Source organism: Schistocerca nitens, chromosome 9 (genome assembly GCF_023898315.1).
Source record: "Schistocerca nitens isolate TAMUIC-IGC-003100 chromosome 9, iqSchNite1.1, whole genome shotgun sequence".
Classification (NCBI taxonomy): domain Eukaryota; kingdom Metazoa; phylum Arthropoda; class Insecta; order Orthoptera; family Acrididae; genus Schistocerca; species Schistocerca nitens.
The window spans coordinates 494,168,894-494,457,251 of record NC_064622.1 but is presented as its reverse complement, the minus strand read 5'-3'; the positions used below and the strand labels follow the sequence as shown (position 1 = coordinate 494,457,251).

Genomic DNA, 288,358 nt, shown 5'->3' with positions numbered 1-288,358 from the left:
TTCTTGAGGGAGAAGCTTTGTCTTGGGCAAACCAACATTTTGATGAGTGGAAAACGTTTGCTGATTTTAAGAAAAGTTTCTTAAATAAGTTTTGGTCTGAGACTGAACAGGGTAGAATAAAAAGTGAATTTTTAAATGGGCCTAGCTTCAGGGGCAGAAACCACTCAATGAAAGACTTTTGCAGGGATCAACTTAGGAAATTGGTGCATCTAGATAAACCCTTCGACGAAATGACGCAAATTGATGCCCTTAAAAGGAGGTTACCTGAAAGAATACAGTGGGAATTAGTGCATGGACCTGACGACTGTTTAGACCAGTTTCTAAAATATATAGACAAATTAGACAGGGCAATGGAGAGAAATGTGCAACAGTTTAGTAACGGAAACCATTACAGTGGGAGGTGGAATTCTGATTACCGTGGGGAGAACCCTAGAAGGGACGATAGAGATTTTCGGAATGAACACCAATATGATAGAACAAGAGAGTACAATGCTAATTGGAGAGGGAGTAACTGGGAAAGCAATGGTGTAACTAGGAACAACAGATGGGAAGGTAACAACAGAATGAATACAAATTGGAGGAGTGACAATAGAAGTAGACATCCGGAAAACTCCGGACCGCCTCAATGAGGGTCCACAGCTTTGGGGCGAACAGATTTAAACATAATAGGACCACTATTTTTCACACAAAACCCAATACTGTAAATAACTGTACCATTAACAAACAGGTTAAAAACCAGGAATACCAAGTGAATTATATAAATTTTGATAAAAAATTTTGGGATGCTATGTGGCACAGTAGACCACCACAAATTAAAAATAGGAAAGATCAAAGTTCTGACTCAATTCTGGATGAGGAGATGTTAAATGAATTTTACAGCTGGGCAAAAAGGGGAGAGCAAGCTAATAATGAAGAGGGTAATAAATGTTTTAGTTCAGAATTGGGGGGGTTGTTCACACAAGAAGGTAATAGTGAATCAGCTGATGATAAACCTAAGCAACAGGAAAAAGAATCAACCATAGAAAGTGAAAAACAGAGAGAAATAGATGAAACTGGCAGTAAAGTGTACCATAGTAGTGATGTTAGTATTTTTGATGTGAAAAGTATGGTAAGCAAACCAGTGAGTGAGTACAATGTTTTTATTGAAATAAATAATGAAGTGTTGGAACTTGATGATAGTTGTGGTGGCGAAGCACAGGAATATGATAAGAATAATGAAGTGACAGCTGAAAATCAATTGCTACATGTCTGTCCTGATGAGTTCATGGTTAATCAAAGTGGTGATAACAAAAGTGAAAATATTGTGAAAGAATTAGATTTGCGTGATATTGTTGAAAGTAAAGGAAGCCAATTCTTAGAAATCCTGTGGAACCAGTATAATGAGAGTTGTAGTAGCAAAGTGTTTTGGTATCGTCTAAGTATTATTAGTAGAGTTTTATGCCCATGCTGGTGGGAGAGTAAAAGAAAGAGTCTGAGTGAAAGGTACATAAACAGTAGGGAGATATTTTGTGTGCAGCCAAAGTGTAAACTTGACACTAATAACTTAGAATCTGAAAATCAGGTAAACCTGATGAAGACTGAAAGGGAGGAAGTAGATGGAAATTATAAAGAAATTGAAAAAGATTTATTATATGAAGTCCCCGAGGGGAAGGCAGATGAAAAGGAATTAGGCTGTCCATACATTAAAATAAGAGTAAATCAGTGGGAAGGGCACTGTCTTATTGATACAGGAAGCCCAATATGTGCAATATCAGAAAAATTTAGAGATAAAATTAGAGATGGTAAGAACTTTGTAGAAATGCCGGTTGTAGGGGTAAAAATCAGAGGTGCCACTGGTAGGCAAAGTAAGGTAGTTAAGAGTCAAGTATTGTTAACGTTTGAAATTGAAAATGTGGAATTTGAGCAGGGTTGCCTTGTGGTCCCAAGGTTAGAAGAAAATATCATTTTTGGCATGGATTGGGTCTTGAAAGTAGGTGTAAGCTTCTCTTGGGAAGATAAGACTGTTATAATTACTGAACCTGAGAAAAATAGCATTCTGAAAACAGAAATGTACATCCTTAACTGTAGTAATTCTTGCAACCATATCAAAGCTGTTGTAAGCAAGGTAGATAATCAAGCCATAAGTGGTAACATATCCTTTGATCTTATAAATGAACAAAATTTCGAAGAATTAGTGGAAGTAAAATTGAAGGAAGCTGTAAATCTAAGTGAAAGTCAGAAAAATCAGTTAAGAGAAGTGTTATGGGAATTTCAGGATACATTCAGTGAGAGGCCAGGGAAGGTAAAAGACTATCAGTGCAGACTTCAACTCAGAGATCATCATCCTTTCTTCCTAAAACCATATGGCATTCCATTCTCCAGGAAAAAAGATGTAGAAAGGGAAATCCAAAAAATGGAAACTTGGGGGATTATAGAAAGAAGTAGAAGTGCTTACAACAACCCATTAGTAGTTGTGTCTAAGAGAAATGGTGGGGTTAGACTTGTACTTGACTCTAGACACCTTAATAAGTTTTTGATTAGAGAAAATGACCATCCTGACAATATGGATGAACTCCTGCACAAGTTTGATAATGTAAAATTTATGAGTAGCCTAGACTTGACATCAGGTTTTCACCAAATACCACTTGAACTTGATTCTAGGAAGTATACTGCCTTTTTGTATGGTGGCAAAAGTTACCAATATTGTGTTGTCCCTTTTGGTTTGAATGTATCTGTGGCTGAATTTATCAGAGCACTGGATTTTGTATTAGGTGATGAATTGTCTTCAAAATTAATAGTATATGTAGATGACATTCTTGTAACTGGAAAAACCTGGGAAGATCATCTAAATCTTCTGAGACAAGTCTGTTCAAAATTGAGGGAAGGGAGAATGACCGTAAAATTGGAAAAATGTTGTTTTGGAGTTAATGAACTGAAATTTTTGGGGCATAATATTTCAGAAAAGGGAATCTTACCTGATAAGGATAAACTTGGGGCCATTGTAAACTTCCCTACTCCCAAGAACAAAAAACAACTCAAGTCCTTTTTTTGGTCTCACTGGATTCTATAGAAAATTTCTTAGTACCCAAGCTTTAAATGCAAACTGCTTATGTAACTTACTAAAAAAGAATACTGTTTGGGATTGGACACAAGAATGTCAGGATGCATTCGTGGAAATAAAACAACAACTGTCCCAAAGTCAAATGTTGTATAGACCTGTTATGTCGTTACCATTCTGTATAATGACAGATAGTAGTGAGACAGGTTTAGGGGCACACTTGTTTCAAAACATAGAAGTAGAAGGAAAATTAGAACACCATTCTATTGCTTTTGCTAGCCGGGTTTTACAAAAGTATGAAAAATCATATACAGTCACAGAGAAGGAACTACTTGCCATCCACTGGGCATTCAATAAGTTTAAAAGTTATCTTTTAGGGCACAAGGTAATTGTTTTCTCTGACCATAAAGCTCTATCGTACATTCAGGAGTGCAGACTCTATCATGACCGTATAACAAGGTGGGTTTTATTCCTTCAACAGTTTGACTATGAGATCAAATTTATTCAGGGTAAACATAATGTCATTGCAGATGCCCTTTCCAGACTACCAGTAGGTGCAGATGTTGAAAATACTTATGGAAAAGAGGAGAAAGAGTTTAAACTTATGTACTTAAAGGGTGTAAAAGATGAAGCTGAAATAGTGAAAATCTGTAATGATATTCGTAGAAACCAAAACCATGATGAAAATTGGAAGTTGGTTAAAAGTTATATAGGGAAAAAAGGAGGAGAAAAGGTAGATCAGTATTATAAAGTACAAAAAGGGATTTTGTTTAGGAGACCTAGACCTGACTTAGACAATTGGAAACTATGTTGGCCTGAGCAATGTATTGACACGTTAATCAGTTACATACATGAAAGCTTCGGACACTGCGGGGCAACAAAATGTATACAGAAGATACAGGAAAATGTATACTTTTATAATATCAGTAGGAGAGTGAAGAAAAAACTTGAAACCTGTGATCGTTGTCAGAGAGTAAAAGTGAGCAACCAAACATCTAAAGGATTGATGCAAAACATTTTACCAAATAAAAACCTTGAATTGACAGCTATTGATCTATATGGACCACTACCAAGGTCAAGGGGAGGGTATAGTTACATCTTCGTTATAGTTGACGTTTTCTCTAAATTTATAAAATTGTATACATTAAAGAGAGCAACCAGTAAACAAATTATCATCAAGCTGACAAATCATTATTTCACAAATGTTGGTATACCCCAGGCCATCATGTCTGATAATGGGTCACAGTTTACATCAAAATTATGGAAAAATTTTATTGAAGATACAGGAATAAAACATATTTTGATTTCGGTTTGTCACCCATCAAGTAACCCAGCAGAAAGGTACATGAGGGAAATTGGAAGGCTCTGCAGAACATACTGTAGTAAAAATCATGTTAATTGGATTGAAAATGTTACTGACTTTGAGGATATAATGAACAGCCTACAGCATTCATCCACTGGTTTTTCGCCTTACGAAGTAATGTTTAATAGACGACCTGCAAATTTGATTTCTGAGAATGTTGATTTCCCACCTTGTCAAACTATGACACCCCAGGAAAGAGAGACAGCTGTTAGGAACACTATGAAAAGACAAGGAGAGGTAAGAAAACGGAGACATGATGCAAGAAGTAAAGGAGTACAGTTCAGGACAGGAGATCTGGTTTTAGTAAAAACACAGGAAAAATCTAAATTGATGAGTTCTGAAATAAAGAAATTTTTTGACATCTATATAGGCCCCTTTGAAATCAAGGAAAACCCACACCCTAATGCCTATAGGCTAATCTACCCAAAATCCAAGAAGTTATTTGGACTGTGCAATGTTACAGAGTTAAAACTCTACAAACATGACCCATAAAATAGTCGTTAATAAGTAAAGAAAGAACTAGTAGACTGGCCCAACTACATCACTTTATTGTTTTATCATTCAAGGAAAACTTCATGTCAAAGTGTGGGGCTATGTCAGCTAAAAGTATGAAGTAGATTTTGTGTTAATGTGAATTATGTCTGTACTAATTTCTCTTTGTTCTCTAGTATACCCATTCATTAAATTTGGTACGAGATCAGTGTGTCGGACTACGAACCATTCTACAGTGTCATAGTAATGTCTCTTAACAGAAACCAAAGTTAATGATGTGGACATTTTTAAAGTAATAGGATATGAATAGTGATTGTGTGTAAGAAGACAAAACCTTGTCATTTCTAAGCTATGTCAGATGGAACATTATTTAATGGATAAAGCAAACTGGAGGTGCTTGTCAGATTATGAGGGTGTACTTTGAAAGACCAGGTATGTTATAGTGTGTTAAAAATGTAGTGGGTAGTTATGAAATTTAATCATGCAAATTAAGAATGTATTGAGGTTTAGAGCATTATGGAAACAGATGTTGGTGTATTACTTTTGAAACACTTGTGATGGATTGAAGGTTATGTGATACTAATTTTGAAGTTTATATTGTGGGAGAATATTTTGTAATAGTTTCGATAATTTAGTGTTAAAGTCAGTGAAGAGCTGTTAGGAATTTATCCCATACCCTGTTACACAATTTGGAATAATTTCTATTCATGGCAATATGCTATTTGAGCACAGGAGAGTAAATAAAAATGAAACTACTTAATAATGATGTAAAGTTAAGGTATAAATACTAACAATCTTACACAATTTAAGTGTAGAGTTTGTCATAATTTGACCTATAAAGCTGAAATAGATGTACAATGTGAGGATACTGCAATTATAGTCGCAATCATATGGAACGTCTCAGCTATCTCATTATAAAGGAAACATTAAATCATAAATATGTAAACCAATCTGACTCTGGAAATACAGTGCTGATCACACATAATTGAATTTGCACTGGATTCACCATGTGACTCCATTCATCACGTATACTTGAATTTTCCCTAAAAGACAACCATTTAACATTGTGTAGAAGTATTACAATATTTTGAACTATGTCTATTTTATGTATGTGGTTAAAAGAACCTGTTTATTTTAGAATAATGATTTCTTTAGATTTAATGGTTGTTTTGGGCACAAGCCATGCCATAAGGTATTTTATTGAAGCACTTATATTAAAAGATTGTGAGAGATGTCTGCATTCCACAGTTCACTTAATATATTCTAAAGAAACCACTGACAATCAGAAGAATTAGGTTAACTAAGATGCATTAAGTCAGTATTGAAGTAAACTTGAGTTTATGCATATACTATATAATTATGTACCCATCTTAACACGGCTCTGCAGCTACCATGATCAATTAAATATAAGGTGCCATATTTTATTGTTAGTTATTAGCTCATTACACTTATTGCTCAATACAGCCAATGTAACTTTCAAATTGTATATCATGGAAAGTGTATATATATAACTAAGATCACTTGGGAAACCAATTTTATTACTAACTTTCGGAACTGGAAATTTTATTATGATGTGTGTATTAGATATATTTTATTCCATAGTGACACACAATCCCATGCATGCCATGCACGGACTTGTGTGGGGGGGGTATTATAACAGAACATAAGATCGTGTATGTCAGTAATTTCTTTACGTGTAACGTTTTATGTAAATATAGCCTTTGACTGCGAGTTTAACAACTAAGAGACAGTTATCTTTGGTCATGCGGAAAGGAGGTGGATCTTTGGCAGAGGTGGTTGAGTGGCTTTAGAGAGGAAGCGTGGGCTGGAGGAGGTGATGATACAGATGTGGTGTAAAACAATGTCGTATTTGATATTTTTGTAGAAGTGTTAAATGTGAATAAATGAATTAAATACTGATGTGCAAAACTAATGTAACGTTTGCTCTCTAAAAATCAAAATACCACGTCGCCCTACAAACCAGTTAGTCTCATCCAAACACAAAGAAAAGCGCGGGAACATCGCAGTGGAATCACCTCTAGACTTCACGAAGACAACAACGCAGCCATCGATATGAGTTAAGTACCAAACTGTTCGTACTTGTTAACGACCTCGGACTATAAATTTGAATCTCCTGTAGTGCCTGAAGTCACCATGTGGACAAAGGAGTAGGACAACTTATATACAGTGGAAATCATAGGAAGAGGTCTGTTAAAATGTTAAATTTAAAACTTTGGCTTTTGTGTTACTATATGATGTCATTTCACTGTCTAAGTGAAATGCTGTTGATTGCTTATCTGCTATTTCGAGCAGAAATGCTCTCCTAGCCTCTTTAACTAATGTATTAACTTCTGTAATCATACTTGCTATAATGACATCACGATCACTAATCCCTGTTTCTGTACTAATGTCGATAAGGTCTGGCCTACTCGCAGCTACAAGGTCTACGATATTTCCATTGCATGTGGGGAGCTGAACTAGTTGCTCAAGACAGTTTTCAGAAAACATGCTCACTTCTACTTCACACTCTCTGTTTTATAAATCTTGGAGAAGATAGTATGGACCATACCAAGAATAAAATGTGTGGTAAATATGGGTTCTAAAATGTACACCTTATTAGCTATGAGCACTTGTTCATCTTTGATACAATGAAATAAATTGCTTCTACTACAGTCTCTCTGCTTTCCATATTTTAATTCTGTTCTTGAGTTGCTAATGACTACAATTAACCTCAAAAAGTTTTAGGAAACTCATAATTTTTACCACAAGTTTTTGTTTTGCCTTAATAGAAATCTGATTTTGTGTATTTGCTCAGATTAAAAGACAGTCATCAGGTTTCATTTAAAGTTATTTGTTCACTATCTCGTAATACATTGCACCAGTCAAAATGCAGCCCAACTGTGAATGCTGTTCTCGAACACAGGATGAGTTGATTGAAATTTGTAAGCCATTGGAAATTTCCCTGACTACTGTCAACCAATTGGCAGCTGCAGAGAACCAGTGTGTTGGAAGAGCTCCCAAGAGTTGTGTACCTGTGATACCAGTACAAGAGGTACCCCACGTACTATACTTTCGTGCAGATCCTGTTTCTTCTGCAGGAAGTACAGGGTCTGTCATTACTCACCCACTTGACTGTAGTGGCATGTCAGTGGTAGATCTAGGCATCCTGTATGTAGTGGATGGGGACAAGGGAGGACTCACAGTGTTGTGCCAACCCCCTAATCGGCAAGTTTGAGGTGCTGTCTTTCACTGAAGCAGCCAGTGGACCTCACTTCACCTGTTTTGGGGAAACCTGCTTTGTCAAGTGTCGAGACGAGGCAACCACAAAAGGGTAGCATCTATTAATTGTTGGCAGTTCAAACATACAGGGAATGACAGTACCCCTTAGGGAAACAGCAGCAAGGGACAGGAAAGGACACCACATGCACTCAGTATGTATGCCTGGGGGCCTGATTTAATGTTTTGAAGAGGCTATTCCAGCAGCCACTGAGGGAACATTGTGCAAGCGACTACAGATTGTGATGCATGTTGGAACAAATGATGCCTGTTGTCTGGGCTCTGAGTTCACAGACTATGTGATAAAAAGTATCCAGACACATGGCTGAAAATGACTTACAAATTCGTGGTGCCCTCCAACAGCAATGTTGTAATTCAGTATGGGGTTGGCCCACCCTTAGCCATGTTGACAGCTTACACTCTCACAGGCATATGTTCAATCAGGTGCTGGAAGGTTTCTCGGGGAATGGCAGCCCATTCTTCACGGAGTGCTGCACTGAGGAGAGGTATCGACATCGGTCAGTGAGGCCTGGCACAAAGTAAGCATTCTAAAACATCCCAAAGATGTTCTATAGGATTCAGGTCAGGACTCTGTGTAGGCCAGTCCATCACAGGGATGTTATCGTTGTGTAACAACTCTGCCACAAGTCACGCATTATGAACATGTGCTCGATCGTGTCAAAAGATGCAATCACTGTCTTCAACAGTGGGAAGCAAAAAGGTGCTTAAAACATCAATGTAGGTCTGTGCTGTGATGGCACCACACAAAACATCAAGGGGGGCAAGTCCCCTCCATGAAAAACATGACCACACCATAACAACACCGCCTCTGAATTTTACTGTTCTAGTGACTCGAGAATTTTGGGATAAATTATAGAGACACTCATATTTCCACCATCTCGAACACACTTTCTTTTAAAGATGAGTGTGTGGAAGTGGAACTGTATCTACTGTTCCACGATTGTGTGGGTGCAGGAATGGCGTGTATCAGATGGTTGATTGGCACGTGCAGGTAGTCGCACCCGCCACCTCAGAAGTTACATGCCCAGCGCAAGGAGCAAACAAAACATACACCGTGACAGTGCTACATCAATCATTATTGAGAACAGTTGAATGTTGTTAAAGAAAAGAAACGACACTTACTTATTCACTTACTTTTGTGAGGTCCAGATGGTGGACTTGCTAGAGCTTTCTAGATTGTATTTGTTATAAAGTATGTAAGAGTATCTGTCGGACCAGTAATTGTTGGGCTTACAAAAAAATGAATCATTTATATGGTGTCTTGTTTGTGGAAGTGAAAATATAGTGAGATTGGTTTAAATGTATCGAGTGTATGGAGTTATTTTAAGAGTATTAATAATTCCTCGAAAACAGCGTCTTATCTTTGGAGAATAAGTTGGGCAGACAATCGCAGCTGGCTATCCTGAAAAGAACATTGGCAAAACAACTCCATGCAAGCTCAATAATAAAGTGGGAGTGGGAGTCTGGCACACCAGCACCACACTGCTCCCTCTAGTCACCAGAAACCGCCAGAATGTGGTGACCAAAGTGATCAGGACTCAAAAAGGAGGAATTTTTTTGGAGTAAATTGAGACAAGAAGAAGTTGTCACAGGTGCAGATTCTACACGTCACTGATGCAGCCTAGAACTCTATGCTGGGTGAGCTTATGACAATAACTATTTGAATGTAAATTAGTGTGGTCATTATTCACAGAGGTGATTTTTTTATTGATAACAAGGTAAAAAAGAATAAAAATATGGAGCAGGAACAACAACTTACAGAAACTTCCGAACTGGGAATGGTTGTAAGAATTAGTAGAGAGATCCCATATTAGACTAAATTAGCAAATTTAATAACTGCTCCGATTTCTTCATTAAGTGAAAAATTAGGTGCACATTCAGCTTCTTTAAGACAAGAACTAAATGCTCAAAATGCTTCGTTAAGAGAAAAAAATAGAGAGACAAAGTGTAACTGCAACTGCTCAGATTGACTCCTTGAGAAATGAAATAAGTACAACTTTAAGTGAAAAATTAGAAGCACAGGGTGAAGCTTTAATTCCTAAATTTGAGGTGTTAAATGATAAAGTGGAAAATTTGTGAGTAGATTTAAAGAATTAATTAAGTAATTCTTGAACTGTACAAATAAATCAAATGTTTATGGACTTCAACCAAAAGCAGTATGATCAATTTCAGCAGCTGACCCAGAAATTAGAATTTGATATTGAAGACAAGTGTAACCATATAGAGTCTGAATTTAATGAAAAATTAGGATCATTTAAAAATATATGTAATGTTACGTTCAATGCAGTGAAACAAAGACTACACACCTCAAAAGATAGCAGCAAAAGATAAGATTGTCCAATCACAAATTGCTGGAGTCAACACTCAAGTAGGTGATGTGGAGAGAAATTTTAAGGGAAAGCTAGCAACCTCAGACACCATAAATATAAGTGGTCTGGAGGAACAGGTAGAGGAGTTGAATGACTCTCGACTTTTGCATTTATTATGAAAGGGAATACCATAGAGTTGGGACCAAGAGGCACATGATGCATTCAAAAATGTAAAGCAGATACTATCAGAATCACCGATATTGCATCATCTGGTGATGGGGGAACCATTTAAGATTTCAACCGATGCATCAGATTATGGTATCACCGCGAACTTTTCCAAGGCAAATGGGGTACAGAAAGTATAGACCATGGGCCAATAGCTTTTGCTAGCAGGAGTCTCAACAAACATGAATTGAATTATATGGCAACAGAAAAGGAATTATTGGCCATAGTATGGGATATACAAAAATTCCAAACACTGATATGGGGGTCTCAATTATATGTCTATACAGATCACCAAGAACTGTCATATCTAATGAATAGCCAACTACTACATAGCAGATTGATGCAGTGGATGTTGCATCTTCAAGAATATGACATTATGATCCAGTATGTAAATGGTTCGGAGAATATTGTACCCGACACTTTGTCTCAGCTGCCACTAGGCATGAAAGAACTGAAGCATATGGAAGGACCTGGTGTAATTTTTGTGATTAATTTTCTAGCATTATAATATCCATGTAACAAGGTGCAAGAGATGGCTCAGAAAATAACAGAGAACATCCAACATGGTCCTTATTTTACGGATATCTTTGCTATGTGTGTTAGGAAGTCGCTACTGCCTAATCAAGAGGGAAGGTGGAAGATTGTAGGACATAATCTGTTCTGGAGAGACAGTAAGACAACGCAACATTGGCGTTTATGAATATCGAATTCAGTAGAAGACGAGTTAGTGTGGTACATTCACACGAGGTATGGACATTTCGGTATAAAGAAATGTATTACACATATGAATAAGTTCTATTACTTTAAAAAGTTGGGACATAAAATAGCATCAGTCATTAAAACTTGTGAGATTTGTCAGAAGGTAAAGGAGGATAACACTCACGCTAAATATAAAATGTGTCCAATTATTCCTAAAGCGTTACATGATCTAACAGCAGAAGATTTCTTTGGACCAATTCCAAATGGAAAGGGAGGAGTAGCTTACATTTTTGTCTTCATAGAATGTTGGTCAAAGTATGTGAAGTTTTACCCTATTAAGAAAGCAAAGACACTGACAGTGATACATTGTCTACAACAATACTTTCTCGAAGTAGGCAAACCAAAACGATTTCTTTCTGACAATGGACCTCAATTTGCTAGTAGCAACTTTAGACAGTTTTTAGCAAGGGAAGGGATTCATCAAATATTAATATCCAGTTATAACCCATCTTCTAACCTGTGTGAAAGAGTTATGAAGGAAATTGAGAAACTATGCCACACTTACTGTCATGAAAACCATATGTCATGGGCGACAAAAATTAAAGATTTTGAGCTTATTTTAAATGAATTACCACATTTATCTACTGGACTAACACCTTTGGAAGTAGAAGGTAAACCCTTTGTAGATGGACTACTTATGAAATGTTTTACTTGGCCAGAACAACTTGCTACTAATTACCAACTGAATCAAATAATAGTTGCTAAGAACTTAGTTAAGAGGGCACAACAAGTAAGCAAACATAACGAGAAAGCTATAGAACCTCAGTATAAGGTCGATGCCCTAGTCCTAGTAAAACAGCATCTTCAGAGCTCTGCCCTGAAGAAAGAAATGCAAAAATTTTTTCAAGAGTATTTGGGGCCTTACTGAGTGCAGTCGGTAATCCACCCAAAAACCTTATTTTTAGTGGATCCTACAACAGGAGAAGAAAAAGGGAAATATAATGTTAAGGATAAAAAATTGTATTTTCCCCAGGAATGTTAACATTCTGTGTTAACAGGTGGAGTGGCAACCATCAGATCCCGAGTTGGGTTCGGCGTTACTTCCATATTCGTTTTCCCACACCAAATTCTCTTCAAGTCTTATACTCTCCTGTACTCTGTTCTCATCCTCTTATACTGTCATATAGTTTAGTACTTCAGCATACTCGTCTTGATGTGGCGGACAAGCAAGAGTTGCAGCAAATCACTGATATTAAGGTCATACTGCTTCTTGTGGAGATAGCAGTAAGTGATCTTGTCATTATACGCAGTCTTACTTTTTTTACGGGTGCTAGGATCCCCAGTTATTTAATCACATTGATGGATTTGTTGTTATATAGAGTCAAGACTGAAGCATTTGGTAATGCCTTGTAATATGCAAGTCAAATGCATGTTCTGCTCTAGTCTTGATGTAAGAGTGAATTGACAGCATGCTCCGCTCTAGTCCCGATGCTCCATGCTAGTCATCAAGAATCTCGAATCCAATCATAGTTAGGTTTTATTTTTGTCAAAAGTAGTCTCTGAACATAATCTCTTCACCAGTTTTCCATATGAACCTGTGTGCAGAGGTATTCATGGATGGCAACGGAAAAGAAATTATACCTGCTGGAACATTTTATGACATCCTTCTCGGTTATTCCAGGAGCGCCATTGCTGGTCTTCATGACTTGTCCTGTGGTCTCTATTGTAGCGTCAACAGCAACTGATGGAGTCTCCATGGATTGTTAGGTCATATTTTTGCCTAACCAGCCAGTCTCTCAAGCCATCCGCATAAAGTTAGGTCATATTTTTGCCTACCCAATCAACGTAGAGTTAAGCCTGATTTGGCCCTAAACTATTGGAGGATAGAATGTAATATGAATATTTATATATCTGTGATAATATGATACTTACTACTGAATATTTTATAACTTTTGTGAGAAATGATGTGAATGATACAGAACGATGTAATATGAATAATTATATATTTGTAAACACAAAGAAGATGTGACTTACCAAATGAAAGTGCTGGCAGGTCGACAGACACACAAACAAACACAAACATACACACAAAATTCAAGCTTTCGCAACAAACTGTTGCCTCATCAGGAAAGAGGGAAGGAGAGGGAAAGACGAAAGGATGTGGGTTTTAAGGGAGAGGGTAAGGAGTCATTCCAATCCCGGGAGCGGAAAGACTTACCTTAGGGGGAAAAAAGGACGGGTATACACTCGCACACACACACATATCCATCCACACATATACAGACACAAGCAGACATGCTTTCTGGTACTTCCTACAAAGTGAATCAAGAACCCTCTCTAGCTTAAGCAAAAATGCTCTGAAGTCAGAGTTAGGGGACCTATAAACAAACAGCAATTAGAAGTTTAGTTTCACTAAATTCAACTAATGCTGCAAAACTTTCAGATATCTGTTCAGTGCAGTGTCGTGATACGTCTATGGACTCAAATGAAATACTGTTTTTTACGTACAGAGCCACTCCCCCACCCCGCAAGGAACTCCTTGAGAAACAGCCAGCTAATCTGTAGCCTGGTAAAGGAAGCCTCTGAATTATCAAATTAATTAAGTGGTGCTCTGATATACCAATAATTTCAGAGTTAACATCTATTAGCAGTTCACTAACTTTATCTCTAATACCTCTTATATTTTGATGAAATATGCTAATTCCTTCTCTACTTGGAAACATTACATCCTCTGGAGGTGAGCCCTTAGTTAGAGGCACTTCCTTTAAGCAGGCATACCTATCAGCTGACTTCAGTCTAAAAAAGGTGCAGCTCTAACACCAACTACTACAGGAATTTTTCCATGAGTGATACCACTACCATCACCACCACCACCACCCACTACACTGTCACCTATAAGCTTAGCCAGCCTCCCCTTCCCATACGTATTGAGGTGCAGGCCATGCCTAGTGAAACCCCATCTACTGATAGACCCAACTGGCACCACTGAGATGTGATCCATGCCCTCCGCCATCAGTGCCCTCCCCAGCCCCACATTAACGTGCCTAACAGCCGCATTAAGGTGAGGCCGATCATGACGCTGAAACAGTTGCACGAAATGCACATTAGTGCCACCAGTTTGAGTAGCTATCTTAACCAAGTCACCACTGACATCATATTCCCCATCCCTATCGAGACTGTTCCCTGTTCTTACATAACTCCCCTATCCTTTCAGTCACCTGGGCCAACCCTGCACTAGGCTTCACAATGCTGGTGACCTGGTACTCACTCCCCAACACTTCCTGCAACTGCTGGCCCACACCTCTACCATGGGAACTACCTAGCAGCAGAACCTTCTTTCTGCTAGACTTTGCAACTAACCTAGGCCTCCTAATTGCTGAGGACTGCTGCTATGGCTACACGAGGCTCCTCTCCACTCAACTCTGACAGTTGGTCGTATCTATTGCATGTATGCAAAGTAAAACTGTCTGAATACCTCCTCTTCCTAGCTACCTTCTTGCCAACTGCCAGTTCCAATTCCCCACCACCCTTCACCCTCCTCAACCTATCTAGTTCCTCCTTTGCACATTGTAACTGCACCTGAAGGGCACAGATTTTACGCTCCTGCTCCTCTATTAACTTGTTTCTAATACAGATTCTACATTCCCAGGAGAGGATCTCCCTAAAATGACCACTGGCTTCCCCACTGCATTCCCCCCAATGAAAATACTTTGAACAAATCCCATACCGTAATCCACTACTCACAAACCTACGACAGAGCCCACACTTTTCACTCATGGCAAAATTTTACAGTTACTGAAAAAAAACTATATGTCTACGTTACCAAAGTTCAGTTACACGAGTAGAACTATTTAAGAACTAACAATAATGGTCTCGAAATTCTCTGCCTACTAAGAAAGCAGCTACTTGTATTAATACTACTACAACACAGCCGATACCAATACCAGCAAAACTTCACAAAATTATTAGCTAAAACCAAAAACTTAAAATGACCACTGTAACACTAAGTGAAGTTAAAACACTAAATGAAAATTTTACTGAAATATTTCACTAGAAAGGATAATAAACGTCATTTGAAAACTAAAGCACGAAATTTACTAAACGACTTCAACACACTGAAAACTCTATAAGACACAGCGAGCGAACGATTACAAAAGTTTATTAAGTCGTTATTTCGACACAAACGGCACGCAACACTGCTGAAATCTATTAAATTTAATAACTGTATTACAGAGCACAAATAAGTTTGTCAGTACTTAGCTTATAACCACTACAGCTGCAGTGCACACCGCAAAATGTAAACACATTCTGATGCAGTTTGAAATTCCTGTGTGATGGTCTGGATAGATGTCTGCCTATTATGCATTATGACCCTCTTCAACTGTCAGTGGCAACAGACGAGATCGGCCTGTACACTTTTGTACTATACTTGACCCTTCACATTTCCACTTCAGTATCACATAAGAAATAGTGGACCTAGGGATGTTTAGGAGTCTGTAAATCTCATGTACCGGTGAATGACACAAGTGACACCCAATCGCCTGACCACGTTCGAAGTCCGCGAGTTCCATGGACCACCCCATTCTACTCTCTCACAATTTCTAATGACTACTGAGGTCGCTGATATGGAGTATTTGGCAGTAGGTGGCAGCACAATGCGCCTAATATGAAAAATGTATGTTTTTGGGGGTGTTTGAATACTTTTGATCACATAGTGTACTTAGGTCATTTTAGCAACTGGCAGAGGAATTTGAGAGGAGCAACCTTGTGCATGGAGTTTGAATGAAACTAATCATTTGCAGCATTGTCCCCAGAACTGATCATGGCCCTTTGGTTCTGAGTTGAGTGGAAGGACTGAATCAGAGATTTTGAAGATTCTGTGACAAGCTAGGCTGTGACTTCCTACTTGTGCCATAGGGTTGAGAACTGCAGGATCCTCCTAAATGAGTCAGGTGTGCACTATACATCAGACGCTGACTGTGGGTGGAGTGCACACAAGGATCTCCATTCATTACATGTAATGATAGTGGAGGTATCAGCATAAAATCAAATTAAATACCTCCCACAGGTCCACAGGTGAGAGTATGGAAATACTAATGGCTAATTACTGAAGCATTTGCAACAAAATGCCAGACATTGAAACGCTGCTGAAAGCTCTCATAATATGAGGAACAGAAAGCCGGTGGAAGCCTGAAATTGATAAGCAGTGAGATTACTGGGGAAAATTTAAGTGCTGGTATAAATACAAAGAATAGGCAAATGGGAAATGGAGGTGGTGTATTTGTTGCAGTAGACAAGAAACTCAGATCCACAAAGATTGAAATTGAAGCTGCATGTGAGAGTGTTTGGACAAGACTCAGTATCAGGGGTGGGCTAAAGGGGTAACTGGATCCTTCTATCATCTACCAGACTCATTTCCTGATGAGAAAATCTCATTTCACTTGTGTGTAAGTCCCCCAATCATACTGTAATCATTGGCAGAGACATTAATCATTGAACAATCGACTGGGAAAATTACGGTTTTCTTAGGAGTGGACATGATAAGACATCCTGTGAAATATTACTAATTACCCTGTCTGAAAAATACCTCCAACAGATATTTGGAACACCACTCATGATGGATATATTTTGAATTTAATGGCAACAAATAGACCTGACTTGAGAATGTCCACACTGAAACCAGTATCAGTGACCATGATGTGAATGTGGTGACAATGATTACCAAAGTACAAAGGGCAGCTAAATCAAGCAGAAAGACATATATGTTCAGCAAAGTAAATAAAAGGTCAGTAGTTTCATATCTCAGTGAGGAACTTAAAATTTTCAGCACAGGCAGCTTGCCACTGCACCGAGTGAACGATATTTCTAAAGTGACGTTTGACAACCAAGTGCTCATTCTTTTGACAGATACCGAGGTCCCGCCATCGGACGGTCCCTTACACATCAACATTGCACACAACCTCACACTCCAACACGAGTGTGGCTCAGCATCTCTACGTGCTTTCATTTCCACAGGGGGGCGGGCGGAGGGGGGGGGGGGGGCTGTGTGGCGCCGATAGTTCTAGTTCGTATCAACCACGAAACTTAATATCTGTGAACTCTAAGTGCTCTGTCGAGCCTCCATCTTAACATTACTTTAGTCAGTTCTTTGTTATACCTCATTCTGTACAGATGCAGTGTCAAGTGTAAATATATATGAGCTACGACATTTATGGGAATTAAGTTTTCTATATCCTGATTACCAATCCTGTTCCCATTCTATGAAATACGAGGGGCGTTTGAAAAGTCCGTGCAAAAATAAAAACTACTTATGTGTTTGGGGTAAACCTTTTTTATTTTTTGGCATAGTCTCCTTTTAGACTTATACACTTCATCCAATGTTGTCCTTATTTGTTGATCCATTCTGAATAATAGGAATTGTCCAAGGCTGCAAAATAGCTATTAGTTGCTGCAATCGCCTCCTTGTTTGAATAAAATCTTCGTCCTGCCAGCCATTTCTTCAAATTGGGGAACAAATAGTAGTCCGAGGGAGCCAAGTCTGGAGAATAGGGGAGATGTGAAATGAGTTGGAATTCTATTTACATTAATTTTGTGACCACAACTGTTGAGGTGTGGGCTGGCGCATTGTCGTGATCGAAAAAAAACTTTTTTTCAGTCCAATCTCCGGCGTTTTTCTTGCAGCTCGGTTTTCAAACAGTCCAATAATGATGAATAATATGCACCTGTAATAGTTTTACCTTTTCCAGATAGCCGATGAGGATTACCCTTGCCAATTCCAAAATACAGTCGCCATAACCTTTCCGGCCAAAGGAATGGTCTTTGCCTTTTTTGGTGCAGATTCTCCCTTGCTAACCCATTGTTTAGACTGTTTGGTCTCAGGAATATATTAATGTATCCATGTTTCATCCACAGTGACAAAATGATGCTTAAAGTCCTGCGAATTCTTCCTGAACACCATCCTTGGAAAACTTCACATGATTCCGTTTTTGGTCCAACGTGAGCAATCGTGGCACTCATCTTTCGGATAGCTTTCTCATATCCAAATGTTTATGCAAAATATTATGTACCCATTCATTCGAGATGCTCACAGCACTAGCAATCTCATGCACCTTAACTCTTCTGTCACCCATCACCATTTCATGGATTTTATCAATGATTTCTGGAGTCGTAACCTCCACAGGGTGTACAGAACGTTCAGCATCACTTGTGCCCATATGGCCACTCCGAAAATTTTGAAACCACTTGTAAACTGTTCTAATCGAAGGTGAAGAGTCACCATAATGTTTATCAAGCTCCTCTTTAGTCTCCTGAGGCGTTTTGCCTTTCATAAAGTTATGTTTAATCACCAGACGAAATTCTTTTTCATCCATTTTTGGACAATGACTCGACTTCCTTGATTCACACGAATGCCAAACACAAAGAAATAGAGCACTATGGCTGAAACTTGGTGTGGGTTCTTTCCAAAGATGCTACTAACTAAACATGACATCGATATGTGCTGGTGGTGCCATCTCTCAGACTTTGCACAGACTTTTCAAATGCCCCTCGTACATTACTTCTACTACAAGATCCCTGCTTTCAATATTTTGGGAGGAAGGTATTATTTGCCAAAACAAGAACAAAATGTTTAGTAGACATGAGTTCTAAAATGAATACCTTGACAGCAATGAGCACTTGTTCATCCTCTATACTGTGAAATATACCCCTTCTTGTACATGCTCTCTACTTTCCATATTTTGAGAAGCTATACAGTGTGATTATAATTAAAGTTAACACTAGAATGGCAGAGTTTTTGATGTTCCTAAACCAGTGGAAAGGGGTCATTTTGACGCCACATAAAATATTTTCATATTCAATTTAAACAAGTATTTTGTTTTAGTGTTTATTAATCCATACTTTTTTCTAGTAATAACAGTAATTATTTACCACAATAATTAATAATTACTTATTTATTTCAACAACAAAATATCTTACAAATTTATTTTTGCTAATGCTAACAAGTTTCGTAAACAGTAGATTTTTATTTTTAATTATTTGTGCAACTTTCCCAACACATTTAGTATATTTGGTCCATATTACTGTCGCATGTGTTCTACACACAGCTTTGTATTATTTTTCACTGAAGTCTCTGCAATCTGAAAGATGCACTTTGCACAAGTGATTTCTGTTTTGCGGGCACATTTTCCATACCTGGCTTAGAGGCACTTTACACAGTTTTTGCTGGTCTTGTTGCCTTTTCAGAGGACAGTCTGGCACTTCCTCTGATTTCTGGGTGATTTTGGTCACGTATCCTCTTCCTTTGCCTGCTGTTCTTAGTCTTTCATTCACCAGCTGCAGCATGAACTTCTTTCTTTCCATTCTCTTGCTTGTTTCTATGTTGTAGATGACCCATGCATTTACTGATGCCATGTCCGAGTTGTTGCTGAAGAAATGCAGTGGCCAACTCCTACATGCAACCTCTGTAGTACAGGTCGTATGCTCAACCATGTCCACCCTGTACTTTGTTGCATTGCAGAATGTTACTGTTACAGGTTACTTATTTCCTTCCTTTCTTATTGCTACTTCATCATGCAGTGTACTCAGAAGATTGACATTTTTATTCTTCTTTCTTTGGTATACAGTCATGGTGCAGTCTGTTTTGCCACTATGTTGCAGGATGGTGGTGGAGTGTATTTCAGCATTGGACTTCTTCACTTCATTGGGGATTTCATGACGGATCTTGTTCATTGTAACAAATAATGAAGTTTTCTTTTCTTTGAATTTCTTATCAAGTTATCAACTCATCTGTCATTTCTTCCTTGATTTACAAATAGCTCCATGAGACATGGAATGACGTACACTACAAGTGGTTACTTCTCTCGACGTTTGTTCTCTTTGCTGATGTTACATCGAAAGTCAATCTGAAATCAGTAAAATAATATACTCACTGAAACGTAAAAGCTCTTACGAAATTGATGGCATTTCCAGCAAGATACTTAAAGCTTGTTCCCCACAGATAAGTAGGATTCTCAGCCACGTATGTAATAGCTCTTTGGAGCAGGGTGTTTTCCCCGATAGACTGAAATATGCCATTGTAAAACCATTGCATAAAAAGGGGGATACGTCGGATGTGAACAACTAAAACCCAATCTCTCTTCTGACAGCTCTATCAAAAATTTTTGAGAAAGTAATGTATTCAAGAGTAGCATCCCATATTTGTAAAAATAAAGTACTAACAAAATGTCAGTTCAGTTTTCAGAAAGGCTTTTCAACAGAAAATGCTACATACGCTTTCACTGGCAAAATATTAAATGCTCTGAATAACCGGACATCACCCATTGGTATTTTTTGTGATCTCTCAAAGGCCTTTGATTGTGTAAATCATGGAATTCTTTTAGATAAGCTAAATCATTATGAAACTTCCTGGCAGATTAAAACTGTGTGCCCGACCGAGACTCGAACTCGGGACCTTTGCCTTTCGCGGGCAAGTGCTCTACCAACTGAGCTACCGAAGAACGACTCACGCCCGGTACTCACAGCTTTACTTCTGCCAGTACCTCGTCTCCTACCTTCCAAACTTTACAGAAGCTCTCCTGCGAACCTTGCAGAACTAGCACTCCTGAAAGAAAGGATACTGCGGAGACATGGCTTAGCCACAGCCTGGGGGATGTTTCCAGAATGAGATTTTCACTCTGCAGCGGAGTGTGCGCTGATATGAAACTTCCTGGCAGATTAAAACTGTGTGCCCGACCGAGACTCGAACTCGGGACCTTTGCCTTTTGTGGGCAAGTGCTCTACCAACTGACCTACCGAAGCACGACTCACGCCCGGTACTCACAGCTTTACTTCTGCCAGTACCTCGTCTCCTACCATCCAAACATTACAGAAGCTCTCCTGCGAACCTTGCAGAACTAGCACTCCTGAAAGAAAGGATACTGCGGAGACATGGCTTAGCCACAGCCTGGGGGATGTTTCCAGACTGAGATTTTCACTCTGCAGCAGTGTGTGCGCTGATATGAAACTTCCTGGCAGATTAAAACTGTGTGCCCGACCGAGACTCGAACTCGGGACCTTTGCCTTTCACGGGCAAGTGCTCTACCAACTGAGCTACCGAAGAACGACTCATGCCCGGTACTCACAGCTTTACTTCTGCCAGTACCTCGTCTCCTACCTTCCAAACTTTACAGAAGCTCTCCTGCGAACCTTGCAGAACTAGCACTCCTGAAAGAAAGGATACTGCGGAGACATGGCTTGGCCACAGCCTGGGGGATGTTTCCAGAATGAGATTTTCACTCTGCAGCAGTGTGTGCGCTGATATGAAACATCCTGGCAGATTAAAACTGTGTGCCCGACCGAGACTCGAACACGGGACCTTTGCCTTTCGCGGGCAAGTGCTCTACCAACTGAGCTACCGAAGAACGACTCACGCCTGGTACTCACAGCTTTACTTCTGCCAGTACCTCGTCTCCTACCATCCAAACATTACAGAAGCTCTCCTGCGAACCTTGCAGAACTAGCACTCCTGAAAGAAAGGATACTGCGGAGACATGGCTTAGCCACAGCCTGGGGGATGTTTCCAGACTGAGATTTTCACTCTGCAGCAGTGTGTGCGCTGATATGAAACTTCCTGGCAGATTAAAACTGTGTGCCCGACCGAGACTCGAACTCGGGACCTTTGCCTTTCACGGGCAAGTGCTCTACCAACTGAGCTACCGAAGAACGACTCATGCCCGGTACTCACAGCTTTACTTCTGCCAGTACCTCGTCTCCTACCTTCCAAACTTTACAGAAGCTCTCCTGCGAACCTTGCAGAACTAGCACTCCTGAAAGAAAGGATACTGTGGAGACATGGCTTAGCCACAGCCTGGGGGATGTTTCCAGAATGAGATTTTCACTCTGCAGCGGAGTGTGCGCTGATATGAAACTTCCTGGCAGATTAAAACTGTCTGCCCGACCGAGACTCGAACACGGGACCTTTGCCTTTCGCGGGCAAGTGCTCTAACAACTGAGCTACCGAAGAACGACTCACGCCTGGTACTCACAGCTTTACTTCTGCCAGTACCTCGTCTCCTACCTTCCGAACTTTACAGAAGCTCTCCTGCGAACCTTCAGAACTAGCACTCCTGAAAGAAAGGATACTGCGGAGACATGGCTTAGCCACAGCCTGGGGGATGTTTCCAGAATGAGATTTTCACTCTGCAGCGGAGTGTGCGCTGATATGAAACTTCCTGGCAGATTAAAACTGTCTGCCCAACCGAGACTCGAACTTGGGACCTTTGCCTTTCGCGGGCAAGTGCTCTACCAACTGACCTACCGAAGCACGACTCACGCCCGGTACTCAGAGCTTTACTTCTGCCAGTACCTCGTCTCCTACCTTCCAAACTTTACAGAAGCTCTCCTGCGAACCTTGCAGAACTAGCACTCCTGAAAGAAAGGATACTGCGGGGACATGGCTTAGCCAAAGCCTGGGGGATGTTTCCAGAATGAGATTTTCACTCTGCAGCGGAGTGTGCACTGATATGAAACTTCCTGGCAGATTAAAACTGTGTGCCCGACCGAGACTCGAACTCGGGACCTTTGCCTTTCACGGGCAAGTGCTCTTCCAACTGAGCTACCGAAGAACGACTCATGCCCGGTAATCACAGCTTTACTTCTGCCAGTACCTCGTCTCCTACCTTCCAAACTTTACAGAAGCTCTCCTGCGAACCTTGCAGAACTAGCACTCCTGAAAGAAAGGATACTGCGGAGACATGGCTTAGCCACAGCCTGGGGGATGTTTCCAGAATGAGATTTTCACTCTGCAGGGGAGTGTGTGCTGATATGAAACTTCCTGGCAGATTAAAACTGTCTGGCCGACCGAGACTCGAACTCGGGACCTTTGCCTTTCACGGGCAAGTGCTCTACCAACTGAGCTACCGAAGAACGACTCATGCCCGGTAATCACAGCTTTACTTCTGCCAGTACCTCGTCTCCTACCTTCCAAACTTTACAGAAGCTCTCCTGCGAACCTTGCAGAACTAGCACTCCTGAAAGAGAGGATACTGCGGAGACATGACTTAGCTACAGCCTGGGGGATGTTTCCAGACTGAGATTTTCACTCTGCAGCGGAGTGTGCACTGATATGAAGGTAGGAGACGAGGTACTGGCAGAAGTAAAGCTGTGAGTACCGGGCATGAGTCGTGCTTCGGTAGCTCAGTTGGTAGAGCACTTGCCCACGAAAGGCAAAGGTCCCGAGTTCGAGTCTCGGTCGGGCACACAGTTTTAATCTGCCAGGAAGTTTCATATCAGCGCACACTCCCCTGCAGAGTGAAAATCTCATTCTTGAAACATCCCCCAGGCTGTGGCTAAGCCGTGTCTCCGCAGTATCCTTTCTTTCAGGAGTGCTAGTTCTGCAAGGTTCGCAGGAGAGCTTCTGTAAAGTTTGGATGGTAGGAGACGAGGTACTGGCAGAAGTAAATTTGTGAGTACCGGGCGTGAGTCATGCTTCGGTAGCTCAGTTGGTAGAGCACTTGCCCGCGAAAGGCAAAGGTCCCGAGTTCGAGTCTCGGTCGGGCACACAGTTTAATCTGCCAGGAAGTTTCATATCAGCAATATCAGCACACACTCCGCTGCAGAGTAAAAATCTCATTCTGTAAATCATTATGGTTTGAGGAGGGCAGTGCACAAATGGTTTAATTCATACTTAACTGGAAGAATGCAGAAAGTTGAAATAAGTGGTTCATGTAATGTTAAAACAACAGCTGATTCCTGAAACTGGGGGGCTATCAAGTACGAGGTCCCACAGGGTTCGGTCTTAAGTCCTTTACTGTTCTTGATATACATTAATGACTTACCATTCCACATTGATGAATATGCAAAGTTAGTTCTTTTTGCTGATGATACAAATATAGTAATAACATCCAAAAACCAAGAACTAAGTGATGTAATTGTAAATGATGTTTTTCACAAAATTATTCAGTGGTTCTCAGCAAACGGACTCTCTTTAAATTTTGATAAAATACAGTATATACAGTTCCGTACAGTAAATGGCACAACTCCAGTAATAAATATAGACTTTGAACAGAAGTCTGTAGCTAAGGTAGAATTTTCAAAATTTTTAGGTGTGTCCATTGATGAGAGGTTAAACTGGAAGCAACAAATTGATGGTCTGCTGAAAAGTCTGAGTTCAGCTACGTATGCTGTTAGGGTTATTGCAAATTTTGGTGATAAAAATCTCAGTAAATTAGTTTCATTCACTGCTTTCGTATGGCATCATATTCTGTGGTAATTCATCGTTGAGTAGAAAAGTATTCATTGCTCAAAAATGTGTAATCAGAATAATTGCTGGAGCCCACCCACGGTCATCCTGCAGACATCTATTTAAGGATCTAGGGATCCTCACAGTAACCTCACAGTATATATATATTCACTTATGAAATTTGTTGTTAATAATCCAGCCCAGTTCAAAAGTAATAGCAGTGTGCATAGCTATAACACCAGGAGAAATGATGATCTTCACTATGCAGGGTTAAATCTGACTTTGGCACAGAAAGGGGTAAATTATGCTGCCACAAAAGTCTTTGGTCACCTACAAAACAGTATCAAAAGCCTGACAGATAGCCAACTAACATTTAAAAATAAGTTAAAAGAATTTCTAGATGACAACTCCTACTCATTGGCTGAATTTTTAGATATAAATTAAGGGGAAAAAAATAAAACTTAAACATTAGTGTCATGCAATATTTTGTGTAATGTAATATCTCGTACAGACGTCTTTTATTAACCGACACGTTCCACATCATTACGAAGTGTCGTATTCATGATCTATGGAACAAATATTAATCTAATCTAATCTCTAATCATGAACTGATTGAACCTGCATCTTATTTTGTTTGGTAATAGTTGCTCTTAAATGGTTATATTTCCTCCAGAATGATAGGAATGCATATTGTTTTCGATGAACTTTTTTCAAATTTCAAATACAAGAGTGAAATTGTTGCTTGCCAGGTGTTCAGCTTGAGTTGATTTTTCATCAAAATGGAGAAATCTGAGAATCTCCTGAAATCTGTCTCTTGGCATAATGTCCTTGATAAAAGTAGACCCCCAAGAGTGTGACCAGAGATCATTCACAGGCGTACAAATGACATCCCAAGCACACATAATGCCTATCAATTTCTCCAGTCCCTCAAGTGACACAGTCCAGTCATTGTCTTTTAGTACTTTTCAAGCATTTGATGCTGTGTATTTCTTCAAGAGACGCAGCAATGCTTCATCAAAAATAAGAAGGGGCGACTCATGACAGGGTCGTCTACTCATTGCTTCAGAACATTCATAGCCAACCTTCTTCCAGAAAATGAAAAATTGGCAGTCTCCCACATGTTTCCATCACTAGAAACCACCTTTGTAGACGCTTCCAACTGTGCTTGTTGTGATGAAAGAGGTGAGGATTGATGTAGATCAGCAGATGAATCCTCTTTCACTATTGCTCCTCAATCGCAAAGTCTTCATCTTCACTAGTCTCAAGTATATAATCATCAGGCAAGTGCAAGTCAATTTCTCATTCAGCTTCAGTATTCTCTAAGGGATGTAACACTTCTTCATCAGAAAGTCCATGCTGATGATACATGTTTGAAAATTTGTTTCACAGACAAAGACTATTATCTGAATGACAAGATATAAAGTGTGGTAGATTGAAATTTACACTTCGCAAGTTGCAACAATGAGCAGCAACTGCCCTGCATGACAGATAACTGTTGCCACTTCACTGCTGGATAATTTACATATATTCAGAAGACAAATGACAGTGGGCCACTCTAGGTGTATTGAATGAAATGTTGAAAAAAATGTAAATATTTTGTGAATTCTAATACATCATCATAAAGAGGAGAAAAAATTACAAAAAGTCATTTGAGTTCATTAATGAAGTAAATAAATTGGATATGACTATGAATGAAAAAAGTAAGCCAGGGGTGATTTTCACCACTTCCACTGTTCCAGTGTTAAACTTTCAAAATGCTGTAGAAATAACACCACTGGTCAGAATGATGTCAAATTGCAACAGAATATTAACGGAGAAGGGAGAAAACATATGGAAGAAGAAAAAAATAGTCTGAAAATTGACCAATAGATGGTGCTGTATGTGTTAGAATACATAAATGAAAACACCTGTCTTGCACACAACCCATTGAAGTTGGTATAAACACGCCGGATACATGGCTTTTCCTCCTTTCATGTCTGTGATGTTCACCATGACTGTGTCAATGCAGGATCACATTCTGTTTATGAAGCTGTATTACAAGAATAATAACTGTGCACACTTTGATCTGCAGAAGTTCTGGACTCTGCAGGGTTTGAAAAATGACATTGGTCCAATGACTGCCATGGGTCTGGAGAAAATTATTCAGAAATTCAAAAAGACAGGTGCTTTTGCTGTGCAACATTAGACATACCTGTGAGCACAGTGCGTGAAATCCTATGAAACATCCTTCTCTGCTATCCATTCAAAATTACCCATGTGCATGAGTTGCTTTCTATTTACCTGCCAGCGAGAGAGACTTTTGCTTCAGAATTTCTTGCTCACATGGAAATGAACAATGACTGGCCATGGAAGATTTTGTGGACAGACAAAGCCAACTTCCATCAGAAAGGATATCTCAATACACAGAATTATCAAATATGAGCAATGGAATATCCACATGCAAATCAACCAATACCACTTCATCCTGAAAAGGTCACTGTGTGATGCGGGTTTACAGCACCATTTATCATAAGGACATATTTTTTCGCTTCTGGTCCTGTTACCTGTACCATGACTGGTAAGCACTATGAGTGTCTTTTGTTCAACCATGCCATTCCAGCTCTCCAACAGTGTGAATGTGTGGATGGGATCATTTTTATGCAAGATGGCACACCTCTGCACATTGCAAATCTACTTAAGCAGCTGCCATTTCAGAAATGCTAGAACTATCAGCCACCAATTCCCTACAGCCTGGCCATGCTGATCACCTGATCTTAATCTGTGTGACTTCTGGCTATGGGGCTATCTGAAAGATTTTGTGCTCAGTGTTCCGATTGCAAACTTAGCTGCATCAAAGGCATGCATTGCACAACACATTCTGAACATCACCGCAGAACATGTTTTGCACCAATCACACAGAATTTAATAATCTGATTTATTTTTGACTGATGCTTTTTATGCAGTTCTTTGGCTCAGAACAATTGAAAACCAATGTGGTTGATGCTTTTTATGTGGTATTTGGCCTCAGTACAATTAAAAACTGATGTAAGTGATGCTTTGTATGCAGTTTTTGGCCCCATAACAATTAAAACCCGATGTGATAAATGCTTTTTATGCAGTTTATGGCGTTAGGACAATTAAAAACCAATGTGAGTGATGCTTTTTTTGTAGTTTTTGGCCTCAGGACAATTAAAAACCAAAGCCAATTTTTCCCATCCAAAGTGATATGACCTTGCCGCGGTGGACGGGCTTACATAACAAACAGTACCACACCTGTACACCCATGCACACTGAGTAATACAGTTTGTTTAATGTCAAACATACACCTTGGGCATTCTTGTATGATTCATTTGTCATTTGTAGTTGACCATTATTAAATTATGATGCATACATTGCTATTTATTGCTACATTCTGTAACTATTTATTTTTCTGCTGCCATACATTTTTCCCTTCTTCGATAACATTCCATTGGAATTTGATTCATTCCGACCAGTGGTGTTATTTCTACAGCGGTTTGAAAGTTTAACTTTAATTATAATCACCCTGTACTATGGATGAGAACAAGAAAAAGAGTCTATAACACATGGACTCTAAAATGAATAAGTTAGGAGCTGTCAGCACTTGTACATCTTCAATGCTAGGGAATATACCAGCTCTAGTACGATCTCTCCACTTCCAACATTTTTGGAGAAATTAATGGGGGCAATATAAGAAATAAAGTGCTTTAAACATGTGGTCTAAATTGCATACCTTAACAGCAATGAGCACTTGTTCATATTCCATACTATGAAACACATTACTTCTGCTACAAGCTTTATGAATTGCATCTTTTGGGAGGAGGTAGTATGGAAATTAACAAGAAAAAATGTGCAATAAACATGGTCTCTAAAATGCATACTCCATGTGCATTGAGTTCTTGTTCATCTTCAATACTACGAAATGAATTATTTCTACTACAAGCTCCCTGATTTCCACATCTCGGTACATAGTAGTATGAGCCATACCGTGAATAAAATATGTAGTAAAAATGGACTCTAAAGTGTCTACCTTAAGAGCTACGAGCACTATTTTATCTTTGATACTATGTGATCTATCACTTCTGCTGCACGCCTTAGTCTTTCCATATTCTTGGAGGAGGTGGTATGGACTAAATAGGAAAAAAAATTTAGCAGACATAAAGTAAAACAAGTCACTTTTACTATAGAGTCTCTGCTTTCTATATTTTGGGAGGAAATAGTGTGGACCAGAACAGTGGCAGATAAGAAAAACCTTGAGGAGGGGACACTAAAGATGTCTTGAGCTACCTTTACTTTTACTGTAATAAAAAATAATCAAGTCACATGCAAAGTTGTATTTAAACTGATTATACACATATACAGGACAATGCCATCTTATGATTGTGGTTCTCTTCCTATGATTGTGGTTCTCTTCCTTAAAGGTTGAATTCCATGCACCTATTCTTCCTAGCAGATTGGTTAATTACATTGTCAATAGGACAATCAATGTCAGGGTGAGTGTTCAACAGCGCTATACCATTAAGTTGATCCTCCTGCATTGTCGACCACAGTCATGTCTTTGTATGCTGCTATGTTGAAAACTTACTGTTTCTACTGTAGCAGTAGATGCAGATAGACAAATAAATATTTTGTACAGTGTGTGCAACATAGGATAGTCAGATCCAAGAGAAACAGATCAATGCTTGCGTAACAGAATCAAGATCATTGAGGGCATTTATGTTCATTTGCTTGTACTGAAGAATCTCTCCCATTAGTCTCTTTTAAATCACAATGAGTGATTCTTCTTCAAAGAACGGTAGTGTAGTTAAGCAATGATTCAATTTGTGTGCCACATCATTACCGTCATGTCTCAGTAGTTGTGAGGGCAAAAGTATGTTGAATTTCAAATGATAAATATTTTCTTCAGCAAAACATTCTTTCATATCAGTCGTAATATGGTCCAGTGATGGAATAAAAACAGATCTTTTCCAGTATGTCATAGCATCATCATTAAGATCACAGCTTTCCCTATGTCTTTGCCTGTAAGATGAGGAACACTCATCTCGACGTCTAACTCTTCCATAACAGCCTTCACTTCTTCAACAATACGAACAAAGTGGCTATCAGCATTAGCTCTCACACCATCATACACCTTAACTGTCAAATCTAATTCCATTGCGACTTACAAGCTAGGGTCTTCTAAGATTTTGCTGACTGGATATGTCAACAAAGTGATAATAAACTCACAATTACAGAGAGCTCAAAGGAAAATATGCACTTTGGTAGCAGTTGTTCTATCCCTCCAACATTGTTTTCATTAAGAAGTTTGCAAACTGTTTGGAGACCAGCTGCGAATTGAATGACAGCATCATGTCACTCAACCCCTCTTGTTTGACAATATGACACCCCATGTGCCCCCCACATGTATATGCAACTGGAGCAGAACAAGAAAAAAGTGTGTGATAAACATGGGCTTTCAAGTGAATATCTTAAGATGTATGAGCAGTTCTTCACCTTCGATACTGGGGAATTCAACACATCTGCTGCAATCTTTCTGCTTTCCATATTTTGGTAAGAGGTAATAATGATCTAAGAAAGAAGAACATGTCTACTGAACATGGGCCTTAAAATGGATAACTCAAGAGCTGTGACCACTTGTTCATCTTTGATACTACGAGGAATTTCACTTTGACTGCAAGCCCTCTGCATTCGATACTTTGATATCAGACAGTATGAACCAAAACAAGAAAAAAATATCTAGTACACATGGACTCTAAGATGCATATCTTAAGAGCTATGAGGATTTGTTTTTCATTGATAGTATGAAGTATCAAACTTCTGCAACAAGTTCTCTACTTTCCATGTTTTGAGAAGAGGTAGAATGGACCAAACCAAGAAATAAGTGTCTAGTAAACATTCACTCTAAAGCACATGCCACAACAGCTATGAACATTTGTTCATATGAGCTCTAAAATGCATGGAAATGAGTACTTGTTCATATTAGATACTATGAAATACATCCCTTCTGCTTCAGCTGATTGCTTTCTACATTTCAGGAGCAGGTAGCATGGACAAAAAGAAGAAAAAAATGTGTGGTAGGCTTTGGCTGTAAAATATATACCTTCAGAGGTCTGACCACTTGTTACTGTTCAATACTGTGCAATGCATCACTTTAACATCTAGCTCTTTACTTGGCATATTTTTGGAGGATGTACCATGGACTAAAAAAATGAAAAAAATGTCCAGGAAACGGGTTTTAAAATGCGTGCCTTAAGAACTATGAGCAATTGCTCATCTTCGATATACTGATATACATTCATTCAACTACAAGCTCTCTGCTTTTCATACTTTGGGAGAAGGTAGTATGAATGAGAAGCAAGAAAAACGATTGATAGATATTGGATTTAAATGCATACCTTAGGAAATATGAGCACTTCTTCATCTTCAGTACTTTGAAATACATCACTTCTCCTACAAGCTCTCTGTTCTCCATAGTATGGGTGAAGCCAGTATGGACTGAAACAAGAAAAAAGTGTTCTATAAACATGGGCTCTAAAATATATACCTTAAGAGCTATAAAAACTTGTTTATCTTAGATACTATGAAATAACTCAGTTCTAATACTGTATAGGCCCACTGCTTTCCACATATAGGGAGTTGGTAGTATGGGCAAAATGAAGAAAAACATGTCTAGTAATGATGGGATCTACAATGCATACTTAAAGAGTTATGAGCACTTGTTTGTCTTCAGTACTATGAAATACATCACTTCTACTACAAGTTCTCTGCTATCGATATCTTAGGAGGCAGTAGTAATGACAAAATTAAGAAATAAGTGTCTAGCAAACGTGTGCTGGTAAAAATACCTCAAGAGCTGTGAGAACTTGTTCATCTTCAGCACTAAAAAATACAGCATTTCTCTGCATTCAGTGTTTTGGGAGGATGTAGTATGGACAACAGCAACAACAAGAAACTGTTTAGCAAACAATGACATCACTTTGAAATTATGCAGTGCTTCACTTCAACTTCAAGCGCTTTACTTGGCATATATAGGGTGTTACAAAAAGGTACGGCCAAACTTTCAGGAAACATTCCCCACACACAAATAAAGAAAAGATGTTATGTGGACATGTGTCTGGAAACACTTAATTTCCATGTTAGAGCTCATTTTAGTTTCGTCAGTATGTACTCCAACGTGATCAAATTGTAAATTTTCACAATCAACATGTGTGGGCTGACGAGAATCCACACACAGTTGTGCAATCACATCATCAACACAGATTTTCTGTGAACATTTGGGCAGGCATTGTTGGTGATGTCTTGATTGGGCCCCATGTTCTTCCACCTACGCTCAATGGAGCACGTTATCATGATTTCATACGGGATACTCTACCTGTGCTGCTAGAACATGTGCCTTTACAAGTACGACACAACATGTGGTTCATGCACAATGGAGCTCCTGCACATTTCAGTAGAAGTGTTCGTACGCTTCTCAACAACAGATTCGGTGACCAATGGATTGGTAGAGGCGGACCAATTCCATGGCCTCCATACTCTCCTGACCTCAACCCTCTTGACTTTCATTTATGGGGGTATTTGAAAGCTCTTGTCTACGCAACCCTGGTACCAAATGTAGAGACTCTTCGTGCTCGTATTGTGGACGGCGGTGATACAATACGCCATTCTCCAGGGCTGCATCAGCGCATCAGGGATTCGATGCGACGGAGGGTGGATGCATGTATCCTCGCTAACGGAGGACATTTTGAATATTTCCTGTAGCCAAGTGTTTGGAGTCACACTGGTACGTTCTGTTGCTGTGTGTTTCCATTCCATGATGAATGTGATTTGAAGAGAAGTAATAAAATGAACTCTATCATGGAAAGTAAGCATTTCCGGACACTTGTCCACATAACATATTTTCTTTCTTTATGTGTGAGGAATGTTTCCTGATAGTTTGTCCGTACCTTTTTGTAACACCCTGTATTTGCATAATGTACCATTGACCAAAACACAAGAAAAATGTCCAGCAAACATGAGCTTTAAAATACATACCTTAAGAAGTATGAGCAACTGCTGATCTTTGATGCTTTGAAATGTATTTGCTCAACTACAAGCTCTCTGCTTTCCGTACTTTGGACGTTGTTTGAAAATTTCTCGAAATCACCCCAAGAGGTCAGCACTAGCACAACAAGTTGTTCACGTGATATTAGTTGGAGTGTTGCCTGTAGACATGTGCCATGTCAGTGCTCTTGGAAGAGAGTAGATATACTAGTGAAGTTGTACCATCACAGCTCCCAGGATATTAACGGTGCATCAAACAATGCTACCAAGCATCAGCATGAATGTAGTTGTCATCTTGTTATTGTTATGTTATACAGCAGTGCAGTTGTGGTTGACAGTAATGCAGCTGTGGTTGACAGTAATGCAGTTATGGTTCACATCAGTGCAGCTATGGTTGAATCAGTAAAGTTCTACGAACATCTTAGAGTGGAATGGGAAAATCTCAGTTACAATTCTGTCTTACTAGTGAAGTTGTACCATCACAGCTCCCAGGATATTAACGGTGCATCAAACAATGCTACCAAGCATCAGCATGAATGTAGTTGTCATCTTGTTATTGTTATGTTATACAGCAGTGCAGTTGTGGTTGACAGTAATGCAGCTGTGGTTGACAGTAATGCAGCTATGGTTGAATCAGTAAAGTTCTACGAACATCTTAGAGTGGAATGGGAAAATCTCAGTTACAATTCTGTCTTTGTGGACAGAGAAAAGTACAAGTCACTTATCAGCAAGGCTAAATCAATAAAATCTGGATGAAAGAAGGACAGCAACAACTACAAGTTTTTGAAGAGATATGGAATGCTGGAAACAAATGGAGTAATTAAATTAATACAACCTGTAACTGTAGAAGGTAAGATTAAATACTTTATTTATGACAAAGAACTGTATGATATTCTGCATGATGCTCATGCACTCAATGGTCACGGTGGATGCAAAAGAATAATGAAATGCTTGAAGTCAAAGTTCTGTAATATAACATACAGAGATGTCCAGATTTATCTTACTTTGTGTGAGCCTTGTTTACAAAAGCAAAGAGGTCAGAAAAAAGTAGTAGTAGTGAAGCCAATGCTGTTGAAGGAGCTAAATTCCAGATGTCAAGTTGATCTCATTGACTTTGAATCGCATTCAGACGGAGATTACAAATTCGTAATGGTTTATCGAGACCACCTCACTAAATTAATTGTTCTCAGGCCATTGAAGTCCAAAATAGCTGAAGAGGTACGTGATAACATTATTGACAGTTTTATGTTGTTAGGCACTCCCTCAGTATTGCAGTCTGGCAATGGTAGAGAGTTCATTAACAAAATAATCAGGAGCTTAACTGAACTATGGCCCAATTTTAAGATTGTCCACAGTAAACCTAAACACAGTCAGAGCCAAGGCAGTGTAGAGCAAGCAAATCAAGATATAGAAAATATGCTAACTACATAGATGCAGGAGCACAACACTGTGAAGGGGAGCCGTGCAGCTAATGAAGAACAGCACTGTACATTTTGGAATTAAAAGATCTCCGTAAAATCAATGTTTGGCTGCCCTCCTAAACACGGTCTGTCTCAACAAGTTTACCTCCTGAAGCATTGACAAACATTCACTCTGAGGATGATCTTGAAAACATAATTAATTAAGTGAGTGTTAACAGTAAGACAGGGACTGAAACATTGCAGGATAATGATCACAGTAAATCTCCATTCCAAGGGGATAACATACTAACAGGAACAGAGGTTGAGAACAGAGAGAAAGAAAGTATTCCTGACAATAATGACAACTGTCTGACTGATTTAAATGAGTCAACTTGTTCTATTAAAAACCACAGAATTGAAGTGTACAAGTGTGATATGCTCGCTAAATCCACTGGGCAGAACAGGTAATTAGGATTGTGGAAAGGGCCAAATAAGGTTGGGGTCAATTTCAGCTTCTAATTGTAATTTATTGTAATTGAGTAACACTTTTACAACCAAAGCGGCACATAGCTGGATCTTTACCGAATGCAACTCTTTCACAGCTGAAGGCATCCCATCAAGAAATCTTAACAAATCAACAAGATAAAAATCCCATTAAGATAGCAATAAAATAATTAAAAAAAGTATCACAGCAAAGTAGATAGAACTAACATATGCAAGGTGCAATACCAAAGGCTGATGGCCACAATTAAGTTTCAAAGTTTTAAAATATATTACCATAATCTTTTAAAGGCAGAAGGCTGCAATGTTTAAGCTTGAAACATAAATTTAAGACTTAATTCTGCAAAATTTTTAAGAAAAAAGAAAAATAACCATAAGCCTTAAATTTTAAGTACCAGAAAACATAATTAAACACCAGTGGCACTCAGAAGCCTCCAGGGAGGTTGGTCTGCCCTCATTCACTTAGGTGAGACAGGTGGTGAGCCCAACTACATTTCATCCGTTGGAACCCAACCAGAGGACAGCCACGGAGTGACCGACACAACGACTTGCTTCCCATCAATCAGTACATGAGAACCCAAACAGAAAAGGGTTACAAACGTGATAATCCACAATGGAGTACATATTAGCTCTCAAAATTGCACACCATATTGGACAGCGACAACAAGTCGGGAAAGGACGCTGCCTGAAATTACATTAGTGGCCAGGGCAGGTAACTGGAACACTAACGGCCACAACGCAGAAAATTCTGCTGGCACACTTGAATTTGAAATACAGTAATATAGTTAACTTCAGCCAAAAGGAACACTGCCTGAATTTACATCAGTGGCCAGGGCAGGAACCAAAACACTAACAGCCACAAGGCAGAAAATTCCACTGGCGCACTTGAATTGTAGTCAACCAATATAGTTAATTCCACCGCATGGCAGCTAAATTTCAGTAATACAAAGACTCAGTGTTGCTCACAGGAAAACCTACCAAACAGCGAACCACCGAAACTAACCACACAACATGAATGGATGTGGCTTGGGTACTTAAACTGCTACTCAACTCTGATGTCCTGGGTTGGTGAACCACGAAGCTCGTAGCGATCGGACAGCTCCACAGACGGTCCAACACTACGCAGGGACCGCCACCGGACCGAGCCAACTGCACTGCACGGAGATATCCTTCTTGTCTGCACCAACCAACCGACTGCCGCTGGTCCGTCCATGATTGCTGCTCCATTGTGACTGCACTGCTGGTGGGTCTCCCACTCAATTCCAGACACACGACGGTGGAAATAATGGCTCTGACCCGACCGTGCAGAGGAAACACGCCAACTGGCTAAGCGACATCACTGCACCAGGAAAGGACCAGCCCCAGTTCCACAAGATGGTAATTAAAGGGCCCCAGAAGCGCTCAGACAACCAGTTACACATCGCCCGATAAGATGACCAACCTCTCAGAGCCAGTATGCCAACAACATTTAAAATAACTTGTCAAAGTAAATCGTGCCAACTACACACACAACCTGCATGACGAGCTAAACAATACCCAACAATAACTAAGCATGCACGAAAACAAATTTGGAGTCGATGCACGCACACACAGGCGACTAATGAACGACCGGTGAGCCAAAACACATCGACCGGTAGGACAACTGACCGACGATCCACCGAGACCGTGGCCTGGCTCAAGCGATGTGTGGCAGCAATGGTCGGGTGAGCCATGTCAATACAGACCTCATTGCTGCTCCACCCAACTGCACCAGTGCCGCATTACAAGTCCCCTGTGCTCCAGACACATTCCAACTGACTGGCAGCCCGAACTCACGACCAAAATTCACTATCCGAAGTCCCTACGACAGACGGCGACTGGGAAGTAACAGCAGTCGTGCGAAGATACTACGAGAGGGGATATATTGATAAGTGCTGCTAACGCTGCTCACGGTCGGGCAAAGCAGCAACTCAGTGACAGTAGTGATTTAAATTAACGTAGTGAGATGGAAGTACATTAAAAACAAGGTGTAAAATATACGATGGCGGGAACACGAGCTACGCGTGGCTCAAAGTGCTTAGACAAACAAGCATAAAGAATGCAGCAGTGTTCAGATTGCTGCTTTCCGACAGTGGAAAAGGACTGTACTGTGAGAGTGCCAGTTCTCAACTTTGATAGAGGAAGAGGAGATGCTAGGTCAATCTCGGGTGTCATCCCCTAGACAACAGTCGATGGCTTCTACTTAACCAGGACGAGAGATGATATACTGAGCCAACTACATGCACAGCAATAAATTGTTTGTTTTTAAATAATTATGGAAGGGATGATATGATATACCACTGCAGCTACAACTACAACACTTTGTTTCAGATCCCAGTTCAGTATTTGCCCTCTAAGAATAATCTCAGAGGAGGAAGTTCCAGCAGAAAAAAAACTGTTGCCCTGAGGACAGTTGTGATGTCTCAGTCAATGGGAAGTGGCCAGGGATTCTTCAAATGCAATTGCCAGCAAAAATGTAAGATGCTGAGATGCTTTTGCAAAAACAAAAATGTTTTGTGTAACTCAGAGTGCCATGGTGCATGTCCTTGCTGCAATAAACGAATTTTGCATAATATGACAATTTTTTCAAACTACAGGTGATAAATGCAACTTTGATTGTATTGTTATTACAGCCACGGTTCACATTCCTTGCCTCTTGGCAGTGAAGGTAAACATTCACTTGTGATAGTGCACTTTCCCTAGTCAGTATGTATTGTTTTGACAGAGCTGAAATCACTAATCCACTTTCACTAAGTGGGCCAGTGAAGGCCCACTATCACCAGTGATGGTATACTTTCCCTGAAACTTCCACTTCCACTATAACTTGTATACTTCTGTAAGTCCTGATGAGGGTGTAATCCCTTTATCTTGTTCGACTCATGGTAGGCTAATACCTCTCATCATGAGGTATCCTCAACATAAAATGACCCTGAATACAGTAGTTTCCACTGCTGCCATTACGTTGGTGGTTTTTTTTTTTTTTTTTTTTTTTTTTTTTTTTTAAAGGGATGGCTACAGATGAGTCCTCAAAAGTATTCTCCTCCCCCCCCCCCCCCCCGCCATACTCAACCCCACAGTTGGTAATTCTTGGTAATGGATTAACTTTCTGTCGTAGTGTGCTTTCCTTGGGTGAGTGTTTTGTGTTAATGTAATCAATGTTTGTCGTATTTCCTCTTCCCAGGCTTTCATCCTCAGTATCCAGGGAAATGGATCTATCCACTAGTTCCTTTCCAGTTCCTTAAGCATTGACTCAACCAGTGTGCAGTGAGTAGAGGTGTCTGGTAAGTTCTTTACTATTTGTTTGAAAGGCCATAGGTACTCAACACAACGTGTTTGTTGATTGCTAGTATAGGTACAGATGAAATGATTAAATTTTCTAAAAACTCTTATCACATGGTTTGCTTCCAGATGAAATTTTGAAATTAGGAAAGCTTTCCAATCTCCACGACTAAAGTTGGAAGCATTGTCTGATAATAATGCAGCAGGCTTACCAATCCTTGGGATGTAGTCATATATTATCATTTTAATTATGGGAACTGCACTGGTATTTTTGTTGTGTACAGCATGAAATACTTAGAAAAGACATCATGAAACATGATCAAGTGATTCACTCCACCCTGAAATTAAGGCAGGGGGCTCAAGACACAATTTGTAGTGGTTTAGTTGGCAGTATTGAACATAGTTTTGTTCAACAGCATTTGTTTGACAGTTCAGTCTTCTTACATGTTATGCACATTCTTAAAAGTTGTTCCAATGTTGCAAAAGTTTATTCGTGGGTTTTTCTAGCAGTAACTGTTTAACCCTTTTCCACCTATGGTCAGCATCCTGGAGAGTCTCCATGCTTTTACACTTGTCTGTGTAATATTGCCTATAATTTTTTGCTTTTACACTTGTCTGTGTAATATTGGCTATAATTTTTGTCCATTATAAGTAAAACTCTGCAGTGTGAAATTTGTTCAACTAATTCTGCAATTTCTGGAAGTCCTAGAGGAAGGCAGGATTAGACATCTGCAACCACATTACTTTTTCCACTAATATGAATTATTTCTAAGTCATATTCTGGCAAAAATAAAAACCATCATACTAGGTGACCATGTAAAAGTTTCCAGCTTAAAAGAAAACTCAAGGCTTGATGATCGCAAAAAAGTTTGACATGATTACCATGAATATTGTAATGGAATCTTTTAAAGGCCAAAATAATGGCTAAGTCTCTGTCCCAGTAGAAGAATATGCTCTCCCACAGTCAGAAAGAATATAGCTAGTGTTATATTGCTCTCAGCCCCATTGATTCAGAATAGACAGGCTACCAAACCACTGCAGGAAGCACCTTTCACAACACAAAAGTCATTTGACATGCCAGTATGGTGCAATAGTTTGGAATTCACCAAAGTTCAAAAGAATCAAAAGTTACAACAAACTGTCAACCAAAATCACTGTGTAGTTTTTCTCAATAAATTCAGAAGTGTCTCACTATTCAGTAATTTATTTGATACAAAATGCGTAAAAAATTAAGTTCAGCCTAGAAATGCTTTATTTCTTTGTTCTAGGCACAGAATGTTTTTATTGCACTTATTTTACCATCTGGTACTATTCCCAGAGGTTACATTACATGTTCAAGAAATTTTATTTTATCCTTAATGGTTCCAAATTTCGATTTCTTAATATTTGCAGTAACTACTGTAACTAAAACATTCTGTAACACTGTTTCTATGAAATTAATGTGTTCCTCCCTGGGGGATATGAAATGAATGAATTTTAAAAAGATCAGGTTCCAGCACTGTCAACAGGGCAGTAATACAGACACCTGAGCTGACATTTAAACCAAAGGGCAGAACTCAGAACCGGCAACCTCTAACAGCAGATATAAATGCAGTATTTCTATAAGATTTCTCTGTTAAGAGGACCTGCCAATAGGAGGTCTCAGATCAATGCTCATCAAAAATTTTACACCACGAAATTTTTCTGTTTATTCATCCACGATCTCAGACCTAGTACGGACAGGAACAATATTTTGATCAATTGCTCTAGCACCAAGCACGAGATAGTCTCCACCATCAGGTTCAGTCACAGTTAATATCAGACTGCAGTATGGTGATAATGATGGATTACTGATCTTTCATAACAACATTTTAAGTACTTCTTTAATAACAGCCTCCTGCTTGGATGCCTCAGAACATGTCCTACCAACCGATCCCTTCTTCTTGTCAAATTGTGCCACAAACTCATCTTCTCCCCAATCCTATTCAATACTTCCTCATTAGTTACGCGATCTACCCATCTAATCTTCAGCATTCTTCTATAGCACCACATTTCAAAGGCTTCTATTCTCTTCTTGTCCAAACTATTTATCATCCGTGTTTCACTTCCATACATGGCTACACTCCATACAAATACTTTCAGAAACAACTTCCTGACATTTAAATCTATACTCGATGTTAACAAATTTCTCTTCTTCAGAAATGCTTTCCTTGCCATTGCCAGTCTACATTCTATATCCTCTTTACTTCGACCATCATCAGTTACTTTGCTCCCCAAATAGCAAAACTCATTTACTACTTTAAGTGTCTCATTTCCTAATCTAATTCCCTCAGCATCGCCCAACTTAATTCGACTACATTAAATTATTCTCGTTTTGCTTTTGTTGATGTTCATCTTATATCCTCCCTTCAAGACACTGTCCATTCCGTTCAACTGCTCTTCCAAGTCCTTTGCTGTCTCTGACAGAATTACAATGTCGTCGGCGAACCTTAAAGTTTTTACTTCTTCTGCACGGATTTTAATACCTACACCGAATTTTTCTTTTGTTTCCTTTACTGCTTTCTCAATATACAGACTGAATAACATCGGGGAGAGGCTACAACCCTGTCTCACTCCCTTCCAACCACTGCTTCCCTTTCATGGCTCTCGACTCTTGTAACTGCCATCTGGTTTCTGCAGAAATTGTAAATAGCCTTTCGCTCCCTGTATTTTACCCCTGCCACCTTCAGAATTTGAAAGAGATTATTCCAGTCAACATTGTCAAAAGCTTTCTCTAAGTCTACAAATGCTAGAAACATAGGTTTGCCTTTTCTTAATGTAGCTTCTAAGGTAAGTCGTAGGGTCAGTATTGCCTCAAGTGTTCCCATATTTCTACGGAATCCAAACTGATCTTCCCCAAGATGGCTTCTATCAGTTTTTCCATTCGTCTGTACAGAATTCGCATTAGAATTTTGCAGCTGTGACTTATTAAACAGACAGTTCGGTAATTTTCACATCTGTCACACCTGCTTTCTTTGGGATTGGAATTATTATATTCTTCTTGAAGTCTGCGGGTATTTCGCCTGTCTCATACATTTTGCTCACCAGATGGTAGAGTTTTGTCAGGATTGGCTCTCCCAAGGCTGTCAGTAGTTCCAATGGAATGTTGTCTACTCCCGGGGCCTTGTTTCGACTTAGGTCTTTCAGTGCTCTGTCAAACTCTTCACGCAGTATCATATCTCCCATTTCATCTTCATCTACATCCTCTTCCATTTCCATAATATTGTCCTCAAGTACATCGCCCTTGTATAGACCCTCTATATACTCCTTCCACCTTCCTGCTTTCCCTTCTTTGCTTAGAACTGGGTTTCCATCTGAGCTCTTGATATTCATACAAGTCATTCTCTTATCTCCAAAGGTCTCTTTAATTTTCCTGTAGGCAGTATCTATCTTACCCTTAGTGAGGTAAGCCTCTACATCCTTACATTTGTCCTCTAGCCATGCCTGCTTAGCCATTTTGCACTTCCTGTCGATCTCATTTTTGAGACGTTTGTATTCCTTTTTGCCTGCTTCATTTACTGCATTTTTATATTTTCTCCTTTCATCAATTAAATTCAGTATTTCTTCTGTCACCCAAGGATTTCTACTAGCCCTCATATTTTTACCTACTTGATCCTCTGCTGCCTTCACCACTTCATCCCTCAAAGCTATCCATTCTTCTCCTACTGTATTTCTTTCCCCCATTCTTGTCAATTGTTCCTTTATGCTCTTCCTGAAACTCTCTACCACCTCTGGTTCCTTCAGTTTATCCAGGTCCCATCTCCTCAAATTCCCACCTTTTTGCAGTTTCTTCAGTTTAAATCTACAGTTCATAACCAATAGATTGTGGTCAGAGTCCGCATCTGCCCCTGGAAATGTCTTACAATTTAAAACCTGGTTCCTAAATCTCTGTCTTACCACTAAATAATCTATTTGATATCTTCTAGTATCTCCAGGGTTCTTCCATGTATACAACCTTCTTTCATGATTCTTGACCCACGTGTTAGCTATGATTAAGTTATGCTCCGCGCAAAATTCTACCAGGCAGCTTCCTCTTTCATTTCTTAGCCCCAATCCATATTCACCTACTATGTTCCCTTCTCTTCTTTTTCCTACTCTCGAATTCCAATCACCCATGACTATTAAATTTTCATCTCCCTTCACTACGTGAATAATTTCTTTTACCTCATCATACATTTCATCAATTTCTTTGTCATCTGCAGAGCTAGTTGGCATATAAACTTGTACTACTGTAGTAGGCATGGGCTTTGTGTCTATCTTGGCCACAATAATGTGTTCACTATGTTGTTTGTAGTAGCTTACCCGAACTCCTATTTTTTTATTCATTGTTAAACCTAGTCCTGCATTACCCCGATTTGATTTTGTATTTATGATCCTGTATTCGCCTGACCAAAAATCTTGTTCCTCCTGCCACCGAACTTCACTAATTCCCACTATATCTAACTGTAACCTATCCATTTCCCTTTTTAAATTTTCTAACCTACCTGCCCGATTAAGGGATCTGACATTCCACGCTCCGATCCGTAGAACGCCAGTTTTCTTTCTCCTGATAACGACGTCCTCCTGAGTAGTCCCCGCCCGGAGATCCGAATGGGGGACTATTTTACCTCCGGAATATTTTACCCATGAGGACGCCATCATCATTTATCCGTACAGTAAAGCTGCATGCCCTCGGGAAAAATTACGGCCGTAGTTTCCTCTTGCTTTCAGCTGTTCGCAGTACCAGCACAGCAAGGCCGTTTTGGTTAATGTTACAAGGCCAGAGCAGTCAATCATCCACATCTACAATTAGGAACATGCAATTAATGGCTGCACTTCCCAGGACACAGGAAGCTGCATTTTCACCTTGACAATACATCACTTGGTAACAACCATGCCAAGAATCTTACAGTTCTGAACTGGCAAGATAGGCGCTTTTGTAATCTCATTAACCCTCTACTGCCCACCGTGACTCTGAAGTCACGCCAAATTTTATCGTTATATTTCGCATTAGGATCGTTATTTCTTTCTTGACCAGTGTGACTTGAGTGTTACAATATGGCTGCTTTATACACAAACAATGTAACTGCCCACTGTGACCTCAGAGTCACAGAACTATTTTTAAAAAATAATTTTTTTCAAAAACAAAAATTCACCTGATATGTGTTAAATACATTATTCTCTAACATTCTGTGCATATAAATATTTTTTTCTACAGGAAATAATAATTTGGGCAATAGAGGGTTAATTCTATTCTGTAAATTTATAGACATCACACTGGCAGCAGCTCCATTATCTAGTACATCTATCTAGTTGGTACATTTCCCACTGCAATGTTAACAGCAGCCTGAAGTAGGTTTCCATATTGCTCATTATACTTGTTACGGTTGGTACACAACTCATCTCTAATATCCAGGTTACCATTGTATTGTATTGCCGCTCTCACCCCATCCCGTGATTTGACATTCGAAGCTGTAATGAGGTTGGTTTTAATTTGTTGAATTTGAGAATGCCAGTTCATCTTGGCAGTGAGGTTTTCTACTTGATTATTGTCCTAGTGAGTACTATTTATAAGAGCTATTCGAAAAGTAAGGTAACTTTCCAAATTGCCCGGGCAACATACATTCGATTTTAACAAAGATGCTGTAACTTACCAAACGAGAAAGCGCTAGTAGATAGACACAATAAAAAACACACAAGCACACACACAAATTTCAAGCTTTCGCAACCAACGGTTGCTTCATCAGAAAAGAGGGAAGGAGAGGGAAAGACGAAAGGATGTGCATTTTAAGGGAGAGGGTAAGGAGTCATTCCAATCCCGGGAGCGGAAAGACTTACCTTAGGGGGAAAAAAAGGACAGGTATACACTCGCGCACACACACATATCCATCCGCACATATACAGACACAAGCCGACATATGTAAAGGCAAAGAATTTGGGCAGAGATGTCAGTCGAGCACACAAACACACAAACGACTGACATCTCTGCCCAAATTCTTTGCCTTTACATATGTCTGCTTGTGTCTGTATATGTGCGGATGGATATGTGTCTGTGCGCGAGTGTATACCTGTCCTTTTTTCCCCCTAAAGTAAGTCTTTCCGCTCCCGGGATTGGAATGACTCCTTACCCTCTCCCTTAAAACTCACATCCCTTCATCTTTCCCTCTCCTTCCCTCTTTCCTGATGAAGCAACAGTTGGTTGCGAAAGCTTGAATTTTGTGTGTGTGTTTGTGTTTGTGTGTCTATCAACATGCCAACGCTTTCGTTTGGTAAGTTACATCATCTTTGTTTTTAGATATATTTTTCCCACGTGACTCCTTACACTCTCCCTTAAAACCCACATCCTTTCATCTTTCCCTCTCCTTTCCTCTTTCCCGATGAAGCAACAGTTTGTTGCGAAAGCTTGAATTTCGTGTGTTTGTTTGTGTGTCTGTTGACCTGCCAGCACTTTCGTTCGGTAAGTCACATTATATATATATAGTGTATACCTGTCCTTCTTCCCCCCAAGGTAAGTCTTTCCGCTCCCGGGATTAGAATGACTCCTTACCCTCTCCCTTAAAACCCACATCCTTTCGTCTTTCCCTCTCCTTCCCTCTTTCCTGATGAGGCAACAGTTTGTTGTTGTGAAAGCTTGAATTTTGTGTGTTTTGTGTGTCTATCGACCTGCCAGCGCTTCGTTTGGTAAGTCACATCATCTTTGTTTTTAGATATATTTTTCCCACGTGGAATGTTTCCCTCTATATATATATATATATATATATATATATATATATATATATATATATATATATATATATATATATATATATATATATATTGTTAATAGAGGGAAACATTCCACGTATATATTTTTTTTTGTACACATGTCCTGAACATATGTTCACAGTTTCAAGTGTACAGTGTACTTCGTTCGTTTTTGACAGGTGAAAGGTCAGACATGTTTTAGTGTGCTCGAGGGCTCTAACACTTGAAATGTTGACAGTGACATACAGTGAGTCTGCTCTATGTAAAAAAAAAAAAAAAAAAGTTTACAAGTGGTACAAGCTCTTCGAAGATGGCCGAGAAGATGCCAGTGACGAACCTTCCTCTGGACGCTCCAGCACATCAACAACAGATAATAACATCGAAGCTGTGAAGAAAACTGTATTGTAAAACCATTGAATTACTGTAACAGAAACTGCTGAGGATGCTGGACTTTTTTTTTTTTTTTTTTTTTTTTTTTTTTTTTTTTTGATGTTTTGGGGATGAGACATGTGTCAGCGAAGTTTGTTCCAAAACTTCTCAATTTTGATCAGAAGAACACATGAGCATTGCTCAGGAGCTCTTGAATGATGTAAATGATGATTCTGATTTGCTCAAAAGGGTCATAACTGGTGATGAAATGTGGGTTTATGGTTATGATGTTGAAACCAATGCCCAGTTGTCCCACCGGAAGCATCCCAGAGAGTCAAGACCAAAAAAAAGCACGCCAAGTTCGATAAGTTTTTTTAATTACCATGGTGCAAGTGCATTATGAATTTTTGCCTCAAGGTCGTACGGTCAGAAAGGAGTTTTTACCTTGACATTATGAGCCATTTGCGAGAAGCAATACACAAAAAGCATCAGGAATTGTGGAAAAACAATTCATGGCTTTTGCATCAAGACAATGCACCTGCTCATTCATCATTGCTTGTAAGAGATTTTTTGACCAAAAATAACACGGCAATCATTCCTCAGCCACCATATTCACCTGGTTTGGCGCCCAGTGACTTTTTCCTCTTCCAAAAACTGAAAACACCTGCAAAAACACAAAGATTTTCAATGATTGCGAAAATAAAAACTGCATCACTGGAAGTACTCAAGGCTGCATCAAAAAGTGCTTATGAGAAGTGCTTCGAGGATCGGCAGAAGTGCTGGCACAAGTGTATTGTATCTGAGGGGGATTACTTTGAAGGGACAACATGAATATTGATGAATAAATAAATATTTTTTCATAAAAATATACAGTCACCTTACTTTTGAACATTCCGGGTGGGAAGGAGCGCCTGGTTCCTGGCACGAATCCGCCCGGCAAATTTGTGTCGAGGTCTGGTGAACCAGCCAGTCTGTGGATGGTTTTTAGGCGGTTTTCCATCTGCCTCAGCGAATGCGGGCTGGTTCCCCTTATTCTGCCTCAGTTACACTATGTCGGCAATTGCTGTGTAAAAAAGTTCTCCACATACGCATACACCACCATTACTCTAGCACACAAACATAGGGGTTTCACTCGTCTGGTGTGAGACGTTCACTGGGGGGTCCACAGAGGGCCGAACCGAACAATAACCCTGGGTTCGGTGTGGGGTGGCAGCGGTGTGAAATGGACTGTGGTAGTCGTCATGGGGTTGTGGATCACTGTGGCTGTGGCGGGGATGGAGCCTCTCCGTCATTTCTAGGTCCTCGGTTAACATACAATACAATACAATACTTTTGAAAACATCTTGTATGTCTAATTGACCATGATTTCCTAAATTAAGATTCCACTGATTGTGATGATTATTATGCCACTGATTTTCCCCATTAACAAAGTATCCCATATTGTACCTACAGTCATGACTTCTTGTTTTATTGTGGTTCGATGGACTTTATCTTGCACACAGTTGTTCATTATAGGTCCTCCTGGTGCAACACAGCTGCCGCAGCAATCGTTCGTTCTATCGTGTTTGTTGAAATGGTTATTCGCCAGGGTGAAGGTGCTGGTACCGTTGACAATATTTTTTTAGAAATCTCATGTATCAAGTCCATACAGACACAACATGCTCCAAGTTTGATTCAGGAACATACACTAATTTTTCTCTGCTACCAAGTGGTACTTTAGCTTTCAGAATCTGTAGCATATCTAAGTGTGAGGTCAGTTCATCCCAGTATCTTGTTTAGTTCAGGTATTTTCTGAAGTATTTACATAAACTATTTTGTCAGCTATGGAATGGTTCTGGATTGAAAACTTCTTTCCTGAGCCTTTCCTGTACATAGGTGGGCTAATATTTGGATAAGTAAACTTTTTCAAATTGTTGATATGACGCAACACTGTAGTTTCTGTTGCTCATAGTGCTGCTTCACCCTCATATAAATCTTGTAGTAAATTGTATCTTTTGCAAATCAGTCAATGTCTTAGCTAAAATGACTTGGTGTGTGCTCCTTTAGCAAAGTAAGATGATTTGGAACTGGCTATTCTTTAGCAGACTTTCCTCTTTAAGAACAGATGACAAAGTTGGAGTTGGCCCCATTCCATATGACGCATGGTTAGGCAATGGGCTTCTATGATTTACATAGTCTATCTGTATCCTATCAAACTGACTTGGAATGTTACAAGCATCACCTGCCATAGTAACAAGGAGTGGTGCATCATGTATGATTTCTTCAACAGCAGACAACTGCCTTGTCATACTGTTAATTTGTATGGTAACATTGTTATGTCAACTCGGTGAGGTTGCCACTCAGAGTAGTTTCGATTTCACACAATTCAGATTTAATTATTTTCCGTGAAGCATATTATTCAGATGATACTTTAATATTAAACTGTTGTGTTGTAAATTTTAACTCAAAATCCACCTTTTCGTTGATCTGCATACCTTCCTCAAATATTCATTTCGTAATATCCAGAGAAAAACAGCATCTCTGTATATCAAACTGTTCTTTCAATTTTACTTCTTGTTCGACTAAACTATCTACACTCTTGGTTAGCTGCTGAACAGTTTCATTTAAGAGGTATAGTTTCAATCATCTTAAATCCACTTCACCTGTTTTTTAAGCACGGGGAATGCCCTTGAAAGCAACTTTCAATTCTAACATTTAAGATTTTTGGAAATCCTGAGTCGACTGAGATGTGTCCTGTTTTGATGACATGTAGCTGAAATTTGTATTCCTTACTGCTACTCCTCGAATGGGCCTGGTTTGTGGAATTAACTCCTCACCTTCAGCTTGCAATTCTATCTCACCACCTGATGGCTCTACATTATCAATTGCCAGATCAGAAAGTCTGCTGTCATCAGCATGACATTTAATATCACTGTTTTCTGTAATATAGTTGCTTCTCATCATATAGTCACAGATAGGTACAACAAAAAGACTGGCCTTGACAGCCAGAGACTGTGATCATGTGTGTGCAAGTTGTGTTCGCACAAATGAGTGTGCGTATGTTGTCCATTCTGATGAAAGCCTGTTTTGCCGTAAGCTTTGTCTGACAATCTTTTTGTTGTATCTATCTGTGACCCAGCATCTCCACCATAATGTGGGTAGCAACCATCTTTTTCATAAAATTGTCACTATCCCAACCTGGATTTTGAATTGTTTGTTTCCGTAATATATAATGAAGCACCAAAGAAACCGGTATAGGCATGGATATTCAAATACAAAGATATGTAAACAGGCAGAATATGGTGCTGCGATCGGCAATGCCTATATAAGACAACATGTGTCTGGCTCAGTTGTTAGATCGCTTACTGCTGCTACAATGGCAGGTTATCAAAATTTAAGTGAGTCTGAATGTGGTGTTATAGTCGGCACACAAGCGATAGGACACGGCATCTGTGAGGTAACAGTGAAGTGGGATTTTCCTGTGGGACCTTTCACAAGTGTACTGTGAATATCAAAAATCTGGTAAAAAATCAAATTTCCAACATCACTGCAGCCGATAAAGAATTCCGCAAGAACAGGACCAATGACAACTGAAGAGAAGCATTCAACAATGACAGAAGTGCAAACGTTCTGCAAATTGCTGCAGATTTCAATGCTGGGTCATCAACAAGTGTCAGCATGCGAACCGTTCAACGAATAATCATTGATATGGGCTTTTGGAGCCAAAACTCCGTTTGTGTACCCTTGATTGCTGCACAACACAAAGCTTTACGCCTCGCCTGGGCCCGTCAACACCGACACTGGACTGTTGAAGACAGGAAACATGTTGCCTGGTCAGACGAGTCTTGTTTCAAATTGAAAAGTGGATGGACATGTACGGGTGTGGAGACAACCTCATGAATCCATGGACCCTGCATGTCAGCAGGGGACTGTTCAAGCTAGTGGAGGCTCTGTAATGGTGTGGGGTGTGTGCAGCTGGAGTTATAAGGGATGCCTAATATGTCTAGATACAACTCTGACAGGTGATACGTACATAAGCATCCTGTCTGATCACCTCCATCCATTCATGCCCATAGTGCATTCCGATGGACTTTGGCAATTCCAGCAGGAGAATGCGATACCCCACATGTCCAGATTTGCTATAGAGTGGCGATGTCAGAACCGTGGAATACTAAGAAAAACAGATTATATGTGAAGCCCAATCGACGGAAGGGAAGACAGCTAAAAAGAGCGACTTAGAGAAAAGTCCATAAAATACACCATAGAGAAATGGAGGTCCTAACTAAACACTGAATGTCTTTCGCTGTGTTGCTATAACAGATAAAAAGTAAAACAAGGTCGACAGCCCACACAGCCTTGGCAGCAGTGTCAGTGGCCTCGTTTCCCATCAGACCAACATGACCAGCAACCCACATAAACATCACACTGGCTCCATCAAGAGTGAGCAAGAGATAGCTCTCCTGGATGCATTGCACTAAGGGATCATATGTGTACAGCACGCTGAGGCCCTGAAGGGCACTGAGAGAGTCAGAGCAGATGGTGTAATTGAAAAACCTGTGTTGCTGGATGTACTGCGTGGCCCAACACAGGGCAAAGAGCTCGGCTGTAAATACTGAGCAGTAATCTGGAGGCAGATACTGAAAAACGGCAGTGCCAATGACAAAGGCACATCCAACACCACTCTAAACACACACCTAAATGTGAACATTGTTCGGCCCTGGGGCGAAGGATCGGGATGAAGTGAGAGCATGATCTAGCTCCCTCATAGTAAAGGTGGCATTATAGCACTCATGGTTTTGAAAAGAGAAGGATATTGCACGGGCCTACTCCACCCATTTCCAATGGAGGAAGGCAGGGTGGTAGTGGATGGAGCTCGAAATCTCTGCAAAATAGTGACCCAAAGTGTTGGAGATAGCAGTAGGGTCCACTATGACATCATCTGCTATTGTCAGGCCAAAAATTAGGGAATGGCACTTGGTCCCCGACAGCTGTCGGAGAGTGGCCCACACGACAGAAGGAGTAGTGGAATTGTTAAAAGAACTAGTAATGGGAATCCAGCTAGCTTTTCTGCTATCCCAAAAAACGTGACACAACTGGTTGTAACAAATGCAGTTTGCTGTCATGGGATGATGGTTAAAAATGCGGAGTGCACGTCTTCACCAAGGTTCCAGGACCTGGCACGGTAAACAGGAGGTGTGAGGATTGGAACGTTCTGCAGTTGTAAGAATAACGTTTGTAAGATATTCTACCCGGTCATCACAACTGGAGAAATGTTTGCCGAAGGTCACCAGGGAGGAGCAAAGCCTTCAGTTAGCCTTTGAAAGCTCCCATTTGGGTGGCCATGTAGAGTGGAGGTAGGAGTCAGCAATCTGATGGCCACTCCAGTACGTGTCGGAGACAGCAGATCACTCAAGATGATTGGCAAGCTGGACAGTGCAGAAGGAAAGGTCTAAATGGTGTGAGTGGAGTCTGTGATTGAGAAGGTCAGCCAAGAGGGCACCTCTCTGACCAGTTCTGGGCAAGTCCCACAGTGTATGGTGCACATTAAAGCCACTGAGCGGCAGAATGGGCTGAGAGAGTTGACTAATAAACTGGAGGAAGTCTGTCCTGGTGACAACGAATGATGGAGGGATGTTAATGGTACAAAGGGAAAAGGTCAAGTGAGGATGGAAAGTATGGACTGCAACAGCTTGGAGCCAGGTAGTCAGGGAGATGGGTCAACTATGAACATCATCCCAGATGAGTAGCATGACTCCCCTGTGAGATGAAATGCTGTCCTCAGGGGAAGATCGAAGTGGACCAGGAAGAAATGAGATATCTCAAAGCAGTCATGAGGACGCAATTTTGTTTCCTGGAGGCTGAGTACAAGCAGACGCTGTGATTCTAACAGCAGTCATATGTCCTCTTTGTTGGATTGAAGGCCATGAAGGTTCCATCATTGGAGGAGAGTCATGATGAGGAAAGGGGAGGAGGGAAAGAATGAAGGGGTGTCACCTTGGCAGTTTCCAAGTGCCAGCCTTCGAAGACTCACTGCTACAGGGCACAGAGGGTGGAGAATCCTGCTCTATGAGATGTACAGAGGTGTTGGCATTCTCCTGGTGTCAATCTGCAGAGTCCAGGGGAGGGGGACGGGGAGGGGAGGGGGGGGGGGAAGTTGGTGGTGCACACTGGTGACACGGAGGTTGGCCGGGCAAGAGTATCAAGTGGCGACACCATAGAAGAGGATCTCTGAGTTGACCAAGAAGAAGACCACTTGCCTTTGTTTGACTTCTTGGAGCCTTTCTGATTGGCAGAGAAAGACTCAGATGTTTGTTGGCTGGTGGGACATTGGAAGTCTTCACAGGAATGAGATGGGGACGCTACCATGACGCTGAGCGATTTAACAACTGCGGTGCTAAATCTGAGCTCACATGTCTGCATGGACACGTTCTTCACGGAGCGAGATGTAGCAAGAACAGTACTGTAGGTGCCAGATGGTAGAACACAGGGTTTCTGACTACCCAACAACTTGCAAGCGACCGGGTAAGGCACTTTTTCCTTTACCCGGATCTCCTGCACAGCCCGCTCATCTAGATACATGTGACAATCTCGGGAGGAGGCAGCATGGTTGCCATTGCAGCTGATACAGCGGGGAGGTGGAGGCAGACAACTGTTCTCATGAGCATCCCTACCACAGGTTACACATTTGGCTGGGTGTCAACAGGACTCTCAAGTGTGGCTGTAACAGTGGCACTGATAGCATCGCATCGGGTTTGGAATGTACGGTTGTACTGTGATAACTTCATATCCTGCTTTTTACCTTTGGTCAGATGAGAAAAATAGCATGTGTGGGCACTAAGGACACACCTACTTTTTTCATCACCCGATGGACTGTAATGACATCCTGATCAGAGGGGTACATTTGGATTTCTGCCTCAGTAGATCATCAAGCAGCCTAGGGTAAATAACACAGTGGGAAGAATTCAGCCTGCGCTGGGCCTCAACACAAACAGGATAGCTATGGAGGATCGAAGCTGCGAGTAATTGTGTTCTCTGAAAGCAAAGTGCCATTTAGGAAATGAGAGCAGGATTTCACAGGGCTCGCAAATGCATCAACACCTTTCTGAATGATAAACACATTTACCACAGCAAAGGACTGACCATCTTCAGTACGTGAAACCACAAGAGACCGTGGTGCAGCCAAGAGGTTGTTTGATCATTAACCTCATTCCATTTATGTTTGGTAGACACTGACAATGAAAAAGATGATTGTCTCATTGCAAGAAAATCCCCCAGGATCGCCAGCATCTCCAATGGCACGTTCCTTCCAACTTCCGACTGCCCCCCCCACCCCCCCTCCTCCTCCCTCAGAAGGGGGCTCATCCGCCTTAGGTGATTGTTCACACCTCAGGTCACATCTCCAAACTCCTGGCAGAGGGCCAATTGGCAATTTGGGAAGGTAGTAGCTCAGGCAGTCAGCCCTCCTTGGGCCCGGCCTTTAAAAGAGGGTTCATGTGAAACCTACCTGTCAACTCGGGGCTGGGAATTAGACATTACCCACTCACCTGTCACACGTCAGGTGCATGGGCTGGCCTTCAAGAGCTCACAGGGAGGAAGAAGAAAAAGAGGAACCTCAAACACCGAAGTGGAGGAAGGATAGGAGAAGGGGAATGGAAACAAGAAAGAAGGAATGTAAGACAGTGGAGAGACTGTTCTGATATTGGCGACTGCATATGCAGAACACATTTCCAACACCATCCCAGATATGTTGCCCAAGGGAGGGGAAAAAGAATAGCAAGAAGATAGGCATGCAGCACGGAAGGGAAAAGATGCTGCAAAGGCTGAGACCCTGTGGTAGCCGAGCACGAACCTGAGAAACAGTGGCACAAGCATCCTGGGGACAACAGTGCCTGTGGCTATACAGATACCATGACGGTGAACTGGATCGAAGAGCAGCAGAGTGGAAGGGGCAGTTGATCCATAAATTTAACAAATATAGACCAGATGAGACAGAACTAATGACCAATAAAGGCGGAGAAGGGTCGAATGATGTGTGCCTCAAGAGTTATGGACAAGGAAGCAAACAGCATTGAGTTTGCGAAAACAGTCGCTCTTCAGATAATATGTATAGGGCAACGAAATAAGTGTATTATCAAAAAAAGACCAAAGAACAGGACCTGGGGGACCACAGTCAGGTGTTGAGCATCAAGGTAGAGCTCCAGATCAGGAGGGACTGTAGTGTGGTGACAGAAATTCATCATCCTCGACTTATAGAGAGAGAATTGAAAACCACCTGAGAAGTCCATGTAGAAGCACACCGGATGGCACTCTGGAGCTGTCACTCCGCAGAGGCCACAAAGTGGGAAATAGCCCAAATACAGAAATCATCCACATACAGAGTAGGGGTGACCAACAGTCCAGTAGTCCATTAACAGCAATGAGTAAAAGAAGGACACTTACAATGGAGCCTTGTGGAATGCCATTCTCCTGGATCTGTGGAGAGCTGAAAATGATGGCAACCCAAACTCTGAATGATTGGTGGGACAGGAACAGGTGAATACAAATTGGGAGGGGTGCTCGTAGCCCCCACTAGTGTGGTCTAAATAGGAAGTGATGGCACCAAGCTGTGTCGTAGGCCTTATAAAGACTGAATAAAACTGCGGCACAATGGAGGCACTGACAAAAGGCTGCCGAACTGCGATTTCCAACTGAAGCAGATGACTGACTGGAGACTGTCCTCCTGAAAGCCATGCTGATGTGGAGATACTAGATCCCAAGATTTGAGGACCCAACTGAGTCGACAGACCACCATCCATTCAAGTATCTTGTAGGGGATATTGGTCAGGTTGACTGGCCGGTGACTATCATGGGACATTGTATCCTTGCCGGGCTAAAGGACAGGAACCACAATACTGTCTCTCCATTGAGAGGGGAAAATGCCTTGTTGCCAAATATGGTTAAACACCTGGAGAAGATATTGCTGTTATGGAGGATTGAGGTGTTGAAGCAATTGGTTATGGATGGGATCAGGGCAAGGGGCTGAATCATGGGAATATAAGAGGTTCAGAAGTTCCCATTCAATAAAAGGTTCATTGAAGAGTCTACCTGACAAGGAGTCAAACTTAAGTGGGAAGTTTCAGTCCACTGTTTCTGGAGGAGGAGGAGGAGGAGGAGGAGGAGGAGGGCAGCTCGATAGGACGCTGATGCTGATGCCATCACAAATAGGGTCACGGGGTGTTCCACAAGAATTGATGGATCTGTACAAAGGGCACCTGGCAGGGCAAGGCAGAATGGGAAAGATGCCACTGACAACCTTGGTGGGTGCGCAGTACGGCCCACACCCATGACGAAGGAGCAGAAGAACGTAGGGAGAAGACAAAGCGTTCCAAACATACCCGATTGCTCTGTTTCAATAAGTAACTGGTTTTGGCACAAAGACACTAAAGGTAATAAGACTGGCACAGGACGTGTGCCACTTTAGATGTTGCAAAGCACAACGATGATTACGGGTGATGGTGCCAATGGCTGTGCTCCATCATGTAACTGGCAGCCAGCAAATGGGGCCCATTGAGTGGCGAATGGCAATGCTGGCAGTGCAGATTATCTTATAAGACAGATCACGAATGATTATGTCAATACAACGGGACGAAGGAGGTGTAAACATGACTTGGGAGTTATATAGGGGCCAATCAGCACAATAGAAAGCCCAGTGGGGCAATCTGGCCATCAAAAGAATGAGAGTGTCAACAGGAATTGGTCACTATCACAGAGGTCACCGTGTAGCAACCATTGTAAGAAAGGAAGAAGGGGAGGCAAAGTACGCGAAAAATCAGTTCCAAAGAAGGTGCCACATGTGGCATAAAAACCAGTAAGTGAACCATCGTTAAGAAGGCACAGGTCATGGCATGCAAGAAATTGGTCAATGAAGAGTCCCAGACTACACAAAATACCACAGCCCCAAAAAGGGTGATGGGCATTAAAATCACCAAGGTGAAGGAAAGGTGGGGGTAGTTGCTGAAGGAGGGCAGTTAGGGCAGAAGGTGTAGGTGACGCATCACGAGAAAGATAAAGATTGCAAACTGTGATCGCAAAGTTCAAGTGGACCCAGATGGCAGCTTCTTCCGATGTAATATAAAGGGGGATCCCTGAACTAACAACAACCATACAGATCAACACACAAATGCCACTGGAAGCCTTCAAAGGGCCAACCTGGTTCTGACAAAATATGGAACCCACAAAAGATCAGTGAGTGAGCATCAGTGAAATGAGATTCCTGGAGAACTACACAAGCTGCCCAGTAAAAGGAAGTAAGAAGGTGTCAGTAGGCTCCATTACAATTCCATTGGATAAGCATGGAAAGGGGATACAAATGGGAGGCGAATGGACTGGAGCCCAACCAACAAGAATGGGGTGACATTCATAAATAAGAGGTCAGACTCAGGTTGTGAGGGGGAGTTGACACCTCTGTGGGCAGGGAGGTGCCTTGTCCTGGGACTTACATTTGTTCTTCTTCTTCTTCTTCTCCTTCATAGATCAGGGAGGGCAGGGCATGGAGAGAGAGAGCAGGTTCTTGCAAGATCTGGAACTGAAAGACAGTGGCCTTGGGGCACACGTACTGTGTCTCCTGTGGCTGATTTTTGGGAGCAGGCATCTGGCCTGGGAGATGATGGGGCTCCCAGGAGGGAGCAACATCACCCGTGGACACTGAAGAAGGGGGACAGTTCTCCAGGCGGAGAGAGGGATTGGCAGAGGAAAGGGTGAAGGGTGAAGGAAATACAGGGGAAGGGGGGAGGAGAAGGGGCAGGACTGTGGTAAGGAGGGGGGGGGGGGGAAGACATAACAGAGGAAAAGTTAGAGGTCATCAAAACAGGCTGTGGTAAGGAGGATGGGGAAAGGACATAACAGAGGAAAAGTTAGAGATCATCAAAACAGACTGAAGTCCGTCATATTTCAGATGAATCTCAGTGTAGGACAAATGATCAAGGTACTTACCTGTGTATTCTGTTCCTTCTTATAGACCGGACAGTCTGGGTAGTGCGGAGAGGGATGATTGTGTCAAATACACACACAGGCTGCGGAACACAGGGGCTCCTCTCATTGAGTGGGTGTCCACATTCACTGCATAGAGGGCCCACAGTACAGTGCAAAGACATGCCCAAAACGCGAGCACTAAAAACACCTCTGGAGTAGCCAGACCTACGGCTTCACATCACAGAAATAACACATAACCTTGACCTTCTCTGGGAGAGTATCTTTCATAAATGCCAGAATATAGGCACTGGTATCAGTACAGTTATCCCGTGATTTTCCATGACCACTGCTGCCAGCAATCATGTACAGTGGCTACATTCATGCCAAGTTTTTCTGCTATACCGTGGAAGGAATGTCCAGCTTCTCATAGCACTATTGCATAAATATGACCAAACTCTGCAATGAGCTATTGACAATGGCATCTTCATCGTCTTAAAGCCATTCCTGATTAGAATCAACTCACTACATCCAACCTCAAAGGTAACAAAAGCTCACAACCGTTACAGCATGTATTCAAAGCAAGCCTGATTTGGATCCTCATAGTGGGGCTACTAGTGCGACTCTTACACAACTGCCGCAAAATCTGAACAGACGTCATCTTTCAGATGTAGAAACATGTCTACCAACTTTTGTTTATCTCACAGAACTCCTTCTTGGTGTTTGGGCTTGTTTTCCCGTCTCTCTCTCTCTCTCTCTCTCTCTCTCTCTCTCTCTCTCTCTCTCTGTGTGTGTGTGTGTGTGTGTGTGTGTGTGTGTGCGCACAAAATAATACTCTTCCACAAGAATGCTTTCAGAACTTATCTACATTATACATGAGAGCAACTATTCATGGACACATGAGTAACATTAGAACTTACATTAGCTGTTGGAGTCAAGTATTTCTTGCAATTTTGAGGCTATCAAAACAAGGTTAATAACAAGCAACAATACACAGAGTAGGGAATATTTTATTAGATTAATGTTTTCGCATATTTTTTCTCTACTGAAACAACACATCTTTTCTTAAATGTAATTATATGAATATAATAGAGGGAAACATTCACGTAGGAAAAATTTATCTATAAACAAAGATGATGTGTCTTACCAAATGAAAGTGCTGGCAGGTTGACAGACACACAAACAAACACAAACATACACACAAAATTCTAACTTTCGCAACCAACAGTTGCTTCGTCAGGAAAGAGGGAAGGAGAAGGAAAGATGAAAGGATGTGGGTTTTAAGGGAGAGGGTAAGGAGTCATTCCAATCCCGGGAGCGGAAAGACTTACCTTGGGGGGGGGGGGGGGGGGGGGTAAAGGACAGGTATACACTCACACACACAGACACAAGCAGACATTTGTAAAGACCTCCCCCAAGGTAAGTCTTTCCGCTCTCGGGATTGGAATGACTCCTTACCCTCTCCCTTAAAACCCACATCCTTTCATCTTTCCTTCTCCTTCCCTCTTTCCTGACGAAGCAACCGTTGGTTGCGAAAGCTAGAATTTTGTGTGTATGTTTGTTTGTGTTTGTTTGTGTGTCTGTCGACCTTAAATGTAATTAAGTACTTTTATTTTAATGACATTTGAGATCCTTTGAAAATAGGAGTAAAGCGATTTGACGCTTATAATGGCTTGCAGTAAAACTGTGTGTAAAATGATGGGGCTGCTATGTATAAAAATCAAGGCTGCACAGTCCGAGTTCCAGATCACATATCACATATTTGTGTGGAGGAACTGTTATTTTATACAATATGTGCCAATATTGTTAACATGGAGACGACTGAACAAGGAGCTTTACTTCATTAGGTGGCTGATGCTGCACTTGTGGTCTGCATAAAATATTGCACCTCACAAGTGCAACCAGAGAAAATGGTGAGGCACTGTTTCAACTCAGTCATTTGCAAACTATACAGTTATATGAAACGTATGTATGTGAAGTGGCAGTTGACCGCAAAATGTAACTTCGAAGATAGAGGATTTCAGTGCAAGGTTTGAAACCACTATATGAAGTAAAACACTGATGTCAACAATGACTTGACAGAAAAGGCTTGAGGAACAAAATTAACAAACATGATGAGAAACCATATAATCATAATGGGAACTGAGAGTCATACAAAATTATTATTAAGTAAAGGTCTTCTGAAATCAAAACTCAGTCAAATTAAGATGGAAATAAAGTACAACTAAAGACAAAATAATGTACATATGTATGTATAATGACAACATCCATACAAAGAAATTTGTTTACGGATGAATAAGTATTTAAAGTGAGGAGGAGCATATACACAACTGTGTTAAATAGCAAGTTTTCTATATTTATTTAATTGAATTGTATTTACAATTGAGTCTAGAATATGAGATATTTTTATTTTTTTTAGTTTATAATAATTTATATACATTTGCATGTGATCAAATACAGGAAATAGCTGCTCTTCAGCATCTTAAACACAACATTATATTATTCATAAATCATTAAAAATCTCAAACGTGTCATTAAATCACTAAACAAAGTACATAAATCTAAAGACATTCAGTAAACATTCTGACACAATAAAACTATCAAGTAATTTAATAAAATCAGACAGCCAACATCTATTGCTGCCACCTGTCCCTTTTTTTTTTTTTTTTGTAAAGAGATTCATTTCCGCAAATGCACAAACTGAAATATTTGTGCACATAACTAAACACAATGTCTATACACGAGGAAAAGGAAGTTGTTGGCACAATTTTTTAATGATCATGACATGTAACAACCACTGTTACTATAACTAAAATTGGTAGTTACAGAACGAAGTTGTAATCAACCCAAAAATTAATTCTGAAAATTAGTCTAATAAGAAAAAAACATGCTAATCCTTGATTCTTCAATAAATTTCAGTGCTGCTTGAAAGAGACTTCTAATTACATTCCCATCTTCACTGAATATGCACTAATTTTGTACCTAGTGTTAAAAAATGTATATAATTTATCAGAAAATAGTTTCCCATGTAACCAAATAAAGGCATTAATTTTAAACTTCAGTTATAAGACTATGTTCTCAAAACCTTAACAAGACAAATGTGCAATACTGATCAAATGTATAGGCAAGAAAACATTTCAAGCTAAAAATGTAAATCTCTGTACACAATAGGGCCACAACAATTACATGCAAATGAAAATAAAATTTCTTGTAGCATTATTGGATATGATCATGACGTCAACTTGCTCATGAAAAGAACATCTGATTTCTTACAATGTGACTGACAGTAATTATCGGCTCCACATTTCGCTTGGAACTGTATGAATATTTTCCTATTTTATTTTCTGATACAGTTCTGCCTATATTGTTAGTTTGAAAATACATGTCCAAGAAAAATCTTGAGAAGTGATACCTTTATCTTCCAGTAAAGCATTTAAACAAACCTCAAATACAAAAATTTTGTTATTATCAAGAATTATATGAAAGTATACATTAATAAATTGCTAAAACAGGCTTCACAGGCAATTCATGTATACATAAATACAAAACAAACATTTACAACAACTGCAACATAATAAAAGAGAAATTCAGCCTGAGATAAAACAGTTGCACTATTATGCAATATGTATTATTCCAAAGATAATAATCTAGGAAAATTCTCACAAAAAATCCTTGCATATGTAAATGAAGCAAATACTGAAAATGATACATGTAACTTGAGTAAATCAACGTATGAGGAGGAACATAGGGATGAGAAAAAAGAAAGGGGCATATATTTAATATAAAATACGCAGAAAAATGAACAAAAAACAACCAGAAAAACATGTTAAACAAAATTAACACTTTGCAAAGAAAAGTGACACAATGAGTAAGGAAATGTAGATGCATATACAGATCTAACTTTTACAAAGTACACAAACAAGTGGTGGTTATTTAAGCATTGACGCAAAAGATAATTGACACTGTGAAAAACATAACTGGAATGTAAAATGACCATAAATAACCTTACTACACATGCCATGCCTTTGCTCGCTACAAGTCTGAAATAATGCATTTTAGTTGATTCTAACAAATGTAAGATTACTGGAACCTAATTTCCTTTAATACTATCGTCCAGCAGATTGTAAAGGGAAAATTAACAGAATGAGCACATTTATAAGGCTGAGTTGACAGATAAAAAGATAAGATCTTTAAAAACAGAGTAAATTTTGTTACACCACTGTTCTTTTGTGCCTACGTCACATTTCCTTATTTGTTCCTTTAGCTAAGTATTTCTATCTCTGAAATACTAATATCTGCTATATATTCTGTGAGCTATTGCTGGTCAAAGCATTATCTCCTGAATGCAAGTAGATTTGCACATTGCCACAAAGACATAAACTAAAATATTGGGAAAGAATGAGAACATATGCAAAAAAAGTAATATAATGCACCTGATACATTAAAAAAGGTGAAAAGAATATTTTTATCTCCATCTTCTTGCTGAAGTGAGCCTTCTGGGCATATAAAAATACACAATGTGTCAGAAAGAGTGAAGTCCTTTAGAGTGCATGACACACTCTAGACAGTTAGAAAAGATAAATGAAATGCCAAATGGGATCATTGTACAACTGTTCAAAAGAAGATAAATAAAAGAACTGCAACTATAGTTAATGTTACTGAGGACTGCTCAGTGACAATAATGGTATTACCAAGAGGAATACAAACATACAAAAGGGGGTTGAGGAAAAGCAGCAGCTTGGCATAATTCTATGTGTTTGTCTCCACTATAAAGTAATTCACTGAAGTCGAAGAGCACATTGGGTCGTGCAGCTCACATTTTAGGGATAGAATGAGATAAGAAAGCCATATTGGAGCAAATTTGCGACACTCAAGATAACTAAAAAGTTAACAGTGTGTCATTTGTGAATATACATAATTCATTAGTATACTGTGCAAAGTGTGTTTCTTTTACACAGCAGTACAAAAAAAGACCTAGAAGAGACTAGCACGATATTTGGAACAGTTATAATTTATGTGCCAAACTACAAAATGTAAATTTTGTGCAAAAGACATGAAAAACATCTAACAACAATTACATCATACAGGACACAAAAAGTAAACTGAATTATGTACAATACTGTGTATACCTTTATATTTTGTCATTGGTGCCATTACTACCATGAATTACTTATGCTCTGACAAGTGGTACAGTAATCAATTATTTTATGAATAATAATGCAATAATGGTTTTCTTAACACACACTACCTCTACTATGAGTATTGTGTTTTTCTGGTCCATAAATATATATAAATATGAAGTGAAACCAATATGGTGAACTTGCAGGCTACCTGAAGAGTGTCCCCACAAGCCACTGTTTCTGCACATATTTCTTTCATTTTTAGTGTCACATATTACAGCATTATATTGTACAGTCCTTATCTGTGAGACATTCTGTTCATAAATCATTCAAAAATGCCTCAGACGAAGATTGTATAAAGTACGAGAGAGAGAGAGAGAGAGAGAGAGAGAGAGAGAGAGAGAGAGAGAGAGAGAGTACACAGAAATATGCTACAAATTACTGATTAACCACAAGTGAAACAATCTGGTTTCAGTGGAATTACAAGCAAAAGGTCAACTGAGTTGCCTTGTAGAATCACTGGAAAAGCAAGAGAGAACATGTTCAAATTCCTTAGTAGAATAACTTCTGCACAATAACCAATTGGTGAGAACATGAAGAATAGAGCACAGGACAAACTTATAAAGCAAATTAAGAATAATTCAAAAACTTCGGACAGTTAGTGTTTGCATGTACAATTTTGTTGGACATAAAAATGTTATTGCAGACAACTACTTTAACATTTAGTATTACAACAAGCTATTTTATGATTGTTGTTTGAAATCTTAGCTGAGAACATATGCTTGGATATTAAAATTGTTGAGAGTGAAAATTATCTTCAACTACCCTTTCTAGTTGTGCGATGGAATGATTACATCGACCTTGTACGGTAACTTGTAAAATGGAATAGTTTTGATGCAGAATAAGTCAGATACCCAAGGACCACCACTCTGTGCATAACTTTCTTTTCACAACCCGAATTGTCGCCAACAAAAACGTCCTTCAAGCCACAACTAGTGCAGTCATGAACCTTTTTATTCACTTGGCTTACAACTATAGCATTTCCCCTACTTCCCTCCAATCTTTCTTTAAACGGAAAAGTTTAAAACTCTTGAGACTTCAGGGGTTTTTATTAGTCTTTCCCTGTTCAACATTTGATTCTCTATGTTTTTCAAATTCTATGTTAAATAGAATAGATGATTTTTTTTTCTTACCTTTCACCTTGATTTCTAACTTTTTTACTTGCCTTCTCCACCACTCATATCTGTTTTTCTTTGTAGAGTGTTACATTATATTTCCCAATTTCCAATTCGCTTCCCAAAAAATTTTATTTCCAATGTTGCATTCCCAACCCTGAAGACATTACTATTTCAAAACCTTTAGTGTCAGTAGTACACTCAGTTTCCTCATTGCCTTTCACAAATCAAATACTCTGCTACATCACATCCTAGTACTGGAAGGTTCTCATGTGTGGACTTGAAATTTTACAAAAGTTTCTGATATTTTCTGTGTGGAACAAAATTACATTAGAAATCAGAATGAACCCTATAGCCTCAATTTATTAAGTTCTGTATCTTGTAACTGGGACACAGATGTGGTGAAACAAACAATGCTTGAAGATGGTTGTAGTCATTTATATCATACATATATACGTATATTCATCAGTGATCAATTGTCCCTCTTATGTATCAAAGTGAATCTATCACTTTCTAGATGACAGGGTGGGCTATAAGCTGACTAGTTATCCTTTTGTGAGGAACATCAATTACAGGAGACATTTTCACAGAATAATACAAGATAAACATTAACCATATATATATAGTTATCTGGAGTACTACACACACAAAATATTAATATACATATGTTGGCATGTGATGGAACTGGCAAGGCTGGGAATAGGGAGTGATCATTTTTACATAGTCTCTCATCTTTTGCAATTGCTGTTTGATAGGATTTTGTTTCCCATATTGTTCAGTTAAAGAGATCATAGAATGACACTGATTTTATCTTAAGTACACACAAATTAAGACTGACAGACAAGAGAAATATTACAGACACAAAGAATCTCCAGCCAAAGACAATATTAAAAATGTCCATAGTGGACAGCATACTGGATTTTAACATTTTCTTCTATGTAAATACTGATACATAATTTAGAGCAAGCAAATAGACAAGAGCTCAGCAATATTTGCAGGAATGACTCTACTAAAAAATTCTTTCCACGATTAGTCAGACACCAATATATAAATAAAAATCTACGATTTAGTATTCATTACACACTTCAGCTTTCGCTTTCAATACTGTACAGTGCACACAACCCTTATACAATTCCAGGAATCCTAAAACTATTTTCTACCAGCGAGTGCTGTACAGAAGGGCAGTATCCCATCCAAAGCAGCGCAAAACTGTCAGAAACCTGCAAAACAAAAAGTTTTGTAAATATTCATCTTGTAATAACCCAGTTCAGATTTGTTCAGTATCGTAAAACAAACCAGATTTAGCATTTAATAAAACACTTGAAAAAGAAAAATTCAGTGCAGCCTAAAACTACAGGTGGTGGACAAAAATATCGAAATATGCAAAAACACAACAAATTACCATTCCTAATAGGTGTAGGGAAACCGTTGGCATTCAAAACAGTTTCCACTCATCTTAAAATGGATACACACAGGTCCCATATAGTTCTCAATGGAATCTTATACCATTCATACTGCAAAATAGTGGCAAGTTCAGGATAGCGATCACACATCCTTCTTACCAAAGCACACCAACAAAGGCACAATAGCATTGAGATGCAGTGACTGTGATGGCCAGGAAGACGTGCCAATTCATATTTGTGGTCACAAAACCAGTCCTGCATGATGCGAGTTGTGTGAACAGGAGTCTGTCACATTGGAAAATTGCCACACCACTGGGGAACAAACACTGTAGCACAAAATGGATCTGATCAACCAAAGTTATCACATAATCCGCAGCAGTAATGCAATCTTGTAATGCAGCCATGGGGCCCATGGAATGCCATATATAGGGTGTTACAAAAAGGTACGGCCAAACTTTCAGGAAACATTCCTCACACACAAATAAAGAAAATATGTTATGTGGACATGTGTCCGGAAACGCTTAATTTCCATGTTAGAGCTCATTTTAGTTTTGTCAGTATGTACTGTACTTCCTCGATTTTCACAATCAATATGTGTGGGCTGATGAGAATCCGCACGCAATTGTGCAATCATGTCATCAACACAGATTTTTTGTGAACGTTTGGGCAGGCATTGTCGGTGATGTCTCGATTGGGCCCCATGTTCTTCCACCTACGCTCAATGGAGCACGTTATCACGATTTCATACGGGATACTCTACCTGTGCTGCTAGAACATGTGCCTTTACAAGTACTACACAACATGTGGTTCATGCACATTGGAGCTCCTGCACATTTCAGTCGAAGTGTTCGTACGCTTCTGAACAACAGATTCGGTGACCAACGGATTGGTAGAGGCGGACCAATTCCATGGCCTCCACGCTCTCCCGACCTCAACCCTCTTGACTTTCATTGATGGGCGCATTTGAGAGCTCTTGTCTACGCAACCCCGGTACCAAATGTAGAGACTCTTCGTGCTCGTATTGTGGACGGCTGTGATACAATATGCCATTCTCCAGGGCTGCATTAGCGCATCAGGGTTGGTTGGTTGGTTTTGGGGAAGGAGACCAGACAGCGTGGTCATCGGTCTCATCGTATTAGGGAAGGATTGGGAAGGAAGTCGGCCGTGCCCTTTCAGAGGAACCATCCCGGCATTTGCCTGGAGTGATTTAGGGAAATCACGGAAAACCTAAATCAGGATGGCCGGACGCGGGATTGGACCGTCATCCTCCCGAGCGCATCAGGGATTCCATGTGACGGAGGGTGGACACACGTATCCTCACTAACGGAGGACATTTTGAACATTTCCTGTAACAAAGTGTTTGAAGTCACGCTGGTACGATCTGTTGCTGTGTGTTTCCATTCCATGATTAATGTGATTTGAAGAGAAGTAATAAAATGAGCTCTAACATGGAAAGTAAGCGTTTCTGGACACATGTCCACATAACATATTTTCTTCCTTTGTGTGTGAGGCATGTTTCCTGAAAGTTTGGCTGTACCTTTTTGTAACACTCTGTATAACTGCCCTAATCATTACCGAATCCCACCATGTTTCGCTCTGGTGATGTAAACTGGGCCAGAAGTTGGAAACAGTGTCAAACAAGACTCATCTGACCTAATAATTTTCTTCCATTGCTCCATAGTCCAGATTTTATGGTTTCAGTATCACATTTTCCAGTTACAGATATCTGCATCTCTGATGAGTGGTTTTCGAATTCCAGCTCACCCTGCAATTCCCTGCTTCTGGAGGTCCCTTTGTGTTGATTTGGGCTGACCATTCGTGAGTGCAACATTCAGTTCTGCTGTGAATTTTGCAGCTGTCATTCTCTTTTTTTTGGTCACAATCCTCTTCTATGACTGTCTGTCAACCACTCAACACACACTGTCATCCATGTTGTGACTTAGCAGATATGGCCACTATACACGTACCACTAGTGACTTCACTTAGCTCTAACATAATGCACTCACAACTACACAGCACTCTGTTGTAATCACGACTGATACTTGCAACATACTGAGAACACTGCACAGGTGCCATTCATGGTAAAATACAACAGTGCAAACTGCAGGATTGGTTAATATCTGCATTTATGTTCGAGCACATATTTCTCGTGTTTTCACATATTTGTCCAACGAGTTATGACCAGGTTCCAAAACATCAATAAGATTAAAGTATAACGCCACTTTTATGTTCCCAGAATTAACATTTTTCCGCTGTTTACGACATTTTTTATCGGTCCCGTCAAATTTCCTATGCCCACAATGTTAATTTCCATCTGCTTTTGCATCAACATATTTATAATTTTCCCGTGATTTACACATTACGAAAAAATGTTTGTGGAGAAAAAATGATGCTGGCATGGTGTTGGCCATCCAGTAGTGTTTACAAAAATTATGTGGTTAAGTTTCTTGACACCAGGGCACTCTATGCAGCATATTTGAACTGGCAAATGTGTAGGAGATGGAACAATTTGTGCCGTTATCTCCTGCCTCTGCCAAGCTCTCCTTGGCGTGGTGGCTGATCGGAGTAATTAGGTTTGTTCGAATGAAGATATCGTGACCAATCGCAACTATTTCTGAACCGTCTCTACTGCGCAAATGCAGTTTTGTGATTGTTGTGATCATCGTGAAACCTTTGTCGAACCATATTTAGCGTGTTTTGACACCGTCATTCACTTTGCATTGCTCAAATGTTTTTAGTTTAAACACAGCACCGGTTACATATTTTATTCATGCTGAGCAAAATGTGTTTCGAGAAATTATTCTCGTTGTCAAGTGCAGTATTTACATATGTACTTTTTGTGATGACACACAAACAAACAATGTGAGAGATAGTTTGTGTATGTGTGTGGTTTCCTACATAATTAATGAGGCACAGTACCTGATAACCTCAAAAAGATGACGACAGTGCAAGAGATGTAGAATAACATGTATTCAAACACCAGACGAAATACTTATTTAAGATGTGAAACAAATACTAACAAAGAGATAGAGGGGCTGGCCAGTACTTACCTCAGCTCAGTACAGCCGATAGATACACATAAAACAGAACTGAAATTTTAAGATCCTAGCTTTCGGAACAAATGTTCCTTCATCGGGGAGGAGAGAGGGAAAAGAAAGGGAAGAAGGGAAAGGAGATTCAGTTACTCACAACCCAGGTTATGAAGCAACAGGGAAAGGAAAATAGGGAGGGTAGCAAGGATGGAGGCATGGTTGTCAGAGGGAAGCCAAAGATATTCTACTCTAAGTACTGTGCCAGCTTCAAACCAAAGAGGATGCATACAGAAGTAAAGAGATATATAGTATAAAGATAAACACAACTATGTAGGATGAAAAGATGCGTGAATAGCTAAAGAGGAAAGGGAAAGAGGAGAAGACTGAAGAGTGAATGGGAGTGAGGTTGTTTAACGTAAGTTCAGTCCAGGGGGATGGCGGGATGAAAGGATGTGTTGGAGTGCAAGTTCCCATCTCCGCAGTTCAGAGGGACTGGTGTTGGGTGGGAGAAGCCAAATGGCACGTACGGTGTAGCAGGTTCCTAGGTCCCTAGAATTATGCTGGAGGGCATGCTCCGCTACTGGGTATTGGGCATCTCCTAGGCGGACAGTTCGTCTGTGTCCGTTCATGCGCTCAGCCAGTTTAGTTGTTGTCATGCCGATGTAAAAGGCTGTGCAGTGCAGGCATGTCAGTTGATAAATGACATGTGTAGTTTCACACGTAGCCCTGCCTTGAATTGTGTATGTTTTGCCAGTAGCGGGGCTGGAGTAGGTGGTTGTGGGGGGATGCATGGGGCAGGTTTTGCAGCGGGGTCGGTTACAGGGGTAGGAACCGCTGGGTAGAGAAGGTAGTCTGGGAGTATTGTAGGGTTTAACAAGGATGTTACGGAGGTTAGGGGGGCGACGAAAGGCAACTCTGGGTGGTGTGGGGAGAATTTTGTCAAGGGATGATCTCATTTCAGGGGTTGACTTGAGAAAGTCATATCCCTGGCGGAGTAATTTGTTGATGTTTTCGAGGCCAGGATAATATTGGGTGACAAGGGGGATGCTTCTGTGTGGTCTGGGGGTAGGAACGTTGTTGTTGGACGGGGAGGAGTGTATTGCTCGGGAAATCTGTTTGTGGACAAGGTCTGCAGGATAGTTGCGGGAGAGGAAAGCACTGGTCAGGTTATTGGTGTAATTGTTGAGGGATTCGTCACTGGAGCAGATACGTTTGCCACGAATACCTAGGCTGTAGGGAAGGGAGCGTTTGATGTGGAAAGGATGGCAGCTATCAAAGTGAAGGTACTGTTGTTTGTTTGTGGGTTTGATATGGACAGAGGTGTGGATGTGAGCTTCAACAAGATGAAGGTCAACATCCAGGAAGGTGGCTTGGGTTTTGGAGAAGGACCAGGTGAAATTCAGATTCGAAAAGGAGTTGAGGTTATGGAGGAAATTAAGGAGTGTTTCTTCACCATGAGTCCAGACCACAAAGATGTCATCTATAAACCTATACCAGGCCAGGGGAAGCAGCTGTTGGGTCTTCAGGAAAGCCTCCTCCATGCGGCCCATGAAGAGGTTGGCATAGGACGGAGCCATCCTGGTTCCCATGGCCGTTCCCCTGATTTGTTTGTAGGTCTGGCCCTCAAAAGTGAAGTAATTATGGGTGAGGATGAAGTTGGTAAGTGTGATAAGGAACGATGTTTTTGGAAGATCTTTGGGTGGGCGTTGGGAGAGGTAGTGCTCAAGGGCAGAGAGACCATGGGTATGTGGGATGTTTGTGTAAAGGGATGTAGCATCTATGGTGACAAGAAAGGTTTCAGGTGGGAGAGGAGTGGGAATGGATTTGAGGCGTTCTAGGAAGTGGTTTGTGTCTTTGATGTAGGATGGGAGTCTGCGGGTGATAGGTTGTAGGTGCTGGTCTACCAGAGCTGAGATACGTTCGGTTGGGGCTTTGAAACCTGCTACAATGGGACGGCCAGGATGGTTCTCTTTGTGGATTTTGGGTAATAGGTAGAAGGTAGGGGTACGTGGCTCAGGTGGAGTGAGTAAGTCTATGGAAGCCGTTGTGAGGCCTTGTGAGGGACCTTGGATTTTTAGGATTTTTTGCAGCTCAGTCTGGACGGAGGGAATGGGGTCCTGGGTAACAGTTTTGTAGGTTGAGGTGTCAGAGAGTTGACGCAGTCCTTCTGCCACATACTCCACACGGTCAAGTACGACAGTTGTGGAGCCTTTATCCGCCGGGAGGATGACAATAGAGCGGTCTATTTTCAGCTCCTTAATGGCACGGGATTCAGCTGGGGTGATGTTGGGGGTTGTCGGTATGTTCTTCAAGAAGGACTGGGAGGCAACACTGGATGTGAGGAATTCCTGAAATGTCTGCAAGGGATGGTTTTGGGGGAGGGGAGGAGGATCCCTTTGAGAAGGCAGTCGGAACTGTTCTAGACTGGGTTCAACACTGGGTCTAGTATTTGGGGGCTGTGTTTGGGTAGTGAAGTGATATTTCCAGTTGAGGTTCCGGGTGAATGAGAGGAGATCTTTAACCAGGGCAGTGTGGTTGAATTTAGGTGTGGGGCTAAAGGTTAAGCCTTTTGATAGAACAGATGTCTCTGGAGGAGAGAGGGATCTGGATGAGAGGTTTAGGACTGAATTGGGACTGGTGATATGTGGCATTTGACTGTGGTTATAGTTGAGATTTGGTCTGTGTGGGGTATGTGCTGGGATGGGGAGATTGAGTAGGGTGGCTAGGCTAGGTTTGTTGGCTATGAGGGGGGTTTGTTGAAGGTTCTGTTGTGGTTGGTGTTTGTGAGGGATAGGGAGAGGGACCCCACTTCTTAGGTGTTGCACTAGCACTGTGGATAGTTTTTTCAGGTGGTGTGTGGCATGGAACTCAAGTTTGCAGCTGGCTTCTAGGATGATGTTCCTGAGTGTGTTCTCCAAGCAAGGGTTTGAGAGGTGGAGGACTTTGAAGAGAGATAGGAGCTGTTGGGAGTGGTGGTTACATGAAGTAGTGTAGAGATTCAGGACAAGTTGGGTAAGGGCTAAGGATTGAAGGTTCTGGAAGTCCAGGAGAGACTGGTGGAAGGAGGAATTGCACCCGGAGATGGGAACTTTTAAGGTAAGCCCTTTAGGGGTAATTCCAAAGGTTAAGCAGGACCGGAGGAAAAGTATGTGGGATTGCAGTTTGGCTACAGTGAATGCATGTTTCCGGAATGAATGTAAATAATGTGGTATAGGATTAGGGTACATAGTGGGTAACTGGTGGATAGGGAAATTAAATAACTAAAGTTGAAATAGTAATCATAAGAAGGAATAAAACACGGAGGGAAGCACGAGAAGGAAAGAAATTGTGTTGGTAATGTTCAATACCAAAGGAAGACCACTAAATAAGAAAAATACGGAAAAAGTTGACCAGACCAAGCAAGTATGTCCAGATCAGGGGAAAAGAACACACATTGCTCAAAAACAGAGATAGCGAGTGGCGAAAAAAGATCGCGCGTGCCGCAAAAGCGATCGCGGGTGCCGCAAAAGCGATCGCGCGTGCCACAAAAGCGATCGCGCGTGCCACAAAAGCGATCGCGCGTGCCGCAAAAAAGATCGCGCGTGCCGCAAAAAAGATCGCGCGTGCCGCAAAAAAGATCGCGGGTGGCGCAGAAATGTCCCAAAAAAATTTTCTTGTGGCAGAGAAAGATAGCCAATGGCACAAAAATATCGCCAGCAACAAGAAATCGACAGAAATGGATGATACTGGTAGGTGTGGAAGAGATTGTTGGCAGTGATTGTTGGCTGGGAAACAGCGAATAACGAACGTTACAACTATGGAATGTTGAATAAATAAATAAATCAATAAATAAAAAAGAGAAGAGGACTATAAACGGAACAAGATAATAGGAGGAAGATGAAACTAGCACAGTTGGTGACGAAAATATTTATTTATGTATATATAAAACACTGAAGAAGAGAAAGTGTTAAGATGACAGACGTAAGTGATAGCTAACAAAGGGACAAAACAATGAAGGATGTGGACCATGTAGGTAATCTAAATTATTAATGGAAAATCTCATATAAGATGTGAAACAAATACTAACAAAGAGATAGAGGGGCTGGCCAGTACTTACCTCAGCTCAGTACAGCCGATAGATACACATAAAACAGAACTGAAATTTTAAGATCCTAGCTTTCGGAACAAATGTTCCTTCATCGGGGAGGAGAGAGGGAAAAGAAAGGGAAGAAGGGAAAGGAGATTCAGTTACTCACAACCCAGGTTATGAAGCAACAGGGAAAGGAAAATAGGGAGGGTAGCAAGGATGGAGGCATGGTTGTCAGAGGGAAGCCAAAGATATTCTACTCTAAGTACTGTGCCAGCTTCAAACCAAAGAGGATGCATACAGAAGTAAAGAGATATATAGTATAAAGATAAACACAACTATGTAGGATGAAAAGATGCGTGAATAGCTAAAGAGGAAAGGGAAAGAGGAGAAGACTGAAGAGTGAATGGGAGTGAGGTTGTTTTAACGTAAGTTCAGTCCAGGGGGATGGCGGGATGAAAGGATGTGTTGGAGTGCAAGTTCCCATCTCCGCAGTTCAGAGGGACTGGTGTTGGGTGGGAGAAGCCAAATGGCACGTACGGTGTAGCAGGTTCCTAGGTCCCTAGAATTATGCTGGAGGGCATGCTCCGCTACTGGGTATTGGGCATCTCCTAGGCGGACAGTTCGTCTGTGTCCGTTCATGCGCTCAGCCAGTTTAGTTGTTGTCATGCCGATGTAAAAGGCTGTGCAGTGCAGGCATGTCAGTTGATAAATGACATGTGTAGTTTCACACGTAGCCCTGCCTTGAATTGTGTATGTTTTGCCAGTAGCGGGGCTGGAGTAGGTGGTTGTGGGGGGATGCATGGGGCAGGTTTTGCAGCGGGGTCGGTTACAGGGGTAGGAACCGCTGGGTAGAGAAGGTAGTCTGGGAGTATTGTAGAGTTTAACAAGGATGTTACGGAGGTTAGGGGGGCGACGAAAGGCAACTCTGGGTGGTGTGGGGAGAATTTTGTCAAGGGATGATCTCATTTCAGGGGTTGACTTGAGAAAGTCATATCCCTGGCGGAGTAATTTGTTGATGTTTTCGAGGCCAGGATAATATTGGGTGACAAGGGGGATGCTTCTGTGTGGTCTGGGGGTAGGAACGTTGTTGTTGGACGGGGAGGAGTGTATTGCTCGGGAAATCTGTTTGTGGACAAGGTCTGCAGGATAGTTGCGGGAGAGGAAAGCACTGGTCAGGTTATTGGTGTAATTGTTGAGGGATTCGTCACTGGAGCAGATACGTTTGCCACGAATACCTAGGCTGTAGGGAAGGGAGCGTTTGATGTGGAAAGGATGGCAGCTATCAAAGTGAAGGTACTGTTGTTTGTTTGTGGGTTTGATATGGACAGAGGTGTGGATGTGAGCTTCAACAAGATGAAGGTCAACATCCAGGAAGGTGGCTTGGGTTTTGGAGAAGGACCAGGTGAAATTCAGATTCGAAAAGGAGTTGAGGTTATGGAGGAAATTAAGGAGTGTTTCTTCACCATGAGTCCAGACCACAAAGATGTCATCTATAAACCTATACCAGGCCAGGGGAAGCAGCTGTTGGGTCTTCAGGAAAGCCTCCTCCATGCGGCCCATGAAGAGGTTGGCATAGGACGGAGCCATCCTGGTTCCCATGGCCGTTCCCCTGATTTGTTTGTAGGTCTGGCCCTCAAAAGTGAAGTAATTATGGGTGAGGATGAAGTTGGTAAGTGTGATAAGGAACGATGTTTTTGGAAGATCTTTGGGTGGGCGTTGGGAGAGGTAGTGCTCAAGGGCAGAGAGACCATGGGTATGTGGGATGTTTGTGTAAAGGGATGTAGCATCTATGGTGACAAGAAAGGTTTCAGGTGGGAGAGGAGTGGGAATGGATTTGAGGCGTTCTAGGAAGTGGTTTGTGTCTTTGATGTAGGATACTTATTTACATATTTGTAATCGACAACAAGAAAAAATTCTCTAAACGTGTCGTGCTAAGCATGAAAAAATACATAACTAGTGCAGTATTTCATTATTTGAAAAATGAAGGACAGCTGCAGGCTTTCAAAAACATCAATTATGACATATGAAATTGCGTCAAACGTTCCTACTTCCCAGACAGTTATCAGTTCGAGTTACATCAGTGGTTTTTATTAGATAATAAACAAGTCCCTTATAAGTCTTTTAATGCCTCTTATGTACATATACCACACATGAAGTGCAAAAATGAAAGGGGGTATCCTATACATAACTTTTACAGCTTAAATCGTTATTTCACACATTTTACATTTTTCCGCATTTTACACACACACACACACACACACACACACACACACACACACACACACACACACCCTTTTTTTACTCGTGTGGATCTGTCTCTCTCTCTCTCTCTCTCTCACACACACACACACACACACACACACACACACACACACACACCTCTCCCTTCCTCCAGACTTATGTTACTATAATGAAGGAAAGAACTCTTGAAATTTGTGGTACAATATACCCAGGGGTGAACACTCACAAAAGATAGATAGTAATACCCATGAAAAACACACTCACATAGCGTTTCCAACCTTTGCTTCATTTTAATCCTCAATTTAAAGAAAACAACTGTACTGTTTTATCTGGACACATTAAATATTGAGTTTTAGGATTGGATAGGATTGTCAGGGTTAAAGAGACTACTAGATCATCCCTCCATCCTATATTCATCAAGTTGAGAAGAGTCCTCAGAGAAGAAGCCATAGAAGACATATCCTGAGGAATCTGACTGTAAATGAGAATCAACAAAACCTAGAGATAGAAGCAAGTAGAAGTGAGGAAGGGGGAAGAGGGTGAAGGTGGGTGAATTGCTCCACTCAGAAAGCAGCTAGAGGTCCCCAACACTTGTCATGCAATGGGAGACAAAATATTTGCATCTGACCAGTGTTTTCTCACCTTCCACTACAAGAAAACTAGCAACACAGACAAATTGAAACAATCTCAGGAAAGAGAATGACAACAGCAAACCAATGACTGATGTAAAAGAATTAGAAGAACTAAAAAGGTGTGAAGGGTTGGAGCCAGGCCGGGCTGGACCACCAAGCAAATGCAGCAATGGGCCCTCACAGGTAAAACGCAACACCAGATCAGCAATTTGGTGTCTCCACTTGCACCTGAAGCAGTGTGTCAGCAAGACTGAGGTTTCGTTGTAGGGTGGCCAAATTAGGGCAGTCCAGCAGGATGTGGCCATCGTTCAGCCAAGTGTGACCAATGTAAAGTCAAAAGGGAACGGTAGATTCTGTGAGAGCAGCACACAGGAAAGACTGCCACATACTTGTGCTCCCCTTTACTGCTCCCTGTTTGTTCAGAGAAGTCAGGGCACACCAATCCATATTCCAAGCCTCCAACATTTGACAGCTTAGAGCCCACCAAAGGTCCAGTTCCGGTACCCGTATTGTCAAAGTCAGCATCATGGTAATCAACTTTGCAACTGGGCCAGTATATTCATTCCCTGGGGCCCAATGCGAACTGGGATTCAGACAAAGATGAATGACTGGCCAGCTTGGAGGAGGTCAGAAAGGAGATTCTGGATAGTGACAATCAATGGGTGTTGAGGATAACATTGGTTGATAAGCTGAGGATTACTCAGAATTAGGAATGACTCAATAGTGCGAGAATGAACGTGAGTGAGTGCTCCAGCAATGCCCAGATAATTCTGCAGTGAACACACTGAATCCATCAGTCAAGAGGCATTGTTCACTGTGTCTTGCATGTGTAAACACAAAACTGGTTCGTCCTTGACTGTAGAGCTGTCAATGTATACCACTTCTGAACCCAGAATTGCATCGAGAATGGCCAAGAACAGCCATTGCAAAATTATGGGGCCAAAAGAGTCTTTCAGTCCAAAGGATAGGTCAAAATAGATCCGAGGACGGGCTACACACTTAGTGGGCACACACAATTGCTCCCTGACAAGTGGTGACCGTGTGGCAAGTTGGACTTCGGAGTAAATGCACTGTGTGCGAACTGTGACAGTGACAACAGTCCTGGGATTCTGTTGTGGGAGTAGGATCTCCCTACCAGGAAAAATGACATGGAATTTAGATGCTCAGGAGAGCAGTGAATGTGTATGACATAGCTGAGCAGCAGTTGTTGGCACCTGATCTGTAGGGGAGAGACCCCACATTCCACGAGTAAGCTGTTTACAGGTCTGATCCAAAATGCACTCGTGGCAAGTTGAACACCACAATGGTGTATTGGGTCCAGCATCCCCAATCCTGAAGGTGATGCTGTGTCATATACCAGACTCCTACAATACACAGAGGATATGATCATAGCATTGTCAAGTGGTGAAAGTGTACAGTAGCCTGCACCCCAGTTGGTGTTACTGAGGCAGTGAAGAGTATTAAGGTGAGACCATCATCACGTTTGTTGAAGATTGGGAAGACATATCAACTAGGCTTTCCAGTCCCAAAAAGCGGTAAGACTCCACCACATTCAACAATTGGTCATCGAGGTAGAGTTCTGGTTGGGGATGTGCAATAAGACAGTGACAAAAGTGGATGACACACGTCTTCACAGCTGAAAACTGGAAGACAAGGGTCGGGGCTCCAGACAGAACCTTTCATATGGCACCATGCAGCCGGAGTTCAGGAACACCCGCACTGTAGGAGCAATAGTAAATGCAAAAATTGTCAGCATACCAGGAGGGTGACACTGTAGACCACACAGCTGTAGCTAGACCATTGATAATCATAAGAAAACAGGTGACATTCAATACAGATCCCTGCGGGACCCTATTCTCTTCTCTTATTGGGGAGGGGGATACTGCAGTAAGTAACAAATTGAATCCAGAAAATATGGTGTGACTAGAACTTCTGAGGAAAAACTGGGAATGGGCCCCAATGACCCGCTAGTCAAAGAAGACAGCAATAAGGTGTGCTGATGACAGGCAAAACCTAACCATATGGGAGACTCCAGGCAGACCAAACTGTCAGCCATAGAAAGGCCTTGGTGAAAACCTACATGGGACAAAAAACACCTAGACTCAAGATAGCAACACAAGCACCAGCTCACCATATGTTCGAGCAACTTGCAGAGAACATTAGGATGCAAGAACAGAGTCATTTTCAGGCAATGAGGTTCTCCATCAAAGGATGTCATTTACAGTATTTGAAAGCCCATCCATCAAGGTACTGTCTTTCGATGGGGAGGATACCAAGCAACAGGGTATCGCTAAGTCTCCTAGTGAGAGAATGGCTGCGGGTTTTTTTTTTTTTTTTTTTTTTTTTTTTTTTTTTTTTTTTTTTTTTTTTTTAGGGCGCACAACTTCAACGGTCATTAGCGCCCATGGCTGCGGTTGTGCTCTGGATAGCTGCAGCAATACCTCCAAGTGGCAGTATGCTAAGGGCGATGGCAGAAGCAAAGGCATTCCAGTCAGCAGTGTTGAGAGCCCATCCAGGTGGACACCCAGGTGAGTGAGGCTCAGGGAGGGAGATGACAATCAGAAAATGATCACTGTCATACCGGTCATCATGGACTCTCCAACGGCTGAGCGGTATAAGACCAGAGGTGTCAACGGAAAGAGCAATGGCTGAATAAGATCCATATGTCACACTGAAGTGTGTGGGAGCACCTGTATTCAACAGACAAAGAGAAAGCTCTGTGAGCAAAATTTCAATAGCTTTATTGCGGCCAGGGGTTGCGGTTCCACACTACAAAGGGTTGTGGGTATTGAAGTCGCCCAAAATGATAAAGGGTGAGAGGAACTGAGAAATCAATGCAGACAACACAGCCTGAGAGACTCCACTATGAGGATGCAGGTACACACTATAGACAGTGGAATCCAGAGACATAATCACACAAAATGCCACAGCCTCCATAGGTGCATCAAGTGGCAAAAGTTTGCTATTGACAGAGTCCAGAATGTACGTGCAAATTCTGCCCGACACTCTGTCAGTCAATTCAATTCTTAAAATAGCCCCAAAGTTGCAGAAAATATGACATCACAATGCTGGGAACCAAGTTTCCTAGAGGGCAATGCAGAAAGCTGGGGAAACCCGTAAGAGATGATGTACCTCAGCCAGTTACGAGTAAAAATCACTACAATTCCACTGGAGGATCACACTATCGATATCCTGTGTGGGCGTGAAGGGACCAAGGAGGCAGGTCATGCCCTGGGGTCACCTGCTGCCACCGGTTGTGGGGATACGGCATCAACACATATTATATAAAGACAATGAACCGCCACAGCCCTAACACCAAACAAATTTATTTCAATCAACTTGTTTTGATGCAACATTAACGTCATCTTTAGGCCCACTATAAACCTAAAGAATACTTGCATTTCTCAGCCCATGTATCATAGAATCCACATAATACTAGCCATAATGGATTGCATAAATCGTGCAATGTGTTTTCACCGGTGTGTGTATTACATGGCATCTGGTGTATCAGGTCAGCAGAATCTTGGGCGGTGAGTCTCCTCAGGGGCCCCTTGCTGGTGAGAGATGCCAGAGCAGTGCGTTGCTTCTCCAGCTGGGGATCGAAGTCCCCAGTGAATGGGGGAATCAACACTCCCAAGCAGGGTGTGGGAGAAACGGTAGGTGTAGGTGTAGGACCCCCCCACTACCATGGGAGCAGATGTAGTCAGGCAGTCTGGAGGGCCCAACGTAGAAGGCACAAGGGGGAGGATATCATCACTACAGAGGACGATATTATCATAGCCACGGCAAACATCATCATAGTGTGAAAAGGTGCATACAGTAATATTCCTTCTTGTGCCCTCTCCTGATATGCGAGTTGGTCAAGAGCCTTGTATTTCCTATTCTCTTTGGAAGATGGTGCACAAAGTTTTATGGTTACTTACAATTTCTGTAAGGTCACCAATCTAACAATATGTATCTTAGAACCAGTAAAATTCTATGCAAAGCAGCAAGGGCAGATAGAGGGTGAGAACTGAGTTGTTTGTCACACCTGTATGTTAAGCCTAATTTACACAAAGATACTACACGGTAAAACTGAGTTTTGAAACTGTGCTGCTATCTGCTGTGCACATGCGACACACACAGGCGAAGGTCGCTGGTGTGTTGCTTGTGCTTATGTGTTATGTGACATTTCAATAAATGTAGTATGCAGTTTGGAACTGAGAAAATTCTTGATTTCTCGGCAGTTACAAATTAGGCAGCGATGGTAGTGGGACAAGAGTGATAATCACTACAAGAACCAAGAGTGACACTGGGTGCAATTGAGAGAATTCTTCACAAAAGTAACATTGAAAAGGTTTGATGATGCTGAAGTTACTGACCAAAACACATTCTATAAGAAAAAAGGAAGGATGTATACACAGACGAGGAGAGATGGGAGGCGGGGGGGTAGGGGGTAGGATTTTTCCTGGATTTCCCAGTTAAAAATCTACTTTTTCTCAGGTTAAAATACACTATACCCTGGTGAAAGTACATTTTTTTCCATGTGAAATGACACTATACTTTCCCTCAGAGCTGTAAATCTTACCAACCCTCTGAATGGTGAAGATACTATACAACAGAACAGAACTTCCCAGCAATTTTGCGAATGAAATGCAGCAAAAACAACGCATTTTGAAAAGATCTTTGATGTGGGGCAGCATTTACACTGCATATTTTAGTAACACAAAAGTATAAACCATAATTCTGTCAAATACAGCACAGTAGCCTCTGAACCACTGAAATCAAGATTTCAATGTACTTTTGTCAGCCAATCATAGCTCATGTCACATGATCTCGGCACCCAATGACAGCAGATATTCAGGTAATAGGACACGTGATATAGTCAGCGAATAGGAACATCACTGTTAAGTAATGCAAATACAGAAATAGGAAAATTTAGTGGTTTAAATTAATAAACATACAGTATAGTTACAAGAAAAGCTAAGCTTTCACATGTAAAAATGGTCATCAAAAATTTTTTGGTCCCCCCCTCCCCCCCCCCTGAGAGTGTGGTCAGGCATGATCCTAAGAGCATAGCTTAAACTGCAACAGCTGAACATTTACATTATAAATTTCACTGCTGTGCATCGAACACTTCATCTGTTACCTAGTTGTTTTCCATAGAAAAGCCAATCACATGTGAAACTGCTCAAAACATCACTTCACACTTAGTGCATAATTTGTACTCTATGAAATAACTAAAATAAAAATGAAAAACTACCCTTGAAGCTTAGTCTCTTTTAGCATGTTTGACCCTTTAAAATGTATCAAATGCAAATGTGCCAGTTAAATTTTAAATAATGGCATAAATGTCTTGTCATGGGCATGAAATTTTTCTAAATGGCTGGTGCTCAGAGTTAAGATTTGAAAGTGAGTCTAACAATCTGTGATTTTAAGAAATTCATTGCTCATTCTCATATGTAATCTAATTCATTTTGCGTAAAAGGAAATTGATTTTGAAACCAATGCTTCTTACACGACTTTATATTTCCCCATGACCTGTTAAAACAGACATTACATCATGTTCGTCGAAATGTAGGTTCCGTATCAACAGCAGGTTGTTGTTACGAAGTACAAGTATTTGACACATTTTTCTGTCAGCAGATGCTTGTGCACGCACTGTGTTTGGTTGGTGTACATGATGCATTTTCTTAGCATCTAAAGTTTTGGTGGCATTCTCTCATTTATGTTTTGAACTGCAGTATTATACAGGCTAAAGTAAAATTCTTTGTTAGAGTATCAGTTTTTACCACTCAAAATTACAAAAATGTTATGGAAAACTAAAACAATGAAAACTTCCAGGAATTCTAAAAAATCCCTGGTTTTTCCAGGATTTTTCCTGCCTGAAAAGTTCTTGGGTTTTTCCTGGATTTCCTGGGCTGTATACACCCTGTAATAAGACAGATAAGATTAATGAAGACCTCTTTCTACATCGGGAAACTTGAGCAGATACTCTTAGCTTAATACGAAGGCATCCTGAAGAAAATGACTTCATTAAAAGTACAGCTGCACAAATGCAGAAGCTACCCAAATAATACAACGTGGAATTAATGGCGAAAATAGAAAATTTACTATGTATGAAGCAAAAAGCTTGATATCCAAAAGCTGTAGATAAGAAACTTCCCAAATAGGTTGCATCACAAACATCTGTAACAATTCTGACAATAATACTTGCCGCATTAGTGTATCTTCTTTCCTTACAGCATCCTGAATTCTATAAGTTCCAAGAATTGTTCAGACGTCATTTTAGGTGGTTGAAGTAGCTTCTGGAGTAATCTACCAAAATTTCACCACTGAGCAACTGAGACAGCAAAACAATTTTAGAAACAAGTGTACTTACCTCCAAAAGACTGGCACTCTCCTCACTTGGCAAAGAACACCCTGCGCCAAGGGAAACATGTAATTACAAGCGACGGCGTTTCCTAGAACTGCTGCTGCCACCACCCCACCCTTTGCGGCTACGAGATGCTTCGAGAGCTGCCCAATGTTCATAATAGCGTTCTGCTTCAAGCCATTCCTGATACTTGTACCACCTGTGAAAAGAACACAGTGCTTACAGTTTTGTTAAAAAGGGGGTTAAGGCTGTGTGTCACACAGCTATGGTGTTATACTTCTGCAGCAACAACAACAAAAACACAATTCAGATTATCTGTAGTTCCATATCGAGACTGATATATTAGGAAGTAACTAATTCCTTCATTTTTCTTCAACAAAAAAAAGTAATCAACTATTAATGATTAGGTACACTTTCTTCCTGTTTTTGTCACCAGCTCTCCGACCGGTTCGTGCAATCCACCACCTATTCCTTTCTTGTGTCAACCCCTTCATGTCAGACTGACACTTGCACATTACATTCTCAATTATTTTGTTTGTTAAGTTTATCACAAATCTCTGTCTTCCTCTACAGTTTTTACCCTTTAAAGCTCCCTCAATTAGCATGCATGATGTCTTCAACATGTCCTGTCATCCTGTACGGTATTCTTGCATGTGTTTTCCATATGCTTCTTTCCTCATCCATTCTGTGGAGAATCGCCTCATTCCTTAGACAATCAGTTCATTTCATTTTCAGCATTGCATCTTAAACGCTTTGAATCTCATCATTTCTGCTCTTCCTACAGTCCATATATGCTTTGCTCCAAATATGCATTACCAGAAATTTCTTCCTGGAATTGAGGCTGATGTCTGATATTAACAGACAGGAACACTTTCTTTGCCTGTGTTAGATGACATTTTATGTTTTCCTTGCTTCACCCGTCATGTGTTACTCTGCAGAATTACTTAACTTGGTGGTCCCCAATTTTGATGTTAAGTTTATCACTAGTCTCATTCATGTTATTCCTAACTAGCTTAGTCTTTCTTCAATTCAGACCGAGTGAGGTGGTGCAGTGGCTAGCGCACTGGACTCGCATTCGGGAGGACGACGGTTCAATCCCGCGTCCGGCCATCCTGATTTAAGCTTTCCGCGATTTCCCTCGATCACTCCTGGCAAATGCCGGGATGGTTCCTTTGAAAGGTCACGGCCGACTTCCTTCCCCAACCTCCCCTAATCCGACGAGACCTATGACCTCGCTGTCTGGTCTCCTCCCCCCCAAACAACCCCATTCTTCAGTTTACTCTCATGCCATATTCTGTACTCACTGGACACTCCATTCCCTTTAACAAGTCCTGTAAATATTCTTCACTTGCACAGAGAGTAACAATGTCACCTGCAAATCTTATCAGTGATATCCTTTCACAATAAATTTTAATCCTGCTCGAGCACCTTTCTTTTGTTTCTGTCATTGTTCCTTCGAAATTTAAATTGAACGGCAGGAACAAAAGACTACGTTCTGTTCTTACATCCTTTTTAATCTGAGCACTTTGTTCTTGATCTTCCGTTCTCAACATTCCCTCTTTGTTCTCATGCATTTAGTACATACCTGCCTTCCCCTGAAATTTACTCCTATTTTCTTATAGTTTCCAACACCTTTCACCATTTTACATTGTCGAGTGCTTTTTCCATATTCAGAAATCCTATGAAGCTCTATCATTTTTTCTTAAATCTTGCTTCCATTATCAGTCGCAATGTCAGAACCACCTCTCCAGTGCCTTTACCTTTCCAAATGCCAAAATGACGTCATCTGACAGAGCCTCAATTTCCTTATCTATTCTTCCATATGTTATTTTTGTCAGCAACTTGGATGAGTACATCGTTAAACTGATTGTGCAATATTTCTCACACTTAACTGACCTTGCTCCCTTTGGGATTGCGTAGATGATGTTTTTTCCAATACCTGATAGTTGTCTTCAGACTCAGATTTTAAATGCCAACCCGATTTGTTGCTTGGTGGCTACTTCCCTGTTTGAATCAGAAATTATTAAGGAATTTTATCTACTTTTTCTGCTTTATCTGATCACAAGTCTTTCAAAGCTGTATTAAACTCTGGCTCTAACACTGAATCACTTATTGTTTCCATATTGACTCCCATTTCTTCCTCAATCACATCATCAGACACCCCCCCCCTCTCTCTCTCCCCCTCACCCTCTGTGTGTGTGTGTGTGTGTGTGTGGGGAGGGGGGGTTGGGGGGGGGGGGGGCACACACACAATGAGTCAGTCTTTCCCCATTAATTACTTTTTTCAATTTCTTCACATTTGGCCTATAGCTATTTTTCCTTGACTTTCCTGCACTTCATATTTACTTAGTTCCCAAATAATACATTTCTGTATTTCCATGAACATTTTTGTACTTCTTTCTTTACATAATCAATTCTAATATTTCTACTGTTACCCAACATATCTTTGCAGTTACTTTCTTGCACTTACTTTTCTATGCCCAACTTCTCTGAGTGTCCTTCTTAGAGATGTTCATTCCACTTCAAGTGAACTGCCTACTATGATTTTCATTATCACAGTATCTATAGATTCAGACAACTTCAAATACATGTTGTCATTCCTCAGTAACCCACTTCTTTGCACATTGATTCTTCTGGATGATTTTCTTAAGCTTGAGTCTACTCTTCATGATTACTGTACTGTGATTGAAATCTATATTTGCTCATGGGTGTGCCTTACAATCCAATATCTGATTTTAGAATGTTTGTATGACCACAACCTAATCCAAGTGGAATCTTTCTCTACCTTCTGGCCTCTTTGCAGTATACCTCCTCCTCCTCCCGTAATTTTGAACAGAGTTTTGTTGTTACTAACTGAAATTTATTGCAGAACTCGATCACATTCTGCTCTCACATTCATACTACTAAGTCCATATTCTCTTGTAACCCTTTCTTCTATTCGTTTCCCTAATACTTTGTTCCAATTACCCATAGTTATTATTAGGGAATGGACTTTTATTTGCATAATAATTTTTTTGCTTTAAGATAAAAACTATAACTAACACAGAAATTCCCAAAACAGCTCACTTCAATCGAATGCAAAATTCTATCTCACATTAAAAAAAGATAGTTCATTAAGAGAAAAAAAGAAAAAAGTAAATAATTTTTCTAAACACACATTCTTTGTCAGCTTTAAATTTTTTTAAAAAATCTTGTACATTGTCATATTATGACAACATATTCCGTAGTGAGTGACTTCCACTACACATGCTGCCTGCAATCTGAAAGGGGAGTCCTTTATTTATGTCAAAGGCTGATGCAATCTAAACAACAGTGTTCAATCATTAACCTCATTTTGTTTAAAACAGAGCTTTTATACAGTACATTGTCTTATGTGAAGTGATTGGTGATGTAATGCCAATTAGTAGCACCTTTACAAGTGATGGATGAATTCTATTCTGTCAAAAATGTGGTAAATCAGTAAATGCATCTCAGCAATCTCATGTCTTGCAACATTTAGAGGCAGAATGGGTGCTTCACAAGTTCTTTTAGGTGAAGCTGTTACCTATTCACATATCATATTTTAAAAAAGTTCCAAATATTATGCAGATTTATGTAACACTTTTCTTTCATTTGATATTCCTTTATGTACGTTGTGAAGTTCAGAACTCAGAAATTTTCTTACGAAATACACAAATTTGAAATACCAGAAGAATCAACATTAAGGAGATCGTATGGGCCTGCCTGTTACAAAGAAATGCAAAGAAAAATCAGGGCAGAATGTGGACAAAAAGAAAAAAAGGTAAGCTTTGGTGGATCACCAGACACTAGCAGTAGAAAAGGGAAATATTGTGGTAGGTGCGTTAGGAAATGATGAAATAGTTTCCGAATGATAGTTTCTATTAGCATGTAAAGAAATATCAGAATTGAATCTTGAATCTCTGCAGTCCCATAAGTAACAAATGATTCTGGCAGAGAAACGTGTATCAGTGGCGACCTGTTCCTTTTCGCCACAAGGGCTATAATCGATTTTGTTGTGGTGTAGTGGTCCATCTACAACCACCAGCATGCTTTGGCATAGAATTTCCACCTTCAATGGTCTTCTTTAGTCGCAAGATGACACTTTTGGACACACCCATTACTGTGGCTTTGAACCATCACAACCACTAAAATGATGATGTCGTACCACGTGGGATGTTGCAGTAATTGGTTCCATACCAACCTTCTCTCAAACACAATATTGCATTAAGTGTTGAATGCGTACAGAGTTTTTGTGCACAAGGTTTTCTACACTTAACATGTCCTGCCCTCTACATTTTCTTTTTACTGTCATTGGCCAGATGTTCTGTAGCAATTATTAGTTGTTCCATAGCAATTGGCAGCTGTTCCTTAGTAAAAGTTAGTTGTTCTTTAACAATTGTCAACCTGTGTACTTTCTTAATTTCTTCATCATCTCCTTCTTCTTGTAAAGTTAGCACGGACACCTCAACTATTGTTCTTGGTGTTGGTTTGCTGTTGATTTGGGCTATGTCGCCTGAATTTCTGAACTGTTGACTATTATTGAACTGTTGACAGTAACTCACTCTCAACCCTACCTTCCTGTTCATAACAAATCCTACACCCATCATATAACTTTCTTCTGCTGTTGATGATATGCTATATTTGTCTGGGCAGAAATCCTTATATTCTTTCCATTTCACTTCACTGATCCCCACCATATCTAGACTGAGCCTTCACTTTTCCCATTTCTTAGCTGCCTTTCTATGTTCAAACTTCTGACATTCCACACCCTGACTCTTACAGTTCATTATATAAAGCATTTGACCTTAGATTAAAAAAGACCTCATATCAATCTAAACTCTAAAATCTGCACTGTATAAACTTTAATCCCAGATTATGTCACCACGAAGTAGCACCAACTTTGTCTAGTGAAAATTAACTAATTACAGTCAGGTTCAAATGTAAGTACCTATTTAACTTGTAGTGACATTACATAATAACATTTCTGTTTTGTGGAAATACAAACTGAAGTATTAAAGAAGTTATTAACACACGAATATGTGACTACACCATTCCCATTTTTTCTGAAACTCTAAATATAATATTTTTTAATCTGTAAGGTTAGGTTAAGGAACTTATTAGCTATGTACTTAATGAGAGCGGATAATAATTTCTCTTATAATTCTTGGAGACTTCTCGTAATTTATGTGATTAGTTTAAAGGTTTTGTACAGATACTTAAAAGAGAATAGTCCAATTCGACATGTTAAACATACTGAAATGTTGCTTTCTGAATAATTAATAGAATATACACCAAATGTTTAATTAATCCTCAAAGACATTAAGAGTAAATTTTCTCTGTGTCAATAAATCTGTAAAGTAGGGAGAAAAGGTCATGATTTAATATAGGGAATGTATTTTGGTGCTGTTCCAATAAAGAATGCTCTACAGAAATGTTTATATATCGAAACTGTTGGTTGGTTGATTTGGGGAAGGGACCAAACAGCGAAGTCATCGGTCCCATCAGATGAGGAAAGGAAAGGGAAGGAAGTTGACTGTGCCCTTTCAAAGGAACCAGCCTGGCATTTGCCTGAAAGATCTCAATTTATTATGTTGTATTTTAGGACATTGTTTGGTGGCCACAATTGAACGCTACTAGTGTTCAATTGGCATTTACCTTATCAAACTTTTATTTCAACATCCCTGAGATCTCTATTACCAATCTTTTCTATCAGTATCCAGGAAACGGAATTATGCAAACGAATCTGATGCTGGATGGCGGAATGCAAACCAATTGATAAGCAAGTATAGATTTTCTAAGTACCATTTACTATTTCAGAGGCTTTGCCACCAGCAGTTGTGATTAAAAAGTTTTATAATACTACTATTTTTATTTATTTATTTATTTATTTTTCCAAATATCAGTAATATTACACTACCCTGAAATTTTTCTCACAGAAAGAATACACCGAAAAACAAGCACTGTCAAAATTTTACCTGCTAGCACTGTCAAAATTTTACCTGCTTAGGTGGAGAGCAAGGAACTTTTTAAAATACATAAAGTTACTCATTTCTGCCACACAAAAAACTTCTTACAACACCACTGTGTACAGTTCTTCCTGTCTAGCACACAAGTCAGCGAATACACAGATGCACCGACATAAGGGAATATAGCACCGCATAGCACAAAGTGCACATACACAAATTTTAAGCACTTAAATAATACCAAAAATTTCTCAAATTATTAATTTTTTGAATAGCTTACAGTTCATATTGACAGCTAAGCTTTTCCAGATGTAATTGGTACACAAGTGACAATCGGAACTTTAATGTGTTGACATGAAATATTTTACATTAATTCTGGTAGCACAGTTCTTTGATAATTTCTGAATAGTGTATATTACACTAACAGTGAAACAATCCCTATTGTGTTCCCTGCAATCATCACAAAAATGTGAAGCATCTATTGTATGATAAAAACAAATATTTTCTTTACAACAGGAACACCTTATGAAAGAATAATTAATGATTTCAGGCACTTCACTTTAATTATTAGTTTTATTTAGAGTGAAGCGGGGTGGAGGAAGAAATGGTTACTGCCATTCTGCATACAGTGATGCATAACAAGCATACTTGATAAATTCGTAAAATGTGGTGATGTAAACTGACAATGCATGAATAACAGATGTTTAACAATCTCTTCTTCGGTTATCAACCCACAGGTTGGTTGGCAGCAGCACGCCATTCCGTTCTTTTGTCAACTTTCTTCTTCATATCTGCATAGGTCTGGCACCCGATGTCATTTATTACTTGTTGAATGTAGCTTAATCTAGGTCGTCCTCGGCGAGTTCTTCCTTCAATGATTCCTTCTAATATTCTCTTAATGAAATTGTTATGCCGTAAAATGTGACCTATGAAGGTTATTCTTCTTTTCTGTATATTTCGCCAAAGAGATCTGTTTTCTTTCACTCTTCTGAGGACATCTTCGTTTGTAGCCTTGTCTCGCCAGCTGATTTTTTCCATTCTCCGGTAGCACCACATTTCGAATGCCTCTAATCTTCTCTTTTCTTCTTTTCCACTAGTCCAAGTTTCACATCCATAAAGGGCTGTACTCCACACATAGGTTTTCATGACTCTCTTTCTTACGTCTAAACTAACATTTCTACTCGTCAGTAAGTTTCTTTTTCCATTGAATGCTATTTTGGCAAGTTGTATTCTGTTTTTAATGTCACTTTTGCTCCTTCCATCTGCTGTTATTTTGCTACCTAAGTAGTTAAATTCTGTAACCTGCCCTAGTTTCTCTCCCTTTATTGTTATTCGTATGGGTTCATTGTAGTTCAGGGCGCCACTCACCATCACTTTAGTCTTTTTCTTATTTATTTTCATTCCATACTGTTCTTTTAAGGTGTTTTCCATTTCATTGAGTGCGGCTTCTAAATCTTCTTTCCTTTCTGTAATTATGGCGATATCATCTGCATATCGCAACATATCTATTTTCATTCCGTTAAGTTTTATTCCTACTTCAATATTCTCTCTTATTTTATCTATTGCTTCTTGGATATATGCGTTGAAAATTACTGGAGATAGTGGGCATCCCTGTCTCACTCCTTTCCTTATTCTTGCTGTTTCTTCTTTGTTTTCCTTCTTAACTAAGGCTGTTTCATTTTGGTATATTTTAAAGATTATCCTTCTATCATTATATTTCAGACCAGCCTTCTTCAGAATTCTAAACATTTCTGGCCATACAACATTGTCAAATGCCTTTTCGAGGTCTACGAAGGCTATAAATACTTGTTTGTTTTTGGAAATTTGTTTCTCAATTATTAGTCTTAAAGATAAGATTGCTTCCCTCGTCCCTACACCGCTTCTAAAACCGAATTGGTCTTCACTTAGAGTGCTATTCAATTGGTTTTCAACTCTTTTCAAAATTATTCTTATTAGAATTTTTGATGCGTGTGAAAGAAGACTGAGTGTTCGATGGTTTTCACAGTCCATAGTAGATGCTTTCTTAGGTATGGGGAATATGATGCATTTCTGATAGTCTTCAGGAACTTCACCTGTTTTGTATATTTTCTGTATGAGTTGCAGTAATGTAGCTTTCATTTTGTCTCCTGATTTCTTAATTAGTTCAGAAGGTATATCATCAACACCTGCCGCTTTCTTATCTGGTAGTTCTTTTAGTGCTTTTTCAAATTCATCTTTCAGAATTGTGTCCCCTAGTTCTTCTTTCTCTACTTCTTCGCTTAATTCTATCATATTATCTGTTAGAGGGTCTCCTTGATATAGCTCTTCAATGTATTCTTGCCATCTCTTCAGCGTGTCATATCCAAATAGTACCTTGCCCTCTTTGTTCTTTATAGTTCCTGAAGATTTTACTTTCCGTTTAGCAAAGTTTTGTTTTATTGTTCTGTAGGCCAAGTCAGTTTTTCCTTTAACCATGTTTTCCTCCACCTCTTTACAAATGCTGTTGAGGTAATTTTCTTTTGCTTTCCTAGATTCTCTGTTTATTTGGTTTCTAAGCTTTCTATATTTGTTTTCGCTTTGCTCGTCAGAGGCATTTTTGTATAGTCTTCTTTCTTCCATTAGACAAATTATTTCAGGTGTTATCCACTCTTTCCTGTTTACAGGTTTGGCTTTCCCAATAAATTCTTCTGCTGCTTTATGTATGCCTTCTTTGATTTGTTTCCACTCCTCGTTAGTACTCCCGGGAATAATGTTTGATGCCATCTCATCAGTTTTCCGTGCATAAGGGATCACTAGTTCTTCAGACTTTAGGTTATCTCTGTTCCATACTTTGTTCGTTTTTCTCTCTAATCGCTTGAGTTTGAGTAAGCATTTCATCATTACAAGGTTGTGATCACTATTAATATCCGCAGACGGGTAGCTTCTGCAATCCTTGATTTGGTTTTTAAAACGCGATTTTACTAATATATAGTCGATTTGGTGTCTTCTAGTATCTCCTGGGGCTTTCCACGTGTACCTTCTTCTTTTATGGTGGTTGAAAAGGGAGTTCGCTATGACCAACTTGTTTTTGGCACAAAATTCAATTAGCCGGCTTCCTCTTTCGTTCCTATCTCCTAGACCATATTTCCCTACAATTCCGTCAACTTTCTCTTCTCCAACACTAGCATTCCAATCTCCCATTATAATTAAGTTCTCTTCACCTTTAACATAATTTATAACTTTGTTGATGTCTTCATACACTGTTTCTATTACATCGTCTTCTTCTGCCGATGTCGGCATATAGACTTGTACTATTACCGTGTTCTTTGGTTTGGTTCCAATTTTGACTAGTATTATCCTAGAGTTAAATTGCACATATCCTGTGACTAGATTCCCGAGTTTTCCTTTTAGAATTATTCCAACTCCACAACTTAACAATACTATCAGAAATTACATTTCTGACAATTTTTAAAAAAAATACTTTATACTGTGAAAACATTCCTTTGTCGAGAGGCTGAATCACATTATTAGTTCAGAGTGTAATCTGAATTATATTAAGTTTTTTCACCTTCATCCTAAAGACGGGGGTATCGCTATGTCAAGGCCAAGAGTGCAACACAATTTCTACAAATCATAGTAAGATATTTTGGCTGTAATATGGAAAATTATTCTCTCCCATTTTTCCAGATTTTACTACGTCGATTACAAAATGTTTGCAATTCAAAAGTCTTTCTTATTTTTACATTTTTGGTCCTAATTTGCCCTGAAGTTCTTAAAGACAGATGTAAAACATGGGAAACATTAACCCACTGATTAATATCACTGGCATAGTTGTATAAGAAAATGTCATAGCACTCACTGACTGCACATGCAACCCCCCACCCCCCCCCCCACCCCCCAAATTCAAAATGATAAAGTGTGGTTTGCATGTAGATCTTGCAGCATTTTAAGGGATAACAAGAAGCTGTGTCTTCACATTCACTACAATTTCTCCATAGCATTATCTATCAATGACATCTTCTCTGTGTGTTTTGTTGAGGTAAAGTTCATAATTTTGCAGCTTCAGTTTCAGCGTAATTTCCTGAATCTACGTAACCAGAAGTAGCTATTCCCCAGTAACAGATCAATGATGATCATGAGCAATTCTAAGCCTTTTAAACAGTTTTTTCCTTTTCTTCATTTTTATCACACTTTTGTGAGTTTCATTTTGGTGCATATTTTGTAGTTTATTTATACAATTTAAGTTCAAATTTTATGAAGCAAAACTGACCTTGCACATGCTTAACTTTAAGTGCTTTCTCTCTCTCCTCCTTTTAACCAAAAAATTTCAGTCTTTTTTTTTTTCCCCACTCCACTGAAAGCTGTTACTGCATATATTTTCTTTGGGCAAGGAAGCTATTGTATTTTTATTATGGACTCTAGTTAGCACAACAATCATTGTTCAAATCACAATTGATGGAATCATCAGAGTTATTTTCCATTTTTTTAATGTTTACAAAGTTTCTAACGAAATGTCAACATAATTTGAAAGAATTTTCAAGAAATTAGATAATAAATAACTCGTACATAGGTCTTCAGGAGAAGTAAGTGATTTTGATTGCATACCACGTTCTTCATAACTCACATTTGCAAGGTTTAAAACATTACGAGATTCCACATTACTATGAAACTCTGGAACCTGCACAGATACAGATGCTATTAGCATGTATATATGAAGAAAACACACAGAAAATTGCACGTTGTTAGCACAGGGCACACATGCAGACAAGGAAAAAAAAATTCCAGAATTTCACAGTTAAAAACACACTTTTTCCGGGGCAAAAATACACTTTCTCTGTGCTAAGTCACAGCATACATTCCCTCAGAAATGTAAAACTTGTCAACCCTTTAAATGGTAAATGTTTTATACACTTGTGAGGAACTTCCAAGCACTTCAGGAAACAAAACCCAGCAAATAAAAAACACATTTTGGAAAGATATTTGATGTGCAGCAACATTTACACTGCATGTTTTTGTATTATGAAATTGTACATATGAATTTTACCAAACCCAGCACGATAGTTTGCGAAGCACTGAAATTGAGATTGCAATTGCTTTTGTCAGCCAGTTGTCACTCACATCACGTTATTTCGCCAGCAAATGACAGCACATATTCAGAGCATAGGACATGTGATGCTGTCAGGCTATAGCAACATCACTGTCACGTAGCACAAACATACAAACAGGAGAAGTTCATTAATCCACATATAGTATGTGTTGTTGTTGTTGTTGTTGTTGTTGTGGTCTTCAGCCCTGAGACTGGTTTGATACAGCTCTCCATGCTACTCTATCCTGTGCAAGCTGCTTCATCTCTCAGTACCTACGGCAACCTACATCCTTCTGAATTTGCTTAGTGTATTCATCTCTTGGTTTCCCTCTACGATTTTTACCCCTCCACGCTGCCCTCCAATACTAAATTGGTGATCCCTTGATGCCTCAGAACATGTCCAACCATCCGATCCCTTCTTCTAGTCAAGTTGTGCCACAAACTCCTCTTCTCCCCAATCCTATTCAATACGTCCTCATTAGTTATGTGATCTACCCATCTAATCTTCAGCATTCTTCTGTAGCACCACATTTCGAAAGCTTCTATTCCCTTCTTGTCCAAACTATTTATCGTCCACGTTTCACTTCCATATATGACTACACTCCATACAAATACTTTCAGAAACGACATATACATATAGTATAGCTACAAGAAAAGCTACGCTTTCACATATAATATTGGCTTTTTTTTCACTTGTGTTATCCTTTAAGATATATTAAACACAAATGTGGCAGTAAAATTTTTAATGACAACGTAGATGTCTGATTCTCTGGTCCTGTAATTTTTCTAAGTCGGTGGTCCTCAAAGTGTTAAGTTTTCAATGAGAGTCAAACGCTCTGTAATTTAAGAAATTCATCTCACATTCTCATCTTTCATAAACGGAAGTTTACTTTGAAAGTAATACTTCTCAAACCATTATTCACAATATTTTCCAGCAACCTCTTAGAAATAAGTTCATTTGAGAAGTTGCCAGAGAGCACCAGGAGGCAGCCGTTACCGTGCATGCACAGATACTATGATGCTCGGGGTTTGATCTGCTCATCCACCTTTTGTTGTGCTTCTGTTTGGAATTTTGTCATAGTGGGGCGTCACATGATCATGTGCTGTAGTGTGGCATATTGTTGAGTGGGAACATACGGAGTTATTGTACTTAGGGCAGTTTATCATCATATCCTATCCAGATAAGGAATGCAAAATTAGAAAGCAATTCTTGGCACAATATTCACTTCAAGAATAGGGTCTAAAACTCAAAGTACCCTAATATTTTGGTATTTGGTGACTTCAACATAAGGTGTTTTTTTTTCAATAATGTTACGTAGCATTTCCAATCAAGCTTACACCAAGACAGCACCACAGAAAGCTGGTTAGAAGGAGAAACCAGTTGTTTCTATACATCAGACCGCATAAAAATTAACAAGGTTACTTGTAAAGCCAAGAAACTGTGACTGTGTAATTGGCAATTTATATTCTATTCCAGGAAAGGCTTGTGGGGAGTTACAATGATAAAACATGAAACATGTCTTGTAATCGGAAGGCAAATATGTAAAATTCTGCTAAAGCTTTTCAGTGAGGTTTTTGGGAAGCCAACTTTCTCGGACTACCATTAGTGTATTACTTTAAGTTTGGTTATTTATTAGATTAAAACTGAAGAAACTGCAAAAAGGTGGGAATTTGAGGAGATGGGACCTCGATAAACTGAAGGAACCAGAGGTTGTAGAGAGTTTCAGGGAGAGCATAAGGGAACAATTGACTAGAATGGGGGAAAGAAATACAGTAGAAGAAGAATGGATAGCTTTGAGGGATGAAGTGGTGAAGGCAGCAGAGGATCAAGTAGGTAAAAAGACGAGGTCTAGTAGAAATCCTTGGGTGACAGAAGAAATACTGAATTTAATTGATGAAAGGAGAAAATATAAAAATGCAGTAAATGAAGCAGGCAAAAAGGAATACAAACGTATCAAAACTGAGATCAACAGGAAGTGCAAAATGGCTAAGCAGGCATGGCTAGAGGACAAATCACTAGGGGTAAGATAGATACTGCCTACAGGAAAATTAGAGACACCTTTGGAGAAAAGAGAATGACTTGTATGAATATCAAGGGCTCAGATGGAAATCCAGTTCTAAGCAAAGAAGGGAAAGCAGAAAGTTGGAAGGAGTATATAGAGGGACTATACAAGGGCGATATTCTTGAGGACAATATTATGGAAATGGATGTAGATGAAGATGAAATGGGAGATCTAATACTGCGTGAAGAGTATGACAGAGCACTGAAAGACCTGAGTCGAAACAAGGCCCCGAGAGTAGACAACATTCCATTAGAACTACTGACAGCCTTGGGAGAACCAGTCCTGACAAAACTCTACCATCTGGTGAGCAAAATGTATGAGACAGGCGAAATACCCTCAGACTTCAAGAAGAATACAATAATTCCAATCCCAAAGAACGCTGGTGTTGACAGATGTGAAAATTACCGAACTGTCAGTTTAATAAGTCACGGCTGCAAAATACTAACACGAATTCTGTACAGACGAATGGAAAAACTGGTAGAAGCCGACCTCGGGGAAGATCAGTTTGGATTCCGTAGAAATATGGGAACACGTGAGGCAATACTGACCCTACGACTTATCAAAGAAGCTAGATTAAGAAAAGGCAAACCTACGTTTCTAGTATTTGTAGACTTGGAGAATGCTTTTGACAATGTTGACTGGAATAATCTCTTTCAAATTCTGTAGGTGGCAGGGGTAAAACACAGAGAGCGAAAGGCTATTTACAATTTGTACAGAAACCAGATGGCAGTTATAAGAGTCGAGGGGTATGAAAGGAAACAGTGGTTGGGAAGGGAGTAAGACAGGGTTGTAGCCTCTCCCCGATGTTATTCAATCTGTAAACAAAAGAAAAATTCGGAGTAGGTATTAAAATCCATGGAGAAGAAATAAAAACTTTAAGGTTCGCCGATGACATTGTAATTCTGTCAGAGACAGCAAAGGACTTGGAAGAGCAGTTGAATGGAATGGACAGTATCTTGAAGGGAAGATATAAAATGAACATCAACAAAAGTAAAACAAGAATAATGGAATGTAGTCGAATTAAGTCTGGCGATACTGAGGGAATTAGATTAGCAAATGAGACACTTAAAGTAGTATATGTGTTTTGCTATTTGGGGAGCAAAATAATTGATGACGGTCGAAGTAGAGAGGATATAAAATGTAGACTGGCAATGGCAAGGAAAGCGTTTCTGAAGAAGAGAAATTTGTTAACATCGAGTATAGATTTAAAAGTCAGGAAGTCGTTTCTGAAAGTATTTGTATGGAGTGTAGACATGTATGGAAGTGAAACATGGACGATAAATAGTTTGGACAAGAAGAGAATAGAAGCCTTTGAAATGTGGTGCTACAGAAGAATGCTGAAGATTAGATGGGTAGATCATGTAACTAATGAGGAAGTACTGAATAGGATTGGGGAGAAGAGGAGTTTGTGGCACAACTTGACAAGAAGAAGGGATCAGTTGGTAGGACATGTTCTGAGGCATCAAGGGATCACCAATTTAGTATTGGAGGGCAGCGTGGAGGGTAAAAATCGTACAGGGAGACCAAGAGATGAATACTCCAAACAGATTCAGAAGGATGTAGGCTGCAGTACGTATTGGGAGATGATGAAGCTTGCACAGGATAGAGTAGCATGGAGAGCTGCATCAAACCAGTCTCAGGACTGAAGACCACAACAACAACATTTATTATGGCACAATGCTATACTTGAAATTCAGCAAACAGTTGAAACTAGCTAATATTGTGGAATGAAACACTTTGTTTCAAATAAACTGGCGACCTTTAAACCAACAAAAATAACTTTATGGTTCTGCAAAGCAATTAGCACTTGCTTACGAATAATGTGGAAATAAAAAAAAGTCAGAAAACTGATGCTAACAACACATTTTAGTCTTCCGTAACTATGAGAATGTCTTTTAAGTCATTTGATAGCTCCCAGTCATAGAACTCTGTTTTGTTTTCATTTGATGTGAAAGCTGCAAATGAAAACAGAACAGCAAAATCACAAAACGTAAAAGAGGGTCACATGGAGACTACTCTCCACTACAACTCTTAACTGCTCTGTGCGAGTGCAAATCTGGCAGCTTGGGCTCATCGGAAAAAATTTTCCGGGTAGCACTTCGCTGCTTGCAGCAACTGCTTATAGATCTAACAGCAACACTTTCAGTAGTGGGAAACAGGAGAAGCTGCTACTCGTATGCGAATTCAGCTCTGTGCTGGGCATGCTCCTCTTTCAGCAGCAGGTGACCATCTCCTGGTATCCTACTGCGACAGTCTGTCCACTTGCCCATCGCTCTGGACAGACGTGTGTGTCTGTACTGTTGCAGTCACTACCTCACTTATGCTACGCGTGGTGCCTGTCTGTCAGATAGTGTGTGTGCTGTCATAAGGCCCTCGACTGGGCACACCACACTCACACATACACTTTTGGACTTAGCTTGGAGGGCTGTCATATTACACAGATGACACTCTGTAGGCACTGAAACAATTACCTATTTGATTGTCACTACACTTAAGACTATAAAAGCTATATTAGCTCACTTAGCGCATAGAATTCAAAATCTGTCTGCTATTACTATGAAAAATCAAAATGGAGTGTAGAGATGCGGCTGTTTCTCAAATGCAGCATTATACATTTCTGCCCAAAATTAAATGTTTTACTTTAGGAAAAAGATACTCACTTTCAGAACATGGTACGTAATGCGCAAGTAGACTTAACGATCAGATGCATGCACATTTGGAAATCTCATTGCATGTTCAGTTTTGGTAAATCGTCCGCCCGCTCCCTTCCCCCCTGCACAAACACAGTATGCATGTCTACATCTTGAGAACTACACTTTATTGTATCATCTGTTGTAACAATAGTACTTAAACTTCAATGTTTCAGAATACCATTTGTGGAAATATCCTCTTAAAAAAAAACACCAGTTTTTACCTAGTGGATTATCACACTGTAAGGAATCTTTCACAGAAGATGAATGAGATTATAAGATTGAGAATTTATGATTGGAGTTTTTTAGAGGCAGCTATTTTGACTGAGCTGCCAAACCACAAAATAAGCAATAAAGATTGGGATTCAGATATCACTACTGATCAAAATAACAATGAAAATAATTCTGTATTTAAAATTACAACCATGGAGTAATGAAAATAAAGTGAAAAAAAATCTACTAAAATAGATATGTTCTCTCTGTCTCACAAGAACTGTGAAATAATATTGGTCAGACAACCAAACTGAAACTCATAAGTTGTTGTAGAAAAATTGCCTAACAGTTGACTTTGTTATGAATACTTCACCAATTTATTGATATAATTTTGACAGTCAAAGCGTCTGTACTCTGAACACTGTCTAATTTCACTATCTGTGTGTCGAATGAAGAGCGTTCACCAGAGTACCATGAATGACACGTAACTATTTTGTTCAGCCTACAATTTAAAAAAGTGTGATTACAGACTAAGAAAATTTTTTTAATGCTTGTTACATCTGAAACAGTGTGTATTGGGCATATTAGTGAACAAATATAGCTAGAATTTTTCTGCATACCTATTTTCCCTCTCCTGAAATAACAATATTTGGCACTTCGTTAATAAAATTACCCACAGATGTTACTTTCCTGCTACAGCTAATACAAAACGAGTCTCAAGTGCATCTTCTGTAGTTTGGTAAACACCAGTATCTCCGGCATTCATTTGTTTCGGTCAATAACTCTAGTAAACATCTAACACAAATGCAATCTATACAATATGACAAGCAACAAAGAGACCTGCAGTCAAAAGAAATGATCCATAAGTTCAAATTGTCATCTCTCGTGTCCACGATCAATTCGTTTTACAGGGATAGTGAGACTTACACATAATGCCACACTAGCAGCAACTTATTCACAATTTTCCTGCAGATACAAAGATGATAACTGAAATCTAGAAACTGTTGTCAGATATAAATTACAAACCATTCCTCCCATTTTATGTAATCGTCGAGAGACAAGTCCCGCAGGTACCCGCGCTCTTTGTAGTACTTGTAGCGCACTCGCACATCATCCCACGCGAGGTCTGCCAGTGACGAGGGTGCTGGCATGAAGTATTCCTCTGACGGGCTCAGGGGAGCCCCACTGGCAGTGCGGTACCTCTCACCCTCTATCACCACCTGTTGGGTCAAGCAGTGTCAAGTCAGAGTTTGTTCAGAGCTAGGCAGCTAGTGTACAATCAAAAAGGAATTTTAAAATATCATCAATTTAAGAATTTTGAAATATCATCAGTTTTTCACTCATGTGTAACAAGTTTTGTTCCAGACAATTCCTCAATATTTTGTTTAAATAAAAAGAGCAAATAGACTTTTTTTAAGACACAGAAAGAGACATACTACCCATAGTTCCTTTAACTGGAAACTGAAATCGATAATTATTCATTTCAAAAACAGAACAGTAGCAGTCTAACGACAGCACAACATGAAATGTAGGTTTGCTAATTCTCCTACAGCCATAGAGATTCACTAGAATATCGTGTCCCGGTAGGGCTTAAGATTTTTTTTTTTTTTCCAGTTTTCTATAAGATTTAAACTGATTCTGAACTGACAAAACTACATTGGGGGGGGGGGGGGGGGGGGGATGATCCTCAAACAGTGCATGTCTTCAATAACTATTGCAAGTATATGTGAGATCATAATATATACAAAACACATACACAAATTGTGAACAAAATTACTGAGCCCTAAACATTATTAAGTACAACACAAAATAATAAACACTAGATCACAGAATCAATGGGATCATCATCTTGCAACAGAAACGGAAGCGATGTAGGAAGCAGGATTACTCAATAATGGAGTAGACTATCAGATCAGATGAAAAGACAGCATGATACGATGCGACAATGAGAAGTGGTAGAGGAAAATCATCAAGGACAGATTAAAACATATGATTGAAGGGATAGCAAATTGATAAGTAAAGGAGTGAGAATAACCTGCTAAAAATGGGGTAACATAGGTGGTTTGACGACTGCCTATTTCTGACACTCATATTATTTTCGCCAACTTTAAACTCTTTCTTCCAATGGCCAGCTCCATTATTCAGTACGTAACAAATCCATATAACTGTATTTGCACGGATGAAACATTTCAGTCAGCAGCAAAGTGTATGCCATCGGCAAGCCTTGACAGAAACTACAGGTAAGACCACTTTAACTGAGAACTTCCTATCCAAATGTCCCTCTCTGAGCCCCCAACAAGCACACAAGATTAATGAGACGAGTTAAAAGCAGTTGATGCAGAATAGTAAGTGCTATCCTTTTATCAGTCTCAACAGTAACAATCATTTGTTGAAAGCTTAAAAAAGAAGACAACAAGCAAAAACCATTTCATAATAAACACCATGTTTTTGCAAAAGCAAACATTCCGCTCAAAAAACTCCTCGATCAACATTTTTTTAACAGTCAATTTCAAAGCACTACAGCTTTATGCAAATTTTGTTAAAATCCTCTGCTCCCTCGAAAACAAAATTTTCCACCTTGAGATCTTGTCCCGCGGCGTCCTTAGTGATGCGCATATTTCGAACACCGTCCAGATCTCTTCGGTCGACAGACCATTGCGCCATTTTGCCAAATCGTTCGGAGAGGGTGAGACGAGGTGCTTCCGCACCACCAGAGCTGCCCGACGAAGCGGCAGAACTGTCATCCGAGTGGCACGACGGTGCAGGTGATGATGCACCACCACCAGGAAGTGGGCGGCGTCTGGGTCCTAATGGACTCAAGCTTCTCCCTCGTTCCTCAGTCTTGGTGCCTGAGCGACGTCGCTTACTTCGATCTTTTGTGCTGCTCTTTCGTTTCTTGGAACTGCCACTCTGTACATGATAAAATCAAATATTAACAATTTATTTATAAATTACTGTAGTGAACTCTTTATAATACTGAAGTATATGACAGCAGAAAACCATTTAAGTTACAAAAGCTGCAAAAGGCACACCGGTAATGCTGAAACATTCGAAGATGACAGTACAGATTTTTCATTCCAAACAGTGGGGTGTGTAGCGAGTAGGGAGGACTTCTTACATTTTAGCCTCGGAATTCTGAGGGATAGGAACAGACAGCGGAAACAATTTCAGGGATGACATGAGAAAAACTAGAGGAGCAATGTGGGTGCATATAGCTGAAGACCGCATACCACACAGACAAGTTGAGAGTTTCATCCAGCAATGGATTCTGAATGGCTGTTGATACAAGTGACAATGGCATACTAAGTAATAATCAACCATGACAGCACTGTGTATGCACATATTTATTGGTATTTCACACAGTTTTCATATCTGGAAGAAGAAAAAATACTTTGAAGAATATGGATGACAAGGGCTCGAAAGATACTGCTACAAAAGCATGAGACACTATCACTCCTGTAAAATTTAATTAATAAATTTCACTGAAATTGTCGATTTAGGTATCAACATACTTTTGTTATTGACAGTATGTTCTCTTTTTGCCCAGCGAAATATGAAGGTATTTCAATAATTAAAAAGAAAGAAAGAAAGAAAGAGAGAGAGAGAGAGAATTACAAAATATGTATGCATAGGAACTGGACATACATCATTATATGAGGTATGTCTGGGAATTGTGTCAGGTCACAAATTTTGGCTCCTTGTAACTTCACCCAGTCTTTGAAAGAATGGAACTCAAAAAGATAATAAATCATATAGAATAAGAAGGACAAAGATTCCTTTGTTTTTGTGTTTATTATCTGTATGGTATCTGAAACTATGAGGATAGTAGCTTTAATGACATTATTTCTCATAGTTTTAATCTGCAAATGAGTACCACTACACAGTTTCAAAGGACTGAGATTGTGCAGTAGTATTATGGGAATGCCTCAAACTGTTTGGTGGAAAGCCAACTGGATTCTGGGAATTATAAATTCTTGCAGATGCTGAACTGCATTTCCACTACTGACCACAAAAAAAATCAACTGGTTTGTATTACTTTTTCCAAAATAATACTGTTTATTGCAGAAGCATTACAAAGTTGGTAGTCGTCTAATCATATGCCAATAACGCCATAAATAAAATTTTCAGATAAACTTTACTATGTTGCATCCGTACACTGCTCTTGTTTGCACTTCGGAGAAGATAGTGGCAATCCCTGTACTTCTATGGTCGGTGGCAGCCAAATGGAGACAGGCGTTTGCCGAGCAAATTATGAGCTGATAACCAGGAAATGCATACTAGCTGTTGTCATTTCTTCACATACTGGTTTGGCCAGACATTTATGATTTTAAAAAAGAATCCTTATGTGTGTTTCTTTGCTAATGTGTATGATTTTAATTAATTTGTATTGAAATAGATGATATATCCAAACTACAGTAAATTTGTAAAGGTGGCAGGCTAATACTATTTAATTTGTATAAAATTTTACTTATGGTGACCGCTGCACACGAATTGCTTGCATTGATTAGACGGCCCTTCTTTTGTATGTATATACACAAAAATCATTTTCTATAGTGAAATGTTATTAATGATTTATCCTGAAATGCGGAATGTTGTGTTGGTGAGAGACTGCTATGAATTATTTGCATTTAGTAAGCTGTCCTTCATTATTTTCGTAGTTTTTCTGCATCTTTGCATTTCTATAATTGATGTAAATAGCAGTTTGGTGCTAATTACATAGAAGCAGCTGTTACAGAGTCTCTCTAAATTACAGAAATGTTTAACGATTATGAAAAGAATAGCTTATTACTCTGTGTGGAGGTGACATGCTGACTTTCAGACAGTCAGAATGAAAAAACTGTCACACACTGAGCTTTTGGCCAAAAACTACTTCAAAAAAGGAAACATACATTCACTCAAGGAGTCACACCTCACACATGTGACCGCAATCTTCATCACTCAGGCCATAGTCTTGCCTGAGCAGCCAGAGACAGTGGTCATGTGTGCATGAGGAGCCTGCTTGAGGGAATGTGTAAGTATTTTACTTTCTTTTCTGAAGAAGGCTTTGGCCAAAAGCTTGGTATTTAACAGCCTTTTCATTGTGCCTGTCTGAAACTCAATGTGTCATCTTTACAGTGAGTAGCAATCTAATATTTTCATAACTGTTGACATTCCAACTTGAAATTCCCATTGTTTGATTTTACAGAGGTTTTTGTTTTCTGATGACCTGATTTCAAGTAAATTCTATAAACCACACAATTTTGGTATTTCTGACGGACTCTCATGAATGATTCAGATTGTGTTGATGGGCATTTGTTTATTTTCTGATACTGCTCAGTTTTGGTGTTTCTGTTATGATCTGCAGTGTAGCCCAAGATCTAGGTTAGGTTGGAGAGTAACAGTCTGGTTGTGAGTTGTCAAAACCAACAAATGCAATAATGAGATGTAGGTTGAGGAGACAGAATGACTTCCAGTTCAGCCCAAAGTCTATGTACGTATGGTGTGTCTCAACATATTACAATAGGTGGTACTTTAAGTTCATTATTAAGTTTATTTCATGGTGCATTTATCCTTCTGATCAGAGCAGATCAGAAATGGGTCGGGCTGTCTCTTGGGTGTTATCTCCTGTCAACCACAGAAAAATTTTACTGGAAGCATATATATTTGTACGGATATTAACTTCTAATTTTCTGAGCTGATTTTGTCAGTCTTTAATCACCTCAGATGGCAATCATTGGTGTTAATGCTGCATTTTGTGTTGTCCTAAGAAGTGAATGAGAAATACCCGAACAGATGATTTTAGCCTGAAAAAGCACTCTTTTTTGCCTGGATAATTTGATTTTACTCCATTGTGTTCCGTGTCATGGCCGCCAAACAATTTCATTACAGGGGCCTTGTCCTTGTAGAACATGGAGGAGATGACGTCCAAGCATTTATCGCCAGCTGTACAAAATTCCTGAAGTGTGATGGAGATATTAGTTATTTCTAGTACGAAATGTACAGATGGGGTGTAGTGGAGCTGAAAAATGCGTGGTTATTGATTTGAGGGAAGCAAGTATGTCATGCAAAAAATTTTCAGTTAACTTTTCTATGGGTGAAAATGTGTAGGACATTTTTTTTACTACTGATGAACTGCAAATACTTGAGAAGACAGCTGCAGATCAGAGAATCTTCTGCTGAGAAATGTGTGCAGAAATGTGTTTCACAGAGAGTGAGAAACTTGGTGTGACTGAGCTATTGCCAAAATCAACAAGGCTATGTTTGGAAGGAGAAAAATTTGGCAGAGGAAATAAAAAAATAAGAAGGTGGGTATTTGGAGAAATGGAAAGATGAACCCACAAGTGGTTCTTCAAAGGCACATAAAAAAAGTGTCATTAAAGGATACATCCTTCTGGAAACCACAGCAATATCTGATTGTTTTAGGCCATACAAAGGTGTGCATCTCCCTGTTAATCACAAAATGACATTTAAGGATCCTGAAATGGGTGCACGCACTCATAGCATTGAAGGCACTTGGTCAGCAAGATTGGTTCATGAAAGTAGATGGTGCAAAAAGCATTTCGATAGCTGCTTGTTTGAATGTGTGTGACACAGAAGACACAGTCAAAAGGCACTTTATGAAGACTGTGGCAACATCTTCTGAATAAAAGTCAGGTGTGATCATCATTTTTATATGTTCTGGCATTCCTTAGATGCTTATTATTATTTTCTTGGAGAAGTGGTCAAACTATATAACTAAATAAAAGGTTGTAAGTTTTTATGTCATAAGCATTTCACTTCCTTTTATTTAGGAAGCATCATTGGTGCCTGTAAAACAGACATTTCATAAATTCAAAGAACTGAAACAAGTGTAGCATAAAAATTAACCCTTTTTTTAGTCGCATAGACAGACCACATGTGCAAGCATATAATAACAATAACACTTGTGTTAATTCATTTATTGTGTGTTTGTGTGTATTCGTGTTATTCTGCAAACTAAACCAGCATTGTTATTGGCTATACACATCAGCTTTTGAGCCATCTCAGCTTCTCATCATCATTCGCAGTAGGCATTACCAACATACACGTCGATGTACCCACACCGACGGCCCTTTGTAAACTTTTAACCAGATTTCCACAGTGTATCGGTTCTCTCTTAAAACAGACTATGAGGAAGGAAACAAACCACAATGCATTTTCTTCCTTGCAGTCTATTTTAACAGAAGACCTGTACATTGTTGCTTAAAAAATATGTAACATACATCTCTCCGAATGTTCTTTAGAGTCTTCTGTAAAAATCTGAAGTATATCAGTCAAGAACTCCGTGCTTTTTGCTAACAATGTTTCTTCTTTACATATTGGTACAGATATAGAGGGTGCAACTGAATTCCCTTTACACACTTTGAGGATGATTTCCTTACACAAAAACCAGAAAAAATGTACAGTAAATGAAGGCTCTAAATTCCACATTTTAAGAGTTATGAGTACTTGCTAATCTTAGCTACTGTAAAAGACATCTCGTCTACTGAACAAGTGCTCATACCTATTAATGTATGCACTTTATAGAGTCCACATTTGTTTGACATCATTTTCTTGTTTTGGTGTAAGGAACTTGTCCTCAAAGTCTGCAAAGAGAATTTAGTTGCACACGGTATACATACACTAAAGGCAACACACCATTAATTGGCAACCTTGTGAAGAGAGTTCGATTAATATTTGCGTGTTTATAATATCTAATCTCTTAATTATGATTGCGTTTCCACTTGAATAAAGTGCTTTTAAAGAACAGCATTCCGTGATCTGATTTTTACTTTAAGAAAATGTACAATCAGAAGTATGCTCTCTGATGAACAAACAATAAGTCAGTAGTTTAATGAACCATGTGTGTTTTTACGTGGTGGGTGTAAAAGTTTAAATGTGGCTGCAGAACCATAAACAATGAGCACCATCCATGGCGTCCAGTAGCAGTATCAACCTCGGAGTCACAAGTTCATATATTCATTTATCTGAGAAGACCAATGACAAAGTTCAATAAATTGCTGCAAAATTTCAAGTAAGTGTTGGTACAACTCATTCAAAAGAAACTAAACTACCATAAGACTTGTCCAAAGTGGCTTCCCAGAGCTTAATGCCGATCACAAGCAATACAAATATTTCCCATTTGCACCGAGTTCAAAATCATTCCAATGGCTAAGGTGATGCATTTTAGGATGAAATTTTAACCTCTGTTGAAAATTATTTTGAGCCACAGGCTCATCAACAAAACATGCAGTGGAAACAACTCAAGTAGTTGGTAAGAAATTCTAAACGCAACCACCTGCTGGTATGGTCATGTTAAACATCTTTTGGAGTGGCCATGGTCTGAATTTCTGCGATTTTTTGGAGGAACACCCTAAATTACTTGGGCATGACTGGAAACAAAGTCATTCCCACATAGAAGATGAAACGTCCGGGATGGCAGAGGAAAGGCACGCTACTTCTTCAAGACAACACTTGACCTCACACGGCGCAACTCATGTTGGAAACTATTGGTAAAATGGGTTGGGAGCTCTTATCCCATCCTCTTCATATCTTTATCTGTCTGGTCTGATGAAAGAAGTTTTGTACGACATCAAGTGTCTTCCGTAACACAATGCACAAATGATTTGTGAGAAAAAAATTGTGACTGGCAAAAGCAAATCTTCTTGTGTCAAAAATGAAACTAATGTTTTTAGCCACAGTTGGTGATGACTGTTTTACAATGGAAACAATAGAGAGAATTTGTTGTGTTCACATGATTAGAATTTCAAGGCACATCTATAATGACAGATATCATACAGCACAGTGGAATCCAGTTGGCAATATTGACACAAATTTTTGCATCTGATGGTGTAAAAATATTGTTTAGTGCTATTTTCACACAGGCTTCCTTTTTCTGTTCAGAACTTCGTGCTGACAAAAGTATTCCCAAACATGCATACTTCATACTCAATCTCACGCACATGAATGATCCACAGAGTGGTTGGTTGGTTTAAAAGAGAGGGGAAGGGACCAAACCACGAGGTCATCAGTCCCTTGTTCCAAAGGAAACAATGCCACAAGGATGAGAATAAGACAATGAGATGTACAACACAAAACAGAATGAAAGGAAAAACCACAACAACGACGGAAGGGCAACAAACACTTAAATGGACAAAAGGGGACAAGAAAACCACAAAGACACAAGATACAGGTAGAAGAGGTTGAAACAAGAAAGCAGGTTACCATGGCTTGCTAACCATGAGGATAAAAAGGAAAAGCCAGCCACACCACAGCACCTTAAAACCTTCATCCTGAAAACACTAGGGTGGAGGAAACACAGGGACACAGGACATGTGCTAAAACTTTGAGAAAATGACAAAACTCACCCTCACGAATAAAATGTAAAACTAAAGCTGCTGTTGAGGCGTTATCACCCAACACCGAAGGTAGGGTGATGGGAAAGTTATAAGTCCACCGGAGAGCAGCTGAAAGTGGGCAATCCAGCAAGAGGTGGACGACCGTCATTTGTGAGCCACAGCAACACCGAGGAGGGTCCTCGTGATGGAGGAGGTAACCATGCATCACCCACGTATGGCCAATGGAGCTGACAAAGAACAACAGAGTCCCTGCAAGAGGCTCTCATGGAGGTCTTCCAAATATTCATAGTTTCCTTAATGGCACTCAGCTTGTTGTGCGTACTGAAGTTATGCCATTCTGTCTCCCAAAGCCGCAAAATCCTGCAGCGTAATACTGAACGCAGGTCAGTTTCAGAGAAGCCGAACTCCATAAGCGGTTTCCGCGTAGCTTGTTTGGCCAGCCTGTCAGCAACTTCATTGCCTGCGATTCCGATGTGATCTGGGGTCCAGACAAACACCACTGAACAACTGGACTGCTCTAGGGCACAGATGGACTCTTGGATGGTTACTACCAAAGGATGACGAGGGTAGCACAGGTCGATAGTTTGTAGGCTACTCAAGGAGTCAGTACACAGGAGAAATGACTCGCCTGGGCATGAGCACATGTGCTCAAGAGCACGGGATATGGCCACCAGCTCTGCAATGAAAACACTGCAGCCATCTGGCAAGGAGTGCTGTTCTATATGTTGAACATAGGCAAAGCCAATGTGACCATCAGCCATCGAGCCATCGGTGTAAAACACTTCATAGCCCCGGTACATGTCGAGAATCGAGAGGAAGTGACAGCGGAGAGTCGCAGGGTTAACTGAGTCCTTAGAGCCATGTGAAAGGTCCAGGCGAAGCCCACGGCCTAGGTGTACATCATTGAGGTGTTCGTGAATAAACCTTAAGTACAGGTGGAAAGGCAATTGTAAGCCCTGACCTGGACCGCCAATGAGGGAGATGAATCGCCATGGGCGGGAAAAGGAAATGGTAATTCGGATGTGCAGGAGAACTACGAATGTGTGCAACATAACTGGAGAGCAATTGCGCATGCTTAAACTGAGTTGGTGGGCTTCCTCCCTCCACCAGGACACTGGTCACTGGACTCCTCGTAAAAGCTCCTGTCGTTAGACGAATGCCACAGTGGTGCACTGGGCCGAGTAAATGCAACACTGATGGTGCCGCTGAATCATAAACCAGACTCCCATAGTCAAGGCAGGATTCAACAAGGGCTCTGTAGAGCTGCAGCAGTGTACAGCGATCTGCACCCCAGTTGGTGTTGCTCAGGCAGCGGAAACCACTGAGGTGCTGCCAACACTTATGTTTAAGCTGACGAAGATGAGGAAGCCAAGTCAAACGAGCATCGAAAACCAGACCTAAGAATTGATGTGTCTCCACTACAGTGAGTGGATCATCATTAAGGTAAAGTTCTGGTTCCGGATGAACGGTACAACGCCAACAGAAATGCGTGACACACGTCTTCATGGCAGAAAACTGGTAGCCATAGTCTAGAGCTCGTGACTGCACCTTGTGGATGGCTTCCTGTAGGCGACGCTCAGAAACACCAGTACTGGAGCAGCATTACGATATGCAGAAGTCATCTGCATACAGAGAAGGTGAAAAGGAGGGCCCAACAGCTGCTGCTAGGCCGTTAATGGCCACTAAAAATAATAGAGGGACACTCAATACAGAGACCTGCGGGACTCAGTTCTCCTGGATATGTATGGAACTAAGGGAGGCACCAACTTGGGACATGGAAAGTATGGAGCAACAGGAAGTTTTGGATAAAAATCGGGAGTGGGCACTGGAGACCCCCCTCACACAATGTGGAAAGGATATGATGTCGCCAAGTCACGTCATACACTTTTCGTAAATCAAACAAGATGGCAACCAGGTGTTGGCGTTTGGAAAAAGCTGTTCGGATGGCAGACTCGAGGTACACAAGACTATCAGTGGTAGAGCAAACCTGGTGGAAGCTGCACTGACATGGAGCCAGTAGGCCACTTGACTCCAGGACCCAACCCAACTGCCAACACACCATACATTCCAGCAGCTTAGAAAGAACATTGGTGAGGCTGATGGGCCGATATCTATCCACATCAAGTGGGTCTTTATCACGTTTAAGCACTGGAATGATGGTGCTCTCCCGCCAATGCGATGGAAAGACACCATTGCGCCAAATCCGGTTGAAGATGACAAGGAGATGTCACTTGTAGTCCGACGAGAGATGTTTAATCATCTGACTTTGGATCCGATCTGGCCCAGGAGCAGTGTCGGGGCAATGTGCAAGGGCACTGAGGAGCTCCCACTCTGTAAATGGTGCATTATAGGGTTCACTGTGGCGTGTAGCGAAGGAGAGGAATTTCCTTTCCATCCACCGTCTGAGGGTGCGGAAAGGCTGGGGGGTAGTTCTCCGATGCAGAGGCTCGAGCATAGTGCTCAGCAATCACATTTGCATCAGTAGATAACATGCCTTTGATGTTGGGGTCTGGTACCCAAAAAGATGTCTGATCTTCGTCCAGACTTGGGAAGGTGGCGTATGGCACCAAATGGTCAAGACATATCTCTCCCAACACTCCTGCTTCCGTCTTTTGATAAGCTGGCAAATGTGGGCAAGGAGCTGCTTAAAGGCTATGAGGTATTCCAGGGAAGGGTGCCGCTTATGCCGCTGTAGAGCTCACAGACATTCCTTAATTGCCTCAGTGACTTCCAGCATCCACCAAGGGACCGCCTTTCGCCAGGAGCGCCCTAAACAGCGAGGCATCGCATTTTCTGCCGCAGTAATGTTTGTTGTAGTCACCTGCTCAACCATCACATCGATGTTACCGTGTGGGGGGGGGTCCATTGGGGGCGTCCATGGGCCTGACACTGGGGCAGGGACAGGAAGATGGGGAAGTGATCACTACCACACGGTGCTCTCCAGTGGATAGAGGGTAGAAAGCCAGGACTGCAAACCTAGAGATCAATGCCCGAATATGTGCCACGTGTCATGTGTCACCAGTGGTGAATTCAGGGGGTGGCCCGGGAGGGAAAGTCCCCCCTCCCCGGAAATTGCAAACTCCCCCCCCAAGAAATTCATATCTATAGTTGTGGTGAAACATGGTCTGTTAACTTGTACCGTTGTGACAAAATTTAAACTACACCAGCTCCTGTTGCTAATGAAGTTTGGAGTCAACTATGGAGAAGTTGTGATGACATGCAGTTTTTACAAGCAACATGAATGTGTAACACAAGAGGTGGTGGCTGGGTCCCTACAGTTTGGTTTCGTTACTTATCGGTTCAGTTTGGAACACTTAGTGTCTATTGTTCTGTTATTATTGTTATTTCTTTACTTTCTCAGACGTTAAGTCTGGTTAAAAATGGAAAGTGACACGGACCTTGATCAAGCGTCACTTCCTTTTAACTGTACGGTATATGTTATATGGCATTTAGGAACTTTCGGGTAATTGAACATGTATCAATAATTACAGATTTCTGTAGTTGTATATATAAGTTTGGATGTAGCTGTATTGCATTGATGTACTGGTGGATATTGTGTGGTATGACTCCTGTAGTTGATAGTATAATGTCAACTTTATCCTGATGCCACATGTCCTTGACTTCCTCAGCCAGTTGGATGTATTTTTCAGTTTTTTCTCCTGTTTTCTTTTGTATATTTGTTGTATTGGGTATGGATATTTCGATTAGTTGTGTTAATTTCTTCTTTTTATTGGTGAGTATGATGTCAGGTTTGTTATGTGGTGGTGTTTTATCTGTTATAATGGTTCTGTTCCAGTATAATTTGAATTCATCATTCCCCAGTACACTTTGTGGTGCATACTTGTATGTGGGAACGTCTTGTTTTATAAGTTTATGTTGTAAGGCAAGCTGCTGATGTATTATTTTTGCTACATTGTCATGTCTTCTGGGGTATTCTGTATTTGCTAGTATTGTACATCCGCTTGTGATGTGATCTACTGTTTCTATTTGTTGTTTGCAAAGTCTGCATTTATCTGTTGTGGTATTGGGATCTTTAATAATACGCTTACTGTAATATCTGGTGTTTATTGTTTGATCCTGTATTGCAATCATGAATCCTTCCGTCTCACTGTATATATTGCCTTTTCTTAGCCATGTGTTGGATGCGTCTTGATCGATGTGTGGCTGTGTTAAATGATACGGGTGCTTGCCATGCAGTGTTTTGTTTTATTTTCTTCGTGTCTGTTGAAGTTATGTGATCTAAAGGGTTGTAGATGTGGTTGTTGTTGTGGTTGTTGTTGTTGTTGTTGTTGTGGTCTTCAGTCCTGAGACTGGTTTGATGCAGCTCTCCATGCTACTCTATCCTGTGCAAGCTTTTTCATCTCCCAGCACCTACTGCAACCTACATCCTTCTGAATCTGCTTAGTGTATTCATCTCTTGCTCTCCCTCTACGATTTTTACCCTCCACGCTGCCCTCCAATAATAAATTGGTGATCCCTTGATGCCTCAGAACATGTCCTACCAACCGATCCCTTCTTCTGGTCAAGTTGTGCCACAAACTTCTCTTCTCCCCAATCCCATTCAATACTTCCTCATTAGTTATGTGATCTAACCATCTAATCTTCAGCATTCTTCTGTAGCACCACATTTCGAAAGCTTCTATTCTCTTCTTGTCCAAACTATTGATCGTCCATGTTTCACTTCCATACATGGCTACACTCCATACAAATACTTTCAAAATGACTTCCTGACACTTAAATCTATACTCGATGTTAACAAATTTCTCTTCTTCAGAAACGCTTTCCTTGCCATTGCCAGTCTACATTTTATATCCTCTCTACTTCGACCATCATCAGTTATTTTGCTCCCCAAATAGCAAAACTCCTTTACTACTTTAAGTGTCTCATTTCCTTATCTAATTCCCTCAGCATCACCGGACTTCATTAGACTACATTCCATTATCCTTGTTTTGCTTTTGTTGATGTTCATCTTATATCCTCCTTTCAAGACACTGTCAATTCCATTCAACTGCTCTTCCAAGTCCTTTGCTGTCTCTGACAGAATTACAATGTCATCGGCGAACCTCAAAGTTTTTATTTCTTCTCCATGAATTTTAATACCTACTCCGAATTTTTCTTTTGTTCCCTTTACTGCTTGCTCAATATACAGATTGAACAACATCGGGGAGAGGCTACAACACTGTCTTACTCCCTTCCTAACCACTGCTTCCCTTTCATGTCCCTCGACTCTTATAACTGCCATCTGGTTTCTGTACAAATTGTAAATAGCCTTTCGCTCCCTGTATTTTACCCCTGACACCTTTAGAATTTGAAAGAGAGTATTCCAGTCAACATTGTCAAAAGCTTTCTCTAAGTCTACAAATGCTAGAAACGTAGGTTTGCCTTTCCTTAATCTTCCTTCTAAGATAAGTCGTAAGGTCAGTATTGCCTCACGTGTTCCAGTGTTTCTACGGAATCCAAACTGATCTTCCCCGAGGTTGGTTTCTACTAGTTTTTCCATTCGTCTGTAAAGAATTCATGTTAGTATTTTGCAACTGTGACTTATTAAACTGATAGTTCGGTAATTTTCACATCTGTCAACACCTGCTTTCTTTGGGATTAGAATTATTATATTCTTCTTGAAGTCTGAGGGTATTTCGCATGTTTCATACATCTTGCTCACCAGATGGTAGAGTTTTGTCAGGACTGACTCTCCCAAGGCCGTCAGTAGTTCCAATGGAATGTTGTCTACTCCGGGGGCCTTGTTTCGACTCAGGTCATTCAGTGCTCTGTCAAACTCTTCACGCAGTATCATATCTCCCATTTCATCTTCATCTACATCCTCTTCCATTTCCATAATATTGTCCTCAAGTACATTGCCCTTGTATAGACCCTCTATATACTCCTTCCACCTTTCTGCTTTCCCTTCTTTGCTTAGAACTGGGTTTCCATCTGAGCTCTTGATATTCATACAAGTCATTCTCTTATCTCCAAAGGTCTCTTTAATTTTCCTGTAGGCAGTATCTATCTTACCCCTAGTGAGATAGGCCTCTACATCCTTACATTTGTCCTCTAGCCATGCCTGCTTAGCCATTTTGCACTTCCTGTCGATCTCATTTTTGAGACGTTTGTATTCCTTTTTGCCTGCTTCATTTACTGCATTTTTATATTTTCTCCTTTCATCAATTAAATTCAATATTTCTTCTGTTACCCAAGGATTTCTACTAGCCCTCGTCTTTTTACCTACTTGATCCTCTGCTGCCTTCGCTACTTCATCCCTCAAAGCTACCCATTCTTCTTCTACTGTAGTTCTTTCCCCCATTCCTGTCAATTGTTCCCTTATGCTCTCCCTGTAACTCTGTAAAACCTCTGGTTCATTCAGTTTATCCAGGTCCCATCTCCTTCAATTCCCACCTTTTTGCAGTTTCTTCAGTTTTAATCTACAGGTCATAACCAATAGATTGTGGTCAGAGTCCACATCTGCCCCTGGAAATGTCTTACAATTTAAAATCTGGTTCCTAAATCTCTGTCTTACCATTATATAATCTATCTGATACCTTTTAGTATCTCCAGGGTTCTTCCATGTATACAACCTTCTTTTATGATTCTTGAACCAAGTGTTATCTATGATTATGTTGTGCTCTGTGCAAAATTCTACCAGGTGGCTTCCTCTTTCATTTCTTAGCCCCAATCCATATTCACCTACTATGTTTCCTTCTCTCCCTTTTCCTACACTCGAATTCCAGTCACCCATGACTATTAAATTTTCGTCTCCCTTCACTATCTGAATAATTTCTTTTATTTCATCATACATTTCTTCAATTTCTTCGTCATCTGCAGAGCTAGTTGGCATATAAATTTGCAATACTGTAGTAGGTGTGGGCTTCGTATCTATCTTGGCCACAATAATGCGTTCACTATGCTGTTTGTAGTAGCTTACCCGCATTCCTATTTTCCTATTCATTATTAAACCTACTCCTGCATTACCCCTATTTGATTTTGTGTTTATAACCCTGTAGTCACCTGACCACAAGTCTTGTTCCTCCTGCCACCGAACTTCACTAATTCCCACTATATCTAACTTCAACCTATCCATTTCCCTTTTTAAATTTTCTAACCTACCTGCCCGATTAAGGGTTCTGACATTCCACGCTCCGATCCGTAGAACGCCAGTTTTCTTTCTCCTGATAACGACATCCTCTTGAGTAGTCCCCGCCCAGAGATCCGAATGGGGGACTATTTTACCTCCGGAATATTTTACCCAAGAGGACGCCATCATCATTTAATCATACAGCGAAGCTGCATGCCCTCGGGAAAAATTACGGCTGTAGTTTCCCCATGCTTTCAGCCGTTCGCAGTACCAGCACAGCAAGGCCGTTTTGGTTATTGTTACAAGGCCACATCAGTCAATCATCCAGACTGTTGCCCTTGCAACTACTGAAACGGCTGCTGCCCCTCTTCAGGAACCACATGTTTGTCTGGCCTCTCAACAGATACCCCTCCGTTGTGGTTGCACCTATGGTACAGCTATCTGTATCGCTGAGGCACGCAAGCCTCCCCACCAACGGCAAGGTCCATGGTTCATGGGGGGGTAGAAGTGGTTATGAAATTGCAATGGTGTAGCCGATGTATTTATATGAGTGATTGCTTTGTGTATTTTGCTAGTTTCTGCTCGTTCTATAAAGAATTTTCTTAAATTGTCTACCTGTCCATAATGTAGGTTTTTTATGTCGATAAATCCCCTTCCTCCTTCCTTTCTGCTTAATGTGAATCTTTCTGTTGCTGAATGTATGTGATGTATTCTATATTTGTGGCATTGTGATCGTGTAAGTGTATTGAGCGTTTCTAGGTCTGTGTTACTCCATTTCACTACTCCAAATGAGTAGGTCAATATTGGTATGGCGTAAGTATTTATAGCTTTTGTCTTGTTTCTTGCTGTCAATTCTGTTTTCAGTATTTTTGTTAGTCTTTGTCTATATTTTTCTTTTAGTTCTTCCTTAATATTTGTATTATCTATTCCTATTTTTTGTCTGTATCCTAGATATTTATAGGCATCTGTTTTTTCCATCACTTCTATGCAGTCGCTGTGGTTATCCAGTATGTAATCTTCTTGTTTAGTGTGTTTTCCCTTGGCTATGCTATTTTTCTTACATTTGTCTGTTCCAAAAGCCATATTTATATCATTGCTGAATACTTCTGTTATCTTTAGTAATTGGTTGAGTTGTTGACTTGTTGCTGCCAGTAGTTTTAGATCATCCATGTATAGCAAATGTGTGATTTTGTGTTGGTATGTTCCAGTAATATTGTATCCATAATTTGTATTATTTAGCATGTTGGATAGTGGGTTCAGGGCAAAGCAGAACCAGAAAGGACTTAATGATTCTCCTTGGTATGTTCCACGCTTAATCTGTATTGGCTGTGATGTGATATTATTTGAATTTGTTTGGATATTAAGTGTGGTTTTCCAATTTTTCATTACTATGTTTAGGAACTGTATCAATTTAGGATCTACTTTGTATATTTCCAATATCTGTAGTAACCATGAGTGGGGTACACTATCAAAAGCTTTTTGGTAATCAATGTATGCGTAGTGTAGCGACCTTTGTTTAGTTTTAGCTTGATATGTCACCTCTGCATCTATTATCAGTTGCTCTTTACATCCTCGTGCTCCTTTGCAGCAGCCTTTTTGTTCTTCATTTATAATTTTGTTCTGTGTTGTATGTGTCATTAATTTCTGTGTAATGACTGAAGTTAATATTTTGTAGATTGTTGGTAGGCATGTTATGGGGCGATATTTAGCTGGGTTTGCTGTGTCTGCTTGATCTTTAGGTTTCAGATAAGTTATTCCATGTGTAAGTGTATCAGGGAATATGTATGGGTCTGCAATGTAACTGTTAAATAATTTAGTTAGATGTGAATGTGTTGAGGTGAACTTCTTTATCCAGAAATTTGCTATTTTATCTTTTCCAGGGGCTTTCCAATTGTGAGTAGAATTAATTGCTTGGGTGACTTCATGTTGCAAAATTATCACTTCAGGCATTTGTGGTATCATCTTGTATGTGTCTGTTTCTGCTTGTATCCACCGTGCATGCCTGTTATGTTGTACTGGGTTTGACCATATGTTGCTCCAGAAGTGTTCCATGTCTGTTATGTTTGGTGGATTGTCTATTTTAATGTGTGTGTTATCTATTGTCTGGTAAAATTTCTTTTGGTTTGTGTTGAATGTTTGGTTTTGTTTCCTTCTATTTTCACTTTTTTTGTATCTTCTAAGTCATTTGGCCAATGCTTGTAATTTCTGCTTCTTTTCATCTAATTGCTCTATTGCTTCTTGTTGTGAGATTTTACCTAACCTTTTTTGTTTTTTGTCTGATATTTCATTTCTTATAAATTGTGTTAGCTGTCCGATGTCCTTTCTCAGTTTTTCTATTCTGATCTGTAGCCTGTGTTGCCATGCTGGTTTTGTGGGTTTCTTCTGTGTGTTGGTTGGTTCTGATCTCTGCCTAGTGTGTATATTTAGTGTAGTGAGTGCTCCTATATAAACCAGTAGTTGTAACTCTTCCATAGTTGTGTTTTCATTTATTTTGTTGTGTATGATTGTGTTGATAGTTTTTATTGTTGTTTCGACTTGTGGGTTATTTGGCGGTCTTTGCAAGAATGGTCTAATGTCTGTATTTGTGTCTTTGTATTCTATATATGTCAACTGAAATTTTTCTTCTATATCTAACATGTGTGTCACTTCGTGTTCTATTTGTGCTTGTTCTGGTGGCTGTATTAAGATTTCGTTTTCCTCTGATTGTTTAATTGATGTATGTTGTTCTTTGTTTGTTTGCTCTGGGATGTTTGAGTCCATTACTGTATTTTCTTCTTCTTCTAATTGCACATTATTTTGTTCCAGTATTTGTTGTACTTGTTGTTTGATGTTTTCTAATTCTGACTGGGGTATCCTGTTATTTTTGATTATTACACGGATCTGATCAGCTAGTCGTTGTTCTGTTAAAAATTTTAATTCTGGGTATCTGGTAATAAATGTTGTGTATACTTGTGATCTGTATCCAGTTGTGTTGGTTCCTAGGTTTGTTGCTTGGTAATAACAGAACATGAGGTGTCGATTAACTTCATCTGACCATCTCATCCTCTGTCTTTGTTTTCCTTCTAGGGTGGTTGCAGGAAGCATATCCTGCAAAACACCTCTATTTGGATTTAAATCATTTTCCAGTTGGCTAGCAGTGTCATTACCATTGTGGGCGGGCATAGGGTTCAAGCGTCGTCCCCGACCATGACGGCGCTTGTCCAAGGCTTCTTTAGTTCTGTCCTGAACCAACTAATCACACTAAAAGGGGGGGGGGGGGGTTAGCCCTATTAGTGGTTTGTTCTTTTCGTCGCCATTTACGACTGGCAGAACATACCGGAGGCCTATTCTTTTCCCGGGCCTCCACAGGGTTTATTGTTATTGTTATTATTATTATTATTATTATTATTATTATTTCTTTACTTTCTCAGACGTTAAGTCTGGTTGAGAATGGAAAGTGACGCGGACCTTGATCAAGCGTCACTTCCTATTAACTGTACGGTATGTGTTATATTGCATTTAGGAACTTTTGGGTAATTGAACATGTATCAATAATTACGGATTTCTGTAGTTGTATATATGTGTTTGGATGTAGCTGTATTGCATTGATGTACTGGTGGATATTGTGTGGTATGACTCCTGTAGTTGATACTATAATTGGTATGATGTCAACTTTATCCTGATGCCACATGTCTTTGACTTCCTCAGCCAGTTGGATGTATTTTTCAATTTTTTCTCCTGTTTTCTTTTGTATATTTGTTGTATTGGGTATGGATATTTCGATTAGTTGTGTTAATTTCTTCTTTTTATTGGTGAGTATGATGTCAGGTTTGTTATGTGGCGTTGTTTCATCTGTTATAATGGTTCTGTTCCAGTATAATTTGTATTCATCATTCTCCAGTACATTTTGTGGTGCATACTTGTATGTAGGAACTTGTTGTTTTAAAAGTTTATGTTGTAAGGCAAGCTGTTGATGTATTATTTTTGCGACATTGTCATGTCTTCTGGGGTATTCTGTATTTGCTAGTATTGTACATCCGCTTGTGATGTGATCTACTGTTTCTATTTGTTGTTTACAAAGTCTGCATTTATCTGTTGTGGTATTGGGATCTTTAATAATATGCTTGCTGTAATACCTGGTGTTTATTGTTTGATCCTGTATTGCAATCATGAATCCTTCTGTCTCACTGTATATATTGCCTTTTCTTAGCCATGTGTTGGATGCGTCTTGATCGATGTGTGGCTGTGTTAGATGATACGGGTGCTTGCCATGAAGTGTTTTCTTTTTCCAATTTACTTTCTTCATATCTGTTGATGTTATGTGGTCTAAAGGGTTGTAGAGGTGGTTATGAAATTGTAGTGGTGTAGCCGATGTATTTATATGAGTGATTGCTTTGTGTATTTTGCTAGTTTCTGCGCGTTCTAGAAAGAATTTTCTTAAATTGTCTACCTGTCCATAATGTAGGTTTTTTATATCGATAAATCCCCTTCCTCCTTCCTTTCTGCTTAATGTGAATCTTTCTGTTGCTGAATGTATGTGATGTATTCTATATTTATGGCATTGTGATCGTGTAAGTGTATTGAGTGCTTCTAGGTCTGTGTTACTCCATTTCACTACTCCAAATGAGTAGGTCAATATTGGTATGGTGTAAGTATTTATAGCTTTGGTCTTGTTTCTTGCTGTCAATTCTGTTTTCAGTATTTTTGTTAGTCTTTGTCTATATTTTTCTTTTAGTTCTTCTTTAATATTTGTATTATCTATTCCTATTTTTTGTCTGTATCCTAGATATTTATAGGCATCCGTTTTTTCCATCGCTTCCATGCAGTCGCTGTGGTTATCCAATATGTAATCTTCTTGTTTAGTGTGTTTTCCCTTGACTATGCTATTTTTCTTACATTTGTCTGTTCCAAAAGCCATACTTATATCATTGCTGAATACTTCTGTTATCTTTAGTAATTGGTTGAGTTGTTGATTTGTTGCTGCCAGTAGTTTTAGATCATCCATGTATAGCAAATGTGTGATTTTGTGTGGGTATGTTCCAGTGATATTGTATCCATAATTTATATTATTTAGCATGTTGGATGGTGGGTTCAGAGCAAGGCAGAACCAGAAAGGACTTAATGAATCTCCTTGGTATATTCCACGCTTAATCTGTATTGGCTGTGATGTGATATTATTTGAATTTGTTTGGATATTAAGTGTGGTTTTCCAATTTTTCATTAGTATGTTTAGGAACTGTTATCAATTTAGGATCTACTTTGTATATTTCCAATATTTGTAGTAACCATGAGTGGGGTACACTATCAAAAGCTTTTTGGTAATCAATGTATGCGTAGTGTAGCGACCTTTGTTTAGTTTTAGCTTGATATGTCACCTCTGCATCTATTATCAGTTGCTTTTTACATCCTCGTGCTCCTTTGCAACAGCCTTTTTGTTCTTCATTTATAATTTTGTTCTGTGTTGTATGTGTCATTAATTTCTGTTTAATGATCGAAGTTAATATTTTGTATATTGTTGGTAGGCATGTTATGGGGCGATATTTAGCTGGGTTCGCTGTGTCTGCTTGATCTTTAGGTTTCAGATAAGTTATTCCATGTGTAAGTGTATCAGGGAATGTGTATGGGTCTGCAATGTAACTGTTAAATAATTTAGTTAGATGTGAATGTGTTGAGGTGAACTTCTTTAACCAGAAATTTGCTATTTTATCATTTCCAGCGGCTTTCCAATTGTGAGTAGAATTAATTGCTTGGGTGACTTCATGTTGCAAAATTATCATTTCAGGCATTTGTGGTATCATCTTGTATGTGTGTGTTTCTGCTTGTATCCACCGTGCATGCCTGTTATGTTGTACCGGGTTTGACCATATGTTGCTCCAGAAGTGTTCCATGTCTGTTATGTTTGGTGGATTGTCTATTTTAATGTGTGTGTTATCTATTGTCTGGTAAAATTTCTTTTGGTTTGTGTTGAATGTTTGGTTTTGTTTCCTTCTATTTTCACTTTTTTTGTATCTTCTGAGTCGTTTGGCTAATGCTTGTAATTTCTGCTTCTTTTCGTCTAATTGCTCTGTAGCTTCTTGTAGTGAGATTTTACCTAACCTTTTTCGTTTTTTTTCCGGGATTTCATTTCTTATAAATTGTGTTAGCTGTCCGATGTCTTTTCTAAGTTTTTCTATTCTGATCTGTAGCCTGTGTTGCCATGCTGGTTTTGTGGGTTTCTTCTGTGTGTTGGTTGGTTCTGATCTCTGTCTAGTGTGTATATTTAGTGCAGTGAGTGCTCCTATATAAACCAGTAGTTGTAACTCTTCCATAGTTGTGTTTTCATTTATTTTGTTGTGTATGATTGTGTTGATAGTTTTTATTGTTGTTTCGACTTGTGGGTTATTTGGTGGTCTATGCAAGAATGGTCTTATGTCTGTATTTGTGTCTTTGTATTCTATATATGTCAGCTGAATTTATTATTATTTTTATTATTATTATTATTTCTTTACTTTCTCAGACGTTAAGTCTGGTTGAGAATGGAAAGTGACGCGGACCTTGATCAAGCGTCACTTCCTTTTAACTGTATGATATATGTTATATTGCATTTAGGAACTTGCGGGTAACTGAACATGTATCAATAATTACGGATTTCTGTAGTTGTATATATGTGTTTGGATGTAGCTGTACTGCATTGATGTACTGGTGGATATTGTGTGGTATGACTCCTGTAGTTGATACTATAATTGGTATGATGTCAACTTTATCCTGATGCCACATGTCTTTGACTTCCTCAGCCAGTTGGATGTATTTTTCAATTTTTTCTCCTGTTTTCTTTTGTATATTTGTTGTATTGGGTATGGATATTTCGATTAGTTGTGTTAATTTCTTCTTTTTATTGGTGAGTATGATGTCAGGTTTGTTATGTGGCGTTGTTTTATCTGTTATAATGGTTCTGTTCCAGTATAATTTGTATTCATCATTCTCCAGTACATTTTGTGGTGCATACTTGTATGTAGGAACTTGTTGTTTTAAAAGTTTATGTTGTAAGGCAAGCTGTTGATGTATTATTTTTGCAACATTGTCGCAAAAATAATACATCAACAGCTTGCCTTACAACATAAACTTATTATTATTATTATTATTATTATTATTATTATTGCCAACACCAACAAATTAGCAGTTGCTGTATAATAAGCGTGCGGTAAAGCTAAGCGTTGCAAGGTGTGTTGGCAACACTGATTGTGGAATAAGTCAGCCTTTCCCCTCTCATGTCTTCCCTCACTGCACCTCCAATCGGCCTAACGTGTAAGCTAATCCCTTAGCTACACAGCCCACCCTCACTGTGAACTTTATTCTTTCCACCACTTGTATCTATACTTTATTTGACCTTAAAATAAACCTGATGTCGCAAAACACGTCCCCGGGTATTGCTAGGGAATAGGAAGTAGCATCTGACGTTATAAAAGATTGTTTTAATTTTTTTATTGCATTACTGGGAATATTTCCAAGATTTAACAGGCATATAGATTTTTCCTAATCAATGAGTCCCAAGCTCAAACCAAATATTTGCGTACACTTGACAATGATTTATGCAGTGTCAATGGGGATACACAATTTTTGCCTAAAGAAGCGGTACATTCCACCATGAGTGGGACATTTGGCAATGCTGCTCTACGAGTATAATCTAATCTTTCAATGTTGTATAAAAACTCAATGCATTGTTGAAACTGTTGTAAGGTTGTAACAGTCAATCGACAGGTTACTATGGAAGTGTGATGTGATTATGCAGTGTACTACGTGCAGTCTTCGTCAGTTTATAACACAAAAAGAAGTGTTAGTGCCGAAATACAATGTTGAAACAACAAACTTTAATTTCTTTCTTTTCTAATAAAAGACAGTGTACTGCAAAAGACAAAGACGAGTGTGAGTCTACTGAAAGATGTGCTAGTGATTGTGATGATGAATTGTGTAGGTCTACCAAGTCTTCAGTTTCCCTTCCACAGTTTTCAAACGATAAATGTGCTATTTCTGGCCCATCCGTAAATTGCAATTCTAAACAAAGAATTGAACGTGAGATTAAGTATCAGCAAAAATGGGAGTGTAAGTACAATTGGTTGTACTTTGATCACGAGTGGGGTGGGGCTTTCTGCAAATTGTGTGAAATGAACTTAAAAAACGAAATCGAAGCTCTACAGAAAACAGGAGGAGTGTTCATTTCTGTACCTTTCACTAAATTTAGAAAAGCTACCAGAAGCGCGGGAAAACTAGAAAAGCACGCCAACTCAGAAAAACATGCAAGAGCCGTTTCACTTGAAAATTGTAGATTACAGGGATTAAACGCTCCAATTCATACACAGATATTTAAACAAAATGAAAATGAAAAAGCTTTAAACTGCCAAGCATTGTCATCATTAATTTGAAGTCTGTATTTCCTTAGTAAGGAAGAAATACCCCACAAAACAAAATATGAACCTCTAATTCGTAAGGTAGTACTGAAAAGCGACATTAATCTTGAAAAGTGGTTAAAATTTCAGAGCGAAAGGTCCACATATCTTAGTAAGTATACTGTGTCAGAATTTTTGACTTGTTTGGGAGAGTCTTTATACTTTCAAGATGAAACACTTCTCCATGATAAATATTTTTCATTAACGGCAGACAAATCTACAAATGTTTCCAACCAAAGTGAACTGTCTTTAGTAGTTCGATATGTTGCACCGTCTCCATCGTTTGAAGTGAAGGAAAGGCTTTTATGTCTCGTTGAATTGAAAAGCACTTCAGCTGAATTCATATTTACAGCAACCGATACTGAACTAAAGAAAAGAAAACTTTCTTATGACAGATTATTATCTTGTTCTTTCGACAGTGCTGCTAATTTTAGTGGTTCTACCTCAGGAATCCGTGCTCGGTTGACAGAGAAGAAGGGCCATAAGCTGCCATACATTCACTGTAGAGCACATGTTTTGTCAATTGCTGCCACCAACTCTAGGAATAAACACCCCATTATAAAACACACATTGCATGTTGTTAAAAACATTTACAAACTTTTTCATGGTTCTTCCAAACGAGAAAATGTTTTGCATGAAATTCAGTGTGCTTTAGAACAACCTGTTTTAAAAATACCCAAAGCTGTTGACATCTGATGGTTAAGTACCTATCGCACAGTTCGTGCTATTTTCCTTACCTACAAGTCCATTATAATGGCATGTGAACATATACACAAGGACGGTGCGGATTTAACAAGTTTAGCTGGAGGAATCTTGTTAGAAATGATGAATTCCAATTTTATTGTAGGTTTAGTGATTTTAGACGATACATTAAATGCAGTCTCAAACTTACGTAAAGTTTTTGCACAGACAATCGCTTAAAATTTCGCAAATCCCTCTACTTGTTTCTGGAACTCTGGAACATTTAAGATACATCGACTGTCTTTGTGACTGTGATGGACATAGTGCAGAAAATGAAACTCTTAATAAAATTAAAAAACTGCAGGAGAACACAACAGAAGTTAAAGGTGTGCTATTCACGAACGTAGAGGAGAAGATTCAAGCTATGAAAAGTGCAACGAAATTTGTTAAAAGTATGATTGATGAAACTGAGCAATGATTTGATGAGAAGGCAATAAAAGTGATAGAACTAAGTGCATATCTTGAAGGTTTTAAAAAATTTCTAGAGTTTAGTGATAACGATTGCAAAGAACTTTGCTTGATTTTGGGACTTAAAAATGTCGATGCTGTTATTGCAGACTTGCATTCTTTTAGGTACATCATGAGTAATAAATTAGACAATACGTCTTCTGATATTGCTTCTTTCATTCTGAGAGCCGACATTGGATACGAAGCACTACGGAAACTCGCTGAATGTGTACTGTGCAGTCCCATTTCGACTTGCAGTGTGGAAAGGTCATTTAGTACAATGAACAGGGTGATGACAAAATTAAGGAATGGGTCAGGAAATGCTCCAAGCTTGTGTGAAGATTTCAACTGAAGGGGACAACGAGCCAACAGAAAGTTTTATTGATGACGTCATCAAGAGATATGCTGTGAAAAAGCCTCGACATATTAGTTTGATGTAAATGTTTTTTTTGCATGCAATAAAATTATTTTATTATTTCATATAATTAACTTAGGCTTAGCCTAACAGCTTAATACTTAACCTACATATTACTTAATTCTCTGTTAGCTATTCATGAAAAATTTTAAATATTAATAGCACTGCTACATCTTTAGAACGCTATCACTTAAATTTTACGCCTATAACTTTGGCCCCCCCCTCCCTGCCCCCCCCCCCCTGTCGAGCTATATATCCCCCCCCCCCCCAAGGGTTGTTGTTGTTGTGGTCTTCAGTCCTGAGACTGGTTTGATGCAGCTCTCCATGCTACTCTATCCTGTGCTAGCTTTATCATCTCTCAGTACGTACTGCAGCCTACATCCCTCTGAATCTGCTTATTGTATTCATCTCTTGGTCTCCCTCTACAATTTTTACCCTCCACACTGCCCTCCAATACTAAATTGGTGATCCCTCGATGCCTCAGAACATGTCCTACCAACTGATCCCTTCTTCTAGTCAAGTTGTGCCACAAACTCCTCTTCTCCCCAGTCCTATTCAGTACCTCCTCATTAGTTATGTGATCTACCCATCTAATCTTCAGCATTCTTCTGTAGCACCACATTTCAAAAGCTTCTATTCTCTTCTTGTCCAAACTAGTTATCGCCCATGTTTCACTTCCATACATGGCTACACTCCATACATATACGTTCAAAAACGACTTCCTGACGAAGTGGCTATATTCATCACTGTGTGCCACACTGAAATGTGTGGGGGAACCTGTCTTTAAGAAGCAGAGGTCAAGATGTGACAGTAAATTTTCGACCTCCCTACCTCGGCCAAGAAGCTTGGCGTCACCCCACAGGGGGTTATGCATGTTAAAATCTCCCAGAAGTAGGAAAAATTTAGGGAGTTGATCAATCAGTGCAGCCAATACGTTCAGGGGCACTGCACCATCTGGAGGAAGATATACACTGCAGACAGTTATTTCCTACATCATCCTTAATCTGACAGCCACAGCTTTAAGATGGGTTTGAAGGGGCACAGTTTCACTACAAACCGAGTTTAGGACATAAACACAAACTCCACCTGACACTCGATTATAGTCGCTACAGTTCCTGTATTATCCCTTATAGCTCTGGAGGGGAGGGGTTCCCATTGCCGGGAACCAGGTTTCCTGGAGGGCAATGCAGAAAGCAGGTGTAAAGCTTAACAGTTGCCGTAGCTCAGCCAGGCAGTGGAAAAAACCGCCGCAATTCCACTGGAGGATGTCATCATCGTGAGACTGGGAAGGCATCCAACATTCAATGAGGCAGTTTACATCTCAGAGTCACCTGCTGCCACCGACTTAGTTCCTGAGCAGTCTCTATCCATTGTGTCTGAGGGTCCGACGAGATCTAGGTCCTCAGCGGACGCTGGAATCTCCACCTTATCCCCAGATGCAGATGTGGTGTGGGTACCACCACAATTTCCTTGGTCTTAGGGGGCTTCTTTTACGACTTTTCTCACTGCTCCTTGGGTTTCTCTGGCTTGGAGGGCTTCACTGATTGAGTCTCCAGGACTGAGGATGATTATGAAGCCCCACCACGACCAGCTGCTTTTGGGCACTTCAACCACTGGTGGGCATCATCTTTCCCATTAGCAGAAACCTGGGAAGGGAGGGTCCCCTTCCTGGTGAGAGGAGCCGAAGAAGACTTATGCTTCTCTAGCTGAGAAGTGGGGACTGGTGTCCCCGACGGTTTGGGGGGCAGTGCTCCCAAGGTAGGTGGTGCGGGACCAACCGGGGGAGGGCACCATCGAAGGGGAAGGTGTAGCCTTCTGGCTCTGAGAGCCAACTGGAATTCGCAGAACTGATGGGGCTACAATTGTTCTCATAGCTGTGGCGTATGAGGAGGTCATAGCCACAGGATGTAGGCGCTCATATTTTCTATTAGCCTCAGTGTAGGTCAGTTGGTCCAGGGTCTTGTATTCCATGATTTTCCTCTCTTTCTGTAAAATCCTGCAGTCTGGTGAGCAAGGTGAATGATGCTCTCCGCAATTGACACAGTTGGGAGGTGGGGCACATGGATTATTGGGATGCGATGGACGTCCACAATCTCAACATGTGACACTGGAAGTACAGTCGGAAGACATATGGTCGAACTTCCAGCACTTAAAGCACAGCATCGGGGGAGGGATATATGGTTTGACATCACAGCGGTACACAATCACCTTGACCTTCTCAGGTAAGGTGTCAACCTCGAAGGCCAAGATGAAGGCACCGGTGGCAACCTGTTTATCCCTCGGACCCCAATGGACACGCCACATGAAATGAACACCTAGCTGCTCTAAATTGGTGCGCAGCTCGTCATCAGACTGCAAAAGAAGGTCCCTGTGCAAGCAAATACCCTGGATCATATTTACGCTCTTATGTGGCATGATGATAACAGAAACCTCTCCCAACTTGTTACAATCGAGTGAAGTCCATGACTGGGCAGAGGATGCTGTTTTTATCAAGACTGACCCAGATCACATTTTGGACAAGCCCTCCACCCCCCCCCCCCCAAACTTGTCCTCTAAATGAGCTACAAAAAACTGTGGCTTCATCAAAACAAAGGAGTCCCCATCAGTTCTCATACATACAAGGTACCGGGTGTGAATAATGTTTGCCGCCATCCTTAGCCTGACGTTCCTCCCATGGTGAGGCCAGGGAGGGGAACGACTTACGATCATACTTCCTTGCATTGTACTGAGTCTTGGAATACTTAGAGACTGCTGGCGTTTGATCCCCAGCAAGTGATGACGTGGTACACTTCATTGCGCATCATCCACCCTGATGCCACTCACCCTGACCACGGGCCTTCCCCACTCCCTCTGGCGCCACCCAGCCACAGCAAAGGCCACCTGGCAGGATGGCCATTGCTGGGAATCCAAATGCCCCATGGTGACGGGCATCTACTCCTTGGCATACATGGGGAGTTAATGGCGCAGGCATCAGTAGAGCGATCCCTGTGTTGTCAGGGGGCTACAACCAACAGAGTACATGGTGGCCCCACCACAATGGACTGGCCACCGTGCTGGATATGAGGTGCAAAGAAGTCTATGGTCATCATCAGTGCAAAAAGCGACACTGCATAGTCCATGGTAGAAAACACACCCAGGAAGGCATTCTCGCTAAAGTCTGCTGGAATGCAGTGCGACAACAAAAAAGTGGGCTAAAGATCTCAGGGCACGATGGACACGATGCACCATATAAGGCACCCTCCCCAATTGCCTCGCTCTTAGGGGAAATTTTGAAAAATGGAGGTCAAACCCTACAGGGGACCTTCACATAAAGGCTGAAACGTGTGAAACTCCTTTTAGTCACCTCTTACGACAGGCAGGAATACCTTGGGCCTATTCTAATCCCCGGACCTGCAGGGGGAATGATCCACAGACATAAATACTTGACAGCCTGATAATCATGTAACTGTACTTCCGGTCAGATTAAAGCTGTGTGCCAGACTGGGATTCGAACCGAGCTCTTTTGCGGGTAACACTCTACCGTTGGTTTGGAAAATAGGAGATGAGGTACTGAAGGAAGTAAAGCTGTGAGTAAGGGTCACAAGTTGTTCGCAAGAACGCAATCAGTAGAGCACTTTCCCACAAAAGGCAAAGGTCCCGAGTTCGACTCTCTTTCCGGCACACAGTTTTAATCTGCCAGAAAATTTCATATCTGTCACACCCCCATGTGCAGTGAATATTTACTGAGCCATCATACAGCTGTTTAATGTAATCCTAAAAATTCTCTAAGACATCAACACATCAGTCTACTCTAGTTGAATCTGCAACAATGGAGTACGAAAATATCAACCAAAAAACTAACAATCTACCTTCAGACTAAAAGGATCAATGGATAATTACTGCTGTTTATGCTATTTTTTGATTGAAATGGAGAAACCTCCCAGGTATATTGAAGGGGAAAAAAAAAAAAAAAAAAAAAAAAAAAAAAAAAAAAAAAAAAAAAAAACTTCAATTTTTGACATGTTTCATATTCATTGTTAAAAATTGGCCTTTTTTCTAAAGAATGGTCCATTAAAAATATAATTCCAACAAAATTGTTCTTGTGGCAGATGCACCAAGACTGAAGGAAATTGTTAAATGTAGGAATTTCTTAAATGTAGGTATATTAACAAGTTTAACCTTAAACTATGAACGTCGTGCAGCTCCCCACTTTTTTCATTAATGAAGATTGCCCAAGATGAAAAAAGTCATAAGTGACAGATATAAATCCCAGGGCTGACCCAGGATCAAACCTATGACCTTTGGATCCTCAGTCTGGCACTTTACTAGTAAGCCATCGAGCAACATATAAACGTCACTGGCTGAAGAAAGATATATCCCATGAGTGATCACATTTAGTAATACCGCAGAGCCCTTGCAACAAACAATAAGAAGATTGGAGACAAAGAAAACCGTTTACGTACTTTAGCTCTCTCTCGTTCTTTCTTCCTCTCCTTCAACGTTTTGCGCACAATAGGAGGAGGACTGGGCGGCGGTCCACGCGGATCCATCGGTGGTCCGGACCTTTCACGTCCGAGACGCCTTGGTGGAGGAGATCGAGCAGGTCGATTCCGTGGTACAGAAAATGAACGTGATCTACAAACAGAAAATAATATCTGTTTGAAGTCAGTGAAGATACACATTCAGCAACATTAAATACAGATAAAATTAATAAACTTATTTTTAATTTTTCTCCTTGTTAGTTTTAGCAATAAAAATTATAGAGAGGTGTATTGTAGAGCAGATACCACAAATTTGATAAGTACATTGATACTGAGATGTCTAAAATTTACTGAATAACTTAACATAGAAGAAGCTGCTGAATTCTTCTCGGGTTATCAGCCGAATGGTGGTGTCGTCTTGTCGCAACATTTCAATGAGTTTCATACCCATCATCTTCGCCAGAAGATGATGGGTATGAAACTCATTGAAAAGTTGTGACAAGACGCCACCACTCGGCTGATAACTTGAGAAGAATTCGTCAGTGGAATACGCCATAAAGACTGCAATCGCATACAGTTGAAGCTTTTGCATTACATGAATCTTCCTCCATAGAACTTGTAAAGAGGATTCTGGCATAAGGAATGAAAGCTATGATTTACATAAACACTTACATCTACATCTATAGCCTGCAAACCACCATGAAGTACATGGTTGAGAGTATGTCCCATTGTACCAGTTATTAGCGTTTCTTTCTGTCCCATTCACGTATGGAGTGTGGCAAGAATGATTGATTGAAGGACTCTGTGCATGCAGTAATTACACTAATCTAGTCCTCTCGATCCCCTTGTGAGCGATATTTAGGAGGTTGTAGAATATCCATAGAGTCTTCAGGAGTCTGCCAGTTCAGTTCCTCCAGTATCTCTCTGACACTCTCCCACAGATTACAAAAACCTGTGACCTTTGTGCTGCCCTACTCTGTACTCTGTATACGTTCAAAATCCCCTCGTCAGTCCTATCTGGTACGAGTACCACACACTTGAGCAATATTCCTCAACCGGCCATACGAGTGATTTTTAAGCAATCTCTTTTGTAGATTAACTGCCCTTTGCCATTATTCTACAAATAAACCAAAGTCTATCACCTGCTTTACCCAAGACTGAACCTATGTGATCATTCTGTTTCATACCCCAACAAAGTGTTACACCCAGGTATTTGTATGGGTTGGCCGACTGCAACAGTGACTCACTGATATTGTACTCATAGGATACTACATTTTTGCATTATGTGAAGTGCAAAATTTTACATTTTTCAACATTTGGAGCAAGTTGCCAATCTCTGCACCATGTTGAAATCTTATCAAGACCTGACTGAATTTTTATGCATCTTCTCTCAGATAGTACTTCAGTACTGATAGCTGCATCATGTGCAAAAAGCCTGATTTTACTATCAATATTGTCTGTAATCTCACACCTCACAGCTGAAGCTCCTTCTAAATCTAATGACAACTCTCCATCCAAGATGACATGCTACGTCCTCCACACCAAGAATTCCTCAGTCCAGTCACAAATTTCACTTGATATCCCATATGATCATAATTTTGACAATAAGTGTAGGTGTGGTACTGAGTCAAATGGTTTTCAGAAATCAAGAAACACTGAATCTACCTGGTTGCCTTGATCCAAAGCTTTCAGTATGTCATGTGAGAAAAAGTGCGAGTCGGGTTTCACATGATCAATGTTTTCAAAAACTATGCTGGTTGGCATTGAGGTCATTCTGTTCAAGATACCTCATCAACTTTGAGCTAAGAATATGTTCTAAGATTCTACAACATAATCAATGTCAAGGATTTTGGGTGTTAGTTTTGTGGATCACTTCTACTACTATTCTTCTAGACGGGTGTGACCTTTGCCTTTCTCCAAAAACTGGGCAAGGTTTTTTGTGCAAGGGATCTACAACAGATTACAATTAGAAGATAGGCTAACTCAGCCGCAAATTCACTACAGAACCTGACAATGATCCCAGCTGTTTCTCAACACCACTGACACTAATACTTATTTCATTCATCTTTTCAGTGGTGCAAGGATTCAATTGGGGAGATTTTTCTGGGTTTTCCTTTGTAAAGCAACATTTGGAAATGGAGTTAAACCTTCAGTTCCTGTCTCATTCACTAGGGATTGGACACTAACTTTGGTGCTGCTAACAGCCTTTACATACAACCAGAATTTCTTTGGATTTTGTGAAATGTCATTTGCCAGCTATGGTAGTCACTGAGGCTTCACGCATTGCTCTCTTGACATCCAAACGCATTTTATTCAGCATCTCTCTATCTATAGCCATATGCTTTGTCTTACACTTATTATGCAATAATCACTGTTTCTTTACAGTGACTGTACACCACGAAGGTTGTTCCCTGCAATTACAAACTTTTCTACTGCGGCATATCTATCCAGTGCATGGTCAACTATTCTTTTAAACTTGAGCCGTAGTTCCTCTATATGCTCCTGACCTATGCTGAAAGTTTCAAGTTCCTCATTGAGATATGACACTACTGATTTTTTATTTAGTTTACTGAACATATATATCTTTCTAGGCAGTTTTAGTTATCCTTTGTTCTTTGGTAACTGTTGCTGCCACTAGTGCAACAAAGTCTTTTGATACCAGTTTCAATGTGGACACCCTCAAAGACATCAAGTCATCTGTTGCCATTTTCATGAGTGGGGTTCTGAACTACCCATTCTACATATTTTCAGACAGGGCATTTAATAAAGTTTCACAAGTGACAAATACACTGTTCCATTTCCCACTTGCCTATTTTTTTTTTTTTTAATTTAATGGCTATAAAGTGGAAAGACAAATTTATGAAGTACAGATTGCAAACTCACCATAAAGATAACACGTCAAGTTGCAAACAGGCAATTCCAGTCTGAGCTGCCAGAGATAGCAGTCGTGTGTGAGAGGTGTGCTTGCTCATGTGAAGGAGTGTGTGTGTGTGTGTGTTTGCTTTTCTGAAGGAGGCTTTGGTCCAAATCTAAATGCCTAACAGTCATTCTGTTGTGCCTGTCTGCAATTTGACATGTCATCTTTGTGGTCAGTATCAATCTTTCATTTTCCTTACATTGTTGATATTACAACCTGGTGTTTCCATTGTTTAAAGTTATGAATTATTATGTTATTGAAACAGTAACACAAATCAACCAAACACTTTAATTTTATCCCTGTGAAGGTGTAGCTCTGAACACAGATTGCTTCTAGATCAGGTGTTACAATCATGCTCTGGAATGTCTTTTAGAAAGAAAAATGTTGGTAACAATGTGCATTAATATCTAAAGCATTGTTAAACAATTTCTAAAGCAGTTTCTGCTGGCTATGTTCCACAGCTTTAATAAACCACAGAAATGACGAGAAATGGGAAGTCCAGGATGAAATAACAATAACATTATGAAAATGACAGATCACTACTCACATACAGAGGAGATGTTGAATCACAGACAGTCACAACGAAAAGATTGCTATACTTTTAAGCTTTCATCCAAGTAATCTACTTCTGAAATAGGAAAAACACACATTCACACAAGCACGACTCGCACACACAGTGCCACTGTCTGGTCCCTGTTTTCCGGCCACAGTGGCCACAGACAGCGTTGATGTTTTTTGTTTTGTTTTGTGTGTGTGTGTGTGTGTGTGTGTGTGTGTGTGTGTGTGTGTTTTCCACTTCAAAAGCAGGCCTTTTGGTAGCCGAAAGCTTAAATGCATAGCAGTCTCATCATTGCATCTGTCTGCAACAGGTAGTAGCAATCTATCCTTTACATAATATTATCATTAATAAAAAAAAGCCTCTTTGCTTTAGATATGTAACAATAAGATAATTATTAATTTGGGTGCTTTGAGAGTTATAAAGGATTGTTCTGGACTTTTCTGGAGTTATGATAGGGAGAGTCTGTAGATGGACATTAAAAGCATTTTTCAGTGTTAAATGATGATGATGATTAACAGAGAGATCAGATGCAGACAGACTGTTTGCAATTGTAATGAAAAGAAACACTTGTCACTGGCTGGATGCTGGAACATACTGTAACTTATTTGAAATACATTTATTCTCATAATCAAGACTGAGAGCCTGCTATTTTTTTAAATATTTCAGTTACTTCTTTTAGAGAGTGAGTTGCTGTAGTTAGTTAGTTTCATGTTCCCTGCATCATTTTACACGGTAAATCGTAATGTGTCAAAAGAGCCATTTTACATTCACATTGCAAATTAATTTATAAATATGGCTACATGCAGAACATTTGTAAGGTTTTCTTTCCCCCCCTCTTAGAGAGAGAGAGAGAGAGAGAGAGAGAAGTGAGTTAGTAATACCTACCCCACACTTTTTACACATTACTACAGAAATCCTTCACTAGAATAGGAGTTGTCAATGAAAAACTTTTTGACTCTGTTTTCAAATTTCACTTTGCTGTCTCCTAGACATTTTATATCCTACGTAAGTGATCAAAAAGTTTTGGTGCAGCATTGTGCACCCGTTTTCATGCTGAAGACAACCTTAGTGTGGAGTAATGAAACGTCATTTTTCCTTCTGGTGTTGTAATTAGAAACTTCATTGTCCCTTTTGAGCTGTAATAGTTTATTTACAACTCTCATGAGGGAACAAATATACTGCAAAGCAATAGTCAAATGCCCAACTCCTTAAACAACTTCCTACAAGACGATCATATGTGAGCACACATATTATTCTTACAGCACATTTCTGAGCAATGAAGACTTACTTTCTTAAGATGAGTTACCCCACAACATTATTCCATATGATATTACTGAATGAAAATATGCAAAGTATTTCAACTTACTGATTTGCCTTTCCCCAAGATTTGCAGTGATTCAAAGTGCAAATATGGCTGAACTAAGTTGTTTTAGGTGTTCAAAGTGTGGTTTTTCTAATTCAAATTCTCATCAATACAGATAACCACAAATTTTTAAGTTCCCCACCCTATTTATTACCTCCTCACTATCTGCTACATTTATCACTGATATAGTATCCTAGATGTGCAGAACTGAGTATGTATGTTGTGTCTTTTTAAAACTGAGGGTGAGGCCATTCAAGGAGAACAAGTCAATGATACTTTTAAGAACAATGTTTACCATTTCTTATATTTCTGTTTGTGCTGAGAGACAGTGTTTATGCTGATATGAAATACTTACCATACAATTTATCGAAAACTATTAGTTGAAAAATTTGGATTTTTGCACATCATACAGCATGATATCTTCACTTGATAACGAACTGAATTTCTTCTCGTTATCCATCATACCTACTTCACTGTATCAAATTAAGTAAAAGATTACATGAAATATTAAAGAGGTTGTAGAGGTAAAAACATATTGCAGTAACTTAATGTATGGTTGATTTTCGCTCACACGTTGCAGTGAATGAAATGTAGATGATATCAAAATTTTATTTAAAACTGAGAGCAGAAGGATAATTCATTTTGTTCTCAAGCTATTGGGCTTTATATGAGAAGGACAGTCACAAATGACACACCCATTCACGTCCTTGTGCTTCGTGAATCGTGTGGTCGTAACAATCATCATATCTCACAAACAATTCAAGACATCAAAATGAGGTTTTTTTTTTTTTTTTTGCAAATTAAACATTGTATGATAAATACTTCAGACTTTTTTATTCATCGAGCAGTACGTGAGAGGTTGGCAGCTCAGGACACATTCAGATGTCCACAGCACTGTAGAAGAACTCTAGAAGTTTAAGGATTAATGAAGGTTGAGGCCAGGAGGGTTATGGGAACGTATGATATATTGCAGTGAAAGTTCACACCTGCAGAATTCAGAAAATCTGGTGTTAAGAGGGACGGGCCCATATGGCACAGGCTGTTGGTTGTCAATCCCACATAGAATACACCACAGTGGTTGCAGCTTAGCTTGTAGACCACACGATTGGCTTCACAGGTAGCCTTTGATGGGATAGGTGCTGTTTGTGACCACACTGGAGTAGGTGGTCGTGGGAGGGTGTATAGGACAGGTATTGCATCTAAGTCTATCACAGGGGTGTGAGCCAAGAGGTAAGGGGTTGGGAGCTGGGGTTGTGTAGGGATGGACAAGTATATTGTGTACATTCAGTGGATGGCGGAATACCTCTGTGGGAGGGGTGGGACGGATAGTGGGCAGGACATTTCTCATTTCAGGTTATGATCAGAGATAGTCAAAACCCTGGCAAAGAATGTATTCTGTTGCTCCACTCCTGGGCACTACTGAGTTACGAGGGGAATGCTCCTCTGTGGCCAGACGGTGGGTCTTTATGAGTCGGTACGAGACTGGAAAGATAAGGCATGGGAGATTTGTTTTTGTACAAGGTTGGGAGGATAATTAAGGTTTGTGAAGGCTTCAGTAAGATCCTTGGTATATTTTGAGAGGCACCGCTCTTTACTGCAGATGCAATGACCACGGGTGGCTAGGCTGATGGAAGGGACTTCTTGGTATGGAATGGGTGGCAGCTGTCAAAGTGGAGGTATTGCTGGTGGTTCGTATGTCTGATATGGACAGAGGTATTGATGTATCCATCTTTGAGGTGGAGGTCCATATCTAGGAAGGACTGTTGGATTGAGTAGGACCAGGAGAAGCAAGTGGAGGAGAAGTTGTTGAGGTTCTGGAGGAATGTGGATAGGGTGTCCTCACTTTAAATCCAAATTGCAACGATGTCATCAATGAATCTGAAGCAGATGACGGGTTAGAGGATTCTGAGTGTTCAGGAAGGATTCCTCTATATGGCCCATGAATAGGTTGGCATAGGATGGTGCCATGTGGGTGCCCATAGCCATACCACGTATTTATTTGTAGGTAATGCCTTCAAAGGAGTAGTAATTGTGGATGAGGATATAGTTGGTCATGGCGACTAGGAAGGAAGTTGTTGGTTTCGAGTCCTTCGGGTGTTGGGAAAGGTAGTGTTCAATAGCAGTAAGGCCATGGGCATTAGGGATGTTAGTGTAAAGTACGATGGCATCAATAGTCATGAGCAGGGCACAGGGTGGTAAAGGAACAGGAACTGAGTAGAGTCAGTGGAGGAAATGAGTCAGTGGAGGAAATGGTTGGTATCTTTTATATAGGAGGGTAGGTTGTGAGTAATAGGTTGAAGGTGTTGGTCTATGAGAGCAGAGATTCTCTCAGTGGGGGCACAGTAGCTGGCCACAATTGGGTGTCCTGGATGGTTGGATTTATGGACTTTAGGAAGCATGAAGAAAGTAGGAGTGCTGGGAGTGGTAGAGGTGAGCAGAGAGATGGACTCCAGGGAGAAGTTCTGGGATGGCCCGAAGAATTTGAGGAGTGACTGGAGATCCTGCTGGATTTCTGGAATGGGGTCATTGTGGCGAGGTTTGTAGGTGGAGGTATCTGACAGCTGGTGGAGACCTTCTGCCTGATACTTCTTGTGGTTCAGAATAACAGTGGTGGAGCCTTTATCCGCAAGTAGGATTATAAGGTCAGGATCAGTTTTTAGATGGTGGAGTGCAGTTCTTTCTGTGGAAGTAAGGTTAGTTAGCATGTTGAGGAATTTGGGGAATGACAGTGAGGCAAGGTTCGAGGTTAAGAAATGTTGGAATGTTAATGGTTGTGATTTGGAGGCAGGGGGACTGAACTGAGTTAGGCAGGGTTCAGCATTGGTCTTGGGTTGTCTGATTGGTAGGGTTGGTGGTGTAAAAGTGTTTTCACTGTAGGGACCAGGAGAAGGAGAGAAGGTCTTTAACAAGTCCTGCATGATTTAATCTGGGAATGGGGCAAAAGGCAAGGCCTTTGGAAAGGACTGATATTTCTGTGGGGCTAAGGCTTCTGGAGGAACTGTTCATGACTGTGTTTTGGGTCTGTTTCGATTCCAGATTCTGTGTGGTGGTAGGAGAGCACTCTGGAGGGTGGGGTAAATGTAGTAGGTCTGTCAGCTACGAGGGGACATGGAGGAGGTTTGGAGGTTGTTGTTGACGGGTTAGACAGTGGTACTCCAAGGCAGGAGTAGGAAGTCAACAGGGCAGACAGCTTTCTCAGGTGGCATTGTGCATATTGCTCTAGTTCCTGGCAAGAGTTTCAATGTGTGTTGTGGGTTCCAGTAATTTGGAATTGCATAGCAGGAGAATTCTGCGGATGGATAGAAGGTACTGCACGGAGGTTTGGGCTTGGTTAATATGATTTCCCAGGACTATGTTGGTGAGGACTACGGATTGGCAGAATCTGAACAGATGGAGTTCATTGTGGTAGCAGGGGTGGCAGCCGGAGATGGGTAATTTGATGGTAAGTAACACCAGTTAACTTCGCTGCTTATTATGCTGTAAAAGAAATAACCTTATTTATTTTCTGATACAGCTTTTGGCCCGGTATCCTGCTGACTGAGCTTTTAAATAATTACTAGATACAGTACTTTGCTCACCTCATGGACAAAATCCGATAAACTTGGATTTTGTGATCTAACATTTTATATCATAAAGTGAATAAACTGCGATTCTGATTAAACATGAATACAGTACCACTTTGTTGTATGATATCCTGCACTTTTCATCTACGAGAATGGTAGTGTTTGAGCTGATTAGTCAATCAAGTTTCTTGCTGAATGAAGGTTTTTAGGAAGTGAAAGAGGCTGCAAAGATCATCGTTGAATTATGTTTGGGAAAGTTTGTTGGATGGCAGTTCATGCTGCATAGAAAAAAATTACTGAAATATTCACTGTGGTGAATTTGTTCACAAAATAATAAAAGGGAAGAGAGAGCCTAATCCTATAGTTAAGGTAACAGTCAAAAAAATAATGAAGTTCAGCTAACATTATTCTGTGGTCAGATGGCATTAACTGTTGTGTTTAAGAATAATTAAAAGCAGAAAAGTGACAAATAACAGTTAGGTTTTCACACACACTTACTCACTCACACACGCACTTGCTCACTCACTCACTCACTCTCACACTCTCTTTCTGTAGAGATATGGATTGGATATTTAATTATGCCTTTTTTTAAATGCCCAATATCTACATCATTTCTTCAAGAGTTAAGAAAGCCTACTACTACTGGTATTTTATACATTCATACTAACAGAGCTAGTTTAGTACAATTGTGCACATACGTGAGTTAAGAACACACTTGAGCTGTACAACAGCGAACCCACATTCATATCCGCATTAGATTATTTGTTATAAAAATAAAACCAATATATGCTTTGGTTTGATTCTGCAAATATTACTGCAGCTACTAAAGTTAAAGCCATGAAACAGGTGGCACGTTACACTATGCAGCTTATGTTGAAGTGCTATATTTTTAAATCTTGTGCACACATTTTGTATCTATTTGCACTTTCCAACTCTTTATTTACACAATTTCATTCTGGTATGTCATGATGATGTGGAACAGAGAAAAGACTCACACTGGTGCTTCTTGGCTGAACCTATCCTCCTTGAGCACTATTAGTAAATTTTTTGTTTTGTTTCCTGTTACATCATTTGTTCCACTCATTAATGGTGTCGTCACGGCACAATTCGTGGAAGTCCCTGCATGGAATCTCGCAACTAGCTTTACTGTCTGGGTTATATTTTGACCATTTTTACTTTGATATCTGATGGCTGTGTTCTGCCTTTAACTATCTGCAACAACCTAATTTTGTTGGATGACAGTGATTTTAGGTTTGCTTTTGTGCTCCATGGTGACAATGATTATTTAATCTTTCTTGTCCATAGTAGCTTATACTGCATCATAAGAAACTCTCAAGATCACTGCAGTGCCCGCAACAATAGTCACGATCTATTTCTTATTTTTCTAAAGCTGGTAGTGTTTGTCGAGTTTTGCTCCTACTGTTCCTTTTTCTTTCTGTGTAATTAACTGCTTCTTGTTCTTTCACAGCCCTTTATTAAAATCATCTGAAAGGGATTTTCATTTACAATGTTACTTTTACTGTTTATGTCAGTATGTACCTCCAGAATACTATTTTTGTATCTAATTTATGTCCACTTTTCAGAAACAGACGAGAATTTTGCAGAACTTTAGTTTAACTCACTTTTTCTTACCAGAAATTTTGAGATGTCCATATCTAGAAAAGCTGAATATCCAGCATTACAACTTCACAAATGTCAAGGCTGCTTTTCAGCTAACAATTAAAGTCATTGTTTTTAGACAGACATCTATTATTCTTTCAATATAACGGCGACTAAAAGTACATCATATTAGTGTCGTGATCTCTGTGATGTTAAGTACATATTCTACAGCCATTAAGTGCACTATAATGCTAATTTTGTTTTATCTTGGTGGAATTTACATTCTGTAAATCACAGCAGAGAGACGGCACAAGCTTTGAAACAGTTGAAGTAAAAAAATTGACCCCACCCCTCCCCCACCCAACAGCACCCCATGCTGATGCTGTACCTACCAGCCCACCATCTTGCACTGTACAACTTCTCGGTTACTCATAAACATCGGTAGTTCTTGGCACCACTGCTACTGAGTGCTTCTTACACTATTACATTCCTTTATGATTAACAACTAACAATAGCACAAGATACAATGCTGGGATCTCAAAAGTGTGACAAGCAAACACAGGAATGAAACAATCTAAGTACCCGCATTTAGTATGAAGGTCATAAAATTACAGAAATGTTATAAAGATATTATCAGATGAGACCACAAGGAATATTGGCTCACTTTGGAGGGCTAAATAATCCAACCCAAGAACTTCTGTCTGAGAGAGACTATTTGTGGTAAGGCCTTATGGGACCAAACTGCTGAGATCATTGGTCCCTAAGCTGACGCACTACTTAAGGGGCTCCGGAAAGGCTCAAAATCATGAAAAGTTCAATTTTTACTATTTTGCGTTTTCTGAATATGCAGACTATTACCTTTTAATAGATATATAATTTATTCAATTCCGAAGACTACAACTATTTTAAATTTTTTTTGAAATGTGTTCTACATGGGCGTGACCCACTGTGGCGCTGTTAAACTGCTGTCAAATGGTGTTATTATTAATGTCCGTGTTCATCAGGTACATTTTAGTGATGTGAGATAAAGTATGTGTTGTGGCTAACCTGTGATGGTTCAATATATATCGCTGGTGTGATTGTCGATTGTTTCATGTTTATTTACTCTGTCGTTATCTCGAAAATATTCGTAATTAATTCTGTTTCTTGAGTCTCTGTTTTGTTGAAGTATAATAATGAGTAAAAGTAAAGTTATTAGAAATCCTCTGAAGGCTTTTAAGAAAAGGAGAAATGTTGGAAAGCCAGAGGTATGTGATATTACTGTAAACAATAAAAACGATAACCAAGTGAGTGAACCTAACCTCTCAAGTACACCTGCCCATAGCAGTCAAAGTGGGAAAGAAAATACTTCACAGAAAAAGCTTGGTTCAATGAGTGAAAACTATGAATGTTTTATGGGCGAATCGGATGTGAATGAAATATTTGATATGTCGGTTCTCAAAGGAATTTTTTCAAACTGTGTAAGATGTATTCATTGTAGTGAAGTTGGTCTGGAACTCTCCATAATAAAGCACGTAGGACTTGCTAGTGAAATACAACTGAAATGTGATAAGTGTTCATACATGACCACCTTTTGGAACAGTGTTGCAGTAACTGCAACTGAAGAAAATGGTAGCAAAATCTACGAACACAACATTAGATTTGTTTATTCCTTGCGTTCAGTTGGTAAGGGTGCTACTGCAGGTGCAATTTTCTGTGGCATCATGAATCTTCCAAATCCCCCAACCAAGTTTACGACCTATAATAAATTAATAGGGTCTAAAGTAGAAGATGTCTGTATAGAATCTATGAAGAACGCTGTGGAAGAGGCAGTAATGGAAAATAATGGTAACAGAGATTTGACTGCAGCGTTTGATGGTACCTGGCATAAACGGGGACACACATCTCTTCATGGTGTAGTATCTGCCACCAGTATGTATACAGGGAAAGTTTTAGATGTAGCAGTAATATCAAAGTATTGTAGATGTCCACAAAAATATAAAGGTACACATGAAAATAATTGCAAAGCTAACTATAATGGCAGTAGTGGAGGAATGGAAGTGGCTGGTGTTGTCAGTATATTCCAGCGTTCTGAGGCGTGTGATAAAGTGCGATATGTTAATTACCTTGGTGACGGTGATTCTAAAAGTTTCAAACATGTTCAAGGACTGAAGCCCTATGGTGATGATGATGTAGTGCAGAAATTTGAGTGTATTGGACACGTACAGAAGCGAATGGGAACAAGACTTCGGCGACTGAAAGCTTCGTACAAAAAACAAAAACTCGGTGATGGTAAAGGGCTGGATGGGAAGGGAAGGTTAACTGACAGTGTAATTGACAAAATACAGAACTATTATGGAATGGCTATTAGGCAAAATACACAAAGTGTCGACGAAATGAAGAAGGCTGTTTGGGCTCTTTTTTTTCATACTTCTTCAACCGATGAAAATCCCCAACATAGCTTGTGTCCCAAAGAAGAAGACAGTTGGTGTAAATATAACAAAGGATTGCTAACTGGTGAAGTGTACACTCATAAGCATAGTCTGCCTCATGCAATAATGGAGGTGATAAAACCTATTTTCAGAGACTTAGCAGCACCTGAACTGTTGAAAAAGTGTATTCACGGAAAAACTCAAAATCCCAATGACAGTGTAAATAGTGTTATATGGTCGAGAATCCCCAAGACTGTATTTGTTGGAATAGAAACACTTCACTTTGGTGTGTATGATGCTGTTGCGACTTTCAATGATGGCAACATTGTAAGGTGCAAGGTATTTAGAAATATGGGAATGAAGATAGGTTCTAACATGGTACGAGCAATGCTTGCTTTAGACAAGGAACGCCTTCGGGCTGCAGACAGGGCTGTAAAGAGTCTAGAAATACAAGCAAGAGTAAACAGGAGGAGGAACAAGAGGAAGCTGGAGGAGGAGTTTGCAGAGGATGAAGATAATCCATCCTATGGGCCTGGAATGCACTAAAAAGTTAATCCAATCTTTGTCGCTCGATTCCCAAAACTTTTATTTTCTCATACTAATTACATGTTTTCTAAGGATCTTCCAAACATATTTGTTTCAAACTTTCAGTAAATGTTACACAGTACCTTCTGCATAATTTAACACAGTCTTTTTCCAAAAAACTGTATATTTTTGAATATATAAATAAAAAATTGCAAAAAAATGTTGTGAATTTTCATTACAATTGAAAAAAAATCATCTTTAATAACTGAACTAAAATTTTGTAAAATCCCTGTGTTAAGTTGTAGCCCATATTCCAATAAACAATCTGTAAAAAGTTCAACTTCCTACCTCAAATACTTTGTGAGGAAAGATGTAATTTATAAGCGTTATTTTAACATTGCAAGTATAGGGCGTTCCGGAGCCCCTTAAGCTAACTTAAACTAACTTACGCTAAGGACAACACACACACACACACACACACACACACACACACACACACACACACACAACCCCATGCCCGAGAGAGGTCTCAAACCTCCAACGTGAGGAGCCATGCGGACAGTGACAAGGCACCTTAGACCACGTGGCTACCCCACACGGCATAGAGGCTATGATGCCAATGTCACTGTACAAAGAGCATGTGAGATTGCCAAGAAAAAATAGTGAAGTCAAAAAGGAAGACTATTAGAGGTCTGTCTTCACCAGCTGCAAATCAGAAGATAGTTGCAAAAGTAGTTCCTACACATGAGAGATATACTGACAAACTTACAGCAATTGTGCTAGAGCCATTTTCAGGAGAGATGAGAGCAACAAAACTGTATGAACTGATGCAGACACTTGTTTTTGTGTCATGCTACAAGCAAGGGTCACATATTCACACAGCAATAAGAAATTGTGGATTCCTTTTCAACATTATAACCACAGGAAAAAAAAAAAAAAAAAAAAAAACTAAAAATTCTGCCAGATGGTGACCCTTAGGTTGAAACTAGTTTGCAAGTAATAAAACAAAACCTTTTAACAGCTTGTTGTGGCTGTTGTACATTACTTTGATGCAAGAGGTAAAAATATGTAAAATAAGGAAAAGGCTCACCTATAGCAGATAAATGCGTGGCACACACTGACACGACAGAAAACAGAATTCGTACTAGTTGTCGAGCACTAGCTATTTTCTAGAAATAGTACATGTATTCACACACACAACCACACAGACACCCAAACAAACACTCCTATCACCACAACAAGATGCATGTTATGCCACACAATTTCAAGATGGTTTCATTACTTTCTTAAATGATCTATGTTTCGTGTTAGTAATAAATAATTGCAGCATAATTATGGTTTAAGATACATCTGGTTTTTTTCAATTTTTTGTTAATCAGGGTACTGATAAGAGGCGCATAAAATCAAAGAAATATTGGCAGAATATAAATTCCTGCACAACCAAAATTGGATATGAGGTTTTTCTTGTTTATAGTGACAGAAGAACCTGTGAATACTGTATAAAATCAGAGAAAGATTGGCAGAATATAAATTCCTGTATGACCAAAACAAAACTGGCTATTACAGTTCACTGAATGGCTGCAGAATATGAATTTTATGACTCAGAGATTAAGACATGTAAACAAACATATGTTTACTGACATTATGTCTGAAGAGTAGTAGCTATCTGCCAAGAAAGAAATACTTTATTTGAAAAGCAGCCTCGATGCTGCACTGTTGTACCGCTGTGCTGTACTGCTGGCTATTCAGTAATTCTTGATATGGACATCTCGAAATGTCAGGTAGAAGTACTGCAAAAATCTTGTTTGCTTCTGGAAAGTGGACAAAAGTTTCATACAAAACCAACATGCTAGAAGCCACAGCATGTAAACAGTGAAAGTATCAAATCTTTTGTAAGATATGATAACGAAGTCTTTTGCAACCACACTGATATGTAAAACATTCTCGGTTTCCTTGCCATATCAGTTTGGGGTAAAATCTCAAGCTATCAACGACAGCCTTCACTGTCATCGTAAGGAGCAACTGCCTGTCTTCCCTGCTGCTGTGGTAGCCTTATATAGCCCATGGACGGCTTCTGATTGGTCAGCTCGTGATTGGTCAGCGATTATGTACTGCTGTCGCAGATGGTGTCAATGTCTGTGCTGGTGGTGCCACCACTTCCATGGGAACATAAACCCTGCAAGGACTGTCTCTGCTGCTTTTCTGCATCGAGTGCTCGTTTCCATGCACCACTCAGATAGTATCCTCTATCATGGTTAAAGCTCTTCTCTCTCATTCTTATTTCAACAGCCTCCTTAATAACAGAATGCCAGTATGTGGAGGCATGGGACAAAATTTTTGTTACATCCAACAGTATTTTATGTTCGTTCGTGAGGCTGTGTTCTGCAATTGCCAATTTCTCCAGTTCTCTATTTTTAATATGCTGTTACGTGTTCTGCACAGTCGTCGGAAATGGTACAAATGGTCTGACCTATATAACTGCTTCAGCACCCACAGGGGATATTATAAATTCCAGGGACCCTGAGGCTGAGACTGTCCTTAACAGTGCACATCATCTCCTTAATTTTCTTAGCAGGACGAAAAATTTGCCTTGTGCCCCGTCTGCCCAGGAGTCTTCTTTGGATATAGTGCCAAAAAAAGGGAGAACTGCAATCAGTGTTTCATCCTGTCAGTGTGCAGCATTTTCACATTTTCTTTTCTGGGAGAATGCTGCATTTATATCACGTGCACCAGAGCCATTCTTTCAGAACATGTACTTCAGATGGTTAATTTCGGACTTCAAGTGGTTCTCATCAGAAAGAGTTTTTGCTCTATATACCAACATGTTCAAAACAGCTCTCTTCTGAACAGGATGATGGAAACATTGCGCATTATATATAAATTGGTATACGTCGGCTTACGGTACACAGAGTGACAAAGACACCCGTCTGCCTGTCATTCTACTAAAATGTCTAAAAATGGCAACCTTCCTTCCTTCCTTCTTTCTCCATCTCGACAGTGAACTGGATGTTCGGATGCATGCTGTTCATGTGTTCCATGAATTGTTAGAGTGCTTCTGTGCAGTATCACCAGACCATAAATGTAACGTCAACATAATGATATAATAAGGATGGGCGGAGGGGATCCGAATTTAATGCACATTCCTCAAAATTCTCCATAAAAAAGTTAGCCAATGATGAAGACAACGGAGAGCCCATTGCCATACTGTCCATCATTTCATAAAATTTATTACCATACAAGAAGCAGGTGGTTATCATCACAAGCCAGAACAACTTTATAGTTTCCGGTGGAAAAAGATCCACCAGCAAGGTTGCCATTCTTAGACATTTTAGTAGAACGACAGGCTGAAAGGCGTCTCGGTCACTCTGCGTACCGTAAGCCGATGCGTACCAATTTATACCTTAATGTTCAGAGTTTCCATCATCCTGTTCAGAAGAGAGTTGTTTTGAACACATTAGTATATCAAGCAAAAACTCTTTCTGATGGGAACCACTTGAAGTCCGAAATTAACCATCTGAAGTACGTATTCTGAAAGAATGGCTATGGTGCACGCAATATGAAGGCAGCATGAAACATGAAAATGCTACACACTCACAGGATGAAACACCAATTGCCATTCTTCCTTTTTGTCATGATACATCCAGCAAAACAGGAAGAGTCCTGGATGGACGGGGTATAAGATCGATTTTTCATCCTCCTAAGAAAATTAAAGAGTTCGTGCGCCCTGTTAATAACAGTCTCAGCCTCAGGATCCCTGGAATTTATAATATCCCCTGTGAGAGTGGAAGCAATTATCTAGGTCAGACCATTCATACCATTTCCGACCACTGCAGAACACCAACAGCATATTAAAAATACAGAACTGGAGAAATTGGCAATTGCAGAGCACAGCCTCACAAACAAACATAAAATACTGTTCTATTAAACAAAAATTTTGTCCCATGCCTCCACATACTGGGATTCTGTTATTAAGGAGGCTGTTGAAATAAGAATGAGAGAGAAGAACTTTATAGACACTATCTGAACGGGGCATGGAAACGAGTGCTCGATGCAGAGAAGCAGCAGAGACATTCCTTGCAGGGTTTACGTTCCCACACAAGCAGTGGCGCCACCAGCACAGACATTGACGCCGTCTGTGACAGCAGTATGTAATCGTCGACCAATCAAAAACTGACCAATCACAAGCCGACCAATCACAAGCCGACCAATCACAAGCCGACCAATCACAAGCCGACCAATCACAAGCCGACCAATCACAAGCCGACCAATCACAAGCCGACCAATCACAAGCCGACCAATCACAAGCCGACCAATCACAAGCCGACCAATCACAAGCCGACCAATCACAAGCCGACCAATCACAAGCCGACCAATCACAAGCCTTCCACGGGCTATATACGGCCACAACAGCAGCAGTGAAGACAGTTCTGACGATGGCAATGGAGGCTATCGCCGAAAGCTTGAGATTTTATCCCGAACTGATGCGGCAAGAAAACCGAGAATGTTTTACATACAAAAATCTTTTGTGAATGAAAATCCCTTTCAAATGACTGTAATTATAGAAAAAAAACAGTAAATGCATAGAACGACAGACATTTTCAACTCTAAAAATAATAAATCTAACATGCTTATGGTAACTGAAAATGAAGCAACCTCAAGAGTTTCTCATGATGCATTATTATCTACTATGGACAAGAAAAGACTAAATAACAAGTGTCATCATGCAACACGAAAGTAGACCAAAAATCAGTACCAGTCAACCAACAAGAACAGCTAACATGAAAATCAAGATTATGGAAAGACAGACTGCTACCCATGACACACAGGAGGCATTGAGGTGCAGACAGGAACAACCAAAATTTCATCTTCATGTTCCAATTTTTTATTTTAACATGAAAATCAGTTTAGGGAAAGCAGAAGTCTTTAATTTTGAAACTTAATGTTATGTATATTTTCAAAATTTTTAAAATCAATTGTACTGAACTATGTGAAATTAAAATTAGCAATTGTTTGAATGCATAACCTGCTTTGAACAATGTTTTTGAAGATTGCCTTGGAAAAAGCAAATGCTGTTATTAGTTCCATCATTTCGTGCAAGGTTTTTCCAACACACTGAGGTAAAGGTAAGAAGTAAAAAACTTTCAGCCACACATGTCTCATCTTTGCCCTATAAACTTTTGCTATGTGGCTTAAGGTGTGGTCTTAGAGAGAGAGAGAGAGAGAGAGAGAGAGAGAGAGAGAGAGAGAGTCATAAATAGATTACATAATATTTGGAAGTGATGAAAGTGACCAACAGAAAGATAAGTAATGAACATATCTCATCCATCTCTTTACATGCTTTGGCCACTGTCATGTTTTCCCCTAGTATTCTGTTGGCAGAAATTCAAAGCCTTTGGGCAGTTGGTATTTTCACATGCAGTCACTTGTCTTTGATCCAGCAGCATTGCAGAAATGCAGTGGACAGCTCCACTGTCAAATATGAGCAATTTGTGCAGTGGCAGTCAAGTGAACCATGTGCAGTAGTGCAACACAGAGCACACCAGAGATGTGATCTGGAAATTGCTGATTCTGTGTAACGTTACTTAGGCACCAGCTGACAGTGACATCAGTGTCATTTTACAAATGCTGAATGAGAGAAAGGCTTCCCATCATGTTGAGGAATGTACATGGAGATGACAGTGGTCGTGTGCTTGTCAGTGGTGCACATATGAATGTGCATTTGTGATTTTCTACTTCTAAAGGACTCTGTCTGATAGGTAATAATATTTAGCAGTCTTGTACCAAAGTGCCTGCCAACAAGAAACCCCTTCTACGTGGCAACTATCAATCTACACCAACTGGTCTACTTCCAAGTATTCAGCGAAGTTGTCGTTTCCATTTTATGCACTATACTTTGACAATTGACTCAGTTTTCTCCTTCAGGTGTTGCGCAAGCTGTACTGTGCAAGCTGAGTGGACTAAAATCAATAACAGAGAGAAAACTTATTTCATACTGTTGTTAAGGAACTTACTGCATAATATTACAATTCAGAGATCAATCACAATGAGTTTATTTACATTATTCAACAAAATGGGAAGCCTTTCCCTCAGTCAGTTATTGTAAAACTACTGTGACGTCAGTGCCTATGTAACATTACACAGACACGAATATCAGATGCCATTACTGATGTTTTCTGTGTGGCACCACTGCACACGGTTCACTCAACTGGCACTGCAAACTTGCTCACATTCGACAATGCTATCTATTGCATCTCTACTGTACTGCTGGGTTGACAGCAAGTGACTACATGCGAAAATACCAATTCCCCTGATGTTTCTAATCTCTGCCAACTGAAGACTAGGAGAAAAATTGACAGTGCCCTCAGTATGCAACAGACTTACAAGATAGATGGATTATTTATCCTTCCAATGGTCTCTTTAGATATACTGCATGAAGTATTTAACAGAGCCCTGAAAGACCTAAGTCAAAACAAGATCCTGGGAGTAGACAACATACCATTAGAACTAGTGATAGCCTTCGGAGAGCCGGCCCTGACAAAACTCTACCATTTGATGAGCAAGATGTATGAGATGGGGGAAATACCACCAGACTCCAACAAGAATATAATCATTCCCATCCCAAAGATAGCGGGTGTTGACAGGTGTGAAAATTACCGAACAATCAGTTTAATAAGTCATGGCTCAAAAATACTAACACGAATTCTTTACAGACGAATGGAAAATGTTAGAAGCCAACCTTGGGGAACATCAGATGGATTCCGTAGAAATGTTGGAACACGTGAGATGATACTGACCCTATGACTTATCTTAGAAGATAGGCAGATCTACCTTTCTAGCATTTGTAGACTTAGATAAATCTTTTGACAATGTTGACTGGAATACTCTCTTTCAAATTCTGAAGTGGCAGGGGTCAAATACAAGGAGTGAAAGGCTATTTACAATTTGTACAAAAATCAGATGGCAGTTATAAGAATCAAGGGGCATGACAGGGAAGCAGTGGTTGAAAAGGGAATGAGACACAGTCGTAGCCTATCCCCAATGTTACTCAATCTGTATATCAACCAAGCGGTAAAGGAAACAAAAGAAAAATTCAGAATATGAATTAAAATCCATGGAGAAGAAATAAAAACTTTGAGGTTTGCCAATGACATTGTAATTCTGTCAGAGACAGCAAAGGACCTGGAAGAGCAGCTGAACAGAAAGGACAGTGTCTTGAAAGCAGGATATAAGATGAACATTAACAAGAGTAAAACAAGGATGATGGAACATAGTCAAATTAAATCAGGTGATGCTGAGGGAATTATATTAAGAAATGAGACACACAAAGTAGTAGACAAGTTTTCCTATTTGGGGAGCAAAATAACTGATGATGGTCAAAGTAGAGAGTATATAAAATGTAAACTGACTATGGCAAGGAAAACGATTCTTAAGTAGAGAAATTTGTTAACATTGAGTATAGATTTAAGAGTCAGGAAATCCTTTCTGAAAGTATTTGTATGGAATGTAGCCATGTATGGATGTGAAACATGGACGATAAATAGTTTAGACAAGAAGAGAATAGATGATTTCAAGTTGTGGTGCTACACAAGAATGCTGAAGATCAGGTGGTTTGATCACGTAACTGAGAAGGAAGTGGTGGTGGTTGTTGATGTTGTCTTCAGTCCAGAGACTGGTTTGATGCAGCTCTCCGTGCTACTCTATCCTGTGCAAGCTTCTTCATCTCCCAGTACTTACTGCAACTTACATCCTTCTGAATCTGCTTAGTGTGTTCATCTCTTGGTCTCCCTCTGGGATTTTTACCCTCCACGCTGTCCTCCAATACTAAATTGGAGATCCCTTGATGCTTCAGAAAATGTCCTACCAACCGATCCCTTCTTCTAGATAAGTTGTGCCACAAACTCCTCTTCTCCCCAACTCTATTCAGTGCCTCCTCATTAGTTACGTAATCTTCAGTATTCTTCTGTAGCATCACATTTCAAAAGATTCTATTCTCATCTTGCCTAAACTATTTAGCATCCATGTTTCACATCCATACATGGCTACACTCCATACAAACACTTTCAGAAAAGACTTCCTGATACTTAAATCTATACTCGATGTTAACAAATTTCTCTACTTCAGAAACGCTTTTCTTGCCATTGTCAGTCTACATTTTATATCCTCTCCACTTCGACCATCATTAGTTATTTTTCTCCCCAAATAGCAAAACTCATCTACTACTTTAAGTGTCTCATTTCCTAATCTAATTCCTCAGCATCACCTGATTTAATTGGACTACATTCCATTAACCTCGTTTTGCTTTTTTTGATGTTCATCTTATATCCTCCTTTCAAGGCGCTGTCCATTCCGATCAACTGCTCTTCCATATCCTTTGAAGTCTCTGGCAGAATTACAATGTCATTAGCAAACCTCAAAGTTTTTATTTCTTCTCCATGGATTTTAATTTCTACTCCAAATTTTTCTTTTGTTTCCTTTACTGCTTGGTTAATATATAGATTGTGTAACATTGGGGATAGGCTACAACCCTGTTTCATTCCCTTTTCAACCACTGCTTCCCTGTCATGCCCCTTGACTCTTATAACTGCCATCTGATTTTTGTACAAATTGTAAATAGCCTTTCACTCCCTGTATTTGACCCCTGCCACCTTCAGAATTTCAAAGAGAGTAATCCACTCAACAGTGTCAAAAGCTTTATCTAAGTCTACAAATGCTACAAACGTAGATCTGCCTATCTTCTAAGATAAGTCATAGGGTCAGTATCACCTCACGTGTTCCAACATTTCTACAAAATCCAAACTAATCTCCCCCAAGGTCAGCTTCTACCAGTTTTTCCATTCGTCTGTAAAGAATTTGTGTCATTATTTTGCAGCCATGACTTAGTAAACTGATAATTCTGTAATTTTCACATCTGTCAGCTCCTCCTTTCTTTGGGATTAGAATTATTATATTCTTCTTGGAGTCTGAGGGTATTTTGCCTGTCTCATACATCTTTCTCACCGGATGGTAGTGTTTTGTCATGGCTGGCTCTCCCAAGGCTACCAGTAGTTCTAATGGAATGTTGTCTACTCCCAGGGCCTTGTTTGACTTACGTCTTCCAGTGCTCTGTCAAACTCCTCATGCATCATCATATCTCCCATTTCATCTTAACCTACATTCTCTTCCATTTCCATAATACTGCCCTCAAGTACCCTCTATATACACCTTCCACCTTTCTCCTTTCCCTTCTTTGCTTAGGACAGGTTTTCCATCTAAGCTCTTGATATTCATACATCTGGTTCTCTTTTCTGCAAAGATCTCTCTAACTTTCCTGTAGGCAGTATCTATCTTACCCCCTAGTGATATATGCCTCTACATACTTACATTTGTCCTGTAGCCATCCCTGATTAGCCCTTTTGCACTTCCTATCGATCTCATTTTTGAGACGGTTGTATCCCTTTTTGCCTGCTTCATTTACTGCATTTTTATATGTTCTCCTTTCATCAATTAAATTTAATACCTCTTCTGTCACCTAAGGATTCCTACTAGCCCTCATCTTTATGCCAACTTCATCCTCTGCTGCCTTCGCTATTGCATCTCTCAAAGCTACCCATTCTTCTTCTACTGTATTTCTTTTCCCTGTTCTTGTCAATCATTCCCTAATGCTCTCCCTGAAACTCTCTACAACCTCTGGTTCTTTCAGTTTATCCAGGTTCCATTTCTTTAAATTCTCACCTTTTTGCAATTTCTTCAGTTTTAATTTACAGTTAATAACCAATAAGATTGTGGTCAGAATCCACATCTGCACCTGGAAATGCCTTACAATTTAAAACCTGGTTCCTAAATCTCTGTCTTGCCATAATATAATCTACCTGAAACCTTCCAGTGTCTCCAGGCCTCTTCCACATATACAACCTTTTTTCATGATTCTAAAACCAAGTGTTAGCTATGATTAAGTTATGCTATGTGCAAAATTCTAACAGGCAGCTTCCTCTTTCATTCTTTACCCCCATTCCATATTCACCTACTACTCTTCCTTCTCTTCCTTTCCCTACTATCAACATTCAGTCCCCCATGACTATTAAATTTTCATCTCCCTTCATTACCTGAATAATTTCCTTTATCTCGTCACGCATTTCTTCAATCTCTTCGTCGTCTGAGGAGCTAGTTGGCATACAAACTTCTACTACTGTGGTAGGCGTGGGCTTCATGCCTATCTCGGCTACAATAATGCATTCACTGTGCTGTTCATCATAGCTCACCCGCGCTCCTGATATTTTATTCATTATTAAACCTACTCTTGCATTACTCTTATTTGGTTTTGTATTTATATCCTGCATTCACCTGAACAGGAATCTTGTTCCTCCTGCCACCGAACTTCACTAATTCCCACTATATTTAGCTTTAACATGTTCATTTCCATTTTTAAATTTTCTAACCTAGTTACCCAATTAAGGGATCTGACATTCCGTGCTCCGATCCGTAGAACGCCAGTTTTGTTTCTCCTGATAACAATGTGCTCCTGCGTAGACCCCACCCAGAGATCTGAATGGGGGACTATTTTACCTATGGAATATTTTACCAAGAGGATGCCATCATCATTTAACCATACAATAAAGTAACCATACAATAAAGCTGCATGCCCTCAGGAAAAATTACAGTTGTAGTTTCCCCTCGCTTTAAGCAATTCGCAGTACCAGCACAGCAAGGCCATTTTGGTTAATGTTACAAGGCCAGATCAGTCAATCATTCAGACTTGCCCCTGCAACTACTGAAAAGGCTGCTGCCCTTCTTCAGGAACCACCATGAGGAGGTACTGAATAGAATTGGGGAGAAGATGAATTTATGGCATAACTTGACTAGAAGAAGAGATTGGTTGGTAGGACATGTTCTGAGGCATGAAGGGATCACCAATTTAGTACTGGAGGAAAGTGTGGAAGGTAAAAATCATAGAGGGAGGCCAAGAGATGCAATATACTAAGCAGATTCAGAAGAATATAGGTTGCACTAGTTACTCAAGAGATGATGAAGCTTGCACAGGACTGAGTAGTGTGGAGAGCTGCATCAAATCAGACTCTTGACTGCAGACCACCACAACAACAACAACAACATATGACTGCCTCTATGAAACCACGCCTTAAGCCACACAGTAAGATTTTATAGAGTGGGAAACAGACATGAATGTAGCTGAAACTTTTTACATCATACTTTTATCTCCATAGGTCGGAAAAAGCCTTGCACTAGATGGAGGAACTGATCACTGCATTTTCGGGGTCCAAGGTAGTCTTCAAAAACACGTTTTAAAGCATGTTACGCATTCAAACAATTGTTAATTTTATTTTCCCATAATTCAGTTGAATCAATTACAATTTTCAAAACAAAGATAACATTAAATTTCAAAGTTAGAGACTTCTTCCTTCCACTAAACTTATTTTCATGTTACATGCTATCAAAACATCGAATAAAAGAAAATTATGGCTTTCTGACTCAAGGTGTCATTTCATAAATAAGGTCACATTTCTATCTTAAAAACAGAGTAGACTGATACTTAACTGAAATCTGCAAAAGATTGCATCACCTTTTTTTATACTCTTTGTCTCTATCTCAAATAATCATATAATTGTATAGTGAAGGGTACTATTTGCACCACACATTCGGATTTCATTCCATGTAGATAGAATATTAACAGATTCCACCCTGAAAATCAATTTCTAGAACTTCTGAAATGGGTTTTCACATGATACTGCATTTCTTCTTTCAGTCTTCCAATTGAGGTTTCTATTGTACTCTCTAATTAAACAAATAAGCCTGTGACTGTATATACTGTCCTCCTTTGCAAACATTAGACGCAATCAATTGGATGAAATAATTATGGATTCCACAAGCTTGATCAGTATTCAAGCAGCCATAAAACTTTTTTATAGCAATCTCCTTCATAGACAGATCTAAGTTTCCTGGTTTGAAAATGCAGTCAATGCAACTTCGTGCCACCACACACACTAAAATTTTACACAGATTATGGTGCACAATTTCGTATTACTCTACATTCAGTAGTCAGTCTTTGCAAGAGGTAGATGAAGATCTGACAAAGTTACTACAATTACTCAACAGAACTGTTAGTCACAACAGCTAAACAATATACAGTTTAAAGTCAGTTCTGAGGCAAGTGAAACAGGCCTTTTGCGATCTATGTGAACCGATATATCTCATAAATCACCACGACATCAGCATATTTGTCCAACAATTTGTCGAATAACAACATGCTCAAATGTTCCACACAACGTTTGAAGACTTCTGTGAAGCCACAAAGACTGTGTACCTAACTACTCGCTACTCACCTCGACCTGGGTGTTGGTGGTCCTCGTGGTGCAGCTGGACGTTTGCGAGACTTTGGAGAACATACTGAACAAGATTCATCAGAACAGCTGGAAACAGATCGGGAGCTAGGCGACACCGACGTAGGTTTTGGACTACGTGCCCTTCTCGGCGGTGAGGTTCTGCGAGCAGAACTGCTCCTCAGCTGTGGGGGAGAGGAGAAAAAAAAAAAGTTATTTCAGAAAACTGTATGCATTACAGAGTAACAAGCTGTGAAAGTAAGAAACTCCAGGCAGCAGTATCAAACTGAACAACAATGTGCAAAATATGTACACTAGCCAATGTATCAAACTAAGCAGTAAACTGACAAATTTAAATAACACCAGCATTTAACTTCAGGCAATATTAATGGCCTACCCTTTGTGATGAAGATGGTGGGGGAGTGTGGGGACGACGAGAGCGGTCACGAGAACGTGAACGCGATCTCGATCGGAGACGTGACACGGGCGGCAGAGGAGATCTCGCTCGCCCTCCACTGGGAGCTCGCCGGTCTCTGCTCCGACTTCGAGGTCGACGCGGTGAACGTGTACGAGACCGCGAACGAGACCTTTTAGTACTACCATGTGGAGAACTTCCACCACCATACAGCTCCTTGAATCCACTATGTCGCCATCTACAATGAGAGAGTGTAATTGAAAGGGAAGAACACATGTTTTCTGACATACAGTGAGATTTGGCAGGAATGTAACATAATTTTCAAGGTGATTCTACATATGAAAATAAACTGAAAAAGTCCTATGAACATGGGTACGATTTTTGTTGACTACAGAACCGGAGTGGGTTGAAGACTATACACATCAATGAAATAATATGAAGATAAGTGTGAATATTACTTACCAAAATACTGTGTAGGCACTGTGGTGGGCAGGATATTGGTGGGACAGATGACTGATCCTTCCTACAAGAGGTGTTCATAAAGTCCCCCACCAATTTCAACACACTGGAGGGTGTGCTGTGTTGCACATTGAACACCATCTCAAAGGGCTTTAATGTGTGCAACAACATTGGCAATGTGAGCAACAAGTTCTTCATGCGTATCCATCTTTGTAGGGTACACATCCCCCTTTAACCAGCCCCATAAAAAGAAGTCTAATGGGGTTAGGTCAGGTGATCTGGCAGGCCAGTTAATAGGTCCACTACAGAAAATCAACTGCCGAGGAAATGTGTTATTCAGATATTGGGATACTTTTCTACTACAGTGAATCAGTGATCCATCATGCTGCAGGTACATTTGCTGTTGTTGCTCTAATGTCAAGTCTTCCAAAAGTGCAGATAGGTGTTCCATCAGGAAATGTTCTTATGCTGCGGCTGTCACGCAATTTAGCAGGAGCACAGGCCCTATCACCAGATCATCATCAATCATTCCACACCAGACATTCACTGAGAACCAAACTTGGAATCTTGTTTCCCAATGTCATATTGGTTCTCCATTGTCCACATACGAGAACTGCGGATGTTTGTGATACCACTGTGTGTAAATGTAGCCTCATCTTGAAATAAATTGTCCTGCACGTCCTCTCTGTGAACAGTCAACCATTTGCAATATTGCTGTCTGCTTACTGAGTCAACTGGATGCAGATGTTGGAGGGGCTGCACACAGAAAGGGTACGTACCCTCAGAAGGTAACATAGGCCACACTCGCATTTGTGGAATATCGAGTGGACAGTTAATGTGCTGTGTACTGGCCGTGGGACTTCACTGTACCATTGCAATAATGTCTTCCTTTTCCCCACTAGACGGCTCACGTTCTGATGTTCCACATACACTGGGTAGTCCTCCAGATAAATGTAATGTTTGAAAAACCGTGGGAAATACCCCAGCACAGGGCATTTGCCGATCAGGGAAACGTCTCTGGTATTCTGTCATAACCACAGAGGCACAGTACCCATGACCAAACAAAATGTCTGTGTATTCTGCACAGACAAATGTGTGTGGCATGCTGGTATTCACAGTTACAATGGACTTGCTCAATTAAACACCACTCAAGCAGATACCTGTCCAGCCTCATGACTGCTCACTGATCCAACCCACAGTTGCTCACTGGGTACCTTGCAGTTAGTGCGATGTCACAGTGCTATGAACCTATTTGAGAATCACACACCTCTTATAGGATGGTTCCACCGGTATTCTTCCCACCACAGCACCTACACAGCATTTTGATAAGTAATATTCTCACTTGTCTTCATAATTATTCATGGATGTGTGAAGTCTTCAACCAGCTTCGCTTTCATAATGATTGAAAATAGGATACACATTCATATGACTTTTTCAGTGTGTTTTCACATGTAGAATCACCTCATAAGTTATGTGACATTCCTCCTGAATCACCCTGTATGCCTGGACAATAATCATCTTCAAGAGGCAAAACTCTCAGTACAACTGAGAATACATTAAATCATGACAGTACTTGTAACTTCTGAAATCATTGGTTCCCTCTGCAGTGCAGAAAAAGAGAAGTGGTTCAAGGGTTTGGGGGTACAGGGATGGCATTCATGTTTAAGAGAGATTGGGGGGGGGGGGAGGGATGGGGGGGGGGGGTTGAAAGTAGTACATCGGTTAAGTGTTGTGCCACCTTCAGTTCAAAGGTTAGAAGATAGTGATGATGCTGGGAAGTAAAGACTGAAATAGAATAAAAGAAAAAGCGAGAAACAACAAAATAAAAGGAATGTCGTAAATAGACAAAAAGGAAGAATCAAAGAGAGAAAAATACACTTTTACTCAAAACACAAATAGATTAAGGCAAGAGGGAGTGAGGCAGACAAATTAAGGATGAGATCTGAGGATATGTTGGAAAGCAAGTCCCCATCTCTGAAACTGAGGGGAATGGGTGCTGGGTTGGATGATCCAAAGAGACTTGGTGATAAGCCAAGCGCTCAGGTCTCAGGAATCATACTGGATGCCTTTTGCAGGAAGTTCACTTGGGTTCTTTAATGAGTTTTGCAAATTTGTATGTGGCCATTACAATGTACAAAGACATGCCATGAATACATTTCAGCTATCAAATGATAGTAATTTGCGACTGGTTCTGCCTTTAATGTTTTACATGATACCAGTTATGGGACTGGAGTGACTGAAGCCTCTCCATCTTTTCTAGGTCCCCATTTCAATACACAATACACAAGGCAGTTAAAAATTGTAGTCAGTTGTTGAAGATTACCCCCAGAAAGGTCACCACAGTCAGTACTACTAAAATTGGATGCAAAAGTAAGCTATTTACCTCTCTAATTTGTACAGTCTTCAAACAGTGAGATAAAGAAAATACACGCTGAAAAATTTTAAAATACACTACAGTGCAATGGGTCAAAGCAGCGCATTAAGGCACATGTGGCAACAAGAGGTCCTTCCCCACATCCACTCCTAAATCAATCGTTGATGTAAATTAAATTTTGTTATAAAAACCACGTTTCCACAGGAAACTTAAGACTTTGTAAGTTGTTACCCATCGTCTGTAAGTATCTGGGTTAGGGAGGTGGACAGGTTGATCACTCGTCTCAGGTCAGCCAGTTGGGGACACTCCACAAGAAGATGGGCTATTGTGAGCTGACCACCACAGCAAGCAAGGAGGGGAGTCATCTTGAAGCAAAGTAAATTCATGGGTACGTCTGGAGGGATCGATATGCAGTTGGCACAATAAGATGGCTTGTTGTCCAGATGAAGCTACTGTCGTTCTGGAACTGTAAAGGTCAACTAATAGGTCAGCACATAAAAGCTTTATGTGGTAGCACTGAGATATGCCCTGTAAGCAGCTCAAGGAGTTGTTATGAACAAGTTAGGCCTGTGTGGCGAGAGTTTTAATGTACTGCAAAGCCCACAGTAAGACGACTAGCTGTGCATACACTGCACGCACTAGGCAGAAAATACTTCTCATGAGCACTCGTGTGTGTAAAAGCATTACCAACTCTCTCATTGACTTTTTGATCTATCTGTGTATAGGCATGTTGAATCTGGAATAGTTACAGCGAACTAAATGGACAGGCATCTGAGAATGGTGAGACGAGCATTTTCCTTAGGGTCAGGAAAGAGGTGCATCCAAATCATCGAACTGGGTACACAATGAGGAGGGTGCTGAGGGGGGAAACTACATACACAGACAAAAGGGGACGGCTGGTAGTCCTTGTCTGGAACTACCAACCATATCCCAGCTGGTATACAAATTTTTGTGTGATTCGTAAACAGTCTGAAGTGTTGGTTGTCAAACAGTGTTGCATAACATGTATAGCTATGCACCTGACAGATAGTGGCTGCAGAAGTTGTTAGCACCTGATCCTTAGTATTGGGATACCAGCTTCCACCAGTAGGCTGTCTACGGTAATCATACAGAAAGCTCCAGTAGCCAAACACACACCACTGTGGTGGACACCGTCTAATAAGCTCACTATTGATAGTACTGTGGACCCACAAGCAATACAACTATAGTTCAGGTAGGATAAAGTCAAAGCTTTGTCGAATTGCAGAAGCACCGTGTGGTCTGCATCTCAAGAGGTGCCACTTGGAAATCTGAGGGTATTATGTTCCCTAATGCAATTTGCCTTGAGCTGGTGCACATGTGGTAACAATGTTAATTTACTGTCAAAAATGAGGCCTTACAATCTGAAATCTTCAACAACTTCTAGCAACTGGTTACTGAGGTAAAGTTCTGAGTGCAGATGCACAGTGCTGTGTCTACAAAAATTTATGTCACAAGTTTCTGTTGGAGAAAACTGATATCCAAGATCCACAGCTCAGTTATGTCCTTGCTCTCTATTGTGTGATTAACCAGAGACAGGGGAAAGGAATACAACAGAAGATAAAAGGGTAGCAAAGCACCAGGCTCAGGCAGAATTCCTGTTGTTTTTTGCATTGATTACATCATAGAATTAGGTGCTTTCCTGACCTGTGTTAATCAAGGTCTCTTCCATAGCAAATAGCCTCATGTGACAGGGAAAGCAGACAAACCACTTCTGTTTACAAAAAATAGTTGAAGATCAACAGCTGTAATGGAACTGCTCAAATACAGTGGAACCTCGCTTAACGGCACCTCCCATAATGTGCATTTCTCATAACAAGCAAAACAAATTGTAAAAAAATGACTTGCTTAATGAGCAATGTTTCACATTATGAGCGACGACAATTTAGTGAGATGTCGTCAGCCATCTGCGCAGTGGGGGAAATGTTCAACAATATGAACACCTTTCATTGTCAGCAGCAGCATATGGACAATGTCTTTAGTACATACTCGACAGTGGCATATGAACAATGTCTTTAGTACATACTGCAGCCTGGGTTTAGCGTTCTTTCTGCTACCATCTTATTGCATCTTGTGATCACTCATTTTTCTAAACTTGTGAGCAAATTTTAATAACCTTCGAAGAATGTCCCCAAAGATAAAGCCACAAGAAGATGATCATAAGAGAAAGAAAATGTCCTTAGAAATGAAACATAAAATCATTGAAAAACGTGAACGTGGTGTGAGCATTACTGATTTAGCATGAACATACAATTGGTCTACATCAACTATTTGCACTATCCTCAAGAACAAGGACAAGATTAAGGAGACAGACGCTTCAAAGGGAGCGACAAGAATATCTAAACTACCGTTTCGTATTCTGGACAATTTCAAAAGGTTGCTCCTTATATGGATAAATGAAAAGCAATTTCAAGATGATACTATTCACGAGGTCTTCATTTGTGAAAAGGTGAGAATGACTTTTGCCGACCTTGTTAAGAAGACACAAGGATCATCAATGGGCGAAGGAGTCTCTAAGGGAAGCCGTGGGCAGTTCGAGAAGTTTAAGAGAACAACCGGCATCCACTGCATTGCAAGGCATGGTGAAGCAGCCAGCTCCGACATAAAGGCAGCAGCAACTTCAAGATGCTAATAGATTCTGAGGCTTATCTGCAGCAACAGGTTTTTAATTGTGACGGGACTGGTCTATTCTGGAAAAAGACGTCAAAGCATACTTCTATAACAACAGAAGAGAATGGATTGCCTGGTGTCACATGCCAATGGAAGACCGTCTCACACTGCTATTGTGTCTACGCAAGTGGTGATTTGAAAATTGAACCACTACCTGTTTATCATTCAAGAACTCCACCAGCCTTCAAGAAGTGTAAAGTCCAGAAGAGCACGTGATGCCAAGGTTCAAAACAAGGCTTGGGTGATGCGATCTTTTTTGTGACTGGATCAAGGAAGTGTTTGGTCCTTCAAAATATTTACTTTGGATGAATCTGTCACTCCACATTTTGCTTGTTATGTACAACGCTCCTGCCCATTCTCCAGGCCTACAAGAGCACCTCCTAGAAGAGTTTCAATTCATTAAGATCCAATTTCTGCCTCCCAACACCATTCCATTACTCCAGTTTATGGACCAGCAGATTATTTCTAACTTTAAGAAGCTCTACAATAAAGCACTCTTTGAGCACTGCTTTGAGTTGAATGAAGCTACCAATCTCACTCTCAGAGTTTTGGAAAGATCACTTCAACATCGATGCCTGGGTCAAGATGATCGAAAAGGTGTGAGAAGGGACTACCAAGAGAACTCTCACTTCTACTTGGAAGAAGCTTTGGCAAGAGTACATTGTCGAATGTGACCCTGAGGCATTAGAGTCAGTACCTGTGGATCCTGTAGTCAACGAGACTGTACCTTTGACCAAGAGTTGGGACTAGAAGTGAATAACAATGAAATCTATGAGCTACTGGAAGATCACAGCCACGAAATGACCACCAAAGAGCTTACGGAGTTGCAGTGTGTTTCACAGCAGGAAGTTGTTGACTGGAGTTTTTCAAAGGAGGAGGAGGAGGAGGAGGAGGAGGAGGAGGACGACGACGACAATGACGAGTAACAGCAAAGCAGCAATCTCCTGGTGTAATAAGAGAAATGTTGGAAGCATGGGAATCGGATGCGCCAGAAAGTCACCACCCCAATAAAGCAATGGGTAAGCGTACTACAAATTTATTTGATGATGATGCTGTGTCGCATTTTTGCCAAATATTGATGTATACATAGAAAATCACCACCCTGATAAAGCAATGGGTAAGCGTACCACAAATTTATTTGATGATAATGCTGTGTCACATTTTTGCCAAATGTTGAAGTATTGGCAGAAACAAATGACTATAGATAGCTTCCTTGTAAAAAAAGAATTAGTTATGTGTTGTGAATAACAAAGTGCACCATGTACGTACAGTTTTCTTTGAATAAATAGCATGAATAAGATGAAACTTTTAGTACTTTTCCTGCATGAAACGCATTATTGTATTTTACATTAATTTATATGGAATAAATTAATTTGCTTGACGAGTGTTTCACACTACAAGTAAGATTTTGGAGTGAATTATGTTTGCTATGTGAGGTTCCACTGTACCTTGTTTTTTAAGAAGTACTGCAGATTACAATATCATAGCGGTTACAGTAATGACACTTGGTATACACTACTAATGCAACACTTTTTGTTTCCTGCAATCATTGCTTATATTAATAACAAGTTAAATACATCTGTATCTTTGCGGAAATAATTTTGATCATATTGATACTGTATACACATCTTTTTAACACAAGAGGTTGACGTGTTCAAATATCTCTGAACTGCGACCTCATGTATCAGTGCACTTGTTGATTTGTGTGTGTGTGTGTGTGTGTGTGTGTGTGTGTGTGTGTGTGTGTAGCAAGCGGTTGTGAGTTGGTAGAAGTTGTATGATGGTGTAGTTGATTGGATTCTGCAAACTGCTGTTGTAAAGTTATAATGGAATGAGATTCACAAAGTCATGGTAGACACTATCTGAGCCACTACGGCTCATTCCTATTCTGACATCTTTGCCTACTGGTGTGACCCATCTCTGTCTAGTTGCCAGGTGCCACTTCAGTCACCTGTTAGTTGACTCATTGGTGGTTGTTTCTTGGAGCAGTTTATTGACCACATGGACAGGAAGTTGGTTGCTGCCAGTGAAAGAGAGAGACAAGAAGCACATGACATACAGTGAGCTATTTACGGAGCTTACAGGCACAAGATTGTCTAAGCAACCGCTGGTCGGTAGGGTTTTGCTGGTCAGCAAGGAGGCATACTTGCTGATGTGGGTGTTGGAGTGATGTTCATTTTCTGGTGCTGTCTGTCCTGTCCTTACCTTTGGGGGTAAGGTACTCATTACTTGACTGACATATGTACTCCCTTGTTGAAGTTGCTACAACTACGCAGGATTACCTGTGGCTCTCCGTCACTTAGTCTCAAGTATTAAATTTACTTTCCTGTGCCTCTGTTTGAAATATCTGATTGATATGTTTGATGTGTTTTAAAATTTCTTTTAATTGCAACTTGTTCAATGTCTGCTTATCTTGTCATTTGGCTCTGAAATTAATTGTGTCATACGTTCTAGGCCGCCATGTGTATTAGTGACCACTGAGGTCGAAATTGTGTCTTATTTGTATTGGAAGTTGCTGCTTCCTTGGCTGATGTAACGACTATAAAATTGCCTATAGCCGTGGTAAGCAACTGTTAGTGGCCCAGTGAATTTTGGCCCATTTGGGTAATTAAGTTCCTCAGCTATGGTGAGATTTTGCCTCTTTCAAAAGAGTTAGTATTTATTATTCTAAATGCAATTACTATTGAAATTGTCTTGAGTGTTAGTCCACAAGATTTGCCTATTACCTTTTAAGTCACTTAAGTTAATGTGTTTGAGTAGCCCTTTGATTTCTTGGTTATTACATTAACTTAATGTTATCTTTTATTGTAAAGTTAAGCGGTTAATCCTCTTAGTAATTCTTGTTGTAATACTTAAGATTTAATTGAGGCTTGGGGCCAAGCTCACATTGAGTTTCTTGTCTTGGTTTGAACATTTTCACATTTTTATGATTATTATGCATGATTTATAAGTGTGCTTGTTTTCTCTCAGCCTTCCGAGCTGGTGGTTTGGGGATTTCATAGGGATGAACTAATCCCCAAACCACCTTCCCTACCTTCTGGCTCCTACCCTTGTAACCGCCCCCCCGGTGTAAAACCTGTCCCATGCACCCTCCCACCACCACCAACTCCAGTCCTGTAACCCGGAAGGTGTACACGATCAAAGGCAGAGCCACGTGTGAAAGCACCCACGTGATTTACCAACTGACCTGCCTACACTGTGAAGCTTTCTATGTGGGAATGACCAGCAACAAACTGTCCATTCGCATGAATGGACACAGGCAGACAGTGTCTGTTGGTAATGAGGATCACCCTGTGGCTAAACATGCCTTGGTGCACGGCCAGCACATCTTGGCACAGTGTTACACCGTCCGGGTTATCTGGATACTTCCCACTAACACCAACCTGTCAGAACTCCGGAGATGGGAACTTGCCCTTCAGTATATCCTCTCTTCTCGTTATCCACCAGGCCTCAATCTCCGCTAATTTCAATTTGCCGCCGCTCTACCTCACCTGTCTCTCAACAACATCTTTGCCTCTACTTCCGCCTCGACTGACATCTCTGCCCAAACTCTTTGCCTTTACAAATGTCTGCTTGTGTCTGTGTATGTGCAGATGGATATGTGTGTGTATGTGTGTGTGTGTGTGTGTGTGTGCGCGAGTGTATACCTGTCCTTTTTTCCCCCCAAGGTAAGTCTTTCTGCTCCCGGGATTGGAATGACTCCTTACCCCCTCCCTTAAAACCCACATCCTTTCGTCTTTCCCTCTCCTTTCCTCTTTCCCGATGAAGCAACAGTTTGTTGTGAAAGCTTGAATTTCGTGTGTATGTTTGTGTGTCTGTCGACCTGCCAGCACTTTTGTTCGGTAAGTCACATCAACTTTGTTTTTAGATATATTTTTCCAACGTGGAATGTTCCCCTGTATTAAATGTAAGGAAAAGATAGACTGCTACTTACCATACAGATGACACATTAAGCTGCACACTTACACATAAGTTTTCAGCCACAGCCTACTGACTGAAATCAGACTGTAACAATGCTGCAAAATGTGGTGCCCGCAATCCTCAAAACGTTCAGCACTTAAAAACACGCACCTGCCTCAAGATTGTGTGATAAAGAGTATACGAAGAATCCTGCATAGCGAACTTCACATGCACCTCTAGAAATTTTGAAAGAGTTGTTTCCCAGACAGCTCTTCACGAGGAGATATCCCCTGGCCCCCAAAGTCACCCAATTTTTCACCTTGTTATTTATTTCTTTGGGGGACTCTTCAAAGCTCAAGTGCACAAACATCACCCCACAATACTGTAAGCACTTATAAGGAGGCAGTGGCCCAGAAAGTGGCTGCTACTCCATGGAAATGCCATGAATAATTATGGATAACTTCTAGGAAAGGCTTCACCAATGTGTCAACAACAGAGAACACTGATTACTAGCCCTAATTTTAAAAACCAGCATGGCATACTGTTTGTTGTTCACAAATAAAAAGGTTTTTCTCAGTATATTTTCTATGTTTATCATTACTTTTTGAAATTCGGGAAGTCGTTCTGCTGGACCCTGTATCGAAATAAATGCAAGCATATTAGTATGTTATTGCCATTATCTACATCTACATCTACATCCATACTCCGCAAGCCACCTGACGGTGTGTGGTGGAGGGTACCTTGAGTACCTCTATCAGTTCTCCCTTCTATTCCAGTCTCGTATTGTTCGTGGAAAGAAGGATTGTCGGTATGCCTCTGTGTGGGCTCTAATCTCTCTGATTTTATCCTCATGGTCTTTTTGCGAGATATACATAGGAGGGAGCAATATACTGCTTGACTCTTCGGTGAAGGTATGTTCTCGAAACTTCAACAAAAGCCCGTACCGAGCTACTGAGCGTCTCTCCTGCAGAGTCTTCCACTGGAGTTTATCTATCATCTCCGTAACGCTTTCGCGATTCCTAAATGATCCTGTAACGAAGCGTGCTGCTCTCCGTTGGATCTTCTCTATCTCTTCTATCAACCCTATCTGGTACGGATCCCACACTGCTGAGCAGCATTCAAGCAGCGGGCGAACAAGCATACTGTAACCTACTTCTTTTGTTTTCAGATTGCATTTCCTTAGGATTCTTCCAATGAATCTCAGTCTAGCATCTGCTTTACCGACGATCAACTTTATATAATCATTCCATTTTACATCACTCCTAATGCGTACTCCCAGATAATTTATGGCATTAACTGCTTCCAGTTGCTGACCTGCTATATTGTAGCTAAATGATAAAGGATCTTTCTTTCTATGTATTCGCAGCACATTACACTTGTCTACATTGAGATTCAATTGCCATTTCCTGCACCATGCGTCAATTCACTGCAGATCCTCCTGCATTTCAGTACAATTTTTCATTGTTACAACCTCTCGATATACCACAGCATCATCCGCAAAAAGCCTCAGTGAACTTCCGATGTCATCCACAAGGTCATTTATGTATATTGTGAATAGCAACGGTCCTACAAAACTCCCCTGCAGCACACCTGAAATCACTCTTACTTCGGAAGACTTCTCTCCATTGAGAATGACATGCTGCGTTCTGTTATCTAGGAACTCTTCAATCCAATCACACAATTGGTCTGATAGTCCATATGCTCTTACTTTGTTCATTAAACGACTGTGGGGAACTGTATCAAACGTCTTGCGGAAGTCAAGAACACGGCATCTACCTGGGAACCTGTGTCTACGGCCCTCTGAGTCTCGTGGACTACCATGATCTCCACTGCTTTGGTAATACACAGTCAAACTGTGAAGTTTATAACCAGTCTGATTCTGTAGCTGTAGCAAAAAAAGCAGAAGGAAATATGTCACAACGAGTCGTGACAAAAGACACTTTCTTTTTAAGTTTTTCGAGTTATTAGTCTGTTATCTCATATCCTAGTCATCAAGACTTTTTGATATGGCCTTCCCCAGAGAGTACTAAATAATAGTAGAATATAATAAAATATGTCAGATTTAATTTGAGTACCAGTGGAATATAAGCCCATTTGCAATGCACCTCCACCTAATGATCTTGTTTTAGAGTCTTATGTGCTCCAATTGCAAAACCAAATTTAGTTTTTACGTAATTTAGAATATGGTCTTTCTAATGAATATGCCTTAGAAGACTACAGATTTTTTTTATCCCTGTAAAGGTGGGCCAAAAATTGTCATTTTGAAGTTTGTAGAAAAACTGTCTGCTTTGCCCTCAATTTGTAAACTGTTGGAAAGCAGTGGAAGAATGAAATTTTATTAGTATAAAGTTCAAGGTTTATTCTGCAATTACTCCCGGAGATATAAAAAGCTGAAATTCACATTTTTTTCTGAGCATACATTTTTATTGGTCGATTTTGCTTAAAATTATCTGTAAAAAATTTGCTCAGGCAATCTTATTATTTTCCTTAAGAAAGGGCAAAAAGAGTTGTATGACATGACCTAGATACCCCCCCCCCCCCCAAAGAAAATATTGCCAGATATATATATATGCCTCGAAGGTGACAGAAAGTAATGCATGCACTGCTGATAGCTACGTTTTGAGGTTAAAAACACTACATGTCTGGAAGTATTGAACTGACGGGAGTAAAACTTTACCGATATTCACGGGTTACATGAGCGAATGTTCACACAAATTTTCAGCAAAATCCATGATGGTCATGCAGGAACTTTTTCTGAAATTAGCCCAGTTGGCATCTGCCCATTAGTAGATTACAACTCCGTGCTTGAAACTGGGAATTGCTGGATTGCTGGTTCAAGTTTAGTTTCGGTCATTACTTTTTTAGTTTTCTTCCATTCGGTTAGAAAATCGACGTCATATAAATATATGCTAATAGCACATATTTAATTGTCATTTTCATGAAAAATGCAAGTCGTCTTCTTTCTAATTACATATCACACCAAAAAAATCCAGTTTTCATTGCAGATATAAATCCCTAATCACTGTTCCTTTATATATACTATATAAGGTTGTTTAAAAAAAAGAAAAACATTTCAGATTATTGTTTTCCCTTCTGCATGTACCCTACCCTTCACTGAAATGCCCATGGATCATAAACCACTGTTTAAAAATTTCCGACACCTGGGAATCAAAGGCCACTCCTATGGCAGTTGGGCATCCTACCATAGAGCCACACAGTCCATCAAAACAGTCAACTTGCTTTACTGCGTTGAACAAATTCGAGGAACTTAAAACAAAATAGAACCTAAGAAGAGGAAAGTTACAAAGGAGCTGAGAACTTTTCAAGACAAGTGGACAGTAAACTAATTTTTTGTGGAATGTAAAACAAAACCAATATGTATGATATGCAAAGAATCTGTCTCAGTTCAAAAGAATATAACATCAAATGTCATTACGAGACTAAACATGTAGTTATGTTTGATAAGTACAAGGGACAATTTCGACAAGACCAGTTAAACAACTTAAAAAGGAAACTTTTTGCTCAACAGCAGATATTTACAAGAGTGAATTCAGAGTCGACATGCTATGTGAAAGCAAGTTATGAAGTAGCTCTGATACTGGTCAAAAAAATCAAAGTCATATTCAGATGGCGAAATATATAATGATGCTTAGATCACTAGAAGTGTGGACGACATTGGAAGACAAACTGAAGATAATTTAAAAAATCGTGCGTCTGAGTTTAAATTTTATTCTCTAGCTTTAGATGAATGCACGGATATGAGGGATATAGCCCAAGTGGCGATTTATGTAGAATTACCAACATTGTACCCACTTAAGGATATCGTGAAGTCATGAGATATATTAGAAACAGTTATACTGACATTCAGTCACTTTTCATTAAAACTTGACAACTTATCGGGGCTAACTGCGGATAGTGTTCCAGCAATAGCTGGGAACCATGAAGGTTTAGTTCAGTTGATTGAATACGAGGCCTGCAAAGTTGGCAACAAGTCAGTGCTACATTTTCATTACATTATCCATCAAGGGAATTTATGTGCCAAGTGCCTCAAAATGGGCCATCTCATGAAGATAGTTGTCAAAATAGTGGAGTTCATTAAGTCGAAAGGATTAAATCACCGTCAGTTCCAAGAATTTCTGATGTCATTGGATTCAGAGCAAAATAAGATGGCTAAGAGTGTTTGATTGTTGAGAAGAGTGTTTGATTTGAAGCAAGAAATACAATCATTCTTCAAAAGCAGCTCAAACAGAGTCCCGGAGTTTGAAGATAACGAAAATCTTTCCGACTCTGCGTTCTCCGTCAATATAACTAGCCAAGGAAAAGATCAGCTGATTAATGCCATTCATGAACTTATTTCCACATTTCAAATGAAACTTGGACCTTGGGAACATCAGTGACAAACAAAAAACTTCATACATTTTCCTATGCTGTCAAAGCAATTGGATGTCACACAGGTGGCAGCAATTAAATGTGTTTCTTTGATATCTGACTTGAAAAATGAATTCAAAAACCAATTTCAAGATTTTAAGCAAAATTGTCTGCTTTTTTCTGTATCTCCTCACCATTCTCTGCAGACTAGAGTTCACTACCAGGACATTTATAAATGAAATGCTGCAAAATGTAATATGATGCACAGTTAAATGAGAAATTTAATCACATCGGTTAGGAAGAGTTCTATAAAACACGTTTGGACAAGAAGAAATATCCAGTATTTTACAAACATACTTTAAAACGATTTCATTATTGGAACTTCTTATGAGTGTGAACATTTTTTTAGTCGGATGAATCACATCAAATCACAAATAAGAACACGAATTACTGATGTTCATCTCGAAAACTCTTTGCATGTAGTAGCAACTGCAGTTGACATCAACATTGACTGAGTTCAGTCAAACAAAGCCAGACATCCCACAACACTGTATCGGCAGCAAAAGTTTCTTAATAGTTTGAAATAATGATAATATATAATGTCGCTAAGTGCTCCGATTCTCAAATATTGGATGAATGAATGAAATCCAGGTATCTGCACGTCATCAGTTATGCTGTCTCAAGACAAACACGCAGTTTGTAACTGTAATACCTGTCTTACTCTGTTAAACTTTTAAAATGGTGACACAATTTTAAGTTTTGTCAATAATTACGCAGAACATTGAAATCGAGTCTATGTTGCCCTTGTGCTGCAACTGGAACCGAGTTCCGGGTTAGTGTTTTAGTAATATAGATAATATCCGAAAGTCACAACAAAAACGATATATATTAGTAATATTAAACGACAGGTAATTCTTTAAAATATCTGTAACACTTCACACTGTTGTTAATGTGATAAGAGTTTTATAGATAATGTGATGACTCATACAATTTTATGTTTAAGATATACTTAATGTGCTTGTACTTACCATTAACAACAGTTGGGATTTACCGTCTGTCTTGAAATAATAGTAATAGTTAAACATACACTAAAACAACTGGGTGTCTCATAAACATCAATACTTGTATTTTGAATGTATTTTTGTGTTGTTCTATTTTCTTTTCCAATTACCATCTTTCAATATCTGTCCAATAGCCCAATAACCAAGTGTAGTTGTCTTTTGTATTAAACTTCAGATTGGAATTTTTTTTTTTTTTTTTTTTTTTTTTTGCAGGTACCTGTTTGGATCCTTTTCTTCAACTTCAAGCAATTTCTTGTTCCAGTAACTGCTCTGATTTGGTCCATCACGGCGAGCTTTCTTCATTACTTTGTCCAGTTCTCTCTTTCTCGGAGTTGATGCTGCAACATAATAACCTGAATGAGACAGATTCGTGAAGAGTTCATTAGATGAAAACAGACAGTGAAAAATGTGAGTCTCCATAATTACTAGAGAATATTATAATTATTACACAAAATTTGTAATATTTAGTTAATCACAGCAATTTATCTTTTCAACTTTCGTAAAAACATTAAAAAAAAGTGGTATCAAATGGAGAATAGAAAGAACAAAATTGTATGGACAGTCATGGATTTGGTGTCACCAATTTCATAACTGTTTATTTAATTGATAGATACGGAGTTTCTGGAACTTGCAGGTCCTGGAATTGGAATGCAAGAATTGTTACACTAGACTGAAGGGATGCTCTTCCATAAATAGAGAGCTGAGTGATGTGCACAGTGATGTAAGTATGCAATACAAGAAACAGAGATTAAACCAGTTATGTCACAAAGGCAAAGGTGTTTACCATGTAACTCTAGAAGGCTATAGAATTTTAAACTAGAGATATTTCAGTTCACATGCAAAAGCATAAATTTTATTATTAACTCCTTCCAGAGTTTGTGTAGCATTTGTGATGGGGTTATTCATAATTACCTCTGTGGTTTTAGAAGATCACTGCAATAAACTACAAGAGATACAAAAAAATACCATGTCAGTCCACCCAGCACCGCTCCAAGTTTTGATTCAAAACACATGCTGTGACGCAGTTGCAGAGTGAACCACTAGGGTGCAGGGAGGAGATAACTGACAAGAGATACAAATAATAAACAAGCACCCCAGAGGTATACGAAAGACACGCCAGCCAGCACGAATGTAGGAAACTACACATTCAACAATATTGGCCTTATTGACTAAGAAAGATGAGCTTCTGTTTATGGTATTTAAAAAGTTAAGTGTCTGTACATATAATTTCAGTGTTCTGAGGAAGTCTAATGAATTTAGACACTGGGTATACAAACTGTCTACACCTACCATGAGCAAAACAATTTGATTCCAACAGTTATTTTGACTATTAACCCTTTCGCGGATGCTAGGGCTGAGCACCCTGCCTGCCCGGATGGCTAGCTGGGGCAAATGTATTGTGTGCCTGTCCGGCGTGTGACTCACACAGCCCAGTGACTGCTGTAGCCTGACAGTCCCTAATAATTAGTCTTTCCTTCTCATCCAATCCGGTAAGTCTTCCCTGACCTGCAGTTCTGGGGAACTCTCCCCATTTCCTAGACCTCACCAGCTCTTTTTCTTCACCTCACTATCTTCCCCTTTAACCCTCCTGCTAGATGGAGCCACTGGCTCCAAAACTTACAAATTTCATTGCCTGTACATGAGTTTTCTCCTGCAGTCACTTAGTGAGGACATTTTTTTGTGTATCCAATTACATTATATGTAAATACACTGTACAGGATTGGGGTTAACTGGACAACCAAATGTCCACTACTTCACATGTTTATTTTGCTTCCCAGAGGGTAGAATTCCTTTGCTACATAGTTCATAATTTTGACATCTGGTTTACTGTTAAGATGATTTCTGCTATTATTTGTTCTTTCTTTGGTTTACTTTCAGCCCATATTCTGTGCTCACTCGAGTTTTCATTCCAGTCAACACGTCCCATAATTCTCCCTCACTTTGACTGAGGATAGCAGTGCCACCAGCAAATCTTTAGGGTCGCTACTCCAACTTGGAAAGAAAATTCTCTGATAATTTCAGCAGGTGTGAGGAGGAAGATGGTGCCATGAAGTTCCTGATAAATTAACATAGTGAGCACGGGAGAGGGGTCAGGAGGGGGGAGGGCGGGGAGGGGGGGGAGGCAGATATATACCAGCCACGAGTAGTAGTTTAACCGCAGTTTTTAAACACTGATAATTTATATAGACTAATATTCATATAATTAACACACTCTGAGATATTAAGTACTTCAAAATTTGTGATTTATAAAACTCAATAAAATTGAATTCCAACACTAGGTGGAAAACACAAAATTCCTCGAGATTTTATGAAATTCCTGAAATTACTGGAGATGTCCCCAATGTCTTCTGCTAAAATTTAATAGCCTGAGAATTCCAGGTGTTCCAGAAGAATTACAAATCCAAACAAGGCGGACAACCTCTTATGGCCACATTTCTATGCTAGTCTGTGTTCCCAGCCTTAGATTCGTGCTTTTATCCGATGATGATGATGATGATGAACTCTGTGGACACTGACATGGCAAATAATTTGTTACATAGACCTGAAGCGGCAGTTTCAGCAGCGTAGATATTCTGAAGTGATACAAATCCCTATGCAGCTGTAGGCAGTTTGTCTTACATTTTCAAGTCATACACAACATCTGGTGACGAGATGTAGTACCTACATGTGGCAGTCAAGTCTATTTGCTTTCTTCTTGTTCTGTTGTCTTTTTGCTGGCTTTTTCCTGTTATTCATTGTTCTGGGTGCCAGTGTTCATCTTGCTTGTGCTCTTTATCTTCTAGGTTCAGACAATGCTGCACTTGCAACCTCTTTTTTTGCTTTTCATTGTTTGTATTTGAGCACTGCTTAGTTACTACAGCTGCCAAGCCACAATCACTTGCTGTTGATCTAATTCAGTTTCAGAGTCAACAAACAGTGCAACTGCTTGAAGTGATGAATGCTTCATGACAGTGCAGATGGTTTCACACAAGATGCTGGACCAAACGGCAGTGCCACCACCTGTACCGTCTGTGTGTGTGCCACCACTTTGTGAGCTTGACAAGGCAATGGACGACTGGACAGAGTACCTCACACAGTTCTATGCGCTCATCACGTATGTGGTACAGACAAGCATTCTTATTTCTTGGCCACATTGGGAGTGACTGTTTATACACTTTGTGTGAAGTTATTTCCCATGTCCGGCCTTGAAATAGTGCCCTTTGAGGAACTACTTCAGGCACTTACGACATATTATGAGGACACAGGATAATTGATGGATGTCCGTCACAAATTCTTTATGTCATATAAGCAGCAAGGACAGAAATACCATCTGTGGATGACTGAATTGCAAAGCCTTACTAGACAGTGTAGATTCAAATGTGACTGTGAAAAATACTGCATTGATACCATTGTTCGTGTTGCCATCATGCACAATGTAGCTGACTCTCGAATTCGGAAATAGACTGTTAGATACCCGGACCCTTGCAACAGGTTCTGCAGATTCAAAATTATCAAGGTTCCCGTGAAAGTGCAGCAGACAGTTTTGAGGTAGCACCTGTTTGTTCTGTATATAGGCACGACAAACAGGCCTCTAACAAATACCATCCAGCAGACTCCGGCTGTGCGCAGTTTTTAAGAAAACTGTGAATCCTCAAACAGTCACTGACAGTTTATCCCTTGTCCGGCTGAAGCTTTTTCTCTCTCTTACTATTGCTCGTCATTACCTTTCCAAAATTGTTTTGCATGACACCTACTTGAAAACACCTTTGGATGAACAGTCACAAAAGTCTATCATCAATATTCATCTGGGTCTCTTCAAATTTTTGCAACTGTAGTTTGGCAATGTTTCCGCACCTGCCAGTTTTCAGTGTTTTCTGGAGAAGCTGACTGCAAATCTTCCTTTTTGCTCAAATTATTTAGACGAAACTGTCGTCTCAGGTCACGCTCTTGAAGAACACATTAGCAATCTTTGCACTCTGTTTCAAGTATTGTCTGCAGCTGGTCTCAAATGTAACACAGACAAATGTTTCTTTTTTTTCCAGACTGAATTTAAGTGCTTTTGTCATTTCATTAATAGCCTAGATATTCACCAACTGCAATCACATTTGCTTGCTATCCATGACCTTCCACCCTCATGCAATGTGCTGGAACTGCAGCCTGTACCACGCAAGCTCACTTATTATATGTGGTTTATTCCTAATGCCGCCTGTATTGCAGCTCCCTTGCATTGCTTTCACAGGAAGAACATTTTTTTGTTTAGTCACAAGAGTGTCAGTCTGATTTCAAAAGTTGAAAGATGCTATGCTTAGTGATCAATGCCTTGTGCATTTTGATCCAGCCAAACCCATAGTCTTGGCTGTGGATGCTTCATTTTACAGCATCAGTGCTGTTTTGTTACAAATTTGGTTCACCATTGTCTATGGTGTAACTAAGTTTCCAGTATCTTTCTGGCAGAAAATTTTACTTGGTTGCTGACCATAAAGCTCTAAAATCTTTATTTAGCCCTTCTCAGTCAGTCCCAACTCATACGGTGCAGGAAGGCCAAATGTCAGCTCTTCTTTTGTCAAATTACCCATTTGATATGGTGTATTGGCCCACTCCTAAGCATGCCAAAGGAGATGCTCTTTCTTGACTCCCTATTGGCCTGGAATCAAAATTTAATGAGTCCTTTGCTTTGCGATCCTACACTGATGCATGAGATACAGATGTTTTGCTTAGGATTCCTCGTAATCAATGGAAAATTTCCCAGGCCACAGCAGTGGATCCTGATCTGCAGATTTTGCTGCACTACATCTGCACTGGTTGACTGTGTTCAGCCAGACAGATTCGTAGCTCTGTGCTTTGCAGCTATTTTGCTCATTGGCGTGTCCTTGCAGTTCATCAAGCTGTCATTTTGCTTTACACTGATAATGACCAATCAAGTGCTGTGGTACTCCAAGCTCTCCAGCCTGACATACTTCATTTGCTACACCAGGGTCACTAGGGCATCGTTCGCACCAAGCAGTTGGTGAGATATCATTGCACTTGGCATGGTCTGGAGGCTCAAACTGAACAGTTCACTTCTCATTGCCAAGACTGTGCTGAAAATCAGTCAGCTATGTCTCAACATTTCTTTGAATGGCACAGACCTCAAGCACCCTGGCAATGTTTGCACATGGATTTTGCACGACCTTACTGGAATACACGTTGGCTCATCAGCCCCTTCGCTGTTCCTATGAGCTTTACTATGGCTTGTTCCACAGTCCAAGCCTTGTCAGCAATCTTTTGCCTCAAGGGATTACCTGAAGTGATTGTGACTGACAATGGATTTCAATTTGTTGCTGATGAGTTTTAACAGTTTTGCACTAGCTCCAGCATCAAGTACATCACAAGTGCGCCATTCCACCCACAATCCAACAGCAAAGCTGAACACTTTGTGCAACAATTTAAGCAACAGACAGACAAACTTCATGCCTCCCACACACAAGATCAAGCTCTGTTTATATTTTTGTGTTGCTACTGCTCCCAGCAACATTACAGACCATTTCCAACAGAGTTGCTGCATAGGCGGCACCACCGCAAATTGCTTCTGTTGCTGCACCCTCCACAGCAGACAGTACTCACTCCACCTGGCCAAGCACTCTTCTACAGATTGTATGACAGACGAAGGCGCTGGGTCAGAGGCACCATTGTCTGATGTATTGGACATTCTGTGTTTCTCCTGCAGAGACCATGAGAATTGCTGGGACAACATCAAAAGAAAATTTGTCTATGTGAATTGTGTGATCCTCTGCAACCTTTGTGCTTTCAGATTCCATTCTTGCCTGAACACAGCAGCCCCTCCTCCATACAGCTCCCGAGGGAACTGTGCCGTCATCACCGGTTCCCGGAGCAGATCGAACTCGACGCTCTTTCACAGCAGTCACCATCTCAACAGCCACCGTCGTCTAGGGAACGGTCCCGTATTGCCAGCGGCTGACTCACACGCTGCCTTGGGTCCCTCTGCAATCATTGAGAGTCTTTGTTTGCTGCTTTGCCTCTTGATGTGGGTGTGCATCCTCTGCCCAGTTTTTCAAAGGGTTTTCCTGTGAGGGCTCAAGGTGTATCTCAGCGTGCTGGCAGGATCTTGGCATTAGCCTCAGTTTTGGGTCTGAATATAGGACGCCTGGCAGCAGCAATGCTGCCAACTTACGCTTGGAGCCACAGCGCTACTGGACACTATACAGATGCCATCTAGTCATGTCTATTGTGGTAACTGGACTCTTGTTTCTCGCTGCACTATTTGTACTACATCTTTGTACATTAGCAGGAATACAAGTTGAGTAAATCCTCTGTTTCCAGAATGAGATTTTCACTCTGCAGCAGAGTGTGCGCTGATATGAAACTTCCTGGCAGATTAAAACTGAGTGCCGGACCGAGACTCGAACTCTGGACCTTTGCCTTTCGCGGGCAAGTGCTCTACCAACTGAGCTACCGAAGCACGACTCACGCCCGGTACTCACAGCTTTACTTCTGCCAGTACCTCGTCTCCTACCTTCCAAACTTTATAGGAGAGCTTCTGTAAAGTTTGGAAGGTAGGAGACGAGGTACTGGCAGAAGTAAAGCTGTGAGTACCGGGCGTGAGTCGTGCTTCGGTAGCTCAGTTGGTAGAGCACTTGCCCGCGAAAGGCAAAGGTCCCGAGTTCGAGTCACGGTCGGGCACACAGTTTTAATCTGCCAGGAAGTTTCAATCTTCTGTTTGCTTAGTTATCCTGTTCACTACTCATTTCTCTTCCTGTCCAGCTTTCCTACAAGCCAATTGCTGCACCATTCTGTAGCCCACCTCTTCTTACCATTGTGTATGAAGTTGTACACAACACACCACATTAAAGATCTCTCAAAAACACATTGTTTTTTATAAAATTTGTTGTGTAAATAATCAGTAAATGTGATGTTCGTAGGGAAAAGTTAGGTCTATTTTAAATTTAAAAAATTTAAATATGGCTTCAAAATTATGGGAAAAGTAAGTTTTGCTGATGAAATTGGCAAGATTTTGAGAAACATATGCTTGAATCAGGCGTGAACAAAACATTCAAACTCACTACATTACTAGTTCAAGCAAGCCTGACAACCTCTTATGGCCACAGTTCTATACTAGGCTGCTCCCAGCCCTAGATTCTTGCTTCTAATCTAAGATGATGATGAACTCTAAGGGCACTTAAATGGCAAACAATTTGTTACGTAGACCTGGAATGGCAATTTCAGCAGTGTAAGTATTCTGACGTGATACAAATTCCTATGCAGCTGTAGGCAGTTTGTCTTAAATGTTCAAATGCAGACTCCAGGCAGTTGTTTTCACACTATCATGAAGTGTTGGTAGAACAACAGCATAATGTGTCATGAAAGAACTTCAATATTTACACAATGTTTCCTTTTGAAAAACTTTCAGCACTGTATGGTTATGAAGTTAATTTTTTTCTTTGGTGAATTAGATTTCATAAGTTTAACTTAATTTTAGAATAATATAAATAAATGTAACGTGTGATGCCAATAAATTTAATGCAGTGATACATATACTTACATTTCCAACATAAAATTTAAAACAATAAATAAGACATAAATAAAGAACATACAATACTTAGTCATACCATAGACAAAATCTTACACTGGAAGTATTAGCAAGTGGCACTAAATAACAACAAAATAAGCCAGGTAATAAAACAATTTTTTTTCTTTTATGTGTGTAACTATGGCTTATTTCTAGTTTTCTGACAATTTCAAACATATTTCACCATAACACTGTCGAACGCTTTTTCTAGGTTGACAAATCCTTGATTTTTCTTAAGTGTTTCGTCCATTATGAAGCGCAACATCAAAACTGCCTCTCTGATGCCTGCACCTTTCGTAATATTAAACTGTTCATCATCTAACAGGTCTTCATTTTTCTTTTCCATTATTCTGTGCATTATTCTTGCCAGCAACTTGGATGTATGCGCTATTAACCTGATGATTGGTAGTTCACACAATTATCTGCCTATGCTATTTTCAGGGTATGTGGATAATATCCTTGGTGAACAGTCTGTTGGTGTGTCTCTAGTGTAATAGACTCTACACACAGTCAGCTTGGTTATATGGTTTTGGAAATGGTAGTGACACTTGGTGGCAAGATGCCCTTCCTGCCCCAACCACTCAACCTAAGACGGAATCTGTGTACCCCATTTGTCTGCATCTAGACTAAATCTCATGGTCAAGCAAGAAAATGCTTTCTAAATGTTCACGTAGCATGTACCTAAGGTGGGGTGTGGCCCCCAGTGCAGTATTTATCTGGTTGGATGTGGGAAACTGGCTAAAAACTAGGACTGTTGATCTTTTTAAAAATATCATGATTCGATTATTAATATTTAAAAAAAAAGAAAATGAAAAAAAGAACATTATTGGCTCTCAATACATCAGAAAAGAGTATCAATATAGTGATGAAACAATGTCGACATACCAATGTATAAAAGTATCTGCTGCACATTGTAAATATAAATCTCACTTTGGATATGTATATTTAAGTATTAATTTATTATTAGATATTCTGTACATCAACAAACTAGCTGCCTGTTTATGCCCCTTAGATCAAGAACTTGGTGGTAACCACTTTGCTAACAATGGTAACTGCATGTAAGTGACAAAACGAAAGTTGTCTGATGGGTCCGTCATTCGGTTTTGTCAAATATCGAATTTGTCTGGAACACTTCAGGCCACTTTCCGTGCTTTTTCATTTCTGTAAACGCCAGCAATCTAGTAGTTCTAATGCCAAAATTGCATGGCGAAGTTAAATATTGCAGTTTCCATTGGTACTGGCGAGTGCCAATCGTGTCAGCGTATCCCCTCACAAGTCTCGCCCACCGCAAAATCCCATCTTGTTATTTAGATTATGGTCATCTTTCGCAAAAACTGTTTTTGAAGAATGCTGATGTGAAGATAGCACCCCAGTTACATTAAAAATTGTTTTTTTATGCAACTGGTGTGCTATTTATACAGATTGAAAATCTTGTTACTCCTTTCACACAACCACCCTCCAGTGCAATCAGACTACTACTTTGTACCACCTATTCTTGCTTCACACACTCAAAGAGAAAGACTGGAAGTGATGGGAGCTCAAAAAGTAGTAAGACTCCTTCAAACAGTAAGATAAAATTACGTTCTACTACAATTTCAAACGAACAATTTCATATATTTACCGAAAATTGTGAAAAAAATATAAAATAAAAATATCTGCACTCGATGTTGTCATTTCGATATTAATATATTTGGGATAAAAATATCACCGATATATATTGGCCTTTTTTTTTAAATGTCGATATATGGATATTTTATCAAAACCATATTCAGGCTGGCTGGTCACTAGTCCTCGTTAATCTGCGAGATGAATTCGATCCAAGGCAGATCCACCTCCTTGAATAATGGAAGCAGTGCATTAACACATTTGGCTGTCCAGTCAGGTAATATCTTCTACACACTAGGTTCAATAATTTTTACATTGCCATTTCCCCCATGATTTCAGAAAGTCTGAAGGAATCTTACTGCTCCTTCTGCCTTATTTGATTGTAAGTCTTCCAAATATCTGTTCCACTCTGACTCGAATATCTACCTCATCTAACACATCAACAGAAAGATCCTTCCTTCCGAGAGGTGCTGTATATTACTCTTTTCACTGGTACACTCCCTCTTCTGAATTTAACAATGGAAGTCATTTTTATTGTTGCCACCCTTAATTTTAATTACACCAAAGGATATTTTTATTTTCTTGTATGCCGAATATGCCTTGAAAAAGACCATTTCTTTTCGATTTCTTCGTGTCTTTCCTGCATCCATTTCTCTTAAAAACAATTTAAAGTCATTTGGCTGTTATTTAACTGTGACTGTTTTGTAAAAATGATGACATGGTTTTTCAGACACCACTACCTGTCGAAACTCTTTTTTAACTGGTTTCAGATGTTGCAACAAATCAGGATTTATAGTCTCATCAACAGGCAAAAAATGCCAATACAAAAATATCTAAGATAAATGCACACACAGATCTCAAAGTAGCTAGCTTCTGTGTTGGAGTGTGCTGTGGCCTACTTACAGAAAAAGTGGTATATCGTACATAAGAGAGCAGTTACTTCCCTTTGCTGGTCTTTGTTTAACACAACGAATGTAAAGAACCGCTTTCTGTGCTCATTTGAAATCACTGTGTTCTTGCGGCATATTCACTTTCATCCAATGCTGTGTCTAACTGAATCTTGTTGTCCATTGTCTACAAACATGTAAGGAAGACTAATGCCACACTGTTTATTATGGTCAATAGCACAGTGCATCAGAAACATGATAAAGTCAAACCAAGCTTTATTTTGACTTCATTTGCTACAGTGAATTTGAAGAACAATTCTATAACTATGAACCCTCACTTTTATGCTTCATACGTCCAGATGGAACACTAAAAACAAATAACGAAGAAAACTGCAAACTTCTTGCAGACTGTTTTCAAAAGCTTTTAATTTGTGGAAGTCCCCAAACATCAAACCACTTTCAAAAAATGAGATCGTGGGCACAACAAATCCAAAGCCTTAAAAGCATCAATCAAACTGGCAGAACTAAACAAACAGTATCAACTGAATATATCAGCCACAGCAGAACCAGCCACAATTTGGTTTTGACCTACCTTTTTGAAATATCACTGTCACCTGCTTCAAATTATAGTCATCTTCATATGGCTTACATGCTCTTATAAAAACACTGGCACTGATTTATAGGTGAATGCAACAGACTAACAAGTATGTAGCACACACATCATTATCACACTTTTGAAATTGCGAATTTTATTTATTCTATGGCGACTCAGCTGTACATCAATGTCCATATGCATGTAAACAATCTGACTATGAAAGTGTAATTGAAAATCTGTAACAGTAATTTTGTCAATTATGTAAACCACACAAAAATGATTGCTGGTTGCTGCTGTACACTATCAACATTCCATCTCTCTCAATAGCCAGTGTTCTCCAATAATGTCATTAATTGAAACTGTGGCAGTAATCAGATTAGCTGATTTCAAAAAAGGCACATGATTCCACAGACAGATGGGTGCTGTTCAAGGTAGTACATAAATTCCAAGCAGACAAAATAAATGCGACAACTGATCAAATGCTGACCGACACAACATCAAAAGTTAAAACTGTTAAGGATTCCATAGCAACTTGTTGATGTGTTATTGCCTGTCGGTTTTCATCTCGGGATCTTGTCAAAGATTCACCCTCTACTGCTGGTAGTGTCCGTCACCAGCAATGGAAGGGGGGAGGGGGGGGGGGGGAGAGAACCTTTGACAATGCCAGCTACTCTTGCTGGTGAAATGTCAAAAAAATCACTGAACAAACATCAGCTAAAGATCCCAAGATAAAAGCCAACAGGCAATATGTCATCAGAAGCTAAATTTTTAGGAGAACTTCCTGATCCTTCAAAATCAAAATGGAGGGCCGACAGGGTGACTTGTTTTTACCACTACTACCGTATTTACTCGAATCTAAGTCACACTCGAATCTAAGCCGCACCTGAAAAATGAGACTCGAAATCAAGGAAAAAAAATTTTCCCAAATCTAAGCCACACCTGAAATTTGAGACTCAAAATTCAAGGGGAGAGAAAATTTTGAGGCCGCACCTTCAAATCGAAACAAAGTTGGTCCATTGTAATATGAGACACAATTTAGGTCGAATGAATGACGATACAGCTACAGTAGTTTGGTTCAAGTCGTAAGCTTAGCAGTTAAGCTTTACCAGGTAGTCGCTATGCGTCAGGCGCTCCGTCCGTATTTATATGGGTACCCTTCCTTTTTCAAGGCCGGCCAGAGTGGCCAAGCGGTTCTAGGCGCTAAAGTCTGGAACTGCGTAACCGCTACAGTCGCAGGTTCGAATCCTGCCTCGGGCATGGATGTGTGTGATGTCCTTAGGTTAGTTAGGTTTAAGTAGTTCTAAGTTATGGGGGACTGATGACCACAGCAGTTGAGTCCCATACTGCTCAGAGCCATTTGAGCCTTTTTCACGTGCTTCGTCTGGTTTGAACAGATTGCTTATTTTTCTTTGATCTGATAAGTGCCGTTCTCTTTGATATAGGTGTTTACGTCACTCTAAGCTGAAAATTCCTTACTGTACTGTGTCATGCATTGTTTGTTGCATTCTGATAATGGGTGTTTACGGCCTGCCGCCGCTCGCGGAATGGCTTGCTTTTGTGCACGCTATCGCTGCTTACAATTTAAAAAAAAAAAAAAAAAGAGGGGGGGGGGGGAAATCGTCTCATTAGTGGGACAATGGCAAGAGACTGCTATTTGTTGTTACTTATACTGTTGCTTTCTTTGATAATGTCAACAAGAACAAAATAATAGACTGCGTATGATAGAAGATGTTCTGAATGAGAGTTCAGCGAAAATTTTACTCCGTTTGAAAATCTTTGCAGACGCCTCTTTAGTACATTACATTCTGCACAGAAATTAGAATCATCTTAGATTTAAAAATCTAGTCAATTGCCGTGCTTCATTTCTGACTGTATCACTATTAGGCATAAGAATAATACGAATATAAACATGACATGATATGTATATTCTTCCGCATTTGCTGTTGTCTCACTATTGTTTTGTAGTTTATTAGGCAGACAGGATTTAAATGAGATAGCAGCAAACACGAAAGAATACATGACAAAATGTTTATATTCGTATTATTCTTACAGTGAAGAGAATACTGCATCTGATTCACAATTCATAAAAGTTCCTATTAGCAACCATCTCTTCTCACAAGCAGGAAAAAATTCAGAATGTAGAGTTGGCCATATTGACAAACATCCCAAACAGTCTTGCCAGTCGGATTTTTGTAGTACATTGAAATGCTGCTACATTCGAAGATGAACAATATGGAATTTGTATTTACTTCTTTGGATAATGTATGAAAATGCAGTGGTCGAAACTCGGGGCGGAAAAAAAAGCTCATCTTCCACCTTTTTTTTAAATTTATTTACTGATGCAGAGGTTTTGGTGCCAGTATTTATCTTTGTGTCTGCAAAGCATGCCTGTGTAGTGCTACATATATTCGATGGCAGAAGTTAGTTGTGGCAGCACCAACCAACATTTTTCAGAACTTCCGCTTACTTTGCAATCGATTCTAAGCCGCAGGTGGTTTTTTGGATTACAAAAACCGGAAAAAAGTGCGGCTTAGATTTGAGTAAACACGGTATTCAATTTAGTTCTGAGAAAAGTGATCAGGAAATGGCAAAACTAAAGGTGTATATATTGGCAGAAGTCTCCAAAATAAAATTTGTCTTGCACTCATTGATGGCATTACAATCGTTTCCAATAACAGACCAGCAGCAGTCCAGTCTCCAGAAAAACACTAGGAAAAAACAGCCAAATCTTGGCTCCAAACTTCACATGAGAAGACACACTATATGGAAGGCATCAATCAAAATTAAACAATTAATATTCCAGCTAATCACCAAATACCACAAAATCTCCCAAGTACACAAATTCTACTATCTAGGAAAAATTATCAAACTGCCCATGTTAAATATGGAAGTTCAAAAAGATACAGAATTGCATACAAACATACAAGAATAGATACAAGCAAAAAACTATATCATAGTATGGATAATTACATCATTACAACACAGTTGTTGAAATAAAGCTCTTTATGCCTCTGAAACGACAACAACTGGTGGTCTAACCCAAACATAAAATCAACAAAAAATAAGCCATGAAAAATCTCAATAATCTTAGGACCAAATTGTGAAAATGGAATTTGGATGTTAAAAAACAGTCACAGAACATCTTCTCAAGCTACAGAGAAAAACAAAATCATATATCTTCAGGAAACAATAGTTTTACAGTCGCAAGAACACCAGGCTGCAGAAAGTCACCAGCCACTACCAAGAGTGAAGAACACTGTGTTCGGCATATGGCTATAATGCATCGTACAGCATCTGCAGCAGCAATCTGGGCAGCAGTTGGCACCACACTGACACCACAAACTGTCACAAGTCAATCACTTCAAGGACAGCTCCAAGCAAGACACCTGTAGCGTGCATTCCACTGACTCCAAACCTCTGTCATTTGTGACTTCAGTGGTGTCAAGTGAGAGCTCATTGGAGGTCTGATGAAGAGAGGATCTCCTGCCAGCAGCTTTAAATAGCTGCTTATTCTTCTAATGCTCATGCAAAAGGAACAGTAGAAGGGCAGCCAGAAGTTGTGCTCTGCATTTGTCTTAACTATTCCCAATCTGACAACATTGCATGATACCACTGGGATAGTGGCACTTGTAAATCTGCAGAGATCTTATCATCCAAGAAAATATAAGAATTCCTGTGGTTTCTGCCTCACCCACTTCAATCCTAAGGTGGAGGAATTAACCTCTCTGCCAAGCAACCATTATAAACTTTTGGTACCATTAAATACAAGTTTGTTTAATATCCAAGCACGACTCATCAACCTCCATCAACAGCTTTACTTCTGGCAGTAACTCTCTCCTAATTTGGCAAGGAGGACAGGACAGCTGGTGGACATGAGGCCACAGTGAGTCGTGTCTGAATATCTATATGAACTGCTTAGCTTCTAAAAGCAAACTTCAATCTGAAGCTGACATGTGACAGAATTTTGATGCAGCATTAGGAATGGAATATGTGTTATTTACCTCTGGCACGATTACTTCGACTCGAAGAGCTATAAGAGTCCATACGGAGACGTGATGAGGAGCTTCCGTGTACACTTCGGCTCCTGCGCCGCCTCGAAGAATCCCACGACATTTCTGAAACGGATGGTCACTGTCCTGTTATTTCACAAAACTTTAATTAGTTCTATCTGAAAGGGACATCTGGCATTATGGAAAAGGTCAAGAAAACAATTCTCTCTAATAATAGCATAGCAAGAACTGCAACATATAGTGAAAAAAAAGGGTTGACTATATAAAAAACAGATAATATTCTTTTACACAAGCACATAACATTACTGCTGATTAGATGCAGTCCTAAACAGAGACAAAAAATAGTCTGAGAAATCTCAGGTTGTAGGACAATCAATCAATTCTTTGTCACTAAAAGGAAAAACGTATTTTGTGTATAAAAGGCAACATAAAACAAAACAGTGAAAGTGATTATGAGCACACATCGTAAGATACACAAATAAAGCAAAGGCTGCAGTTTGTATATGTGGAGTATGTTGAAAATCTGTAGGCTGGCTGAATAGTTCAGGAGATATGAAACATGAGCCTGAGGTGGTCAGACTGTGGGAGGACATTTGAGAAAGTCACGCAAGAAATACGTTAAGTCACCAAGATTCTGAAATATGCACACTGTTGTCATTCTCAGCTGTATAAGACTGTTGTAGCTTACACAATCTGAAAAGTCCACCATGAGTAAAACTCAACAAAAACTCCATTTTCATGAAGAATCTTGGCATCAACGTGTAGAATTTGCAAGGCAATGCTGTCCAAAAATTTAAAAGTCTGTAGAAATTATGGATGCCAGTGTTAGGCTTCCAATCCCGCTCCCTCCCAGTCCCACTGGCCTTGAAGATCAACAGGGCCTACTTGCAGTTATAATTTGCTTCTTTCCAATTAATGTCTGTGAGCTGCTAACTGTGGACCGTGTCTAGTTGAAAGTCACATTGATGTTTACCCTAATGCAGCTCCTTGGAAGAGGTTTGAGATGATTGAGAAGCCAAACAAAATGATTTCGCATGAAATACAGCAGAGTGAATGTGAATGACTAATTCCTTAACAACAATATTATGAAAAAGATAGATTGTTACTCAGCATCAAGATGACACAATGAATTGCAGACAGGCACAACAAGAAGACTTGTGACATACTGAGCTTTCAGCCAAAGCCCTCTTCATAAAGGAAACACACACATTCACAAAAGCAAGTACACCTCACGCACACACAACTGCTATCTTCGGCTGCTCCAGCCACAATGCAAGTGTGTTGAAAGGAAGCAACTATCCAGAGTGGAGTGGAGAAGGCTGAGGGATAGCAGCGACTAAATGGTGGCAAGACAGGGCACTCGTGTGCGGCATCGGGAGGGTGTGGGGGAGAGGAAAGGGAGAGGACCAGAGAAGGGGAACAGACTGGTGAGTGTGTTGGCAGAGAGCATAGCACAATGATGGTTTGTGGACATGAATGGGAAGGTGGTGATAGGACAGAGGGGGCAGAAACTGTTGGGTGGAGGGTGTGGAGACAATAGGTTACATTAGGTTGAAGCCGAGAAAATTTTGGGAATGGAGACGGTGTTGTAAGGATAACTCCCATCTGCGCAGTTGAGAAAAACTGGTGGTGGTGGAGGGGGGGGGGGGGGGGGAGATTCAGATGGCCCAGACTGTGATGCAGCCATTGAATTCAAGCATGTTATGCTCAGCTGCATGTTGTGCCAAAGGTTGGTCTACCTTGCTCTTGGCCACAGTTTGTCAGTAATCATTCATCCTGGAGGGCTGCTGGTTGGTAGTCAATACTGTGGCTGCTTCCAAACCTGGGTCATCTGGATCCTCCACTCTGCTACCAGCTTTTCTGAACTGCACAGATGGGAGGTATCCTTACAACACATTCTCCAGTCCCAAAATTATCCCAGCCTCAATCTGAGATAACCTACAGTCCCCATCTATTTATCAACACACTCACTGATCTTTTCCCTTTCCCTGATCCTCTCCTTTTCTCCTTTGTACAATTCATGTTCACTGATGATCTGGACCTCTGGCCAAGACATCATCCTTACTCTTCCACAGCCTCAACACCGTCTCACCTATATGCTTTTCGTAGGTCTTCCTCAGCCACGAATGTTAACCACCACCTCTCATATTCCTCCATACAAACTTCCATCGATATAAAGCCCAATAACTGTCAACGGTACTTGCATTTTGATAGTTGTCATACCTCGCATACTAAAATGTATTCCCTATTACAGACTAATCACCTGTGGATGGAGCATCCACAGTGATGAGCAATCTGTAGTCCAATAAGCAGAAGTTCTTACTAAGGCCTTCACAGGCAGGAATTACCCCTCAAATTTGGCACACTAACAGATTTCCGGAGCTGAATCTACATATACCCCTAATTCTCTGCCCATCCACATGAACCAAACAAGCACCCACTTCATCATCCAGTGCAACTACATTACTATATCCTTCATGAGTGCGTTCACTATTTATCATTTTGCTCAGAAGTGAATAACAGCCTACCCACAAATCTTCCAACTCATCTGAAAGCAGTAACCAAAACCCAGCCAATCTACAAAATATCCTACACAATCCTTATGCCATAGCAACTCCCAACCCCTTGCCACGAGGGACCCACCCCTGCAAAAGACCCAGGTGCAGGACCTATTCAATGCACTCACCCAGCATATCATACTCCAGTCCTATCACAGGCAGGGCCCCTACGAAAGCGGCCACAAAATATACCAGCTTGGCTGTAAATTCCGCATAGCATTTTATATAGGCACGACCAGCAACCAGCCGTCCACACAAAACAATGGCCATCGCCAGACTGTGGGCAAGAGGTTGTGAGCTTTTCTGACTTACGTAGATGGAAAATTCTCTTGCAACATAGCTTTTGATCTCATAATCCTCCTAGCCTCAATGCCTGCTAGCCCCTGCCCATGAACCTAGTTTCACTCGCCCTGCAGTCACACCCTCCTTTCTACAGTCTCCCCTTCCTCTCCCCCCTCCCTCTACCCCCCTTCCTCCCACAAACCCGATCCTCCACATCACTATGCGCTGCACATAGCTCCCCCTGCCCATCACCAGAACAAGCTCTTTGGTGCATATTTTCAATCTTGTGCATTTACTGCCTCTCCCTGTCAACCTCAACAGTCCTCCTCCAACTCTCTCTTCCACCCTTACTATTTCCACCACACACAACCCCTTACACCAGTCAAGCTGCAGTGCCAAAAAAAAAAAAAGAACGCAGTCAGTCAGCACAATTTGGCCATGCAGTATATGTGCATATGTGTATGTATATGTATTCTATTATCTCTGAAAGATTAGTCTGAAAGCTAGAAACATTCACAGTCTCGCTTCCGTTCCTCTCAATGTCTTGACTGTATGCTGTACGGTGAATTGTTATCTTCACTCCTTCTATTATTTATATTACACCAGAGATTTTCCATTACATTATTTACACTGTTTTCTTAGTTTGGTATTATTATAATTCATATCTTTTTGAGCAGCTGGTTTTAGGAAACAGCTGGTGCTCCAGGCGTCTTAAGAAAATGGGCTTTATGCCTACACATTTAGTTCAATCTAAACTGCAGATAAGGGAAATGATTGCTGGAGAAAAATAGTGGCCATCAAATGGAAGAACACGAGAGATATATATATTTTCATTATAAAAAAGATATATAATGTCATATGGAATCCATAAAAAATAACAGCACAACCATATGGAAGAGTACCAGTAATGAGGCAGGTGTGAATTTAACAATCTATCAGTTTACTAAGCCATAGTTGTAAAATACTATCACAAATTCTTTACAGAAGTATCAGAAAACGGGTAGAAACTGACCTCAGGGACATCAGTTTGGATTCTCAAGAAATGTGGACACATGCGAGGCAGTAACAATCCTACGACTCCTTTTAGAAGGTAGATCCCTTAATCGGGCAGGTAGGTTAGAAAATTTAAAAAGGGAAATGGATAGGTTAAAGTTAGATATAGTGGGAATTAGTGAAGTTCGGTGGCAGGAGGAACAAGACTTTTGGTCAGGTGATTACAGGGTTATAAATACAAAATCAAATAGGGGTAATGGAGGAGTAGGTTTAATAATGAATAAAAAAATAGGAGAGCGGGTTAGCTACTACAAACAGCATAGTGAACGCATTATTGTGGCCAAAGTTAGACACAAAACCCATGCCTACTACAGTACTACAAGTTTATATGCCAACTAGCTCTGCAGATGATGAAGAAATTGATGAAATGTATGACGAGATAAAAGAAATTATTCAGGTAGTGAAGGGAGACGAAAATTTAATAGTCATGGGTGACTGGAATTCGTCAGTAGGAAAAGGGAGAGAAGGAAACGTAGTAGGTGAATATGGATTGGGGGGAAGAAATGAAAGAGGAAGCCGCCTTGTAGAATTTTGCACAGAGCATAACTTAATCATAGCTAACACTTGGTTCAAGAATCATAAAAGAAGGTTGTATACCTGGAAGAATCCTGGAGATACTAAAAGGTATCAGATAGATTATATAATGGTAAGACAGAGATTTAGGAACCAGGTTTTAAATTGGAACACATTTCCAGGGGCAGATGTGGATTCTGACCACAATCTATTGGTTATGAACTGCAGATTGAAACTGAAGAAACTGCAAAAAGGTGGGAATTTAAGGAGATGGGACCTGGATAAACTGAAAGAACCAGAGGTTGTAGAGAGTTTCAGGGAGAGCATAAGGGAACAATTGACAGGAATGGGGGAAAGAAATACAGTAGAAGAAGAATGGGTAGGTCTGAGGGATGAAGTAGTGAAGGCAGCAGACGATCAAGTAGGTAAAAAGACGAGGGCTAATAGAAATCCTTGGGTAACAGAAGAAATATTGAATTTAATTGATGAAAGGAGAAAATATAAAAATGCAGTAAATGAAGCAGGCAAAAAGGAATACAAACGTCTCAAAAATGAGATCGACAGGAAGTGCAAAATGGCTAAGCAGGGATGGCTACAGGATAAATGTAAGGATGTAGAGGCTTGTCTCACTAGGGGTAAGATAGATACTGCCTACAGGAAAATTAAAGAGACCTTTCGAGAAAAGAGAACCACTTGCATGAATATCAAGAGCTCAGATGGCAACCCAGTTCTAAGCAAAGAAGGGAAGGCAGAAAGGTGGAAGGAGTACATAGAGGGTTTATACAAGGGCGATGTACTTGAGGACAATATTATGGAAATGGAAGAGGATGTAGATGAAAATGAAATGGGAGATACGATACTGCGTGAAGAGTTTGACAGAGCACTGAAAGACCTGAGTCGAAACAAGGCCCCGGGAGTAGACAACATTCCATTAGAACTACTGATGACCTTGGGAGAGCCAGTCATGACAAAACTCTACCATCTGGTGAGCAAGATGTATGAGACAGGCGAAATACCCACAGACTTCAAGAAGAATATAATAATTCCAATCCCAAAGAAAGCAGGTGTTGACAGATGTGAAAATTACCGAACTATCAGTTTAATAAGTCACAGCTGCAAAATACTAACGTGAATTCTTTACAGACGAATGGAAAAACTGGTAGAAGCGGACCTCGGGGAAGATCAGTTTGGATTCCGTAGAAATGTTGGAACACGTGAGGCAATACTAACCTTACGACTTATCTTAGAAGAAAGATTAAGAAAAGGCAAACCTACGTTTCTAGCATTTGTAGACTTGGAGAAAGCTTTTGACAATGTTAACTGGAATACTCTCTTTCAAATTCTGAAGGTGGCAGGGGTAAAATACAGGGAGCGAAAGGCTATTTACAATTTGTACAGAAACCAGATGGCAGTTATAAGAGTCGAGGGGCATGAAAGCGAAGCAGTGGTTGTATATTGAGCAAGCAGTAAAGGAAACAAAAGAAAAATTCGGAGTAGGTATTAAAATTCATGGAGAAGAAGTAAAAACTTTGAGGTTCGCCGATGACATTGTAATTCTGTCAGAGACAGCAAAGGACTTGGAAGAGCAGTTGAACGGAATGGACAGTGTCTTGAAAGGAGGATATAAGATGAACATCAACAAAAGCAAAACGAGGATAATGGAATGTAGTCAAATTAAATCGGGTGATGCTGAGGGGATTAGATTAGAAAATGAGACACTTAAAGTAGTAAAGGAGTTTTGCTATTTAGGGAGTAAAATAACTGATGATGGTCGAAGTAGAGAGGATATAAAATGTAGACTGGCAATGGCAAGGAAATCGTTTCTGAAGAAGAGAAATTTGTTAACATCGAGTATAGATTTAAGAGTCAGGAAGTCGTTTCTGAAAGTATATGTATGGAGTGTAGCCATGTATGGAAATGAAACATGGACGATAACCAGTTTGGACAAGAAGAGAATAGGTATTGAATAGGATTGGGGAGAAGAGAAGTTTGTGGCACAACTTGACTAGAAGGAGGGATCGGTTGGTAGGACATGTTTTGAGGCATCAAGGGATCACAAATTTAGCATTGGAGGGCAGCGTGGAGGGTAAAAATCGTAGAGGGAGACCAAGAGATGAATATACTAAACAGATTCAGAAGGATGTAGGTTGCAGTAGGTACTGGGAGATGAAGAAGCTTGCACAGGATAGAGTAGCATGGAGAGCTGCATCAAACCAGTCTCAGGACTGAAGACCACAACAACAGTAAGGACAGGCAAACTTATTTTTTCATCATTTTTAGGCTTAGAGAAGGTTTTTAACAATGTTGACTGGAATACTCTCTTTGAAATTCTGAAGGTAGAAGTGGTAAAATAGAGGGAGTGAAACCAGTTATAAGAGTCATGGGGCACAAAAAGGAAGTAATGATCAAGAAGGGAGTGAGACAGGTTTGCAGCCTATCCCCCATGTTATTCAATCTGTTCACTGATCAAGCAGTAAAGGAAACCAGTGAAAAATTTGAAGAAGTAATTAAAGTTCAGGGAGATGAAATATTAACTTTGAGGTTTGCCAATGAAATTGTAATTCTGTCAGAGACAGCTAAGGACTATGAAGAGCAGTTGACCGGAATGGACAGTGTCTTGAAAGATGGACATAAGAAGAACACCAACAAAAGCAAAACAAGGCTAATTGAATTTAGTCATTTAATCAGGCAAACTGAAGTAATTAGATTAGGAGGTGATAAACTAGTAGATGAGTTTTGTATTTGGGCAGTAAAATAACAGATGATGGCCGAAGTAGAGAGGACATAAAATGTAGACTGTCAAGAGAAGTGTTTTAGAAGATGAGAAATTTGTTAACATCAAATATAGATTTAAGAGTCAGGAAGTCTTCTCTGGAAGTACTTGTATGGAGCGTAGTCATGTACAAAAGTGAAACATAGGCAATAAACGCTTTAGACAATAAGAAAATAGAAGCTTTTGAAATGTGGAGTTACGGAATAATGTTGAAGATTAGGTGGGTAGACCACATAACTAATTAGGAGGTATTGAATAGAACTGAGGAGAAAAGAAATTTGTGGCACAACTTGGCTAGAAGAAGAGATCACTTCATAGGGCACATTCTGAGACATCAAATGATCACCAACTTTGTACTGGAGGAAAGTGTGGGGGGTAAAAATCATAGACAGAGCCCAAGAGGTGAATACAATAAGCAGATTCAGTAGGATTTAAGTTGCAGTAGTTACAGTTAGTTAGTTACAGTTAGTTACAGTTAGGACAGGCCAGAAGTATCTTTAATAAGATGAAAAATGCATTCTGTTCGAGAGACATTTGTTTAAACACAAAAATGAGGTTGCTAAGATGCTATGTATTCTCAAAATTATTATACGGAATGGAAGCGTGGACATTGAAAAAGAAGGACATGAACAGTTTAGAAGCTTTTGAACTGTGGGCATATAGAAGAATACTTAGAATCAGTTGGGTGTCGAGGATTACTAATCAATATGTCCTAAGAAGAATGGGAAAGGAAAAAGAATTAATTAAAACTATTAAAGTAAGGAAGCTACAATATTTAGGCCATGTTATTAGGGGAGTAAATTACAAAATATTGCGAATAATACTAGAAGGGAAAATTTGTGGGAAGAGAACGAGGGGTAGAAGACGGACATCCTGGATTGACAATTTAAAAAATTGGTACAACTGTTCAAAGTCAGAACTCCTTAGATCGGCCAAATCAAGATCAGAAATTGCCATGATGACAGCCAACCTTCTTAGAGGAGACGGCACATGAAGAAGAAGTTACTTGGAGATGAAGAGGCTTGCACAGAATTGAGTAGCATGGAGAGCTGCAACAAAGCAGTTTTCTGACTGAAGATCACATCAACAGAATGGAAAAATTAGTTTCCGACCCTGTGGAAAAATTAGTTTCTGACCCTGAAGCTTCTCTGCAAATTTACTGTTACTACAAACATGAAGAGATCTAAGGTAGCCTTTTCTCCAATTGTGTCCGATACAATTTTCATAAGCCATTCAGAAATTTACTGTTGCTTTCAGATTCTTCAGGTTCAAAAGAACTATCAATTACAACTTTTTGGAACAACACTCTGTAGTATTACACTTGCTAACATAGTCGGCTTCTGACTGTTACTTTCAGGAGGAGTTATCATATAGACGGGCAATACAGAGTAAATGAACTTGAAGACAACATTATGGAAATGAAAGAAGAAATAGATGATGACTTGGGAGATATGATACTGAGAGAAGAATTTGACTGCAATGAAATGGCTAGGTAGAAACAAGGTAAATGAAACAAAGACATTACCTAATTACTGAGAGTATTTGGAAAGCTATTACTCTAGCCAGTATAAATACGGTACTGGAAAATGTTGGCAGAATGCAAATAACAGATTAAAAGTAACACTCACCAAAAAGTAGAGGCGTTGAGTCACTGACAGGCAAGTAATGGCTGAAAACGTGGCTAGTGTCCATGTATTGGATGAAAACCATTCACGTTTTACATCCCTTACTTTCTTGTACAGTAGGTAAAACTGAAGGAAACCCTGACATCAACTAATGAGGGCAGGAATGAAATATCAATTTTATGCAGAACACATCGATAAAAGAAAGTGAAACCAAGGTGTAGCTAAATAATGTGTGTGTGTGTGTGTGTGTGTGTGTGTGTGTGTGTGTGTGTGTGTGTGTGTGCGCGCGCGCGTGCGAGCGCGTGCGCGCGCGTGGGTGCGCGCGTGTATGCACACCTGATAATGTACATTATGGGAATGAATTTGCTATGGATACCACAGTGCAGTGCACTCCCAATCACAACAACATCTAGCTACACTTGGTCCATGAAATAATGTTCCCCCTCCATCCAATGATGAGCCTGCAATGACTTGAAAACTAGTTAATGGCACAATAAATCGTATATAAAATCCAAAAAAGTTACTGGTCGCATATTTATACCCAGTCAGGTCACCAACAAACTGTCTCCAGCTGAATTAGAAATGACAGTATTAGATACTAACAGTACACGTGACCTAAATTAATGAAACCTCAAAACAGCCTTCTTCTGAAGAGAGTAATTTTGTTAATTCTATAGACAAACAATGAAACACATTTCGTTAAAAGGTATTTCACTGTACCTGAGAATTACAGCGCACAGCAACGTCAAAGTTTCAGATTCTGGAAATCCTGAGGGGCAGAAAACCACTAAAACCTTGAAAAAAGAAGTAATGTATTAAAATAAAATAATGCTAGGAACATGACACAATTTTTTTATCTGGGGTACACTTAATACTACTTTAATAAAAACAACTGTTAGTCCTAAAAGAAACACCAAACACCCACACCACTAATACCTTTTCGACAACAGCGATATTATAGGAACAGGAAAGACTGCTTACTCAATACAGCAAACTAAAATAAGTAATCTTATTTTATATTCATGAATCCAGGTCCTGTCACTTTTTCTGTGTAGCTTTCTGCATGTTTTGAATTTTAAAATGCATTTATGCTAAGAAATGTCTGAATTATGATGTGTGCTTTTAAGTATATGAAGAAAACAAAGCAAGTCAAAACTGTGACAAAATTTCGAAATACTAAGAAACCAGAGCCCAATAAATGATAACCCCCCACCCCTTCCTACTCACCCATAAAAGAGCAGTTATTACTCTCTACAGATTGGCATACACAAAATACTGACAACTCTATACGAGACAGATGTTTGTTACCACCTTCACATCAATATTTTATGTTGACTTCTATCTTGCAGATAAGAAGATAGTTTGCATGTAATATCTGAAACAATCACAGTAAGTTACAAGGTACTTCTAAATGTATAACATGAAACTTATTACAAAGTTCACTGGAAAACCAATTACACTTGCATTAGTATTCACATTATAACCACCAGATAGCACCTTAGAATAATAAAGACAAGAAACTATCTGTACAAACTGTTTTAAACTTATGTTGATTTTAGCAAGTTACAGAGGTCTTACCACTATATTAAGGAAATGGGAAGACAGCAACTCTTACTATTAATTTCCTAACGTTGGCAGCAGTTACCAATAAATATATTCATACCTCCATACTGGTGTCTGCTGTCGAATTGACCACTTCGCTTTTCAAATGACTGTCAGCGATTTGCTAGTAAACAAAATAACGCGCAGTTCGTTACGTATTCCGATCTCGTCTGTGCACAAATAGTTGCACACACCGAGGCTGCAGAGCACGGAGCTCTGCATCCCGAACACGGCCGACCAGCAACCGCTTGTGCTGGAACCCATCAAGCGCGAAACAGCGGATTACCGTATCAATCATCCAGGTCCTCACAGAACTGTGGATGAGAAATGAGTGGGGCCACGGCGGAGGCCAGCCACTCAGACAATTCGGAGAACGCGCCGCGACCGTTTTTTTTCGCACCGAAATTTCACTGGTGCCTTAGGGAAAGTTTGCATGTAACTGTTGGCAACAACAACAAAGTATTAATGGTATTTTACAACTCCTCACATCTTACATAGATTCACTGTGCAGAATGTAACACTGTGACTGTTGTCTTTCTTGCAAGGCTGTTGACCAAGAAATCTGCCAACACTTCATTTGTGGTTGAAAAAATGGACCTGATTCCCTATCTACACTACAAGAGTTGAGGAAATGGATGTTTACTAAAGATATTGTTTAAGGGGAGAAGATAAATTTGTGATCAGGATGGGAATAATAATTCCACAGCACACCATGTTTTTACCTCAACTTTTAACACATTTTCGTCACAGAGAGATTTCTACTGTGGCTGCCACCCAAGTAGCACCATATACAAACAACAACTACCCAACAAACATTTAACATTGATGTGGATTACATGGTTACATTCATTGAATCAACTGCTGCTTGCACAGTTTGATCATGTCAACAATGGAACTGAAAAGCTGAAAAGCAAAGCACGCAAAGTACAAAAGAAACTAAAACACACAAATCTGATTTTTACTGGCTGACAAACTGAGCTAAATTGAGCCAGTACAGAAAGCAATGACTTGCCCCACCACCCACAACTTTAGCTGCTCCCATCTGAAGTTCTTTGTAATGCAGGTTGTTGTTGCAGTGCACATTGCTCTAAGTTTTTAGCAGTGTCACTTCTCTCTGGCAAAATTCTTATTTGTTAATGACAAGCCACTTCATAGCATTACAATCCTTATTCTTGTTGTGTTACCACTTGGCAACAACTGAATAAAACCACTGTCAACTTAATCACGATTAGCCGCACAATTGCACACAAATGAGGAGAATTTGAAACACTATTATTTGTCAGTTGCAGAACAAAAGCTCCTTGACAATTTTCTAAGTTAGTAACTGACAATTATTTCAAGAGTTCATAATTTATTGTGTAATACAGATTCTGAAGAAAAACTGTCTTCTTCAAAGAAATTATCATTGAAGGAAAAATAATTGGGATAAGAAGGAGAGGTAGAAGAAGATACAGCAAGCACACAAATATGAATGAAGGTTTATCCTACCAAGAACTAAATGAAACAACAAGATATACACTGTAGCAGAAGGCAAAGTTCAGCTGAAACATGTCTTGACAGATTCAGATTTCGTAATGGTCGTACGAACATATTGTTTGCATATATGCTCATGAGTCATCTAAACACTGCTAGGTCAGATGTGCTCTCGCAGTCTATAAAGACTGATGTGTCACATAATTTAAAATGCGCTATGACCCAGATTTGGTGATTCACTGTGACTTCTTACACTGCCAAAGCTATAGCTATGTGAGCATCACAAAAATAGAAGAAATGACTGTCATTCAGCAGAAAGTGAGATATGAAATAAAGAATCACAAGTAAGTAAAACTTCCTTTCTTTCAATGTTTCTCCTTTTTGGCCATGTTTCCAGATAAGTGTATTAAAATAACTGCATATCTTTAAGACCTACATAAAGCTAGAAACTACCTTTGAATTCCATATATCTTGTAACATTTAAAAAGGAAGGCTATCATCAAAACCTACAATACGGCCAGCTGAAAGGCGTTTATTCCCATTATTCAACAAACACTGCTGTACAAAATTGTAGGATGTGAGGTCCGCCCGTGTACTGCTGTACATCTTGAACTGATCAGGTAGGCTGTGTTGGTGTGTTACTGCACTGCCTGTGAGTTATTGAAATCAATGCACCACAAAAATATTTGGCAGAAGATATCTGGAGGGCTCTACAAAAATTAGAGTTGGAGCTTAGTCTAAGTATAGCTTTTTGCCATTAGGTATGAAAATTACAAACAAGAATGTAATGAAGTGATACACGCAGCTCAATATTCAATGTTTTTGCAATTCAATATTTGTCAGTTCATGCATCTGAAACAAAATATTAATAATTTTTGGACCATTTACGCCTTCACTTCACCTATGGCCCAGTGTGTATATTTTTCTCCCATTAAATCACCCCCCCCCCCCTCCCCAACTATATTACAAGGATATGGCTCATGCCCCTTTACGCTGAAGATCGAAATGTGCCTTTTAAAGCACAGCTGGCTCACAGATGTCATCTGGCATAATGACAAAATTCATCTCATTATAGGAAAAAAAATTACTGTTATGAATATCTTTCTCAGCTGTTTTTTGTGAGCTTGGATAATGGTTTTTCCTTGTTAAATGTCTAAAGCACTGCTTTCTATCCATTGGGAAATGGGAGACAACGTAATGTTAGGTGTAGGACAAGTTTTTATAAAGCAAAAGACCAAAAATCACGTATCACTTCATTCTTGATGGCTGTAATATCTCGTTTAAGTTTGTGTTCAAAAGTAGGTTTTATAATTAGGAAAAATTGGATGTTCCACAATAAGTGCAATCAGTGGCTTCAGTCACAAAGCAGCCATTATAGTATCAGGGAAAATAAGAAATGCAAATGTATCTTCAGAACTGAAAAATACCACCAATACAATGCTATGAAACTGCCAACATGTGCACCACTTTCCCTAACGACGAGACACCAGCTACGATAGCGATTCATGATGAAGTGATGGAGCGGTCCTCTTCCTCTTCCCTGATGGTGCTGTACATAAGTCAGATGGAAAAACTGGGTCCAGAAGGCTGCTCTCACAATGTTGCTGCTGCTGTTCTCCTCCTGTCATCTCAATGGTTTGCACAAAGCTGTTTAACTCTAATATATTTAAAACAGATTTACATCTAAAAATTATAAATGGCTTCATTAGAATGTATCTGTCAGTATTTCAATCAGAATACATAATGAGATCCACAGAAAAAGATGTCTTTTTGATAATAAATATGAAGCTGGCTACACCAACCAAACCGTAACGATATAGCTAATCTATCATTTAAACTTCCAGTACTACACATTCATTGCAAGTAATAAATTCCAAGAACTTTTTTATAATAACAAAAAAGTCTTCCTTTTAATCACATTGTCTCTTCACTTTGTCAAGTCAGATCTGTATGGGTAACAAATATAATGAGCCTAAAAAAAGAATTATTTTCAGGTAGAGTAGAATAGCTTTTTGGCAAGTGTTTGAAGAGCAAAGCCAATGGACAACGTCAAAATGTATGAATTCCAACTACCGTCATATGGTATGTATTTAAACAACAATTCAATTATTCCTCAAAGTCTCAGAGAGAGAGAGAGAGAGAGAGAGAGAGTTTTGAAAATTCATTAGGCCTAAGTGTAAGTTACATGGCAGCTGGGAAGCACAAATTACGCTTGTTTATTTCTCATCTCGAAGTCCTGTACTTGGGAATAATCATAAAGGAATTCAGTATAGTTCAAAGGGAAAATACCCATAAAAGATACTGAAGTGTCAGATTCTGTGTAGATGAAGTTGGAGAAAATAAGTGAAATTAGCTGTATCATTAGTAATGATTAACAGAGAGCAATAGTTTACCTTAAATGCAAATGAAATTATGCAGCAAAGAACTGGAGGAACATTCACAGACTTTTATTGGAGGAGAGGGGGGGGGGGGGGGAGGAGACACGACAACAACAACAAGTGATGAACACAAAAGATATATAACAGACAGAGGAACAAGGAAGAAGCTTTAGCTGTAAGATGGACATTCAATTCCAAAAAAGGGAGCAGGAACAGCAGGACGCACAATGTGTGTCAGAAAACAGGCTTAGGCAATGTCTGAACGGCAACCACTGCATACACTCAAAGCTGTTGTCATTGTTTTATTTTAGGTGCATGAAAGACAATCATCACTGCCCACGCACCAATCAAAGAATTCATGCTCAAAATTATTTGTAAGACAATCATCATTGCCCATGCACCAATCAAAGAATTCATGCTTAAAATTATCTGTACAGTGCCAGCAGTTTAAAATTTATAAATTATACAAAAGAACAAGTATTCTGCAACTCTTGCAGTGATTAAGAGGGTGGTTTATAAATGACTTAAGATTTATGAGGCTATATTCTATTTAATAATACTGATGCACTTGGGTATAAATTTGAACACTGGTTCTTTTGAAAAAGACATTCTCATTGACATTACATGAGACAAAATAACAACATCTGCCTACCAACAGCTGATGCAGGACTGGTACAAACAATATCAATAACACATCGACAGCAAATAATTATGCTAGATGAAGAAATTTACGGGAGATAGCATTCAACTTAATTTCTCAAAATAACAGGCAATTCAGTGTGGCAATCTCTAGATGCTTTGTGAACCCTTACACATGAGAAAAACAGGTGTACATTCTACTGCAAGCTTCGTATGGGCATTTTGCACATAAGGCTCATCCAAGTGCTGATGTTCAGGTGCGTACCATCTACAGACGTACTGTTTCCCCTTCACTACATATACCATGTTACAAACATGTTAATTTATGGTTTTGACTAATATTTTCGAAACTCACTTCCTCGGCCTGTTTTGACAGCCTTAAAAATGTAGTTTCCCCGCAAATGATGAAACTGAAGGTAATTGCTTCTCTCATTAATATTCCGACCGTGAGAAATGTCTGATGGTCCGTAAATAACAGGAGCTAGAGGTGGATCAAAAATACGGAGGCTTGAATGCTTCATCTCTCAAATTTTTGTTGCTTCTTCACAGTTTTAAAAAATCAAGTTTACATCCAAACGTAGATTACAACCAAACATACGTCGTCACTATCTGTTTGTTAGCATTTTGAGTATCACGATGTTTCCATCATTGTGATGTACATCCCGGGCTTGGCTATAAATTATTTCTATATCCCAAGAAAACTCTATACCACGCATTATCTTTCTATCTACTTTGGCTACAGTCATGGTGAGCCGCCTTCATATTTACAATATAATGTATAATTAAACAGATTACATTTGTAAGCTGAAGATCAATCACTGATCAGTTTTGTAACAATTTTTATTTTTTTCAAAAAAAAAAAAAACTATCATGCCCGTCAGATTTAAGATTACAAAAGAGTAATTTTCTGACGATCCAATTTGTGTCTGAAGCCATTTATATTACAAAAAAACATGTAATACAGACATAAAACATCAAATACACTACATTTCACATTTATACGTTTTTTCCTCTGAGCAAACTGGCGTTGTACATATCTTCACATCACTACTTTATCCGACTTTAACCAGCGACGCCTCTCTATCTTCTAACCATTGATTGTGAAGTGAACAGAGATATTAATTGAGCGTTAGAGCACAGTTCACAATTCCAAACTATATCCTCTAACAGCATCAGAAGAATTGTAATTACAATTATTTAAAATTCCGTTCTTATGACAGAATATGTATTAATTTTTAAAATTTTCGTTCTGTTCGTGTTATCTGTGATCTCATAGTTTTCACCAGAGAATACAACAGTGTTCAGGAAGAAGATATCAACGACTGAGGTGCAGAAGTGAGGTCTCTTTGGAACTTGTGAATTTTGGATTTGTGGTGTGAAATGTGAATTGTTAGTAGGCGTGTGGGGTAAAGTTTCAATTGATCTGTGGTTGTGGCGTTACGGTTGTAAGTAAATACATATCACCGCGTAATTAAAAATGGGTAACTCTATGGCATCACCGGGACCGGCAAGCACATTCACGACGCCACCTCCACCGCCGCCGCAGACGACGGCAGCCCCGACACCACCACCACCGCCGCCGCCAACTGTTGGTTTTCCGCCTGCTGCACCAAAAGCAGAAGACATTAGTAGCAGCAAGATCCAACAAATAGGCGAATCAACAGGCACTAGCGACACCAAAGGTCTAGAAAACCCTGGCACTGTTGAAGATCTCCACAAGAAGTGCAAAGGTGTGGATACTAACCTTACTTTTATCCTGCAGATTAAACTGTTTTTCCACAATCGAAAATATGTAACGTAATTATACAAACCAAATTGTTACGGTGACTTTGCGAAATTACTGCTGGTTATATCAGATGTTCGGATTCAGGACTAGTATGGAAGGACTCGTGCGGAGCTATCGGCCATTCTGTGCCAAGTGCTCTAAATTTCGAAGAAAAAAAAAAAAAAAGCCTTGCATGACCATCTCTAATTGTATGTGCATATTCACACCTGCTTCCGCTAAACAGTAGTAAAGTTTTACTTACGGCAGTTGAATACATGCAGAGATATAGTCATTTGTTTGATCCCATAGCGCAGCTATAAACAGTGCACACGTGAGTTTTCGGCAGCATTGAGACTTAACACCTTAGGCAATATTTTCTTGAAAGAAACAGAACTAGACCATCTTGTACAACTTTTTGCACATTCCTAAACGAAATAATAAAAAAAATATTTCCTGGGCGATTTGCATATGAATAATTTGAAGCAAAGTCGGAAAAAATATGAAGTTTACCTTTTTATATATCCGGAAGTAATTGCGGGATACACCTGAAACTTTGCACGTAATGGCGTAAACACAAAAGGTATTAGAATATGTAATTTCATTCGCCATCTGTTTTACAGTAGTTTACAAATTTCGACCAAAGTTTACTATTTTTCTAAAAACGCAAAAAACCCATATTTCCTTATGGAATGCGAGCTTATAAGGCCCCAAAAAGGAACAAGGTGGAGGTGCATTGAAAATGGGCCTATATTCCTCTGGCACTCAGATCAAATCAGACACCTTGTATTGTGTTCTTAAATTGTTTAGTATTGTCTGTGGAGGATAACAAAAGTCCTGATGACTAGGAAATGAGCTTTAGTCCTAAAAACTGCAAGTAAAGGGTGCTCTTTTTTTCTCTCTCTTTTTGTCTTGCAGCATTTAGCTGTACAAATTTTTATAGAAAAGTGACATGGAGTTAGGAATCCAATAAGAAGACTAGTTTCCTCTGTTTTGTATCTCTAATAATTTGATGTAATTTTTTGGGTTCTGTCTTATCAAAATTTCTTCTCAAACATTCCGATTAGTGAGATCATTTGGGCTGCAGTATAGTTTTCCTCTTGACATTGTACAGAAAATTAATGAATCTGTAAATTCTAGTGGCTTGAATTAAACAAGTGTAGGATCATGAGAGAGTTCTTCTAGATGTGCCCTCTGACACATGAAACGTATCATCAGCTTAAGATCCCATATAAGGAAACCCTTATCAGGCTTGAGAACCTGTTGTATAGAAACACACTAGTGGCTGCAATTGGGTGTGGTCACCATGGTGATGAGGATGCTGGTTTTCTCACTTTAAAAGGAACGACCAGCAGTGGTTAACCTACCATGGACTGTCCCAACACCTTTAGGTATACAATTTTTCACATATGCTCTAATGTTCCACATTAACTGTAAACTGTGCTAACAAAGTACACTATAACTTAGACAGAAATTAAATTAGTGCTTAAGCACCATTACACAATAAAAAGACGTACTGATAATTCTCTCTAACATGAGTTGGAATTACAGATCTGAAAAACACTGCACCATAGTGATGTCACACACCACACCACCATTACATCACTGGTCAAAGCAGAGGGGTGGAATTACACACTTCATTTGACCCAATGAATTCATTCCAAAATGTCAGACTACTGCGAATTTCATCAAAATGTAAGTAATGTGACAGTGGTGTAAAAAAACTGCAGGCTAGTCTTACAATGTGCACTGCAGCTGTTGTGCAACAGCTTTACTACCGTGATCTCCACTGCCTTGTAATACCCAGTTAAACTGTGAAGTTTATTGCCAATTTTACTCCGTAGCTCTAGCAGAAAAACAGGCTGAAATATATCAAGATAAGTTGGGACGAAAGATACCCCCCCCCCCCTCTTTAAACTTTTTTGAGTTATTTGGACTTTAATTTACTTCCCAGTCATATGATTTGTGATATTGCATTCTCCAGAGAGTACTAAACAAGTTTAGAACATAATAAAAGATGTCAGATTTAATTTGAGTGCTAGCGGGATGTGGGCCCATTTTACCAACCCTTATACATCAAGTGACCATTTCGTACCGGCTAAAGTAGAGTCAATGGCAGTTTCATTGGGCTCAGTATAGCTGCTTCGTGTGTCTACCTCGACTGATTGTGTAACCCAGTTTTTGTATATTTCTCTGTGGCAGTGCATCAGCATCATCTTGGCTCTGTAGATCACTATTATTTCTGAGTGCATCTGTTTGAATTTTGCAGTCGAAAGCTGGTAACAGTGCCCAAATGTACTCATTCCATCACTGAATTCCTCGACACCTGCACCGACAATCTCTACTGGGCTTTCCTTTTCCACAGCTGTCCCATAGATCTTATTTTACAAACAAATTTCCTGGTCTGTAGCCTTCTCTTACCCTTCTACCAATAAATATCCCACTTCTGAAACACTTGCCTGGCAAGGTGGTGCAGTGGTGAACACACTGGACTTGCTTTCGGGAGCACAACTGTTCAGATGTGCATTTGGCATCCATATTTAGGTTTCCCAAGATTTCCGTAAATTGTTCCAGGGAATGGCGATCTTCCTTCCACATCCATCTTTTGCGCTCCACCTCTAATGACCTTGTTGTTGACAGTATGTTAGACCATAATCGTCCTTCCTTCCTACTTTCTTTCCTTCCTTCCAAAACACTTGGAATTAACCCCCATGTCTCCCATGCAGCTGTCCTCAAAGTACAGCCTTCCCTGTGCACCCACACACTACCATCTACTCCAGCCCTAGCATTGTAAATCTTAAAATATCAAAGGCAGAGCAACTTGTGAAGCAACATATATTGTTTATCAACTAACTTTTCTGTATAACAGTGTTTATATAGATACTAATGCTGTTATATGTAGCTGCACTCACGTATCAGTGATAGGTGATGGTGAGTAATGTGTTGCCCATGTAATAATGTCAGCTGCCCTCAGATGTCTGCCTCTTGCGCTCCCTCCCTCGCCACTCCGCTGCCCCAATGCATAAAGGGCAGTACGCACAGTGTTGCTGCCGCACAGTGTGCGCAGGGCATGGGCAGGAGTGCACAAGTATGCCTCATGTTGCTGAAGTAACTATCCATCATAGAATGTGGACATTATGCGATAAATTTTAATAATTTTTTTAAAATAATGTTTGTTCACTGACAAAAGCAAAGATGTTCCATCCTCTACTTCACACTCTCAGGCGGCGATCTAAATCGGCTAATGGTTGCCGACTAGCTGGCAGTGCAGTTCCACATGTGGCACAACTGTGAAATTAGAAATGGCAATCATGCATGAGTGTGGAGAAGAGAAGACATTGTTTCTCACACCTGAGCAACTTCTGTTTACACTTAGCATGTCAAGTGCAAATTTGAGCTCAAAGGAAGACATGATTCTCTTGCTATTGTACTCAAATGAGAAAAGAAGAAAAATCCGGATTCATCTGTACCTTCAAAGAGACAAACTGCAATCTGTTGTAGCAGCGAAGGAGTTGGAACAGACAGATTCAAAATTCATAGCTTTTTGTAGGACAACTAAATAGTGCTATAGTGATTAGGCACAGTTGATTTATTCCACTGTAACACAGCATTATTTCTATTTTGAAAACCCAAATGATTATGTACACAGAAATGTGGTGATAGTGGTTTGTGTTCACTAAATCTTTTGTTTGTACACATCAGAGATTTGTGGCTTTTCTGTCATTTTCCCGCCATTTTTAGTGTTCGTTTCCACTTGACGATCTAATTTCTACACAGCACGTTAGTCACACAAAAGAATACTCCTGGCATAATTCACAATTTTTTTTGCACATTTGCTTCTATTGATGTAGCAGTAATTTTATTTTAAACAATAGTTGTATGATGCACTACTACATGTATGACCTTTTCTTCACACCAAATTGTCTCTGTCAAAGCCACCCTGGCATAGCCTGGGAGCTTGTAGTTGTGTAAAACATGTTTTTCAGCATCTCATACAAAGCTAATGTTCACAACTCACTTGCACAACCCCCTGCAGGTCCGGGGGTTAGAATAGGCCCGAGGTATTCCTGCCTGTCGTAAGAGGCGAGAAAAGGAGTCTCACACATTTCAGCCTTTGTGATAGTCCCCTGTAGAGTTTGACCTCCGTTTTTCAAAATTTTCCTGAAGAGCGGGCCAAGTGGGGAAGGGCGCCTACATGGTGCATCGTGTCCATCATGTGTTGAGACCTATTGCATCAAATGGTTCAAATGGCTCTGAGCACTATGGGACTCAACTGCTGAGGTCATTAGTCCCCTAGAACTTAGAACTAGTTAAACCTAACTAACCTAAGGACATCACAAACCTCCATGCCCGAGGCAGGATTCGAACCTGCGACCGTAGCGGTCTTGCGGTTCCAGACTGCAGCGCCTTTAACCGCACGGCCACTTCGGCCGGCACCTATTGCATCCTTCATCAACATGGGTCTGCACTTCTGCTCATTCTTTAACTTTTGGGCGAGGTCACCCTCCTGGGTGCGTATTTCTCCTTCAATTGTGCAGTATCGTTTTCTATGCTGACAATGATAATGGACTTGTTTGCTTGGTTGCACCTGATATCCAGCATGGTAGACAGTCCGTTGTGGTGGAGCCGAAATGTACCCTGTTGGTTGTAGCCCCCTGACCACACAGGGATCGCTCGGCTGATGCATGCGCCGTTAACTCCCCACATATGCCAAGGAGTAGATGCCCGTCAGCCTGGGGCATCAGGACTCCCGACAATGGCCATCCTGCCAGGTGGCCTTTGCTGCGGCTGGGTGGCATCAGGGCGCATGACACGGGATGAAGCATAGCACATCATCTCTTGCTGGTGGTCAATCACCAGCAGTCTCTAAGCGTTCATAGGCTCAATTCAACGCAGAGAAGTACGACTCCAAATCGTCCCCTTCCCCCCCCCCCCCCCCCCATCTGGCCACACCATGGGAGGAACGTCAGGCTAAGGATGGCAGCGGTTCTTATTTGCCCCCGGTACCTTGCACGTTCAAGAGCTGACGGGGGAATCCTTCATGACGATGAAGCCTCAGTTTTTTGTTTAGCATTTAGACGACAGTCAGGGTCAGTCTTGATCAAAACAGCATTCTCTGCCCAGTCATGGGTGTTATTCGCGTATGACAAGCTTGGGATGTTTCTATAACCACCACGCCCCATAAGAGCTTAAAGGTGGTCAATGGTATCATATTTCACAGGGATCTTTTTTTCAGTCTGATGATGAGCTGCATGCCAGTTTAGAGCAGTGAGGTGTCGTTCGGCATGTCCACCGGGGCCTGAGCGATAATCAGGTTACCACCTGTGAGTTCATCTTGGCATTCGAGGGTGATACATTAAGGTCAAGGTGATGGGCTACCACTGTGATGTAAAGCCCTATATCCCTCCCCCAATGTGGTGCTTTAAATGCTGGAAATTCGGCCATATGTCTTCCCGCTGTACTTACAGTGTCGCATGTCGAGATTGTGGATGCCCATCGCATCCCAATACTCCATGTGCCCTGCCTCCCATCTGTGTCACCTGCAGAGAACACCATTCGCCTTGCTCACCTGCATGCAGGATGCTCCAGAAAAAAAAACGAAAATCATGGAGTACAAGACCTTGGACCGACTGACCTACACTGAGGCTAAGAGAAAATTTGAATGCCTACATCCTGTACATATGACATCGTATTACGCCGCCACTACAACAGTTCTAGCCCCATTAGTTCCTTCAACCCCAGTCACTTCTCAGAGCCAGAAGACTATACCTGCCCCCTTGATGGTGGGGCCACTTCACTCCCTGTTGCTCCTGCACCACCTACTTCGGGAGCTACACTCCCACAATCATGGGGAATATCAGTCCCCACTTCTGCGCTGGAGAAGCATAAGTCTTCTTCGGCACCTCTCTCTAGGAAAGGGTCCCTTGGGTCACTCTCTTCCCAGGTTTCTGCTAGTGGGAAAGACGACACACGCCAGTGGCTGAAGAGCCCAAAAGCAGCTGGTCGTAGGGTTTGTACTCATCCTCAGTCCCAGAGGCTGAATCAGTGAAGTCCTCACAGCCAGGGAAACTCAAGGAGCAGCGAGAGAAATCCAAAAAGAAGATCCCCAAGACCAAGGGAATTGCGGTGGCACCCACACCACCGCTACCTACAAGCTCTGCGTCTGAGGATGAGGTGGAGATTCTGGTGTTTGCTGAGGACCTAGATCTCACCACACCCTCAGACACAATGGATACAGACTGTTCAGGAACTAAGTTTGTGGCAGCAGGTGACCCTGAGGCGTAAACTGCCTCCTTGAGCATTTATGCCTTCCCAGCCTTACAATCATGTCATCCTCCAGTGAAATTGCAACAGTTTTTTTTACTGCCTGGCTGAGCTACAGCAACTTTTAAGCTTTAACCTGCTTTCTGCATTGCCCTCCAGGAAACCTAGTTCCCGGCAATGGGGACCCCTCCCCTCCACAGCTATAAGGGATGTTACAGGAACCGTAGCAACTGTAATAGTGTGAGGTGGAGTTTGCATTTACGTCCTAAACTCTCTGTAGTGAAACTGTGCCCCTTCAAACCCCTCTTGAAGCTGTGGCTGTCAGGGTAAGGACAACACAGGAAATAACTCTCTGCAATGTATATCTTCCTCCAGATGGCGCAGTACCCCTGAGTGTATTAGCTGCACTGATTAATCAACTCCCTAAACCTTTCCTACTTTTGGGAGATTTTAACGCCCATAACCTCTTGTGAGGTGGCACTGTGCTTACTGGCCGATGCAGAAATGTTGAAACTTTACTGTCTCAGTGCGACCTCTGCCTCCCAAATACTGGGGCCGCCACATATCTCAGTGTGCCTCATAGTAGTTGCTCAGCCATTGTTTTATCAATTTCTGCCCAGGACTTCTCCCATCTGTCCACTGGAGAGCACATGATAACCTGTGTGGTAGTGACCACTCCCACTCTTCCTGTCACTGCCCCGACGTCAGACACATGGATGCCTGCACAGATGGTCTTTAAACAAGGCGGTCTGGGAAACTTTCACATCTGCTGTCACCATTGAATCTCCCCCACACGAGAACATCAATGTGATGGTTAGCAGGTGACTACAACAATCCTTTCTGCGGCAGAAGATGCGATCCCTTGCTCTTTAGGGCGCCTTTTCCGGATGCCAACACCTGGTTGCTGTCTTCTTTTATTTACAAAAAGCGTATGACATGACCTGGCGACATCATATCCATACCACGTTATACGAGTGAGGTCTCAGAGGCACGCTCCCGATTTTTACCCAAAATTTCCTGTCGCTTCGTACTTTCCATGTCCAAGTTAGTGCCTCCCATAGTTGGCCTCCATATCCAGGAGAATGAGGTCCCACAGGGCTCTATATTGAGTGTATCTCTATTTTTAGTGGCTGTTAATGGTCTAGCAGCAGCTGTAGGGCCATCTGTCTCACCTTCTCTGTATGCAGACGACTTCTGTATTTCGTACTGCTCCACCAGTACTGGTGTTGCTGTGCGGTGCCTACAGGGAGCCATCCACAAGGCACAGTCGTGGGCTCTAGCCCATGGTGTCCAGTTTTTGGCCGCAAAGTTGTGTGTTATGCACTTCCGTTGGCATCATACCATTCATCCGGAAGCAGAACTTTACTTTAATGATGATCCATTCACTGTAGCGTAGACATATAGATTCTTAAGACTGGTTTTCGATGCCCGATTGACCTGGCTTCCTCACCTTCGTCAGCTTAAGCAGAAGTGCTGGCAGCACCTCAATGCCCTCTGCTGCCTGAGCAACACCAGCTGGGGTGCAGATCGCTCTACACTGTTGCACCTCTACAGAGCCCTTGTTCAATCCCGCCTTCACTATGGGAGTCTGATTTATGGTTTGGCGGCACCCTCAATGTTGCATTTACTCGACCCAGTGCACCACTGTGGCTTTCTCCTAGCGACAGGAGCTCTGAGGACGAGTCTGGTGACCAGTGTCCTGCTGGAGGCCGAAGTCCCTCCATTGCAGGTTAGGCATGCACAACTTCCGGCCAGTTACGTTGCACACATTTTAGTTCTCCTGTGCATCTGAATTACCGTCTCCTTTTCTCACCCATGGCGGCTCATCTCCCGCATCGGCAGCCCAGGTCAGGGCTTACAATTGCAGTTCGTACCAGATCCCTTCTTTCCGAACTGGAGTCCTTGCCTTTACCACCTATACTTGAGGTCCATTCACGTACACCTCCATGGTGTACACCTAGGCTGCGGCTTCGCCTGGACCTTCCACATGGCCCTATGGACTCAGTTGACCCCATAGCTCTCCGCTGCCATTTCCTCTCGATCCTTGACATGTACCAATGCCATGAAGTGGTTTACACAGACAGCTCGATGGCTGATGATCACGTCGGCTTTGCATATGTCCATGGAGGACATATTGAACAGTATTCCTTACCCGATGGCTGCAGCGTTGTCACTGCCCAGCTGGTAGCTATATCTCGTGCTCTGGGGAACATCCGTTCATGCCCTGGGGAGGCGTTTCTTCTGTGTACTGTATCCTTGAGCAGCCTACAAGCTATCAACCTGTGCTACCCTCATCATCCTTTGGTAGCGACCATCCAGGAGTCCATCTATGCTCTGGAACGGTCCAGTCATTCAGTGGTGTTTGCTTGGATCCCAGGTCACGTCGGAATCCCAGGCGACGAACTTGGCGACAGGCTGGACAAACAGGGTACGCAGAAACTGCTTATGGAGATCGGCTTCTCTGCAGATGACCTGCGTTCACTACTACGCCACAAGGTTTTGCGGCTTTGGGAGACGGATTGGCATAACCTCAGTATGCACAGCAGCCTGCTTACCACTAAGGAGACTACAAATGTGTGGAAGACCTCCACACAGGCGTCTCGCGGGGACTCTGTGGTTCTCTGTCGGCTCCGCATTGGCCACGCTTGGGTGACACAGCACTACCTCCTGCGCTGTGATGACCCACCTCAGTGTCGGTGCAGCGCTCGGCTGATATGGCCCGTATCTTGGGTGAGCTGTCCTCCTTTGGCTGTCCTGCGACAGACTCTTCAGTTACCGCACTCATTGTCATTAATTTTAGCTGACAATGCCACATTGGCTAATTTAGTTATACATTTTGTACGTGATGGTGGGTTTTATCATTGTATATAAGTTTTTGCGCATGTTCTTTGTTGCTTTTTGTTTGCAACTTTAATGCTTTTAGACTGGATGTTTTAATGTGTCGCAGAGTGGCTGGCTTTTCCTTTTTATTGTCGCGGTCGGCCAGCCATGGTCATCTACTCTCTTGGTCTTATCCTTTCTGCCTGTTTCTTTCTTCTCTCTGCGGTTTTCTTTTCCTGTTTTGTCCATAATAGTGTTGGTTGTCCTGTCATTCTTCTGGTTCTTCCATTCTCCTGTTATTGTGCTGTGTGTCTCCTTTCTTTTCTTCTTTCCCTCGTGTAATTATTTTACCGGGAACAAGGACTGGTGATATTGCAGTTTGGTCCCTTCCCCCCTTTTCTTTAAACCAACCAACCAACCAACCAACTCACTTGTTCATCTTCAAATTAAACAAGTACAGAGGCACAACATGTCTCAGATTGTTTGGCAATCTGGATGCCAAGTTGCTGGCATCTGGTTGCAGGCGATTGACTGGTGTGCCACTCTGCAATCACACTGTCTGTGGAGCACTATTCAACTCCACAGGAAGTGATTAACAGTCGACAGGATACCAACACGCTTCGGCCACGAGTTTCATTTGAGTCACTCATTGTGCGGAGGGCCTTAGGAATCGATTTTTGCTTTCTAAAGTTGCTTATCTTCTTCCTCAAGTTTCAAGCTATCTCTGTACGAAATTTCATCGAATTCAGTTCAGCAGTTTAGTTGTCAAAATGTAACAGGCAGAGTTACCTGTGAAAACCTCCATGAAAATCTGTTTATAATTTTCGGATATTAGTGTGTTCAAGCGTATGATGGTTTTGCAGAACTTTTATTATTAATATAGATGACTACCTCTAAAATGGGTGCCTTGTATGGGCATAGAACTAACCACCTAGGGGCAACCAATACCCAGCTGCCAAACCTGCAGTACAGCACGACCCAATGGACCTGAGTGCTTGCTATACTTCAGACTATTTGGATACTACCACCCATTACAAATTTCCCTGAAATCTGGAGTGCCACTAACCATCCAATACATCTTAGCATCCCAAAATATTATTCAACTTAATCTGATAACACATCTACCCTCCCTCTTCGTTTTTTTTGTCCAGTTTCATAACTGCACTTTTCATTTCTCTTGCCCCTAATCTCTCTCTCTCTCTCTCTCTCTCTCTCTCTCTCTCTCTCTCTCATATCTCTTCTTTTGTCTACCCTCATCCTGACTACAGGGGGATCCCTCTCACTCTTTTAACCTTCCCCATCCTGTTCATCTCTCGACTCCCTGATGAAAGAACTGTTAGTTCCAAAACCTAAGTAATTTGTGTTTGATGTCAATACTCATTTTGCCTCCCAGAATTGAGTACTCACCAGAAAGTCTGGCCTGGAAACATCTTCCCCCTACCCCCCATTTTCGCGCGCGCGCGCGCGCGCGCGCGCACACACACACACACACACACACACACACACACACACACACACACACACACATTCCATCTAAGTTTATTAATCCAATCTTTTTCTTTTTTCAGATGTATTTCCTGCCGTATTTGAGGGTGCAAGGCTGATTGTGAACAAAGGGCTTAGCAATTACTTTCAGGTATCTCACACAATAAACCTGAGTGCCATTGCACCATCAGGTTACCGATTTGGTGCAACATATGTGGGAACTAAACAGATGTCTCCAACAGAAGCATTTCCTGTACTTCTCGGCGATATAGATCCTGAAGGAAATCTAAATGCAAATATCATTCATCAATTTGGAACAAGAACAAGGACAAAGTTTGCAGCTCAGATACAGAGTAAGGTATTCACTGGAGTCCAGCTAACGACTGATTACAAGGGAGATGACTACACTGCATCATTGACCTTCGGAAATCTAGATATCATCAATGAATCGGGTAAGCATGTGTTTGGTAATATCAGTGTCCCAACTAATATAATCTGAGTGTGTATTGCAAGTCTTAATTGAAAAACTGGTCAACAAGACCAAACATCATAAAAAAGGTGGCTTTGTCACTTTGTGATCCTGTTGTTTTGGTAATTGCAACCTCCTAATTTATGTCTACCTAGCTTTAAATGTCATTTCTTTATTATTCAGTTCTTACTTTCTATTCTATTTTGTGGACAGATTTGATTTATTATTTCTATAAAGGCTGACAGTGGTAGAGAAAATTCAACTATTATTAAATTTTTCCATTGGGCTTCAATGTACTGTGAACATGTTGTGAACTTTATATTTGTATATATCATAGTTTTCAAGTAAGGTGTTCTTACAGGTCTTATCATTGGTCACTATTTACAATCAGTTACGAAAAATGTGGCACTTGGAGCTGAGCTAGGGTATCAGTATGGAGCAAAGGTGCCAGGAGGTCAAATTGCCATAGTTTCAGCTGTTGGAAGATATACTGGTGAGCAATAAAGCTAGACAGAGAGATGTATTAGCGGTATATTATGACGACACCAGAGTAGTCTTTCATTACAATGATGAATACTGTTTTTAATTTTATGTATGCTGATATTATTTGTGTTCCAAAACAGTGTTGTGAATGTGAGAGAGAAATGTAATTTTTAAGCAACAAATTTTATCTTTAAAATTAGTGTTTAATTGAACACTAGTCTGAATTTTCAAATAAAACTCCACCAACAAAGTTTCAGCTTCCTGTGGGGAAAGTTAAAAAATTTTGGAAATGAACATTTGCAAATGATGTGAAGTTTCTTTTCCACATCATTTGCAAATGTTCATTTCCAAAATTTTTAATTTCCCCAGAGGAAGCTGAAACTTACAGCATAGTTTTTTCTTACATGTTAGAAGACTTATTTTCCATGTGTACATTCTACCATTGCACTGACACTTTACAGATGGAGTGAAACAGGTCGTTGGGCTCTATGCAATCCTGTTTAATTTGACTGCACAATCTATCATATTACCTGCACCATTTCTATTACATTCCACATCTTTCACAATAACAATTGTCATTTGTAAACAGAACAATTTTTGTGTCAAATCATTGACATACAGGGGGATCAAAAAATCCAATAACATTTGAAAATCAATACTTCGTGGAATAATGTGGGTAGGGAGGAAAAAATTGATACATGTGCTTGAAACGATATGGGTTTGATTGAAACCAAAAAAAGTGCACAGAAGACCAAGAAATGACACTTCGTATGACACAAAAACAATAACTAGCATAACAATTGATTTTTTAGCAAACACAGTATTCTTTGTAACAAGTGCTCAAATTGTAGGCTATCATTCATCAATAGTGTGTGTTGTCGAGAGACAATGTTGGGAACAGGTGGTGCAATGTCACAGATTTATTTTGCTAAGACTGTTGTGTTAATAATAAATGACAATAAAATGAAGCACATCTTAATATTTTAATGAAGCACAAAATATGGGGCAGTTCAGTACGAAACATAGTATGTATTGCAACTGATGCAGCTTTATGGTGAATGCTACTGTAGGGCAAAATTTTAATTGACAAACTTATATTTTGTTGCCATTTTATTTAAACATTACACAGAATATTACTTAGTTTGCAATCCACTAAATCACCAGTTTCTGGTACCAGTTTCTTACCATTGCTAATTCAAAGATAAGCTCTGCAGTTGAAGGCTGTCAGTGAGCTTCTGTGGGTAAATTTCATTCTCTTCAGTGCAAAAAAAATTTTCTCGCCCAATTATGTACTCATAGATCAAAACGACGACATAATTGTAGCTGCAGACTTGTAAAGTCATCGAAATTTGTGCTGAGGAAATGTGAATGTCCTGCCCTAGAGACGGAAGTATATTTACACAGTGAAAATGTTGAGAAAGGCTATTCAGATATTTACTTCTCTGCTCCCAGCTGCAGTCACATCACTTAATAGCACTTCGTTTAATTTATGCGCCTTCACTTCTTGCTGTCTCAAGATACCATAGCATACCATAAACCTATTGGCATTCTGCAGTAAAATGTTGTAAATTGATGTTGGTGTATGTAATCTACACTTTGAACCTTCTAACCCATCCGTTGTGATAATTTATCATCAATTTAAAAAGAGCTACTCTCCCGTTTAAGCACTCTGTCATAAGTAAATGTGTTTGTTCACATCCAAGGTTATGCTAGACCTGACTGTGATCATTGATCTGAAAACAGTGCATTGGTTGCACTCCGGTGCACAACATAACTTCAGACTGCCTCATTATACCGCAAGCTATCACTGCCGAGATGATGAGGGAGTGGGAGCGCTCTCACTTCCCTAACCACCACCTGGTCTAAGTGGCCCTGTGCCCTCGAACTTCGTGATCATTTTCTCCACAGCGACCTTTACCCATTTGTCTAATCTTCTTATGATGATAGGATCATAAAGCTGCGGTAGTGGACGCTCCAGTCTGATTGTAAATGTTCACTAACAGTGTCTTTTTCTGGTGAAGTCAATATGCTGCGAGTTTTGGTGCATCTTATTCCCTCTCTCATTAAAGCCCATTTTATACACAATTCTCATGTGGCACCAATGACGTGTTGCTGTCCAGCACTATCTGTTGGCCAGTTTTTGCACTCATTTCTGGTTTCAATAAAACCTATGTAATTTCAGTCATGTGTGTCAAGTTTTACCTCTCTGCCTCCATTATTCTGTGAACTAGTGTATGTTTAAATGTTAACTGACCTTTTTGGTCACCCTGTATAACAAAAAAAAAAAGCAGTGGAGCCAGAACAGATCTGCGTGGTGACCGCTGCCGTCCTATCCTCTCTCTACCATCCCTGCTTTTTATGTCTCCAGTCAGATTCAGCCCTCTTCCTCCTTTTTTTTAGTAAAACATTCATCTTCCCACTTCTCAGATATCAAGTGAATCATTGTTAAGCTTTTGCCCTAATCCCATAATGTTCAAACCTTCGCAAAATTATTGTATGATCCGCACTATTTTTAAATCAAAGAAATTACCTGCTATACTCAGCCTGTCCTTTAGCCCTGCCTAAAGACAAGCTGAGTTCTTCCTTCTCTTCCTCTTCATACTTGCCTTTTCTCATTTCTCTACAGGGTCAGCATTGTTATATGGCAATGTTAGTGACAGTTGATGGCCAGTTACCCTTTCTGACACAACTGCTCCCTGGGACAGAATTTGTATACCCCATCTGTCTGCATCTAGAACAAATCTCGTGTTTAAGTGTGAGAATGTTTTCCAGATGTTTACCTGAGGTGGTATATGGGTACCAGCCAAGTATTTACCTAGTTGTATGTGGGAAACACTCTAAAAACGACATCCAAGCTGACCGGGGTCTTACCAGACTTCATCTTGATCTAAAAGGTGGCTTTGGTCCAAGGCAGGCTCACCTCCCTGAATCCCATAAATGCCACATTAATGCGTTCAGCTGTTGGGCAGGTTTGAAGCCAAACTGGGAAGTCTTGACAGTAAATTGTGTGTACTTAGATATGCCACTACTATCATACACATTGCTTTCTTTTTAAAACTGATACCAAGGAAATATACTGGTAATTTCCTTACAGTATATTTTCTCTCTTTTTGTAAAGTGGGTTCACTAATTTGTATTTCAATCTTTCGAGAAACTGACAAAGATACATTGCACTAGTGACAGTACAGAACTGATGTAAAGTGCAGTGATCTTCATAATCCTAGTTGAATTTTCATCATGCCCGTGGGAGTCCTTACTCTTTAGTGATGAATAAGTGATTCAGGTTCATGGTTGCTTATTTCCTGTAGTTGTATACATTGTAGTCATCTTTGAACACCAATTTTAAAGATCTGCATATTGACCTGTACCAATAACATTTTAATTTGCTGCTGCTGAGAAGGGATTACTAAACATCAAAAATATTATCAAAAGTATAGATTGCTCCTTACCATATGGAAAAAAATGTTGAGTCACAGATCATGGCACAACAAAAAAGACTGCTATACATTTTAGCTTTTGCTGTGACCAGAGATTGTGGTTATGTGAGCGAGAGTTGTGCTTGCTTGAATGTGTGTTTCCTACTTCAGAAGAATGCCTTTTGGCAGAAACCTAAAATGTATAGCAGTCTTTTCATTGTGCTTGCTTGCAACTCATTATCTCCTGTATATGGTTAGTAGCAATCTATCCTTTTCATAATATTATTATTACTCTGTCCTGGACTTTGATTATTAAATATTTGGCACAACTCTGGTGAATCACCTAACAGTTTCATTTTCACAGAAGAGAAGAGTAATATGTTGAGCAGTCACATTCTATAAAATGTCTTCAGTAATGTGATACATCTAATATTATTTACAATTGAAAATTAACTGTAGTTTATGGTATGATATGGATGTAGAATGTAAAGAATGAGCCAGTGTCTCGCATGTCTTGCACAACAATGTCACACCATCCCCCTCAGGGACTTAGTTCTTTAGGGCACCAGCCTTTGCACTACTTTTCCTTGCTCCATGTCTATCTTTGTGTTCTTCCCCCTCCGTCTTACGGCTTTTGAGCAAATAATTGGTGTGCATTTGGTCACCAGCCAGTACTGGCATTGCTTCCCCTTCCCCATAACAGTCTGTATTTTCACTACTAGGCCCTTCTTGTTCACTTAAGATGCTGCAACACACTGCCTTTAAGTGTAGTCTGCCTTTCATTTCTTTACTTGTTGGTTCCTCTGATTTGGAATTTTAGGTCTTCCTTTTCACATCTCTTCTTATCTGTACCTTCGTAAAGGCGGCATATAAGGCCACATTGGCACCTTGTCAGTCTTGCGACTCACTCTGGGGATGCCCCCCCCCCCCCCAGGGGGTCCACAACTCTTTTGTGGATACGTGCGTAGCGAGCACGGGACCCCGAGCTAATGTGGCCCTCCTTCCTTTCCGGGCTGCATACCTTCCTTTTCCGCATCCTTCCCTATCCCCCATCTTCGCCCCCCCTCCCCTCACCTCTGGCTCTTTCCTTCCCCTTCTCCCCCTCTGGGAGTATGGTTTGTGCCTATGTCCGGAGACGGACGCTTGTAAATGTAACGCATTCTTCGCCTTCTCTGCTTGTATGTCTTTATCCTTCCTTTGTCCTTCTCTTTTCCTTACCTCTTCTCTTTACCCTTTTCTCCGCTGCGGCGTTTGATACCTCTCTTCTTTCCTTTCCCTTTCTTTGTTTTTCCCTTCCTCCCTGTGCGCATCTGAGGGCCGACCCACGCATTTTCGTGCGTAGCCGGTGACGGGTAACACGTAATTCCCCGCCCCGGGTAGACAGGTAGGACACGTACGTACCCCCTGGTAACGGCCAGGCTCAGGGAGGGATGATTACCTGAGCTGATACCTTCCGAAAGTGCCGATTGGTCCCTCCGTCCGTTTGTCGGGAAGTGTGACCTGAGGTGTGAACAATCACCTAAGGCGGGGAGTGCCCTCAGAGAGGGGCCCCCACAAGGGAGGAGCGCACCATCGGATACGCCGGTAAACATGGGGGACTCTTCCGCAATGGTTTCATCATCTTCCACTATGTCTGCTCACAAGCGTAAGTTCACTGAGTCTCAGCCACAGACAGTTCTTCCATCATTGCCACAGTTCCTTGTTGTTTCTCGGTCAGACGAAAGTCAAGACTTCTCCACGGTCAACCCTTTCATTATTCAGAAAGGTGTCGACGCAATTGCAGGTCCTGTAAAGTTTTGTTCCAGATTACGGAATGGCACCTTGTTGTTAGAAACAGTCAGTGCCCTCCAGGCACAAAAATTGCTGCGTACTTCACTGCTCCACACCTTCCCTGTCCGGGTTGAAGCGCACCGCACTTTAAATTCCTCACGTGGAGTCATTTATACACGCTCCCTCGACGGATTGTCTGACGAGGAAATTCAGCACTACCTGTCTGACCAGGGCGTAACGGCTGTTCATAAGAGTTATGAATAGGGTTGATACGAACATCATTCCAACCCGCACTGTCTTCTTGACATTTGACAAAGTTCATATCCCATCGAAAATCAAAGCAGGCTATGAGATAATTTCCATTCACCCTTACGTCCCAAACCCTACTCGTTGCTATCGGTGTCAGCGGTTCAATCACACCAGCCAGTCCTGTTCCAATCCGGCCTAGTGTGTTACGTGTGGCAAGGATGCCCATGAGGGTGCTTGTCCACCTCCATCCCCTCGTTGCATCAACTGTATGGGTGACAACGCTGCTTCCTCTCGATTACCCCATTTTTAAAGACGAAAACTCATCCAGGAAATCAGAGTGAAAGAAAAGGTGTCGACCTTTGCTGCTCGAAAATTATTCGCCAGTCGACAGCCCACCGTGCCTCAGACAGGAAAATACAGCACTGTCCTTGCTTCTCCTCGGCCAACAAAGGAGGCGGCCACGCAGACTTCCGACCTCACCTTTAGTGCCTCGGTCGTCAGATCGGCCAGCGCAAAGATCGCCCGTTCAACCTCACCACTTTCGCCTGCCCACTCTATGGCTCACCCTTCATCGGGTTCTGCTAAATCTCGAGCCCAAAAGTCGGACACCAAGACTTCGAAAAAAGAGCATACTCTTGAAGATTTTTTACGTACCCCAACTTCACAACCATCAGTTCCTCCTTAATGTAAACATCATGTTTCCAAGAAGGCTAATAAGAAACCCAGTTCATCTCCTTCTCCGCCAAGGCGTGTTTCATCTACAGCACCACCTGGCGGAAATTGCTCTCGGCAGTCTTCTGTGTCGCCGAGGCGCACTGCTGGCGGCCGATCAACCAGCCGATCGCTGGTGGCAGGAGCTGCTCCTGAACAACCTATGGATCAGGATCTTCTGCTTTCGGCTGAATGCCATTCCATGCTGTTGGTCGCAAGCTCTGAGCAGTCGTTGAGTTGACAGCAACCTTGGTCACATTCCTCCATTTTCTTTTCACCTTATGTCCATTATCCACTGGAATATCCGCGGCATTCGAGCCAATCGGGATGAAATGTCGATCCTCTTACGATCCTACTCGCCGGTCATCTTCTGTCTTCAGGAAACAAAGCTGTGTCCCCATGACCGCTTTGTTCTCCCCCATTTTTAGTCCGTCCGATTTGATCTCCCCTCTGTTGAAGGCACTTCTGCCCATGGAGGACTCATGATTCTTCTCCATGATACCCTGCATTATCACCAAATCCCCTTAAACACTTCCTTCCAAGCTATCACTGTCCGTCTTTCCCTTTCTGGATATAACTATTCTCTTTGTACTGTATACATTCCATCGTCCACACCAATGGCACAAGCTGATCTACTTCATCTTCTTGGTCAGCTTCCACCCCCCCTCCCCCCCCCTATCTTCAATGCCCACCACCCGCTTTGGGGATCTCCACATCCTTGTCCACGTGGCTCACTATTGCTAGAAGTCTTCCACCAAATGGATCTAGTTTGCCTCAACACTGGGGTCCCTACATTTTTGTCTGCTCCACGACAAATTTCTCTCAATTGGACCTTTCGGTCGGTACTGTTTCGCTAGCTCGGTGCTTCGAATGGTTCGCCCTTGATGATACACACTCGAGTGACCACTTGCCATGTGTCCTTAGGCTGCAGCCTCAACTGCCATATATGCGCCCGCGATGCTGGAAGTTTGCCCAAGCCGATTGGACACTTTTTTCGTCTAGCGACATTCGATGACCCTCACTTTCCTAGCGTCGACGATGAGGTCACACATATTACAGACGTTATTCTTACAGCTGCGGAACGTTCAATACCACGCACCTCCGAATTGCCCCGGCGCCCCCCAGTTCCTTGGTGGAATGAGGCATGCCGTGACGCAATACGTGAGCGGCGATGTGCTCTTCGCATTTTCCGCCACCATCCTACTTTGGCCAACTGTATCCACTATAAGCAGTTCCGTGTGCGATGCCGTCGCGTCATCCACGATAGCAAGAAGGCAAGCTGGAAATTCTTTTTTAGGTCATTTAACACCTTCACTCCCTCCTCGGAAGTTTGGAGTCAGATTCGACGGTTATTAGGCGCACCTAGTTTCTCCCCAGTCTCTGGGCTCACTGTTGCGCATGATACGTTAGTGGACCCCGTTGCAATTTCTAACTCATTGGGTCAACAGTTTGCTGGGATTTCGAGCTCTTCAAATTACCCGCCAACGTTTCTCCCGAAGAAATGTGCAGCGGAAGTGCAACCTCTTGCTTTCTTCTCTCAAAATCGCGAAAGCTATAATACTGTTTTCTCCATGCGGGAACTCCAACATGCACTCTCTTCTTCTCGCTCCTCCACCCCAGGACAGGATGGTATCCACGTTCAAGTGTTGCTGCATTTATCAACCCATAGTCTGCGTTACCTCCTTCGCCTTTATAATCGAATTTGGACCGACAGCACTTTTCCCAGACGATGGCAGGAAGCTATCGTCGTTCCTGTTCCGAAACCTGGAAATGACAAACATCTCCCCTCTAGCTATCGCCCCATTTCTCTCACGAGTAGTGTAAGTAAGGTTTTGGAGCGTATGGTGAATTGCCGTTTAGCTTGGTGGCTGGAGTCCCGCAGTCTTTTAACACCTCCCCAATGTGGATTCTGAAAGCATCGTTCTGCAGTTGACCATTTTGTTGCTCTCTCCACTTATATCATGAACAATTTTCTCCGGAAATGCCAAACAGTAGCAATATTTTTTGATCTGGAGCACACTGTTCTCTTGGGGCTTTCGAGGTCGGCTGCACCTTTTCCTTCGCGAATTTATGGCAGAGTGCACATTTAGAGTGCAGGTGAACACTACTCTTTCCCGCACTTTCTCCCAAGAAAACGGGGTACCCCAGGGCTCCGTGCTGAGTGTTGTACTGTTTGCCATTGCCATAAATCCAATTATGGATTGTCTCCTTCCTGATGTCTCGGGCTCCCTCTTTGTGGACAATTTTGCGATCTACTACAGCTCTCAATGGACCAGCCTTCTGGAACGACCTCTTCAAGGATGTCTCGATCGCCTCCACTCTTGGAGCATCGAAACCGGCTTCCATTTTTCTCCCAGTAAGACCGTTTGTGTTAATTTTTGGTGACGTAAGGAGTTTCTTCCACCCTCCTTACATCTAGGACCTGTGAATCTTCCGTTTTCGGACATCTCTAAATTCTTGGGTCTTATGTTTGACAGAAAACTGTGCTGGTCCTCCCACGTTTCCTATCTTTCAGCTCGCTGTCTGCGATCCCTCAACACCCTCCGTGTCCTGAATGGTACCTCCTGTGGAGCGGACCGAGTGGTCCTTCGCCGCCTCTATCGTGCCTTAGTGCGCTCGAAATTGGACTATGGAAGCATAGTTTACTCCTCTGCTCGGCCGTCTATTCTTTGTCGTCTCGACTCTATCCACCACTGTGGATTACGTTTAGTGTCTGGAGCTTTTTACACCAGCCCTGTGGAAAGCCTTTATGCTGAGACTGCTGAACCTCCGCTGTCCAATCGGCGAGCAGACCTTCTGAGTTGTTATGCTAGCCATCTGTCGTCCATGCCTGCTAATCCAGCCCATGACATTTTTTTCGACGCCTCCTTTGATGTAGGGTATGCAGGCCGCCCCTCCTCCCTACTACCATTCGGAGTCCGCTTCCGTCAACTGCTCCATTCTCTTTCCTTCCGCTTTCCTAAAACCTTGACAACTTAGGGTACAGCACCGCCTTGGCTCCGTCCCCGGATCTGCTTGCTCCATGACCTTTGTCAATTTCCCAAGGATGGTACCCCTTCACTTGTTTATCGTCGGGCATTTGCTGCTCTATGTGCACAAATGAAGGAAGCCACATTTATTTACACTGATGGCTCAAAAACATTGTTAGGTGTAGAGAGTGCCTATATTGTTGGCGACACCCCAAATCAATTTCGGCTTCCAGACCAGTGTTCGGTTTATACTGCGGAGCTTTATGCTGTTCTCCAGGCTGTCCACTACATCCGCCGGCATCAGCGGATACAGTATGTTATCTGTTCAGATTCTCTCAGCTCTCTCCTCAGTCTCCAAGCTCTCTACCCTGTCCACCCTCTGGTCCACCGGATTCAGGACTGCCTGCGCTTGCTCCACTTGGGGGTCATCTCGGTGGCGTTCCTCTGGCTCCCGGGACACGTTGGTATCTGTGGAAATGAGGCGGCCGATATAGCGGCCAAGGCTGCAGTCTCTCTTCTTCAGCCAGCTATTCGATCGATTCCCTTCGCCGATCTACGGAGCGTTTTATGTCGTCGTGTTGTTCTTTTATGGCACGCACATTGGTCGACACTTCCCCATAATAAATTGCGGCACGTGAAAGCTCTTCCTTGTGCTTGGACCTCTTCCTCCCAAACGCGTCGTCGGGAGGAGGTAATTTTAACTAGACTCCGGATAGGGCACTGTCTTTTTAGCCATCGACATCTTTTAAGCGGCGATCCTCCCCCACTCTGTCCCCACTGCTCTCAGCTGTGGACGGTAAGACACCTTTTAATTGAATGCCCCTATTTTACTCCGTTACACGCCCGTCTACAGCTGTCGCCTGATATATCGTCAATTTTAGCAGATGACACGCGCTCGGCCGATCGCGTTCTCAAGTTTATTAGTGCCAGTGAAATGACGTCAGTGGATTTTTAAGCCTTCCTTCTGCTTTAAGTTTCTCCAATTTTTTGAGTTTCGTTCCCATCGCTGCTGGTTTCCATTTTCGTTTTTTACTGTTTCCTAAGTCACGGACCGGGCGCTAATGACCATAGCAGTTTTGCGCGCTAAAACGAAACAAAAAAAAACTCTGGGGATGGCCGGACAATATGCGGCCGAAATATCAGAGGAAGAAATTCCAAATAATGGAAAATCCAGGATGGAATGTAAAAATATTATGAGATGGAAAGTTGCTACTCACCATATAATGGAGATGCTGAGTCGCAGATATTTGCTTGGCTGCATGCTCGAAATTTAAGGGACTATTAATTATGCCGCAAAAAGTTGAAAATGCCTTCTCACCCATTTGATGCATAAAGGCTGACTGGATAACGTGTCATTCCCTGTACTCTGTACCCCATTTGCATGTAACTCCTGATAAAGATCAGTACAGGTTAGTACTCCTGTTAGGAGAACCCCCGGAAGGAAGGAGCTAACCATTGGAGATGCTGGCAGTAATGGACGTTCGAACCACAATGGGTGCACCAAACTGATTTACTCCAACAATGTCCAAGAAACAGAAATGGGCTCAAGCAACGAAAATAATGAATATCCCAGCTACACCTCGCTATCTAGTAGTATCGTGCATGAAAGGTCATTTTGTTGGTTAAGTTAAATCCATTTGCTGTTCATTAAGGAGTGGCAGGCCCAATGAAACCGTGCTGTCGCCTAAGTATTGGAACACTATTAATTGGGACTGACAGTGCCTTTCAGGCTCAAAAACTGTTGAAAGCTGTGCTCCTCAACTGATACCCTATTTGCATAGAGGCCCATTACCACTGAGTTACTTATGTGGAGTTTTGCCACCCAGCTGTTTAATGGCGTGACTGACAGGGAAAGCCAAGGTTATCCATCCGATCAAGTTGTAAAACAAGTCTGTTGGATTACAAATAGGATAAATAACAAATTACACTCCAATTGAAAGTATTTTACGATTGATGTTTCTGTGAATTGAGTGGTAGGGGCCAGGCACCAGCCAATCACAGCTGTTTCTCGGACTCCACATGCTCGCTGTGTTGCCTTCTCTGGCAGCCTTGCTGGATGATGTGGATGTGTCTGCAAGGGGGCAGGCGGGACTAACCACCAAGGTGGGAGGGAAGGGGAAGGAGTTTTGTATTGCACCAGAGTATAAAAGTATTTGTATGCAAATGAAGCAAAAGCTGCTGAAGTTAGTCTTTGGTAAAGTTATAGTTTGTGAACAAAAATTTTGAAAAGAAAATTGTCTGATTCATAGTCATTATTATACAATCATAAATAAACTATTTGTATAAAAGCTTATAGTCTGACATAGCTTGCCTTAAGTGTGCATAATTTATAATGATGATGTTTTGAAATTAAGAAACCTGCAGCACTTAATTTGGAGAGCTTGTAGTGAAAAATGTGCTTTATGACCAGTGGACTTTATTTTTATGTATTTATTTGATCTGATTCACAAAATGCAGCCATCATACCGAAATTGTTTTCAATGGTGGAGGAGATCCATATCTCATTACAGTGTAGGGTAAATACAATTTGTACACTCACAGTATGCCACCGTCAAAGTTGTGCTCGTGCACTATACTGAATTCGTGTTTTGTGTTGCTGTTTCCTACCCAATTTTTCACATCAGTTGCATCAGCAATCTAAATTGGCGTTAGCGTTAGAGTGTACTGTAACAAGATTAAATGAAATGTGTAATTGTCTGTGTGACACATCAGCATAAAAACAAAGTGCTGGATTGTTAATGGAAATGCTGTAAGTTCAAATGCACTTTGTCTTTTCCTTAAGTTTGCTTTTATTTTTCTCGAAGAGAACTATCTTCCTGTAGTAATGAGATTATAAAATTAATGGCTCCAATTTTAGATAGTATAGTACTTTTACCAGTGTAGTAAAGTATTTTGTTATTTTATTTCTACATGCACGAATGTAAAAAGCTGAGGAATTATGCAAATCATTATTCCATGGTTTTAGTTGTCGATCAATGTCTTAGAATGCAATGACGTTTTGTCTCAGTGAAAGACATACAGAATTGTAATTTGTTAATCATTCTGTATCTCTTGTTTCTATCAGAGAGCCATCAAAAACTTGAGCAAACTTTCAGTAACAGTTATCATTTGACTATCCTCAGTAAGGCACCTACAGTTAACTTCCAGAAAATGAGACATTATCAAGTGTGTAAAAGAAAAGAACATTTCCATAACAGACAACTGTAGAAATTGTGAAATACTGGACCCTGGGGCTCAGAATCAAACACCTTTACTTCTATATGTCATAGATCAAGTGGCACAGAAATATGGCTATTAGGTCCTCTGGCTGCCATCATATCACTGTCATTTTAGTTCCATTAAACTCAAATGGGCTCAACTTAAAGGTGATGTTGCAGGGAACAACAAAAAAATGCGTGCTGGCAGAATGGAAAGATTGACAAAGTATGCTACAAACCAAACTTAGTCACCATATTGGCATAATGTTGTAAGGCATACAAAGGAAGTAGTAATGAAAACAAGAGAAAATGAATGTTTGCAGAAAGTAACACCAAACGACTTATTATTTCATTAAATTCTGACAGCCGTTCTAATGACTACACAGAATATAGTAAAAGTGCTCCAGATATATTTTAAAATTATAAACAGCCGATCAGTTGCAATGGATAAAGAAATTCTTCACCTAGGTTTCGAAAAATATAAATTTGTCTTCTTCACAAGGTAACAATTTTACATTAGTAAGGACTAATGTACCATCGCCGTTTTTACAATTGTCGGCATAGATCCGTGTGTCAAAAATAAAATATAGCCCTAGAATTTATAGAAATTAATGTTAATATATTAACGTGACAAACCCTAATTGTAGGGCTATATTTTATTTTTGACACATGTACCTATGCCGACAATTGTAAAAACGGCGATGGTACATTAGTCCTTACTAATGTAAAATTGTTACCTTCTGAAGATGACAAATTTATATTTGTCGAAACCGCGGTAAAGAATTTCTTTATCCACTGCAACTGGTCGGCTGTTTATAATTTTATTACGTGAAACTGTTGCTGTTGTGCATCTATGTTTAAAATATTCCAGATATATTTGGCGTGCATCTGTTTGTGGTATAGTATTTCGCCAAAAATTCAGTTACGTTCATCTCAGTTTTCTCTACTTATTTAGCTAGTTTGTTACTGTAAGGCATGTGTGACTGAATAGTCATCCTATTGCTGCAAGTCATCAGTAACGTGTAATTATGGCGTCTCGATGCAGCAATTTACCCCCAGAACCGGCAGCCCCCACCACTGCCCTCCCCACTGTCTTCAATGATGTTGGAAACATTCTGTAAGTAGCCGACATTTCTTTTTCAGTGCGAGTGTAATTATTGATCACATGAGCACACGGCATATTATATAGGAGCTGGTAACTCTGCTTCCCGTCATTGCCATCTATCAGTCACAGAGTAATTTTAACTGAAGTATAGTGCTTACCTCTACCTCATTACTTACATTCAGGTGGAGGTCCCATTGAAAATAAAATCAACCCCAAGATCATCAATATAAGAGCCTACATACTGAACCCAGTACAGTGTTACCAGTATCAATATTTCAGTCACACCCATATGCCTTGTAAAAATGCAACAAAATGTGTAAATTGTTACAGAGATCACACGAAGGAGCTCGCACCCCCATCCCCGCCCCCTTTCTCCCCACTGCATTAACTGTACGAGGAAGTATGCCACTTCGTCTCACAAATATCCTGCGTACCTTGATGAGCAGGCCACACGGGAGAGCAAGGTGAAGGAAAAGGTATCCCTTATAGTTGCTTCAAAATTGTCATCTGAATGCCCTCTGCATCACCATCCTGTAGGTTACAGCACTGTTGTTGCTATCCCACTACTGAGGAATGATGTGGCCACACTGACCTGCTACCTCTCCAGTTCAGTGCCAGAGTGCTAAAGTTGCATCCTCGTCTGCCACTACTGTACCTGCACAGCATACTGTAAAACCTGAAGGAAAATTTAATAGGGAATATTCACAAGACTTTTTGTTTCTTGCCTGCAAAAATCTGGGTCCTCATCAAATAAACACAGTGGAAGTAAGAAGACAGGTAGAGAGATATTCTTCCCCTTCTGCCTCCTCGATGGCAACACCACACAAAAATTATGCTTGGTCAATTGCCATTTTACCAGCACAATAGCCAACTGATCCTCAACTGTAGAGAAATCCAGTCAACCAGGGGAGGAAGGAAACTTTATCTTTGAAGAAATAACAGATCAGAGTCATCAGCCTTCTGAACCGTGTAGTCCAGTGCACGTGAAACCAGAGCGCTCAGGAGCTGCCGAAGTAATCGTAACTAATGCAGTAGACATCTCTCATCCTTAAATACTGATGCCCTTCAGTGGAATGTACATGGCACGAGATCACAGGGACAGAATTGCAACTGCTATTACATTCAGAATCGCCAGCTGTTGTATGCGTGCAAGATATGAAAATATGTGTTAGAGACCTCTTTAACATCTAACACTTCACCCCGGTACGATATAACCGTCCACCCCAGGAAGGAATTCTGGCTCAAAAGAGTGTAATGATGTTCATCCGAGACAGTTTCCGTAGCCAGGTTATTCCACTCAGCAGCCAGTTAGGTGGTGTTGCTGTGTGTATGAGGTCTGTTGAAAAAATTCCAGAACATTCGTAATTTTGAGCCAGTGATCCATTTGAGTGAAATGTGGTTGTCCTGTGTTTAATGTGTAACTGCCAGAAGTTTCATTGTTGTATGTCTGTCAGTTATTGTTCAGTGCTGTATTGAGTAGAATGTTTCGTCGCACAGTTTACGAATTTCGAGTGGTAGAGTCAGAGAAACAATGTATCTGCATTAAATTTTGCCTGAAACTTGAGAAAACTTTGAGACCCACCAAACGATGCAGAAAGCCTACAGTGATGAGTACATAAGCTGTACTTAGTGTTACGAATAGTTCACACAGTTAACAAATGGCCGGATGGATGTTAAAGATGACCCTCGTTCAGGACACTCTTTGACATCTAATGACAGTACTCGTGCCAGGAACATCGACGAAATTGTGCGTGCCAATTGAAGAACAATGTAACATTTCAGTTGATCACGCCGCCAAATCCTGACACGGGAACTTGGAATGCATCATGTTACTGCCAAGTTCGCCCCATGGCTCATGAGTCGAGACAAGAAAGACCTACACCTCGCAGTCTGTGAAGAGCTTTTGGATTGCACAAATGAGAATGAGTTATTCCTTAAGAGAGTCATAACTGGTGATGAGGTGTGGGGGTACAGTTATGGTGTCGAGACTGAGGTTGAGTCGTCACACTGTCGGGAAAGGTTCTGCAAGTCCAAAAAAAGCTGGTCAGGTCAAATGTCAAAGCCATGCTGATAGTTCTCTTCGACTTTGAAGAATTAGTTCATCATTAATTCGTGCCACGGGGACAAACTGTTAATCAGTGGTACTACCGGGACATGTTGCGATGCCTGCGAGAAAATGTCCCTGTGGTCGGTTCCTCCAGCCCCCAGAGTTGAAAACCCCATTGAAAAGATGAAGATAAGCAATGATAGATGAGGTAAAAGAAAATATGCAGACTATGCTTTGTGTGATCCAGCAAGGGGCATACCAAGACTACTTTTGGAAGTGGAAACGACTTTGGGAGTGGTGTATCAATTGTGGAGAATATTATTTTGAAGAAGACACCCTCACAAAAAGTAAAAGGTAAGCATAGAAAAATTTTGTGGGCAAAGTTCCGAAATTTTGTGAACAGACCTCATATTTCCCTTCTTGGAACTAAATTTTCTCTTTGTAACATCTACATACTGCATAGCTTATTCTCACTGTGGCAGACATGCTGCAGCTTATTACCCAAATCCCAATACCTTTCTTGCTGCTCAGTGCGTGCGTTTCCCACACCATCTCATTTGGGACTTTCCCACAGCATGTGTGAGGGGCTTGCTCCTGGCAGGTATTCTAGGCCTGCTTAGTATTGTTCCTCTGAACACTGATGAATCCACATCTCTTTCACATTCTGTCACACCAGAATCTTTCCTCCTGCAGTGCATAGCTAGCATATTACCTAGATTGCTCAGTCATCTCAGAAACATGCTCAAGCAAGTGTTCTTTGTGTGCAATTTGTTTGCCGACACACTTACAGTCTGTGTGTAAGAAAATTTGGTAGCTTTCTAAAGCAGACTGGAGGCTCTGTTCCTGAATTTACCCCTTTGTAAAACAAAAATTCCACAGCAATTAAACCAGGTAGAATACCTTATGAACATTATCCCCTGTCGCCATGGAGTTTTCTGTACCCTGCACATTCTTTCCTTTTGCAACCAACCCCACTCCCCCAGTGGACTGAAAAATGTTGAGTCATAGTTTGTATGTGAAGAGGTGCTCTCCATCTCAGTGAACATCCCCTAATGGTGCAGAACTGACCGATGTAAGCAGATGTGCTGTGCAAAGAACCATCAAATAATCAGAGGCAGTAAAAAAATCCTCTTGGATACCACTTCCATTATTTGGGATAAACTTCATGTTGCTGGCAAAAAGATTCATCTTGTAACACCCAGTCTGACAGTTGCAAATGATGATGTGGATCCTTTCAATATCTCAAACTCCTTGGGTCAGCACTTTGTGGAGATTCTTAGCTCTCTATCTTGGAAGTTAGCAGTAGAAGCTCGAGAGCTCTTACACTGTTTAAATTACAATGAAATGAATACCCCTAGCTGCTTACAGGCATTGACATACGTCAACAGGGACAGATGAAAATGTGTGCCCTGACCGGGACTCAAACCCAGGATCTCCTGCTTACGTGGCAGATGCTCTGTCCATCTGAGCCAGAGGATAGCGCGACTGCAGGGATTTATTTCTAGCATGCCTCCCGCGAAACCCACATTCTCAACGTATTGTCTCGCACTGCAGTCATAGTGCCCCCGCCCATTATACTCATTACTCGCGGCGCGTTGCCAATTCCCGTAAGAGTTCGGGCACTGTTTGTGCATTCGCACAGAAGATGGTCAAGTGGCCGGTGAGCCTTGAGAATGTGGGTTTCGCAGGAGGCGTGCCAGAGATAAATCCCTACAGTTGCACTATCCTCTGTGTCCTCAGTGGCTCAGATGGATAGAGAGTCTGCCACGTAAGCAGGAGATCCCAGGTTCGAGTCCCGGTCGGGGCACACATTTTCATCTGTCCCTGTTGACGTATGTCAACGCCTGTAAGCAGCTAGGGGTGTTCATTTAATTGTAATTTGATTCTAGCAAGCTACCTGTTCACCAATGGTATACCATCTTAGTATATATCTTACACTGTTCATAATTGGGAATGTTGCAGTATCATTTTTGTTATGAGAAACCTGGTCTGCCCATTCATCATCATGGTCCTCTGTCCCGGGACCAGATGAAATTCATATTCATGTGTTGCAGTACATATGTCCTAATGACAAGTACTTTCTGCTGCATATGTATATTCATACCGGGATGGATGTCATATTTCCTACACATTGACATGAAGCCATTGTAGTTTCTTGCCTACAATAGGCAAGAAACAGCCACACACCTTGTACTTCATTTCCTTATAGCTCCCATGATCACGCATATGTGAAAAGTTCTGCTTCTCTGTTGCCTCCTGGAGTTCAATTTAGTGTTTTGCTTCGAAAGCGGGAGTGCATGAGGCTGTTGAGAATATCCCATCGAGGGGTACAGCATCAAAGAAGAATGTAGTGGTGTTCCCCCCCCCCCCCCTCCCCCCGCCCCGGCCTGTGAAAGAGAAATGTAATGCTAAGCAAGAAATTTTGTCATTTGTCTTTGAAATTAGTGTTTAGTTGGCCACAAATGTTGGTTTTGAAGAAAAACTTCAGCAACCAATTTACAGCAGGCTCTGTGGGAAATTCATTGCAATCATAAAGTTGTGAAAATGGCGTTATATATCTTCACAAATAAACCATAGTTTTCTTTCCTGTACAAGAAACATTATTTTTCCATCTGTACATTCTAATATTATATTGATACTTGTGATCATTAGTTTTAATAATATTTTTTCCTCTGTCAGTGATAGTTTAGTTGAGAGTAAGAACAAAATACTACTTCATTTTCCTCAAAAATTCTCTTCGGTGTATAACAGGTACCAAATAATTTTGTTGTTGTTAAAAACTTATGACACCAGTGAATTTGTGATGATGGGCATAGCTCCTACTTAATCTTATCACAACTCTTATGGTGGTTGTGTTTATTTTCATTGAGGTCAGCACATTTCCACAGTGTGATGTGAGGTGTAACTTAAGGTTGGTGATTGGCTTTCATTCTGGTCTGTGATGGTATGAAATGAATGTTGCTGTAAGTAGCTCTGCACATGATGGACAGTTTCAATACACTCTGGTAGAACAGTTTTCAAGAGGATTCTTTGTTAAACTTTATAGCATTTCATAGAGACTGAGGCTACAGGAAATTGCTTGAGGCGAGTGATGTCATGTACAGTACGCACTCCAGAAATGATTAAAATCTTAACAGTTATTGAATACACAAAACTGATATGGAAATAGTCAGTCATTGACAACATATGAATTAAAAGTATCCAGGATTTTTTACGCACAATAACTAGTGACCTTGGAGCTGGAAGTAAAATGGGTACATTGTTTAACTGTAGGTTCAGTTGTTGACTCCTTTTCACTGATAAGACATTTTGGATTTGGAGTCTTTCAGTGGTGTAAGTGACAGCCGAGATGCCACATTTTCAACATACATGTAATTTGCAGGGATACAAAGTAGCTGCCATGCACTGTCAGTCACAGCAGGCAAGGTACACAAGTTAATTGAGCACTGTTTTGAGCTCCATTTGTGTGAAAAGGTGTTGAAACGTCATTGAAGTGGACCAATAGTTGTCGGCAGCAGTGGCGTCGGTCTAGAATGTTAGTACACTTAAGTTGGTGAAGGAATGTTGACTATGCATTTTTTCTCCGGCCCCATACCTTAATTGATGCTATATAAAGTCTGCATGTGAATGTGATACATTATTAATGATTTCCTGAAACTGGTGCAAATAGTCAAATTATCTCCCATATCCTTTAGAATAGTGTAGTCTCAAAAATTGGTGTAGTTCTTGGAAAACGTGTCATATATTGACTACTTAATGACTTGATGGTGTTATGTTGGGAGCCATCAAGGGCACTCTAAGGTAGGAAATCAGAGAAACAATGCAGAGAGCAGACAAAAGTGGTGGCATTTAGGTTACCAGTAGTAACACTAGAGCACTGCAAATTGCAGACACTCTAAGCAGCTGTCCCAGGGGAGTTCATTTCACAGGAGTAACTGGTAACTCTTATCCACTGCCTAGACACTGTTTCAAGGTGTCACTGTAGAAGATGGCCATGAAAAGGCACGTTTTAGCAGAGGCGGCAAGCTTGTTACTTGCTCCTGAGAACTGCAACATCAGTAGGTTTACGCAGAGTGCTACTACAGCAGCCTCCACCCACAGAAGAATGGAGGGTGGGGCCAAATGATGTAAAACACTGTTGTTGCTGGCCATGGTTGGGGTGGCAGTGACATTTAGCTTTTAGATGAACACTGTTGATACCAAACTTGGAGTTTGTTAATGTAAAATCCAGAAGTGTCCCTACCTACCAAGTAGGAGTAGGGGAGGAATCTAAATGTGGTTGGCCAGGGATCCCCTGGAGGTGCAGAGCAACTCGTCAGATTGGCCAAAGCTTGTTGAGTTCTGGTGGATTGACTATGGGAAGGGAGAAATTATGCACCACCACCACAATTCTTTAAAAACCATTTTTGTATTCAGAGGGAGTTCTCATTCAGATTGCTGGGGTGCCGACTCTGTGTCACTCGTGGACAGCCTCGGTAAGCTCCGATATGTCTTTCCTCATTTGGAGTGCTGCTCTTAAGTTTGTACTTAACATGCTGCTAGTATTCACTACTTCTGTTAGCACCTAACCCATGGCTTCAGAGACTGACTTCTGTTGTGCAACCAATTGCCTCCTTTGCTTTTTCTAATGTTCAGAATTAGCATTCAGAGTAGCGCAAATAAATAGTGTTAATCACAACCCGGAATTCCACCAGTCTCCTGCAAGTGTCCTGTTCAGGCCCAGAACCTGTGTCTCTCATAGGTGCCCTGGACAGTGTTTGGCACTGATTTCAAGTCATCAACGCACCTACTGAGAATTTGTCTTTCTGCATTTGCTCCTAACTGCTCAGAAATTGCAGGTTGACCTCAAACCCTGTGTCTTTCATCTGTCCTGTGTCAGGACACAATTCCTTCTGCTGGGTTTGCTGAGGGTGAAATGCTGATGTAAGTATCTGTTTGATTCCTGAATCTGCTAAGAAGTTAAATCGTCAATCACAGATAAATTGGCTTCAGTTGTCTGACAATATTACTCCACGTTTGCCAGTTTTCTCAACGTATTGTCACCAATTCTTTTGAAAGTCACTATGCTGACTGCATTCTTTATCACATATCTTTATCAAATATTTCATGAATACAAAAAGATACATTTATGAAATAATTTTTATTGCTTCAGTCACTTGTTTCTTAATATGTATTAGCACAACACATTTCAGCAGCATGCTGTCATTAATAAGTGAATTACAGTTTCATGTTCATTAATTTGACGTGTGATGTGGATTATTTGCTGGGAATGCCAGCTACAGAACAAAGAAATAAGTACATCATCACTTCCCACTTTCACATTCAATGGTCTACAGTCTACAGAAGTAAATGTAAACACCACTCACAGATTAGGCCATAGGCCTGTTTCATCTGGCAGAATGCTGCAGACAAGGCTGTATGAGGAGAAATGTGTGATTGTCGGACACGTGATGAGCGTGTCGCCAGTCCCTTGTGCCATTACTGCCCGTAGTTGAGTCCTGATGTTCCCTGCCACTGCTTCGTTATTCGAGCAGTCCTCATTTGGTCTCATAAGGGCTGAGTGGACCCCATACCAGACCTCCCAACTTCAAAAAATCTGAGATGGTACTGGAAATCTAACCTGGGTCTTCTTCACTGAAGGCAGTGATGCCAACAGTTCGCCTTTGCTTCGGAGGGAGAAGTGAGGAGACAGAAATAACACAGTTAATTACAGTGGAATCAGTCTTCTGAGTGTATCTTATAAAATCTGCAGCATAGTAAGTAATGAAAGGCTTCAAAACATCTCTGTTTCAATTCTATTAGAAGAGCAAGCAGGATTTCATAAAGATAGATTATGAGCAAATGATGTTTTCACTCTGAAACAAATTATAGAGAAAAGATGAAAATTCAATTTGGAAACACACTTAGCATTTATTGACAGTGAAAAAGCATTTGACTGTGCATCCACAGAAAAATCTGTGGTCAATAATAGATAAAAGTATGCTAAGGGTTGTAGAAAAGCATCAAAAGAAAAATAGCTACTGGCAAAGAGCAGGCACCAGAAATAGACACAAACTGGGCAGTAATGGGAGGCTGTAGTATGTCACCAGTACTGTTTAACATCTACGTTGACCACATGGTCAGGGAGTGGATGGAGGACAGAATACCTCAAGGTATAACAATTGGGACAGATAAATTTCTAAATGCAGTGGCCAGGTAATTGTACAGGACAGTGAAGACAAATTACAAATAGCAGTACATAGACTGAAGAATATCTGCCTAAACTAAGACATGCCGATATCAACAAAAGAATTTTAAAAATGCTTTTTATGGAAAGAGCTCATAAGGACTAAGGTAATCTTTAGTACAACAACAATAATAATAATAATAGAACAGGTCCCTTTTCCAGTATCTAGTATGTGACATAACTTTCAAAGAAGAAAAATACAAATAATAAAATTAAAACCTATCAGTATATATGGATCAAGATAAGAACAACGTTAAAGGCTAAAACAATGAGCCAACGGCATATGAAATTTTAAAGAACGGAAAGTCCAGGATGGAATAATGATGTGAAATGAATGAATGGATTGATACTTACCATAAAGAGATGATGTTGAGTTGCAAATAGGACGAACAAAAATACTCTTGTATCCTTCTCTGTTAAGAAACCATCCCTGAAATGCAAATGACTAACAAACCTCTAAATATCAGCAAGAAATTTCTACTCTCTTGCCATCTGTTTCTATTCAGGCTTGCAAATTAATTGGCTTCATTTTCAGTCCTCTATGCTCTTTTAATTTTATGCCACTCACTGACAATATTTTATTCTTTTTGTACAGCATGCAGATTTTTTTTTTTTTTACGGAAACTAGATTTAAACTGCACCTGTATTCACAATCTCTACAATCATTATCCCATTTACATTGACATTATTAGCTAATTGCTTATATCCTGCGTTTACGCATTTAGTTGTTTCAGTTCTGTTGCTCTTCTATTTTTTACTATTATATCCTAATAGTTTTATAGCATTCGTTTTCCCCATTCTTATAGACTTGGACAGTGATTTGGGGTACAGCTGACTGTCCGCAGTTTTCCCAGTCACGTTGTTTTCATCCATCTCCTTTCCTGTTTGAACCACCATTAATTTGTTCCTGGCTATCATTTTGGTTATTATTCCAGGATCTTCGGTTTTTGTCTTTTGTCATTCGAGTAGTTTGGGTGGCATCTGTTTGTACATCATTTGCCCCCAGCGGACTTACCACTCTGGTGAGTTGGTGCTTGACAGCCATGGGTCCGAAGCCTTTGCATCACCTCTTCCCTTACCATGCTGCATGTGTAGCCTCTTGCTATTCTTTTTCCCCTCCATTGAGAAACATGACTTACGTATTTTTGGGAATGTTCTGAAATTTCGATAGTCTGGCATTGGAACAATAGCTCATCCATTTCTTCCTTTTTTCTTCATTCTCCATCTCCTCCTCTTCCTCTGCTTCAGCATTTGAGGTCTCGCTTTACTTCTTCTTCATTCCTGTTCACTCCTGAAGGCCAGCCCACATGTTTGACATGTGACAGGTGACTGGGTTATGCATAATTCCCAGTGCCAGGTCAACAGGTAGAGTCCACACATACCTACTGGTACAGACCAGGCTCAGGGAGGGGTGATTGCCTGCACTGTTGCCTTCCCGATTGCCAGTTGGTCCCTCTGTGGGAATTTGGGAGATATGACCTAAGGTGAGAACAATCACTTAAGGTGAGTGAGTCTCTTTGAGGGACTTCCAGTCAAAAGAGCGTGCTGTCAGAGACACTGGCAATCGTGGTAGATTTTTTTACAGTGAGCCAATCATCTCCATCTCAGTCAACATCTAATAAATGTAAATGGAATGAGGCTAAGCTTCACGTGGCCACGTGGAATTCCACGTGGCGCCTTATACTGAAGGTCAGTCTTTTGCCACAGTTAATCCATTTATTATTCAGAAAGGTGTTGATGCAATTGCAGGTTTTGTGAAATCCTGCTCTCTCTTTCATAATGAGACTTTGCCCCTGGGGGCCAATTGTGATTTTTGACCTCAACAACTGCTTACAGTTTCACTCCTCCATGGCTGTCCTGTCTGTGTCGAGGCCCATCAAATGCTGAATTCTTCAAGTGGTGTTATTTACACTCGGCTGCGTGATAGTCTGATTGGGGTGCGAGGAACCTACAATACCTGTATGATCAGGGCATCATTGCGGTCCACTGGGTAATGTAAAAGGTCGATACAAACTTAATGCCTACACGCAGTCTTTTGCTCACATTTGATCACATAGTGCTTCTACCGAAGATTAAGGCAGGCTATGAAGTCGTTATGGTCTGACTGTACATTCCAAATCCGATGCATTTCTACCAATATCAGCATTGTAACCACTCTTGTGTGTCTTGTCAAAACATGGCCAAATGTGTTACTTGTGGTAGAGTTGCTAGCGAGGGCAGTTGCCCACCTCCTTCTCCTCACTGTATCAATGGCGAGCATGCCACCTCACCTCGTGAATGTTCCATGTATCTCTGAGCGGGCCATCGAGGAGATTCATGTGATAAAGTATCCTACCCTGTCTTGCTACCCCTTCCTCTACGAAGGATACAGCCATATGGCTCGCAACCTCCATTTCGGTACTGCGGTTGTAATATCACCCAGTATTATGGTAACATTGTCATCTCCTACAGGTGCACAACAAGCCACCAAGTCTTCATTCCTGATGGCAAAATTGCCTGCAACACAACTGGCAAGCCAGAAAGAACAAAAGGAATGCTCCAGTGAAGACTTTTTACATCCCTCCAGCCAACAAACATCAGAGTCTTCATCTGCCAACTGTAAAGGCTCTAAGATATTGAACAAAGGCAAATGGCCCCCTCCCTGACCCGGAGATCCTCTTTAGTGATGTTGCCTCACGATACCCTCACCCGGAAGACCTTCATTCACCAGTGCACAGCACCGACCGTTTTTCTGCTGTAGAGTCCAGAGGCTGATCAAGGGAGAATGCCAACGCCTCCATACATTTCATGGAACAGGATCCTCCAGCCTCTGCACACTGTAGCAGTTAGTCTTCAAATGCTGGCACATGGCAGCTGAAGATGACTGCCCTTAGTTTGTTCCCTCATCCCATTGGAAAAGAGTCATTATGGGGAATGGAAACATTCATGGCATTAGATCAAACAAGGAATAATTACAGTTGCTCTTGGAATCGCAGCATCCAGTAGTTTCCTCGACTCTAAGAAACTAAATTGCATCCTTGCAAAATTTTTGATCTCTTAGAGTTTATTTCTGGTCTATTTTGACCTCCCCCGAGGGCAGCATTCCATCTCAATGGGGAGTCAAGCTGTTCATTCGGGATGACATCCATAGCCAAACGATCTCATTGAACACGTGGCTGCAACCTGTTGCAGTCCACATTTTCTTTACTCATTTCACCTTTGTAATGTCTGCATCCCTTTGTCATTTGCTGTCACCAGGACAGAGTTACTCCAGCTTCTGTTACTTGATGTAGAAATACTTCTACGGCAGAGGCAGACGATCTTTCAGATTTGGCCCAGCTGTGAAATATAGAAAGGTCTAGATCAAAATTTCATCATCAGACTGAAGCTGTGGAGTAAAGTGTACAAGAAATTAATGATAGAAAATGTACATATGTGTGCATCCAAGTAGTCCGATATACAGAAGTTTCAAGTAGTGTACTTACATAAAAACCAAACTTTAATACAAAGCTCACGAAAGCACATAGGCTGATTACAACGTAAATCTCATCACGTGTAGGTATATTTCACAGCGTTGTCGTCTGTTCAAATAGAACCAGTGCTGAACTGAGTGTAGCGATTGAACTGTCAAAGACGTAATGAAGGCCATTAGGTGGTGCTAGCATTGACTATAGAAAGCAAATCAAAGAGTAACTTTACAGACTTCATACACTGCAGTTAATTACATGTCACCATCTCATGAACAAATTTGACAAAAACATTTATGCTACTTTTATGGAAGAGAAACTCATACTAACTCAATGTGACATACAGATATGATGATGTGCATATATTTCAAATTCTTCAAAAATATAAAATAAAGAAAAATGGTAATATTTTCTTTCAAATTGTTGAAACCATCTAGGCTTACCTAAATGTTTATATTGTATGTCATCCATTGTTTGTGAGACTAGAGTGGGCTTTCTGTACACCGAGTGACCAAGTGTGCCATCACTCTTCCATCGCAGAGTGATGGCACAATTGGTCACTCGGTGTACAAAAAGCCCACTCATACAGACCTGTATCTACAAGCTACTAGTTGCCACCATCCAGCACAAACAATGGGTGTTCTCAAAACCTCGGTCCACTGTGCCCATACTATCTCTGACGCCGACAGTCTTCAAGCAGAACTGGAACACCTGCAAAAAGTATTTTTGAAGAATGGCTTTTCACCTAGGCAAGTGAACAGAGTGATGAAGACCTACAAACGACAGAACAAGGAAGAGGAAGAGGCCTTCAGGTCGACTGTTTACCTACCATTTATTGGGAATATTTCTTCACAGATAGGCAGAATATTGAGAAAGTATCAAGTGAGTCATCTTTCGCTCTCCTTCCAAAATTTCATCACTGGTGGGATCCGTTAAAGACGACCTGGGCCTGCGTAAACCAGGTGTTTACAAAATTCCGTGTGAATGCGGCAAATCATATATAGGGCAAACAACACGAACTGTGCAGGAACGCATTGTGGAACACCAACTCGCCTTCTCCAACCCACCAAGTTCGCAATTGCCGAACATTGTATTTCCACAGACCATTCCATGAACTACGACGACACACAAATTTTGGCCCATACATCAAACTTTTGGAGCTCGATTATCAATGAATCTGTGGAAATAAGATTGTCCGACAACGAGACTCTCATCAATCGAGATAGCGGTTACCAGCTAAACTCTGCTTGGAATCCTGTTATAGAGAAACTTCGTAGTCGACGTAGTTATCTGCATAAAGATGGAAATCGACCTGATACTGATACACCAGGCTTTCACAGTGGAGGGCGCGAGACGCAGCGCACGGAGCCATTATGAACGCGCACGCTGAGCAGTGCATGCGCAATGTCACCTCAGAAGGCTTTAAATAGCGGAGCTCAGCGCGTACTTGCCAGTACTACTACAGTGGCACTCACCTGAAGATGGCCAGAAGACTCTGCACCGAAATATCGTGGCAGGACGTTACTGATATCCGGCAGTTCCCCCGTGTTTTTATGGAACAATCAGTACACCGGGAAAGCTTTAAACATCACAACTTTGTGATCAATTGCAGTTCTCCATGGACTTCATCTTCTTGAGTGGCATCTTCAGTGATGTCTTGATTGTCTTTAGTCATGTAGCGTAAACAATGGCTTGTGCTTTTCCATTGATGAAACATTTGTATGAATTTCTGGTGACGCAATGGGTTTCTTCCACAGTCCTTACATCTTGGGCCTAATGCTCTTCCATTCACTGAAAGTACAAATTTACTGGAGCTCATGCTTCATAGGAACCTTCCTTGGTCCTCCCACTTATCTTGCCCACATGCTGTACCGGGCCCTCAGTGTCCTGTGTGTCCTAAGCGGTACTTCCTGGGGAGGGAATTGGACCACCCTCCTCCATTTATACCGATCCCTTGTCTGTTCGAAACTAGACTATTGGTGTTTTGTGTATACATCCATATGTCCATCCATCTTACACTGTCTTAACACAATCCACCATCCTGGAATACGTTTGGTCACTGGTGCTTACTGCACTAGCCTGGTTGAGAGTGTCTGTGCTGCCAAACTACTGCTGTCATACTGGCATGATGTTTTCCTCAGCAGATATGTGTGCCGTTTGTCTGCCATGCTTGGCCACCCATCCTATGCCTTCTTTTTCGACGACTCCTTTGACTGCCAGTATGGGGTGCACCCTTCTTCCCTGTTACCTCCCAGAGTTCGCTTTCGGCTACTGCTCCAGCAGCTTAACTTCATGCTACCTTCCACCTTTTCAACTAGTGTGAATACCTCACCATCTTGGCTTCATGTGGTGGACAGTGTTCATCTTGGACCTCATTTCCTTCCCAAGGATACTACTCCGGATTCAATCTATTGCTGTAAGTTTCTCAACCTTCGCAGCCAACTTAGTGATAGCACCTTTGTTTACACTGATAGCTCTAAGACTGACCATGATGTTGGATGTACCTTTGGCTTTGGCACTGACATTTTTTGGTTTAGACTTCCGGAACACTGCTAGATTTTTACAGCAGAGCTCTTTTCCCTCTGTCAGGCCATCCACTGCATCCAGTGACATAGGCTTTTTAATTGCATCGTATGCTGTTATTCTCTCAGTGCCCTTCAGAGCCTCTGTGTACTGTACACAGTCCATCCCTAAGTGCAATGGGTCCAAGAAATCTTCCACGTGCATGCTGCCGAGCAGCTCATCGTGATGTTTGTGTGGGTTCCTGGTTACGTCGATCTGACAGGAAATAAGGCTGCTGAGGCTGTTGCCAAGGCTGCAGCCTCCTACCTCGGTCTGCTGGCTCTTCCATTCCTTCGGATGATCTCCATCTTGCCATCTGTTGGCAGATGATGTCACTTTGGCATCACCACTGGTTTTGTCTGGAACAAGTTCCAGGGAATTAAGCCTCTCCCAATGGCTTGGCCACCCTCCTCTCTGCCCTCTAGTCGCAAGGAGATTGTTTCAGTTATGTTGCATATTGGGCACTGTAATTTTAGCCATTGCCATTTGTTACGTTGTGATCCCCCACCACTTTGTGCTCATTGTCATAAATCTTTGACGGATTGCCATTTTGTGGCCCAGTGCCCTCGTTTTACCTGCTTTTCAGTGTAAGTTCGCTGTCTGAGTTATCAGCCATTTTAGCAAATGATGAGCAGACTATCAATCGCATTTTACTTTTTATCCATTGTAGCAGTGTGACAGAGGACATTTAATCTTTGGTTAGGGACGTCTGCTGTCTCGACGGTGTATTTTGTGGATCCTTCTTCCAGAGTAAGTCCTTGTTTTTAGCTCTTCGTTCCATTGATTGGGTTTACGTATAGTCGCTTTTACCTTCTTTCACATACTGGTGTTCTAAGGTTATAATATGGCCGCTTATGAGTTTAGTTGTTTCTGTGCCCCAAAAAAAGACTGCATCATCATTGACATTGCCTCCTGTTGTTTGTGTCATGTATGTGCCCAGTCATTTCATTTTTATTCTATTCTGTCTTTTTCTTGTGTTGCATAACATTTTTGTTTGCCCTTCATGTTTCTCACACCCCTGATTTCCCTGTCAATTAGTCAGTCGTGAACTTTGTCCATGTACAAGTTCTCCAACATATATATGCAGATAAGTACAGGTAAAAATTGTTTGACGTCATTGTCTGTGCGATGTCCTCTTGTGGCCCCAATACTTTGCTGTGTTAAGTATGTTTCGAAATATTTTTGGTGTGTTCGTTGTCTGATATTATATGGTTCTGAGTCAAAAACCTTCTTTTGTATTTCATTGTGCACTGTTGTTGTTGTTGTTGTTGTTGAGGTGGCGGTGGTGGTCTTCAATCCAGAGACTGGTTTGATGCAGCTCTCCATGCTACCCTATCCTGTGCAAGCTTCGTCATCACAGAGCAACTGCTGCAACCCACATACTTCTGAATCTGTGTAGTGTATTCATCTCTTGGTCTCCCTCTACGATTTTTGCCGTCCACGCTTCCCTCCAGTACTAAATTGGTGATCCCTTGACACCTCTGAATGTGTCCTACCAATCGATCCTTCCTTCTAGTCAAGTTGTGCCACTAATTCCTTTTCTCCCCAATTCTATTCAGAACCTCCTCATTAGTTACGTGATCTACCCACCTAATCTTCAGCATTCTTCTGTAGCACCACATTTCAAAAGATGCTATTCTCTTCTTGTCTAAACTATTTATCGTCCATGTTTCGCTTCGATACACTCCATACAAGTACTTTCTGACACTTAAATCTAATCTCGATGTTGATAAATTTCTCTTCTTTAGAAATGCTTTTCTTGCCATTGCCAGTCCTCCCTACTTTGACCATCATCAGTTATTTTGCTTCCCAAATAGCAAAACCCATTTACTGCTTTAAGTGTCTCATTGTACACTATACTGACAAATATTTTGACAAAAATATAGTTTAAAGTTCTTTGTATGTGTACAGTACACTGTTGAAAGACTTTTTATAAGGACTATTGCGTGTGTGTGTTGCCTCTTCCAGATATAAACACAGAACATTTACTTTGCTGGGATATTGTTTCCTACTGTGTGCGTAATTGCAATGGCTTCTGTCCCTATGCCACTACGAAGTCGTGCAAAATTTCCTGTATTTGTGGCGTTACCCAAGCGGACCCTCAGTCGATCTAATTCAGTTCAGATTTGTTTTACTTAAGTATTGATTTCCCTTAATGGCACTTCCTATGTTGAATTTGACCATTTCTTTGACTGTATTTAATTTTTCACTGTTTCCTGTATAATATATGTTTTCCAAAGTTTCACACACGCTTTCCTCTCTGTTACTCTTTAATGTACTGATTTGCAATACAGTTATTTCTGCAATGTGCTCATCTGTTTGCGACTTGTAATCTCAGGTAACTTAGAGAACTGTGTCGTAAAATTCTTTGGCTTGTGGCCTTATTTTAATTCAGAGATTTTTCTATCCTGCTCTTTATGACAATCTTCAAATTCAAACATTTTTGCAAGTTGTTCATCTTTCTTTTGCACCCAGGTGTCAAATCTTTTCCCCAATTTATTTCCCATATTCTGAAATCTATCTACTAAATTTCATTTCTGCTCTTAACATTTTCCATCAGGATTTTGAATATACTCATGTTCTACATCTACATGATTACTCTGCAATTCACATTTAAGTGCTTGGCAGAGGGTTCATCGAACCACAATCATACTATCTCCCTACCATTCCACTCCCGAACAGCGCGCAAGAAAAACGAACACCTAAACCTTTCTGTTCGAGCTCTGATGTCTCTTATTTTATTTTGATGATCATTCCTACCTATGTAGGTTGGGCTCAACAAAATATTTTCGCATTCAGAAGAGAAAGTTGGTGACTAAAATTTCGTAAATAGATCTCGCCGCGACGGAAAACGTCTTTGCTGTAATGACTTCCATCCCAACTCGCGTATCATATCTGCCACACTCTCTCCCCTATTACGTGATAATACAAAACAAGCTGCCCTTTTTTGCACCCTTTCGATGTCCTCCGTCAATCCCACCTGGTAAGGATCCCACACCGCGCAGCAATATTCTAATAGAGGACAAACAAGTGTAGTGTAAGCTGTCTCTTTAGTGGACTTGTTGCATCTTCTAAGTGTCTTGCCAATGAAACGCAACCTTTGGCTGTCCTTCCCCACAATATTATCTATGTGGTCTTTCCAACTGAAGTTGTTCATAATTTTAACACCCAGGTACTTAGTTGAATTGACAGCCTTGAGAATTGTACTATTTATCGAGTAATCGAATTCCAACGGATTTCTTTTGGAACTCATGTGGATCACCTCACACTTTTCGTTATTTAGCGTCAACTGCCACCTGCCACACCATACAGCAATCTTTTCTAAATAGCTTTGCAACTGATACTGGTCTTCGGATGACCATACTAGACGGTATATTACAGCATCATCTGTGAACAACCTAAGAGAACTGCTCAGATTGTCACCCAGGTCATTTATATAGCTCAGGAACAGCAGAGGTCCCAGGACGCTTCCCTGAGGAACACCTGATATCACTTCAGTTTTACTCGATGATTTGCCGTCTATTACTACGAACTGCGACCTTCCTTACAGGAAATCACGAATCCAGTCGCACAACTGAGACGATACCCCACAGGCCCGCAGCTTGATTAGAAATTGCTTGTGAGGAATGGTGTCAAAAGCTTTCCGGAAATCTAGAAATAAGGAATCAACTTGAGATCCCCTTTCGATAGCGGCCATTACTTCGTGCAAATAAAGAGCTAGCTGCGTTGCACATGAACGATGTTTTCTGAAACCATGCCGATTACGTATCAATAGATCGTTCCCTTAGAGGTGATTCATAATGTTTGAATACAATATATGCTCCAAAACCCTACTGCAAACAGACTTCAATGATATAGGTCTGTAGTTCGATGGATTACTCATACTACCCTTCTTAAACACTGGTGCGACCTGCGCAATTTTCCAATCTGCAGGTACAGATCTATCGGTGAGCGAGCGGTTGTATATGATTGCTAAGTAGGGAGCTATTGTATCAGCGTAATCTGAAAGGAACCTAATCGGTATACAATTTGGACCTGAAGACTTGCCCGTATCAAGTGATTTTAGTTGCTTCGCAACCCCTAGGAAGGTATCTACTTCTAAGAAACTCATGCTAGCAGCTGTTCGTGTTTCAAATTCTGGAATATTCCATTCGTCTTCCCTGGTGAAGGAATTTCGGAAAACTGCATTCAATAACTCCACTTTAGCGGCACAGTCGTCAGTAACAGTACCATCGGCACTGCGCAGCGAAGGTATTGACTGTCTCTTGCTGCTTGTGTACTTTACATACGACCAGAATTTCTTTGGATTTTCTACCAAATTTCGAGACAATGTTTCATTGTGGAACCTGTTAAAGGCATCTCGCATTGAAGTCCATGCCAAATTTCACGCATCTGTAAATTTTAGCCAATCTTCGGGATTTCGCATTCTTCTGAACTACGCATGCTTTTTCCGTTGCCTCTGCAACAGTGTTCGGACCTGTTTTGTGTACCATGGAGGATCAGTTCCATCTCTTACCAATTTATGAGGTATGAATCTCTCAATTGCTGTTGCTACTATATCTTTGAATTTGAGCCACATCTCGTCTACATTTGCCTAGTCAGTTCGGAAGGAATGGAGATTGTCTCTTAGGAAGGCTTCTAGTGACACTTTATCCACTTTTTTAAATAAAATTATTTTGCGTTTGTTTCTGGCGGATTTGGAAGAAACGGTATTGAGTCTAGCTACAACGACCTTCTGATCACTAATCCCTGTATCAGTCATGATGCTCTCTATTAGCTCTGGATTGTTTGTGGTTAAGAGGTCAAGTGTGTTTTCGCAACCATTTACAATTCGCATGGGTTCGTGGACTAACTGCTTGAAATAATTTTCGGAGAAAGCATTTGGGACAATCTCGGGGAGATGTTTTCTTCCTACCACCGGTTTTGAACAAGTATTTTTGCCAACATATCGAGGGAAGGTTGAAGTCCCCACCAACTATAACCGTATGAGTGGGGTAGTTATTTGTTACGAGACTCAAATTTTCTCTTTGAATTTGGTTGTTAAAACCTTTTCCTGTGGCTTCCACCTAAACACTTTGTTAAAAGACAATGTCAACTTTCACAGCTAATTCATTATGTGCAGCAACCATCTTACTTGCACATCACTGTAGACACTGTCGCCAGATATGATGTAATGGCAAAAAAAAAATAAAAAAATAAAAAAAATCTCATATCTCCAATATTTTCATTTCTACCATCTGCTCTCCACACTGCCATTTAAGTTCTCTGGATAAGCTTAAATGCATATGGAATTAATAATGGCTGCCCTAGAAATAATGTAGGCTACATCAAATTTGTTCAAATCATTACTACACTGAGCAAAATCAGATACAGATGAAATAATCATACAGCTGCTACCGGAAAATCAAAACTAATCACATTTTTGTTTGTGTCCTTAAGTAAGACTCACCTAGTATAAAAGTAGCATGTGATAGGAGATGAAATTCGTGTTCACATCTAATTAGAATTTTGTGCTCCACATCTAATCTCTGATGGTAGATTCAGTCTATGCTTAAAAACTTGACATGTGGGAAGAGCCATATGATATTTACAAATCTTGAGTGTGGTGTTCAATAAATGCCTCAAGGTGAAACCACTTCTGCTGAAACAATTCTTTTTCATCACCCATCTCTGGAGGTGAGGCAGCTGTAGTATTCCCCTGTAGTTTATAATGCAAAGGATGAGAGACGTCAAAGTGTTTTGAGAGTGGTGTGTATTTTAAAAGTAATCCTTTTTAACATTTGTGCTTGCCTACCTGGACATTATTGATGTAATCAAACATACTGTAGCATCTTGTGTGACAATCTGTTGAAAGTGTAATAGAAATGAATTGCCTGGGTAAAACATGGAATGATTGGTTGTAATTATCAGAAAATATCTATTTTATGATTTAGGTTGATTGGAAGGAAATAGTCTCATAGCTGAGTTGTATCAATTTCATATTTCAATGTATGTATAAATGTTCAGCTATTGGGATGTGTCCCAAGCATTAAAAATGAAGAAGCATGTACTGTGAGCATTGAACTTTTCATGAAAATGATTGTACCACAGATATTACGTTACATTGAACGCAGTGTACAACAATTACTCTGATAATTTATTTTCAGGAAATGACTTCACAGTTAGTGGTGTTGTGGGTGGTGCTGGAGTCCACGTATGTTACTATGAAAAAGTAAGTGACCAGCTGCAGTTCGGAGTGGAGATGGATACAAATCTGCGTATGCAAGAAACTTTAGCTGTCATTGGTTACCAAGTAGATCTTCCCAAAGCAGATGTGTGCTTCAGAGGTAAGATTTTGTATTTTCATCGTTCCGTTTAATATTTTGGTTTGTAGCCAGTGACAGCGGACGGCAGTTCTAATTTCTAGGTTTCCCAGTTTGTTCACAAATGTGTGCTTCAATGTACTGGTTTTTGTACACAAGCTGCATATGTTAATAAATAAGTAAATGTTACTACTGTTCTTCCTTTATCCAGGTTTTAAATTAATATGAAACTAAATTCAGTATATCTGTATAGTTAATTTTATTTCATTCTCTTTCCAATGCTGGAAATCTTCAGGAAAAATAAAAGCAAAAAAGAAAGAAAGAAAGAGAGAAAGACAATACTTCACATATTTTTTCAGTTATCCTAATGTAACACTGCAGAAAATTGATTTTCTCTTTTACTTCACGTCTGTGTGATATCATGATGGAGTCTTCCTCTAATCTGTTTACTGTCAGCATGAAATTGTTTTTGTTTGATTGAGGTATGTAATATCCAAAGTTGCAGTCATGTTGTACCACCCGAATTCAGCTTTTCAGTAATCTCCTTAAATTACTAGAGGTCAATGTTGGTATCTTTTTTAAACAAAGCCATGTCCATTCGTCCCACCCTCCCCGGACACGTTTCAAACCTTTCAGACGTGTTATGGTAACCTACATTTCCATATGACATTGAAGAGCCCAAACAGATGAGTTGTCCTGATGCTTTGTTCTGATATTATATGAGGAAGAAGGGGGGGGGGGGGCAACAGTAACAGTTTTTCTCCAGCAGTTGGTATAAAACCAGTTCATAATTCTGCCAGTAGTTCCCTCACTAGACACCACTTCGAATCAGTTGCCCAGGTAGCATTGACATGGAAACATTATGTTTTCATAAGTGCTGTTTCATGTGCTCAGCAGTTTTTCAATGGCAAACATTAAATGTCGTAACATAAGGTTCTGTTTCCTGTTAAGGAAATCGGCAGCAGAGACTATCGCAGTGCATTGCACGGCTTTTTAGTCAGACAAGGGTTTAAGAATGGTCCGTCATTTCAAGTGATCACTTGTGAGTTTAAGACAAATTTTTGACCAGGACATCCCTGAACAAATAAAAACATCAAAAAAATCCATGTTGTGATAAGTGTTTGATCGTCGTAGAACAATCAGTAAATTGATGGAAATGACTGGAGTATCCTGAAGTGTTCTGAAGTTCATGACAATGAATTCTGACTTGTAGCTCCAAAGATGAAACGTGTGGCAGCAAAAATCATTGTTCATGTGCTTCCAGGTGATCAGTGAACCAGTCATTTGCATGTGTGCTGGGAATTGATAGAACAGTTAGAAATTGATCTGAATTTTGACACAAAAGGCATTACAGGCTATTGGCTTTTGCACCATGATAACACCCCTGCTCACAGGATGTTGGGGAATTTTGGAACAAAAACCAAATTACAATGGTTTCTCATCCACCGTGCTCACCAGACCTGGCCCAGTGTGAGTTTATTTTATTCCCAAGAATGGGAAGGAACCTGAGAGAGAAGCATTTTTAAGATATAGACATAAAGGGGATTAAATAAATAAATACATAAATAAATAAATACCACTGGAGGCACTAAATAGCATAACTGCGCACAAGTTTAAAAACTTTGGGACAAGTGTATTATATCTGATGGTCACTATTTGGAAGGTATTTAGCTTTTGAAAATTTTCGACCAAATACACAATTTTTTTGTAAAACAGTCTTCTTTTTTTTTCTCCCCCCTCCTCGTAACGCTGTCATTGAATATTTCTTTTGGCCTAGTTGTAAACTGTATGGGTGGGGAAAAAAAGGAAAAAAAAAACATGGCTGAACATTGGGATGGGAGAAGAGGGGGTTGTCAAGTATTGGTCATGTGGTTACGATAGGAGGTGTGATTTGTGTTAATATAGATATGGGCTACATGGTGTTTCCTTGTTAGTAAAAAGTTAGTTTTTTCTTTAGAAAGTACTATGTTTGTGTTCTCCAAGAAAACACCAGACTCATTAGTCATTTTATGTGTTTTGCAGCTATGATTGACTCCAATTGGACTGTTGGTGCTGTGCTGGAGAAGAAGTTACAGCCTTTACCATTCTGCTTTTCACTGAGTGGTATGCTGAATCATAGCAAAAACAATTTTCGGTTAGGCTGTGGTATCACGATTGCTTGAATAAAAAGTCAGTGAATTTGAGGAATTTGTTTGAATAAAATATAATAGTCATTGGAGAATATATTATAATTCACAATGCTAAAGATGTTTTACTGTTAATGTGAAGCAGATCTGTGATCAGTTCAGTAATTTGCAAGATCTTTCACATACAGAGGTGCTTACAAACACATCACCTCCATTAGCCAAAGTATTTGATACATTTGTACCAAACATTTTGTTAGTTTTCCATGTGACTTATTTTTTGTAAATATGTACCTGCACAAAACTTGACAGCTGTAAGCATTTTTTTATCTAATGTGACACAAGAGATTGTATTGCTGAATCATTTCTTGCATTTGCAAGGACAAAATAAACAAATAAAATAACATGTATATCGGAAATGACTAAATGTGTAGTATCTAGGTTCTTCCAAACTCCAAGGATCCTAAACTCTCAGATCTTTGGAGAGACTTACACAGAAAAGAGTCAGTTTTGAGCTAAACGTAGACCTACAAAATTAGTTTTTTGTTATGTGATGAATTTATTGCTCACTCTTTTTGTGCCGTGTGATTGCCACAATGTTTGCATTCTGTATGTATCTGCCACTTGCTGTTTGGTGTTAGAGTAACTAGCACATTTGGATGGAGGCAGATATACACCAAGAATTTGGAATTGGCTCTAAGAGGGAGGAATGGCAGCAGAGGATGTGCATTCTGCTTTTCAGTATGTGTGTGTAAATAAAGCTGTTTGTTATTTTGTTTTATGATCAATAAATTTGAAAGTCTTGCCACAGTTAGCTTTTTATTTATGAAATCTTAAGGTTATATAGATTTTAATCGTGTTTACCTTGTGTGGAAATACAGGGCAGTTTCCTTTATTGGAATTAAAGATTTGTTACGCAATTTAATCATTTTTAACAAGATGTGGAGAAGACAGTGTTATCCCACATAGTCCCTCACCCTAAAGATTTTTGAAGTGATAAAAGGTAAGTTGTTCAAGCCTTAGATAAGAGGGTTTATAACTCCTAAAAGTCTCAATATAATTATTGCAGTTTTGATCATATAATTTGAGGAGAAATTTCACCACTGTTACTGAATGGTTCTCAGAGGAGGTAACAAGTACCCATCATATCTTTTGGAGGCTACTTTTGTGGGGTGTCTTGCATTCAGTTTTGTTACCAGTTATGCTTTAAGTTGTGTTGAATCTTATCCGTTTCACCCTTTGCCTTACATTCCCCCTTTGCTCTCCTTGTCTATTTCTGGAACCAAAATTGTGCTTCAGTAATTAGGGATCTTGTAGGTTGTCTCATCATAGATGTAGTTTAACTTGATTTACAAGCGATAAGATCACCTGGTGGTTTTTGAAGAGAATTTTTTGTGATCCAGATGATCAACAGTCTATTACAAATTATCAGTATAGTGGATATCAAGACATTCACAAAAACAGTCATTGTTTTGTTAGCAACCACAATAATTAAAAATTAAAATTTTAATGACATGGGCTATTCATAGCTCTTAGCTGCTACTAGACTTAGGAGACAACATTGTGGTTAGTGTATCTACATCTGTGACATAAGGTATCGCATGTGGAGTTGATAGATATTAAGCCCACCCCTACCACAGTAGTACAAGTTTATATGCCAACTAGCTCTGCAGATGGCGAAGAAATTGAAGGAATGTATGACGAAATAAAAGAAATTATTCAGATAGTGAAGGGAGACGAAAATTTAATAGTCATGGGTGACTGGAATTCGTCAGTAGGAAAAGGGAGAGAAGGAAACGTAGTAGGTGAATATGGATTGGGGCTAAGAAATGAAAGAGGAAGCCACCTGGTAGAATTTTGCACAGAGCACAACATAATCATAGCTAACACTTGGTTCAAGAATCATAAAAGAAGGTTGTATACATGGAAGAACCCTAGAGATACTAAATGGTTTCAGATAGTTTATATAATGGTAAGGCAGAGATTTAGGAACCAGGTTTTAAATTGTAAGACATTTCCAGGGGCAGATGGGGACTCTGGCCACAATCTATTGGTTATGAACTGTAGATTAAAACTGAAGAAACTACAAAAAGGTGCTAATTTAAGGAGATGGGACCTGGATAAACTGACTAAACCAGAGGTCGTACAGAGTTTCAGGGAGAGCATAAGGGAACAATTGACAAGAATGGGGGAAAGAAATACAGTAGAAGAAGAATGGGTAGCTTTGAGGGATGAAGTAGTTAAGGCAGCAGAGGATCATGTGGGTATAAAGACGAGGGCTAGTAGAAATCCTTGGGTAACAGAAGAAATATTGAATTTAATTGATGAAAGGAGAAAATATAAAAATGCAGTGAATGAATCAGGCAAAAAGGAATACAAACATCTCAAAAATGAGATCGACAGGAAGTGCAAAATGGCTAAGCAGGGATGGCTAGAGGACAAATGTGTGGATATAGAGGTTTATCTCACTAGGGGTAAGATATACTGCCTACAGGAAAATTAAAGAAACCTTTGGAGAAAAGAGAGCCACTTGTATGAATATCAAGAGCTCAGATGGAAACCCAGTTCCAAACAAAGAAGGGAAGGCAGAAAGGTGGAAGGAGTATATAGAGGGTCTATACAAGGGTGATGTGCTTGAGGACAATATTATGGAAATGGAAGAGGACGTAGATGAAGATGAAATGGGAGATAAGATACTGCATGAAGAGTTTGACAGAGCACTGAAAGACCTGAGTCGAAACAAGGCCCCGGGAGTACACAACATTCCATTAGAACTACTGACAGCCTTGGGAGAGCCAGTCCTGACAAAACTCTACCATCTGGTGAACAAGATGTACGAGACAGGTGAAATACCCTCAGACTTCAAGAAGAATATAATAATTCCAATCCCAAAGAAAGCAGGTGTTGACAGATGTGAAAATTACCGAACTATCAGTTTAATAAGCCACGGCTGCAAAATACTAACGCGAATTCTTTACAGACGAATGGAAAAACTGATAGAAGTCAACCTGGGGGGGGGGAGATCAGTTTGGATTCCGTAGAAATGTTGGAACATGTGAGGCAGTACTGACCCTACAACTTATCTTAGAAAATAGAGTAAGGAAAGGCAAACCTACGTTTCTAGCTTTTGACAATGTCGACTGGAATACTCTCTTTCGAATTCTGAAGATGGCAGGGGTAAAATATAGGGAGTGAAAGGCTATGTACAATTTGTACAGAAACCAGATGGCAGTTATAAGAGTCGAGGGGCATGAAAGGAAGCAGTGGTTGGAAGGGAGTGAGACAGGGTCGTAGCCTCTCCCCGATGTTATTCAATCTGTATATTGAGCAAGCAGTAAAGGAAACAAAAGAAAAATTCTGAGTAGGTATTAAATTCCATGGAGAAGAAATAAAAACTTTAAGGTTCGCCGATGACATTGTAATTCTGTCAGAGACAGCAAAGGACTTGGAAGAGCAGTTGAACGGAATGGACAGTGTCTTGAAAGGAGGATATAAGATGAACATCATCAAAAGCAAAACGAGGATAATGGAATGTAGTCGAATTAAGTCAGGTGATGCTGAGGGAATTAGATTAGGAAATGAGACACTTAAAGTAGTAAAGGAGTTTTACTATTTGGGGAGCAAAATAACTGATGATGGTCGAAGTAGAGAGGATATAAAATGTAGACTGGCAATGGCAAGGAAAGCGTTTCTGAAGAAGAGGAATTTGTTAACATCGAGTATAGATTTAAGTGTCAGGAAGTTGTTTCTGAAAGCATTTGTATGGAGTTTAGCCGTGTATGGAAGTGAAACATGGACGATAAATAGTTCGGACAAGAAGAGAATAGAAGCTTTCGAAATAGGGTGCTACAGAAGAATGCTGAAGATTAGATGGGTAGATCATGTAACTAATGAGGAGGTATTGAATAGAATTGGGGAGAAGAGGAGCTTGTGGTACAACTTGACTAGAAGAAGGGATCGGTTGGTAGGGCATGTTCTGAGGCATCACGAGATCACAAATTTAGCATTGGAGGGTGGGCAGCATGGAGGGTAAAAATTGTAGAGGGAGACCAAGAGATGAATACACTAAGCAGATTCAGAAGGATGTAGGTTGCAGTAAGTACTGGGAGATGAAGAAGCTTGCACAGGATAGTCGCATGGAGAGCTGCATCAAACCAGTCTCGGGACTGAAGACCACGACAACAACTTGGTTGTAATAGCCAAGTAACTAGCTACTGTGTGAATGATGGATTTAATGAAAGCAGATGTAAGTGTTAAACCTGTAAATATTAGAAGTTTAATTTTAATTCATGCACATAATTTTACTGTTTATTGACTGAGGAGCATTAAAATTAATGAAACTCAAGTTTTTCTTTGTAATGTGTTTATCTGACATGTTCCACACCCAAGAGGATCCCCTTCTGTGGGTTTGTGGAATGGATAATTAGTCTAATCTAATCTGGTGGCAAGATGCAAACTCAGGGAGTTTGTGATTCTATTCATGCATCAGTCATATTTGTACATATAATACTTCGGCAAATACAGCACTCTGGAAGTGAATGAGTTATTTTTAGTACCCCTATATATTTATTAATACCTCTTCTTAATTAAACAACTAGATTCATCTTGGCATGCCATTCTTCAGTGTCTCTAGAGAAGTATGTCATATGCATGGAAGTGGCAGTAAATAAACATGATATGTACCATTTGTGATGGCTTATATATTTAACTGTTCTTGTTGATTTGATAGACAGTTGGTGCCTGTCTACCTGTTGAAGCATTGTGAACAGTGGCACATTGTGTGAATTCACTACCATTTTCATGTACAGCACCTTGCTGTGGGTAATTAATTAAAAACTGTGTAATTAAGTAGTAGTCATGTTAAATATCCTGCATGAGCTGAAGAGTAATGCTTTCATTGGATAGAGAAACTCGCTTTGCAGTGGACTAACTTCATCCCAAAATGCAGTGCCCAGTAGCTTCAGAGTAATCTCTTCAGCCCTGTCTTTCCTTTTCCGTTGGAAAGATATTGTCCTTCAGTCAGTGGTAGTTTTTGGAATTTCTTGCAACATGCCTTGTCGCTAGGCAAACTGCAATTCAAAAATTCCTCATCCTTGAAATTTTTGACCTTGTTAAAAACATTGTGTCTGTTGTAGTCATGGATAGGTAAACAAAAGTGAGACTGGTAAGTGAACCAGCAGAGCTGTAGTGTACCACCTCCTAGTGTACACTGAGGAGAGAGCACCGAGTGGTTTAGCAGAGGACTTGCTCCTTTCTAGCCACCAATGATAATTGACTCATAAATTTCTGTAAGGCAACCAGTCTTATACCTAAGTGTTTTTTGGACTGCTTTTAATCACTCAAGCATTTTTTTAAATTACTCCTCAGTAAAATTTATTCACATGGACTTACCCTCGTTTTCGTCCTCGTAACCAGCCTCCTAAAATTTCTTTGCACATGCCTTTCTTCTTCCTTGAATATCATCTTGTGATTGACATACCAACTATACTCATGAACAACATTAGCACTTCTATAATTGACAGTTTGGTAGCTTGTCAATTTGAGTCCAAAACTATTAATTCACTCAATAAGAAATGGAGCAATGTTGCTGGTATTCCCAGAGATTAATATTTATGTTAATAGCAAGTTTTAAATGGCATTTAACTTTCATATTAACAACAAGAGTTAATTGGCATTACTATCTCTTAACTAGTAAATGGTGGGCACGAATTTTCCATCCAACTGAAAATGTAAGAGATTAAGTTTGCATAATGCAGTAAATACTTACGAATTTCAACTTAAAGATCTAATAACCATTTACTGTATGTACATATAAGTGTGTATTCAAACCTCTGTTCTTCCTGAAGATACTTCAGTAGTAATTAACAAAGAAAAATTTTGATAATTCAAGAAAAAATTTTGATAATATTATGAAAAAGCTGTATCAGCAATGGATATACCATCAAATGCTATCTGATTATTGCTGCAGTTATCTTGGTGTTACATTATATCTCTGTAAAATGGGTAATCTCTGAGAATGTTGATATATTTCAGAATTACTATTAAGACATTTATTCTTTTTAGAATAAAATTACTGAAAACTCTATGTATGTGGCTACAATCATTAAGTTTTCTTTTAGAACACAATTGTATCATATTTTCCTTTATTAGGTAGAGTCAGTTCAGACAGTATACAACTAAGATTCGAACATTCAAAGTTGAACAAAAGAAATTGTCTTCTTTAACATTTCAGTTCTAGCACCCAGATTTACAGTCATCTACAAAAACCTGTTACCTATCCACTTTTCCTGCCCTGAAATAATAAAAAAGAAACAAAAATAATTACTTCCTGTTACCACTTCTTCTGCTACAGCAAAAATCAAACTTCACCCACTTCAGGTGTTAACTTTCTATGTAAACAGCTTCCCAGCCTACTTTATATGATAATTAGATGGTTCCACTACCCATCTTGTGAAATAATGAAAGTGCTAAACATGTTTAGAGACTACATTTGCTTAAAACTGTTCCTCAATATTGCATCATTTTAAGAGCCCCTTACGATGTATATTACCACCTCAAAATTAATTATTCTTGATAGCTCATTTGTTAATGGCCACTATAATCTGATTCTCAGCAATCTGTAGCAAAATAACTACCAAAATTTCCCTATAGTTCAGCATTCTATTGAAGCTGTAGAATTAATTACAAGAGTCATCAAATACGTTTCTGCTCAGTGGCAGATGCAAATACTCAATTTTGGTTTCCAAACTTTCAACCACTTAGCACGAGTCCTGCCCAGTGATGAACTAAACCATATTTCATGTCAAATGAACAATGTTTGCATTGCCTCTTTGTATTATTCTTATCGTGCAATAATAACAACTGTTGCAGCCAGTAACTGGGTGCATGTTGAACTCTTTGACCAACATCTCTTCTCTTTGAACTTACAATTTTCTGTAAGTTTTCTCTCCTCCCCTGCGAACTGGGGCCTCCATGCTTCCTCCCATACATCATCAAACTAAAACAATTCCAGTTACAAACCATATTCCACATTATGTCAATACACAAGTTCTGCTTATGTATTCAAGATAGTGTAAAGCTTATAAAAGTCCCAAAATTTTCAGTCATTCACATCCTATAGGCTTCAAATTCGAATGAGCTGACTTTTTGTTTGGGTTGCTGAAGTTGCCATAGGATTAATATTATTAACATGTTGACTGCTGCACAAATGTGTTAAAATTGGTTTTTAATAAACCAAACTTTAAGAAAAAGTCTGTTTTTAAGGAATAAAAATTAAACATATGCAAACTGAAACCCTGCAAAGATGAAATTCTTAATTTGTTTGGGAGTTTGTGACAGTTCCATTCGTTTTCAATCAAACTGTGTTACATTGCTGACATAAAATAGTCAGTAATTCACAATCAATGTTTATTACTGATAGGTACATTGTAGTTTTTGGTTGGTAATTTAAAACAAGTGCAGATTTCTATGCGTAGATCACATGATATGATTTCACAGAAAACTTTGCCAACATGCAAATTCTTTGTATTGTTTTGTTTATCTACACTGTGAACGTTTTGTATAGTTAATGGCCAACAAACTAAGAAAGAGTAAGTCAGCAAAAACTGACACTTATTCCTTGTATTCAAGGCAGTTGTAACATTAAACACTCTGACATGGCAAAGAAATAAGCTTTTCCACCATCTTTTTTATACAGTATATACTGAAATATTATGAGGCATTCCTGAGTGCCGGAACTTGAGGATCTTGTGCATTGTATAGCGAAAACATTCGTGCTTCATCATTTCAAGTGAGCTACACATCTTCAGTTAAACTGCCCAATTATCTGTTAATGTTAAAATCTGTAAAACTGCCTGAACTGATGGTGTGTGAACTATGTTGTTTTCCTCTCACTTCAGTCATTCTGTGCACTGTCCGTGATAATGACAGACAGTAAAAGGAGAGCTCCTGTTGTGTGGTTAAAGCTGTATTACTTCTTTAATTCTCCCTGAAAAGTAGATCGGAGTTTGTTTATTTTCTTAAAAACACCATAACAAGTTACATTAGGTCTCAGAAAGTTTTTAGTTTTTGTAGTAATATATTGTATGCAGTCACTTTTTTATGTAGTTTCAATGTGAATTTCGTTCTGTATTGTAATGTTCAGAAAAATTCCAGAAGCCTTCAGTAAAACCCAAATGCTCATCCTCTGTGTGGACGGGACACAGTAGTGCCGATCCAAGCTCTAACATTCATAAAAATTTTCACGATCACGGTCTCGCATTGCCACACCTGTGACACGAGGTCACATGTGATTGACCGTCATGGTGTAATAACAAACACTGGCTGGTAGCATTGCCTTGGACATTCTTTCAGTGGCATGACGTAAGTCCCTTGCACTGGTAATGGTCTGCTAATATGTGCAGTTATTTCCAGTAACCATACAGATTTATCAGTCGGACATAATGCCATGTATGATAAGTTGTGCAGCTAACCGGAAGGTGTTTGGCCCCCATAAGAACTCAGAAACAATCTTCTTTCTTATTAAATGGTTTCATGAGATGGGAAACGGAAACATGTATATACTGGGGCTACAACTTTGCTTCTGCCATTTTTTCTCAAAGTTCGAGGCTTTATTGTGAGCATCTTACAAAAAATTTATGTTTCAAAGTATTGGCCATCGCTGGCCACTACTTTCTACCATCAAACGGGCAGCATAAGACTCATGTGGCGGAAGAACTGGGCGTCTTTGGAGAAGATCGACGCAATTTTGCAATTGTTCATATGACAGGAAGCCCTGGGAAGCCAGGTCGTGTGCCATTGAACTAAAAAGTTTTTAGTCAAAGGAAACGATGTCTGGAGAATACGACCCGTGGGGTAGGACTTCCCATTTCAATATTTCCAGGTATGTTTTGTGACATGGGGTCAAGCACTGTCATGCTGCAAAATCAGCTTTTCATGTATATTGTTGTACTGTGGCCGTTTGTCTTTCAGTTCTCGGCTCAAACACATCAATTACTTTCGATAATGATCTCCTGTGATTGTTCTCATTTTTTGCAGTAGCATCGAAAGCTTTCTCTTTCACAACCATGCCGGTCTTAAACATCAAAATCATCATTCTGGAAGCATGGAAACCGTTTTCTGCAAAGTTCTGTCACTTATCAGGCAGCTAATCATTGGTCTGATCCAGCTTTTTCTGAGCCTCAGCCATAGATTTCTCCATATCAAAGCAGAAAATTAAAACCTCCTGCAGATGACGAGAATTGGGCTCGTAAGTTGACATATTCAGACGAGAATAACTTTAAGATGAAATCAAAAATTGACTAATAGTTGACGGCACTATGTTCTCAAATGCCTAAGCTTACTATATGACACTTATGACCTACGACTTACACCACTACTTTCCAATAATGCCATCTACTGCAAAACAGTGAATGCAAAGTTGTAGACCTAATATATGGAAATTTATCATGAGAGGAAGTCCAAGAAGTCACTCTGTAGCCTGGGACTGAAGATTTCAGTGCATCAAATGGCTGCAGGACTACTCGGAAAAATGTCATAACCTTTCTTACCAATAATTAAGTGGAGAAACTGGCAGTAGATATAGAAAGTACTGAACATTGGTTTCGGAATGGTCTATTCTCTTTAGGGGAAATACTGTCACCGGGGGCCGAACCGCACAATAACCCTGGGTTCGGTGTGGGGCGGCGGAGGGGTGATGTGGACTGCCGTAGTCGTGCGGTTGCGGACCACTGCGGCTGCGGCAGGAACGGAGCCTCTCCATCGTTTCTAGGTCCCTGGTTAACATACAATACAATACGGTACTGGTGTGCCTCGTCACAAATCAAGCACTCTGTAGATACATATGTAAGAGGATCATTTCAAAACTCTGGCACACTGCATATTCGCGACTATTACCGTGGCATGATCATGTTAATTGTGAGCAAGACTTTAGGCACGACAGTCGTATCTGTATTTGCTGGTTCATATGGCTGTGTCGTGAGTAATTCACTTTAAAAATGGAAAGTGAAAATAATTCAGGTCGGATTACACATAGTGACCAGTGTTCCGTCACCATAATTGAATACCTATGTGGAAAGAACCCACTGGAAATTCACAACGCTTTGAGAGAGGTGTGTGGGAATAGTGTAGTGGATTGTAGCATAGTATCACAATGATCTGCTCATTTCTATGAAGGTCAGGGAAGCACTGAGGACAATCTAAGAAGTGGAAGGCCACCAGCTACACCACCACACCACTCAGGTTACTGTTAATGACATTTTTGTGAGAAGATTGATGAAAAACATGAGGAAATTGCATGAGGCGAGGACGTCTGTCACTTCAGTTTTACAGATTCCTAACTGAAAAGTTAAAGGTGAGAAAAGTTGCTGCCATATGGGTACCGCATGATCTGAGGGAAGACCAGAAAGCAAGTCACAAAAAAATTTCAGAATAATTGCTTCAGCATTATCGAGCAGAACAACAGTTTCTGGAAATGATTGTTGCACTTGATGAAACCTTGATACAAGATTTTGAGTTAGACGTGCAGTCTGTTATCACAGTGGAAAAGTCCACTCCACACGCCCAAAAAAATTCCTCTACCAACAATCAAAGGTGAAATTGATGATGATCTTTGTGTATGACATGAATGGAGTCATAGCTACAAATAGTGCCCCAGGGGACCTCTCTGACAGGCACATACAACAATCTAGTTCTGCAAGATGTTTTGCATGCAAAAATTCATCAACGGAAGCCTGACATTCTTGCAGTTGGTTTCCTCATTTTGCACGTTAATGCAAGACCGCATATTGCCGTACCAGTGAGAGAAGCACTTGACAAACTTGGATGGGAAATACTTTGCCACCCACCTTACAGTCCTGATATGAGCCCACCAGACTTTGATTTGTTTCCCAAATTGAATGAACAACTTTTTTATAAAAGTGATTAAGATTCCAGTGAGGTGACCCAAGTAATCAGACAGCACAACAATGAAGGTGCTCTATCTGGACATTGCCAATATGCTGGGAAACTGGAACAAGCAAGAATGGAAATTACATTGAAAACTTGTAAAGGTATTTTGTAAAACAAATATTTTCTTTAGTTCTATCTTACAGTATGCAGAACTTTCAAAATGACCCCCGTATATATAGTAAATGTGGGTGCAGGATGTGGCAGAACCGACTATGCAGTTTTGAGATAACTGTTCAGTCTGGTAGTGCACTAAGAAGAGGCACACATGGCCGACCGAAGCAGATGTATCAGAACACCAGAAAATGTGCAGCTGGTGAGAGTGGCAGTTGAGCAATTGCCAAGATGTTCTGCTCAGTGGCATGTTATTGCATTGGGGAGTTCAGACCATAATTTGAGGAGGATTCTGCATTTCGATTTGAATTTCCATTCCTTCAAAATAATGATCATTCAAGAACAGAATCCAGCAGACTACCCCAACCACTGAAATCTTTGTGAGCAAATGCTTGGGCAGACCACTATGGAGGCAGCTTTCTTCAGTAGCAATGAGGTGCATTTTCACCCCAGTGGGATTGCGAATAAACAAGATTATCTCTACTGGGCTGAAACTAACCCCCAAATTATTCACAAGAGACCACTACATTCCCCTAAACTAACTGTGTGGTGCGCCGTATCACAATTTGGTGTGACAGGCCTTCTTTGAGGAGGAGGGAGTGCATGTGACTATGAATCCCTGACATGTTTCAGAGTTGTAAATTTTTTTGTAGCCCACTATGGAAGAGATTGTTAAAGGACAGGGACTAGGGAACTTCTGCTTCCATCAAGATGAGGCTACAGCTCACACAGTCTGAAATTCATTTAATGTTTTAAGAGAAGTGTTTAAGGCATGTGATATCTTCGAGGGGTGATGTGGGATGGCCTGCAGGGTCACCAGATTTAAGCATTTGTGGCTTTTTGCTTTGGGAGTATCTGAAGAAAATGGTGTTCAAATGTTGTCATAGCAGTCTACCAGTGCTAAGGGAGCAGTTTTTTGAAAAAGTGAATGCCATACTCCGAACTGTTTAAACTAGCTGTTCAGAACTTCGGAGATCATCTACAAAAATGTTTTGCTCCTAATTGTTGCCCTCTTAAGAACACTGAATGAACGTAAAATACTGTGAATTACTAACTTAAAAAATAAAAATATTTTTTCTTTGTATTACAATTTCTTTATTTATAACTCCTCAAAACTTAAAAACTTTTGACTGGTTCTGCTACAACCTCCCTCTCCCCCTCCCCTTCCCTCCTTCCCTCCCTCCCTCCCTCTCCCCTCCCTCCTTCCCTCCCTCCCCCCTCCCTCCCTCCCTCCCTCTCCCCTCCCTCCATCTCTCCCCTCCCTCCCTCTCCCCTCCCTCCATCTCTCCCCTCCCTCCATCTCTCCCCTCCCTCCATCTCTCCCCTCCCTCCATCCCTCTCCCATTCCTCCCTCTCCCCTCCCTCCATCCCTCTCCCATTCCTCCCTCTCCCCTCCCTCCATCTCTCCCCTCCCTCCATCCCTCTCCCATTCCTCCCTCTCCCCTCCCTCCATCTCTCCCCTCCCTCCATCCCTCTCTGCTCCCTCCCTCCCTCCCCCCTCTCTGCTCCCTCCCTCCCCCCTCTCTGCTCCCTCCCTCCCCCTCTCTGCTCCCTCCCTCCCCCTCTCTGCTCCCTCCCTCCCCCCTCTCTGCTCCCTCCCTCCCCCCTCTCTGCTCCCTCCCTCCCCCTCTCTGCTCCCTCCCTCCCCCCCTCTGCTCCCTCCCCCCCTCTCTGCTCCCTCCCCCCCTCTCTGCTCCCTCCCTCCCCCCTCTCTGCTCCCTCCCTCCCTCCCCCCTCTCTGCTCCCTCCCTCCCCCCTCTCTGCTCCCTCCCTCCCTCCCCCCTCTCTGCTCCCTCCCTCCCCCCTCTCTGCTCCCTCCCTCCCCCCTCTCTGCTCCCTCCCTCCCCCCTCTCTGCTACCTCCCTCCCCCCTCTCTGCTACCTCCCTCCCCCCTCTCTGCTACCTCCCTCCCCCCTCTCTGCTACCTCCCTCCCCCCTCTCCGCTACCTCCCTCCCCCCTCTCTGCTACCTCCCTCTCCCCTCTCCGCTCCCTCCCTCCCCCTCTCCGCTCCCTCCCTCCCCCCTCTCCGCTCCCTCCCTCCCCCTCTCCGCTCCCTCCCTCCCCCCTCTCCGCTCCCTCCCTCCCCACTCTCCGCTCCCTCCCTCTCCGCTCCCTCCCTCCCCCCTCTCCGCTCCCTCCCTCCCCCCTCTCCGCTCCCTCCCTCCCCCCTCTCCGCTCCCTCCCTCCCCCCTCTCCGCTCCCTCCCTCCCCACTCTCCGCTCCCTCCCTCCCCACTCTCGGCTCCCTCCATCCCCCTCTCCTCTCCCCTCCCACTCTCCTCTCCCCTCCCCCCTCTCCTCTCCCCTCCCACTCTCCTCTCCCATCATCTCCTCTCCATCCCTCACTCTCGGCCCCCCACCTCCCTTCCTCGAACTCTGTAACAACATGAATATGAAGAGCATTTCCTAAATGGTGGTTAATTATGAACATAAATTTACAACAGTCTTTAAAAAAGTTACAGAAATGAATGATAAGCTACAAAACTCACTATTAGCTATAAATGCAACTTACTGTGACCAAAAGACTACAGAAATTCTTCCTTTTCTGTTCACACAGATGTAACAATGCTGTTGCTCTGTGCCAAGTTTTTGGTTGGCGGAGCACATGTTTTCTCATGGTGGATGTGGAATAAACAAGACTGCAATTGCTGTGTTTGCTGAAATTTGTTTGTTTTTCATCAGCATCGCTAGTGCTGCTGTCTATTGAGAAATCAGTGTTGAAATCGCCACAAATCACTAGGAGATGAGGCACTGGTGGATTTGAAGCTGTGGGGACGTGTCATGAGTTGTGCTTGGGTAGTGCAGATGGTAGAGCACTTCCCTGCAAAAGGCAAAGGTCCTGAGTTTGAGTCTCAGTCCAGCACACAGTTTTAATCTGCCAAAGTTTTCACACTAGTTTCATATTTAACATAATGATCCTGTTTTGTTTGGTCATGAAGACTGGCATATTGCCTCTTGGTACTCTAAATAGATTTATAATTATGAAATTAAATTTTGGCAGTTTAGTAATAGAAGTTTCAAAATCTTTTTCAATTGGGTCAGTTTAAGTTTATTGACATCACAGAAATTTTATTTGATCTTTCACAAACGTAACATGACTCTCCTTTGGAGAATGCTTGCCTAAAATGACTTGCTATGTGTATTGCTAGATTGAGGTTAATTTTCCTTTGTCATTTCATATCCAATGTTCAGTAATGTAAAGCATGTCCACATTTAGTTTATTTTGAAATAGTGGTTCCAACATGGTAATTTTATTCTTAAGTGATTGAACATTATGGTGTAATACAACAAAATCTCGGTGTTTAGACACTTAAGTTGGAACAATTTCTAATTCTCTGTCCAACAATATTTGTAATACAGCACTTACCCTAAAAAATCTTTGTTGTGTGTGGCTTCTGCTTCCTGGTGCTATTGGTTGGTGAGTTAAACTCTGAAGCTTATAAAAATTATGCTTCATTCATCTCTGTCCTTTTCAGTTTAAACCATTTTATAATTTGTCTCTCACTGATCACTTTATGTTTGCAACTTGCCTAAAACACTTCGTAATCTGTGTGTGTTTGCCATTTATCCTATAGTTGGCATTCTTTCTCGAAATAAGAGTACATATTTTATCGGCTTGTAACTCCTTTCCTGGGGCATTTAAATTGAGTCCATGGACTTTATGGAACTTTCACTCCAAGCTGCTTATGTCTGTTATATTGAAATCCTTTAACAAAGTATATATTTCAGTGATACACTTGTTTGCAACACTAATTTTGCAATACACATGATGCTGCCAAATAGTCAGAGAGACTATGTTTGTATGGATTAAATTATTTAAGCATTTCCTCATTTATGTGGTATCCTTGTCTTCTCATTTCTATAGGTGTCGTTTCATCCTCGCATAAACACTAAAAAAGCATCCGTATTCATAGTAGCTGTGTCTATTAATTTTATTAAGTTTGATATTGTACATAATGGTGCCCCAGCCTTTAACAAACAGGATGCCTTGAGTTTATTTATTATTTCATGTTCCATAGATCCAGGTACCAAGTAAATCTCAAGGATATGGAATGCGTCAAATTGTACATATTTAGATATAACTTTCATGAATACTATAAAAGATACAATGCAAATAATGTGTCAAATGAGGAACATATATACCCTGTTAACAGAATACTGTGGTACACTGAGGCAAGCTCAGATAAATGTTAATTTACATAAATACAATAAAAGCTACAATGTAGGTAAGATATCAAGTAAAGAACATAATTCATATCCAATTAACAGGAGACTGAGTTATGCTTGGAAAGGATCTGTAATTTACAGAGGAAGTGAAAGTAAGCTAAATAATACAACAAATACACACGTGAATACAAAATCCCAAGTTGTTATACATTTATTATTGTGGAATTTAAAGTATTTGTAAAACAATTATAAATTTAGTGGTGCTATTCACCCTCTTTCATAAATTCATCAACCATATAAAAAGGCTTTTCTGTTTGGTACTCTTTTAGGATTTTTTTGAATTTGGTAATTGTTTATGCAGATGTTTGATATGCGGCAGGAGTGCATTAAACAGCTTAATGCTGGTGTAATAACCTGCTTTTTGCACCAGATTTAAAATTTTCATTCAGTGTGTAGACTACTTTAGGTTCTTGTGTTGCCTTTCGAAACAAGTTCCTGAAAGAGTGTCTATGTTGGACACCATTCATTATTCTGATGTCTTTGTTTGAGCAGTGAACTTACATATATTGATTCCCCCAGAATATAATAGCATAAGACAGTCACAGAAGCAATAATTTGTAGTGTATATATTGCTGAGCTAAGTCTTTTATACCTAGAGATGAAGGATGTGGGTAGACCAATTACTTCTGCTGTCTGTGTATGCAGCCAGGAATTTTGTATCCTCGTCTTTTTGTATTGGTTGATCTCTACACTTTATTTTAATTTCTTCAAGATTTCTTTGTGCCATATGGAACTTCATATACTGGGTTCTATCTGTGTTGAGTGAGAGACTATTTTGGGGGGGGGGGGGGGGGGGGGCAAAAAAAAAAAACACTTTAAAATTTCAGATAAAACTTTGTTTATAATTTGTTCAAGATTGTTATCAGAGAATTCACCAGTGAGAATTGATGCTTCATCTGCAAAAAGAGTAAAATTAATCTTTGTATCAGAACAAAGAGAATATCAACAATGCAGAAATTACGGGTCTGACCTACGCCTGGCATTTTTGGTTCCTGACAGTGACAATGGATTGATGAATTAGCACTAACACTTTATTTCCTTAAAATCAATGGCTCAGGAGCTATTGTATTGGAGGAATTGCAGTATTACAAGGCCAATGTTGACTATCGTATTAAACGCTTTAGATGTGCCTACAAAGGGTATTTGTTTATACCAAACAGTGTTCGTTGTGTGCATGGGTACCATGAGTTTAGGCAAATGAAATGTAGACCTCTTTGATACAATTATTATAACCTCAGTAAGTTAAAAACCTCAAAAGTTGTACCTCAGACACACAGCCGAATGTCATCCTATAAAATGCTGTCGTGGTTAAGGACAGCTCCTAATCGGAATGAGAAATGTAGGCTCTGTGCACAAGCTAAAAAGAAAAAGGAGTTATTTGTACACAAGTGTGAAAGCCAGTGGTGTATTCATCAATATTTGATACAATCCGTAGTGTCTGCAGGGTACTTTCATTTACTGGATGGTGCGCACCATCTCACAGACTAACAGGTCCAGTCATGGAGGTGGGCAAGTAGAAATGCAGATATGACTGACAAAAATAGATCATAGCGAATCTAATAGTCGGGAGGAATATTGGCCAACCTATCACACTCCATTGGGTTTGCCACTGCTTGGAAGGCTGATGCACATGTCTTCATCGCCAAAGAATGTATGACCAGTTTACAGAACACAGGCCGTCGTGCAAGACAACGCGGTGGCCTCGGTAGGTGTTGTGCGAGAAGAGCCAACACAGTGTTGCTAGAGGAGGCCGAAACGCACGCGTTTAATTACACGCAGACTGGCGTGAGGTCTGGAACAGGACAATGTCTTGAGAATTGCAAATAAAGTACGTAGATGATGTAATACTTAACTTTAATCCATAATTGGTGTACATCGCTCTTGACTGTACATGCTTCAATATAAATATCAATTGAATACGGCGCCTTGCTAGGTAGTAGCAAGTGACGTAGCTGAAGGCTATGCTAACTATCCTCTCGGCAAATGAGAGCGTAATTTGTCAGTGAACCACTGCTATGAACGTCAGCTGTACAACTGGGGCGAGTGCTAGTAAGTCTCTCTAGACCTGCCGTGTGGCGGCGCTCGGTCTGCAATCACTGACAGTGGCGACACGCGGGTCCGACGTATACTAATGGACCGCGGCCGATTTAAAGGCTACCACCTAGCAAGTGTGGTGTCTGGCGGTGACACCACACGAGACACATCAGCGTCTCCTATTTTTACAGAGACACTTATTCTGTGGAGTGGCATGTCACCCTGTGATAAAGTTCTGCAGGTCAGGATGTGCCCGATCGAATTGGCTACATGCTGGTAGATGATGCAACGAACATAGTGGCCAGGTATAAAAGAGATAGCCGTGCATTCTTCGACACAGTGGACTGTAGTAGTGTTGGTGGCAAAGACCATTTTGCTACCAATCTTATTAGAGAGTTCGATATTATCAAATATTGTTTTGTAGAAGAAAACTTTGTTACTGGTAATTCAGGTCATATACCTGCTATTTTAACACAGGCAATGCACATTTGTTGGTAATACTAGGTGTAAGGTTGAATGGACATTTGGTTTAATTGTAAGTGTGGTTGATATCCAGACATGCAAGAGTAGGAAGATGTGTTTGACATACATCACTGCGTTCAACAGAGAACCAGTTACAAATTGCAATGAGAGTGCTTTAGCTTTTAATGTGTAGGTTGTTTTGTCAGGCTGGTTACACACATGTATTTGATTATATGGATCCCCTTTTGGTTCCTAATTAGAGCAGGATGCATTTTGTTGAAAAGTATTTCAAATGCTATAGTGTGAAGAAGAAAAAAAGTAGTTTCGTTGACAAAGTGTGGTCTGAAGTGGGTGGCCTAAGAAGGTTATTGAATGGTATAAGACATCCTTTCAGTCAGAGAAGGTACGTAAACCCCAATTTTATTTGTTTGGCAATACTAATTGGTACATGGGTTCCCTTATTCATACTACACTTACCCACCATATCTTAGATACCATAAAAGAGGAAGCTGGATGGAATCATGGTTGGTAGTCACGATTTACATTAAGGTAGTTTATTGACATTATGCCTTTTAAGGCATTTGACAATTACAAATTGTGGACGAGCCACTAGATAAAGCTTTTCAAATACAGTTAGAAACCCAACATACTCAGTAGTCAATAAACACTCCCTTAAGAGAAAGTTATAAAAAACTTAATTTGCCAGGCATTTATAGAAACTTTAAGCATAGCAATTATCAATTACTTCACATAGCCACTTCATCAAACTCTAAAACCAGTTATTACATTAAGATGGCCACACTTAAAACATTCTTCACTAAAATACCCTTATCAACTTACTATTTCAATCCATTAAAGAAGCACCTGTTAAAAGGTCAATTATAAACTTAATGTTGCCGGACACTAATACCCCTTGCTTTATTTTTCCTTATTAAGAAAACAGAATTACTGACAAACTTCAGAAATTCAAACTCCCATATAGGATTTCCCTCCAAATACATATAATGAAAGCAGTTACCAATGAAGGGTGACTTAATGACACTTCAACACTAGTGCCAAACTAAGATGAAGTTACATAACATGCTAGAACTACTTACATAAAAAAAACTACAAAAGTCTCACCATAATAATAAAATTTAAATGCCTCTGTGTGTGTTAGTCAACAACATACAGTTACGACCACTTACTCATATCACGTACACAATATGAAGGGGCGGGTTCCACAGCTTCACCAGTTCACTTCAAATTTTGTTCCCAGCAAAGTCACAGAATTTTTATCTCCAAGCTGCCCATGTTGCCAAAACGCCTGTTCTACTTCACACCACAACATATAACGGTCATCATGCTCATTCAGCAGCCATTGACACTCATCTCCCAGTGACATGTCCCGAGATCTCGAGGGTTACCCGCCAAAGGCTAACAATCAACCCGCTTCACCCACCAACCCAGAAGTTAAGACACGCAAAAAGCAAAGATAACTTAGCTCAACCACAATCGGTCTCAATGATACATGAACAAAATAAGACTGGCGTCAGCTTGCCACAGCTCACTAATCTTGGTAAAAGTACTCTTCTTGAGAAAATATTAGGCCATAAACTGGAAGTTTATGTGTTGTTTGGTTCAGATTTTGGATTTTGTGGATATAGTTCTAGGGTTCATAGTTATTCTATTTGAGTAGGCCAAGTGAAGGCAATTTGGCTACATATTGAAGCAAATTGTTGAAGGTAGACCGCTAATCTGGGCCTAAGAATTTTGCATTGTGGGTTAGTGATATTTGTACCCAATGATATGGCTATAGGTGATGAAACTTTGTCGTCATGTTTGAATTTTGTACATGCTAATTATCATATGCAACACTGTATCTTTGTAAAGGAGGAGATAAACATATCCAAGGTGTTTGTTGTAAATGAACCTCTGGTCTGGGGCATACATTGCATGAAGAAGTGATGGAGTTTCCATAAACACCAAGTGTTACAGCTCTTCAGTTGGACAAGATGAGTAGATAAAGGACACAATTTGTGGAAATAATTTTCACTGATTTTAGTTATAGTGAGAAGACATAGAAGACAGCACGTCTCTTAGTTTCATACACCATTCAAATTCAATCCATTAGTCATTATAATATTAAGGCAGAACTAATATTTTTTAAGACTGACAATGTAATAATTAATAAGGTAGTAGCATATGTTTATAGGATTAACTGTAGAATAGGGTGTATTACTATAGATAGCCAGATAAGAAAACTTTTTCTGCTGAAGCTTGAACTATTGAGAAAGTGCAATTGTGTGTTAATAATAAGTCAGGAGCATTTACCTCTCAGGGTGTTGATTCTACTTCTGTGCCTTGGCAGTGTTACAGTGGGACAAATACTTATAGATTCACACCATATAGTAAGCTTGTGAAATCGGTTTCTGTTGACAAAGTAAATGATTGAAAATCTATTGAAAACATATCTGAAGCAAAGGCTTCTGTCTCGGGTTCTTCGGCCGACGTTCATCTAATGATTTTTCTGACGTTTCGCCAGCACGAGTGGCTGGCATTGTCAAAGCTTCACCCTCCATTGCTGGTGGTGAACTGGAGCCGAGCTCGCGGCCGCAAGCTATATGTACCTGGCGCGCCAACGTCCGAAGGCTTCTCCGCGGTCATTTCCGGTGCGGTTCTCCTCTTGCTACCTGCGACGGTCGTTCGCTGCAGTACGGGAAGCCAGGATCCGTTTACCTTAAGGCTCTCCTCTTTCTTGTTGAAACTGTTCACGTGTTTTTGTATTTCTACAGCTTCTCGAAACAAGTGCGTGTGATAGTGCTTCTCTACAGCCAGAACTTCCGTGTCGGCGAATTTTATTACGTGGTCGGTCTCATTCAGTGCGTGCTCTGCCACGGCCGATTTCTCCACCTGCCCCAACCTGCAATGTCGCTTATGCTCTTTGATCCTGGTGTTAATTGATCGTCCAGTCATTCCGACATAAACCCGAGACAGAAGCCAATAGGCAGTTTGTCAACAAGTGGCCACGAAAGCCTTAACAATTTTGTAAAGAATACCATATTTTCCAGCAATCTGTTTTATGTTGGTGTATAAAGCAGGTGGTAATGTTCAAGCTGATGTGAAATATGTATATTTTACGGTAAAGCATATTGTTCATTTAACGTTTTGTAAGAGGAAAGGGAAGCTAACATTTTGAATAAAGTATTTTATTGTGACAGCATATGACTGCATTGGATTTCTTTTATCAAAACTGGGACCATATCTGTTGTTATCCTGATGACCTGTGCCTGGTTTGTTTGGTTCCTGACAGTGAGACATGGATTGATGAATTAGCACTAACATTTTATGGCAATATTTGCACTCTGAATATATGGAGTTGCGCCTCTCCTCTGACCTGTGTGTGTGTGTGTGTGTGTGTGTGTGTGTGTGTGAATAGTTCCTTGGTTGGACTGATGTATTTTCAGAATTTTGAGTACATTTTATGGGAAGTATTTTCCACAATTGGCTTAGTTTCAATGAACAATGGCTTTTTTACTTTATGGTATTCATTTTCCAACTTTTTGACTCTCTCCAGCTTATTCTCTGAATCCACAGCAGACACCACTTTAAAAAAGTTTTGTGCAATAAAGTTTCCCTGTTTTCTGATCTTTTACTTTCGGAAAATAGTTTTCTTTCATTACTATTATTCACTTCCTTGAGGAGGCTGAATACTTCTTGCTTCATTGGCATCTCACATTTTCCTGACTGAACTTTATTTATATCCACTTTTGGAGAACTGATTATTAGTTATAAAATAGTATTCTTTCATTTAACTTTATTACCTCATCCTTACAATTTACACTCACTTTGATTTTACCACCAAAATTTACCTTTTTGCTTGGCGATGCATGATATACTCTTACAGTGACTCCCATCAATAAGAAATAAGTGCCATAACAATAACAAGCTTTTGTTTTGTTAACAGAAGTTAGACTTATCATTAGCAGAGGACGAGAGACACTAGGTTAAGAAATGAAAACAATAACAGGAATAGCTTGGTTTGACATGTTACAATGGCAGTCTAAATTATATTTTGGAAATATTTTTCTCCTACCAGCATTTCTATACCACACTGAATCAGTAGAAAAGTTCATCAGTTCTGTCAGTAATGCGGCACCTCATTAATTGCATATCGACTACACAATATGTGACTTAGCCTCTCTAACTAGTCACAATCACTGTCATTATCTAGCAGGGGTAGGATTCTGGATCATTACCATTCCATTCCATTACAGTATCACCTGCCATTTTCTGTTAGAACAGTAGGATTTTGAACTTACATAATTGGCACTATTTGTGTTTATAAAAGTAACCATTATGAACTGCATAATTATTCAGTGTGAACCTGTGTTTGTCAACAATTAAAGTACAAGTAGCTATAGACTGTGAACAGTACTGCCCACATTTCATATCTGCATTTATGTGGCCTCAATACATGTACAATTTGTGTGTTGTGTGACTTCATAGCGTGTTCTTTCCCCCAGCTCCATAGAAATTCATTAATTGTAGGAAGTGTGTTGTTGGTCACAGTAGATGAGATACATGGTCATTATGTGCACCTGTCAATAGTAATCGTTCTTGTGTGTGCTTGTATATAGCCACCCATATTTCAGCTGGTCTGCAAAGAAGCAGGAAGCTCTTGCGTAGAATCCCATGCTGCAGTATGCCATTCAAAAGCTATGTTATAGTTTATAACAATGTATTACTTGTAATTCTTCAAGCTTTCCCAGTGAGATGTTGTCATGTTGATTAATCGGGTTTCTGCTGGTTACTTGCGGCTATTCTGCACGATACTTCAACTGCATGACTTGCAGTCTTCTTCAGGTGCTGTCCGATACTGATCCCAGTGTGGAACAAGTCCAGTATTTATGGCTATGTTGTGGTACGCGTTCCCTCTGCAGTCCTCGTTGTGTCCGGTGCTCCGTCCGTTGTGTACGCCGACCAATGGCAACAGCTGTAGCGTTTTCTTCTAGCCGCTGCTGTTCTGAATGCTGTGCCCATACTTTGTGGCTACTATCCATTGTCAGTATAGCTGAATTAAGTTCTGAATGGCATCGAAGTTGTGCTAGACGCTTTATCTGCCGATTGTTGTCATTTGAGTCCTTCTGTGAATTGAGATGTTCTGTTACCTTGGTGTGCCATGTTAGGCATTCCATCTGAAGTTCTTTTCCCCCAGGAGCGGCTACAGTGTCATTTTCAGTCTGATTCTGTTCAAATTGTTGCTTGAGACTTGGAAGAATGCCCTCAGGTATTGTTTCTGTTGTATGAGTTACCATTTCATGTAGTCCTTGTTATATGTACTGGGCTGTTATTCCTAATTAAATCTTTATACTTGCGTCTCTTGGGGTCTGGATCTTGCCTACATTGTGTCTTCAGGAGATCGAGTGCTGGGTTCCGAGCCGAGCTCAGCTGAAAACTGGTGTCCCGGTTAATGAGATTCTCCACAACCTTAATCTCAATAGATTCTTTGATGATTCTGTCCCAGTATCTTAATGTTTTTGTTAAAATCTTGGCATCATTATATTTCATAGAATGATTGAGTTCTAAAAAATGCTCAGCAATCACTGACTTGGTCACCTGTCTCAGCCTGGTGCTCTTTGCACCTGATGTCAACGTTCCTGGTCGTCTGGCCGATGTATGCCATTCCACAGTCACATGGTACGTGGTAAACACCCAGTTTCTGTAGACTCAGGTCATCCTTCCACTCCCTATCACTCTCACTTGCCACTCTTGGGCAATTTCTCGCTTGGCTACCACGGGTCCCCAGCCTTTACAGCACTTTTCCCTTCCGTGCTGCTTGTCTATCCTCTTGTTATTCTTTTTCCCCTCCCTTGGGAAACATATCTGGGATTTTATTGGGAATGTTCTGCATTCTGTTGCTTTATTGGGAATGTTCTGCATTCTGTTGCTGACCTGCAAAAAGTCTCAGCTTTCGTTTTGGCTCCTTTTTCCTTTCTTTGTTTCCCTTCTTCTCCTGTTCCTCCGCTTTGGCGTTTGAGGATCCTCTTTTTTTCTTCTTCCTCCCTGTGCACTCCTGAAGGCCAGCCCACACATCTGATGTGTAAAAGGTGACTGGGTAATGCATAATTCCCAGCCCCGGGTCGACAGGTAGGGTTCGCACATACTCCCTGGTACAGGCCAGGCCCAGAGAGAGGTGACTGCCTGAGCTGTAACCTTCCCACATTGCCCATTGGTCCCTCCATCAGGTGTTCAGGAGGTGTGAACAATCGCCCAGGGCGAGTGCACCCCCTTGTTTAGGGGGCCCCCAGTTGGATGGAGTGAGCCGTTAGAGATGCTGGCAATCATGGGGGATTTCCTCGCAATGAGTCACTCGTCCTCTCCATCGACGTCGACGAAACAAAAACGTAATGAGACTACTGATTTGAAGACTCTTCCCGCTGCACCGCAGTTTGTTGTGGTATCATGTACTGAAGATGGTCAGTCCTTCGCCACGATCAGTCCATTTATTATTCAGAAAGGTGTTGATACCATTGCTGGCCCTGTGAAATCCTGCTCTTGTCTACGGAATGGCACTTTGCTGTTGGAGATGGTTTCTGATGCTCAAGCACAACAACTACTTGCTGCCTCGCTTCTCCACAGCTACCCTGTTCGTGTTGAAGCACATAGAACTTTGAATTCTTCCCGTGGTGTAATTTACACCAGGCTGCTTGACAGTCTAACCGAGGCTGAAATACAATCTTACCTCTCCGATCAGGGTGTCATTGCCGTTCACCGTGTCATGAAAAAGGTCAATTCCTCCTTGGTGCCCACCCATACTCTTTTCCTCACCTTTGATAGGGTGGTGCTGCTGTCCAAGATTAAAGCAGGCTACGAAATCATCACAGTCCAGCCGTACATTCCGAATCCGATGCGCTGTTACCAGTGTCATTGGTTCAGTCACACTAGAACGTCTTGTCGACACCCGGCCAAATGCGTATACGGTGGCAGGGATGCACACGAGGGCGAATGTCCGCCTCTGTATCAACTAATGGCAGCCATGCTGCCTCCTCCTGGGATTGTGCTGTGTATCTAGATGAGTGGGCTGTTCAAGAGATTCGGGTAAAGGAAAAAGTGCCTTAACCAGTAGCTCACAAGTTACTGGCTAATCGAAAACCCTGTGTTCTCCCATCTGGCACTTATAGTTCACTTCTTGTTACCCCTCACTCCGTGAAGGACATGGCTAAGCAGACATGCGACTTCAAATTTGCTTCTGAGGTTGTGAAGTCGCCCAGTATCAAGGTAGCATCACCCTCCCTCTGTCCTGGTGTGCAACAAACTATCAAACTCTTGCTTCAAGGGGCGAAGCTACCCACTACACAACCGGCAGGCAGGAAAGGCCAGAAGGAGTACTCCCGAGAAGACTTCCTCTGTCCCTCCAGCCAAACAACGCCCAAGTCTTCATCTAAGCAGAAGGGCTCAAAGAAATCCACTGAAGACAAACGGTCTTCCCCTTCACCAACTCGAAGATCCTGCTCAACAGTGTCGCCACGTGGTCGCTTAGCCCAGCTGGCCTCTGTCTCGCCGGTGTGCACCACCAACCGTTTTTCGACATTGCCTTCCACTGACCGACCGCACCAGTACACCGATGCTTGTGTGGACCCCATGGAGCAGGATCCTCCTGCTTCTGTGCCCTGTAGTAGCAACTCTCCACCAGGTGTCCCTCGGCAGATACTGAGTTGACAGCCCTACATCTCTTCCTCCTTGTGATTGTCCTCCAATGGAACATTTGCAGGCTTCGGTCTCACAAAGAAGATTTATGGCTGCTTCTAGCACCGCAGCATCCCCTTGTACTTTGCCTTCAGGAAATGAAATTGCGCCCTCAAGACTACTTAGAGCTTCCACATTACTTACCGATTCGTTTTGACCTTCCCCCTGAGGTCGGCATCCCATCTCATTGGCGCATCATGGTGCTTATACAGGACGACTTTCATAGTCAACCCATCTCCCTGACTACCCGTCTTCAAGCTGTTGCCATTCGCCTCTTCCTTCCCCACCTGACTTTCTCCCTCTGTATCATTTACGTACCTCTGTCCTTCAGTATCACCAGGGCCGACTTCCTTCAGCTTATTGGGCAGTTACCTCCACTGTTTTTGCTACTCGGCGACTTTAATGTGCATCATCCCCTTTGGGGTTCTCCTAGGACCTGCCAGAGAGGTGTCCTCTTGGCTGACATTCTTAACCAACTCAACTTCTTCTGCCTTAACACTGGTGCACCCACTTTCCTTTCTGACTCCTCGCACACCTATTCCCATTTGGACCTATCCTTGTGCACTGCACAGCTTGTCCATCATCTTGAGTGGACCATTCTTTCTGACACCTACTCGAGTGACCACTGCCTGTGTGCTCTCCGTCTGCTGACTCCTACCTCATCTACATGCATGCTCAAATGCCATCTTACTAAGGCTGACTAGCACCTTTACTCCTTCCTGGCAACCTTTGCAGAACAAGATTTCCTCAGTTGTGATGACCAGGTGGACTATCTCACAAATATTATCCTCACTGCTGCAGAATGTTCCATTCGATGCACTTCCTCTTTACCATGTCGTGTCCTAGTCCCTTGGTGGACTGAGGTGTGCTGTGATGCAATTCGCACACGGAGATGTGCTCTCCACATTCTTAACCGCCACCCTACACTGTAAAACTGCATTGATTAATAACAGATGCGTGCAAAGTGTCGTTGGGTTCTTCGGGATAGCAAAAGAGCTAGTTGGATTTCGTTCACTAGTTCTTTTAACAGTTCCACACTTTCCTCTGTTGTGTGGGCCAACCTCTGATGGCTCTCTGGAACCAAGATCCATTCCCCCATTTCCAGCCTGACAGTAGGTGCCGACGTCATTGTGGATCCTGTTGCTATCTCCATCACCTTGGGCCGCCATTTTGCGGACGTTTCGAGCTCTTCCCACTATCACCCTGCCTTAATCCATAGGAAACGAGTGGAGGAGGCTCTTCTCCGAATCGTGATTGCTACAATGCCATCTTCACTATTAGGGAGCTAGGTCATGCTCTCAGTTCATCCTGGTCCTGTGCCCCAGGGCCAGACGCTATCCACATTCAAATGTTGCAGCACCTCTCTCTTGCGGGCAAGCACTTTCTGCTTAACTCATACAACCGCATCTGGGCTGAGGGCACATTTCCTGGATGTTGGTGTGAAACCACCGCGTACCCATACCTAAGCCCAGTAAGGACAAAACCTTCCTTCTAGCTACTGCCCCATCTCTCTTACCAGCTGCATCTGCAAGGTGATGGAATGTATGATTCATGCCCGGCTGGTGTGGTGGCTCAAATCTCACGATTTACTCACAAATGCACAGGGTGGATTTCGAGTGCGGAGTTCTGCACTTGACCATCTTGTTACTTTGTCCACCCATGTCATGAATGGTTTTCTGTGGAAATCGCAGACTGTGGCCATGTTTTTTTGATTTGGAGAAGGCCTAAGACACCTTCTGGAGAGCTGGTATCCTTCGTACTCATTACACTTGGGGCTTCCGTGGGTGCCTGGCCTGTTTTCTTAGGGCATTTTTTCAAGGCCGAGTTTTCAAGGTGTGCATGGTTTCTGCTTTGTCAGAAACCTTTATTCAGGAAAATGGTGTGCCTCAGGGTTCCATCCTGAGCGTCATCCTCTTTGCTATTGCCACTAACCCCATCATGGCCTGTCTCCCGCTGGGCGTCTCCGGCTCCCTTTTTGTCGATGATTTTGCCACCTATTGCAGTTCTCCACAGACCCATCTCACTGAGCGGTGTTTTCAGTAGTGTCTTGATTGTCTTCTCGCTTGGAGCATCACCAATGGCTTTTGCTTTTCCAATGATAAAACCGTCTGTATGAATTTCTGGCAGCGCAAATGGTTTCTCCCATCATCTCTACATCTTGGGCCTCTTGCCCTTCCGTTTGTTGGCACTACGAAATTCCTGGGTCTCATGCTCGATAGGAAACTCTCTTGGTCCTCCCATGTCTCTTACCTAGCAGCCCACTGTACACAGTCCCTCAATGTCCTACGTGTCCTCAGTGGTACTTCTTGGGGTGCCCTTGTAGTGCCCTTGTCCATTCAAAACTTGACTATGGGTGCTTTGTTTATGCATCTGCATGCCCATTCCTTTTACACCGTCTTAACACTATCCATCATCGTGGCATCCATTTGGCCATGGGTGCCTTTTACACCAGCCCGGTTGAGAGTCTGTATGCTGAAGCTGCTTAACTAACCAGCCCAGTTGAGAGTCTGTATGCTGAAGCTGCTTAACTACCACTGTCCTACCACTGTAACTTCCTCATCAGCAGGTATGCATGCCGTTTGTCTGCCATGCATGGCCACCCTTCCTATGCCTCCTTCTTTGATTATTTCTTAGATCATCAGTATGGGTCTCGTTCCTCTCCCCTGTTACCTCCTGGTGTCCGCTTTTGCCACTTGCTACAGTGACTTAACTTCACGCTACCTGCAACTTTCACCATGGGTGTGAACCCCTCACCACCTTGGTTTCGTGAAGCGGCCCATGTTAACCTTGACCTTCATTCACTTCCTAAGGACACTACTCCAGCCTCGGTCCATCACCTCCAGTTTCACGACCTTCGCATGGTACTTAGTGATAGTACCTTTGTATACACTGATGGCTCTCGGACTGACCATGGGGTCGGGAGTGTATTCGTCATTGGCACCCGTGTCTTTCAATATCAGCTTCTGGCCCACTCCCTAGTATTTACAGCCGAGCTTTTTGCCTTGTATCAGGCAGTGGAGTACATCCGGTGACACAGCCTTCCCAATTGTATCCTCTGCTCAGACTCACTCAGCGCCTTCCAAAGTCTCTGTGTGCATACACTGCTCGTCCCTTAGTGCAGCGGGTCCAGGAAAATTGTCACTTGCTCACTCTTGGTGGAGCTGATACCATGTTTCTGTGGGTCCCTGGTCATGTTGGTCTGCCAGGAAATAAGGCTGCTGACGCTGCTGCCAAGGCTGCAGTCCTCTTACCTCAGTCCACGAGTACCTCTGTTCCCTCCGATGGTCTCTGCGTAGCCATCTGTCATGAGGTGGTGTCCATTTGGAACCGCCATTCACAGGAATGAGCTTCGGCTTATTAAGCCTCTCCCGGCACCTTGGATGACCTCGTCTTGGCCCTCCTGCCGGGAAAAGATTATTTTAACATGGCTGCATATTGGGCACTGCCTTTTTAGCTATTGTCATTTGCTCAATGATGCTTCCCTCCACTTTCTACACATTGCACCCAAATTTTAGCTGTCCGACACTGCCTGCTGGAATGCCCTTTTTTTTACTAATTTACATTCTGTCATGGGTTTGCCATCAGATTTACCAGCTGTTTTAGCAAATGATATGCGGGCTGTCACCCGCGTTTTACTTTTTATGTGCCAAAGCAATATGGTGGAGACTATTTAATTTCTAGTTTTGGATCTCCATTTTTGTATGATGTCTTTTTTAGCCCTTTTTCCACATGCCTTGTTTAGATGTCTCCTATTCTTTGCATTGGGACTGACACATAGTTGTTTCCTTGTCTCTGTGTTTGTGTTCTATATTTTTGACTTGGGCACGTATGATCAGTTGCTTTTTGCGCCCTAAAACAAAACAAACAAACAGACAACTCCTTAGCAGAGCCTTTTTCTTGGTGGGTGGATGGAACACACTTTTAACATTATGTTTGAGAAGAATTCTGCTGATTTTGACAGATATCAGCCCAACATATGGCAAATGTGCAAGCTTTTGTCTTTCTTCTTTTATCTCCTCAGGAACCTGTGGTGGCTAAACAGGGCGCAGCGCCTTTTGAACATCTCGAGAAGAGCATCCATGTTCTATCTCTGCCAAATTATATGGATCTGACAGAGCTCGTGCCCTGTGAACCAGTGTTCTGAGTACACCGTTTTTCTGTGCTGGGTGGTGGCAACTGCTGGCTTGCAGGTACAAGTTGGTATGAGTGGGTTTGCTGTACTCAGCGTGACTGAAGGTACCATCTCCCTTCCTCTTAACTAGTACATCTAGGAAAGGGAGTAGTCCATCTTTCTCCAGTTCCATGGTGAATTTAATGTTAGGGTGGTGTGAGTTTAGGTGGTCCAAGAAAACATTGAGCTTTTCCCTACCATTTGGCCATATGACAAAGGTGCCATCCACGTGCCTGAAAAAGCATCTTGGTTAATCTGGGGCCAATGTAAATGCGCCCTTTTCAAATCTTTCCATAAAGAGATTGGCCACCACCGGTGAGAGCGGACTGCCCATTGCCACCCCTTCTGTTTGCTCGTAGAATTGACCCTCATATAGGAAGCACTTTGAAGTCAGTATGTGTCTGAATAAGTGTGAGAGAGCACTGTCAAACTTTTCTCTCCAATCAGTGTAAGTGCATCACTCAGTGGTACGTGGGTGAACAGGGAAACCATGTCAAAACTGACCATAATGTCAGAGTCCTAGAGCTGTAGCTGCCTCGGGCATTGTAGGAAATCCTCTGAGTTGCAAATGTGATGGGCACACTCCCCCACATATGGCAAGAGTACCTTCCTAAGGTGTTGAGCTGTGAGGTAGGTGGCTGCACCAGTATTGCTGACTATTGGACGGAGGAACCTCTTCCTTATGCACCTTGGGTAGGCCATAAAATCCAGGTGGTACTGTTGCTTTAGCCCTTAGTTGCTTAATGGTCTTTTCTGAAAGGTCAGTTTCCTTTAGAAGAGCCCTGGTCTTCTTATTCACCTTGTCTATGGGGTCCTTTTCTACTGGTCTGTATGCTGGGTCATCTAGACAGAATGCCTAACACGGCACACCATAGTAACAAAATGTCTCAATTCACAGGAGGACTCAAATGACGACAATCGGCAGATAAAACGTCTAGCACAACTTGGACGCCATTCAGAACTTAATTCAGCTATATTGACAATGAATAATAACCACAAAGTACGGGCACAGCATTCGGAACAGCCGTGGCTAGAAGAAAACGCTACAGCTGTTGCTGTTGGTCGGCGCACATCACGGACAGAGCGCCAGACACGGTGCGGACCATAGAGGGAACGCCTAGCACAACATAGGCATAAATACTGGACTCGTTCCACACTGGAATCAGTATCAGACAGCACCTGATGAAGACTGCAAGTCACACAGTTGAAATATCGAACAGACTAGATGCGAATAATGGGCAGAAACCCAATTAATCAACATGACAACATATTACGTCCTACTATTCAATTAAGACTGAAATCGGTTGGATACCATATGCTGTATCTTTGTATTTTACTATCGAACCCAGCAATGGTTTGCAATTGCTAAATACCCCTGAAATTGAGCCTTGTTTGTTGTTGTAACAAACAAAACCTTGATCGGGAATTGAAGTCGCGTAAAATGAATGGGTAAATTGGTTCAGATCACTGGTGTAAAGGGTATGAGAGACACCTAGCTGCTGGATCTGTGAGAATGTAGTAACTTCACTGACAGTATTTTGCATAGTTTTAAACTGAAAATGGGTAGGTTACAAAGTTTTCGATTATTCAGATTCCATAGTTGTGTTCTAATCATAAGATGATAAGCCACAACTTCATGGAAGAAAACCGAACAGCAGATATTTGTGTACAATTTTTGTTTAAAATTATATATAAACAGGGAGAATATATATAAGACAAACAATTTTTCTGTTGGTTTAAATACTCTGCTATTGTACTTGAAAACTGACTATGAGGAAGAAAGCTAAACTGCACATTTTCACAGCACAGAATAGCTTTACCTTTCTCACAGTAGGTTTTAACAGAAATCTCATTCATTGTGGTTTAAAAAAATATATGTCGGCATCAAAGTTTACTCTGGTTAAAAATCTGAAGTAAATTAGTCAAGAACTTTTTGAAATTTTTTGTAACAATGTGCTGTTTTTATATAGTAGTATAGACGTATTTGGTTATCAGTCTTCTGATACGTCTGATGCAGCCACCAAACTTTTGTATTTTGTGCCGCCCGCTTCATCTCAGAGTAGCACTCCCATACAGTGTCCTGAAATGTTTGTTCTAGGTATTTCAGCCTCTGTCTTCCCATCTCATTTTTGCTCTCTGTCACTTTCTGTAGCATCACAGAATTCAGTCGCTGGTGTCTAGACCCATGTCCTGCCATCACTTGCCCTCTTCAAGTTTGTGTATTCCACATATTTCTTTTCCTACTGATTCTGTGGGGAGTCACTTTATTCCTATTTGACAAAGATTTCTACAGTGACAGAAAACAAAACGTAACACCGAGGAGGAGTTGTGTGACATAAACGAACATTGGTCGGCATGTTTGTACATCTGAAAGATGACTTCTATTCAGATTTTGTGCCAATTGCTTAAAAGTAGCACTAGTAGTGCCACTATAAGGATGCAATCAGGTTTGCTTTAGATACATGCTGTCATATTCATTAGCATTAGTTACCTTTGAGATTGGATGTGGTGAGTTATGTTAGTTAAGAATGCCTTTAAAGTGACAAAGACACCATTATCAGTGCCTCACTGAGTTTGAATGAGGTCATGTAACAGGGCTACAAGAAGACAGATGTTCCTTACGTGATACTGCGGAAAGACTTCGCGCCAATGTAGACACCGTACACGATTGCTTGCAGTTGCGGTCACGAGAATGTACAGTCGTAGGAAGACGGGCCTCTGTGGTACTACCGAGAGGGAAGACATCGTATTCATCTTACGGCTCTGGCCCATCGTACTGCATCTACAACAAGAACTTGAGCAGCAGTTGGCACCACAGTGATACAACAACCGGTTACAAATCAGTTATTTAAAGGACAGCTCCAAACCAGATGGCCTGTAGCATGCATTTCACTGACCCCAAAGCAACTCCATTTGCAACTTCAGTGGTGACGAGCAAGAGCTCATTGGGGGGCGGCACGAGTTCTGTTGTGTTTTTTGAGGAACGCCGGTTCTGCCTCGGTGCCAGTGATAGTCACATGTCGGTTGGAAGGAAGCCTGTGGAGGACCTGCCACCAGTCAGTCTGCGTGCTAGGCACAGTGCACCTAAACCTGGAGTTACGGTCTGGGGTGCGATTTCATATGACGGCAGGAGCACTCTCACGGTTATCCTATGCACCCTGACTGCAAATTTGTACAGCAGTCTGGTAATTCAACCTGTCGTACTGCCTTTCACAAACAGCATTCCAGGGGGTGTTTTTGAACAGGGTAACACCCAATTACGACTGTTGTAACCCAACGTGCTCTACAGTGTGTCGACATGTTATCTTAGCTCCGTCACCAGATCTGTCTCCAATTGAGCACATACGGGACATCAGACGACAACTCCAGCGTCACACACAAACGCCATTATCCGTTCCTGTATTGACCGACCGAGTGCAACGGGCACGGAATTCCATCCCTCAAAATGACATCCGGCATCTATACGACAGAATGCGTGCACGTTGTTATGCTTGCATTCAAAATTCTGGCAGTTATACCAGTTATTAATGTACCAGCATTTCACATTTGCAACGGCATACCTTGCACTTAAATTTACTTGTGGTCTTGCAATGTCAATCAGTTAAATATGTTACCGAAAGAAATGTATTCCCAAAATTTCATTGTTCTGCATTAATTATTTTTTGATGTTGCAATTTTTCCTTCAGTGTCTTTGTGATTATGAAAATTTTATTAATAAGGTTGAAGTATCACTAATTACACTCCTGGAAATCGAAATAAGAACACCGTGAATTCATTGTCCCAGGAAGGGGAAACTTTATTGACACATTCCTGGGGTCAGATACATCACATGATCACACTGACAGAACCACAGGCACATAGACACAGGCAACAAAGCATGCACAATGTCGGCACTAGTACAGTGTATATCCACCTTTCGCAGCAATGCAGGCTGCTATTCTCCCATGGAGACGATCGTAGAGATGCTGGATGTAGTCCTGTGGAACGGCTTGCCATGCCATTTCCACCTGGCGCCTCAGTTGGACCAGCGTTCGTGCTGGACGTGCAGACCGCGTGAGACGACGCTTCATCCAGTCCCAAACATGCTCAATGGGGGACAGATCCGGAGATCTTGCTGGCCAGGGCAGTTGACTTACACCTTCTAGAGCACGTTGGGTGGCACGGGATACATGCGGACGTGCATTGTCCTGTTGGAACAGCAAGTTCCCTTGCCGGTCTAGGAATGGTAGAACGATGGGTTCGATGACGGTTTGGATGTACCGTGCACTATTCAGTGTCCCCTCGACGATCACCAGTGGTGTACGGCCAGTGTAGGAGATCGCTTCCCACACCATGATGCCGGGTGTTGGCCCTGTGTGCCTCAGTCGTATGCAGTCCTGATTGTGGCGCTCACCTGCACGGCGCCAAACACACATACGACCATCATTGGCACCAAGGCAGAAGCGACTCTCATCGCTGAAGACGACACGTCTCCATTCGTCCCTCCATTCACGTCTGTCGCGACACCACTGGAGGCGGGCTGCACGATGTTGGGGCATGAGCAGAAGACGGCCTAACGGTGAGCGGGACCGTAGCCCAGCTTCATGGAGACGGTTGCGAATGGTCCTCGCCGATACCCCAGGAGCAACAGTGTCCCTAATTTGCTGGGAAGTGGCGGTGCGGTCCCCTACGGCACTGCGTAGGATCCTACGGTCTTGGCGTGCATCCGTGCGTCGCTGCGGTCCGGTCCCAGGTCGACGGGCACGTGCACCTTCCGCCGACCACTGGCGACAACATCGAGCAATTCGGCGGTACGTCCACCCGGCCTCCCGCATGCCCACTATACGCCCTCGCTCAAAGTCCGTCAACTGCACATACGGTTCACGTCCACGCTGTCGCGGCATGCTACCAGTGTTAAAGACTGCGATGGAGCTCCGTATGCCACGGCAAACTGGCTGACACTGACGGCAGCGGTGCACAAATGCTGCGCAGCTAGCGCCATTCGACGGCCAACACCGCGGTTCCTGGTGTGTCCGCTGTGCCGTGCATGTGATCATTGCTTGTACAGCCCTCTCGCAGTGTCCGGAGCAAGTATGGTGGGTCTGACACACCGGTATCAATGTGTTCTTTTTTCCATTTCCAGGAGTGTATTATGAAAAGATGAATTTTGTTGGATTTGCTTAAGACTTCTATTGAATCGATAATAAAAGTGATTAGTGAGCAAACTTAGTACATTTACTACAAATTTTTCTGACTGTGACTGCTTTATTGAGGATATTGATCTCATGTTAATTAGAAAGAACTAAAAAACTTGTGTCTCTGATAACCAACTTCGCAACATAAAAGGACTTGATAGAAACATTTAACTGGGTGCAAGTCCTGCTCAGAGATGAAGAAGGTGGCGCAGAACAGGAATTCATGGGAGGGTGCTTCATACCAGTAAGAAGACTGATCACCAAAGAGAGAAAAAGAAGAAAGGTGTATAATTTTGGTTGAACATGTAAATTCGATCATATTTGGTAGGGTATATGACCACAATTAGTTATAAAAGCAATCCATGATTGTGAACTCTGCTACTGATCCAACCATATGATGCCAAAATTTTGATGAATTATTATTGTAAATTTTGATGGGGAGCTTACAACATCCTGTAATTCTTCCTCACTTTCAGAGGCGGTAGCAATGGCCTCATTGAATCTATCCATTGATATCCTTACACCTTGAATTTTAATCATACTCCTGAATCATTCTTTTATTTTCTTCATGGCTTCTTAAATGTATGTAATGAATAGTGGAAGCTAGAAAGAATGCATCCTGCTCTTGCATCCTTTTTAATCCGAGCAGTTCTCCCATGGCTTTGGATCTTTATTTCTCTGCTCGGTTACTGTCCGTATTAACATTGTTGTCTTTATCTTTGAGAGGTACCCTTTCTTGTTGTGTATCTGTTGAGACGCCAGACAAATGTGTGGTTCCTGAAGAGGGGCAGCAGCCTTTTCAGTAGTTGCAGGGGCAACAGTCTAGATGACTGACTAATCTGGCTTCGTAACAATAACCAAAATGGCCTTGCTGTGCCAGTACTGTGAACTGCTGAAAGCAAGCAGAAACTATGGCCATTATTTTGCCCGAGGGCATGGAGCTTTGCTGTACGGTTAAATGATGATAGCATCCTCTTGGGTAAAATATACCGGAGGTATAATAGTCCCCCATTAGGATCTCCGTGCAGGGACTACTCAGAAAGACATTGTTATCAGGAGAAACAAAAGTGGCATTCTACAGATCGGAGTGTGGAATCTCAGATCCCTTAATTAGAGAGATAGGTCAGAAAATTTAAAAAGAGAAATGGGTAGGTTAAAGTTATATATAGAGGGAACTAGTGAAGTTCGGTGGCAGGAGGAACAAGACTTCTGGTCAGCTGAATACAGGATTATAACTACAGAATCAAATAGGGGTAATGCAGGAATAGGTTTAATAATGGATAAAAAAAATAGGAGCGTGGGTAAGCTATTACGAAAAGCATTATTGTAGCCAAGATTGACACGAAACCCACACCTACCACAGCAGTAAAAGTTTCTTAGCCAACTAGCTCCACAGATGATGAAGAAATTGAAGAAATGTATGATGAGATAAAGGAAATTATTCAGACAGTGAAGGGAGGCAAAACTTTAGTAGTCATGGGGGACTGGAATTCGATAGTAGGAAAAGGAAGAGAAAGATAAGTAGTAAGTGAATATGAAATGGGAGTAAGCAATGAAAGAGGAAGCCGCCTGGTAGAATTTTGCATGGAGCATAACTTAATCATAGCTAACACCTGGTTTAAGAATCATGAAAGAAGGTGACATACATGGAAGAGGTCTCGAGACACTGGAAGGTTTCAGATAGATTATATAATGGTAAGACAATGATTTAGGAACCAAGTTTTAAATTGTAAGACATTTCCAGGGGCAGATGTGGACTCTGACCATAATCTATTGGTTATGAACTGTAGATTAAAACAGAAGAAATTGCAAAATGTGGGAATTTAAAGAGATGGGACCTTGATAAACTGAAAGAAGCAGAGGTTGTAGAGAGTTTCAGGGAGAGCATAAGGGAACAATTGACAAATACGGGGGAAAGAAATACAGTAGAAGATGAATGGGTAGCTTTGAGAGATAAAATAGTGAAGGCAGCAGAGGATCAAGTAGGTAAAAAGATGAAGGCTGGTAGGAATCATTGAGTGACAGAAGATATATTGAATTTAATTGATGAAAGAAGAAAATATAAAAATGCAGTAAATGAAGCATTCAAAAAGGAATACAAACATCTCAAAACTGAAATCGACAGGAAGTGCAAAAGGGCTAAGCAGGGATGGCTACAGGACAAATGTAAGTATGTAGGGGCATATACCACTAGGGGGTAAGGTAGATACTGCCTACAGGAAAATTAGAGAGACCTTTGGAGAAAAGAGAACCACTTGTATGAATATCAAGAGCTCAGATGGAAAGCAAAGAGGGGAAAACAGAAAGGTGGAAGGGGTGTAAAGAGGGTCTATACGAGGGTGATGTACTTGAGGGCAATATTATTGAAATAGAAGAGGATGTAGATGAAGATGAGAATGGAGATATGATACCGTGTGAAGAATTTGACAGAGCACTGAAAGACCTAAGTTGAAACAAGGCCCTGGGAGTACACAACATTCCATTAGAACAACTGATAGCCTTGGGAGAGCCAGCCCTGACAAAACTCTACCATCTGGTGAGCAAGATGTATGAGACAGGAGAAATAGCTTCAGACTTCAAGAAGAATATAATAATTCCAATCCCAAAGAGAGCAGGTGTTGACAGGTGTGAAAATTACAGAACTATCAGTTTAATAAGTCATGGTTGCAAAATACTAACACAAATTCTTTACAGATGAGTGGAAAAACTGGTAGAAGCCAACCTTGGGGAAGATCAATTTGGATTCCGTAGAAGTGTTGGAGCACGTGAGGCAACATCAACGCTACAAATTATCTTAGAAGATAGATTAAGGAAAGGTAAGCCTAAGTTTCTAGCATTTGTAGACTTAGAGAAAGCTTTTGACAATATTGCCTGGAATACTCTCTTTCAAATTCAGAAGGTGGCAGGGGCCAGATACAGGGAGTGAAAGGCTATTTACAATCTGTACAGAAACCAGATGGTAGTTATAACAGTTGAGGGGCATGAAAGGGAAGCAGTGGTTGAGAAAGGATTGAGACAGGGTTTGTAGCCTATCCACAATGTTATTCAATCTGTACATTGAGCAAGCAGTAAAGGAAACAAAAGAAAAATTTAGAGTAGGAATTAATATCCATGGAGAAGTAATAAAAACTTTGAGGTTTGCCGATGACATTGTAATTTTGTCAGAGACAGCAAAGAACTTTGAAGAGCAGTTGAACGAAATTGACAGTGTCTTGAAAGGAGGATGTAAGATGAACATCAACAAGAGTAAAACAAGGATAATGGAATGCAGTCGAATTAAATCAGTTGATGCTGAGGGAATTAGATTAGGAAATGAGACACTTGAAGTAGTAGATGAGTATTGCAAAATAACTGATGATGGTAAAAGTAGAGGGGCTGAAGAAGCCCCAGGTAGCTGGTCGTAGGGCTTTGTGGTCCTCTTCAGTCCCGGAGACTGAATCAAAGAAGCCCTCCCAGCAAGGGCAACCAAAGGAACAGTGTGGGAAATTGAAATCGAAGACCCCTAAGACCAAGGAAATTGTGGTGGCACTCACTTCACCACTATCTACAGGCTCTGTGTCTGAGGATGCGGTCGAGATTCTGGCATCCGCTGAGGACCTAGATCTCGCCAGTCCCTCAGACAAGATGGATGTCACTCCCGCTGGTACTCAATCGGTGGCAGCAGGCAACCCAGCAGCGTAATCTGCCTCCTCGGTCCCTTCACGCCTTTCTCGGTCATGGACAATGTCATCCTCCAGTGGAACTGAAGTGGTTTTTCCACTATCTTGCTGAGCTCAAACAACTTCTCTGCCTTCACCCTTTCCTCTACATTGCTCTCCAGGAAACCCCCACCCTTCGTGGCTATCAGGGTTATTATAATAACTGGGCAGCCTATGAGAGGGTATCTGGTGGTGACTGCATCTACATCTTTCACTCTCTTTACAGTGAGTCTGTCCCTCTACAAACACCTTTAGAGCTGTCACTGTTTGGGTGTGGACGCCTCAGGCTGCTACTGTCTGCAGTCTCTATCATCCACCAGATGGTGATGTCCCACAGCATGTCCTGGCTGTGCTGATAGCTCAATTGCTGCCACCTTTTTTGTTAGTAGGTGACTTCAACACCCATAACTCTCTGTGGGGTAGATCAGTGGCAACAGGCCAAGACAGCATCATTGAGCAAGTATTGGCACAGCTCGACCTTTCTCTTTTAAATAATGGTGCCTTCACACATTTCAGTGTGGCACATGGCACCTACTGAGCCATCGACCTTTTGATGTGCAGCCCTAGCTTATTACCATATGTCCAATGGAGTGTGCATGACGACTTGTGTGTTAGTGAACACTTTCCGATCTTTCTGTCACTGCCACAGTCACTCTTCTGGGCGCCCATGCAGATGGGCTATGAATAAGGCTGACTGAGACTTGTTCACCTCCATTGCCACTATTGAGCCTCTTTCCAATGATGCCATTGATGCGGTGGTTCACTCGGTCACCACCAGCATCATTACTGCCACAGACTCTGCCATTCCTTGTTCTTCTGGGTCCCCTCGGCAGAGGACTGTGCCTTGGTGGTTGCCCAAGATCGCTGAGGCGATTAAAGGTCACAGGCGGGCACTCCGGCATCACAAGCAGCATCCCTCATTGGCACACCTCCGTGCACAAGCCTGCCACCTCATTCTTCAATGTGAGCAGGAGTGCTGGGAAAGGTATGTCCCCACCATTGGCCTCCGTACCTCTCCATCGCAGGTTTGGGCCAAGATTAGGTGACTCTATGGCTATCGGACCCCTGACAGTGTACCTGCGCTTTACTGAATGGAGCCGTCTGTACCGACTCTGACATAATTGCAAACTGCTTAGCAGAGTATTTTGCTCAGAGTTCCGCTTCTGGGAATTACCCACTGGCCTTCCGCTCCCTGAAAGAGTGGTTGGAACATCGGAGCCTTTCATTTCACATGCACCACCCTGAATCGTACACTGCTCCATTCAGTGAATGGGAATTCCAAAGTGCCATAGCAGCTTGCCCTGATACAGCTCCAGGGCCAGATTGTATCCACTGTCAGATGCTCAAACACCTCTCGGTGGACTGCCAGCGATGCCGCCTAGACTTTTCAACCGTATCTCGGTTGAGGGTGAGTTCCTGTCGCAATGGCAGGAAAGTATCGTAATTCCCATGTTGAAACCTGGCAAGAACCCACTGGAGGTGGACAACTACCGCCCCATTAGCCTCACCAATGTTCTTTGCAAATTGCTCGAATGCATGGTGAGCCGGAGGTTGAGCTGGCTATTTGAGTCTCGGGGCCTTCTGGCTCCGTCTCAGGGTAGGTTCTGTAAGGGCCGCTCTGCTGCTGATAATCTGGTGTGCCTGGAGTTTGCTATCTGTAAGGCCTTTGCCTGCCATCAGCATCTGGTCACCATCTTTTTTGACATGCGGAAGGCATACGATACGACATGGCGAAATCACATCCTCTCTACGCTTCATGGTTGGGGGTCTTTGGGGTCCGCTCCCAAATTTCATACAAAATTTTCTGTCACTTTGTTCCTTCCGTGTGCAAGTTGTGGCCTCCCATAGTTCCTCACAAGTTCAGGAGAATGGGGTACTGCAAGGATCTGTCTTAAGTGTTGCCTCTTTTTAATTGCAATTAATAGGCTCGCTGTGGTGGTGGGAACGTCTGTCTCAGCTTCCTTGTATGCTGACGACTTCTTCCTATACTTTAGCTCCACTGGCACAGCAGCTGCTCAACGGCAGCTGCAGGGTGCTATCTGAAAGGCGCAGTCTTGGGCTGTAGCTCACGGTTTCCAGTTTTCAGCTGCCACGACCTGCATTATGCATTTGTGCCGGCGACGCACTGTTCACCCTGAGCCATGGCTTTATGTTGATGGCACACCTCTTGCTGTGGTGGAGACGCATCGGTTTTTGGGATTGTTTTTTGATACCCAGTTGACTTGGCTCCCTCATATTCAGCAGCTTAAACAGACGTGCTGGCGGCATCTTAACGCTCTTCGTTGCTTGAGTCACACCAGCTGGGGTGCCGATCGGTCTACCCTTCTATGGCTGTAACAGGCGTTAATTCAGTCCCTTCTAGATTATGGGAGCCCGGCTTACAATTCAGCATCACCTTCTGCATTGCAGTTGCTTGATCCCATCCTTCACAGTGGGATCCGGCTCACCACTGGAGCTTTCCGGACAAGCCCTGTCAACAGCATACTTGTGGAGGCAGGTGTCCATTGCGGTTCCGGTACCAACGATTACTGGCTGTTTATGCAACACACGTTTGTATCTTGCCCGGGCATCCCAGTTATCGTCTCCTGTTCCCTCGGTCGGTTGTCCATCTTCCAGAACAGCGGCCCTGGTCAGGGTGTACGATCACAGTTCGCATCTCTTCTCTCTGGGCTTGAGGTTTTCCCTCTTCCACCTCTTTTCCGGGCCCCTCTGTGTATACCCCCATGGTGTGTGCCCTGCCCATGCCTTCAGCTCGATTTGGCACAGGACCCAAAGGACTCAGTCCCTCCTGAGGCCCTCCAGCACCGCTTTCTTTCAATCCTTGCTGCGTTTCAAGGCTCTGACATTGTCTATACTGACGGTTCGATGGTTGCTGGTCGTGTCGGTTATGCCCTTACTCTAGGGGATCATTATGAACAACATGCATTGACGGCTGGCTGCAGTGTTTTCACTGCCAAGCTGCTCTCCATCTCTCGTGCTCTAGAGTATATCTGCTCCTGCTCAGGTAAGTCCTTCGTTATCTGTAGTGACTCCCTGAGTGGTTTATGAACTATCAACCAGTGTTCCCCTCGCTCTCATCTGGTGATGGCCATCCAGGAGTCCCTCCATACTCTTGCCCATTGTGGCCACTCTGTGGTCTTTGTGTTGACCCTGGGCATGTCGGCATCCCGGGAAATGAACGTGTTGACTCGCTGGCCAAACAGGCTGTCAGTGCACCGGCCTTGGAAATTGGCCTTTTGGAGAGTGACCTCAGGTCAGTTTTGTGGCAGAAGGTACTTGGAGTGATGAATGGCGCACCCTGCCTTCACTCAACAAACTCTGGGTCATCAAGGTGGCTACCGGTGCGTGGCTCTCCTCCTTGCAGGTGTCTCACAAGAACTCTGTTGTCCTCTGCTGGCTGTGCATTGGCCACACCTGGATAACACACAGCTATTTATTGCACGGCGAGGACCCACCTTTATGTCACTGCGGGTCAGCTTTGACGGTGGTCCACATCTTGTTGGACTGCCCGCTTTTAACTCCACTCAGGCAGATGTTTGCACTGCCTGATACGCTTCCTGCACTTTTATC

General features: G+C 40.8%; 2 protein-coding genes across 3 annotated transcripts; one reads left to right on the top strand and one right to left on the bottom strand.

Annotated features, from left to right (window-relative positions):
• Nucleotides 1-62,995: 62,995 nt before the first annotated feature.
• LOC126203860 (splicing factor, arginine/serine-rich 19-like) lies at nt 62,996-197,923 on the bottom strand. 2 transcript variants are annotated; one of them, XM_049938235.1, is made up of 11 exons: nt 197,818-197,923; nt 191,459-191,532; nt 181,926-182,039; nt 167,509-167,629; nt 152,424-152,679; nt 152,030-152,211; nt 126,761-126,932; nt 98,487-98,819; nt 96,936-97,129; nt 79,943-80,135; nt 62,996-63,424 (listed from the first exon to the last, which is right to left on the bottom strand). In XM_049938235.1, the coding sequence occupies exons 3-10, from the start codon at nt 182,035-182,037 to the stop codon at nt 80,006-80,008; spliced, it is 1,500 nt and encodes a 499-aa protein (XP_049794192.1). In that variant the 5' UTR covers nt 182,038-182,039; nt 191,459-191,532; nt 197,818-197,923; the 3' UTR covers nt 62,996-63,424; nt 79,943-80,005. The 2 variants fall into 2 exon arrangements, with proteins under 2 accessions (XP_049794192.1, XP_049794193.1); XM_049938236.1 differs by lacking the exon at nt 197,818-197,923 and adding an exon at nt 192,402-193,684.
• A 249-nt stretch (nt 197,924-198,172) lies between these two features.
• LOC126203858 (mitochondrial import receptor subunit TOM40 homolog 1-like) lies at nt 198,173-247,046 on the top strand. Its single transcript, XM_049938234.1, has 5 exons — nt 198,173-198,560; nt 209,245-209,613; nt 209,992-210,123; nt 243,958-244,137; nt 246,136-247,046. Exons 1-5 carry the CDS (start codon nt 198,308-198,310, stop codon nt 246,273-246,275), a joined length of 1,074 nt encoding a protein of 357 aa, XP_049794191.1. The 5' UTR covers nt 198,173-198,307; the 3' UTR covers nt 246,276-247,046.
• Nucleotides 247,047-288,358: the final 41,312 nt, after the last annotated feature.

What these genes read in the sequence shown, in the direction of transcription:
- LOC126203860 (XM_049938235.1), bottom strand. Translation starts at nt 182,037, where the DNA reads ATGTCGTGGGATTCTTCGAGGCGGCGCAGGAGCCGAAGTGTACACGGA. An exon ending in CACCATCTTCATCACAAAGG is followed by an intron (nt 152,212 to 152,423) that starts GTAGGCCATTAA and finishes TCTCCCCCACAG; the next exon opens with CTGAGGAGCAGTTCTGCTCG. An exon ending in TACATAAAATGGGAGGAATG is followed by an intron (nt 80,136 to 96,935) that starts GTTTGTAATTTA and finishes TTCTTTTCACAG; the next exon opens with GTGGTACAAGTATCAGGAAT.
- LOC126203858 (XM_049938234.1), top strand. Translation starts at nt 198,308, where the DNA reads ATGGGTAACTCTATGGCATCACCGGGACCGGCAAGCACATTCACGACG. An exon ending in AGCTGTTGGAAGATATACTG is followed by an intron (nt 210,124 to 243,957) that starts GTGAGCAATAAA and finishes ATTTATTTTCAG; the next exon opens with GAAATGACTTCACAGTTAGT. An exon ending in AGCAGATGTGTGCTTCAGAG is followed by an intron (nt 244,138 to 246,135) that starts GTAAGATTTTGT and finishes TGTGTTTTGCAG; the next exon opens with CTATGATTGACTCCAATTGG.